The sequence below is a fragment of the Pristis pectinata genome, chromosome 19 (genome assembly GCF_009764475.1).
Source record: "Pristis pectinata isolate sPriPec2 chromosome 19, sPriPec2.1.pri, whole genome shotgun sequence".
Classification (NCBI taxonomy): Eukaryota; Metazoa; Chordata; class Chondrichthyes; order Rhinopristiformes; family Pristidae; genus Pristis; species Pristis pectinata.
In genome coordinates, this window is record NC_067423.1 from 41,601,522 (window position 1) to 41,889,879 (window position 288,358).

At 42.3% G+C, this 288,358-nt stretch overlaps 3 protein-coding genes across 3 annotated transcripts; 1 reads left to right on the forward strand and 2 right to left on the reverse strand.

Moving 5' to 3' along the window:
• Positions 1-7,697: 7,697 nt before the first annotated feature.
• fgd6 (FYVE, RhoGEF and PH domain containing 6) lies at positions 7,698-100,022 on the reverse strand. The gene is made up of 21 exons (XM_052034190.1): positions 99,676-100,022; positions 86,848-89,233; positions 68,960-69,098; positions 57,601-57,665; positions 57,472-57,502; positions 55,315-55,466; positions 53,382-53,538; positions 53,098-53,185; positions 47,118-47,168; positions 46,969-47,027; positions 46,802-46,873; positions 45,426-45,494; positions 44,477-44,560; positions 43,154-43,233; positions 36,764-36,863; positions 28,905-29,051; positions 26,893-26,995; positions 24,317-24,447; positions 17,093-17,221; positions 15,479-15,630; positions 7,698-9,801 (listed from the first exon to the last, which is right to left on the reverse strand). Exons 1-21 carry the CDS (start codon positions 99,683-99,685, stop codon positions 9,765-9,767), a joined length of 4,242 nt encoding a protein of 1,413 aa, XP_051890150.1. The 5' UTR covers positions 99,686-100,022; the 3' UTR covers positions 7,698-9,764.
• Positions 100,023-100,218: 196 nt separating this feature from the next.
• vezt (vezatin, adherens junctions transmembrane protein) lies at positions 100,219-189,706 on the forward strand. Its single transcript, XM_052034117.1, has 12 exons — positions 100,219-100,254; positions 116,813-116,944; positions 145,049-145,135; positions 148,981-149,156; positions 152,635-152,913; positions 154,188-154,334; positions 159,100-159,247; positions 161,055-161,380; positions 161,687-161,880; positions 180,166-180,266; positions 181,259-181,466; positions 185,275-189,706. Exons 1-12 carry the CDS (start codon positions 100,219-100,221, stop codon positions 185,814-185,816), a joined length of 2,376 nt encoding a protein of 791 aa, XP_051890077.1. The 3' UTR covers positions 185,817-189,706.
• Positions 189,707-193,931: 4,225 nt separating this feature from the next.
• On the reverse strand, positions 193,932-235,671 carry LOC127580523 (uncharacterized protein C3orf20-like). The gene is made up of 7 exons (XM_052034112.1): positions 235,599-235,671; positions 234,586-234,678; positions 226,192-226,495; positions 222,971-223,087; positions 208,030-208,172; positions 199,634-199,765; positions 193,932-194,393 (listed from the first exon to the last, which is right to left on the reverse strand). The coding sequence occupies exons 1-7, from the start codon at positions 235,601-235,603 to the stop codon at positions 194,318-194,320; spliced, it is 870 nt and encodes a 289-aa protein (XP_051890072.1). The 5' UTR covers positions 235,604-235,671; the 3' UTR covers positions 193,932-194,317.
• Positions 235,672-288,358: the final 52,687 nt, after the last annotated feature.

Below are 288,358 nucleotides of genomic sequence, written 5' to 3' on the forward strand. Positions count from 1 at the left end.
AAGGAATCTTTCCTACTTTATGATAGTTATGTTAAATTGAAATGGAATGAAAAACTGTTGGTATTGGTTTATTATTGTCACTTGTACCGAGGTACAGTGAAAAGCTTGTCTTAAAAAAACGATCGTACAGGTCAATTCATTGCACAGTTCATTATTGTAAGATATTTGTAAGCATGTTTTGAGTGTTGAAGATGGAACTCACTGGTTTCTCGACATCCAGGTTATCCTTTTGTTTCTTGCTCCATGCACGTAGTCAAATAAATAGGAAAGATCTTAGAATTGCACTGGCTGATTATTGTCAGTATTAGGGAATTGTATCTTTTTTTCTCTGGAGTGGAGCATAGTAATGAGTATTTCCAGTTTCTTTCGTGTAACATCTGAGCAAGAGTCACTCTAATGTCCCGACACATTTGCATGTGAGGAGGTCACTCCCTATGGGAATGTTGCAGAGAAACTTGAAGGATGTTGTGCCAGGGGCAACCATTGCTGGGCAGTCCCAGAACAATCCAGTGTTCCAGTAGCGTGATGGAGCCAGTTACTGATCTTGCATCCTTCTGGCCACTCCCCACAGTACCACAAGCCCACCCTCCACCCCTAATCTTCACCCTGATCCCCGGCCCCCACACCATCCACTGAGGTCCAAGCGCCTGCAGCCTCATCTTCCACCCACAATGATCAGCACGATCTGTTCTAACCCTGAACTAAGACATTTCACATACCCCCAATGCCTCTTCTCCAACTCTAAACCTTGCCGATATCAGATCAAAAGACCTGAAGCCTGCCCAACCAACCACCCCTCCACCAACCACAGTAACAATAGACCACTGGCTCCTAATGACTCACCGCCCCCCCAACCTGCTCAGCCCTGGCCCTGATGAACAAGGCTCCAAACCCTGTCCAATGCCACCTTCCCCTCCAACCTTCCATTCACCTTACCCCAGCCAATACAATGATAACATACCACAGGGCTCTAGCACCTTCCTGTCACCAGCCATACCCCTGACCTCCCTGGTTACACCACAGGTTCAGGTCTAGATTCTCCCAGGTGTCCTGGTCACTATTTATCCTTCATTAATCTCATTGCTGAACACGAGATAAAATCAGAGAACACTGGAACCACTCAGTAGGTCAGGCAGCCTCTGTGGAAGGAGAAACAGTTAGCGTTTCAGGTGTAGGACTCTTCATCAGGACTGCTCAATATGAAGTCTTGCTTAAGTTGCACTCCAACAGTAACTCCACAAGTAACGTTGGCTGTAAAGTTCCTGGAAAGACTAAAGGCACTGCATAGTGCAACTTTATCTGTCATTATAGAGCCAGTCTGTTGATTAACTCTGGCCCGGACTTTGACCTCCCGATCTACCTTGTTGTGACCTTGCACCTTATTGCACTGCACTTTCTCTGTAGGTCTGACACTTTGTACTGTTATTGCTTTTACCTGTACTACATCAATGGACTCTGTACTAACTCAATGTAACTGCACTGTGTAATGAATTGACCTGTACAATCGGAATGCAAGACAAGTTTTTCACTGTACCTCAGTACAAGTGACAATAATAAACCAATACCAATACCAATACCAAGCTAGCCTACCCCAATACTACATGGAAAAGGATTTTGAGTAATTTTGGTAAATTAAAATAACTAAATTAATGAATTAGGTAGTATTTTTAATGTGTATAAAATAATTGTGAGTTGCACTCTATATAAAATGTAAATTTTCTGCCATGTGTTCTCCTTTACTGTTGGTTTATTCCACTCAATTTCATTGACTGTATGTAAAACCACTTCCTCTGACATGTTAACTATAACCAGGACAGGAAGACTTCAGTATTCAGCCGTTGTTCATTGGGTTAGGAAGATTGTACGTTCTCAAACTGTTATTGTTCCACTTTAGGTTTAGCCTCAGGTTTATTCTACAGAAATATTACAAAATCCGGGTGCTCTGGTTTCCTCCCACGTTCCAAAGACATACGGGTTAGGAAGTTGTGGGCATGCTATGTTGGCGCCAGCAATGTGGTGACACTTGCGGGCTGCCCCCAGAACTCTCTATGCAAAGATGCGTTTTACTGTGTTTCAATGTACATGTGACTAATAAAGATATATCATCGCTTAATTGTGCTGATTCTTATTGGGCTGAGAAGAGAGAGAAGGGGGGATTTACAAATCTGTGAGAGTTTTAGAATAAATCAATAACTGTGAAGAGTACACAGGCTCCCTGGGATTATAAATTGAGTGCAATAGCAAGGAACTTATGGTAAACCTTTAAAAAGCATTTGGCTCACGTTGGAGTTCTCTGCTCAGTTCTGGGCACCACGCTGGAGGAAGGGCAAAAGAAACAGAAGCGGGAGGAGGCAATTTGGCCCGTTCGGGTCAGCTTCAACCTTCAATTAGATCACGGTTGCTCTTTTATCTCAGCACCATTTTCCAGCACTAGCCCTGTATCCCTCAATTCCCTTAATACTCAATCTCTGTCTTGAATATACTCAGTGACTGAGGCTCTCTAAAACTCTTCGATAGAGAATTCCAAAGATTCAAAGCCGTTCTGGTGAAGACATTTCTTTTCATCTCCTGAAAATTTCTGAAATGCCCAACCCCTTACTTTGAGTCTGTGACCCAAATTCAAGACATCCAAGCTGGGGAAACAACCCTGGATCTACCCTGTCAAGCCCCACAAGATTTTATTTTAATGTTTCAATGAAATCACCTCTGATTCTTCTAAACACCAGAGCACATGCCCAGCTTATTTGATTTCTTCTCACAGGGCAAACCCCTCATCCCAGGAATCAATCTGGTGAATCAAAAACAGAAAAAGCTGGAAATACTCAGCAAGTCAGGCAGCATCAATGGGCAGAGAAATAGAGTAAAAGGATCAGGTCAATGAATGGAATATAATGTAGAAAAATGTTGGTAGGAAAACATCTTTTTAAAGATGATGCAAGATAAATGGTAGGGTGATTGACTTGAAACGTTAACTCTGTTTCTCTTCCCACAGATGCAGCCTGACCCACTGAGTGTTTCCAGCATCTTTTGTTTTTATTTCAGATTCCCAGCATCTGCAGTTTTTTGTTCTCATTATTCTGGTGAACTTTGTTGCTCTACCTCAATCACTAATATATCCTTTCATAGGTGGAGAGGCCAGACCTGTACACAATCTTCAAGGTGCACTCTCACCAGGGCCCTATGTAATTGCAGTAAGAAGTCCTTGCTCCTGTATTCAAATCTTCTTGCAGTAAAGACGAGCAAACTATCTGCCTTCCTAATTGTTCGTTGAACCTTCTGTGATTCATGTAGAGGGATGCCCAGGTCCCTCTGAACAACAGCTGGTATTGGTATTGGTTTATTATTGTCACTTGAACCGAGGTGCAGTGAAAAGCTTGTCTTATAAACTGATCGTACAGGTCACTTCATTACACGGTGCAGTTACATTGAGTTAGTACAGAATGCATTGATGTAGCACAGGTAAAAACAATAACAGTACAGAGTAAAGTGTCACAGCTACAGAGAAAGTGCAGTGCAATAAGGTGCAAGGTCACAACAAGGTAGATCGTGAGGTCAGAGTCCATCTCATTGTATAAGGGAACTGTTCAATAGTCTTACCACAGTGTGGTAGAAGCTGTCCTTAAGTCTGGTGGTCTGTGCCCTCAGGCTCCTGTATCTTCTACCTGATGGAAGAGGAGAGAAGAGAGAATGTTATCTTACATCATTTAAACAATACCCCACCTTTCTATTTTGCAACCAACACTTTTACCATTATATTCATTCATTAGGCCCACTCCCATTCCCTTGACCTGCATTTATCTGCTTGAAACCTCTCTGCATCCTCCTACCAACTCCCACCCAGCTTTCTATCATTAGTAAACTTAGATATCTCAAAAAAATCTTAACACATCTGTTGATCGTGATTTCCCTTTCATAAACCCACAATGACTCTGTCCAATCCTGTGATTTGTCTCTGTGCCCTGTTACCTCTTCCTCCACAGATTCTTTTACTATTATTGTTTTTATTCTTTAGAATTTCACAGCAATTTTAATTATGGTTTGGTTGTAAATGTTTTTGAAAGTTCAGTGTTTTTTTAAAAAGATGATGTATACTTGAACTGATTTCAACATTGATTGTGAGATATTTTAAAAATAGCTGAAAGGTTTTTGACAGCAACAAGCTGTCAATGCCTACTAGGGCATTGCACGGCAGGGTCTCAGGATAAAACACTGAGGTCCACCTGCTGGTTGGAGCTGGTTCTGCCTCTTGTGCGTGGAGGGTCAGGTCAGGTCATTTGACCTTCTGCATCTGGAACATGTGAATGTGGGCAGGCAGACACTGTGGGCAGCAAGCCTGGGCAGTGGTGTGATCAGTGAAAAGGAAACACGTACAATTAAATAGGAAAACAATTCAGAGCTTTATGAATAAGAGCAAGAGAATGGAAAGTTCTCTCAAAAACCCAGCACAGGCACAGGATAAACAACACATTTGGAAGAATTACTACAAGGAGTATTAAGTTTCTTGAACACTTGTGCTAATTTGGTACAAAAAAAACCTCATAACTCTTTATAAAGAAGTGACTCTATGCAGCAAGAATAAAATGACCCCCAAATGTTGGCTGGTCTGCCAAACATATTTGTTTTCCATTCAATTATATTCTCACAGTAAATTATAATAAAGTTATTATGGGAGCCGGACAGCAAGTGTACTCTGTTTGTTCACAGCAAATGCAGAAACCCATCAGTATGATGAAGGGTCTGCATTAAATCAAAGAATCCACAAAAGTCATTTTCATTCCAGGAAACAGTGGTGCAGGCAGAAAGCAAGACCCAGAGAACAAAACTTTTTGTTTTTAAACAATGCCTATTGGAGATCTAAAAAATATACTTAAAAAGCTGATCTTGCCTAATGGACACCTTATTGGCTTGTAGTAGTCATATCACATATTTACACAACTTTTTTTACACAAACCCATTTTCCTTCCAGCTTCTGCTGCCATTAGATAACATCTGGAATCTACACTTCAGCCAAGGTTTATTCAGCATTTAATGCAAAGAGGCCAAGTACAATGAAGCAAATATTTTATTTATATTTTATACTTTTTATCTCTGTAATCATCATTTAGGTTTTCAATTGGGTTTATTCAATGGTTTAATAGGCAGGTAGGGCCATAGACTCCTGTTCCTCTTTCTTATATAAACTCAGTGTACAAATTTGGAGAATTTAACCTACAAGTTAACAAGACCAAGGCTTTGGTGGGGGTGGAACACAAGGAGAGAGGGATGATGTGTGGTAATCAAAATTATGGAATTTCAGTCTTTTCAGTAGCATGATTTGCTAACTTTTGTTTTGTCAGAGTCAAGTGACCAACAAAAGAAACAAATTAGCATCAAACTCAGATTGGGTGGATAATGTGTATTGTTTTAATGATTAAAGTTTAATTGCATTTATAAATCAGCAAGATGAGTGCGATGCTGATTCGTAGATTGCTGTTGAGCCTCCCATCCTGATAAAGGCTAAAAATTAGTTCAAGCAAATTATTGTATCAAATATGCAAAGCCAAATTGCATTTTAAGGAAGTTTGAATCTGAAATGACGTTTGCTGATGAATTATGGCATGTGTCTTTAAAAATGTTAACAAAACTGTTAGTTAATTTGAAACATTCTCTCGGAAGCGATCTGGCCCTCATGAAAAAGTTGTACTCCACTATCTGTAAACCTATTTATTGCTAACGATGGAAGTCATTAATTTGAACTGTTCACTCTGCAATTTAGGCAGTACCAAGGGAATGAGGAACAGATCAGATGAACTGTTCTTTACAAAACTTTGATAGATTATAGTTTTTTTGGGGGAGATTTTCATCTTCATCTGTATTATGGCAACATTATTTTTGCTGCTACTAGTCTGTAAGTTGTCTATTTGGAATTATGACTGATGTAGCTTGTATTCATGTCAAAATTACCAAGGATGAAAATTGAAAGAGGTTTAGGTGCATTTTAGTGGACTTGGCAATTTGTAAGGAAAACTAAGGAGCTAACAATTGAAACAGTGCTTAAAATAGGGTATTGAACAGAGAGAGCTGGTGTTGTACGAACACGTCTTTGATGACAGATGGGCAAATTAGAAAGGAGGGAAGAGACTGCAGATGCTGGAATCTGGAGCAAGAAAACAAGCTGCTGGAGGAACTCAGTGGCCCAGTCAGCATCTGTGGAGGGAAATGGACACTCAACCAGCAATTCCTCTCTCCAGTTGCTGCCTGACACTGAGTTCCTCCAGCAGTTTGATTTTTTGGGGTAAATTAGAAAATCTATTAAAAAACAATGAATCTCATATGATTTTATTAAACAAAAGTTATGGTGGACCAACAAAGATAGAGAGATAATCCAATTGCAGATCAGAAAGAAAATTGCAGACAGTAAATAAGTCCTGAGTATTATTCCAAATGAGTGTAGGAAGCCAGGACACGAGCAAGACAAAGTTGAAGCATTTTCAATCACCTTGAAGACATAGTGAACCTTCTCTTAAAGTTTCTACATCCCAGGCTTAGACCGCAGCAAACTCGATCACTTCATGTTACCACGAAATAGTTAAGTGTACCAAATGGATGAAGGGATATCAAAGGTGACCTTGCTTCCAATCCAGTTCTGTGGGCTCCAAAGTGGGAGAATCCTGGGTGCGGAAAAAGCCAGGTGGTAAACAAAATGCTTAAGGCTGTTCAGGAAATGGAGCCTTCCTCAGTTAAAGGTCATTATGAATGGCTAGGGATGATAGTGGCTGAGTGGGGTGCTTTCACTCCCGCGGGATGAATCTGTGCCCCTTGGCCAAGAAATTGTGCAGGAGCCTTTCAACCCATACTCAAAACTGTGGATGGCTGTGATTTTTGCTACCAGGCAGCAGTGGGTAGGAGGCTGAAAATTTTACGGCACAGGTCCTGGGGCAGGCCTCAGGCTTCGGACAAGGCACCTGTTCAGGTTTTGTGGGGAGGGAAGAGTGTTGATCAGCAACTGAGGAATGGCCCTAATGAAGGCAGCTGGAGAGTGGAGGGGAAGTGGGTAGAGAGCAGGGGGGGTGGGTGGTTGGAATTGAGTGGCTGAGAGGGAAAGGTCGCTTGTACTTGGCTTCCACAAGCCAGTACCTTCCTGGCCATTCTTCCTCAATTGGGCAGTTAGAGATTTCCATGTCAGTAAGGGTGTCACATTTTTCTTAAGGAGATTTTGAAAATGTCCTTGAAGCATTTCCTCTGTTTTCCTGGACCTCTCTTGCTATAATGCAATTTGTTTAGGGAGATTTGTATCAGACCTGTGGTAGCCCTGGCCTGTCTTCTGATCATGATAGGAGTTCAGTGGCTGGAGACACTGGCTCACTGGTACTGATCCACAGCCACGGATTTTGAGGTTTTTGTAGAGACAGCGTTGATGGTACTTCTGCACTGGTCCTAGATGCCTGCTGTAGGTTTCCCGAAACTTTCAGGATGGTGTGATCACTGCTGCTTCACAGACTGTCAGCTTAGTGTCAGGTTTGAGGTCTTGGTCTTTAAACATATTTTCCTGTTCATCCACAACACTGGCATTTTCAAGTGGAAAATTGCCAGATAGGCTTTGTCCACAAACAGCAGCACAAATCCAGTCCAACAAATATTGCCCCATTTGATGTTACAGAGCTGTGTAAGAGAGGAAACAACACTTGCATTTACATAGCACCTTTATTGTAGAAAAATGTCCAAGGCACATCACAGAGGTATAATCAGAAGCCAAGTGTATAAAAGATAGATTACATCTAAATTCTGATTTTATTGGACATAGGCTCAAACTATTACAAGACAAATTTATAATTGATTTTTCTTCACACAGTGATCAAAACATGGAATGGATGTTTAGGCAATGTAATTAAGGCAAATACCCTAGAAATATTTTTTTAAACCTGTATTTGTATTGTGCTAAATTATATCCTTAACTACTGATACCAAAGTTGTAGGCAAATGTGACATTTCATTCACAAAAGATCCCAGCAAATGAGATGAACAGTTGGTTACTCTTTTTAAAGTGTGTTTTAGGGAGCAGCATTGGTCAACCCTTCTTGAAAAGATTATTTCCTCATGAAGGAGCTTCAGTTTAATGCCTCAACCAAAAGATGGGATCTCCCTCAAAGAAGGACTCTTTTAGCCATGCAGCTGTTTGTCAGCTGTTTTCGGAGTGGGACTGGAGTAGGTACACGTGTGCCTCAAGGGCAAAAGTGCTACCAAACTAGCAAACCCTCTGAAATGGTAGAAACTTGTAAATCCAGAATGAAGCAATATCAATCTTATGACTTGGAAGTACTGCTGGTCTGTCACCAGGAAGTACAGCTTTAGCACTTGGGTAAGATAAGGAGCTAAAAAAGTGGAAAATATTTGAACCGTCAATTCCTTCATCCAAAATGTTCTTGGTTTTACCACCCCTTACTTAAGCCAAAATGTTGATTTGTATTCATCTTTCCCGACATTTATAAAAAGTTAGTACTTAAAAAATTAACAGGAGTATTTTACAAAAATTGGCACTTTGAATTCTATGATGTGTTGTTGCTCCACAAAGAATCATAAATTCTCATTACAATAGTTAAATAAATACATAAATCTAACTCATGCCTGCATGTATAAATCCTTGCCAGACTATTTTACCTTAAATATTTTACATACACCACATATTAAATAAGGCAAAATAGAATAAAGTTAAAATATACAGGAAAATTGGGGTGGCATTTAACAAGCTTTTCAATGGACTTAAAATGCACATTTTGATAAACCTGGTAAATCACAAGAATTACCATGTATTGATTTCAGTGCTATACAATCATGTACTTGTCCAAAGTTACCCCACTTCTCACTTTTTATAACATATTACACAAATTCATACATCAGAAGTGTTCACTTTCCCAGCAGTCACAGGCCTCCAAACTAGTTCTAGATGCCGAGAAGCAGGTAACGTTTTTGTTTCTCCTCTGCCCTTCGAATCACCCCAGTTGTGGTGCCATTGACACTGGCGGTTTGTCAATAAACTACCAAATTCTCTTGTTTGTTTTCTGTTGCTGTACGGATTCAGTCTGTTTTCAACTGCAGGGCACCATAATTAAGTCCAATGTCTTTATTTAGCATCCATGCATCTGTGCTTTCTATTTGAGTTGCATGGGCAGTGTTCAGGAACAGGGATCTGAGCAGATCTTAGAAAGAAGCACTTGGGGGTCAACCCAAATGAAATCAACTAAATTTCACAAACTTGATCCTTTGATCTACAGTCTCCAGTACCACACCATGTACTGATTTATCTCATGAAATCATCAGGGATAGCAAATGATAGTTCCATTAGCTACATCTATAAATCACAATAATAAATCCTTATATTTCAAGGTTACTGACACACTTTGGAATTGTAGCATAGAAACAGATCATGACTTAAGTCACAAAATTGTTGGTGATCTACCTACAAAATATGTAACCAGACCAATGAAACATTGACTAATCTGTGTTTTGGAGACTCCGAGTAGAAAATTGCAACAGCCAAATTTTCTTCATGTGTGCTAGTTTTCAGAGAGCACCAAAAAGCACAGAGTGAGGGTTTTGGGGTTGAAGCAGAACCTTTGCAATTCATTCTGCAATCTGAGATGAATCTTTACTAAAAGGTGTGAGTTTGAGTATTCTATTCAGTTTTCTTTGAAACATCAACACCACACTTCAACACCCAAGTTTAGTGTAGTTTTCACTAAGTTATTTCTTGAAGTCTTTCCACCAAGTGGGTGCCCATTTTGTTGTTATAGCACAGTAGCTTCCTGGAAAACCTCTACCCATCTGTTGAGAAATTGAAACATTTATAAATTACTATAATTCTTGTGTCTCACAGAACCCTATGTACAAAGCAATGAACCACAATTGTGAAATACACAATAAGTATGTAAAAAAAAACGTGATTGTCCACTCCGGGGAGTCTCTGCTGGCCGCTGATGGAGTAACAGCTATTTGCTGTTGCTCTCACTATATCTAACCTCTTAACCTCTTCAACCCGATTTGAAATCCTTCCTTTTCATCCTCGGTAGCAAATTTAAATGCGATTTTATCTTATTATGAATGCAAGAGGTGCTAAGGCTATGAAAACCACCAAGGAAGATGTTCCTCCTGCAACTCTGGAAGCTATTTTCGAGCAGCTTCAACAGCTTAATGCCAAGTTCGACTCTATTCAAGGAATCCTGGAAGATCATGAAGGACGAATTAAAGTGAATGAAGCCTCTCTTTCGGTTTTGGATGGGAAAATTGATGACTTACAGAACCTTTGTAAAAAGCAAGCCAAAGATAATGAAAGATTAAAGCTGAAGGTTACTGACTTAGAAAACAGGAGCAGAAGATCCAATCTCTGAATTCTAGGATTACCAGAAAAGACTGAAGGTAATCAACCTAAGGAATTCTTTCCAAAGTTTTTGACTCAGTTATTCCCTGGTATTCTAGAATCTTTGCCTAAGATTGATCGAGCACACAGAATACCTCTTTTTAAAACTTCCTATGCAAGTCAAACCCAGATCAATCATCATCTCTCTCCATGACTTTCAAACCAAGGAGCTTCTAATTCGGGAAGCACGTCGTAGAGGAATGATTAACTATCAAGATTGTCAGATTGTCCACTCCCCTGTGCCTGGGGAATAGTAAAACTTAAGGAAATGCAAGTTAAACAAAGCATCTCTGACTGCTTAGTGGGTGACCCAACTTTGGTACTTCAAGAAGTAGAATAGGGTGTTCTTTCCCTCTGCCTTCTTTTCTATTGTTTACTGGGCATCTCAACAAAGGCCTATTGAAATTTAGTTTAACAGTCTACCCCCAAATGTGGAAGCTGTATGGATGGAGGGGAAGAAGGGAAGGGAGCATCTTTGGGGGTACAGGGACGACCCTGAATTTATGCTCTGACACCATCAAAAGGAAGTTGGCATATATATTGCCGAGCTCAATCTAAAAGTGTGATTTGTAATCTGGAATATGTATCCCTTCCTCTACAGGGATACACTCTAGGCATGTTTACATGTAGATACTTCAGGATACAGCTAGGTAGATGAAGCAAAGGTATTTACAGAAGTTGGGAGACAAACCATTACAATTTCTGGTTGTGATTTCACTGTTGAAGATAATTATGGAGGTAAATTTTGAGTGAGATAAGGCAGTATTGCAGAGAGATCCAAGGATGCATCAACATTGAGCAAGGAGGGGGTAAAAATATGAGCTAGACCATCAGTATTTTGAAATTCCTGCATCAAAATGCTTACACAACTATTGTGAAGCAATGAAAACCAGTTTATATTATATAGAGGATTCAGAATTAGCCTGTGAACAAACATTTAAGGGAAAAAAAACACTTGAGCATCCTACATTGAATGGCCCAGCAAAGTGGGAGCTTCATCATCTTTGGCATTGTACACAAGTAGAAAGCAGTGGCAGAAAAAACAATTCTTCTGCAGACCTACAGAATAAAAAAAACCTAACTGGATGGATGCCAGACAGGTAGCAATTCAATCTTAGATTTCACTTCTTAAAAAAAATATTTATTTGTTCATGTGGAGTTGTCATTGCTAACAAGGCTGGCATTTATAGTCCATCCCTAACTACCCTTGAACTGAGGAGATAATTAAGAACTAACCACATTGGTGAACCTCAAGTTAGGTGCCAGACAGCAGATTTCCTTTTCTGAAGTATACTCAGGAACCAATGGGGTTTTGCCACAATCCAGTAATTTCATAGTTACTGTTCCTGACACTAGATTCCGATTACAGATTCATTCATGAAGCTAGATCTGATGAACCAAACATTCACAGATTAGGGGTATCATCATATTTAAAATTTGACTATCCAAACTAATCCACTGACCTGCTGTATAGCACCGATTATCCACTAAATTGCACAGAGACAACTTTTCAGTTTACAATATTCCAAAACTCTTACTGTTTGTACTTCCTGTCAACATTTCCATTATAAATTCCAAGCTCCACAATTTTTTTGTGGAATTTGCAGGAGAGAGATTTCTTCACTAGTGGGTTGTGAATCTTTGGAATTTTCTACCACAGAATGCCATATACTTCAGTCAGACTTTAATAGATTTTGAGCTCTAAGGGAATCAGGGAATATGGAGCTGGACAGGAAAGTGGAGTTGAGACCCAGAATGAGCCCTGATTTTATTGAATAGCAGAGCAGGTTCAAGAGACCTCATGGCCTGTGTCTTCCAATGACATTGCACGAGAAGAACAGAGTACAGACACAAGAGACTGCAGACGCTGGAATTTGGAGCAACAAACAATCTGCTGGAGGAACTCAGTGGGTCGAGCAGCATCTGTTGGATGGGGGGGGGGGGGGGAAGAGGGGGAAGGAATTGTTGATGTTTTGGGTCGACATAAGGTGTAGCCCTCATAATAAGTACATTCAGAGGGGATCAGGTACTTTGATACAATTTAGGCACTATTTTAGGCATATTCTATCCTATTTTTATATAGGAGTTGATAATCTTCCCATGGAATTGTAAATTAAGTAACAATGCAGTAGCGACTTTAAAGTTGTCAAAAGGCCTGAGTTGTCCACGGACAGGGCCTTTGTTTCCACTGCTAACGGCCTTATCACTGCTCTGTGGAAAGACTGCAGCAAGGAAGCTGACAGAATGTTGGAGGCTGCAGGTCATAAAAGGGAAGTGAGCACCCCAGGAGAGACGAATGCAGGGTGTGGGCTGGATCCAGCATGATCTTGTCCATTACTTCTCTTGCCCAAGGACCCATACTGTGGCTATTCTCTTCACATATTTGTAGATACTATACTATTTTATATTTCTTAATAGCTTAATCTTATTCTGTGTTTCCCCTTTTTTTTGACTACCCTTGGCTTGTTTCCAATCCCAAATCTCAGGCTTACTACTCTTCTTGGTAGTCTTTTCATTTAGTCTAATATTTTCAACCTCGGGTTAGTCACTGATAAATTATTTTTCTTGTACTTATTAGAAGTATATTTATTGAAATATTTCTTTAAGATACCACCAAACCTCTTAATCTAATTTCCCAATTTACTGTCGTCAAATCATTCCTCATACCTAACCAATTGGCTTGAAGACTTTTGTTTCAACTTTGGTAGGTCACCTTTGAACACAATGCAAGATTCTGTCATTTATGGTCACTCTTATCTGAGGATCCCTTACAATGAGATTACTAATAAGCCCCCTATCACAACAAATTATCTAAAATAGCCTGTTCTCTGGTGGATTGACCTTTCATCAGAAACTTCAATTTCCTTCAAATGAGCGATGGGGAAAGATCGCCAACCTGAAACACTAAATGTTTCTCTGCACACTCTGCATGACCCAGAGCATCTTCTGCACTTTGTTTTAATCTCAGATTTTCTGCACCTGCAGCATTTGCTCTTGAGCTAAATGTCAAGCTTGTCATATTTGGAATGAGCTGCCAGAAATAGTGGTTAAGGCGGGTACATTAGCAATGTCTACAAGCATCTAGATAAGTACATGGATAGGAAGGGTTTAGGGGGCTATGGGCCAATCGCAGGCAGATGGGACTAGCTTGCTGGGCACACAGTCAGTATAGATGGGTTGGGTTGAAGGGTCAAGTTTGAAAAGTTGTAAGTTGCTAATTAAACAATAAACCTCTGTTCCTCGAGTTTCACAGAAGCATTGTAGGAGGCCGAGGAAGAAGAGGTTAAGGTGGGAATGAGGTGGTGAATTAAAATGATTGGAAGTTCAAGGTTGTACTTGCAGCCTGAACAAGAGCTGTTTAGTGAAGCAAACACCAGTTTCTCTAATATAGAGAGACTACATAGTGATGGATGATGTAGTAAACCACTGAAGTAACTGCAAATAAAGTGCTATTTTATAAAGGAGTGATTGGGATCTGGATGATGGAAAGGGAAGAGGTGAAAGGTTCAATGTTGCTTCTTATAGAAGATGCTGTGAGAAGGGGAGGAATTTCGAAGGCTATTGAGTGGACCAGGGTGTTGCATTCAGAACCCAATCACTCTGATGATTAATGGGATGTGGGGAAAATCCTGTATTTGGTGGAGGGTGGTGGGTCGAAGTCAAGGAACATCTCCAAATGATTAGGCATGAGGTAAGAGAGGAAGGGAAGTTGCCTTCCTGATGAAAGAGGACATAACAAGAGAGGATATTCTTGGGGGATTTAAAGGAGATATGAGGGAGGATATCCTTAGAGAGGATATTCTTGGGGGATCATCCAGTGAGGCCATATGGGTCGAACTTAGAAACAAGAAGGGGATGGTCATTCTGATGGGATTGTATTATAGGCCCTGCAATAGTCAGCAGGAACTGGAGGAGCAGGTATGTAGAGAGATTGCAGCTAGATGGGGAGGGGAGGGCCTGGAAATCATATAACTCCTTAGTTGGAGGAGGCAGCGGCACTGGTCCAGAAGGGGGTATCGTCAGAATAGATATTGAGAATGGAATTGAATCCTTACAAGAAGCAGCACCGTGTAATCAAAATAGTTGGTGGAGTCTATGAGAGAACAGCATGAGGCAAGTTTGTTAGTGAGCAAAGGAAAGAAAAATTTAGAAGATGAATATTGTGATGAAAAGAAAACTTCTGAAATGTTCCAGTTTGGGTTAAGCAGGAAGTGCTACTGGCACAATCGTGAATTCCTTAGGAAGAGAGGGGGCCCATGTTGAACTGGTACAAGGACAGTATGTGCATCCCATGATAAAGCAGGAATAGCTGGGATCAATTTAGGCTTCCCTGGCAACAAACCTTGTTTACAAGACTTTCAAAGAGTCAAGGAAAATAACTGTTTCATGTAAAATTTTCACTTCAGATGGAAGATTTAAAACTGTATCCATTTCCACGACCACAGACTCACTGAAAATTGTTTGCATTTTTTGCTTAGAATCATACAATTGTGCAGTACATAAATGGGATCTTTTGGTCCACCTCATCTGTGTTGACTGTGATGCATCCCTACACTAATCCCATTTGCTGCATTAGGCTCGTATCCCTCTAGGCCTTTTCTATCCAAGTACCCGTCCAAATGTCTTTTAAACGTCATAATTGTACCTGCGTCCACTACATTCTCTGACAGCTTGCTCCAGACATCACCATCCTGTGCATGGGAAAACCTGCCCCTCATATCTCCTTTAAATTTTGCCCTTCTCATTTTAAACCTGTGCCTTCTAGTTCTAGACGTCCCTGCCCTGGGAAAAAAATTCTATCTATGCCCCTCATAATTCTATAAACCTCTATAAGCTGACCCCTCAGCCTCCTGTGTTTCAGGTAAAATAGCCCCAGCCTTTTCAGTCTTTCCTTATAACTACAGCCCTCCATACCAGGCAACATCCTGATGAATCTCTTCAGCACTCTCTCCATTCCTACCATATCCTTCCTCCACCGTGGCAACCAGAACTGTACACAATACTCTAAAGTGGGGTCCAACCAACGTTTATAGTTTGGATTTCCAGCATCCACTGTGTTTTGCATTTGCAGTTTGCTTTACTCACCTTCGGGCAGTGTGAGGATCATCTGCTTTAAACACATAGAACAGTGTTCTTTTATGAAACAACTGAAAGATCACTTTGAGTTCTGAAAGGTCATCTTGCACTTCTGAAACTGTGAATCCAAGTAACGGTTGGCTCTCCAAAGCGGCCACATCCTTTTTGTTTGAAGAAATACACCAGAAGTAAAGCTTTATAGAACAGTCAATGCGTCAGATGTATTAAATAACATTAATATCATAAACTTTGCTGTAACTGATAGAAGTTTTTGTCTTTGTGGACTGCAAAAGAGCATGCATGGTATTCTAAATCCATTAAAGAAGGTGACAGTGATAATAAACCCCATTCTGATTCTAAATCTACATTTCATTTTCATTTTTAGAGCAACTGACACCAACATATTTGATCTAATAATGCACACCAAAGGTGCAGCCGTTACCTGTGCTAGTAAGGTTGCAAGGCTTAGCACCTCACAGTCAGACAGCCAACCTGCACCGGATGTTTTCCTATTTTTTTATATATAAATGCATTTCAAACTCTGGAGAGAAGTTAATATGTGGTCCCTTCAGGGCTTTGCCCTCTATGTTTCTGTCCATCCCTCTTTGACTTGTTGGAATAAAATGCAACAAATAATAGGGAACCACCAATATGTTCTCATCTCTAAATGCTGGAACCTCACAAACCACTGAGCAATACAAATGAACTAGATCTCTACCTTCTCCTGTCAAGACATATTACTGGATCTACACAAACCAATTAAGAAGTTCATAACAATGCCACTAAGGGAATGGCACTAGCATGAAAGCTTCTCATTGAAATACAATCTGAATATCTGAAATGGAAGCAGGCTTTTCCCATCTGTCCAGTACAAGAATGAAGAGAAAGAAATTGCACACTGCGCATGCAGGTTCCTGAAATATATTGTTAATTGTCTGAGACCACACTGCGGATGTTGCACGAATGGTCAAGATAACCTATCAGTTTTTGTAAGGTTAAAAAATATTGAGTTGTTACCTTTTATATAACTTTATTACAGGAACAAAGTTAACACATTTTCTTACCACTGACACAACTTCTATTTATATAGCACTTTAAACACATCAAAATGTTTGAAGGTGGCTCTTAGGAGGGGGGAATGTTAGAAGGAGAGGGATTGAGGAAATGAATTACAAACTTCAGAACCTTGGTGACGAAGGCATGGTGACAAATGGTGGTGTAAGTTAATTCAGGGATGGAAATAGATGAGCATGGATAACCTGGAAGGTTACACTAGGGATTTGGAAACAAGCCTATGAATTTCAAAACACAGGCATTGCAAAAAACCATTTGCATGTGAATTATGATGTAGCTCAGAGAAAATGTGTGGAAGATAAATAAGAAGAGGCAATTGATAGGAGGCACTTGAGTTAACATATGTGTGGGGAGTCTATTCTCCAGTTACATCTGGATAGATAAAGGTTACTGTTATGTCAAAAAGATGATGACGCTACAAGACAATGCTAATACATGCACCGGGAACTTCAATATAAATAATTACCACTCTTATTGATTCCATATCTTAGAGTTACAGGCACTCTATTGGCAAATGGTTATCCATTCTATTGGCCTATGGACCCTTACCTCACTGGCAGCATAAGTATATAACACCTTCTCCTGAATGACAAACCAGAGCCGTTTCCATGGTTTCTTAATGCCTTTTGACCGATACAGATAGCCACTCATAGATGAGGCTCCAGTATTTGCTGATACCTGAAATAAACAGCAGAGTGCACTTTAATGTCTCTCTTTATATTTGGTACTTTGAAGAAACTTTGAGTTTGCAGTTCTAACAACAATGCTGAGGAACCAGAAATTTCTATTATTTGTTTTTTTAGTTTTCTGGCATTTTTTCTATTTCCTTTAACCTAATATTGGAAACAGTCAGGCCATTCCAAGTAAAACCGAAAATGTTAGAAATATTTAGCAGGTTAGGCAACATCCATGGAAGAAGGAACATTGTTAACATTCAGGTTGATAACTTTTCGACAGAACTGGAAATACTCATTGACAGAAATTGTTAAAGTTGGTGTTGAGTCTGGAAGACTCTAGTGTGCCTTGTCAGAAGATGAGGTGATAATGCTTGAGCCTGCACTGAGCTTCTTTGCAACAATCTTGGAGCCGAAAGCATGAATGGTTGTGGGATGGGGAAATCAAGTCAACTTTCAGGAGGCAATGTTCCTGACAATGCAATCGACACTCCCTTATCTTCAAAAGACAGCACTTGTGACAATGTTTTGTCAATTTGATCCTCCATCTTCTGACCAGATTCATTAAGTCTATCTAGACTTGATATTACGTCTGGTTGGAAGATGGACAAACAATTGCCTGAAGTGCTATCTTTTGAAGTGAGAGCGGTATCCATTGCCACAGATTTCTGAAAATCATCAAAATGGCAGAAGCTTGAAATCTAAAATAAAAAGGGAAAATACTGGAAATACTCAGCCGGTCAAGGTGCATCTGTGGGAAGAGGAACGGAGTTAACATTTCAACCTGAAATGTTTACTCTGTTTCCTTTCCCACAGATACCGCCTGACCTGCTGAGACCTCCCAGCATTTTCTGTTGCCATCGATTGCTGAGTTGGTAACTGAGGCATGCTCCACTGACTTTCAAAAGGCAACATCTCTGGCAATTTAATATCCCACCTCCACTCTGCCTCAAACAATGTTCCAAAGAACCATAAAACAAGCTCATGTATCAGATCTTCCAGGTAAGCAGATTGTGGCTTTCTGGACTTGACACTAAGCTTAAAGATTTCTGATAATGAGCATTGCTCACATTTTGTGTTGTTATTTTCTATTTCCATACCACTTCTTTTCTATATTAATTTATCCTACCTTCCATCCTATGACCCCTCCCCCTTTGTTCTCTCTTCCTCTCCACCTGGTCTCTATATCTTAAAATCTGTTTATTTCTAACTATTTCCTGTCCTGCTTGAAAGATTAGCAACATTAACAGATTCTCTCTCCACAGATGGTGCCTGGCCTTCTGAACATTTCCAGCATTTTCCGTTTTTATTTCATCATCTATGATGTTTTAGTTCTGTATCAATATCATTTTCAAACTACTCTCAATAAAGGCAGTAAAATAGATGTTTTGCCAACCAGATTAGTTAGCAATGCAGCAACATGAAGATACATCGTGACTAAATACTTTGAACTTCAAATCAAGAATAATGAACTACACCCTAATATATGGCCAATAATAATTCCTAACCAACCATAAAAAGGCAAATTTTCTGAGTTATGGCACATATCAGCTGAGCATTTCCATTAGATTTTCATGAACTGAAGGGACATATCACTTTGGATATTCGTATTTTATTTTGGTTCTTTGGGCAGGGCAGGGAACATGGAACATAGAACGTTACAGCACAGTACAAAGGGAGATGAATTAGCATTAATGCAATGTATTGAAAATACCACTTATCTCAGTTCCACTCCATTACTATCCCTTTTGCCTTCAGAATTAGAAGCTTAGACACTTTAGCCAAACACCCAGGACTTGGAGCTTGCAATCTGGACTGATGTTCTAGTATAGTACAGACAGCACTCTCAGAAAAGATAAAGGCATTAACTCTTGATCTCCTGTTTATCTGTTCCAGTGGTTAACGTGCAGGATAAAAATCCTGTGGTGCTAATGGAAAAATTTAGCATGACATTTCTTGCTCAATCTATATTTACAACACAGATCATTATTTCACTTAATTGCCATCTTTAAATTTTAATATGTGCAAAATAGCTCTAATTTTTTTTCTACATAATAGGCCCTGCAATTCAGTGTGATCAATTTTATGACTTTTACCAGAGATAAAAAAAAATGCCTCATTCATACAACTTTTTTTGATAACACCAGAGCTTCCAAATTCCTGGGCTTTCCTAGCTATCAAGCCAATGTCACTTCACTGGTCTACATTAGGAGATGTGCTTTGAATAAAACTAAATTTGATCTTAACACCTTTTACCCATTGTGACTATTACCCATCAGATCAAAGAATAGCTGCACTCGTTTTTCAGCTCCTGTTATGGTCTGTTTTGTAGCTGGAGTATCACTCTCTTGGCTGGAAGTACACTTCACTGCTGCTTCTGGATTTTAGGGTGACTTCCCACCTCACTGCAGATTGTTTTGCACGGCAAATGATTCTGCACATCTCATACACAGGCCCTTTGACCCACCATGCCAACTCTCGTGCCTATTTACTGTAATCATACATAATCCTATTTTATTATCCCCACATTCACATCAGCTCTCCCTCCATTCCCCCGATTCCACTCTCCGACACACTAGGGGCAATTTACAGTGGTCAATAACCTATTAACCCATGTGTCTTTGGCACATGGGAGGACTTTGGAGCACCCGATGGAAACCCACATGGTCAGAGAGAATGTGCAGACTCCATAGAGGCAGCAGCTCTACTAGCTGCACCACTCTGCAGTCCTTAGTCATCTCCTTGGTCTTTATTTACTCAGCAATACTTGTAATGGCACATCTTCCAATAACCTGTCTTTCAAATGGTTTCAAGATTTCACCTGCTTGGTGCACCCATCTCCAAAATGAACCATTTGTTAATGCCCTTTACTAACTTCACTCTTGCTGCTGCAACTTTAGTCTTCTACAGGTTCTCATATTTTTAATTCTAGACTCCCTCCTATCAACTCCTCTCTATTCCTATTTAATATATGCATATCCAAATAACTGTTATATACTCAGCCCTAATGATGAGTTTCTCTGTGTCTGTTCATCTGACAGCTTTGTCTTCAAGTCTAGGCCTGAACCCATCACTTGTTTTTCCACACTTTTACCTTCTTATCTTTAGCTCTCCGAGACTCTTCCCTCATATCTCCTCTCTCGGGGAGTCTGCCTTCTGAAACTGATTCCACTTTCCAAATTGTTGTGGTAAAGTTCTATCCCTAACTCCTTCAAATCTGTGGGCATCAACTCCCTCCTCAAAAACAACCCGTGATCTCTCTATTCTCCAAGGATTTATCCAGGACCCTTCCTATTTCTCATCTCCATGTTGCCCCTTAGCAACACCTTCTGAATGTACAGCTTCAGTTTCATATATTGGTTGATGACATCCAGCTTTAACTCGCCATCATTCCTCTCTTGACCATTTCAGCAGGTCTAATCATCACATCGCACAACGTCCGGTGGATAAGCAGAAATTTACAGCCTGCAACCAAATATTAAAAAAAAACAAATTTGTCTCACCACAAGCTCTGCTCCCCAGTCACCAACTCCATCCTTCACTCTGGCAACCACCTGAGACTGAACCAGGTGGTCTGCAACCTTGGTCTCAAACAGGAACCAGAGATGAGCTTTCCATCTCTGTAAGTCTTACTACCCTGCCTCAGCTTTAGAGTTTCTGAAACCTCGTCTGCATATTTGTTACCTCTAAGATGTGGCTATTTCCAAAGCACTGCTAACCAGCCTATTACTGCTACCCTCAATAAGCATGAGGTCATCCAAAACTTTGGATCTTAATGATATGACTGGATCTTAATCACATCATAATCACCCATCACTCCCATACTCTCTGACCCACCTTCACTCCTACTTAACTAAAACATGAATTATAAATCCAACCATAGTCTTTGAATAAACCCCCCTGCACCCCCCCACCCCCACTTCCCAGCTCTCAACCCCTCTTCAATCTCCTCCTGTCCTAAAATCTCTAAAGATGCCTATGTTACTTAAACTAGGACTGGGGTAGTTAAATTTAAACCAATCCACAATTAGCAGTGTCTTCAGCTAAGCAGAAGAATTGCCTTCTTAAGCACCATTTTTCTTTTAAGAAGACTCCCTCCCTCCCTCTTGTCATCTGCATGAACATCTCTCCATGTGGTTCGGTGTCAAATTTTACAGCTATTGCTCCTGTGACCCTAAGGATGCTTAACTGTATGAGAAATAAATACGTTGTTATTGGGTGGTCATTGCACAGAACAAGAAAGTCGTTTGCAACTTGAATACAATTATATTTTTTTTACATCCTCCTCCCTTCCACTCCAACATAAACTAGTGCGGGCTAATGTAATGATGCTGTTAACATTCTTTGCTACAATGTGAAAGTCTTAGATTACCAAATGTGAATTTCAAATTTCCCCATAGGGAAAGGAAAAACAAATAACTCGTATTCATACTTCCGTAAGGCAGGTGTGAGAGGAAAACAAAATAACAGATACTGATCACTCAGGTTTGATGACGACCTCAGATGGTTTGTGTGTCGAATTTGTGACTTCATGGGTTTCCCCCTGGGGCTCCAGTTTTCTCCCACATCCCAAAGATATGCTGGTAGGTTACATGGCCACTGTAAATTACTCCTTAGTGTAGGTAAGTGGCGAAAGAATCAAAGGGGGAATTAATAGATGTAAGACAGTAAGTTGTGGGGGTGATAGGAAATTAAGGAGAGGAGCAATTGCTCTGTTGGGAACCAGCATGGATCGAGTGGGCTGAATGACCACTTTCTGTGTTGCAATAAGTAACAAAACTAAACAGGAGCTTTTGAGAATTGCCACAGAAATCCTATGCAAACTGCAAAGTTCACATTCCATTGAAAAACTGGATTCCATCTTTGATCTGAAATACCAGATTAAGTTATAATGCATCTCAAAAGCCTAAATAATGTCTGGAGGCAGAAGTACACAATAGCAGTAATGTCACATTCCCAAAATACTGTAATATAATGTATTTAGTTCCAGCATTTATTTCTGCAAGATCCAGTTTTGCATCTTTATAAATGGTATTAGTACAAGGCATAAGGATTTGGTCAGTAAAAGCAGATAGTAAGAGTTTCTACATTAAAAAATGAATAAAAGAGTTAACATAATGAATGCTGGTCCTGGAGAAACAGTCGATGTTTCGGGTTGAGACCCTTCATCAGTCTCCAGCATCTGCAGAATTTCGTGTCTCCAAATTAAATAGGTATTTTGCATCAATCTTATCTGTAGGGGATAAAAACATCTCAGAAATAGCTTTAGTTGGGAGGGAGGTAGTAACTCAACAAAATTACAGTTACCAGAGATGTGGTACTGAACAAATTGTTGGAACTGACAAGTCTTTGGGTTCTGATGGACTTCAACCTAGTGCCTTAAAAGAAATGGGTAATAAGGTGATTGGTGCATTGGTTTTAATATTCCAAGATTCGGGGAAGGTTCCATTAGATTGGGGAAGAGCAAGTGTTACTCCTTTATACAAAAAGGGAGACAGAAAGCAAGAAGCTGCTTAACATCTGTCATAGGGAATATGTGAGAAGCTATTATTAAAGATGTCACAGGTGGACACTGAGAAAAAAATTCAAGATAATCAGGCAATATCAACATGGTTTTGTGAAAGGGAAGTCATGATTGACCAAGTAATTGTAGTTCTTTGAAGTAGTAACATGTGCTGTGGACAGAAGGAAATAGGGGATATATTATAAATTGACTCCCAGAAGGCATTTGATGAGGTGCTGCATCAAAGGTTATCGTGGAAAATCAAAGCTCATGGTACAGAGTAACTTAATGGCTTGGACCGAAGACTGGCTGATGAACAGAAAACAGAGATTAGCCAAAATGATCCTTGTTATGGTTGGTGGGCTGTAAGAAGTGGTGTGCCACAGATTGGTGCTGGGGGTTCAACTTTTTATAATTTATATAAATGATTTGGATGAAGGCAGCAAAGGTATGGCTGCTAAATGTGTTCATGACACAATGAAAGAAAAGTAAGTTGTGAAAATATGTAAGGAGGCTACAAAGGGAAATAGATAAGTTGTGAGTGGGCAAAGATCTGGTAAATGGAGTAGAATATTGGAAAATTGTCAGTTTTGGAAGGAAAATAAGTATGTTATCCAACTAGTGAGTAACTGCAGAGATCTAAATTGCAGAGGGCTCTGGATATCCGAGAACATAATTTGCAAAAGACTAGTATGCAGGTACGAAAGCTAACAGAATGTTATTATTCATTGCCAGGGGAATTGGATATAAAAGTCAGGAAGTTAGGCTTCAGTTATATAGGGCACTGGTGAGTCCCCCCCCCCCCCCCCCCCCCCGGAATATTGTGTAAAGCATTGTTCTTCTCATTTGAGGAAGAACATAATGCTTTGGAAGTAACTGAGAGTACATTCACTTGATTGATCGCTGGACTGGGTAGAATGTCTTAAGAGGAAGGGCTGGACAAACTAGACTTGTATCTGCTGAGGTTTAGATGAGTGAGAGGAGACGGTTGAAATTTGGGATCCTGATAGCGTGGATGTGGAGAGAGTTGTTTCCTCTAATGGGAAAATCTAGAACTTAGGGGTCACTGTTTGAAAATAAGGGGATGACTGTTCAAAACAGAGGAGGTGAACTTTTTTCTCCCAGGTCGTGAGTCTTTGGAACACTCTGTTCTCAAAGGGATGTGGAAGCAGAGCCCTTGTATATTTTTTGGGCAGAGGTAGATAGATTTTTGATAAGCAAGGGGGTGAAAAGTTACTGGAGATAGGCAGGGATGCAGAGTAGATGTTACTATCAGATCACCCATGATGTCATTGAATGGCAGACCAAGCTGAGGAGTGAGTAGTATGCTGTTGTTCTCAGTTTATTTATTGTGTTTCTCTACAGTCATTCCCTCTATTTTTTGACAACTGAAATTAGCCAACAGCCTATCAACTTCTACATTTTAAGGTGTGCTTGTGCTCTGCCACAGTAGCATGACTAGGAAGCCACTCTCTTCACTTGCAGGACCTCATTAGCAAAAGTACAGAAGCATTTATGCCTGGTCTCTTGTCTTGTTTTTGTTAAAACTGCGATACAGTCTGAAGAATATCAGGTTTTGACGAATGTCCCACTTACTTCTTTTAGTGCTGCTGGAATTTTCTTGTGTTTCCGCCCTGAAGAATGCTGAATGCTGTGAAAAACTGAGGTGAGGGTACTCGAGGATTTGTGAGTTGGAGATGCCATCTTTGTAACAGATGATTGCACTTCTAATTGAAAACAAAAAAGGTTTATTCTAAAAAAGTGGTAAAGTTCAATACAAGATCTAGAAAAAAAGCTTAAACTCTTGCAGTGCCAAACTGGAACAACAAAAATCCCTGAAGAGAAATCTATATCATGTAAAACTGAGATCAGCTAATTCTCCGCTTTTAAACAGTTCACTGCTTCTACTGTACATGCATGATAGGTGAAGACAGGACTAAGTAGTCATCCTACAGTCTGTCTCAAGAGCAACATCTCAAGTAAAGTATCAAATAATACTAATAGAGCTGTCGGTCTTAGACAACAGGTTTGCGGAAAAAAGGTGCTGCTGAATCAATGACTAAGTCACCAACTTTAGGACAGTCTATTTTGAGATATTTTGCAGAACTTCACTGCTACCACTTTTACTCAGCAATACAGATTTCAAAGAAGATGGTTCAATGCTTGCTCATTTCAAGAAATGGTTTGGATGAATTAAAATACAATTTCAAAACAAAGGTGATAAATTTTGTGTATGAAAATATGAAAAGTATTTCTGAAGTGACAATATGAAATCTTGCTTAAAAGAAATATTTATTAATTTCTTCAGTGAGGACACTAGTTTTGTTTAAAATGTTGTATGGTACTGATCTATATTTTTTTTTTACCTTCTTTGTCCACAAAGTACGGATAATAAAATTAAACGTATCTTTAATTTTCTCACAAATGTAAACCACCAACAGTACTTCTGATCTGATGCTATGCTATATGGTTCATGAAAAGTATAAAAAGATGTCTGTAGTGAAACCCAAAAAAAATTCCAAAATAAATTTATGTAGTGTGAAACAGTGCAGAGGAGGATGCCAGGTTGCATTGTATGTTTGTTAACTACTGTAAGCTTTACAATTATGAAACCACAAACAGTCCAACTACTTAAATATAGATTATCTTTAAAGTGAACAAAATGCTCCTTAGTGGCAGAAGAGGCATGTTGCAATAGGCAATTCAAACGGTGGTTTGAAAAGTAAGGTTTGAGGAGGTTGTCAAAGGCCTGAAGGGAAGTAGCACTAGGCAGGGTCAGTGCAGGAACTTGAGGATTATGCCAGGCATGTTTGAAGAATATCATTAATGGTGCAGGCCTGGAGGGTCCAGGAGAGTGGAGTGGGAGTGGTGTTGAGTAAGGATACCCATTGTCAACCAACCAAGGGCACAAAGCATTGTTGTTAAGGCTCGCAGAGATTGGAGAAGGAAGACAGAGTGAGGCCAGGGGCAAATTTATGAAGTGATATGGCAATTTTGAATTACTAAAGTGTTTGTACAGGGCAGACTGCATTGCCGGCAAGAAAGATATTCAGACAACTTGAGTACAGAGGTAATGATGTTTTGGGCCAGCTTTTGCAAGTCAAGTAAAGTCAGAAGCAATCAATATATAGAAATCAAGTAAGGAATCTCAAGCAATGTATAGGATAGAAGGTTAGAAGTCCACCAAAGTTGTCTGATTCCAATTGAATAAGCAGCAGTTAAGGGGAGTGAATTGAGGGTACAGGGTTTGTAGCTCCAAAACTATTGGCAAAAGCCAGATAAGAGCTTCAGTCATTCCTCTGAACAGGAACGTTCAGAATCAGCTATAATGTGACGTTAGACATGTAATCTAAAGGCACAAAGTTGGTCAAGAGGTTAAGACAGTGGTAGATAAGTATACTCTAGTATTTTCACATACAAAAATTGAATGCATGCCTACAGATAATTGTTAATGGGCAACAATAAACTGTGAGCAGAATTATCACTACAGATACACTGGGCTAGATTGGAAGTGATGAGACTGATTCCAGAGGGTGAGGGATGTTAATGCAGTCATTGCTGCAGAGTATAAGGTGAGGGGTGGGGGGTGTGGAGGGAGACAGGGACTAAGGGAATGAATGAATAGTGTAATCATAAATACTCCAGGTTGCCATTGGGCTTTTTGCCAAGAAAGGTGAGCGAGGCACTGAAACAATTCGAATTAGGAACTGTGGGCAAAGTAACCAGGTAGTAGTAATACAAACTGGGATTTTGGAAGCAAAAGGCGCAGTAGAGGGAAAACTACAATTGGAGAGCAGCAGCATCTTGCAGTAATTAATCTTCAAATTTGGACAACAATGATAATCCACTAAAGATGGCTTACAATAGCAGAATGTGAACATTTAGATAAATCAGAACTAATCACTGAGTTTACTGCCACACACCCACTTGTGTACATGCATACAAATGTTTGTGCTCTTGGGGATTGGCAGGGAGACAATGGCATTATTCTGTGTTCTCTGCTATTCTCCACTGTACTATAAGTATAGCTAACACACATTCATTAAAAAAAAATGTTTTAGTGATCTTGGGAAGTTTACATAGTATGCAGAAACTTATATCAGGACCTGAAATACTTTTTATGGGACCCTCTACAAGATAATATACTGCAACACCATCAATATTTTCCTTACCTCTCTTTTGCAGTTCTGAGAAACAGTAATCACAAACTCTGGCTGGTCGGTTTTTAAGGTAGTCCAGATTAAATTTATTTGATGAACAAGCTTGACAAACAATCTAGAAGATAAAATCGGGTTACACAGGATTCTCAAGAACAATTTCAGTTGGCTGAATTAAACTGAATGATAAAATTACTACCTGGCTAACATGGAAGACTATATTCTGCATCCTGTTATTACTTTTCCTTTAGAGGTGAGAGTGATTGCCCTTGACATCATAGTATTATTTGACCACGTGTGATCTTAAGGAGACCTAGTAAAATTGAAACCACTGGCAATCTGAAGGAAATCTCTCTACTGGTTGGTGTCAAACCAAGCAAAAAGTTAGTGGTTGGAGGGCAATTATCTCAGCTCCACGATACCACTGCAGGACAATCATCAAATGCTTCTTTTTTGGGCTTTCCTCATCATAACGTCTGAAGTAGGAATGCTGGCCAATGATTGCACAGTATTTAATACTATTCACAATTCTTCAGACAGTGTGGCAATCTGGATAACATTTGGGCTTGTTTTGATAAATCCATTGTTCTTGTGCCAAAGTGCCCTTCAGTTTCATCTCCAACAAGAAGAGAGCCTAACCACCCCTTTTAGATTTGCAGAAAACTGCTTTTATGTGGATTTGTTGAGCCGCATGAATCACTTTTTTTGAGCTTAGACTCCAGCTTAATGTGAAGTGCAAGCTTTACCATAAACTGAGACCTGGGACTCAATACCTCCCTTTGCAAATGGATCCTTGACTTCCTGACCAACAGACCACAATCAGTAAGGATAGGCAGCAACACCTCCACCACAATTATTCTCAACACTGGTGTCCCACAAGGCTGCGTTCTCAGCCCCCTACTCTACTCCCTATACAATCATGACTGCATGGCCAGATTCTGCTCTAACTCTATCTACAAGTTTGCACATAATGATAAGTCAGAGTATAGGAAGGAGGTAGAGAACCTAGTGACATGGTGTCATGAAAACAACCTTTCCCTCAATGTCAGCAAAACAAAAGAGCTGGTTATTGACTTCAGGAAGTGGGGTGGGGGGTGGTGCACATGCTCCTGTCTACATCAACAGTGCTGAGGTCGAGAGGGGTGAGAGCTTCAAGTTCCTAGGAGTGAACATCACCAAAAGCCTGTCCTGGTCCAACCACGATGACACCACGGACAAGAAAGCTCACCAGTGCCTCTACTTCCTCAGGAGGCTAAAGAAATTTGGCATGTCCCTTTTGACCCTCACCAATTTTTATCGATACACCATAGAAAGCATCCTATCTGGATGCATTACAGCTTGGTATGGCAACTACTCTGCCTGAGACCACAGGAAACTGCAGAGAGTTTTTGACACAGCTCAGCACATCATGGAAACCAGCCTCCCCTCCATGGACTCTGTCTACACTTCTCACTGCCTTGGGAAAGCAGCCAGCATAATCAAAGACCCTACTCACCCCGGACATTCTCTCTCCTCCCCTCCCCCATTGGGCAGAAGATACAAAAGCCTGAAAGCACGTACCACCAGGTTCAAGGACAGCTTCTATCCCACTGTTATAAGACTACTGAATGGTCCCCTCAATAAGATGGACTCTTGACCTCACAATTTACCTCATTATGACCTTGCACCTTATTGTCTACTGCACTTCCTCTGTAACTGTAACATTTTATTCTGCATTCTGTTATTGTTTTACCTTGTACTACCTCAATTGCTCTGTGTAATGAATTGATTGTATGAATGGTATGCAAGACAAGTTTTTCACTGTACCTCAGTACATGTGACAATAAGAAACCAATTTACCAATTCAGAAGCTCATAAGTAAAAGCTCGCTTTAACAAACAGACTCCGTCCAAAAATTCATCAGTCAGGACAGAATTTAAAGCTATCAGAATGGCCTCTAAGGCAGTATTATCCCAATAAGCGTCAGCATCTTTAGAAAACAAGTAAACAAAGACATGTTAGAGCAAAAACTACACCAATTCACAAACCTTTCCACATGCTCTACAATGATGCCGCCTCCAAGTAAGTGTAAAGTCACATGTGCAGACCATACACATGGTAGCACGAGGATCAGGAATCCATATAGGTGCCTTAGTGCCCAAAGGTGTATTAACCTCTGGTTTATCTGGCTCTTCCTAGAAGAAAAAGTCGTTCACAATGGCATAAAAGTTATAATACAATAACTAGATAAGATTTCTTTATTAGTCACATGTACATCAAAACACACAGTGAAATGCATCTTTTGCATAGAATGTTCTGGGGGCAGCCCACAAGTGTCGCCACGCGTCCGGCACAAACGTAGCATGCCCACAACTTCCTAACCCGTACGTCTTTTTTGGAATGTGGGAGGAAACCAGAGCACCCGGAGGAAACCCACGCAGACATGGGCAGAATGTACAAACTCCTTACGGACAGTGGCTGGAATTGAACCCAGGCCATTGGCGCCTTAATAGCGTTACGCTAACTGCTACGCTAACTACAGAGCACAAATCGGATGAAATAATACATATTTACTTTTGGTCCAATTAAAACAACTTGTGTATTAAGAATATGGTCCCAAATGGAAACAAGGGAAATGAGAGGACAATGGAATTGAAGGTGTACTTGCAAGATTCGAGTTATTGGTTCAACAATCAGAAGTCTGAGAGCAGCTTTCTAGATTTCATTTTATACTACTCAGCTCCATTAGCTTGACCAGAAATTTGATCCAGGATGGATTGGATGTCAGGATTGTTGCAATTAAAGTAGGGACAAGGAAGGAAGGAAACAAAGGATCAAGTCTAAGTTCTCAGAGAGCCAATTCTTTGGCAGTTCAAACTCATTGTTCTTCCAGGTTAAAATTAAATTACTAGTCATAACTTCCATATGAATAGTATCAAACCAAAGATACCAAAGTAATTTCCTATATTTGATCTACTGACAGCGAAAACATTAAAGTACAAATTGGCGGAGTATTTGGGCACAAATTCTAACAATAAAGAATAAAAACAGAAAATGCTACTTTTATTTCATTTTTTAATCTGCAGGGTTTTTGTTTGATATTCTGATTCCAATTTTCCTCTGTCCAATTCCCATGTGACTTTTTGGAGGATTTAGAAGTTAGGATGCTTACATCATTATGAAGGAACTCTAATTCTCTTTCTTCTCCAAATTGCTCAATAAAGAGCAGGACTATATTTTTAATTGAAGACTGAGGTATACTACCATCTAGATCTCACCGTCTGTTGTACAAATCAGTTTACCATACCATTTCCTTAACCTGTCCCACAATTACATCAAATTTAACAGCACAGAAACAATTCAAATGTTGGCTTTTACGGTGCACATGAGTCTCCCACACTATTAACTTTATCTTGGCTTGTTAATCCATCCTTCATTCCTTTCTCTCCCATGTAATTATCTAGCTTTCTCCATGGTGACTGCCTGAAACATTCCATGTGATGGTCCCAATTCTCACCTCTCTGAGTAAAATTTCTCTTGAAATCTTGTTGCATTGATTGGTGACTGTTATATTTATATCTTTTCATTTCAGACAAGACCACAATTAGATGAACTTTCTTAATGGCTTACCAAATGAACCAGTTTTTGTTAAGAAGAGAAAAAGGCACAAGTTACATCTTCTGAACTTATACTGAAGCATTGCTGGGATGGAGCAACCCACTAAGTATGTAAGATTCTTAAGGGGCTAAACTGGTAAATGTTCAGAGGATGTTTCCTCTCAACGGAGAGTCCAGAACCAACGTGCATGGTCTCAGAATAATGAGACGCCACATAAAAATGAGATGAGAAAGAATTTCTTCTCTCTGAGGCTTACAAGTCCTTGGCACAGGGAGCTGTGGGAGCAGAGTCCTTGGGTATATTCAAGGCTGAGATAGATTTCTAATCAGTAAGGGAATTCAAATGATATGAAGAAAGGGCAGGAATGGCTGATCCTCTCATGAATGGGGGAACAGGCTCAAGGGGATGAATGGCCGACTCCTTATGAGGCTTTGTGGGTGATTTGTACTGCTTTCAAGAAACTAAATTTGCAACACCACCTTTGGAAGATATGCCAAGAATACAGGCCTGCTGTATTAAAAGTAAATGATTGAGAGGAGATACATGAGAGACAGCTGGCTTACCAATAACAATTGGTGTGTGTGTGTGTGTGTGTGTGTGTGTGTGTGTGTGTGTGTGTGTGTGTGTGTGTGTGTGTGTGTGTGTGTGCACGCGCGCGCGTAGAGAGCAGTGGACTCAGCCCAATACATCACCGGTGTGTGTGTGTGTGTGTGTGTGTGTGTGTGTGTGTGTGTGTGTGTGCGCGCGCGCGTAGAGAGCAGTGGACTCAGCCCAATACATCACCGGTGCATCCCTCCCCACCATCCGTAGTATCTACATGAGGCAGGAGGTACAGAAGCCTGAAGTCCCACACCACCAGGTTCAAGAATAGCTACTTTTCTTCAACCATTCAGTTCTTGAGCCAAGCTGCACAACCCTATTCACTACCTCAGTATAGCAACACTATGACCGGTTTGCATTACAATGGACTTTTTTTTGTTCTAATTATGTTCTTTCTTGTATAGGTTTTGCTTAATTTATGTATAATTTAAGTTTTTCTTATGAGCATTGTGTATCTGATGCCATGTGCCCGTGATGCTGCTGCAAGCAAGTTTTTCATTGCACCTGTGCGTACATGTACTTGCGCATATGACAATAAACTCCACTTTGACTTTATTTGCTCAGAGACAATTATGATAGTACAAATATAAGCATTTTGGTTTTATTTAATCTCAATATCTTTTAATCCCAATATCTTTTATCTGACAGGACACATACTATTTATTATTTTCATGTACAGTGCCAGAAACAATTAAATGCCTTCTCTTATTGTTCTCCCATCAGGAAAAAATGATAGTGAATGTTTTACCCAGGTGTCCTTGAAACAAGCTGGGAACCATACTTTTGTAGCAGTGCACATACAGAACAGTACAGCACAAGACCAAGCCCTTTTGCCCACAATGTCTGTGTCAACCATGATGCCAATCTAAACTAACCCCATCTGCCGACACATGGTCCATATCCCTCTGTTCTCTGCTTGTCCACGTGTCTGTCACATGCTTCTGAGCCAGAACATTGTGAGGATCTATGAAATCAATTCAAATTTCTCGCAATACTTTGCAGATTTAGGAATAGAAGAAACAAGAACTGGAGTTGGCCTTCTGGCTCCTTGAGCCTGCTCTGCCTTTCATTAAGATCATGGCTGATTTTCTACCTCAGTGCCATTTTTCAACACTATCGTCATACTCCTCGATTCCCATAATATCCAAAATTCTATCTTCATTTTGAATGAACTTAATGACTGTGCCCTCTCAGCCCTCCGGGGTAAAGAATTACTAAGGTTCATAACCTTCTGGGTCAACAAGTTTCTCTTCATACCAGTCCTAATCAGCCTATCCATTATTCTCACACAGTGTCCCCTGGTGCCAGACTCCTTAGCCAGGGGAACATCCTCAGCATCCACCTGTTCAGCCTTGTAAGAATTTTGTACATTTCGATGAGATCACCTCTCATTCTTCTGAACTCTAAACAACATAGTCCCAGTCTATTCAAGCTCTCTTTTTATGGTAAAACTGCCATCCCTTGAACCAGTCTAATGGATCTTTGCCTCATGGCCTCCGTAGCATGTATCTCCTTTCTTAGGTATGCAGACCAAAACTGCACGCAGTACTCCAGGTATGGTCTCACCAAGGCCCTATACAATTGCAGCAAGACATCCTCATTCCTGCATTCAAATCCTCTCATAATAACAGGCTAATCACTGCTTACTGCATTTGCATGGTGGCTTCCAGTGGCTTGTGTACAAGAACACCGAGGTACCTTTGCACATCAGCATTTCCCAATCTCTCACCATTTACGAAACACCAAAGTGGCTGTCCTCACATTTTTCCACATTACAATAAAATTCTGATAATCTGGGAGATTACACAGTGGTATAATAAAATTTTCCAATGAACCCAACAAGTTTAAAGTGTGTGTGGAAACCAGGGCTCTGGTGCATTTCAGGGGAATGCGGGAAACGTCACCTGTGAGTTTGATGCTGAACCATTAGGATTTCCGAACAGTTGAATAGCAGATTATAAGAGTTTTATTGTATATTCCATCTGTCAAATTCTTGCCCTCTCACACAGTTCATCTATATCCCCATGAAGCCTCCTTACATCCTTCCCCGTGATCACAGTCACAGCTAGTTTTGTATTAGCAAACCTGGAAAAATAATTAACCCATTTGTATGACTGCATTGGCCACTTTCTTACTGGTGTACTGTACCAGCCTGTACTGCACCAGCCTGTACTGCTTGCTTTTGCCTCTGGTCGTGGGATTACTCTTGGATCTGTGTAAATGGGTGGTTGATGGTTGGTGCGGACACCAAGGGGGCTGAAAAGCCAGTTTCTGTGCTGCATCTCTCTATGACTGTCCGTCTCACTAATAATCAGAAATGTAAATAGTTCAAAGCTTTTAGCAGAATTAAGCTGTTAAAACAGCATCAGAGTATTCAGGAGCTGGAGCCTTGGGATAAACTGCCCGAGGCCTTGTTGCTGCTCAAGTATGGAGGGTGAGCTGGAATGGGCTTCTGCATCCAGATCATGTTTGTGCGGGCAGGTGGATACTGGGGTTGGTGAGTTCATGCAACACGCCACATCCACTATGATCCAGCTCATTACAAATCAGTGTTATCTGAACATACACGTTTTATTCATTTATCTGCCTTATTTACATAAATAATAAATAATTGATGCCCCAGCAAAGATCAAGAGGGAAACACCAACAGTTACATCTTGATCATCAGGGAACATTCCCTTTATCTCTGTTTCACAAATAATTTCCTATCCATATAACATGCTACAATTCAATGTAGTTGTATTTTTACTAATGATCTCTGATATTGAACCTTCTCAAGTGCATATATACTTATAAAGTGAACATATTCTTGGCTTCAGCAGGGTGCTATGAGCCATCACCTTTCAAATAAAGTGTTAAATTGAAGATACAGGAGACTGCTGATGCTGGAATCTGGAGTAAAAAACAAACTGCTGGAGAAACTCAGTGGGTCAGGCAGCATTTTCGGAGAGAAGTGGACAGTCGACGCTTTGGGTTGAGACCCTTCATCTGGACTTTGGTTGGGACCAAGGCCTGGAAACGGATCTGGAAGCCATGCGGGACAGGATGGCGGTGAAAACAAGTACCGAGGAAGGACACTTGGCTGTGGTAGCAAGTCTGAGTGGTCAAACAGTCAGAGAGCAGTAGAAATCACAGGGGGGGGAACAGTGAGAGACAGTCTCAGAACTCCTGTTGAAGAGGAGGAAAACCCCTTCAAAGTAGGCATACCTTGAAGAGACTTCACAGTGGAGTAGTAAAATCCAGTCCAGAAGAAGGGTCTCGACCCGAAACGTCAACTGTCCATTTCCTTCCATAGATGCTGTCTGACACACTGAGTTCCTCCAGCAGTTTGTTTTTGCTTGTGTTGAGTTAAAGCCCTGATTGGTCTCTTAGGTGGATACTAAAGATATCGAAGGGCAGGAGAGTTCTCCTGGAGTAACAGCCAATTCTAAGCTAACGTCACCTTAACATTTTACCTAGTATTTATCCCAATGCCAATGTCTGGGAGTGCACAAATTGACTAACACATTTCCCGACAATACAACAATCTGGCACCTTTATGTGCCAGAACTGATAAGAAGAAACAAAATCAGCATTATCCAGCCTTTTTTTTATGAATCACTTTTGGTTAAAATTAAACTTGATTCACCTTATGTACTTGTATAGATTTCAGATGAGGAAAGTGCTTGCATGTAATTTCTCCAGCTGGACAACTTTCCAATCACATGATTCTAATGTAAATGAAGGGGCCCAAATGATTGAGGGACCAGCAAACAATAAGTTAAATTTAGTTTTTAAAATCCCTAATTCAATCGTTAAGGAAAAGCCCTCTAAAGCATTTCAATTATTCATTTGTTAAAGTACCTTGGAGTTATTGGAAAAAACGCACTTGCACTTTAATATAGTTTTAGATTTTTCTGTTGAAATGGCCTACTTCTCTCAACATTTGATGTTACGTATGTCCAGAATCAGTGGGCAATGTTTGGTGCTCCAGAGCTTCAGGGGAACCATCTTAACTCCTGTATCATCTTACGCTATGATCTTATTATTTTCAGAGTTAAAAAGTGAAAAGAAATTCACTTTTAAAAATTTGAAAAATGCTTCTGCCTTAATTTCCAGACTCAGCAAATTTGGACATTTGTCCAAATGAAGATCACAGTAAACGCTACTCTCTGGCCAAGTCATCTCACTATATTAGATATTAGACTAGGATGGTTTGGAGCATGGTTCAATTTAGCTCTTCACTTCTGACCAGTTAGTCATCACTTTGTATTGTTCATGACAGTACTATTTCATTAGTCAGAGAAGTTTATGCTCCCAATGCACCTGCCATAAAGCTTTCCACAGGTATGAGGTTTGGAAATCATCTGAGGGCCCTGCTTAAGAAATTGGCTATCTGAATACTTTACCTTGTGGCCAAGCAATTACGTTACCTCAACAGATAGTTTCTATTAACTGAATGGAAACCATATGCATGTAACAAGCCTCAGGGAATGAGGAATCAATTTGGGATTTTCACTATTCACCTTGGTCATTTGTGATGACAATCAATATCAACTGTAACTGACATTTTTATAGAAAATTATACTAACAGACAGTTTAAATCACAGAAAGAGTATGTTGCAGTGAAACCAAATCCAGTCCAAATCACAGCTTTGAACCAGTTCAGATTGAACAGGCAAGACGTCCTTTGAATCTACTCAATTCCCATCAGTTATGCTGTTTTAGAATTTTGTCTCATCAATAGTGTTGTATTTTACCATCATTTTGCTGTAGATATTACATAATCATAACTAATATATTAAATATGTCAAACTTTTGCAACCACAAAATCCTTTGAAACACTAAAATTATTATTAAATTCTCAGAACATTTCAACATATACAAACATAGGATAAATACAAGATAGGGTGTTAAGTTGAAAATGCCAGACTAATGGCACAATTCAATGAGGGTATCTGAGTGCTCATTACTGACTTAATTCAATAAAGTTCAGTTGAAAACAAGTGACATTTCTGAATAAATCTCACTTGTTCACAAACAATTAATCTTTTCATTTTTATCGACAACTACTGTGCCAAAATTTAAAAAAGATATTCTCTATAGTTTGACAAAAATAAACCAGAGACGAAGTATCCCATTTTTGTTATTTTAGCTGTTTACAGACTTTAAGTGAGTCACGGCTTGGTACGGCAACTGCTCTGCCCAAGACCCCCAAAAATCGCAGAGTTCCGAACACAGTCCAGTCCATCACAAAAACCAGCCTCCCCTCCATGGACTCTATCTACACTTCCTGCTGCGTCAGGAAATCAGCCAAAATAATCAAAGACCCCTCTCACCTCAGTCATTCTCTCGTATCCCCCCTTCCATTAGGCAGTAGATACAAAAGCTTGAAAACATGTACCATCAGGTTCAAGCACAGCTTCTACCCCACCGTTATAAGACTCTTGAACAGACCTCTTGTACAATAAAGATGAACTCTTCATCTCTCAAATAGCCCTTGTATTTTATCCATCTACCAGCACTGCACTTTCTCTGTAACTGTAATACTATATTCTGCATTGTTATTGTTTTTCCTTCTGTACTACCTTAATGTACATATGTTTAGAATGATCTATCTGGATGGCATGCAAAACAAAGCTTTTCACTGTGGTTTGGTACATGTGACAATAATAAACCAATTACCTTTTTTTTAAAAACACCTTCTTACCTCAAGGCTTTTACTTGCAGTGAATGTTATCCTTTTTTTTGTATATTCCTCAATGGCCTTCGAAATGGCTTTTAACCATTCATCCCTTTCTGCTGCTGAACTGAATTTTGAAAGAGCCAAAGTCAGGAACTAGAACAGTCAAATTACATCACATCAAATGAAATTCTAAGTAATATCGACTTAAGTCAATGAGAATTAACCCAAGATAATGAAAATTGGCCAGTTAGCACTTTATTTTTTCCTGTTCACCCAGAAGGGCTCAACGTAAAGGCAGCTCAGTGTCACACAATTGCAACATATGATACTGTTTCAGGGACACAGAGGTTCTCTCTAAAAGTTATATCACTGCAATGAGTTAATAGTAAAGGAAACCTGTTCTGACTACTTACTACTCCTTAAGCAGTCCTTTGGGATTGTGGATGACTTGGTTCTGTGGGTTCTGAGATGATTGAGGAGGCCAGTGTCGGAACCACAAATTCTTCCACAGATGGGACAGGAGAGGCCTGAGAGGGCTGGGTGGGGTTGGGTTTGTGAGGTGGTGCACTCCTTCTGCTGTTTATGTTGGGCTTCTATGTGCTCTCAATGCCTGCCCTTGAGGCTCTCAATGCCAATCTGAATGCTCCTCCTCCATTTTGAGAGGTTAAGGGCCAAGGATTCCCAAGAGTCAATGGCAAAGTATTTCTTCAAGGAGGCTTTGTGCTTATCCTTGAATCTTTTCCTCAGATCACCTGGTAATCTCTTCCCACATCTGTTTTGGAAGTCTGGTGAACAATGTGGTTTGCATTAGAGCTGACAGAGTGTAACTGGGTCCTTGATGCTGGGGACGTTGGCCTGGGAGAGGGCACTGACTTGGTTCACTAACCCTTCTGAGTTTGGAGGATTTTGCACAGATAGTGTTCGTGGTTATGGAGGTGCCTGCTGTAGATGGCCTGGGTCGCAGAAGTGTTGAGGAGGGCAGAGATCACTGCTGCCTGCAAGACCATGTTTTGTGCCAAATTTGAGGTCTTCCAACCCCTTTTATAGCATTTCGAACTGACCACATATTGGTAGAACATTTTCATCAAACAACCGCCTCCAGACTTTACTTCTCCTTCAATTGCTGTTGCACTTTTTTCACTTCTGACATGCTACTATCACCAATAATGAAGGGAATTGTATCCTAGCTTCCTGTTGTAAGATATCAGAGCACTCCAGACATCCTGATGCAAACAACTACAAAGTCAATTGTAAATGACTGTATATATTAAAAAATCAACTCCAGGAAGGATACAGGAAAGAAATCAGCTTTACCGACATTAGTCCTGTTGAGGCCAATCTTTGCCAGTATTTCAACACTGATCCAAAGACTTAACATTTGAATGAACTTACTGTGCAGTTAGTTGTTATTATGATGTACATGGATTAGGTCGTACATAATGTTAGCTATGGAAATCTGAACACAAAATACCAACAGGCAAATTCATCCAACTTTCCTTCAACTATTCTCTAACGAGTCATCCTCTAAATTGAGTTTCCCGAGCTGACAACGGAGGTTGTTGTATACCACAGCAACTTCAAAAGGGACAGATCATATGCACATACTCAGCCTGGTTTTAAAAAATAGAGCAGATGACAGATATCCTTATGTGCAGAACCAGAATGGCCTCGAGCTTCATTTCTTCTCCTTAGGCAGTCCCTCAGTTACAGTTTTCTTTTGAAAAGGTAACCAAGCGATTGATGAGGGTGGGGCGGTGGATCTTGTCTATATGAACTTTTGCATGGAAGGCTAGTCTGGAAGGTTAGACTGCATAGGATCTAGGGAGATCTAGCTAAGTGGATACATAATTGGCTTGATGATACAAAGCAGAGAGTGAAGGTCGAAGGTTGTTTTTTTGGACTGGAGGCCTGTGACTAGTGGTGTGCCACAGGGATTGGTGCTGGGCCCACTGTTGTTCATCATTTATATAAATGATTTGGGTGAGAATGTACAAGGCATGGTTAGTAAGTTTTCAAATGACATTAAAATAGGTGGTATCGTAGACAGTGAAGAAGGTTATCAAAAATTACAAAGTGATCTTGATCCGCTGGGTAAGTGGGCCAAGGAATGGCAAATGATGTTCAATTCAGACAAGTGTGAGGTGTTGCATTTTGGGAAGTCAAATCACGGTAGGACTTTCACAGTGAACGGTAGGACCCTGGAGAGTGTTGTAGAACAGAGGGACCTAGGAGTACAAGTACATGGTTCCCTGAAAGTGGCGTCACAGGCGGACAGGGTGGTGAAGAAGGCATTTGGCCTTCATCAGTCAGGGCACTGAGTAAAGGAATTGGGACGTTATGTTGCAGTTGTACAAGACATTGGTGAGGCCACACCTGGAATACTGTGTACAGTTTTGGTCACCCTATTATAGGAAAAATGTCATTAAGCTAGAAAGAGTGCAAAGAAGATTTATGAGAATGTTGCCAGGATTTAAGGGCCTGTTATAGGGAGTGCTTGGACAGGCTAGGACTTCATTCCTTGGAGTATAGGAGACTGAGTGGTTAGTTCGTGGAGGTGTATAAAATCATAAGGGGCATAGATGGGGTGAATGCACACAGTCTTTTTCCAGGGAAAGGGAATCAAAAACTAGGGGGCATAGGTTTAAGGTGAGAGGGGAAAGATTTAAAAGGGACCTAATGGGTAACTTCTTCATACAGAAGGTGGTGTGTATATGGAACAAGCTCCCAGAGGAAGTAGTTGAGCAGATACACAATCAACATTTAAAAGATACTTGGACAGGTACACAGATAGGAAAGGTTTATGGGGTAAACATGGGTAAATGGGACTAGCTTAGATGGGTATTTTGGTCTGCATGGATGAGTTGGGTTGAAGGGCCTGTTTCTGTGTTGCATTACTCTATAACTCATGATCGAGGATGACATTACCATTCCAGTTTTATGGGTTCAAAAGTGGTTGATGAGGCCAGTGTGTGAAATGTAGACTCTTCCACAGAAGGGGCAGGTAGCAGTTGACAGGATGGAGATGTTAGTCTGAGGTGGTGTATTCATTCCACTACTATGCAGGGCCCTTTGAAGTGTGTCTGCAAAGTTCTCAATATCATCCCTAATGCGTCTTCTCCACTTTGAGAAGTCAAGAGCCAAAGATTCCCAAAAGTCAGTGGAGATGTTGCATTTGTTTAAGGTGGCTTTCAGCATATCCTTGAATCTTTTCCTCAGTCCATCTAGTAATCTTTTCCCACTAAAATGCCTGGAATAAACTGTGTGCTTCAGGATTCTGGTGTGGGGCATGCAAATGGTGTTTTAGTGGTTAGTTTGGAGCATTATTCATGAAGCCACACACCTGCCCTCTCTACAGAGTGAAAAGGACAAAATCATAAGTAGCATTATGTAGGTTTCACTTTTCAATATGGAATAATAATTGATTTTTCATCAGTATCCTCATTATCCAGGTTATGCCTGAATTTTTCTTTAAATCCAAAATTCTAAAACAGGAGTTCAGCAACAGTCAGCTCCTGCCAATAAGAGAAAGTTGGTTCACTTAACAAAATCATCAAACTGGCAAAGTATTTGTGTCCCCAGTAGACCATCACCCTACCCACCAATCAAAGCAAGACATAAAAGTGTGCAAAGCAGTATTGGCTTGTGTGCATTAATCAGATCACTATACTGAAACTTGTGCTATGAAGAGTGCAACAAGTTTGCTGGAGCTGACCCCTCCATAACGGAACGTGTACCATGGTTGCTGCTGAGGAGTGCTTTTGTTTGGTTGACTTAGTTAATTGTAATGCCAACAAGTGCGAGGAAAAACAATGTACTGATGGATCAGTTGTTGCACTGTTGGATAATCTTGGTGGCAGGATCAATGAAGATATCATTGTCAGTTGTGGTTCAGTTAATAGTACTTTTGCCTGGAGCACAAATTTTTGTGTTTAAAAGCCTCTCTGGAAACTTCAGCACAAAATCTGGACTGATGTTTCAGTATACTGTTGAGGGAGTGCCGTATTTTTGGAAGTGCCAACTGAACAAATGTTAAACCTTGGCTCTTTCTTAGGTAAATGAGAAAGATCCCATAATACTAATTAAGGAACAGAGGAAAACTTCCATATTGTGGATATTGTTCATTTCTCAACCACAACTAAGATCATCTGGTCATTATTTCCCTTTTGTTTGTTGATCTGTGCCATGTGCTAACTACATAACAGGTTTCCCATATTAAAACTGCAGTGGGTGTAAAATATCTTGGGATAGTCCTGAGGGTGTATAAGGGAGCTACATAAGTGCAACGATATTAACAATTGATATATTTACTTGTAACTTAGCAATATGTCCTAAGGATTGTTTTCAAACTGAGCCACACAAGGGGATGACCCTGAGTCTGGCCAAAAAGACACATTTTCTATTTTTGTTAAAGGAACAGAGGCAGAAAAGTTTGGGGAGAAAATGCAAAACTTAGGGCATTGATGGAGCAAATAAATTTGGGAATGATCAACAGGTCTGAGTGGGAGGAGCTTAGATACCTGATGGTTATAGAACTGCAGGAGATTCCAAAGATAGGGAATGGCAAGGCCATGAAGTGTTTTGAAAGCAAGAATGAGAATTTAAAACATGAGCCTTTGCTTAGTTGCTGTAAATCAGTGAAAGAAAATAGACAGGTAAATGCAGCCTAGTCCATATTAGGACAAGGGCACTATGATTTTAGATGACCTCCTTTACAAAAGATACAACAAATGAACCCAGTCAGGCGTACATTGGAATGGTCATGCCTAGAGGTTAAAAACTGTAAGGAAGAGAGTTTCAGCAATAGAGGACCTGAAACAGGGGAAGAGTCTGGTGAGATTACAGAAGCGGAAATGGGCATTCTTGGGGAGAGCACAGGCAAGTTCTCCAAAGCTCATTTCAGGGTCAAATATGAAGGCAAGTTTGCAGATAGTCTGTTGAGTTTCAAGTGGTTACTGAGTTAGAGGAGGAAGAGATTTGGGAATGGAGTCTGTAATATGGACCAAAGAAAAGGGACATTTTATTTTACACTTGCCAACATTTAGTTGGAGGAAATTCCCACTCATTCAGTATGGATGTCAGATAAACATCAGAGAGAAAACAAGAGGGGCCAACAGACATTGGTTGAGACGAAGGTGAGTGTCTTCTGTGTAGAGGGGAAAAATCCTACGTTTATGGATCACTTTGGAACAATATGTAACTGAGAGATGGGAGGGAATAAGAGGACAAATCCTGGGGAATTGTCAGAGGTAACAGTAAAGAGTGGCAAGAGAAACCAATGCATCTGGCATGGCTAGCTGGGTAAAAATGGAAGTACAGTTTGTTCCCATCCAGCTGTTTGACGACAGAGAGGTGCTGTAGGAGGATGGTGTGTTAGATTTTCCTTTCATTTAAGTGATACTGGTTAAAGACTGAAGGAGGCATATGGAGATAGGTGCAGAATTTTAAAGGCAGCACAGAAATCAGTGATGTAATTTGGAGACTTGATTATCTGCTGATTTTCAATAAATCTCCAGGGTTTCATTCATTATGTTGCATGACCAAGATTCCCACGTTCTTTGGGCCTGTGCTCACAATTACACAAATTAAGTTTCTGGAAAAAAATAGAAAGTCAACATGTGGAGAGCAGGAGATTTGAAGGTTGGAAGAATCACGCCATGTACCTTCTACACCGCTCTGACCAGTCAGATAAAGATCAGGTAATAAGGTGACGAACAAGATATTCCTTGTTAATGAGAAAATAAGAGCTACATAGAACTGAAGACACCTTATAACAAAACCTTGAAACACTTGCAATTATCAATCCACCCTGCAAGTTAGAGCCCATGAAAGTTAACCATAAACTGGTTAAGGCTTTGTTTTTCCATTATCACTTTTGCTTCTAGCTTACTAGCACTGAATTGAAAAAAAAATAGCTGGTCAGAGGAGAAAGAAGATAACAAATAGTTAATAAAAAAACTACACACAGACACAATTGCAGGAAATCAAGATGATTAGATAAGAAATTGATGGATAAGTAGCAGCAGGTATTTGTTAAGAAAATGTTGCTTCAGTGAGGAAAAAAGATCTAAGTGTATTGCCCTAGAGATAAATATTGAACTCCCTACTGTTTTAATTTTCATTGATGTTCTTGATTAGAAGTTTCCAGAGGCCCACAAGTTGGATAAAATAGGCAAATGACTGCAGCAGAGCTAGTAAATCACTGCTCTACCTCTAATAGACCCTCCACATCTGTTTTACTTTATCATCACTGAGTACTGCAGCAATAGTTCCATTTTATTTATCAAGACGCCAAGATCTTTCATCTTCTTTCCACATGCATAATAGTTTCTTCCTAATAGAGAAACATTAAAACTCTCAGTGCAATGTAAGAGATGCTATATCTGTCTGATTCAGATCTGGCCCATGAGAAATTACCTTGCTGACAGAATGAATGATCGTTCCACACTTTCTATGTTCAGTTCATTCTGGTAGGCCTCTTGAGATGGTTTGCTAACCTACATGGTAAATAACATACTTCATAGGTTCAAACTGTTTATTTTAAATGTGAAGAAAAATCAAACATCAGCACTTTTTTCTGTGAAATTACATTTTATGGTTTCCCATGAAATTATTCCCAACTGCCTGTAAAAACAGGACTGGAGAAAGTAAAATCCAGATAATAAACAACCATGTAGGCAGCATTTGTAAAAGCTTTTCAAGGGTTGCATTAAGAGTCAGCTTCAAGTACTATCTGGTGATAACCTCACCTTCATCTGTTCTTAGAAATAACATCTATTAATGTGGAAATAGGGGCAGCACAGCGGCACAGCTAGAATAGCTGCTGCAGCATATGGGGTTCAATCGTGACTTGGGTGCTGTCTGTATGGAGTTTGCATGTTCTCCTAGTGAAACCGCACAAGTTTCCTCCAGGCGCTCCGACTTCCTCCCACGTCCTAAAGATTTGTAGGTTGGTAGTTAATTGGCCACTCTAAGTTTTCCCTGGTGTGTAGTTAAACGGTAGAATCTGTAGGGAGCTGACAGGAATGCAGGGAAAATAAAATGGGACTACTGTAGAATTAATGTAAATGAATGCTTGAGAATCAGTGCGGACTTGGTGGCCAAAGAGCCTGCTTCTGAGCTAAATTACTCCGTGATTCTGAAACTGTGCCACTCGCTGAACTATAGTTAGTTTAGCACAGAATAAATCAAATAATGATTCAGTAACTGGACAATTTACCTTTCAAAGGTAACTTTGAGGGTGAAAGGCTACATCCAGGAGGTGACTCAATACACTCTTAACTTCATATTTTTACCGAATACTTATTTCAACAGTAGAGTAGTACGAGTTATACAGTGTCCACTCTATAATATCTATGCCTTGATACACTCAAACTATCCTTCTTTGCCTTATTGAATGCATTTCTGAAAGGATGACAATAGCCTTCCAAACTAGAGAGAGGTACAAGGACTTGCCAAATGGTATAGTAGTTCAAGAGATATTCTTTGCCTTTCAACTGCCTATTAGATTAGTTTATTTCTCAATGGACTCACAAAGTAGAGCTCAGTAAATACCCGCTTAAGACCACAGATATTGAATTAATAAAACAATCAGTTTGTTCCATCAGGTCTAATTGGCAACAATGAGAAAGCAAATAAGCACACGTAAAAAATAAAACTTCTTGTCAGAGTTTCCTGCATTTACTTGTCTACGCCAACAGCTTAATCTACAAAAGAGGACTGAGGGAGAAAACTACTTACCTTCATACCTGCAAGTGACAGCATGTTGTTGAGCTTATACATCCCCGATTGTACTGGTGTAGTGTATAATAATACGTCATTCAGCTACAAATAAAAACATATGTTACGAGAATTCAAATCCAAGACTCTGGTTAGAAACTGAAATGATTTCTAAAAGCGAACTACTACATATGTTGGAAATTAGGTCAGGCAACATTTGTGGAGACAGAAACCGGGTTAATAATTCTGGTTGATGACCTTTCATCAGGACCTCAGCCGTCAACTGGAAACTCTGTTTCTCACTCCACTGAACCTGCCAGATCTGCTGAGCATTTCCTATTTTTTGTTCAAATGATTTACTCCCCAATGACTTAAAAAGAATTTCCAAATTAAAAAAAAATCAATATATTAGAATAACTGGGTCCTGTGAAACAGTCAACAGTTCTGGCAGCATCTGTGGAGAGAGGAATAAAGTGAACACTTCAGGTTAACAATCTATCATGAGAACTGGAAAATGTTAGATATAAGCAAGCTTTTGAGGAAGATACGAGGTGAGCAGAGAACAAAGGGAATGTTTGTGATAAGGTGGAATTTTACTTTTTTCCAACTTTAATGACGTCACTCATCTCCAATGTTCTCTCACAGATGCTGCACAATCCCACACTGAAAATTTCCAGCATTTATCATTTTGACATGTCAATTTTTTTATTACCCTTAATCATTTAATAGCATTTTACTAGTAATAATGGTATGGTAAGATTAAATACCATTTAAAATATTTTGAACAGATTGAATTATGTTAGATAGTGTGAGTAGTTTACAGAAGTCTTTCAAGCAAATTAATGTCTACTGTACTTCATCTGTACCTATAGCTTAACAAAATTACACATTCTGTATTTCGTGATATATATAAAAAAGCAAATATTGCTTCCTACTGCTTTAGATAAATAGAATTTAAATTTCAAATTACCAAAAAAAACATTCGGGGTTGCATAACCTTTCTGGATAGCTTCATCAGAGTTCCTTCCTTCAAAAAAACCTGGACAAAGGGACAATAATAGGATGATATTATCAGTGACATTATGTAAAGGCAGAATAACAGATTTATTTGGAAACAACTTTCTTAATACATAATTGCAAATCATGCCATATAATATCATTAGGGATTTAGGGGAAAAATTGTCATCCCAAGGTAAAATGCAGGAAGTGGGGCATAAGAAATAGAGCTTTGAAATTACTAATACCTCCACAAAAAAAAGGCAAAGCAGATCTACCTTTCTGAGAAAATTTAAATATTTAAAGAGATTTTTTATTTGTAAATAAGCTGATCATTTTTTTGTATATTACTTTATTTGTCATTGCTCAAATCATTTTATGGTTCATACAAAGCAGATTTAAAATCAATTTGAAAATAAACAGAAATTTTGTTTTGAATAATTTATAAATACTTTTCACTGATTTTTCAAAAAACTATAAATACCCAGCATCTATCATCAGAAAGGTAATAGTTCAAGTGTTGTATTCAACTACATCTGTTGTATTCAACTACATTGTACCATCTGTTTGGCAGATATCTAATATCCAATTAAAGCGATCCAAAATGTATATCTGTCACTAAATTCACTACACTATAAATTTAACGTTTAGGAGTGGTTAAATTAATAAAACTCTGCAAGCTTAGATTCAGAAGCAGACCACAAGGTAAGGAATGTTTTAGGAAGGTAAAAATTCCCAATCCCATTTAAAGGTAGGTGGCACCTTTTCCCAGTCAATCACTATATGAAGAAGTGATAGTGATGAGTGGATACAAGTACCATCTCACAATGCAAAAAGACCAACTAGCATTAGCATATATTTGGGAACCATAAAAGTATGATGTAAATTAAGGTCTCCAACAAAAAGTCATACGGAATATGATCATGCGAGTATTTCTACCACATAAACTACTCCATTCTAAATATGTAGCTACAAAATCATCAGAGCTCAGACAAATATTGCCCTGCATTTCAAACAAAGGCATTGTTCCTGGTGGATTAGTAGTCCCCTCGAATTTGGAAACAAAACTATTACTTTAACATTATAAAGATATAGCTACTGAATTTCTCAATTTCCCAATGTATGATCCCAGTAGCCAAATCATTATGCAAAATCGAAGTCCAGAATTCTAAAAATAGTAATTTGCTATTGTGGCTCTGTATTAAAAATGACAAAATATGCTAAATGGCAGCTCAGTTATTAGTATTTCAGTGAAATAAACATCTCCTTGTAGTACTTGTATCCTACTAAACACATCAATTCTCCTTAATGTGTAAAGAGAAGTGTCATCTGAGAATCAGCAATAGTCACCCTTCCAGGCTGAACGATCTCCTGTTGCCCATTGAGGCTATACTGAATCTGCATCAACTTCTGGAAATTATCCTAGAATTAAGAAAAGTAAACAACTTTTAAGGTTGTAGCAACCAAGCAAAAAAGCAATTCACCGGTACAGGAGGTAGTTAAAGTGGATTACATACCCCTTGTTTCATTATGTCATTGGCATGGTTTGCTACTTCCACAACAATGGCAAGAGCAGCTGATAGGAAGGTAAATAATTTACAGTATTACTATACAAATGATAAGCAATTCAGAAAAATTTTACACATGGTGAAGAAAAATTGAGTACCTTGAGTATCTTTGTAATCAGCACAATCCTTGGACAGGTTCTTTACATAATCTGCAATATATGACAAATATTTTTATTAAGAGCTGAAGTTGGAGTAAATTTTTTAACTGTAGTTAAGGCAGCAAATTTGTTTGCCTGACTGTTGAGTGAGCTTATCCAGTAAATGGTTGAACCACAACAGTAAAGATTCTTGGTTCAATCTCTGATTTGTGCAAAGTTAGATGACTATAATCCAATGGTCCTTATGGAAATGCTTCAAATGGATTTTTGATCAAAGCAGGTTCAATCTCAACCATGACCTACAAGCCTATATACATTTAGTAAAGGCCCATTTCTGAGGGCAGCCAGTAATAAATAATAAAAATAAAAAATAAATAATAAAATAAATAAAACGATTAAAAAAAATATACAATATAAATAAATAAAAGGCAAAATTAATAAATGGTGGCTTTGATGGCAACATCTATCTATATCCACAAAATGTAAAAGAAAAATCAGCAATGTCAGTGCCTGGAATTCTTCGATGTGTACCCCAAAAAGAAACAAGTGCCTTCGACAGAAAAGGGAAAGAAGAAGAACAGTGAAGAGGGAACTTATACGTTAAAGTTATTTTTTTGTATTTCCTTGCATCATAGGAGTAGACCATTCAGCTGATAAAATCTGTGCTGGCTTTCAGGGAAATCCCCATTCCCCACTTATTTCCCTGCAATCCACTCTCTTTCACATGCCCGTCAATTCCCCACTCACTTTCTCTAGAATTTACAGTAGCTAATTAACTTCCCAACCAGTACGTGTTTTAGATGTTGTAGGAAATTGGAGCATCTGGGAGATATCCACATGGTCACATGGAGAACATGTAAGCTCCACACAGACAGTAGTCAATTAATCTATCCATATGCTATTTTGTCTGGCCTTTTCATGATTATGCCAAATCTCATCGAGTTGTGATCATTACTACAAAAGTACCCTCCTCACAGTTTCACCTTTCATCTGGCCAGCTTCACTCCCCATAAAATGAATCCAGAGTTGCACCTACTCTTGTCGTTTAAAGAAGTTTCCATTTTAAAGTTCAATTCTCAATCTAATGTAAAATCCAACAAGGGACCTAAATTGGACCATATTAAACTTCAGACTTTCCTGTAAAAAAGGATTGAATACATTTCTCACCTTGCTGTGCAATGTTGCTGTATTAGGCAATCCTGTGTTAGACAGTTCCTTAGCCACAGATAAACCACCAGTTACATATCCACTTTGTCACCAAGACAACTTCTGTTGTTTGACTACATCTGCCTCGGTTGATCTGCAGTATAATCATCCGTTGGTTTCTTATCTTCTAACTTGAATAGTTCAATAATTATCTTTTTTCTTTTAGGCACTTCTTCAAGTCTACCTCTTTAACCAAGTTCTCAGTTATCAGGCCTAATCTATTCTTATGTAGCTAGGTGCCAAATTTAATTGATGGTTGATCACTCTTGCACCATACTTTGGGTGTTTTAATAGCACTATTTGCTGATGGTTTCTACTTGGCAATGAGTTGGAAATCAAATAGGCGTTTAAAATGAATCGGAAATAAACCCTGGTCACAAACTGAAATTTTGGAGCACTGCAATATTTTAATTCTCCTGTTATATCCAGACAATCCTCTACTCAGGTTGCATAGGTCCCAGCAATGTTTCTTTATTTCACAGTGTTCAGAAATATGGTTGAATATATTTATGGGAGTTAAACATTTTAAAATAGTCACAAGGTGGCAGCATCACTACAGGAAGAGATGGCTTTGAATAATTTAGTATTTAATCCAACTGCAGAATTTCATCATACCACATTTCACTTATACAGCAAAGCTGTAATTCTGATCAGTCAAGTACCTAATTACATCAGAAATTTTCATTCAGCTGTAGCAGAAGGAAGAGGATTGGCCCACAAATATTGCAATAGGAAAATTTAACTTTGTGTTTTGCAGGGTGAAGTTCAGGTGGGATAAACCTTACTAGTTTACATCTATTAAGTGCAACTACATTATAAAGTCTCTTGGAATTAACCTGAAGTCTTATGTACATCAATATGAACTTGGCTGTATTTACATTACACCTTCAGTCTTGATAAAAGTTATGTACAAATGCCAAGACCATTGTGCAAATTAGTTCCTTGGGTTCTAATCGACTCTAATGGACTCAATGAGCAATAGAACTGGTTGTGGGAAAGGGATGGAATACTATTTCAATTTTACAGAATGGAAATTGACTTTGGTAGAATGCAATAGATTTAAAATGTGCCCTAGTTCCTTGCACCTCATACACATAATGTGCTGAACAGGAACTGTATGTGTATTGTATCCACACTCTTCCAGAGCTGGAAAATTAGAGATCCTCCCAGGTAGCATAAACCAGCTGCTGCTTTTGATTTGACACCCAGAGTTGTAATACAAAATACAACAGCATTCCAGATTGCTTCAGTGAACCAATAAGAAAGCAATAAGATGTGGCAGGCAAGAGTGAAATTCTCCCTTCCTTCCAAGGTGAGAGAAAATTATGCAAGTCTGATTGCATCAATCACATTACTGCTAGCTGAAAGCAAAACATAGCAATTCTCTGCGGAATGAAAAGTGCTCAATTCACAATCAAGTGAACAACAATAAAATGCTTACTCCTTACTTTATTCTTTCCTGACCCATTGGTGGAGTTCCAATACAACTTCTCCCACACAAACATACAATGGTCAAATTAGTATGGGAGGGCAGATGATTTTTGGAATTGCTTTTTGAAATGCTCTTTTAAGCACTACAATATTAAACTAATGTATTTATTTTAACATTAAAACCATCAGCAGAAGGCATGAAGAACAAAATCCTGAGAACTTCCAAATTTCTTTTGCAGTAAGGTGAAATCAAAGGTTTGATACACCGTAACGTACACATTCTACAAACTAAACTGAAGTTACGAAGCAATTAAGGAACGATAAGTGAAAAATAAGCTTTGCACTTAACTTTGCTACTTACTGTGTAAATATTGAATACATCTTGTATGGTTCATTTTTTATGATAAAGTAATGTCATAAATTTTGTTGCAAGGCATCAGGTTCTTACAATTCATGCCAATCAGTATTTAAGACGCTGAACTTACCAGTTACTCAAATTTTTAAAGTGCAAATAAGCGCTTTCATATTTATTTTCATATACTGATTTTGTTGCAAGTCTGCAGGGAGGTTATGATATAACTCTATAAGACAAAGGTTAGGCACAACTGGTGTTCTGTGTACCGTTCTGGTCCCCACACTCTAGTGCTGACTGCACTGGAAATGGTGCAGTGGAGATTTACCAGGATATGGCCTGGGATTTCAGTTATGAGAAAACACCGCATAGCCTGGGTTTATTTTCCTTGGAATGTGGAGGCTGAGGAGGGGGGCACTTAATAGAGGTATACACAATTATGAAGGGCGCAGATGGGCTGAATGGAAAGAAATATTTCCCCACAGCAGAGGTATCTAAAACCAGGAGTCATAAATTTCGGCTGGGGTAAAAGGTTTGGAGGGCATCTGAGATAGAACTTCTTCAGCCAGAGGATGGTTGGAGTCTGGAACACACTGCCAGAGGGGGTGATGGAAGCAGAGACTCACAACATTTAAGTAGTATCAAGATGAGCATTTGAACCCCCAACACACACAAGACTATAGACAATGGCTGGTAAATGAGATTAGTATAGATTGGTACCTGGTGGTTGGCCTTGACGTGGGGCTAAAGGGGCTGTTTCTGTGCTATATGACTATGACTATACAAACTTAGAAACATTACTGTCAAGCGACATATTGACATAATGGACCATCAATAAAACTTAACACCCAAGATGCTATTGGAATCTTGAGACGTTTGTACTTGAATAAAATCATGTGCGTTTACTTTAAACTCATAAGATGCAGCAAACTTTAGCACACTGCCGGACACAAGATAAACCTTACTTTTATGATTTAACAAGAACCTGCATTTCAATAGCACCTTTAACATAGCAATTTTAAAAAATCCAAACATGATTGGTAGGAATATTATCAATCAAACAATTAATGCCAAGCCACATATGTAGGTGGAAGGGAAGAAAATCAAAACTTTGGTCAAGGAACCCCTCAAAGGAATAGAGAGGTTGAAAGGTTTAGGATCAGGTGTCTGGAACTTAGCAGCTCAGATCTCACAGGCGATGGTGGAACAATTGAATCAGGATGAGGAAGAGGTTGTATTGGAGTGGGAATATCTTGGTAGGTTATAGGACTGTAAGATATTGCCGAGATAGAAAAGGATATTGGGGGGGGGGCGGGGGGAGAGGGGGGAGAGGGGGGAGAGGGGGGAGAGGGGGGAGAGGGGGGAGAGGGGGGAGAGGGGGGAGAGGGGGGAGAGGGGGGAGAGGGGGGAGAGGGGGGAGAGGGGGGAGAGAGGGGAGAGAGGGGAGAGAGGGGAGAGAGGGGAGAGAGGAAGGGAGGGGGGGAAGAGAGACGGGGTAGAGAGAGAGTGTGTGAGAGAGGGGGGGGAGAGAGGTTGGTTTGAAAACACATGAGAATTTCAAAATCAAGGCTTCATAACTGGGAACTGGAGAAAGACAGCAAACACTGGGTGAATGACACTTGATTTGAGTTTGCTGAGTTTTGGATGATTTCATTCACAGTCACGAGAGCGAGGTAAGCTGGTCAGGAATGCATTGGAATAGTCAAATCCAGAGGTAACAATGACAGGAATGAAAGGGAGAGGGACTGATGCTGAGAAAGAGTTGGAAATAAAAGAGAGAGGGATGAAGTTGGTGGCTAAGGAACTGCCAAATTAGCAAATGTTACCAAGCTCACCATGCTATTCTTGCTTAGCTCATTCCTGTAGGCAAGTGTTGGTAGAACGTCAAGACCTTGCTTGATCCTAAAGTGTAACCTCACTGATCATAGCTGTAAGTATTCACCATCTTATTTTCAACCCAATCAGTTAGATTGCCTGATAAGAAAATCTGAATAGGGATAAAGATCTGATTGAAGTCTACTGAATATTAAAAATCAAATGTTGTCTGTTCTTGTTGAATGCATGAGGATCTACATTGGATCATAAAATATTTTGATACAGACCAATTCAGAATATTTTTTTTACCATATCAAATTTTTAGACAGTTAAGAAGTGGTATCAGGCACTCTTAAATATTCAGGAATCTTCTAAACTATGGAGATTGCAGCATGATAACACTTCAAATAATATGTTCGTGGCAACTGGGACGGTGCCAATGAAACTTGGCTCTTTCCATGATGACGGAAAAAGAAAATGTCAGAAAGACTTAATTTCCTTTCAAATGCTTCCTTGTGCTAATTAGATGCTCCATGAATAGCTAGAGAAATGAAAGAGGATAATACTAAACAAAATATGACATTGAACAATATTATTGTAACAGGATAAACATAAACAACACTTCATACCAAATGGAAAATTGCTTCTCTGTGGTAAGTGGATTCATTGCAATGTGCTTGACATATAGCAGATAAAGTGACACTTGGAAGTTCTGACTATTTCATTAATTCAGAGATCAATTCTATTTTCAAATTTCTATCGTTCGTCATTCTTTCTATACGTTGCAATATGGAAAGCTCTGACTTTAGAAATTAATTTCCAATAATCACCAAGTCTGCACAATAAACAATAAATTTGCTCACTTTCATATGTAACAAATAAAACAGCTGAATATATACTCCAGTCTATCTTGGTGCACAAAATTACTATGGATTAGCAAAATACACAAGAAATGTTCCGTGCAGTCTCATGCCAAGATCAAATTACATTACATCCAGGAAACTGTGTTAAAATAATAGCACAAAAAGCAGTAACTGTCATCAAATGATTTCATGCTGCATATTAATGAAATACTAATGCCTAATGTGTGCTTTTACAAAGTAGTCTTCTGTCAAAAAGCAAATCAAATGTCTAGTCACTAATGCAGATATTTCATGAATAATGAGTTAAAACTACCTGTCAGAAGCAGCTTATACTGTGGAATTCTTTGGACAGGTTTTAACAGGTAGTGTTTGAGAGCCAGGTTTGCACAGCGAGAGCTCATCTGAAAGAAAACAAAGATGAAATTTTATAGACGAGGAGATTCATAAGCCAGTTAATGATAGCTGTGAAGCCATCAGAGTATCTTGAATTATGCACTTTGGAGAAATATCAAGTCTTCACATGCAATGCGTCTACCCCACATAGACACATGGCAGCAAATTTGTTAAAGTTGACATGGTTTAGAGAATATTTATTACCTCAAATTCTCTGACTACAGCAGCAAAGGTGGGGTTCTTCTTGCACTGTTCATCCAACAAACAGATGTTCTTGTCAAACTCCTTGATATAAGTTGAATACATTTTTAGATACGGTCCTTTCTCCATGAAGATATCAGCTATCCTCTGATACTTATCCCTATAGACACAAAGAATTAGTTTGTTTAAGTGGAAACAACAAAACTCATTTACTTATAAAAGTAAGCCAGAATTAGTAATATAGCGAGAATGACTTGCATGTGGAATATATAAAGTGAAGCTGCAGCTTATATGATACAATCTAAACAAGGTGACAATTGCAACCTCTTATTATACACCGAGCCAGCCAATCTCAACTGTCATGGCAATGGAGACACTCAACATTGCTTAAAATTGGAAAAGAAATCTAATCTTGATGTTCCACAACTGCTGTTTGTCATAGAGACCTGATAATTAGATTGGACTCATATTAAACACTCCAGAGTAGTAAAGCTTGGCCTTCTACTTGGATTCCACAATCTACTTGGCCCATGGTTTTGATGTCACCACTGTACAAAGTAAAATCTGGGTGAAAAAGGGAGGTAACATTAACAGAGGCGCAGTTAATAGAGCTGCTGCCGCACAGTTCCAGTGATCTATTCAGTCCTAACATCCAGTACTGCCTGCGTGGAGTTTGTACTTTCTTCCAGACTGTGTGGGTTTTCTCCCACATCCCAAAGATGTGTGGGTTGGTAGGTTAACTGGCCACTGTAAAATTTTCCCTAGAGTGTAGATGAATTGATGTGAATGTGGGAGAGCAAACTGGATTAATGTTAATAGGTGTTTGACGGCTGGCACACACAAGGTGGGCGGAAGGGCCCATTTCCGTGCTGTACAACTCTATGCTTATTTTTAGAATTGTGAGAATCTATTTTTGAAATTGCATGCAAGTCCCAGGCTTCATCGTCATTTGACCTCATTTTTTCCTCAGAAAAGTTTCACTTGTTTTCAGCTGAGTGACTAGCAGTCAAACATCTTGCCTCCTGTAAATCAATGTGGAGCTCTCCACTGATTTGGCGCCTTCCTCAAAACTAAAGGTGCGGTGTTTTTAAAGAGGGAAAAATGTAGTTGTGCTGGGTTCTTGTATTTGAAAATCAATAATATTCAACCACAGAACAAGAATGAATAACCAAAAATATCTGCACAATTCCCCAGTATATTTCAAATGTTTGCATTGATCCAACAGAACACTGTGTTTAAAAAAAAAGGTTCTCCTTGTCAACAAAATCAAATAATACACACTAGCAAATAAGAATTACAGAAGAGCTGCCACAGCAACAAAGGCTGAAAGTCTTTAAAGTGCTGGATGTTGCCCAGAGATCAGAGTATGCACGAATCATTCTGGAGTTTTCCACGAAATTATCTTACCTTCTAATGATTATTCTGTGTTAATACATGTGGATACACCAGTTTTGGCTTACTGGAGGTAAAATACTTGGAGTGTTATATCTAGCCAGACAGTTGGTGAAGTTTCTAAAGTCTGTGAACAAGTTCAAATGAAGATATTGCCTAGAATGACCCAGTGCAGGCTTTCCCATTCATTATTAATAAATACATTTTTCTCTCTAAACCAAACTTGTGAATTGTGACCGTTACTTTGGACTGTAGCGAGCTCTGAACCTTGGGCAAGCACAGTGCCATCTTGTCAGTTCAATTTGTACACCGTTAACATCCAGCACTGGTTAACATGAAATGTTCTAGATTTTGCTTTTCCATGTATTTTTTCAATCTTAGTAACTATCACCTCTCAGTGATCTCCCTCCAAGGTTGAAAAGCCCAAGCCACTCCAACTCACCTCATAATTCGTTCCCATCATAGTACAGATCAGATTCAAAAACCTATACAGCTCAAGGAGTAGATTTTATTAGCACAAATGCAATACTGAATAATTCAATACCAGTGAGCCATTCTCTCTTCTAGTTCTCGCAGCAGGCCCCGGTTCAGCTCATACAGCTGTGGCAGGTAGTACAGGATCTGGTTCAGGGTCTTGTCATCAATCACTTGTTTTCCATACTGTCGTGAAGCTTGGATCACTGAATCCCGGAAATCCTATCAGATTTCAAATGGATAGAATTATATGCAAGTTTACAACATTTAAATCTCTTGATTTATTAATCTATTTAATGATAAATAAGTAATCCAACTGAAGCAAATTGTAAATTTTAACATTTAATTGTTAGTTTTTTAATCTTAACCTGATTAGCATGAGGAAATAAGAGTTTGAAGAAAGACACAGAATTAGGACTGATGAAAGGATATTGACTTGAAATATTAACTCTGGATCTTCCTCCACAGATGCCGCCTGATTTGTTGAGTAGTTCCAGCATTTCAGTTTTTATTCATTTCCACCTTCTATTCATTAGAACTATACAGATTTTAGAGCAATGTGATAAACCTGGTATAAAATTATGAAAGAATGGCATTGGGTATGTTGCTATGGAGACTATTTCCATTATTATGACGAATCAAGAACAATTTGCCAAGGATACAGGAGATAATGATTTCATAAAAACATTATTAGGATAGAGAATTTTGGACTTCTGGAATTCACTCCTTGCAGCTGAATCACAAAAGATTTGATAGGTGGATGAAAGAGATATGAGATTATAGTTAGTAACTATGATTAGAACAGTTTGCTTGCTGTTGATTAGCTCCTTGTTATTATTGTCCAACCAGTAATAGAGTCATACACAGAAAAAGACCCTTCGGCCAACCACGTCCATGCCACCCACCATGTAACTAATTGTACTAATCCTATTAACCAGCAATATACTGCTTATAGACTGTAGTATACTATGCCCTGGTCAGTTACATGCTTGTCTAGATGCTTCTTAAATGTTGTTAAAGTACCTGCCTCCACTATATCCTCTCCACATTCTCATCAACTAACCCCAGATTCTACTGGTCATTTACAGTCTAGGGGTAATTTACTGTGGCCAATTAACCCACCAACCCTTTGGGATGTAGGAGGAAACCGAAATACCCAGAAGAAGCCCGTGAGATCGCAGGGATAAAGTGCAAACTCCATGCAGACAGCACCCGAGGTCAGATTGAACTTCTAGCTGCATCACCATGCTACCCTCCAGCACTGGGTGAAATATGAGTGGACATTTGCATCATTAAGTTTGGAATTTTAGCAAGTTCCAGAGAAACAAATGCTTGCAAGTCTTAATTTTTCTTATACTCAACCATTCATAGAAAATAGATGTCCTTTTCTGTGGCTATTCGTGGGGCACTGCTAATTTTAGCTGTAAATTAAACTTTCAAATCTCAAGTCGTATCAACTTTTCAATACGTTGAGCTGTTTACAAAACTTGTTTCCATGTTTTAAATAACTATTACAACAAATTTAAAACTAACAGATATATGCTAAGCATAGCTCCAAAACAACTGAAATGCTTCCTGCAACCAAAGTACAGGATTTTAAATTGTTTTGCACTGGCTGACACTGCATCACACACACTATCATTCTTCCACAATTATAACCAGATTTTTTTTTTAAGAGAAAACACTGCCAGAATGACTAACTATTCAAAATATTTTGACCAAAGAGAGCACCCAAACAACTCCAAACTGCTGACTCAAGTAGGATACAACATACCATAATAAAAGGCAAAGTTAATTTTGATCCAATAGTTTTGCACAGTATAACACTGGTTTCCACATGCTAAAATGATTAATGTTTACATGACTAGTAATTGGGCATACCAAAGGGTTTGAGACTACTAAATGACATAGTATCATAGAAATGGAAGACATTGACAGGTGGCCAGCTAATACCCTCACACATGTCTGAAATGGGTATTAAGATCTTTTCACTGTTGGTCATGGGCAATCACATTTTGTGACAGCTGTCCAGCACAAACTTCTAAATGTGTTTCAAAGAGGAAGAAAATTAGCTGAAATCCATTTATCCATCTCATATCCATACAAAAGCACTGTTTTTCGGAAAGGGATCTCATGCAGTGACGATGTTGTACAACATACTCTAGATGGCCCTCATTTTAACAAAATATTTTACTACAACATTAAAAACAGAAATTGGATTACTTACAATATGCAAAAGCTTCAAAACATCCACAAACCTGTTGAAATAAATCCAAAGTATTATCTTTTTATATGATTTGTGGTAACTCAAAGTCGGCTGTAAACTCTCATATCAAAATCACAACACTGTACATACACTTTTTCTGAGCTCATGATTTCCCTGGCAATGTGATAGACCTTGGTTTTCTTCCCTTTGTCATTCTGCAAAGCAAATACATAGCAAGCTTAAGAAAGGAACACTACGGTTTATAGCAAAACATAAAATATGACAGGTGTACACCAAAATAAACTGTAAAACAATGGATTATTCACTTAACACTATAGCTGTTCAATACATTCAAGAAATCTCCCAATCACCCAGCTGCTTAAACATTTGAGAAATCCACCTGTTTAAACACTTTGGAGTGATATTGAACTGTTGGCTATTTGCATCATCAGAATATAAAGGTTAAAAGCATGACTGTGTCATTTAGCCCTTTGAGTTTGCCCACCATTCATTGAGATCATGGATGACCTTCTATCTCAGCACCATTTTCCTGCATGATCCCCAATCCCTCAATTTCCTTAACATCCAGAAATCTATTGATCTTCATTTTGAATAAACTCAGTGACGGAGCCTCCACAGCCATCAGGGTGGCTTTCCCTATAGGTTCACCACACTGAAGATATTTCTCCTTATTTCAGTACTGAATGGTCTACGCCTTATTCTGATACTGGAATCCCTGATTCTAGACTCCTCAGCCAGGGGAAGGACTTCTCTGCATCCACCCTCCTGAGGCCAGTAGGAATTTTCTAAGTTTCAATGAGAATACATCTGATTCGTAGAACATAGAACAGTACAGCACAGAACAGGCCCTTCGGCCCACAATGTTGTGTTGACATATTCCATATTTTCTTATGACACAGAAGGAAACCATTTGGTCAATTGAGTTTAGCCAGCTCAGTGAACTCTCATTAATCCACTTATTTTCCCAGCCCCCTATTCTCTCGCACTAACCTGAAGCCTGGGATCATTGGTTCAGTTTTTCTCCTTATCTCTTTACTCTTTCTTTCCATATACCCTAATCCACTGGGTCTTTCACTCACTTCTGATTCACTCTTCCCTTCTAAAGCACATCTTTATACAGGGTCAGTAATCTTCATGATTGCAATCTGCTGGACCAATCTCTGACCAATGATTATACTGAGATAACTACATTTTGGCCATATATTTTAAATAGAAGACTATACAAAGAGCTATGCTACAAGCAAAGACGATAAACATACTCAATTTTAAATGCTCTTGCTCAAAACCTCCCTATTCTTAAACTCCAACCCCTTTGCAATAGAGACCAAAATACCATTTACCTTCTTGTTGAACCAGCCTGCTAACTTTATGTGACTAATGTACTAGAATACCTAGATCCTTCTGAATTTCAATCACATGCAGTCTCTCTCCATTTTAACATTAATCCGCATTTTAATTCCTCTTACCGAAGTGCATGACTCCATGCTTCTCCACATTAAACTCCATTTATCAGTTTTCACTCACTCAAACTATCTACATCCTGTTGCAGAATCACAAGGTCCTTATCACAACAGGCATCTCCATCTGTTTTCCTATCACTGGCACACTTGGAAACCTTGCACTGCATTGCAATCTCCAGATCATTAATGTATATAGTAAACAACTGAGGGCTTAGAACTGATCCCTGGGGTACTCCACTGGTTACATACTTTCCCTGAAAAGGATCCACTTATTCCAATTCTCTGTTTTCTATGTGACAGCCAGTTTTCAATCCATGCTAACACACTTACCCAGTGCCTTGGGCTCTTAATTTATGCACCAGCCTCTTACTAGACCAATACCAAGGATCGGAGGAGAGATGAAGGAGACTACCTGCTTTTCACTGAATAATTTTGTGAAATGTTAAATAATTGAAACAAATAATATAAAATAGCAGTAGGTCATACAGCCCCACAAGCCTGCTCTATCATTCAATTAAACCTTTGCCTCAACTAAACCTTCCTCACTTGTTTATACAATCCTTATTTCCTAGTTTAAAAATCAGTCTTTCTCAGCCTTGAATATACTTAGTGACTCAATCATCATAGTTCTCTAGGATAGAGGATTCTATGGAAGCAATTCCTCTTCATTTCTGTTTAATGGGCTACCCCTTATCCTGACACTACGTCTTCTGACCTAGATTCCTGATGAGAGGAAATATGCTTTCCATATCTACCCTGTCAAGCCTCGTCAGAATATCACGTTTCAAGGAGATCACCTCTCATTCTCTAAACTCCCATGAATACTGCTTATTTCATATTTTGATTTATGACGTAGAAGGAGTCATTTGGGCCATCAAGTCAATGCTGGCTCACAGAACACTCCCATCCATTCCATTCCTTCACTTACTGCCACATAACTTATTCTCTCTCAAATGCCTGTCAACTCCATACAATTTTCCTGCTATTCTCCTACATGAGGGGTAATTCACTTGCCAACCAGTACATCCTTGAGATGTGGGAGGAAACCAGAGCACCCGGGCAAAACCCAACCAGTCACAGAGAAAAAATGGAAACTTCACAGACAGCACAAAAGGTCAGGGTCAAAACCAGGTTGCTGGAGCAGCATTAACTGCTGTGCCACCCTGCTTGACTCTTCTTCATACGTTAACCCCTTCATCCTACTAATCAACTAAGTGAACCCTCTCTGAACTGTCTCTTTCCTTATATCAGGAAAAAAACTGCACAGTTTTTCTGTTGTGATATCACCAATATTCTACACAGCTGTACAAAGCATTCTTTATTTTTGTACTCCATCCAGTTGTTATGGAGCCAACTTTGGCTAGGGAATTTAGAACTGGGAGGTGGGGGCTGTGGTCTCAGAATTGACCATTACTTCATCAAAGGGTTGCATATCTTTATTATTCCCTCCCTTAGAAGACAGTGCATGCTTAACCGAGTAGATTCATGGCACAGATCAAAAGACACTGTTGTAATTCAGGGTAACAGGAAGAGTGTGATGAAGTAGAAGTTAGGTAAGAAAACACTAGTCGGGCCATTCTTGATCCTACTTCTTACGGTTTTGAAAATTATCAATTGAATGAGCATGACCATGACAAATTCACATGCAACTTGACACTTGCAACATTTTCAACGTGCACTTCATAGTTCTGGTTATGCTTCTGCATTTTGCTGTGGACTGCTTTGCAAATAAATTGGAGGTTAGTTGCTACCTTGATCTTCAACAAATTCACTACATAATAAAAAACAATCTTTTGAGATACCTTATTAAGTGCTATTGTCAAATTATATCAACTACATTACTTTCTCCTGGCAATATTTATTTTCTTAAGTTTCTATTGCACATTGTTACACAACCTGCCTTACACAAAAACCATGTTTCTGACCATCATAGTACGACTAGAAAATAATTAAACCGTCTCTTCTCAATGAATTCCCTAAATATGTGGCAAAGATTTCCTAGTTTTACTTTTGTTTTCTTAACTATTGGTGTGGCCTGAGTCTTGTTGACGTGTGGGTGTATTGAGAGTTATCTTTCCTGAACCTTGCATAAAATTCATGTTTCATTCTATCCTGAGTGCCTGTAATTCTTTCCATTTGACATTAGCCTCCATTTTATTCTGGAAGCAGCAGACAGTTGGAATCTTTCCTGCAGTATTTACTCCTTTTATCTAGTTTCTGTTTAAAAAAAATTAAAATTCAATGCCAAAGCATTTCAATGTATTATTTTCCAGCCTATAATACCCAAACTTGCAAATAGATGGAAGCTTTGGTAGAATCCTCCAAGATAAATTTGGTGCAGCTGAATGCCCAGATATCCTGTGTGTTCGTTAACAGACGGCAGTCCTAGAAGTTTCTCTGCCTAATTACCTTGGCAATTATGCAAAGGTTCCAAGTTCCAAGTTCCAAGTTCAAAAAGTAATTAAAATCTGAATTACCTCGAGTGTTCATTGTACATAATTGCCTTTAAAGAGTTATGTATGATATAGGAAGAAAATCAGTTAAGAGACTGTAGTCAGAGTTTCAGGAATTAGGGAAGAAGCTAAAAAGGGGACCTCAGAAGGTAGAAGAAACTGGATTAGTTTTTGGATTCATACACATGTTGCTTGTATGTTGCTAGTAAGGCCATCATTTGATAGCCTTCTCTTACTGCCCTTGAATAGGTGATAAGTGCTAGGAGCACTTAAGTCCTTATGGCAAAGCAATATACTTTCAAGTCAGGGTGATAAGCAGTCTGGAGAGGAACTTGAGGTGGTGGTGTTTACACACTCACATACACAGTTCTTCTGGGTGGCAAAGATCACATTTGGGAAAAGTTATCAACAAAGCATCAGGAAGTTGCTTTGGTGCATCAAGACAATAAACAATGCAGCTTCAATAGGAAGAGTAGGAACAGATGTAGGCCATGCAGACCCTCCAACCTGCTGCCCCATTCAGTAAGATCATGGCTGATCTGATCTTAGCCTTTCCCAGTTCCCCATCACCCTCAATTCTTCTATAGACCAGCAATATGCTTTGAATGTCTCAGGTAGTTGCAATCAAGCAGGTTGCTCTTTTGTGGATGGTGCTGAACTTCTTCAGTATTATGGAGTCATATTCACCCAGGAAAATGGACAGCATTGCATCCCATTCTTGATTTGTCTTGCAGACGATGTTGGAGTATCGCCAACTCCTGTTCCTATTTCTTAGATTCTAACATTATTGGCTGCATTGTGTATCATTTTGAAGATGTACTCCAGCAACTTGCTAAATTTTCTCTGACAACTCCTCTCCACCATGATTTCTACTATCCTAGGATAAGGTCAGCAGATGCATGTGAAGAACCATCACATTCAAGACAGGAGTATTGGAGGAGGATGGGCACAGTACTGGTCAGGAGATGACTTGCAAATCGCAGCAAAACCCACTCTTTGACCTTCTCTTATATGTGGCTGGTCCAGTTGTGTTTCTGGTCAATGATGACCTTCGAGATAGTGATGGTATGGGATCTGAAGATGGCAAAACCACTGAATAGTGTTTTTTTTTGTTGAAGCTGGTCACTGCCTGGTATTTGAGTGGTGCAACTGTCACTTGTCATTTATTAGCTCATGCCTGAAAGTTGTCCAGGTTTTGATATATGCAGGCACAGAACACTTTATAATAATTTGGAGAACATCCCTACTCTGATCTTAAGAAGAAAACATGTTTATTGACAAAAGAGCTGGAGATGTTGAAATTCAGGACCCTAACTTGAAACCCTGTACTAATGGCCTGCAGTGGAAATGATTGGTTCCCAACCACAACAACCAGCTCCCTTTGCTCAAGGTACAATTCTATCCAGTGAAAGGGTTTTCCACCAACACCCCATCCCTGATTCCTATTGACTTCAATTTTACTAAGGCTCCTTGATATCAAATGCTGCCTTAAAGTTAAGGGCAACAACTCTTCACTTACGTTTGAATTCAGCTCTTTGTCTCATATCTGAGTAAAGGTTGTGATGAAGTCCATAGCCAAGTAGACCAGTCTGAATCCAAACCAAGTATCAATGAATAGGTTATCGATGACTGTTATTTCAAGGCATCGCTGACAAACCGTTCAAAATCTTGTTAATGATTGAGAAATAGACAGGTGGGCCAGATTGCATCATCATGTGCTTTGTGGACTGAACATAGCTATGGAAATTTTCACATTGTCAGACAGCTGCCAATGCCACTATTGCACTGAAGCAGCACTACAACTGGTGTGATACCAGGGCCCAGATTTTTGGTGAACACCGTGTACATAGCTGATATTCCATGGAGTGAATCAAATTATAAAATTGAGAGGCATAGATAGGGTAGATAGCCAGTGTTTGTTTCCCATAGTAGGGGTGCCTAAAACTAGAGGATTTAGGTTTAAGGTAAGAGGGAGAAGGTTTAGAGGGGATTGGAGGGGTAAATCTCTCACCCAAAGTGTCTGGAATGAGCTGCCAGAGGAGGTGGTGGAGGCAGGAACGGTCACAACGTTTAAGGAGCACTTGGAGGCCGAGGGTTCCAGCTAGTCTGCCTGCCTGCCTGCCCGTCTTCCGGGCTTACGTCCGTGCACAGGTGTCCTTGGAGAGGGAGCACGTGGTCTCTGCGGGCACCCTGGTTGAGTTCCATGCTCGATGGGGCTCCTCGGGGGATCGCATGTGTCGTGGACAGTGAAAATGTGATTCTTCTCTCAAGTGTTGCCCAGAGATTTACCAGGATGCTGCCTGGTTTAGAGAGTATGCATTATGAGGAGAGACTAAGGGAGCTAGGGCTTTACTCTTTGAAGAGGAGGAGGATGAGAGGAGACATGATAAAAGTATACAAAATATTAAGAGGAATAGATAGAGTAGACAGCCAGCGCGTCTTTCCCAGGGTACCAATGCTCAATACAAGAGGGCATGGCTTTAAAGTAATGGGTGGGAAGTTCGAGGGAGATATCAGAGGAAGGTTTTTTTGCCCAGAGAGTGGTTGGGGCGTGGAATGCACTGCCTGGGGTGGTGGTGGAGGCAGGTACATTGGTCAAATTCAAGAGATTACTGGATAAGCATATGGAGGAATTTAAAATAGAGGGATATGTGGGTGGAAGGCGTTAGATAGTCTTAGGCGAGGTTTAAAGGTCGGCACCACATTGTGGGCCGAAGGGCCTGTATTGTGCTGCATTGTTCTATGGTTCTATGGTTCTAAATTGGCTGAAGATCATATTCTGTGATAGTGGGAACCTCAAGAGCCATGATGGATTTGGTCCTTCCTGAAGTGAGGCAACTAAAACTGTACACAGAACAGTATGTGTCCTAATCAATGTTTTCTAAGGTTGTATCATAACCTCCCTACTCTTATATTCTATGCCCTGGCTAATGAAGGAAAGTGTCCCACGTGCCTTTTTCACTAACTTATCTACCTGTACTGAAACCTTCAGGGATCCTTAGACTTGTATTCCAAACTTCTTCTGTTCCTCACCAGATCATGGCTGTACATTGAGAAGTACGTTAGTGGACTATAGAAGAATTAGAGGTTACGAGGAACTGGCAGGAAAATGAAGTTGAGGCCAGGTTATTGGTAAATTGGTTTATTATTGTCACATGTACTGAGGTACAATGAAAAGCTTGTCTTGCATACCGTTTATACAGATCAATTCATTACAACAGTGCACTGAGGTAGTACAAGGTTAAAAAAAAATAATAGAATGCAGAATAAAGTGTTACAGAGAAAGTGTAGTTCAGGTAGACAAAAAGGTGCAAGGTGAGAGGCTGAGAGTCCATCTTATTGTACTAGGGGATAATTCAATAGTCTTATAACAGCGGGATAGAAACTGTCCTTGAGCCTGGTGGTATGTGCTTTCAGGCTTTTGTATCTTCTACCTGGATGGGGGTGGGGGGAGAGACAATGTTGGGGTGGGTGGGGTCTTTGATTATGTTGGCTGCTTACCAAGGTAGCGAGAAGTGTAGACAGAGTCTATGGAGGGGAGGCTGGTTTCAGTGATGTGCTGAGCTGTATCCATAACTCTGCAGTTTCTGGTGGTCACAGGCAGAGCAGTTGCCATACCAGGCTGTGATGCATCCGGATAGGATGCTTTCTATGGTGCATCAATAAAAGTTCGTGAGTGTCAAAGGGGACATGTCAAATTTATTTAGCCTCCTGAGGAAGTAGAAGCTCTGGTGAGCTTTCCTGGCTGTGGCATCTATGTGGTTGGACCAGGACAGGCTATTGGTGATGTTCAATCCTAGGAACTTGAAGCTCTCAACTCTCTCAACCTCAGCACCATTGATGTAAACAGGAGCAAATGCACCACACCCCATCCTGAAGTCAATTACCAGCTCTTTTGTTTTGCTGACATTGAGGGAAAGATTGTTGTCATGACAACATGTCACTAAGCTCTCTACCTCCTTCCTGTACTCCGACTCATCGTTATTTGAGATACGGCCCACGAGGGTGGTAGCATCTGCAAATTTGTGGATAGAGTTAGAGCAGAATCTGGCCACACAGTCATGAGTGTCCAGGAAGTAGATAGGGGGCTGAGGACGCAGCCTTGTGGGGCAACAGTGTTGAGAGTAATTGTGGTGGAGGTGTTGCTGCTTATTCTTACTAATTGTGGTCTGTTGGTCAGGAAGTCAAGGATCCAGTTGCAAAGGGAGGTGTTGAGTCCCAGGTCTAAGAGTTTGGAGACGAGTTTGCTTGGAATTATAGTATTGAAGGCGGAGCTGTAGTCAATAAACAATAGTCTAATGTCTTAGGGTCTTTACTGTCCAGGTGCTCCAGAGATGAGTGTGGGGCCAGGGAGATGATGTCCGCCGTAGACCTGTTTGGTGGTAGGCGAATTGCAGCAGATCAAGGTTGGATCATGGCTAGAAAAGGTTTAAAGGGATATGGGCCAAACGTAGGCAAATGGGACTAGCTCCCATAGACATCTTGGTTGGCATGGATGAGTTTGGCCGAAGGGTCTGTTTCCACGCTGTACAACTCTCCCTAGACCCTACCATTCATTGTGTGCATGTTATTAATCCTTGTTAATCCTCCCAAAAATTGTTTCACCTTACACTTATCCGGATTAAATTCCATCTGCCATTGCTCTGCCCATCTGACCAACAGATTGATATCATCAGGTAACCTACGACTATCATTCTCACACTCAACATCCTCCAAGTTTCATATCATCTGCGAATTTACTAATCATACCTTCAATACTCATATTGTTAATGTACATAACAACTGTAAAGATCCCAGCACAAGCTTCCAAATGACAAAAACAACCATTCAGCATCACCTCCTACCTCCTATTACCAAGCCAACCGTGGATCCAATTTTACAACTTGTCTTAGATCCCGTGGGCTCTAACTTTTTGGGCCAGTTTTCCATGTGGGACCTCGTCAAAGGCTTTTCTGAAGTCTGTGTAGACTACATCAAGCACACTGTCTTCTTCAATGCATTTTGTTATGTCTTCAAAGAAATTCAATCAAATTGGTCACAGAAGACCATCCCCTAACAAAGCCATGCTGACTGAATTTGATTACCTTTCCAAGTGTGGTTTAATCCTCTCTCAGAACTTTTTCCAATAAATTCTCTACCAGTAACATTGGCAAGTAAGCATGTCCATAAATAATTAAAGCTCCTATGGTTAGGAAAGATGACACAAACCTGCTAGTTTTATGTGCATTTGCAAATCAGATCATGGTCTCCATCTGAACTGGAAGATACCAAGTAAGCCCACACAAGCCTTACCACACATTTATGCAAAGGGAGGGATAAATTGAGGCAAACCTGAATATGACAATACATCTGATGAATCGAATAGGCTTTGGCTGGCAGTTTTGCTCTATGCTATACCCAATAGCTATTTCTTAAACAAAAACACTCTTTGCCACAAACTGTGAGTCCTTGGTAAGTCATGCTATCAAGAGACTTCAGAGCTACTCACAAGCCTGCAACTAGGTCACTCTCCATTTTGGCAACATCCTCTAATGCCTTATGCTTATGCTGTTCTACTGTAATGAGATGGTACAACATCTCTTAAATCCATCCTTTTATATTTCATAGAGTTTTGATTTTAACATACAGTACAATGGAGACGCCACACTCCTAATGTTACAATAAACCAAAATAAACTTACATGCTTTGGTTTCCATGCAAGTTAAACTACTTAACATAAAATGTTGTGCTTTCAGCAAAAAAAAATCCAGTGCAAGTTTCCAATCTAACTGGTACAAGCACAAAGTTCACACAAAGTTTCAACTGGTAAACAGTTGTCACAGATCTGAAAGCCCCTGGTTGCTCACCATGCTCATGGCTTGATTGAGCTGCACTGTTTTTGTTCTGCAATAGGGGATATGGTGCATCTTCTCTTAGTTCGTCATTGGATTTAGTCTCCTGAACCTAGTCTCCTGCAGTCTTCCAATGACAATAGCTTCCTCATCCTTTACTTCATAGAATCCACTTGTGACAATTGTCTGATGATAGTAGCTTTATGCCACCTTTCTTGTTGGGTTTGTGGTCGAATCGATACCATATCATCTGTTTTAAGCGGTGACATCTCTTTGGCCACTGTGGTTTAGTAGGAAGTTTCCTTTTTCTTCTCTCTTTTCCTGTCTATTCCAGAAGCAATTTTAGGCTTCAGCAAACGTATAGCATAAGGCATTGGTGTTCTAGTTTGTGGTTCATCAATCTTTGCCTGGGCTGGAAGAGAACCCTACTTTCGAGACCTTGTTACATTTGTTGTCCCATGTAGCTGTCCTTTCTTTATTTAAAGTACCCCTCATCACATTTGAGTTGCTGCTGGGTCAAGTTACAAATTTACACCTGAGCTATTTGAGCCTGAACTGTGACCATCCTCCTTCTTGGCAGTGTCCTCTGACCTAGAAATTGGTGATGATTACAGTTGTGGTATTACCAGATGGCAAAGCATGGCACTACATCTCTTACAGGTGGTTCTATATTGGCATTCAACCATTCACAGATAAATATGACTGGAACTTACAAAGCCCCACCATTAAGTCCAGAATGAACTGAATGACAGATACTCTTGCATCTGTCACTCTACTCCATTGCTGCTCTAAATATACGGTGCAACAGTGAAGTCCAAATTTACGCTGGTGAATCCTCCTCTGGTCCTACACCAGTCAGCTTTGGGCTAGGTTTAGAATCCCCATTCATTTTGATGGGTATTCCAGTCTGGAGATCGGGAAGAAGATGATGTTCAGTTGTTTTTTTATTTTTACTTATTTCACTTAAATTTAACATTTTAACTGATTTAATGCGTTTGAATATTTTTATTTAAAACATTTAAAAATATATTGACCAATTTTGATAAGTTTTTAAATATCTCTGAATATCAAGGGCTATTTAACTCTTAAAGCCCCACACTGTCCTAACTGGCAGGGCTTTCAGGGCTGGGGCCTCAGAGGTATGCTGGCTGACTCCTATTCATTGCCAACTCCAGGTTCTGGAGGCCAAGGATGATTGGGTGTTGGTGAACACAGAGACCATATTTGACCCATTATCACATGGTCACAGTTACATAATCTTCTCTAACACCAATCCCTGAGGCACCATACCTCACTCAATTGAGAATGACTCAATTATCCCTACTCTTTGTTAACCAGTCTTCTGTTCAAATGAATATATTATGCATAATACTGAGCTCTTATGTGGTGTGACAACCTTTTAAGAAATGCCTTTTGGAAATCCAAATACATTGGCTCTCCTTTATCCACTCTGCTAGTTAAACCAGCTAATTATTATCTTAATTATCTCCCCTAATTGAACTTGCAGGTTTAAACTGTTGAGAGATAAAGATTAAACACATAATTAACAGAACATTTACTAGTCTGGAACTCACTTCATGCAGCACAACAAATCAATGGTCCTGATTATATCCGCTATTTTGAATAAAGGCCATTGATGCTATAAAACTATATTTTCTCGAATTCACCTTCAGTAACATAACAGCAGATTTGCTATACTTAAATTTTAAAAAATGCTCTTTTTGTAAAAGAATCAACAAGCTACCTGTTTTTCATCTTGCTGATCCAGTTCTCCTTTGCTTGCATCTGAACTGTTATCTTCTTCATCGGAACTAAATATAATTTCTTCCTCCTCTGAGTTGATGTCCATTTCTGATGAAAGGTTGTCCTGATCCTGTACTGGGCTACAAATAAATTAATGAGAGCAAGGCAGTGTCTTAATATTTAATCTGTAACTAAATATAATTATTCATATTCAAGTTTTCATTTCTGGGGAAAGGATATTACTTCTAACCCATCCAGAGTAATATCAGCATTAGGAATGAAACATTAAGCACACGCAGATGAATTTGGCATAACAATTACATAAAAATACAGCGTAACAATTATTCTGTTTTGCTACTAACAAAAAAAGGACCACCCCATGCATTTGTGTAATTCCCTTTTCACTCTCAACCTCTCACACTAGACTACCGTAAGTCCAAACATTAGAAATTTATTACAAATTTACATCATGAACATCTGCTCGCCAACTATTGGGTTGTGATAGGCCAAGTTCATTTCAGTCAAGTGTGTGTAAAAATGCAAGTAGCAGAGGTTTAAAAAAAATCCCATTATAGCAGCCCTATTTTTTTCCAATTGAGAGTTCCATGTTTAAAACATCAATTCTCATTGAGTATCATCTTCATAATAGCAGTGATATGATGGCTTACAGTTGTCTAAAATTTTTGTGGAACACCAACTTCCATAGTCAGTCATGTGCCAAGCACAGAATACCATACTGACAACCAACTGGCTGTGTGTGGGCTGGTGATTATTACTAGAAGAGTGCTGTCCAAACTAAATGCCTACTAGCCACATTGCATGCATGCCAACACTACTACAGTATATCTTACACAAATCAGATGTGCATTTTGCATGAGTATATTTAATACTTTCATGAGCAAAACTTTTGCAATAGTTACATTCCTTCTAACCAGTTTACCAACAAATGCAGAAACGCTTTACATTCACATGTAAGTCCATTTATAGTGTATTTCATTGGACCCTTGTGATTTTGTACAAAGTAGGACATAATAATGTTTTCCTTCCATTTAACTATTTTATTATTTTTCCCCCCCATAAGAAAACACACACAAATTAAAGCCTGCACTAGCTGGTCTTGCTAAATGCCTGCCAGTGGAGAAATCATAATTCGCATCATAGCATGGTTGGTGGAAATATCAATAGAATGAAAGACTTATTAAGCGACTTATTGGACATCCTCCTGGTTATCTCATGAATTGCAACATATTTCACCTTGTATTGAATTTTGAAAGGCCTGGATAGAGTGGATGTGGAGAGGATGTTTCCAGTAGTGGGACAGTCTAGGAGTAGAGGGCACAGCCTCAGAATAGAAGGATGTCCCTTTAGAACAGAGATGAGGAGGAATTTCTTTAGCCAGAGGGTGGTGAATCTGTGGAATTCATTTACACAAACGGCTATGGAGACCAAGTCATTGGGTATATTTAAAGCAGAGGTTGATAAGTAGTAAGGGCGTCAAAGGTAACAAGGAGAAGGCAGGAGAATGGCGTAGAGAGGGCAAAATAAATCAGCCATGATCGAACGGTGGAGCAGACTTGATGTGCCAAATGACCTAATTCTGCTCCTATGTCTTATGGTCTCATGGTCATGAGTTGTCTATGGCCATAAAAACAGGCCTTTTACAACTGGCAATAGAAAAAGTTGAGAGCTTTGAATTGGTACTGAGCAATACCAGTGTCATTTGTGGAACTATCAGTAGCAGCCTTTCCCTTTCATCTGCTGAAATATGCCATGAAGAATGAACAGCAAACTTCAATGAAGGTAATGTATAAAAAAATTAATCTTATCATACTGTAAAAAGTGCACACATATTAAAAACTATAACCAGAATTTGTGTACAAAGTACTTATCACTCAATTTTGCAGAAAGCAAAAATAGCCCAGCCTATGTTTAGTCTTTGCATCCTGAGTTGCAAATATCAAAGATATTATTCCATCAGCTATAGAGCCAGCAATAAACAGGAAATTCACTCAGGCTGTTCTCTGCAGTTTACTAAATTAGGAATCTTTGTGTACCATTAGCTCAACTACCATGAAAATAGATATTTGGAGGCTCTCTCTTACTCTTGCAGAGCAAAGCAGTTCAAGAATGAATAAAACTAAAAAGATGTGCTCAAACTGTTTCTTTGTTATTCTAATTAGCCCACTGAAAGAGAAGGCCTATATATAAATATTTGGTAATTGTGTAACAGTTATGCCAGTTCAGACTTTTTGTAAAGCTGAAACTTGGCATCAGATTTACACCCCACTTAATGTTTCAAGAGATCCTGTGAGCTCACTCTTAAAACAAACACAGCTGGAACAATGTGTTGTCAGATTTTAATGCAAATAAGCATCTAGACCTTTATTTGAAACTGCAAAAATAGCAGTTTTAGCTATCCAAGTAGATCTAATGCATCACTGAAGGCAACTTCTCTTCCCACATCCACACCATCACTTCTGGAATTCCCAGAAAAATACATTCATGCATCAATCGTCCTTGGCGACATTATAGGATCAAGTCCAAGGCACAGAAATCAATATCATACTGAAGGAACAAGATTCCAAACTAAGGTCCCAACTGCCCATTTCCATCTCCTCCAATGCTAATCAAACAGGAAGATAAAAGCTGTGCTGATGTCCCTGGCAATCACTCTCACTCAATTAATAACACAAACAAATTAATTGGTTGTTAATTTAGAGTCACACAGCACAGAAACAGGCCCCTTGGTTTATCATGTGTATGCTGACCATCAAGTATGTATCTATACTAATCCCATTTACCAGCACTTGATCTACAGGCTTCTACTTGAAGTGCTTATCTTGAGCACTTTCAGTTTTGGATGTGGAACCCCTGTGCACACCCAGCATATGTGCTAGCTACCTTTCAGAAATGAATTAATTCACTCTTGCTGATCTACACAAACATAAATATGATGACCTTTTTGATGACATGTTGATGACAATGGCCTTAAAAACAAGAGGGAAAGTACCCAAGATGCGGGAACAATTTACAAAATCAGCCAACGTCAGCTGATGTTGTATATGGTTCCCACAGCTTGATTAGCATATTAGTGCATCAAGATAACAATTGACATCTGCAAGAGTGTCCTATCAAATGAAAGAATAAATGCTAGGAAAATGAGGTTTACAGGAAGGATATATAATGTTAGAAATACCCAGGAGGTCAGGCACCAAAGTGGAGAGAAAAATAATTTATGCTTAATAAATAATTAATGTTTGTATTTTACATTTTGTAGTTTTTGCTTTTACAGGAAGAATATTAAAGCCTTGGAAAGTGTGTAGGTTCACCAGAATGGTCACAGCAAGGGAATGGTCTCATGGAATAGATCAAAATAGATGGTTGTCACTGTTGAAGGCCTATCACCCCAGCTCCAGAATATCACTGCATGAGTCCTTCAGGGCAGCATTCCATGGCAAACCATCTTTAACTACTTCATCAATGACCTATCTTTCACCATAAAGTCAAAAGTTGGGATGTTCAATTCTGTTCTCCTCAGCAAATGAAACTGTTGATGACTGCATGCAGTAAAACCTGGCTAACATTTAGGCTCTGGCCAATGTGGCAAGTAACAATCATGCAACTAAAGTGCAGGTAATGGCAATCTCTAACAAGACAAGGTCTAACCGACTGCCTTTGACATTCAATGGCATTACCACTGTCTAGCGCTTACCATTAGCATCCTGGGATCATCATTGATAAGAAATTCAACTAACCAGTCACATAGACACTATGGTTACAATAACAGGTCAGAGCCTGGTATCTTGAGTGAAACACCTCTTGACGCCCCAAAGCCTCTTCCCCACTTTTCAGGTACAAGTCATGAGTGTGATCTGGTGAACTGACACTTGCTGGATAAGTGCAATTCCAACAACTCTCAAGAAGCTCCACTTCATCCTGGACAATGCAACCTGCCCTTCTGGCACCCCATCACCCTAAACATTGATTCTTTCCAGCAGCGTCTATCATCTATAAAATGCACTGCAGTTACTTGCCCAGGCAACTCTGATAGTCACTCCCAAACCTTTGCCTTCTACAAGCAAGTAGGCCAAGTGCAGCAGGTACGTGGGAACACCACAACCTGCAGGTTCCTCTCCAAATTGTATATTTTCTTGATTTGGAAATATATTGCTACTCCTCCTTCATCACTGGGTCTAAGACCTTGAAATCTTATTCAACAACACTGTGGGAGTACCTTCAGTAGGTCTGCAATAATTCAAGGTGGTGCACCAACACCAGCTTCGCCAGGGCAATTTGGGACGTCTAAATCCTGAAAAATAAATAAAATGCTCAAAGGGGAATTAGGAAATGAAAAATGTGGATCGGTACTGGTAGGGGTGGTGGGGTTGAGTGTGAGAAAGAAAATCTCACTTTTATTGATGTAGTAAAGATTCACACACATTGATGGAGGTGAAGATAAGGATGACAGGAGAGATAGGTTTAATGAGATAGTTAAGTGCAGAGGGAAGCCAGGAGTCATTTTAGCTACCCTAGATAATTTGAGAGTGGTGTACAGTTTAAGCAAAGAATAATACAACCTAGATCCAATTAGATCTGGTGTTCGATGATCAAACCATTTGCAAAGCATTTAATCTCATCAGCATTCCCTTATTTGATGGAGAAAGATGGTGTCATTCCAATGGATCAATCAGATGAGAGGCAGTAAGAAGTTATTGTATATGTGGCGATTAAGGAGGAGGCTGTTAAGCAGATTGACATCTCTGTTGCAGTGTTCTGCAAATGGAGGACTAAAAACCAGACAGATGAGGTTTAGAGGAAGAATAGGGTAGATGAAAATATTCATGAGATTGAGCAGCATCAATGGAGAGAAAAATAATTAATATTCCATTTCCTGTTTTTATTTCAGACATCCAAAATGGTATGCAGTTTTTGCTTTTACAGGCAGAATTACTGTCAAGGAAAGTGTACATGTAAATTCATCTCAATATTAGAAGCAACGAGAGATATGGCTTCAGGAAAGTTTGAGAAATCAGCCATTTGTAATTAGAATAAGGGGAACCCAAGAAGTTTTCAAAATTATAAACAATTCTGTCAAGATACAGATTGGTTGGTGATTCTCTAACAAGGCAGACTCAGGATTTCCCTACAGGATGAAGGAGATAATGAAACAGATTTCCATACAGACTTGGATACGATATAGAGCAACTGAGACAATCACAGAATGACTTTTTAAGAGAGAATTGAGAAATTTGAAAATACTGATACAAAATACCTATGAAAATATTACTTTGTTCAAGATTAGATCTTAAATTAAGATAACAAAAACCATGTAAAATGTACCTGTCATGGTAGTTACTATGTGAATCAGGCAAGATTCCCAGAGGCCTTGAAAGGTTGGATGTGGAGAGGATGTTTTCCTTTAAAGGATCACCATCTCAAAATAAAGGCCTGTTCATTTAAGACAGAGATAAGGCGATTTTCTTTTCTTTCAGAGGGTCATGAACCTTTGGAACTCTCAAATGCTGATGGAAACAGTATCTTTTTTGAGTCAGATTCTTGACAAGGAATGGGGTGAAAGTTTATTGTGGTAAATGGGAATACAGGGTTGAGGTTGCAATCAGATTAGCCATGATCTTACTGAGTGGCAGTGTAGGGTTAAGGATCCGAGTCATCAATGCCTGCTTCCAAGTAGTTTTATTATATGCAAGTGTTAGTGGAGCCTGTGCAGGTTGAGGTGGTAGTAGGGGAAGGTGAAATGCAGCATTGATTACAGAAGTTCAGATGATAGTGGTGCTGATATATTTGAGCTGAATGGAGTTTTCAAAGTCAATGGCAAGAGTTCTTTGTGCAACTGTTCCTGGGTGGCCAATAAACAGGGCTTAAAGAAGGTGAAACTGAAAATATAGAGAGCACTCTACTTTTTCATCTGATAAAGCTCCTTTTAGGAAAGGATGGAACTTTCTATCTTGTGACCACATCTAATGCTGCAAGCCATATTAGTACCACCTTTGAAGATGGCTACTGCTTTCTCATTTTGGAAGAACCCCTCTGAAAGCCTGTTTTGGTGCTGGCGGTGATGCTATGTTTGTGACTTCTTATTCCTCTGATTTTCAAGTTATAATAGAGTCCATGAATTTTCAATAACTCTTCCATAACATCCTGGTCTATTTAGAGCCACAGAGAGGTACAAAACAGTCCTTTCAGCCCACAGATTTGCACCGACCCTAACTCAATTGATTCTCCCCACATTCCCATCAACTGCCCCCAGATTTTACCACTCACTCAAATACTAGGGGAAATTTACAGTCTCCATTACCTACCAATCCCCATGTTTTTGGGATATGGGAAGAAACTGGAGCATCTCATGCAGTAAGAGGAAGAACATGTGAACTCCACACAGACGTCACCAGATGTCAGGATTGAACGCAGGTTGCCACAGCTGCGTCACTGTTCTGCATAACATAAAAACCAACCTCATTTGCCAACTTGACTATGTCCTTTTGTAGATTTTTCAGGTTGTGAACCAAAGGGAATCATGCACACACACACATGCTGGCCATAACTTCCTTGACACACCATAACAAGAAGCATGGATATAACCTTTGGTTATCTTGATATTGTACCTTTCCAATTTTCCAGAATAGTGGGTTTGCATTGCTTTTCAATTCTAAAATGACAAGTCTCAGTGTATGCTGCAGGTAGTAAGCCTTGAATGTAGTGATAGCATTCGAGTCCATGGAAGTGAATTCAGAAGACAAAACTCGTGTTGTTAGTCATGTCCTCAGTGTTAATCAGACGTCCTGGGGCATTGGTAATGATCAGCTATGCTCTATTATCCAGATTATCCATCAAACAATATCACTGATGAATGGTGAAAGAAACAAAGTGATATAATCTTGGAAGAGTATCATTCAGTTTTATTTGTTAGATCACAATACCACTGGAAGATTGGCCTTTAAATATACCTTTAGAGAATCCAGGATCTCTAAGTGGTAGATAAAGAAAAGTTTAAGTTTACAGTCACCCTTGGCATTGCCTCCAAGGGCAAGGTGCTCTTTCGCCTGCTTGAGGTCTGGAATAATTTTCTCAGCCCTCAAGATTAATATGTGCAAGAGCATCCTCTTCCAAAGCAGCTCTGAACCCTTCACTTTGAACACTTGTTTTGGCTCCTTTGGAAAATTTTCAGCTGCTACCGTATCCGTGCTTCCCTATGCAAGATGAACATTGTGCAAGTTTCAATGTCTCTTGAAATGTTCAACCCAGCCATGGCTAGTATGAAAATTTCAGCACCTTCAGAAGATTCATGACATGCCTCATGTTCTTTCAAGTCTTACCATAACGATCTTGCCTTTTTGTGAATGAACAACAAACTCAGAGGCACCTGCTTGTGATTCTGATCCTCAAATCACACATTTAACTCTTTTCCCATTATAACATTATCTTCCCTTCAGAACACATAATGCAATTCTGGGGTAACATTTCAGGCAGAAAATTTTATTTTGTCCACCTATTTAAGGATTGTTCAGACAACCAACGCTGCAAGATTTAGTGAATGGCTGATGTCCACCAAACACCTTTTTCATTTCTATTAATTACAACCAGTTTAAGATTAAAGCTTAAAGCATATGACAATTTCTTAGAGGAGGTGCAATTCTCTGAACTGCTGGGGCATTTTGATGTCATCTTAAAGGGATGAATCCCTATAACAAGTGGAGCACTGGAATCTTAAAGAAGAGATAATATTTTCAGGGAAAATAAAAGGTAAATTATGGGTGGTAATTGGCAAGCTTCACGTTATAGTGAAAGAAACTACGTAAATCAAGGGCCTATACTGTAGAGTGCATGGTATTATGGCAAAAAAAAAATCAGAAATAGGACATTCATAAACCAAGCAGTACTTATAGTAAAGGCGTCCAAGTATCCAAAATGAAAAGTGCTATTTGTTAGTCCATTGCTTGATCACGATTGCCATAGCATATTTGTGCACCAAGACCGCAGTGACCACACAGCATTTGGGATCTAAGTTAGTGTTTTCCAGATTTTCTATGACAGGTCAAAAGAATGAATCTTAAATATATGTAAATGCTTTAAGAGGGTATAGTTCAACAACACATTTTGCCATAAAGTGGGTGACTGCACAAAATGCACAGATTTTCTTTCTGATATCAATTTTCAAGATAGTTGATTTCAGATGCAGGAAGTCTAAGTAAACTGGAAAAAAAGTGTCAAGAGACAAAAAGCATTCCCTGATTCACAAACGTAAGTGATTTTTTTCAAAATCAGACAAGGCTGATCAACTATTTCAGACCTACCAGTGGTAATCTGTACCATTTATAATTCCAAATAAAACATAAAACTTCATTAAACCAATTAAATTGCTTTATGGCATCACTGAACCAGTAAGCCAGATAGAGTCAGGTGACTGAGAGAAAAAGTCAGAATAAAGCAAGCCTTTTGCCTTATCACAGTTCTGAAACAAATATTAGCTAGTATCAAAGTAGACCAAGGCATATAATGCATTCCATATATTCCCTGCATCATTTCAAAAGGTACAATGGCATAGTAGCAATGGTACTATGACCTGGACCAACGACTCAAATGCCAGCATGGCAGTTGGAGAATTTAATTTCACTATTGTCATTCAGGGAAGGAAATCGGCAATCTGTACCCTGCCTTGCTCCAGAGCCGCATCAATATTGCTGACCCTTAACTTCCCTCTGAAATGGCTAAGCAAATCACTCTGTTGTCTGAAACTGCTATGACAAAAAAAACCCAACTGAACACATGGCACAGACCACAGAATCAGACATGACAAATGGCAACATGAAAATACAAAAGACTGCAGATGCTGGAATGTGGAGGAAATATCAAACTGCTGTAAAACTCAGTGGGTCAGGCAGTATCTGCAGAGGGAAATGGAGAGTGGTTTGGGTTGAGACCCTTCATTTGGGCTGACAAATGGCAAACCAACTGGACTCTCCATAATGTCTTTCTCATAACATTTGGAGTCAGATATTCCACAGACTAATCAAATATGACGATGGAGAGTCACACTTACAGAATCATAATTTTCAGCCAAAATCCCTAACCACTCTCTCACAATCACTATCTCAATCCAACTGCGTGGCACTCTCAGAAGGGAATAGCTCCAGGAGTTCTCATCGTCTCTGGACATGATGAAACCTCATGGCATGGGTCAACCATGGGCAAGGTAATCTCTCCTCAAGCTGATAAATCATACTGAACTTCTCTTAGAAAACTACAAAACATCAGTTAGACCAGCCATATAAATACTGTGGCTACAAGAGCAGATGGGAGACTGTGTATTATGCTGTGAATGACACATCTTCTGATCACTCAAAGCCTTCCATCATCTGGAAGGTATAGGTCTATAGGTTGACGAATAAGCTTAATTTACTGATGAGTGCAACTCCAACACCACTCATGAAGCTTGACATCATCTGCACCAAAGCAGTCTGCTTAATTAGCACTGGATCCATGACCCTCAACATTTACACACTTTGTTACTGGTTCATCGCAACTGAAGAAAGAAAATATCCTATATCTCTGATTTCCCTCATTGTCCAACTATCTATCAAATTCAGCTTTACTGGAATGCACTTCAAGAGGTGGTGGAATCAAATACAATTATTGTGGTTAAGAGGCATTTAGACAGACACTTAAATAGGCAAGACATAGAAGGATACGGTCCTAATGCAGACAAATGGGATCAGTGTAGATGGGCGAAAAGGTCGGCATGGATGTGGTGGGTTGAAGGGCCTGTTTCAGTAACGTACAACTCTATGACTTTATATGCTCAATGACTAATCACCCACAGTGACCCAAAATGGAGAATTCCTAAGAATTACTTAATGTTGGAAAATTCAGCATTGAGTGTGCAAGTCTACCACGTGCCCAGATGGTGCAGGAGGCCACAGAAAGGCATGAGCGAAAGTGGGATAGAGAATTACAGCAGCAGGCAACAAAAAACTCAGGACTACTCCTGGGAATTGAATGTAGGTGCTCCTCAAAGTGATCACTCAACCTGCATTTGGTTAGCTGTATTAGGTGTTCACAATGTGGTCTCTTCTGCATTGAAGAAACCCTGAGCTTCTTGTTGCCTATCACTTTAATTCGCCATCCCATTCTCACTCTGACCCATCAACTTGTGACCATGTGTCCCCATTTAACTCTTAACCTAGCTCCACCATACCACCGATGTTCTCTGTCCTATCTATCCCTTCCCTGACCTTCACTGTGACATAAAACTAACTTATTTTTCTCTCTCTCCCATTTATAAAGAAGTAAAACATTAACTCGGTTTCTCTTTCCACAGTTGCTGCCTGGCATATTGAATGCATCAAGCATTTTCTGTTTTTTTTGCTGTTTTCCAGAATACCAGTTTGATTTTCTTTGGTAGTACCAGTTGATGAAGAACAATGGCAAACACATGAGAAGAACCTGTTGCTCTTTTCTGAATATTGCTATGGATTCTTTGAACTGTACTTCATATACTGGAATGAACACCTTTAATAATTTCAATGCTTTCTACACTCACTCCTTAGTTTACACACTGTGTATGATAAATTAGTATTTTTATTTAATCTTTTAATGGCATTAGACGAACTTAATGAAAATGTTGCATGAAAATGCAAAATTATATTGCTGACAAACTCTTTCAATGTTAAATATCTAAAAGAATTCCAATTACATTTACTTACCTTGATGTGCTGCAGCTTGTTATATAGGCATTCACAGCAGCCACAGGCCTATAGATACTACAATGTAGCTATCCCTGAAAACAGCACTTCTACGAGTTGGAATAACATGCTCATGGCCTGAAAGGCAGCATGAACTCTTCTACGTCAGAGGTTTGAGTGTGACCATCAAGGCAACTTAACATACAAGCCCAAATGCATTAACAAGTTTAGAGTGAAATCTTATTTACAGTATTGTAGAATACTGCTGAACATGGCACTAAGTTATCTCCCTCCTCTGCCCCTTTCCCACAGCACTGATAACATACATGTAATTCTCTTCTGAAAGTGACAATGGAATCTTTCCATCATAGTTTCAGATGGTGCCATGCAAACCACAACTTGCTGCTTTAGAACATGTTTTTCATCTTCCTTCTGGTTCTTTGGCCAAATATTTTAAATTCATGTCCTCTGGTTACCATCCCTTCTCCTAATGGAAAAAGTTACTCAATAATTACTCATCAAATTGCCTCATAATTTTGAATATTAGATCTTCCCTTAAACCTCTATTCAGGGCCCTTTACAGACAGAAGAACAGAAGGCTGTTTAACCCCTTAAACGCGTTCCACCATTCATAGAGAGCATAGCTACTGTCAGACTTCATTTTACTTATGCACATTTGCCCTAAATTGAGTCAGAGAGAGCAAGAGTCATATAGGGCAGAAACAGGCCCTTTGACCTAGTATGTCCATGCCAACTATTATGTACTCATTTATACTTATCCTAGTAGCAGCACTTGGTCCATAACCTTCCATGCCTTGATGATTCAAGTACTCATCTAAATACTTCTGAAATGTTGTGAGAGTACCCATCTCCACCACCTCCTCAGAGAGCATGTCTTAGATTCTAATCACTCTATGCATGAAGAAAATTCCTCCTCAGATCCCCTCCAAACCTCCTATCCCTTACATTAAATCTATGCCTTTGGGCTTTAGATGCCTCTGCTATAGGTAAGGGTTTCCTATTATCTACCCTATCTATGCTCCTAAATACTGTATACACATCAGGTCCCCCCTCAGTCTCCAACACTCCAAGGAAAATAAACCCAGCCTATCCATTCTCTTCTTGTAACTGACTGCTCCATCCCGGGAAACATCCTGATGAATCTCCTCTGCAATCACATAGAACAGTACAGCACAGGAACAGGCCCTTCGGTTCTCAATATCTGTGCTTAACGCATTTTCGAATTAAATTAAATCTCCTCAGTCTGCACATGATCCATATCCCTCTATTCCCTGCATATTCATGCCTATCTAACAGCCTCTTAAATGCCACTACCATATCTGCTTTCACTACTACGCCCAGTAGCCCATCCCAGGAACCCACCACTCTGTGTGGAAAAAACCTGCCCCGCACATTTCCTTTAAACTTTCCCCCTCACCTTAAATGCATGTCCTCCAGCACTTGATATTTCTACCCTGGGAAAAAAATATTGCCAGGCTACCCTACCTATGCCTTTTCTTCAACCATGTTTGTGATAGCAACAAAATCATATTCCCGTGCGCTGATCAAAATGAAGTTCATCCGCCTTTTAGTAAAACCCCTTGCATTAAAACAGATGCAATTTAATCCTCCATTCCTCCTTTGTACCTTTTCATGCCATGTGTGCTCTGCCTCCTGTACTAACTTAGTTTTCCTTTTATATTTGACTGTACTTTCCCCTCAACTGTACACCTACTCTGTGTCCCATTCCCTGCCAAAATAAATTTCATCCCTTAAAGCGTCTGGTTAACAAAAATCTAACAAACTCAGACTTAAAATAACAACTGAAGCTTCAGCTGATATTTGCAGAAGGCAGCTTGAATTTTGACCAATCTCCACACACGGTTGTGTTCAGACTTTGTTCTCAAAAGATTTGGGACTAATTTTTTAGATCACATCGCAGTTCTACACTGCCAAACAATGGAAATAGTTTCTATCGTTTCATCTTCATCTCTCGAAAACTTAAATCAAAACACCACATAACTTTTCTAAATTGCAACTAGCTCCGTAAGTAATGTTAACAGAGAGGTATGAAAAAGCTCTGTGGCCAATTTCAGGGTAAGCTTTAAGTTCCCCTGCAAGTCCATAATCAACTGAAATATTTACCACAATGCCCCCTCCCCAATACCACACCCATCGTAGTCTCTTTTTCATATCCAGAACTGTTTTGTTACTCAGTCCTGACACGAACATCTGTTGACTGAGGAAATGTTCTGCATCTGAAACACTCTAGGAGTCACATATACTTAAGGTGTGACTATTTCAAGGCATCTCACTCGTAGCTCCATATTTTTTTCAGCTTTCTAACAGTGGTCATAAATTTAACAGTTGGACTGTTGTTCAGTTATATAACATTCAGTTATATATCTTTTAACTAAATGCTGATAAAGTCAATTGAGCAAGTAATGCTAAATAAAATCAAGGTGCTTGACCACATGGAAAATACTATATGGAATTCTACATATCTAAGTTGTTCTTCAGCGTATATTGTGTTTGGCTGATGTGGTGGAACTATTCCATTTATATTATGTTTCCCAATGTGGCAGATCTGACACACATTTGAAATTACTAGATGCACAGCTTTGTGTAGTTATTAAAGTACAGACTGCACTGATCTGCTATGTTGGACAAATACATAGCAAAGATGGCCACTGAAAGCCTTTGAACAATTCAGGTATTTTGTTTAAGGCCAGAGTAATGCAAAATTCTGAGGAATTACACTAGCAGACAGATCAGATTCTGGAACATAAGAAATAGGGGCAGAAGTAGACTATATGACCCTATAAGCCTGCTCCAGCATTCATCAAGATCAGGGCTGATCTTCTATCTCAAATCCATCCCTCAATATCCAGATATGCATCAATCTCTCTTTTGAATGAACTCAATGACAACCTTCCACAGCCCTCCAGAGTAGAGCAGCCTGACTGCTGGGCACGTCCTCCTGCTCTACATTTCATAACTCTTACATTCTTTTGTCTATGTTCTCACTCCCTAACTGCTCCCATTCACTCACTGACCAGATAACTTGGTTTACAATTTATCCCCATGATCATCTCAGTTTTACACCATCAGAGCCATTCCCCTCCCCCCACCCTCCCTTTAGCTTTACAAGCTTCTTTTGCCTCCTTCCCCACTCTGACAAAGGGTCTTGGACCTGAAACGGTAACACTGTGACTCTTCCTGCCATCAATTAAACCAGGGCATGCATTTGATGTGAGCGGGGAAAAGTTTAAAAGAGATGTTTGGAACAAGTTTTCTTTTACACAGAGAATGGTAGGTGCCTGGAAAAGGCCTCCAGGGGTGATGCTGGAAGCAAATGTGACAGTGGCATTTAAGAAGCTGTTAGATGGACACGTGAATATGCAAGGAATGGAGGGATATGGATCATGCGTAGGCAGAAGAGATTTAATTTGGTATCATATTCAGCACAGACACGGTGGGTTAAAGGACCTGTTCCTGTGTTGTACCGTTCTATGTTCTGTCAAGTGAATCTTCACTGTTTTTCTTCCATGGCGGGTACATCGTTCTCTTAAGTAGAGACCAATATTCCATATGCAGTCTCACCAAGCCCCAAAACAACTGCAATAAGACTCCCCTACTCTTGTATTCAGGCCCTCTTGCCATCAAAGCTAACATACCTTTTGCACTCCTATTCACCTGCTGATTTATGTACAAGTACACCCAGGTCCTTTTGGAAATCAACAAAGCCCAATCTTTCACCATTTAGCAAATACTCTGCTTTTCTGCAACACTCACCAAAGTGGATGACCTCATATCGTTCCACACGTTCCATCTGCCACATTCTCACTCACTCAGCTAGTCCATAGCCCCTGAAGCCTCCTCTATAATCATAATCCCACCTAATTTAGGACCGCAAGCAAACTTGGAAATATGATATTCAGTTCCTCTCAGCCAGATCATTGATACATATTAGGGCCCATGCACTAATCCACTAGACACAGCCTGCCAACTCAAGAACATAAGGAAGTAGGGGCAGGAGTAAGCACCTGACCCCTTTTTCCTGCCTCACCATTCAATACATTCATGGCTGATCTGTCCCAGGTCTCAACTCCTCTTCTGTGCTACTTCATCATAGTACTGAATTCACCAAGCTTTTAAAAATGTACCTATTTCCGGTAGATCTAGCCTTCAAAGATTACAGAGATTCACCATCTTCTGCGAGAAGAAATTCCTGCACACATCAGTTTTAAATGACTTCCCGTATATAACTATGTCCATCGTTTCCACCAGTGTGGGATGGTCTCAAACATCTCAACATCCATCTTCTCATGCTCTCTTAGATCTTTTCTCTTGATAAGATCATCCTTCATTTTTTTTACATTCCAAAGACAGACAGAGATCTTTAGCACTCATGATAGGACAACCCTCTCATCCCAAGACTTAGCCTAATGAACATCTTAGCCTCCAATGCTAGTATATATTTTCTCAAATAAGGAGACCAAAATTGCACACAGTGCTCCAGGTGCAGCCTCAGCAACACACTGTACAGTTGTAACAATAATTTGCTATTTCTAAACTCCAACACCCTTTGCAGTAAAGTCCAATAAGTCATTTGCTTTCCTAACAACATGCTGCACATGCCTGCTAACATTCATGTACAACATTTCGATCCCTCTGCACTTCACCCATTAGCAACCTCTCCCCATTTAGATAAATCTGTCTTTTGATTGCTCTTACAGAAGTGCATGACCTCACATTTTGCCACATTAAACTCCATTTGCCAAGTTTTTACCTACTTGCTCAACCTAACTATATCCTTTTGCAGAGTACAAATACCCTCTTCCCAGCATTCCCTCGCATCTATTTTTGTGTCATTGGCAAAACTTGGATTCCTTACACACTCCTCCCCACCCCAACCGTCATTAATATCAATAATTAATAACTGAGGGCCAAGAATTGATCCACGACACACTTAAATCCTTCTGGCTTGAAAAATACCCATTTATTCCAACTCTGTCTTCTATGCGATAACCAGTCTAAAATGCCTTCTGGAAATCCAAATTAAGTACAAATACAGGTTCCCCTCTATCCGCCTGTTATATCCTCAAAGAACTATAGGAATTTTTTGAACTTGACTTTCTTTTCATAAAACTTCATTGACTTGGTTTGACTGCATTCATCTTCTTTGACCTTCTTTGGTATATCTTCCTTGATTTTAGACTTCAGCATCTCGCCAATAACAAACATTAAACTAACTGGCCTATGTAGTTTCCTATTTTCCTTGAAGAAGTGAGTCACATTTGCAGTTTCCAATCCACTGGTACACACACATTTTGAAAAAAAACTTCAACCAATGGTTCAACTATTTTTGCAGCCAGTTCTCTGGTTGCAGTGATTTGTTTGCCTTTAATCCCATTAGTTTCTCCAATACCTTTCCCTCTTGATATGGGTTGTTACAAGTTCTTCCATGCTATTGGAAAAGCATCCATCTGTTATTTTTGGGATATTTCAAGTGCCCTCCACTATGAAGACTGATGGAAAGTATTAACTTAAAATTATCCATTTCCCTGTTTCCCCATTACTTTCTCAGTCTTACTCTCTGGTGGTCCCACACTTCGCTGCCCTCTTCATTTTCATATGTCCATGGAGATTTTTGTTGTTTGTTTTGATTTCAATTTTCTCCCTCCTTATTAGTTTTTTAGTCTCTAGCTGCTGGTTCCTGAAAAATTCCTGGTCTTCTGGTCAACCACAAGCTGTTGCCACTTTGCATGTTCCAGTTTTTGTTTTATTACTTCCCTTGACCTACTTTGTTAACCAGACATGGTTCATCTTTTTCACTGAGTCCCTCTTTCCAACTAAGATGTATTTTCGCTGAGTGTTATGAAATACTTGCCACTGTTCATCTACTGACCTTTCATTTAGCCTACTTTCTCAGTCGAGACAACTCCAACTTCATACTTTGTAATTTTCATTATTTGACTTGAGGACACTGGTTTTGGACCAAAGGTGTTTGCCCTCAAATTGTAACTGCAATTCCACCCTTTTGTAATCATTCTTCCTCAGATCTCTCATGAATCCCATTTCATTGCATGTGGCCAAATCCAAAATATTCTCTTCTGGGTTGGTTCTGTAACATATTGTTCTAAGAAACAATCCCTGGTGCACCCCATTAATTTCTCTTTCACGATGCCCTTGCCAGTTTGATTAGTCCAATCAATTTGCAGATTAAAATCATCCATGATGATTACAGTTCCCTCCTTACATGCCTTTGATATTCATCCACTTATGCTTTATCCTACTGATAGGCAACATTTTACGGACCGATAAACTTCTCCAGTCTATACCTCCTTTCCCCTACATGGCAGAGCCGGTGTGGAATGCGGGCAGGGGTCTGAAATCCTTGTAAGTTTCAGCTTGTCGAAATTCCTGTCATACAAGCTGAAACATACAAATTGAAATTCAAAAGGTCCTGTTTGTTGTGCTCCCTTTGAACTCACCAGGGCTCAGTTTCCCACTCCCTTTAAACTAATTGGGTTCACTGGAAAATTCACTATACTAATACGTAACATGGTTTTAAAAAGAAGTGGAATAAAAGTGTGTTGGGGTAATAGGAGTAACATAACAGTCCAGAAAATTTTCCTAAGGGTCTGGATTATTAGAGTTTTACTGTATTTATTTCACATGCCACTTCTTTAACTTCCCCCCCTTTGGCTTTATTTCTCTACTACTCGAATTCACTTTAATGTTCCCATCCATTGCCAAGCTTGTATAAACCTCCCCCATGGCACAAGCAAACCCCCCTGCAAGGATATTGGTTCTGGCCCTGCTGGGCTGCAACCAGTTTGATTAGAAGAATTCAACGCTACATCAATTTGTCTGTAGGGGAAAGAGTAAAGATTTGGCTTTGCATTGGTACTGAACAGGGCATTATTCTACGAAGAATTTCTTACTTCTCTTTAAGGTAGAAAGTACAAAAAGGATCCTTTAAGTGGTTAAGAGTGAGCACAATATGGCAGAGATAAGACAAACTTTCTTCCCTAGTTTTTATGAGCAATTGCACTTTGATTATTCCACATGGTTCAGTGTAAAGGAATTGGAGCCTAAACAGTTTGCCTCATGTCAAGCTTATGATAATCAATTCTCATGTACAATTAATAAATGTTGTGCAATGTAGTATTCTCATAATTACCTGATACATTGGTTCTCTGGACCTGCTCTGTACTTTTGGTAGCAGTTTGAAACTGCATAAGGTTCTATCTCATAAATGAGTGCATCAGAGTCTTCAACACTGGATGAACTTTTCCAATCAAAATTTGCGCTTACATTTTCATATTTAGAAGAGTGAAACAGTGGTTTACCAAATTGTGCTTTAGAATTCCCTGGGCAATCTTTTTGCAGCTCAATACAAGACTCTTGTTGAGCAGTAAAATTATTTGGCAGTTCAGAGAGATTTTTAGGTTTGTGGCCTTTCTTTGCTGTTGGGAGACAAGAATCTGCAGAATGTGCTTTTGTGGGTTTTTTCTTTCGATCATCCATCCGCGACCCTGGAATGCACTGATGGTCATCTTGATTGCTTTTTTCAGAATTATGTACAGATGACATACTGTCTAGTGAATAGCTGCCTTTGGTCAAAAATTTGTGAAAGTCATTCTTCATTTTAGCAGATAGTTTTATACCAAGGATCCTCTTAAATGAATTTTTCTTTGAAGACACTTTTGTAGACTTCTCTGGTTTTTCAGCATCTGCAGATGACAAAGATTTAGCTCTTGGCTTTGCAGTAAATGCTTCATTATTTTGTGAAGTACTTGATACTGCCACAGTGGTAGGATTCTGTGGGAAAGGCAAAATAGGATGTGCAAGTTTCCATACAGGTTTCTCATTTGGACAAATTGCTTCATGCTCATTACTGGGCAAATCAGCATCTCTGCTTAATAATCTGTCAAGTCCCTCTTCTGAATCATTCTCTACTGTTCTACTTGCATCTTTAGGACTACCTGCTGGTACATCTCTTCTAATCGCAACACCTGTAGGTAGGCTGTGACGCTGTGGTTTTTTTGGAACAGGCTTTGGAGAAATATTCATTTTAGTAATTTCTTCACTGGTAGTTACATTTTTAAAGTCTGAATCAGTCTCATTGTTTGACTCAGGCTTTGTCTGAGCATATGATAAACTGAGATACTTCGGCAAACTCATAGAAAGTGAAGTACTTCGAATAAAACTACTCTTTGTGTCTGCTGGTAATGTTCTGTTGCCATTTTCCAAGTCTTTCTTTATTTGTTCTATTTTACTTTTATTTTGCAAGTCTGAAGATATCCTGACTTTAGAGATAGAGCCCAGACCTGGCTCTACGGAGGAGAAACTACTTTGACCAGAAGATTCTTTTGCCTGACTAGACTCGGCAATATTCCCATGAAAAGACGCGTCAGCAGTCTGATTTGAATTGTTATACCTGGAGTCAATGCAAGCATCCAAAGGAACAAATGATTTCTTGAAATCTGAAGTAGCTCCATTTGGAGTTTTGGCAAAAGAATCAGTACATGTCACTTTGGGACCCACAGCATTTTCCGCACTGTCATCTATACACCTTTGCCTCATGAGACCAACCAAACGTGCTGTTTTTGGCTTTGGCATAGGAACTGGTTTGGAGCAAGGTGTTGAGCTGGATGCTGAAGCAGTAATTAAGGAGTTAGAATTCTGAAAGATCAATTTATCCGTTTCAACAACTGTAAAAGGAACTTTCGCCTGGCTCTTAGGCGCCCTCTCCTTGTGGTCAGTACCCAAGGAATGGCAATTTTTTCCATTTTTCATCACTGCACGATAATCAGCACTTTTAATCTCATTGTCATTATCTGTAAAGGCTTCTCTTGTTCTTTTGGAATTTCTTATATTTTGATCAGCACTGAAGACTTCACTTTGCCCAATGTTGCTACTGAGCAATCTGACATCTCCATCACCATGTGCATCCTTCTGTCTTGGAAGGTAATTATTTGGCGTTACAACCTGAGTTAAAACATCTTTAAATTTCTGTTCTAGGAAACCAGTTTTGTTAATTATCTGGTGCTTAATGACAGTGTCGCTGTGCTGAGTCTCTGACCTGTGCTTTGCCCTAGGAGAATATTTTGTTTGGTCATATTTTTTGTTAGGCTCCGAAGTTTTCAGTTTGTCCAACTGTTCAATGACTGTTTGGGCTTTACAGGTACTTTCACCATTTATATATTTATGCTCACATTCAGTTTTACACAAGCAGTTTGATATGATGTACTGACCAGTCAATTCACAATCTCTCTTTTGCATTACATCACCACAATCTTGAGAAACAGGATACTTCACATTTTCACACAATTCACTTTTAATTTCCTCTGAGCATTTATAATTTTGAAGTGGTGTTGGTTTCACTTCAGCCACAGGTGTAGTTTTTGGCAATACTGGTTTTGGTGCTAATGCTGGTTTTGATGCCTTGTGTGCTGATAAAGAATCCAAAATTATGATATCTGGTTTTGGTGCAACTGGAGGAGGCGGTGGCTTCTTGACCAAAACAAATCGAGGTTTAGGGGCCACTGGTGGCTTCTTTATTTCTACAAGAGAAAGATAAACATAAAGAGAAATGTATTTCTATAGTTTGGATATAGCTTTAACAAAATATAAAGTGATAAATTAGGATGTTTTGGAAGAGAAAACTTTAATCAAAGAATATCATGACACTAAGTTACTACACAATACAGTGGCATGCAAAAGTTTGGGCACCCCTGGTCAAAATCTCTGTTACTGTGAATAGCTAAGTGAGTAAAAGATGACTTGATTTCCAAAAGGCATAAAGTTAAAGATGACACATTTCTTTAATATTTTTACTAAGATTACTTTATTTCTACCTTTTGCAGTTTCAAAATAACAAAAAAGGAAAAGGGCCCGAAGCAAAAGTTTGGGCACCCTGCATGGTCAGTACTTAGTAACACCCCCTTTGGCAAGTTTCACAGCTTGTAACTGCTTTCCGTAGCCAGCTAAGAGTCTTTCAATTCTTGTTTGAGGGACTTCGCCCATTCTTCCTTGCAAAATTTTTCTAGTTCTGTGAGATTCTTGGGCAGTTTTGCATGCACTGCTCTTTTGAGGTCTATCCACAGATTTTTTGATGGTGTTTAGGTCAGGGGACTGTGAGGGCCATGACATAACCTTCAGCTTGTGCCTCTTGAGGTAGTCCATTGTGGATTTTGAGGTGCGTTTAGGATTGTTATCCTGTTGTAGAAGCCATCCTCTTTTCACCTTCGGCTTTTTTTTTACAGACGGTGTGATGTTTGCTTCCAGAATTTCCTGGTATTTAATTGAATTCATTCTTCCCTCTACCAGTGAAATGTTCCCGGTGCCACTGGCTGCAACACAAGCCCATAGCATGATCGATCCACCCCCGTGCTTAACAGTTGGAGAGGTGTTCTTTTCATGAAATTTTCACCCTTTTTTCTCCAAACTTTCCTGCATCCTCACCACAAAATTCAGCGTCAGAAGTTTGCAAAGGAACATCTAAACAAGCCTGATGCATTTTGGAAACAAGTCCTGTGGACTGATGAAGTTAAAATAGAACTTTTTGGCTGCAATGAGCAAAGGTACGTTTGGAGAAAAAAGGGTGAAGATGAAAAGAGGATGGCTTCTACAACAGGATAACGATCTTAAACACACCTCAAAATCCACAATAGACTACCTCAAGAGGCACAAGCTGAAGGTTTTGCCATGGCCCTCACAGTCCCCTGATCTAAACATCATTGAAAATCTGTGGATAGACCTCGAAAGAGCAGTGAATGCAAGACGACCCAAGAATCTCACAGAACTAGAAGCCTTTTGCAAGGAAGAATGGGCGAAAATCCCCCAAACAAGAATTGAAAGACTCTTGGCTGGCTACAGAAAGCATTTACAAGCTGTGATACTTGCCAAAGGGGGTATTACTAAGTACTGGCCATGCAGGGTGCCCAAACTTTTGCTTCGGGCCCTTTTCCTTTTTTGTTATTTTGAAACTGTATAAAGGTGGAAATAAAAAAGTAATCTTACTAAAAATATTAAAGAAATGTGTCATCTTTAACTTAATGCCTTTTGGAAATCAGGTCATCTTTTACTCACTTAGCTATTCACAGTTACAGAAATTTTGACCTGGGGTGCCCAAACTTTTGCATGCATACATACACACACACACATAAAAAACACTGAAACAATTACAGTTACGGGAACATGTTCTAGTAACTTTGGCAGTATTATTTAAAAAAAACTGCATATTCTTAACATAAGGTGATGCACGCGTGAAAAAGAGTGAGCATGAGCTGACAAAATGAAGAGAGATGATAAAAAAAAGGCAGATAAAGCACAAGAGCACATAGAAGAGAGACTGGAAGAATCAAAGGCAAAGAACACATTCAAACAGCACAAGACAACAATGGAAGAGTAACAAGGGAGAAGGCAAATATAAGGATGCAAGATGATCAAGAGACAGAAGACCAGTGACAGAACACCTCTGGCAAAGAGAAAAATCAACAAACACATTGAGGCAAGTGAAAATGAATGATTATACATGTAAATATAAACAATCACATATCAGAGCACATGGGTACTTTAAAATAGTATGGATATTAGCAGGTCTTAGAGATGGATCAGAAGAAAATAAAAGGAAGATTTTATAGACAAAAGGGTTAAACAGCCAAAAGCACAAGGATTAATGTTTGGAGTGAAACAAAATTTGAAAGCAAAACAAAATCATGCAAGAATTTTATAAACAGGTTTGACAAAATTCAATATCTTCACAGATAATATCAACATTTAGTTAAGCATTTATTTTGTTTCTTCCCTAAATCAATTGGTCTCTGAGAGAGGCAAGAGAGATTGCTGGAGCCTTGACAGAAATCTTTGTATCCTCTTTAGCCACAGGCAAGGTCCCAGAGGACTGGAGGGTAGCCAATGTTGTTGTGTTGTTTAAGAAGGACAACAGAGACAAAGCAGGAAATTATAGGCCGGTGAGCTTACATCAGTGGTAGAAAATTATTGGAGAAGATTCTTAGGGATACAATCCAGTTGCATCTGGAAAAGCATGAACTTGTTAGGGATAGTCAGCATGGCTTTGTGTGCAGGGAGGTCATGACTTACAAACTTGATTGATTTTTTTTGAGGAGGTGACAAAGATGATTGATGAGGGTAGGGCAGTTGGTGTTGTATACATGGACTTTAGTAAAGCTTTTGATAAAGTCCCTCATGGTAGGCTGACCCAGAAGATTAAGGTGCCTCAGAGGGGCATTATGACTGGAGGTCTGTGACCAGTGGTGTTCCGCAAGGATCAATGCTGGGACCTCTGTTATTTGTGATACATATGATAGGGGAAAAAATGTAGATGGGCTGATTAGTAAGTTTGCAGACGACATGAAAATTAACAGAATTGTGGATATCAAGGAAGGTGGTCAAAGGATACAGCAGAATATAGACCAGCTGAAAATGTGGGCAGATAAATGGCAGAAGTGGTTTAATCCAGACAAGTGTGAGGTGTTGCACTTTTGGAGGTTAAATGTAAGAGAAAAGAATACAGTAAATGGCAGGATGCTTAGAAGCATTGAAGTACAGAGGGATGGTAGGGTGCTTTCTATAGCTCCCTGAAAGTGACAACACAAGGAGATAGGGTGATAGAGAAGATGTCCAGTACACTTGCCTTTATTGGTCAAGCTGTTGAGTATAAAAGTCAGGAAGTCATGCTGCAGCTGTACAAAACTTTAGTTAGGCCATATTTGGAGTATTGTGTGCAGTTCTGGTCGCAGCATTAGCTGAAGGATGTGCAGGCTTTGTAGAGCTTACAGAAGAGGTTCACCAGGATGTTGCCTGGATTATACAGTATTAGCAATAAGGAAAGGTTGGACAAACTTGGATTGTTTTTTCTGGAACGTCTGAGGCTGAAGGGCGACCTCAGGGAAGTACATAAAATTCTGAGAGGCATAGATAGGGTAGACTGTCACCCAGGGTGAAAATGTCAAATACTAGAGGGCATAGCTTTAAGGTGAGAAGGGGAAATTTAAAGAAAATTTATGAGGCAAGTTTTTTTTAAAAAACAGAGTGCCTGGAACAGGCATTTAGATAGGCACACGAACAGGCAGGGAATGGGCATGTTCGGCATAGACATCGTGGGCCAAAGAACCTGTTCCTGTGCTGTAATATTCTATGTTCAGGATTACACACAATTTGGTACTGCAACAATCAGAAAACTAATAATATTGAAGGTTAGCCATCCATTGTAATAAACATAATTATATGGGATTATCTTTTTTCCCCCCATTTTAATCCAATGTTCTGTGTCACTGGTGTAAACATCACCAACAGCTTGTCCTGGTCCAACCACGTGGACGCTATGGCCAAGAAAGTACACCAGTGCCTTTACTTCCTCAGAAGGCTAAGGAAATTCAGCACGCTCCCGTTGACCCTCACCAATTTTTATAGGGGCACCACAGAAAGCATCCTATCCAGATGCAAAGTTTGGTATGGCAACTGCTTCTCCCAAGACTGCAAGAAATTGCAGAGAATTGTGGACACAGCTCAATCGATAACGAAAACCAGCCTCCCCTCCCTGGACTCTGTCTACACTTCCTGCTGCCTCAGGAAAGCAGCCAGCATACTCAAAGACCCCTTTCACCCTGGACATTCTCTCTTCGTCCCCTCCCATTGGGCAAAAGATATAAAAGCTTGAAAACACGCACCACCAGGCCCAGGGGCATTTTCTATCCCTCAATTATAAGACTCTTGAATGGACTTGTTGTACGATAAAGATGAAATCTTGACCTCACAATCTACCTCGTCATGGCCTTGCAGCTTATTGTCTACCTGCACTGTACTTTCTCTGTAACTGTAACACTATATTCTGCATTTTGTTACTGCTCTTCCCTTTGTACTGCCTTGATGTACTTACGTTTTGAAATTATCTGTATGGATGGCATGCAAAACAAAGTTTTTCATTGTATCTCTGTACATGTGACAATAATAAACCAATTACCAATTAAGACTAGACACCTGAATGATGCTCAGAATAAATTGCTCAGTTTCATCCTGGAGCAGGTAGGTCCAATCAGACAATTAAAAACTTGCTCCATTCATTGCACTTTATTGGTGATGACAATATTTTTTCCATTTGTTGAAGGAGGCAAAAATCAGTATTTCTCAATGTTCACTGACAAAAACTGAATCTTATCAAGCCTATTTATAAAATCACTGGTTCAGTCTCAACCTCACCTAAAGTTTTGTGGAAAAAAAAGACACCAACATTTCAGAAACAAATGAAAGCATTGCAAGGAGTATATGGGCATTTTACCAGAATGTTACCAAGCATGAGGATTTTAATTATGAAAAATGAATGGAAATATTAGGAGTGTTTTCCTTGGACAGTGACAAAGGGGTGACCTAATAAAATTGACAAGGCAGTGAAAAATTATTTCTTATGGCGAGTGGGTCTATAACCAGACATAACAGAATTAAAATTATTGGCAGGGCATGTGAGTAGATGAGAAAATATGTTTTCGTTCAAGGTAGAAGGAGCGGAGCGAGGAAGTTAATCAGGGGTAATATCGTAGCTTTAGAAAGGCAGGACATCATAGAAGTGTGCATCAGTGTGGGTGGAAGTCAGAAACAGGAAGGGAGCAATCCTTCTGTTGGGAGTATTCTGTAGGTCCCCAAATATCCATTGAGACACTGAGGAGCGGATAAGTAGGCAGATTTTGGGAAGGTGCAAAAATAACAGGGTTGTTGTCATGGATGACTTCAAATTCCCTAATATTGATTGGTGCCTCCTTAGTGCAAAAGGTTTAGATGGGGCAGAATTTGTTAGGTATGTACAGGAAGGATTCCTGACACAGTATGTAGATAGGCTGACCAGAGAGGCTATGCTGGATCTGGTATTAGGCAATGAACCTAGTCAGGTGAAAGACCTCTTGGTGGGCGAGCATTTCGGGGATAGTGACCATAACTCCCTGACTTGTAGCATAGCCACGGACAAAGACAGGAGCAGACATTACGGGAAAATATTTAATTGGGGGAGGGCATATTACAATGGTATTAGGCAAGAACTTGGGAGCGCAAACTGGGAACAGATGTTCTCTGGTAAATGCACCACAGAAATGTGGAGGTTGTTTGGGGACCACTTACATGGGGTTCTAGATAGGTTTGTCCCATTGAAACAAGGGAAATATGGTAGGTGAAGGAACCATGGTTAACAAGAGAGGTGGAAGGTTTAGTCAAGAGGAAGGAGGAAGCATATTTAAGGTTTGGGAAGCAAAAATCAGATAGGGCTCTTGAGAGTTATAAGGTAGCCAAGAAGGAGCTTAAGGGACTTAGGAGCTAGAAGGGGACACAAGAAGGCCTTGGCAAGTAGGGTTAAGGAAAACCCTAAGGCGTTCTACGTGTAGGTGAGGAACAAGAGGATGACTAGGGTGAGGGTAGGACCGCTCAGTGATAAGCGGGGAAAATGAATCTGGAGGCGAAGGAGGCAGGGGAGGTTCTAAATGAATATTTTGCTTCAGTGTTCACTAGGGAGAGGGACTTAGACAAATGTGAGGTTAACATAGAACAGGCAAATGTGTTGGAGCATGTCGACGTTAAGAAAGAAGCAGTGTTGGAGCTACTAAAAAGCATTAGGATAGATAAGTCTCCGGGGTCAGACAGGATATACCCCAGGTTACTACAGGAAGCGAGGGAAGAGATTGCTGGAGCGTTAATGATGATCTTTGAATCCTCCCTGGCCACAGGTGTGGTACCAGAGGATTGGAGGATGGCAAATGAACTTGAAGGGAGAGTACATGATTAATGGCAGGATTCTAAGCAGTGTGGAGGAACAGGGTCCAAGTACATAGATCCCTCAAAGTTGCTGCACAAGTGGATAGGGCAGTTAAGAAGGCGTACGGTGTGCTGGCCTTTATTAGCCGGGGCATTGAGTTCAAGAGCCGAGAGGCAATGTTGCAGCTCTATAAGACTCTGGTTAGACCACACTTGGAACATTGTGTTCAGTTCTGGTCACATTATAGGAAGGACGTGGAAACTTTGGAGAGGGCGCAGGGGAGATTTTCAAGGATGCTACGTGGGCTGGAGAGTATGTCTTATGAGGAGAGGTTGAGCGAGTTAGGGGTTTTCTCTTTGGAGCGATGTTGGATGAGAGGAGACTTGATAGACGTATATAAGATTATGAGAGGCATAGACAAAGTTGACAGCCAGCATCTTTTCCCCAGGGAGGCAATGGCCAATACTAAAGGTCACCCGTTTAAAGTGCGTGGCGGAAAGTTCAGGTAGGTTTTGTTTTTACTCAGAGAGTGGTGGGTGCCTGGAATGCACTGCTGGGGGTGGTGGTAGGGGCCAGTACGATAGGGTATTTTAAGAGACTATTCAATAGGCACATGGATGAAATAAAAATAGAGGGTTATGGGAGGTGAAGTAGAAAAGTGGAAAGACTGAATGGGGATAAGGTTCATATAGGTCGGCACAACATCGTGGGCAGAAGGACCCGTACTGTGCTGTACTGTTCGATGTTGTCAGGACTGGAAACACTCAACGGGTCAGGCAGCGTCTGTTGAAAGAGAAATATTTAATGTTTCAGTCTGGGACCTTTTGTCAGAACTTTTGCAGTTCTGATGAACAGTCTCAGACCAGAAATGTTAACCGTTGGCCTTTCCACAGATGCTGCCTGACCTGCTGAGTATTTCCAGTATTTTCTGCTTTTATTTCAGATTTCCAGCATCTACAGTTCTTTGTATTTTCATTGTCAGCATGTGGTATACTTGATCCTGAAAAGATGGTGTACAGCTAATTCTATCAACAATTTCAAAATAAGTATAATGAGAAAACTCAAAAGACCCCCCCTGAACATGACAAATGGGCTCATTCTATGCTGGAAGTCTCGGATATCAAAACATACAGAAACAGGGAAAGACAAAAGGGAAATTGATGAGCGCAGTATACCAGATAGCACTGGGACCTGGCTCATACCTTGCGTTTACCGCCCCACCCCAGAACACCCTATGATTGCACTCAACTTTCACAGATGCATTGCTTTCAATCCCATTGTCACAACCCTTCTGAAAGGTGGAATGGTCTACAAATGGCAACCAGGCTGCCGGTGGAAGAAACAAAGACTCCATTTACTCAGTTCTTCAAGCCTTATGGCAGCTCATGCTGTCAAAGCCCTTTCTCATTGTTTCTAAACCACTGATGATCAGCTGCATTTAAGAATGGAAAAACAATTAAACCTTAAAAATGGTTAACAAATTAAAAATAAATTCACTTAAAAATATTAAAATTAATTAATATTAATACATTTAATATGAAGTTAAAAAATACACCACTTGCCTTCTAAATGAAGGAATGGGGCTCTGCTAGATGTGCCAGTTATGGCTAGCATAAAGCTGAGGAGTCAGATACAAAGTATATTATGGAACACCCCTCAACCTATTGGAAACTGTGAAGTTGATAGCCAGCAATCAGCATGATCCAGCCAAATGGGATTGCCTTAAACAATCAGCTATCAATATCATTCTCAATCTCCTCTGAGCAACTAGTTAATATCTGTGACTGGTTAGACATAATACTTTAAGTTCACTTTCTCAAAGCTGTAATGTTATTTTCCTAACATTTTCATTCTGTACTTGCACCATATGCACAGAGTACAAATCAACCAAGGTTATTGCTGGAATAAAAAAAAGGCAAGAATTGTAAATAAAAGAATAAATGCACAAGTCAGTCAATATTAGGTGTTCCGATGAAGGTCCTCATTTGAAAAAAACATACCAATTCAAGTCTTCAAGAAACGATCGACTAGTTGTAGATTTCCACTACTTTCTGTAATGTCATATGGTTGGAACAAATGTGATGTTCAGATCTTATCCAGATTATTGCATGCAAGGAATTCAAGTTATAACGAAGTCTTAAAAAAAAGGACTGTCTGCTAATGGAAAAGCTGTACAAGAACCTGGTTAAAAATTATCATTAGGGGAACAGACAAAATTTTAAACCAGTTGTTCTAACGTCAAGGAACACAAGTTAAAAATTAGGAAGTAGTCAGGACTCCAGTACTCAAAAGTCACCCAGAGTTGTGAGATGCTATCTGGAATGGTTATTGCAGCAGAAAGTATAGTCGAACTCAAATGAAAGAAGAATTTAGTGCTATTCTGAAAGAGTGGGAAAGTGAGTTGATCTGGTCTTTTCATTGACATTAATACATTTAATCCTTCATATAATTTAGCAGATTGTTTGTTGTTTTCCTGCTCTGGAAAGAAATTTATTCAGCTGACACTTAGCAACTTTTTTGTTCTTCCAATGACAATTTCACCACAGGGCTTATCTGCTTTCTGCTCTTCCAATCGTTTTCCTTCCCCAATAAGTGAGGATTCTATTCTGATGTTTTGGTACTTATCCCCAACGGTTTTTATATACAGCAAACTATGAGATTGTTGGATGAATCCTGTCCACACAATCCAGGAAGAGATACTGAATAAAAATCAAAAAGGCAGAATCCCAGCCAACTCTCAAATCTCCTACCAATAAACAAAACTAAACAGTCACAATCATTTCACTGTCCTACCTAATCTCTGCACCCCACATAAAACTACTAAGTTTATAAAGTAAGGCTGAAAATTCCCAATTTCTTTGTGAAATTATTCTAAGTTACGATCCACAACTCATTCCTCTTTTTTAGTGTCTAAACCTGCATTGGAGCTTTCAGAAATTTGAGATTAAGGCCTGTCCCCTGAGAACAAAGCTCCCATGACCAGGAAAGAATGGGTTTCAGCGTCAGCTGTGACCAGTCATTAAACTAGTGGTCACAGCTATAAGGAGGAAGCATCTGACATTCTGCACTTTACAGCTAGATAATTATAAGTGCCAGAAACACAGCTGCTCCCCAAAATTCACACAATTGCTACTTTTGCGCAGTCCAATTAAAGTCAAAGAATTCCCTAATAATATGCAGATCCAAAATACAAACCAGATGCCACACCTAAACAAAAGAAATGTATTCAAAACGAAAACAAAGACTTTAAATTACATATTCCTGCAGATGGAAACCCTAGTGAGGTTGCAGTTGTCATCCCGTCAATATCATAATTACATTTTCTTTAAAAATATTTACTCCCTTGAGATCTGTATCAACAATGCCAGTTGTGCTAAAATAAAATAATCTACTGATCTCTAAGGTTAATTAGGGTCACAGCAGTAATGTTACTGTTACAGTTGACTATTTTGCACATCGTTGAAGGATTCTTATTCTGCGTTGTGTATTTTGGCAAGAACAATTTACAAACCGCAATCGTCTGAATCTAAAAACGGGACAGGGTTGTTTTCTTCACATAACTCAGTCACAATGTGTAAACTGGATACGGGAATATAGATGACACTAGCACAAAGGGGTTCTGTGCAGCTGGCTCTGGTTGGGATTTAGTACAGCGCTTGTCGAAAGACTGAAAGACAAACTTGGACAGGGTTGATTTCCTCAAAAGGAGTTCCCGAAGTTACTGAGAAAAACGACAGATGGTAAATTGTGCGGTCAGTGAAAAGCCATCTCCCCACTACTGAATGTGCAAATCAGTGCTGTTAGATACACCTCGCTATTATACACAGAGGTTAAACTTGGACATTAACTTGACCAAAAGTGATCGAAGAAACCATAAACACTACAAAACTGCAGGGAAGGACATTCCACTTCATCTTGGCAAGGAAAAAAAAATCTGGAAGGGAGTTATCGGCTGAAACAATTCACATAAAGAAAGGATCGGGTCAGTCTCCGGGCTGCAGCAGCGGCCGTGCGGTGGGGAGGCGAGCTGAGCCCAGCCGGGGGCGGCGAGCGGAACACTTTCCGGGCATAAACAGGGCGACAAAAGCAAAACCCTTCCATCCTCACTCCGCCTCGCCACCAAATCACAATCACTCCGGAGCGCTGGAGGAGGGGAGGGAGGTAAACACCTCACACGCAAACACCTGGTGCAAAGTCCGCCGGACGGGAGGCCGGTGCAGCGCGGAGTTGGCGCCCGAGTCTCACCTGCGCTCATGCTGCGGGGCTGCCGTGCCCGGGCGCTGCCTACCGCTCCACGTCCTCCGCCTGCTTCCCAGCCATCCGCACCTACTCCTCGTACAACAAGACTCCCTCACCCCCTAACCGGGCGACACGGTTACCGTGCAGCGGGAGGCGATGCGCGGCGACGGGAATTGGAGACCAAGTACATTCGGCGCACGGCGCTGAAGGTGATCCCGGTCCGAACCCCTCGCCGCCGCCGTTGCTCGCCTCGAGCCCCCTCTCCCGCCTCCCGCTCGCGCTGCGCCCTCTGCAGCCCAACCGCCAGCCTTCCCCGGCACGAGCCTTCCTTCTGACGTCAACCCCACCCACCCGTCAACGCCAGAAGCAAGCGAGCGTTTGCGTCCTTCGGTCCTTCCCCCCTCCCCTCCCCGCCCGAAGCATCGCGGGACTCGTAGTTTTCCTCTCCTCCCATTTCTCCCCCTCTGCTTCTGACGCAGGGCAACCGTCGGACTACAGTTCCCACAATGCTGAGCGCCGCATTCAATCCGATTTAAATGGCGGACGGCAATGGGCGAAGAGTTTGATGAGGAGCTGGTGCTGGAGGTGAGTGGATGTTGTGCCTACTGTTATCCGAGTTATGGGTTTCTTTATCGAGTAAATGATATTTATTCTTTTAGATTCTGGTGCATTCGTATGATAGCTTCCTGCTATGACCCGAACTTCATATTGCCAAGCTTGACTGATCTGTTATTTTGCTTTAATCTTGGCGGTTACTTCACGTGTCTTGTTATATTTGGCAGAATGAAGGGTTTAACGTTTTTTTTAAAATGACCAAGGGTCTTCAACCTGAAACATTAGCTCTGTTTCTCTTTCCACAGATGCTGCCTGACCGGTTGAGTGTTTCCAGCATATGCTGTTTTTGTTAGGGATTTAGGTACTCTACAGAAAAAATACATTGGCATTGCAAAAGTTTGGGCACCCCTGGTCAAAATTTATGTTACTGTGAATAGCTAAGTGAGTAGAAGCTGAACTGATCTCCAAAAGTCATAAAGTTAAAGATGAAACATTCTTTTCAACATTTTAAGTAAGATTAGTGTATTATTTGTGTTCTGTACAATTTTAGAGTGGAAAAAGGAAAGGAGCACCATGCAAAAGTTTGGGTACCCTAAGATTTGAGCTCTCGGATAACTTTTACCAAGGTCTCGGACCTTCATTAGCTTGTTAGGGCTATGGCTTGTTCACAGTCATTGTTAGGAAAGGCCAGGTGATGCAAATTTCAAAGCTTTATAAATATGCTGACTCAAACTTTGTCCCAACAATCAGCAGCCATGGGTTCCTCTAAGCAGCTGCCTAGCACTCTGAAAATTAAAATGATGCCCACAAAGCAGGAGACGGCTATAAGAAGATAGCAAAGTGTTTTCAGGTAGCCGTTTCCTCAGTTCGTAATGCAATTAAGAAATGGCAGTTAACAGGAATGGTGGAGGTCAAGTTGAGGTCTAGAAGACCAAGAGAACTTTCCGAGAGAACCGCTCGTAGGATTGCTAGAAAGGCAAATCAAAACCCCCGTTTGACTGCAAAAGACCTTCAGGAAGATTTAGCACACTCTGGAGTGGTGATGCACTGTTCTACTGTGCAATGACACCTGCAAAATATGACCTTCGTGGAAGAGTCTTCAGAAGAAGACCTTTCCTGTTCTCACCACAAAATTCAGCGTCAGAAGTTTGCAAAGGAACATCTAAACAAGCCTGATGCATTTTGGAAACAAGTCCTGTGGACTGATGAAGTTAAAATAGAACTTATTGGCTGCAATGAGCAAAGGTATGTTTGGAGGAAAAAGGGTGCAGAACTTCATGAAAAGTACACCTCTCCAGCTGTTAAACATGGGGGTGGCTCAATTGTGCTTTGGGCTTGTGCCAGTGGCACGGGGAACATTTCCACTGGTAGAGGGAAGAATGAATTCAATTAAGTACCAGGAAATTCTGGAAGCAAACATCACACTGTCTGGGGAAAAAAAAAGCTAAAAATGAAAAGAGGATGGCTTCTACAACAGGATAACGATCCTAAACACACCTCAAAATCCACAATGGACTACCTCAAGAGGCACAAACTGAAAGTTATGCCATGGCCCTCACAGTCTCCCGGCATAAACACCATCAAAAATCTGTGGATAGACCTCAAAAGAGCAGTGCATGCAAAACTGCCCAAGAATCTCACAGGACTAGAAGACTTTTGCAAGGAAGAATGGGCAAAAATCCCCCAAACAAGAATTGAAAGACTCTTAGCTGGCTACAGAAAGCGTTTACAAGCTGTGATACTTGCCAAAGGGGGTGTTACTAAGTACTGACCATGTAGGTGCCCAAACTTTTGCTTTGGGCCCTTTTCCTTTTTTTGTTACTTTGAAACTGTAAAAGATGGAAATGAAAAACTAATCTTGCTTAAAATATTAAAGGAATGTGTCATCTTTAACTTTATGCCTCTTGGAAATCAGGTTATCTTTTACTCGCTTAGCTATTTACAGTAACAAATTTTGACCAGGGTACCTGAACTTTTGCATGCCACTGTAACTCTCATTGAATGATAATAAGCTAAAGGAAAACATTGCTAGTTTTTATTGTCTATTTTCTTTTAAAAGTCAGTATTTTTGAGTGTCGGGCAGCTGTTTGGTATCAAAAGCAGAAATTGTAGGTCAATGATGTATATTTGCAGGAAATAACAAATAGTTTGGGAAAATAAATAGCAATTCCTAGGATTTTTGAAAAAAGAATTCAAAAATAACTTTCAATGTCTTTTTTTCTCCCTTTGGCTTGATGAGCCTTGCTCTTGTTTATGGAAGTTGGAATGTGGGATGCTGTTGAGGAGAGCAATGGAATATTTAAGTTTGAAGGTAGAAAAGCTGAACATTTCAATGGCATGTAAGCTGAGGCAGGTTGGTCAGAGGATGTAGAGAATGGTTAAGTTGAAAGATTTGAGATGGAATGAATATATATTTGGATAATCTCTACAAGCCAGTTTGCTGTCCATGTGAAGTATTAATGTTTCTTGCTGGCCTCAAATGAAGCTCCCTACATTGATCAGAGGACAGATTTGAGTGAGATCTTCCCTCTCTTCCAGTGGGATATCTGTTATCCAGCAGTTGGTTTGTTATTTGGCTAGCTAAGTATCCAATCGCAGTAAAGAATTCCCAGAACTGGAAAGTGTTTGTATCTACTGCAAGAGTGCTAAATGAGAAATGGAATACAATCAAGCTTCTACTTTGTGTTTTATCACAAGGGATTTTAAAAGAAATTCTTTATTTTGTAATTCATATGGGAATTACAAAATCTTTTTAAGGGATAAATAGTTTGCTAAACAGCAATAATTGCTTCTTACTCTTAAACTTGTCTAAATCTTGTGGAACTGAGTGTAAGATTTTTTTTTCTGTATATTTTATAATGAACTAATTTGTAGGTTGCTTCACCACATGTCCGTTCAGGTGTCTCTTTGGCTCAGCCATGCTGACCAAGATGTTTATTCAAGCTAGTCCTATTTGCCTGTGCTTGGTACCAATCCTTGTGGCACACCATTAGTCACAGGCCTCTAATCTGAATAGTGGCTCTCTATAACCACTCTCTGTCTCCTTCCACCAAGCCAATTTTGTATCCAGTTGGCTAGCTCATCATGTTATCTAACCTTCCAGATCAGCCTACCATGCGGGACCTCTTCAAAGCAATAGCACATTGTTATTTATTTGGAATTAAAATGTCTTCTATCATAATCCTATTTGTATATACTGTAGGAATAATGTGTAAAATAGATATTCATTTTTTACAAGTGTATTTAAAAAGTTTGACCGCAAAACTTTCCAAAACTGGACCATTCTTGGCCTGTAGTTTCAGACTGAATATAGTGCTTTCAGACTGAATATAGTGCTTTCAGACTGAATATAGTGCTTTCAGACTGAATATAGTGCTTTCAGACTGAATATAGTGCTTTCAGTTTTATTGCAATGTTTTAACAGTTCAGTCAGTGAGCAAATCCTTAGATTTGCATTTTTCAGGTACTTTTGGTAAGTAATCGCCAACATTTTAATTATATTGCAGATGAATAACTGAAATAAAAATGCAAGAAAACAAAACATCTGTGGCAAAGACAAGCAATGGCCTTTCAGCAGAAATGGAAGATGTTTGAGATTAACAGCTTTTTAAAGAAGTTCAGAACCAGAAAGGAATGGGTGGGCATGGCTAATGAGGGAAGCAGTAAAAAGGGGGGGAAAAAATTCCTGTGACTGTGATTTAAATGAGGGAAGGGATGGCAGAGCAAGGCAAAAGCTGGTGAGGGCAGAGTAGGAAACAAAAAATGCTGAGTTATATTGATACTTGTGCAAAAGGTTCGATCGCTTTTAAATTGTATGTCAGGAATGGTACTGCAGGTAATTCCCTAATATGCAGCATAAGGCTACCCAATCAGGAGGGTTGCCACAGCTGAACCTACTTGGTAAGGATTTTTTAATCACTGTACCATTCTCTTTATATTTTTCTTTAATCTAGCTGCAATATAGGAAATTGTCACAATTATTGTTACCTCTCATAACAAAGAACAGCAATGAAGCCACCACCTCTTGTGGTTCAACAGACATCTCACTGCGTCACATATAGCTGGTCGACAGAAGCTACCAGAATCTTAACTGAAACAGCCATGTAAATAAAAAGGCTGCAAGAGTAGCTCTGACACTTGATATTCTGTGATGAGGGAATCCCTATTCCCCAAAGTCTTAAAAGCATCAACAAGGCATAGGAAGGAATGTGATGGAAAACTGTTTATTTACCTGGATAAATTTGGTTTCGTAAGGTTCCAAAACAACTAGGACAAAATTGCCCATTTGATTAGCATCCCATTCATCCTGTTCTCCAACACTAGAGAAACCATGCTGCAGTAGGTGTTGTCAACAAAATGTACTATAGCAATTCTCAGAGTCTTTGATGCCACCAGGAAGACAATGACTACTTCCATCTTGAAGGACAAGGGCTCCAGGTGCATAGAATCACCACTACTTCCAAGGCCCTGGGCAAGCTACATACCATACTGATCTGTTGGGCCAAAATCCTGAAACCTCTACCACAACAGCACTGTGGGAGTACCTTTAACCATAAGGATGCAGTGGTTCAAGAAGGCAGATCAACACTGTGCTCAAGGGTAAACAAGGATGGGTGCTGAATGCTGGCCTTGCTCACATCACAAAAAGAAAAGAGAAGTTCCTTCATGCTTTAATTCTTTTTTTTAAACAAAAAGCACCCAATGCTGACCTGATCACTTTGGATTAATACCATGCAGAGGACTTTTTTTTGTATAGGTGATCTAAATTTGATTTTCCACAGACAAGTTCCAATTTCCTTGTTTCCCATGTCACTTTTACCTGGGGTAGCAGTTACATAAATTATCCAGCTCAAGATCAAATCCTCAACATTTGATATTTTCTAAGTATCCTGCTCAGGCTCCCCAGTAATAACATTTGATAACTTTTTTTTGCCATTTGGGTGTTTTGTTTTGATTAGAATCTTGACTATCTGCCTTCTCATCAAATCTTGGATTCTTTTTGTTGGAAATGGATTTGGTTATCTCTAGCTCATAGGAAACATTACAAAATTATATAATTATCCACTTACTATAGTTCCAATTTGTATTTCCTTGTACTTGAAACTTTTTTGTCAGGCTGATTCTGTTGTTTAAATCAACTTTGATCACTTTCATAACCTTTGCAGGTGTTAGTTTATCTTTTTTTGTATCCAAAAGGAGTTTCTGATGTCCTGCTTTTGTTCCATTGAACCCCTATGCAAGCTTGAGAAACAATACCACAACTTCTAACCAAGTACATTCTGGATTTAACGTGAAATTTGACAGTTCAGATAATCAGCAGTCCCATCTTTTGTATCTCTAATTTGTAGTCTTCCCTTTTCTGCTGGTAGTTTTGCACATTTGCCTTTTCCAGGTGCCTTTTGTTATGCACAAATACATTTACCATCACTTTTCACCAGGTTGCTTAATCAGGTCATTTAATTTTTCCTGTGACAGCTTCCCTTTTTATTTGCTCTTCCCTCTCCTTAATTTAAAACTTGTTTTATTTTTAACTTTCCCAGTTCTGAAGAAAGGTCATATTGAAGTGTAGCTCTGTTTCTCTCCAGGTGTTGTTGAATTATTTCTGGCATTTTTCTGTACTTTCAGGTTGGTTATATTGGTTATGCGAAATAGTTAATTCTTTTAGGAGGTTTGCAGTTCACTTTTAAGAATTCTAGTTTTAGTAGTTTAACTTGAAGTTGCTTGGCATTTTTAAACCTGTAGCTACAAACTTTGAAAGTTGTCCAGTTTGATGAAACTGGCAGGGAATTGCAAGAATGTGCAAGTATTGTATATAAAGCCATAATAGAGATGCAAAAAGTGCAAGTGGAATTCTGTGACTGTCAAATGATACTGTCTAATAGCCTCTGGTCCAGTTGCATCTTGTGCTTGTTTGCTGCTTTTTAGAAGTTTTCTTCTTTTTTTCTTTAAAAAAAAGCTCAACCTTGGATGTGGTGCAGAAAAACAAGCCACATGTGTATTCAATATTGAGGAATGAGTGCTTCAGCTATCAGAGGATGCATGTAGCAGATACTAAATTGATGGATGAAAAACACTCTATGCAGAATAGGCTATTTATAAAGTACCTCCTCAAATTAAAAGCTGAATTTCAAAAAGGTAATATAGGTACAAACTACTAAAATGATATATTGATGGGAAATGTATCTCATTAGATTGTTCCTTAGAGATTTTTGCCTCTATCTTTATTTATGAACCCTGGGGGTGCTCTCCCCTCCACCCCTGCATATCTGCCTATCACTATCTCTTGCCTGCATTTGCCCACCCTGCCTCCCCTCTTTTGTCCACCTATCACTGCTCTATTTCTTTTCTCCCCCACCCACGCCCTATAGTATTGGGCTTCCCCCTTTCCTATCTTCAGTTCTGAAGAAGGGTCCTGACTCGCAACATTGACCGTCTGTTTCTCCACGGATGCTGCCTGGCCTGCTGAGTTCCTCCAGCATCTTTTTGTTTTTTCATCTAGATTCCAGCATCTGTAGTCCTTTATTTCTCTAGTTTCTCTGGGGGTGCTGTGATTGGGCTATGTATTTCCTTGGGAGCATTGGCTTCCTCTGTTACTTCTCAGTGTGATTTTTATTTTTCTCTTACCATTTCAGTTAGCAGTTTCATGCATTCTTCTGAGGTACACTACTTTCATTAAATATTGTTTTCTAATATGCCATGTTGGATAATTAGTTTCCATCACACACTTGCAAATATTGGTCTTGGAAAAATTAGATCTAAAATAATTATTGCACTAAATAGTGAATAGGCCAGCAAGTCTGAGGTGCAAGTACCATTGGAACTTAAGCACAACTCTAAAAATAACATTCCAGAAGCATTTTCCCCCTCTATATGGAAGACCATTTTAGAGTTGTACAGCATGAAAACAGGCCCTTCAGCCAACTGGTCCACACTGACCAAGATGCCCCATCCAAGCTAGTCCTATTTGCCAGTGTTTGGCCTATAACCTTCTAAACCTTCCAATCTGTGTACCTGTCCAACTGCCCTTTAAGTGTTATTGTACCTGTCTCAACCACTTCCTCTGGCAGTTCATTCCACATGGATACCACCTTTTTTTTGAAAGAAAAAAGTTTCCCTTCATGTTCCTCTTAAATCTTTCCCTTCTCACCTTAAACCTTTCCCTTCTCACCTTAAACCTATGCCCTATAGTTCTTGATACCCCAACTCTGGGGTGGGGAGGGGGGAGACTGAGTGCCTTCATCTATCTATGCCCCTCAGATTTTATACACCTCTATAAAATCACCTGTCTCCAACACTCTAAGGAATAAAGTCCTAGTCTGTCCAACCTCTCCCCATAACTCAGTCCCTCGAGTCCTGGCAGCATCCTTGTAAATCTTTACTGCACTCTTTCCAGTTTAATAACCTTTCCTACAATGGGGTGACCAAAACTGAACACAGTACTCCAAGTGCAGCCTCACCAGTGTCCTGTACAACTGCACCATGACGTCCCAACTTTTATACTCAATGCCCTGACTGATGAAGGCTAGTATGCCCAAAGCTGCCTTCACCACCCTGTCCACCTGTGACTCCACTTTCAGTGAACCATGTACTCCAAGGTCCCTCTGTTCTACAACACTCCCTGAGGGGCCTTCCATTCACTGAAAGTCCTACCTGGATTTGACTTTCTAAAATGCAACACCTCTCACTTATCCAAATTAAACTCCATTTGCCATTCCTCTGCCCACTTATTTAGCTGATCAAGATCCCCCTGCAGTTTTTGATAATCTTCTTCATTGTCCACTATACCAACTATTTTGGCATCATCTGCAAACTTGCTAACCGTGCCTCTCGCATTCTTATCCAAATCGTTGACATAGATAATAAATGACACCGACTCCTGAGGCACACCACTAGTCACAGGCCTCCAGTCTGAGAAACAACCTTCCACCATCACCCTTTGCTTTCTACCATCAAGCCAACTGTGTATCCAATTAGCCAGCTCTCCCTGGATTCCATGTGATCTATCCTTCCAGAGCAGCCCACCATGTGGAACCTTATCAAAGGCCTTACAAGTCCAGATAAACCACTTCTACCACCCTGCCCTCATCAACTTTCTTGGTCACCTAAACAAAAAAAACATAATCACATTTGTAAGACATGATCTCCCATGCACAAGCCATGCTGACTACTCCTAATCAACCTCTGTTTTTTCCAGATGTACGCAAGTCTTATCCCTCGGAATCCTCTCCAGTAACTTACCCACCACCGATGTTAGACTTACTGGCCTATAGTTTCCAGGTTTTTCGTTGCTGTTCTTCTTAAATAAGTGCACAATATTTGCTACCTTCCAGTCTACCAGCACCTCACCTGTGGCTAACGATGATGCAAATTACCTCAGCCAGGGCTCCTGCATTTCTTCTCTAGCCTACCATGGTGTTCCAGGATAAACCTGGTCAGGTCCTAAAGCTTTATCTGTCTTCGTACCTTTTTAAGACATCCAGCACCTCCTCTCCTGTAAGGTGGATGATCCCCAAGACCTCCCCATTTTCCTAGTTCTGAAGTCTTCATGTCTTTCTCCATGGTAAAAACTGGAGAAATATTCATTAAGGACCTCGCCCCTCCCCTGTGGCTCCACATAAAGGTGTACCCTTTTGTCTTTGAGGGGCCCTATTCTTTCTCTACTTACTCTTCTTCCCTCAATATATTTATAAAATCTCTCTGGATTTTCCTTAATCTTCCCTGCCAAAGCTATCTCATGCCCCCTTTTTGCCTTTCCGATTTCCTTGGATACACTTCCGCATTCCTTGTACTTCTCCAGGGATTCACTTAATCCCAGCTGCCCGTACCTGACCCATGCTGTCTCCTTTTGCCTGGCCAGGGCCTTGATATTCCTCGTCATCCAAGGTTCCCTATTCTTATCAGCCTTGCCCTTCACTCTAACAGGAACATGCAGACTTTCAGCTCTCACTGTCTCACCTTTAACAGCCTCCCGCTTGCCTGTGGTCCCTTTGCCTGCAAACTACCTACTCCAATCAACCTTTGCAAGCTCCTGTCTCATACTGTCAAAACTTGACTTGCCCCAATTTAGAACTTGAACCTGTGGACCAGATCTGTCCCTTTCCATAACTATTTTAAAACTAATGGAACAATGATCACTAGTCCCAAATTGCTCCCCATTGTCACCTCAGTCATGTGCCCCCACCCTATTACCTAAGAGTAGTTCAAGCTTTTCCCTCTCCCTAGTAGGGCCCTCTATGTATTGCCCATGGAAAATCTTCCTGAACACACTTAATAAATTCCACCCCATCTAAGCCCTCAACAGTTTGGCAGTCCCAGTCTCTGTTAGGAAAATTAAAATCCCCTACTATGACAACCCTAATATTCTTGCATCTCTGCACAGTTTCCCTGCGTATTTCTCTTCTAGTTTCTGTTGATTGTTTGGGGGCCTATAGTACAATCCCAACAATTTGATTATCTCCTTGTTTCTCAGCTCCACCTATGGAGCCTCCCTGGATGATCCTTCAGCAAGTTCATCGCTGACTACTGCTGTGACATTCCCTATAATCAAAAATGCAGCTCCCCCTCTCTTTCCTCTCTCTGCCTCTATCCCACCTAAAGCACCTGTGCCCCAGAACATTAAACTGCCAGTCTTGTCCCTCCTTAGCCATGTTTCCATAATGGCTATGATATTCTAGTCCCATGTAGCTATCCAAGCCCCAAGTTTATCTGCCTTACCTGTCAGACATCTAGCATTGAAATAAATGCAATTTAATCCAATAGGATTTCCTTGCTCCTGGCCATTCTCCTGCCTATCATGCCTATTCAACCTGCTGTCACAGATTTCTGCACCACTTTCCAGCCTCTCATTTGCTTCCCTGATGCTTAGGATCCCACCCCTCTGCCAACCTAGTTTAAACTTGCACTAACAAATCTGTCTGCCAGGATATTGGTCCCCCTTGTACAGGGCATCTCTGCTCCAGAAGAGGTCCCAATGGTCCAAAAATCTTCATCCCATACAAAACCAACAATTTTCATGGCATATTCCTGCTCTACACATTCCTTGCCATTTACTTTTGGCTCAAGCAGTTAATTTTAACTTCGGAGGTGTGCATGTTGTTATTATGGAACTAGTAATTGCTATGGGTTGCTGTCCATGAAAATGAACAGTAAATGGACAATATTCATTTCTATATTGGCTCCTTTTTAATGTGTTTGTTCCTAATTAAATTTGATTTCAATTATATCTGATCAATGCATCATTTTTGAACTAGAAGATTTTTAAGATCAACTGAGGAGCACACTGAGCTTGCCTATTTAGTACATTTACTGTCCTGTCAGTACGATAAAACTTCTATCTGTTTGGTATCCATGCAAGCCTTAACAGTGCAGAGCCTGTTAATAGATCTGAAATTCAACACTGGAGTAGATGAGCATCAGATCCTGCAGCATATTTTCAAAGCTTTTGAATTTGATGGTGAACTTCTGTTAGTAGATCATTCACTTGCATCAAATGATGCAACTAAGGATGTCTTTTTGTTTTTGTAAAACAAAATCTACAGTAAATGAGTTCCAAATTGTAATTTTTTGCCAGCAACTAAAACTTACAAGAAAAATCTGTATAATTTGACAACAATGTCCACAATAATGACATTAAAACCACAAACTTCCGCTTTTTTTATTGTACAAAACAAATTAAAAACAAGTTTTGAGCATTGATCTTTCTCTGCCAGTTTCAAATTCTTTAGTAGCAGTTTTTGTGTCTGACAAGATTGTTTAAATTGACAAAGTTTTTTTTTGCTTGAAGCACTGAAATCTTGACAAAGTGCCCAAACAAAATCTGATGGGCTGGGTTCAGTAAAACAACAGTGCCTGCTGCTGTTCTCTAAAGATCTTGGGACTTCTGTTTCTTTTTAAGGTTGGGGGGTGGGGGGGGGGGGGGGGGGGAGGTAGAGGCAAGTGATCTGAATCCACTCAAGCCCCTTGACTCCCACACCCACCTTAAATATGCCACCTCCTATCCTGCTTCATGTAAGGACTCTTGTCATCCAATTCTCTTTCTCTGTGGCATCTATTCAGATGATTTTCATTTTTCAGTGGTGCTTCCAATATGTCCTTTTTCCCTTCAATTGTGTCTAAGATCATAACACATCAGAGCAGAATTAGACCATTTGGCCCATCAAGTCTGCTCCACAGTTCGATCAAGGCTGATTTATTCTTTTTTTTTCCCCACTCAACCCCATTCTCCTGCCTTCTCCGTGTAACCTTTGACACCCTTATGAATCAAGAACCTATCAACCTCTGCTTTAAATAGACTCAATGACTTGGCCTCCAGCCATCTGTGGCAATGAATTCCACAGATTCCCCACCCTCTGGATGAAGAACTTCCTCCTCATCCCTGTTCTAAACAAATGTCCTTGTATTCTGAGGCTGTGCCCTCTGGTCCTATACTGTCCCACTACTGGAAACGTCCTCTCCATGTCCACATTATCTAGGCATTTCAAATTTGGGAGGTTTCAATGAGATTTTTCCCCCCCCCCCCCCAAAAACCTTCTAAACTCCAGCAAGTACAGGCCCAGAGCCATCAAACACTCCTTGTACATTAATCCTTTCATTTCTGGGATCATTCCTGTAAACCTCCTGGACCCTCTCCAATGCCGGCACATCCTTCCTTAGATGTGAGGCCCAAAACTGCTCATGATACTCCAGATGTGGTCTGATCAATGCCTTATAAAGCCTCAGCATTACATCCTTGCTTTTATGTTCTAGTCCTCTAGAAATGAATGCTGACACTGCATTTGCCTTTCTTACTAACTCAACCTGCAAGTTAACTTTTTAAAAACTTCACTTATACAGCACAGTAAAGGGCCCTTCCAGCCTAACGAGTCCGCGCCACCCGGTTACACCCATGTTAACTTACTAACATGTATGTCTTTGGAATGTGGGAGGAAACCAGAGCACCCAGAGGAAACCCATGCAGTCACAGGGAGAATGTACAAACTCTTCACAGACACTGGCAGGAATTGAACCCTGATAACTGATGCTGTAATAACATTACGCTAACTGCTATGCTACTGTGCCATCCCTAAACCTTTAGGGAATCCTGCACTGGGACTCCCAAGTCCCTATGCACCTCCGATTTCTGAATTCACTCTACATTTAGAATATGGTCTACGCCTTTATTCTTCCTACTAAAGTGCATAATTTCACACTCTCCTACACTATATTCAATCTACCACTTCTTTGCCCAATCTCCCAACCTGTCCAAGTCCTTCTACAGATTCCCTGCTCTGACATGACCTGCCACTTCAACTGTCTCTGTATCATCTGTAAACTTGGCCACAAAGCCATCAATTCCATCATCCAGATCATTAACATATGACGTGAAAAGTAACGGACCCAACACTGACCTCTGTGGAACACCACTAGTCACTGGGATCCAACCAGAAAAGGCCCCCTTTATTCCCACTCTTTGCCTCCTTCTATCTTCTATCCATGCTAGAACCTTTCCTGTCACACCATGGGCTCCTATCTCGTTTAGCAGCCACATGTGTGGCACCTTGTCAAAGGCCTTCTGCAAATCCAAGTAAACATCCACTGACTCTCCTTTGTCTATCCTGCCTGTTACTTCCTCAAGTAATTCCAACAAATTTGTCAGGCAAGATCTCCCCTTAAGGAAACCATACTGACGTCGGCCTATTTTATCATGTGCTTCCAAGTGCTCCAAATCCTCATCCTTAATAATGGACTCTAACATCTTCCTGACCACTCAAGTCAGGATAACTGGCCTATAATTTCCTGTATTTTGCCTGCCTTCCTGCACCATCCCCCCCCCACCTTTCGTAGAGTGGAGTGACATTTGCAATTTTCCAGTCCTCTGCAGCCATTCCTGACTCGAGTGATTCTTGAAAGATCACTGCTAATACCTCCACAATTTCTTCAGCTCTCTCTTTCAGAACTCTGGGGTGTAGTCTATCCTGGTCCAGTGACTTCTCTACCTTCAGACCTTTCAGCTTCCCAACACCTCCTTAGCAACTACATTCACTTCTGCCCCTTGACTCTCTCAAATTTCTGGCATGTTGCTGGTGTCTTCCCTAGTGAAGACTGGCATAAAATATTTATTCAGTTCGTCTGCCATTTCTTTGTTCCCCATTACTACCTCTCCAGTGTCATTTTACAGCAGTCCAATGTCCACTCTTGCCACTCTTTTAATCTTTGTATATCTGGAAAAAAAACTTCTGGTATCTTTTATATTATTGGCTAGCTTACTTTCATAGTTCATCTTTTCTCCCCTTACTGCTTTTTTTAGTTGCCTTCTGTTGGCTTTTAAAAGCTTCCCAATCCTCTAGCTTCTCACTAATTTTTGCAATATTGTATACCCTCTCTTTTGCGTTTGTGCTGTCTTTGACTTCCCTCGTTAGCCACAGTTGCCTCATCCTCCCTTTAGAATGCTGCTGCTGCTTTGGGGTGAACTGATCCTGCACCTTCTGAATTACTGCTATTGCTTCTCTACCGTCATCCCTGCTAGGGTCCCCTTCTAATCAACTTTGGCCAGCTCCTCTCTCATGCCTCTGAAGTTGTCTTTACTCAACTGTAATACCAATACATCTGATTTTAGCTTCTCCCTCTCGAACTGCACTGTGAATTCTATCATATTATGATCACTGCCTCCTAAGGGTTCCTTTACCTTAAGCTTCCTAATCAAATCTGGCTCATAACACAACACCAAATCCAGAATTGCCTTTTCCCCAGTGGGCTTGACCACAAGCTGCTCTAAAAAGCCATCTTGTAGGAATTCAACAAATTCCTTCTCTTGGGATCTAGTACCAACCTGATTTTCCCAATCTACCTGCATTTTGAAATCCCCCATGACAACCGTAACATTGCCCTTTTTACATGCCTCTTCTATCTGCTGTTGTAACTTGTACCCCATATCCTGGCTACTATTTGGAGTTTCTTGCAGTTTCTTAACTCTACGCACAAGGATTCTACATCCTCGGATCCTATGTCCCTTCTTGCTAAGGATTTGATTTCATTTTTTTTAACCAACAGAGCCGTCTCGGCCCACCTGCCTGTCTTTCAAAAGGACGTGTATCTTGGATGTTTAGCTCCCAGATGTGATCTTCTTTCAACCACCACACTTTCCATTTAATCTTCTGCTTTTCACCTTAACACTGATCTTGTTTTAATTCTCTGCATCTTAAAACCTCTAACTATTCCCAACTTTGATAAAGGGTTACTGCTCCCAAAAGTTTTGTTTTTAATTTGGTTAAACTTTCCTGTTGAGTATTTCCAATATTGTTTTTATTTCAGATTTTCAGTATTGGCAGCAGTTTCCTATTTTATATTTTGGTGATCTCAATCGTGTGGACTTCCTGGAAAGATGACAGTTGTGGTGTCCAAGAATAATGTCATCAAGTTGATTCGGCAGGCATTCTGCAGCAGCTAGCTGATCTTTCCACCCTTGCATTGTCTTTCTATACTTGGCTCTGTTCTTCCATGCATGTTGCCCTGTGGGGTCATTATCTGTTGATATTGTGGTCAACTACCACATGCTTGTCAATTATTCACTTTTGTCAAGCTGCCATCTGGTTTTAAATGTATTGAAATCTCTTGTCTCTCTGAAATGCATTGAAGTTTTGTTCTGTTCACATTGGGCACTTGTGCATTCCTCCTACCAGTAGCCCTGAATTACCATCCCTCTTCCCTTGCACCAGCCAAATCACATTTACCTTATTGTTGGCTGAACCTTCAGCTGTTTAACTTTTCTGCTGTGAAATCCACTTCCACCCTCCTTTGCCCATCTTCTGCCTTTCAACCTTCTGTCAGAGGTTAGTAAATATCAGGTGTTCTCTACCCTGAAGCATTGTGGCTAGTCACTAGAGGTATTTAAAGAAGAATATAAATTATTGGAAAATCAGGGAACTGGCACAGAAGAGGAGTTGTGGCCTGGAGTGTATCTGCCATGATTATATAGAGGTTTGAGGGGGCATGTGGTCCACTCTTGTTCCCATTTTCTTGAGTGTTTGATTCTCGAGGCGAACACTGTGCCCATGTTGATACCTTTATAAATTTCTCTCCTTTGGCATCAGTTTATATCCTATTAATCTTGTATAAAGTTCATTTAGTATATTTTGAAAAGCCCTTTTACAAATTTGTATTGCTCTAGGTAGCAGGTCATGCAGCATCTATGGAGGAAAAAAAATGTTTCAGGTTACTCCTTCATCAGAATGAAACATTAACTCTTTCTAATCCCCTCAGATGCTGCCTGGACTGCTGCACGTTTCCAACTTCCATTCTTTCAGATTTACAATTTCCTTTGCTTTTTGAGTCGTGTTGCTGTAAATGAACTTGAGTCGTGAACAAGTGTAACTTCACCAGAGATAAAATGTTGCTTTTTTTTTGTTTTGGGCTGGCACATTTCTTTGAAGCAACAATCTGTTTCAAATGATCTTTAATGTTCTGTGGCATATTTAAAAGAGCATGGCTGTTCTCCCTCGTATGCTGGTTAATCTTTACCGCTTCTACATCCCAAAATCAAATTGTGGGAACTTCCTGTGTGTAGATTGGCTGCTATATTTCTACCATGTAAATCAGTGAGTACACTTTCAAAATAATTCCCTGTTAAATGAGTTGGAACATACCAAGGTCAGGAAAGTACTATTTAAATGAAAGTCTTTATTTTACGGTCACTTGGTATAGGCAATAAATGTCAGCCTTGCCACTGATGCTCTTATTCCAAGAATGAATTTTTAAAAAAAAATAATGTATTTTTGGCTTTGAGTGACAGTTTGCAGCCAATAGTAGCAGGTGGTGACTTGGGCCTGTCTAAAACCACTGTTTCAAGGGGTGAAAGTTTGATCCCAACAGTCTGAATCATATTGTACTGATCAGTGTATTCTTGAGTGAAGTGAATGGAGGGGGTTAGATTACCTTGTATCTCCCTAATATACATCTTTTCACATAAATCACCTTCACCAATCTACAAAACTCTCCTCATAATAGTCTTCTGACTTTTTTTTTCAGGCATCTTTCCATGTTCCTCATCAAGTATCCTCCTTCCCTTCTTTAGGGCTATTTGGATGCTTCATTATGTGATGTTTTAACCATGTAAGCATATTAAGTAATAATGAAGGAAATCTCTGATACTTAATTTTCTCCTCTCACATTTTCTTGCCTGTCTTTGAAAGCCATTTCTCTGAAAATGTTTATTTTTCCAAGGAATAAAGCAATTTTAAGTTTGTATGGTGAGCATCTTTACAAACCATTTTATCTTTGTCCAGACTTTGTCCTTGCTTGACATCCACATACTTGAATCACTGGGAGCAGCTGTCATGCCAATGTTTATCCTCTTAGATGTGACTACAGAATCCAAGGTTAATTCCAACACTTCCATCTCAGCTGAGTTCTGTTAACTCCTTCATTTACCAATTGAACATGGACTCCAGGCTCTGCAGCTGACTATCATACTGTTTGACAAATTAAGTACAGAGAAGGAAGCATGTTACCTTATGTTTCAGGTCTATTGTGAGCTTGAAAGGAAAATTAATGTGTGCTATTCTTTAATACCAATTGCTTAAAATGCCCTTTTTTTTTCTCTTTTGTGGAATAGAACTCTCCTTTGTACCAATACCTGCAGGATGTGGGACATACAGACTTTGAAACTTGCCCAAGTTTGTCATGGGTGGAAGAATGCTCACCAAATGAGGAACCATATGAATTGGGTATCCCTTCTGAACCAGAAGTGAGTACTTGGAGACTTGAGACCATACAAAAAATGTTCTTTGCAGGAAAAAAGTTGTTCTTTATATCTGGATAGATCTGAACCTGTACCCTTTTAACTGGTGTTTATATGTGCCAGCTATGGCATAGTTGGCAGCAACCTTGTCTGTGATTCAGAAGAACCAACTTGAGGACAAACACTTGGGTTGATGCTTCATTGCAGTACTGAAGATGCTGAACAGTTGGAGGTCGCATATTTTGGATGAACTATTGTACCCTAACCTCACTGATTCTCTGGATGGATGTAAAAGATCCCAAAACACTATTTCTAGGAAGTGAGCATTGTAATTGTCCTGGTCATTGTTCATTGCTCAATCAAAATCACACAGATAAATTTTCTAGTCATCACTACATCGATGTTTGTGAGATCTGGCTGTTGTTTCTTTCATTACAATATTAATTATTTATCAAAGATATTTTGCTATAAGAGCTTTTGACCAAACCTAAGCTATGAAAGGTCAAACATCAACAAAAAGTTTAGCTGTGTGTATTTCAAGTGTTTTACACAAAAAATCAAGCCTTCAGAGGTACAGTAAAGTCAGAATTTTGAGTTGCACATGTGACTGAAGAAACATTTTAAAAAAAAAATGTTCGTGATTCCTTCGAATCAAAATAGTATGTTAAAACTGCAGGTGTTGAGCAGCTTAAATTCTGAGTTAATTTTATTTTTAATTGCACTGTTAATCAAGAATAATAATTATCTTTGGTACAAAGGTTAACTCTTGCCTTTTAATTAGATTCATAGAATCATTCAGCACATAAATGGGGCTCTTTCAGCTTCCTTGGCTATGGTGACTGATCCCTATTGCCACTAATCCATATTCCCCTTCATCTCCCCTATTGTCTGCATTAGGCCCATATTCCCCTTCATCTTTCCTATCTAAGTACCTCTTCAAATGCCTTTTTTAAACATTGTGATTGTACCTGACTATACGACATCCTCTGACAGCTAGTTCCAGATGACTAGCACCCTCTGAATGGGGGGTAGAAACTTACCCCTAAGATCTCCTTTTAAATTTCCTCCCTTCTCACCTTGAACCTGTGTCCTCTAGTTCTTTGAGAGGCTGGTCATCGCACAAATTAACTCCAGCCTCCCAGAAAACCTCAACCCATTGCAATTCACCTACTGCCAAAACAGGTCTATGGTGGATGCCATCTTCCTGGCCCTACACTCATCTCTGTAAAGACACCTACTTTAGACTATTGTTTATTGACTACAGCTCTGCCTTCAGATCTATAATTCAAGCAAACTTGTCATGAAACTCTGAACCTGGGACTCAACACCTCTCTTTGCAACTGGATCCTTGACTTTCTGACCAACAGACTGCAATCAGTAATGATAGGCAGCAGTATCTCTGGCACGATTATTCCCAACACTGGTGCTCCACAAGGCTGTGTCCTCAGCCCCCTATTCTACTCCCTATACACTCTCGACTGCGTGGCCAGATTCTGCTCTATCTACAGGTTTGCCGATGATACCATCATAGTGGACCATATCTCAAATAATGAGTCTGAGTGCAGGAAGGAGATAGCCTAGTGACATAGTGTCATGACAATAACCTTTCCCTCAATGTCAACAGAACAAAAGAGCTGGTCATTCCCTTCAGGAAGGGGGTGGAGCACATACCCCTGTCTACATCAATGATGCTAAAGTTGAGAGCTTCAAGTTCTGAGGAGTGAGCATCACCAATAGCCTGTCCTGGTCCAGCACCTCTACTTCCTCAGGAGGCTAAAGAGGTTTGGCATGTTCCCCTTGACACTCTCAACTTTTATTGATGCACCATAGAAAGCATCCTACCTGGATACATCACAGCTTGCTATGGCAACTACTCTGCCCGTGACCTCAAGAAATTGCAGAGATTTGTGGACAAAGCTCAGCACATCATGGAAACCAGCCTCCCCTCCCATGGACTCTGTCTACACTTCTCGCTGCCTCAGTAAAGCAGCCAATGTAATTAAAGACAACGCCCTCCCAGATATTCTCTCTTCTCCCCCCTCCCAATGGACAGAAGATACAAAAGCCTGAAGGCACATACCACCAGGCTCAAAGACAGCTTCTGTCCTGCTGTTATAAGACTATTGAATGATTCCCTAGTATGATATAATGGACTCTTGACCTCACAATCTACCTCGTTATGACCTTGCACCTTATTGTCTACCTGCACTGCACTGCACTTTCTCTGCAGCTGTGCACTTTATTCTGCATTGTGTTTTGTTTACCTTGTGCTACCTCAATACAGGAAGTCCCTAGGTTACAAATGAGTTCAGTTTTTGAGACTGTTCGTAACCCGATTTTGTGTGTAACTCGGAACAGTGTCCGCACATGCGCACTTGGCCCGGGTTTGGGCCTAAGAAGGTGTACTGCCGCCGTGGTAGGATTGGGGGCCGGGCCCTCTTACCGACCGACTACAAAGGTCGGTTTGTAAGTACGGATGTTTGTAAATTGGGGACTTCCTGTACACTGTTGTAAGGAATTGATCTGTGTGAATGGTATGCAAGACAAGTTTTTCACTCTACCTCAGTACAATTAACAATAATAAACCAATTCCAGTTCTTAAACTCCCCTGCCCTGGGAAAATATCAACTTTCTGTGCCCCTCATAATTTAATAAACTTCTATACAGTCACCCCTCCATCCTTCTATGTTCTGTTGAGAATAAATCCAAATTATCCAATCTCTCCTTTTAATTATAGCCCTCCATTCCAGTTAACATCCTGGTGAATCTCATCTGCACCTTCTCTATTGTCACCACATCCTCCTTGTTGTGTGGTGACCAGAACCTTTCACAATACTCCAGGTTAAGTGTAATCAATGCTTTGTACAGCTGCAACGTGATGTCCCAACTCTTATCTTCACAGGCCGATGCAATGAGTATAAGCATACCAAATGCTTTTTTCACTACCTATCCACCTGTGTTACCACTTTCAGAGAGCTTTGTACTTATCCCAAGCTCATTCTGCTCAACACTTCTGAGGTCCCTACCACTTACTCTATATGTCCTACCAGAATTTGACTTCCCCAAAGTACATTATCTCACTTGACTAAATTCCATCTGCCACCACTCCGCCCATCTCTCCAGGTGATCTGTGTCCTGCTGTAGCCTTGGACAACCTTCTTTGCTATCCAGGATTCCATCAATTTTTGTGTTATTTGTAAACTCGCTAATCAGACCACCTACATTCTCATCCAAGTCGAATATTACAAACAACAATGGCCCCATCACCAGTCTGTGTGATACACCACTTGTTGGCGACTTCCAGTTAGAAAACATTCGCGCCCCTGCTTTCCATGACCAAGCCAATTTTGGACCCAGTGTGCCAACGTACCTTGGATCCTTTGTGCCTTAACTTTCTGGACCAGCCCACCATGTGGGACCTTGTCAAAAGCCTTATTGAAATCCAGCTAAAACATATCTGCTGTGCTGCCCTCAACAATTTTCTTGGTTACCTGCTCAAAAAAAATTGTGATATTTGTGATGCATGATCTCTCCAGCACAAAGCCATGCTGACTCCTCAAAATTAGTTCCTGCCTTTCCAAGTGAACGTAAATCCTGTCCCTCAGAATCTTTGCCAATAACTTCCGTACCACTGATATAAGGCTCACCGGCCTGTAGTTTTCAGGCTTATCCCTACTTTTCTCATTGGCCCCTTGTTCAAAATTAGCTATCCTCCAGTCTTCTGGCACCTAGCCAATGGCTAATGAAGTTGAACAAATCTCAGGTGTCCCAGCGATTTCCTCCCTTGTTTCCCTTGGCATCCCAGGACAGATCCTGTTAGCCCCTGTGCTGCTCCTTCCTGATAGAGACTTGCACGACGCTCTCACCTTGTCTCTCCAGCCTTCACATGCGTCTCGATGGTGAACAAGGTTGAAAAGTATTCATTTAGGACCTCTCTGATGTCCCCTAGTTCCACATATAAATTACCCTTTTGGTCTGTGAATTTTGAATATCCAACATGGAATGCTTTGCCTTAACCTCTATCTTCAAAACCCTTTGAGAGCTTGCTCCTAACTTTCTAACCTTCGCCAATCCAATGGCTATCAGACTGCTGGTTTCCTCCAATTCTGCCCTTTTTCGCGTCGCTTGGTTCGGCTTCCAAATATTGCAAAGGGACGTGACTGTGTGGCTAGGCACAGCTCAAACACCATCTATAAATTCGCCGATGACACCACTGTTGTTGGCAGAATCTCAGATGGCAATGGCAATGAGGAGGTGTACAGGAGCGAGTTAGATCGGCTGGTTGAGTGATGTCACAACAACAACCTCGCACTTAACATCAGCAAGACGAAGGAATTGATTGTGGACTTCAGGAAGGGGAAGTCGGGAGAACACATACCAGTCCTCATTGAGGGGTCAGTGGTGGAAAGGGTGAGCAGCTTCAAGTTCCTGGGCATCAACATCTCAGAGGATCTATCCTGGGCCCAACACACTGATGCAATCACAAAGGAGGCATGCCAGCGGCTCTACTTCATTTGGAGTTGGAGGAAATTTGGTATGTCACCAAAGACTCTTGCAGATTTCTACAGACGTACGGTGGGAAGCATTGTAACTGGTTGCATCACTGCCTGGTATGGATGCTCCAATGTGCAGGATCGAAAGAGGCTGCGGAGGGTTGTAGACTCGACCAGCTCCATCACAGGCACAACTCTCCCCACTATCGAGGACATCTTCAAGAGGTGTTGTCTCAAGAAAGCGGCATCCATCACTAAGGACCCTCACCATTCGGGACATGCCCTCTTCTCATTACTACCATCAGGGAGGGGGTACAGGAGCCTGAAGACCCACACTCAACGTTTCAAGAACAGCTTCTTCCCCTCTGCTATCAGATTTCTGAACGGTCCATGAACCTATGAACACCATCTCGTTGTTCCTCTTTTGCGCTCTTATTTATTTTTTGGTTAGTTGTAAGTTTTATGTCTTGCACTACTGCTGCTGCAAAACAACAAATTTCATGGCATATGTCAGCGATAATAAATCTGATTCTGATTATGACGCTGGGAGAGGGACAAAGAGTGCTTTCCGCTGTGGGGGAGAGAACACTACCCTTCCCTCAAAAGCAGACCACTCATAATCACAAGCTATCTGGCTCCTCATTGCCCTTCCAGAGTTCCTTGCTCTCTGCTTGCAATGAGTGTAACCTAGCAATTTGAAAACGTATCATTGATATGCAATTGGACAAAACATCACACCAAACTGCAGGAATGGGTATTAAGGCTGTTGAAAATAATACATTTGAATGAGAGAGAGTCAGAAGTTTAGAGAGGGGGTTCAAAGGTAGGGATGAAGTTATGGCTATCAAAAGTGGAGCAAGAGAAGCTGGGAATGTAGCAAAAGCCAGAAATGGAGTGAAATCCTCATCACTTCTAAAATTCCAACTTTCTGCACAGTAAGAATTACAATGTACCAGAATGTTATAACATCTGAAAATCATCAGCTGATACTACTATAAACATTGGTATAATTATAGCTCTACCAAGTTCATGATTTATTCTGTGGTTTCTGCACATTGGTGAAGTTGTATATAGATCACAATTTCTTGCAAGTTCTGCATTAAAGTGAAGATCTGGTATTGATTTAAAAACTACATTGCTTCCTGTTTGAGAATAATGTTAAAAATCTTTATCTCTCAAATGTCTACTTCGTTGTAATGTAGCTGTTTCTTTGTAAAAGAAGTTTCTTCATAATGGCCATATATCTTATGGATTTATACCGTATCCAAAGACGTTATGCAAAAACTGTGTAAGAGTTTGTAGTGTAGTAGAATTGAGGCAATGCATATTTCAGCATGTGGAATACTGGAAAAGGTTATACAGTCTGTAGATTCGTGTTTAGTTATGAGCACTACACCCAAGGAAGATCTCTGAGAGAATGCAGTACAGATTCACAGCCTGACACGGTTAAATTATGGGCATTAGCTTGGCTTGTTTTTCCTGAAATGTACATGATCAAGAAGAATTTTAAATGAAATGCCGAGAATACTTAGAGTATATCTGGAGAAATGAGCAAGAGGATGTTATTTTTATATCATTCAAGGGATGTGGGTTTTGCAGGCTGAGCCAGCATTTGTTTGCCTGTCCCTGAGAAGGTGGTGGTGAGCTGCCTTCTTGAACTACTGCAGTCTTGAGGTGTGGGTATACCCACAATGCTGTTGAAGAGAGAGTTCCAGGATTTTGATCCAGTGATGGTGAAGGAACAGCGATATTTTTCCAAGACAGCATGGTGTGTGGCTTGGAGGGCAGCTTCCGGGTGGTGGTGTTCCCATGTGTTTGCAGAGATGTCCTGTGGCTGAGATGATTGACCTCCAATTACCACAACCATTTTCCTTGGTGCTGGGTATAATTCCAACCATCAGGTGGTCTTCCCCCTGAATCCCTGTGACTCCAGTTTAGCCAGGACTCCTTGATGCCCTACTTGATCAAATGCTGCCTTGATGTCAAGGGCAGTTATTCTCACTTAACCTCTGGAAGTTCAGCTCTTTTGTCCATGTTTGGACTAAGGCTGCAATGAGATCTTAAAACTAGAGTGAGGTCATTGAGGAGAAAAATTAGGAATAAATTTTTCAAACCATTTGGGTTCTTGGGCTTTGGAGCTCCAAGACTGACAAGAACTTGGGTAAGTATATCAGGCAGGCACGGTAGTGTAGCGGTTAGTGTAACGCTATTACGGTGACCCGGTTTCAATTCCAGCTGCTGTCTGTAAGGAGTTTGTACACTCTCCCCGGGTCTGCGTGTTTTTCCTCCGGGTGCTCTGGTTTCCTCCCACGTTCCAAAGATGTACGGGTTAGGAAGTTGTGGGCATGCTATGTTGGTGCCAGAAGCATGGCGACACTTGCAGGCTGCCCTCGGAGCACTCTACGCAAAAAATGCATTTCACTGTGTGTTTTGATGTACATGTGACTAATAAAGAAATCTCATCTCATCTCATTAAAGAGGTAGATCAGCCACAATGTAGGAGTATGTTTCCGGGGTTGAATGACATCCTTTGTACATTCCTCTCTACTGATATTGGGGCACTTCAGTGCAGCTCCAGACTGACTGCAGTCTGCTCAAACACCTTCCAACATCCGCAATGTATGTTTATAAATGCGGGGATTAGGCTGCATACATGTTCTTAAACGTAGGAATTGCCTGTGACACCAATTTTGGTATCATATGCAAAGTTGCTAATCAGCCCACCTCCGTTCTCATCCAAATTGTTAATAAATACGATGAACAAAGAGGACCCAGCACAAATCCCTGGTCACCACTGGTCACTGGCCTCCAATCAGAAAAACAACCCTATACTGCCACCCTCTAATTCTTTCCATCAGACCAATTTTGTATCCAATTGGTTAGCTCTCCCTGGATCCCATGTGATCTAACCTTCCAGACCAGCCTACCACGTGGGACTGTCTGAGGCCTTGAAGATGTAGATGATGTCTACCATCCCTCCCTGTCAATCCTCTTGGTCACCTCTTCAAACAACTCAATCAAATTCATGAGATGTGATTTCCCACGCAAAGTCATGTCAACTTTCCCTAATCAGTCCCTGCCTTTCTAAATGCAAAGATCCTGTCTCTCAGAATCTCTTCCAATACCTTCCCCACCACTGATGAAAGTCTCACCAGCCTGTAGTTCACTTGCTTATTCCTATTGCCCTTAAATAAAAGTACAACATCAGCTATCCTGCAGTCTTCTGGTACCTCATCCATGGCTGATGAAGTTGCAAAATCTCTGCCAGGGCTCCAGCAGTCTCCTCCCTTGCTTCCCATAACATCCTAGGATACACCTGGTCAGGCCCTGTGGATTTATCCACCTTTATGCGTTTCAGGATCTCCAACACCTCCTTTGTACAAGAATAGTGAGATCCAGGGGTATATACGCAGAGATCATTGAAAGTGGCAAGGCAGGTTGAGAAATTGGTTAGAAATCATGTGGGATTCTGGGCTTTATTTATAAAGGCAGAGAGGATGAGAGCTAGGATGAAAGGGTGAGCCTTTTGTAAAACACTGGCATAGCCAGTGGCTTTCCCTCTGCCAGAGTTATCAGAGCCCTTGTCTGCTTTCAGCTATTTCCTGCATTTTGTTCTCATTCCTCCTCCTTCCAGCTAGAGCAAGGATAGAGTTCCCCTAACTTTCCATCCCTCCAGCCTTCGCATTCATCCGATTTATCCCTTGGTACCTTCAATTACAATTCCACCACAAGACATACCTTTCTCTTCCCTCTGTTCCCCTTTCAGTGGTGAAGGGACCATTACTTTTGACTCCCTGGTCTGTTATCTATCTCCTCCAAACAGTCCCCTTCTTGTAGTACTTTCCAGTGTAGCTGCAGGAGGTGCATCACTTGCCATTTTACTTCATCCCTTTTCACCATCCAGGGAGGCAAACAGTCCTCCCAGGTGAAGCAGCGATTCCCTTGCACTTCCAATCTAGTTTATTGCATTCAGTGGTCTCCCTCACAGAAGACCAAATGTGGATCGGATAACTGCTTTGCAGGGCACTTGTGTGCAAAGTATAGAGGTGACCATGAGCTCCCTGTTGCCTGACATTTTAATTCTCCATCCCACACCTCCTCTGACCAATCTGTCTGTGGCCCCCTGCTGTGTTCCAACAAGGCACAATTGATCTTCCATCAGTCTGCAGCTTATGCAGAGCCTCCATTTGCTCCTGATGTATGGCCTTGAGGTTATCAAAACCATCCTGAATGTGGCTTCTCCATTTTGAGTGGATGTGGGCCAGAGATTCCCAGGAGTCAGTAGTAATGTATTTTTTAAGGCAGCTTTGAACGAGCATTTTAATTTTTTCCCTGGTAATCTTTCTTTGACGGACTGTGGAATAAAGTGTGTCTGTTAGGAACCTGGTCTCGGGTATGCAAATAGCATGGCCAGCAGACTAAGTGTAATAATACTCGGGATACTAACCTGGCAGAGGATACTGATATTGTCCTCCCAGTAAGTTTGGAGAACGGCTTTGGTGGTATTTTTCCAGTGCCTTGTGATGCCTGCTCTACATAGTCCAGGTGTCAGATACACAGTCTTATAGAAAATCCATGTTCTCTGTTGGGTAGACCAGAGGATATAGAATGAAGATGATTGACAAAAGAGCTGGATAGATACTTGAAAGGAAAGAGCTTATAGGACTTTGTGAAGAAGGACAGGGACCAGCTAGATTGTTTTGGAAAGAGCCATAATGGACGTCAGATTTTCTCTGTAACTTGATCCTGTGACCTCTGCAACCTCTATCTTCTTTCTGGTAGTCATTGTGCTTGTTGTTGTTGCTGCTACTTAGATACCATGGGGAATCGCCTTCATCTTCTTGAGCAGTTTCTTGGGATTGAGAGGACTTTGCTCCCCATCTGGTTCTGTGGTGATTAATGAGCCCGATGTTGGACCCCCTGAGTTTTCCCACAGGTGGGGCAGGAGGTGCACGACTGGGTGGGCGGGTGGTTTGGGAGGTGGTGTACCCCCTTTCTTCATTTACTCTGGGGTTCTGGCGCATAGACTCAAGTTTCTGGATGGAGGAGGTTGGGGGTAGGAGGAAGTCAAAGCGCAGTGGGAAGTCAAAGCGCAGTGGGAAGGGTCCCTACAAAGAGGAGGAATTTGGGGGCGGGGAGGATTGAGGTTGAAGAATCAAGGGGAGAGTGGATGAGGGGGAAAATTGGGGGACAGTGGGGAAGGAGTTCTGTGTCTGAGCCCGCCTAGGTGTGTTTGCAATTGCTCACATGCTGAAAGGTGTCTTAAGGGCTGACTCCCTTTGACTGCTGCACAGTGAAGTGTAGGCAGCTGTGCTGAACTTTGGCCTGGCCTGGCCTGGCCTGAATGGGAACCACCCAGTTAACGTAGCACACCAAAAAAATATAATCCAATTGCACCAATGTTGTATGAGAGAAAAAAAACAGGAATGTTTCAACGAAGACTATTTAAAGAGCTGAGCATTGGCCATTAATTAACTTCTGATGGTATTTGTGCCACCTTTCACCATTCAGCTTATTTATTTTAAATCCAAATGTAAATTGTTTTGACAAAGAATTTAAAGCAAGCATCGTCAATTTAAATGAAGTGCTTTCTGTTGTTTCCCATTGGGTCCATCACAAGATTTACTCATCTTTATTGTGTCTTTATCAGTTCGAGTGAAATTTAAAGGTAGCCTATGATTCTGTATGAAAATAAACAAGAACAAAATCAAATAAAGTGAAAATTTAAAAAAACAGTTCTGATGAAGGGTCTTTGACCTGAAACATTTGTTACGTACCAGCAACAATAGGAACACACCGAGTCATGTATAAGTGTTAGAAACTATTTTATTAATAACTACTTGTGATGATAAGAAAAGTAAAAACGTTAGATATTAAACATTAACCCCAAAACTAAACTCAAAGCATGAGTGTGGCAAATTCCCAAACCCCAAGTTTAGGAATAATTCTCAAAGTTCGGTTCAGCAAGTCATAAGGTGAAACATGAACAAAGGCTTTTGCAAAACCACCGTTGACTGAGGAGAAAATGCAGAGAGAAATTACGAAGTCCACATGTTCCATGATGGAACCCATATGACACCTCAATCTCCGATGATCTCCACTGCTTTGTTCTGAAGTACCTGCCACCCCAAAGGCATTCGATACATGGCCGCCCACAGAAATACCTATTTTCCAGCACAGGTTAATGACAAGGTGGACTCCATTTGATTGTTCCAAAAATCCATGCATGGATTGTAGTGACAGACACAGCTATTGTTCTTCATCCATTGATAGAGACCAGCAGTCGGTGTCTCTCTCTCCCTCTCCCTCTCTCTCCGACTCTCTGTGCAAAACAGCCAACCGTTATAGTCTTGCTGTCTTGGAGATGACACCACACGCACACGCACACACTACTACTCTACTGTCCAGGTGCCTTAAAGGGACATTCACCAAATAGCAACCTGGCTCGTAACACATTAATTCTGTTTCTCTTCCCATGGATGCAACCTAACCTGCTGAATATGTCCAGTATTTTCTGTATTTATTTGTGATTCTGAATTTTTCATATTAACTTGCAATCAATGTAGGCAAAATACCATTCAAAGTTTAATAATTTGAAAGTGAATTATTCATGAGATTTGGGCACCATTAACAATGGTTAGTAGCCATTTTATCTGACTGTGTGTAACTTATTTGTTTTATATAATCACACTAACTGCAGTTTACTGTCATCAGTTATTGTTTAACTTCTAAATATTTTTTCAGGTTGATTCTTTTAGGGTTAAAAAGAATAACAAATTAAAAGAGAAGCCAAGTGCTTCAGGCAACCTCCACAATCCGCATTACAGGAAAGATTTTATAGTTCTGAAGATCCAAATTTCCCTGATGTCAGGATGAAATATTTGAGTAATGAGGAAAATCTAAAAGAGCAGGCATATGTTCTTTTCAATTGGAGGAATGTGTTGAAGATGGTTAAATGATTAAGAACAAGGGAAATATAAAGAGGCTTTCTTTTGGGTGGATGAATGTGAAACACGGACTTGATCTCATGATGATTGCAGCAATGGAATGGGTGAAATTAGAGAAAATGTTTTCACGCAAAGAATTATTGGAATGTGAAATGCTTTTGTGTGTTGTGATTGATAATAAGTTACTGAGATCAACATGTGGGGCCAAAATCGAGCATCTTGCAGTTTCTGAGCAGCCATTGTATCTGTTTCGTTGCCAAATCAGGGTTGGAGAAAGGCCATAGCCACTTCTATACCCTTCTCAAGTGCCATAATAGTTTGTTAGATATCCCTTTCCGTCCTTCAGCATTTCACATTTGCTTGCTTATTTTTGTCCTTCCTTTTGAGCTGCTCATTGTCAAGTATTCTGCATGGGAGGAGTAGGTGAAATTTCTGCTGGAAAATACTTCTACTGTGGTTTAAGTTTGCTCTTTACTTAGGATGGGTTGAGATAGAACTTCACTGATGGGCACTATGAAGATCCACCTTCATTACTGTTCCCAACATTTCAGCTTGCAAAAGGCAGTTCTTTTGGTGTTGTTTCAGTCAGCTCCCTTATTTGTTGGATGCACTCCCCAGATTCGGCAGCATCTGTGGAAAATGAAATAAAGTTAATATTTCAGATCGAAACTCTTTGACTAAAGGTCTTTGACCCTGAAATATTAATTCTGTTTCTCCTCATGCATATGCTGCCTAACCTGCAGAGTATTTCAGTTTTTTTTTGTTTTTACTACAGGTTTCTTGCGTCTGTAGTCTTTTTTTAAATTTTCATCCCCTGTACGTTAATTTTCCAATCTTGAGCCTTATCCAAGTCAGACAATTCTGTGGATCTCTAGATGCATATTGGCCAATGTCTCTTGGGGATGTTCTTTTATGTGGTTTTCTGCACCAGATTGTGAAAATTGTTCAAATAATATTACAGATTCAAATAAATCACAGGTAAGACACGTAGTTCTTTAATTTCAAGTTGAACTTTCTGAGGTTTAGTAGCTGCCTTGTTTTCTTGGATCAAATTGCAGTCTTGAATGTCAATTGCATCAGTCCCAAGTCACTGTTCCAACCCCACCTCCTGAAGTACTTTGTATTATAAGGTCTGACAAACGTTGAGTCAAGATTTGTGCTTCTTCCAATGTGCATTTGGCCCTGAAGTCGGAGAGCAAAAGATGTTATTTGAAAATAAAAAAAAACAGAGATACTGGAGATGTGAAATTGAAACACAGTGCTGGAAACACTCAGCAGGCTAGGCAGCATTTGTGAAAAGAAAAACCGAGTTCAAGTTTCAGTTTGAGGAGCCTTCATCTGAAATAGGAAAGAGAGAAGTCAAGTTAATTTTAAGTTATAGAGAGGTGGGACAGGAATGGTTAGGACATTTGGAGTATTGTGTGCAATTCTGGTTGCCTCGTTATCGGAAGGAGTTGGAGAGGACACAGAAGAGGTTCACCAGGATGTTGCCTGGATTAGAGACTATTAGCTCTCAGGAGAGGTTGGACAAACTTAGATTGTTTTCTTTGGAGCGTCAGAGGCTGAGGAGCAACCTGATAGAAGGATGTAAAATTTGAGGCATAGAAAGGGTAAATGGTCTTTGTCCTAAGATGGAAATATCAAATAATAGAGGGACTATCTTTAAGGTGAGAGGGGGAAAGTTTAAAGGAGATTTCCAAGACAGGGTTTTTACCCAGAGAGTGGTAGGTGCCTGAGACCTGCTGCTGGGGCAAGTGGTGGAAGCAGATACAATACCAATGTCAAAGATGCATTTTGATAGGCACATGAATGACTGAATGGAAAGACGGGGAATGGAGGGGCAGGCAGGTTGGCACAGAGAACATGGGCCGAAGGGCCTATTCTTGAGGGCAGTTACAGTGAGAAGACAAATGAATGTAAACGTTGTGAAGTGCAGGGCTGTGGAACTTGCCCAGCAGGTTGGGCTGTATTCATGGAGAGAGAGAACAACTAAAGCAATATCACAAATGGAAGACTTGCAGCAAAAATGGCCAGTTTCAACAGAGGCGGAGAAAGCGAGTTACCTGAAGTTGTACAGTGTAGTATTGAGTCTAGAAGGCTCTCCCCTCTCTCCCCTCAGTTTGTTTTTTATTTAACTTTCACCATTTTGTTTAAATTTTGTTTTAAATATTGTAGAGTCGGAGAGAGAGAGACAGCAGGGAAATGGGCCCTTCGGCCCACTGAGTCCATGCTGATCATCAATCACCCATTTACATGTAATCCTACATTAATCCATTTCTTTATGGTAATTGATTCATTATTGTCACAAGCACCGAGATAGTGAAAAGCTTTTGTTTGCCTGCCATCCAGACTGGTCCTTTCATGCAGAAGTACATTGAGGTAGTACAAAAAGGAAAAAAGAACAGAATGCAGAGTATAGTGTTGCAGTTACAGAGAAAGTGCAGGTGGACAAATAAAATGCCATGACAAGGTAGATTGAGAGCTCAAGAGTTTATCTTTATCATAGAAGGGATCCGTTCAAGAATCTTGTAACAGTGGGATAGAAGCTGTCCTTGAGCCTGGTGGTATGTGTTCTCAAGCTTTTATCTCTTCCGCCCGATGGAAGGAGGGAGAAGAGAGAACGACTGGGGTGGGAGGGGTCCTTAATGATGTTGGCTGCTTTCCTGAGGCAGCAGGAAGCGTAGATAGTCAATGGAGGGGAGGCTAGTTTTCGTTATGGACTGGGCTGTGTTCACGACTCGGCTCTGCCTGAGACAGCAAGAAATTGCAGTTGCCATACCAAGCTGTGATGCATCCAGATAGGATGATTTCTATGGTGCATCTGTAAAAATTGAGGGTCATCAGGGTCAACCGAATTTCCCTAGCCATCTGAGGAAGTAGAGGCGCTGGTGTGCTTTCTTGCCAGAGCGTCTATGTGGCTGGGCCAGGACAAATTGTTGGTGATGTTTTCGTCTATGAACTTGAAGCTCTCCACCATCTTTGCCTCAGCACCATTGATACACAGAAGGGTGTGTACTCTATCCTGATTCCTGAAGTCAACGACCAGCACTTCTCTTTTCTCTCATTGACTCCCCTCAGATTCTACCACTCACCTACACACTCGGTGACTTACAGCAGCCAATTAACCTTCCAACCCATTATGCTGCCCTGTACGTTACTTTTAATGTTTGCAGCAATGTGCATGCCTGCAATGTTTGTTGTTTCTAACCACATGTAAAATGAGATGTCTGATTTCTCGGGTAAATTTACTTGTAGAACTGTCTTTATCTGATACGCTGGAGGACTGTGAATGCAACATCTTCTACTGACACCAAGGTGCATATTGTTGAGCTTGACCGGTGCAGTAGTTAATTAATATGATAGATTAATAGGGGTGACAACATGAATATATCTGGCTGGCTTCGGAGAGCATTGTGGGATTTTTTTGGCTATCTAATAAAGCAGATGAGGCCCTGGGTGATATTATCATCTGAAATATGACACTTCTTTTAGTACTAAACTGGAGAGCCATCGTACATTATTCAAGTCGCTGCAGTGAGCCTTTCAACCCAAGATATACTGACTGATAGGTGAGAGCTACCACTGAGCCATGGCTGACACAAATGTCTAAAGTTGTTTATTCAATATCATCCAATCCCTCGATGCATACCACATTACCTGACAAATGGGTGGCTGGCAGCTTACTACCAGCTATCTGAGAGTAGCCCAGGGCTGATATCTGGTTTGCTAAGACTTGTTTTTATGAAGCAGCAGTTGGCTTTTGCTCACTATGATGTACAGCCAAGACATGAGGTGAAATGTCTTGGCTACATCCAGCCAAGACCTATCACCTGGGCTGTATCACATCAATCCAAAATGAAACATTTCTCTCAACTTTAGAATTTTGTGAAGCAAAGTTATTGGTGATTTTAGGTTTTTATGTGTAATTTGTATTTAGATGTGTGACTTCACAAATAGGCAACAATTATTAATTGAAATAATTAGTAATTACAAGTGATTTAAAAACCTTTTGTCGAGAAGGAATCATATATTGTTAGTCTCATAGAATTAAATTAAAAATGGAGTTTAAAAAAACAGCTATTTAAAATGAAAAGTTTTTTTTGCATAGCTTTTATCAGGAGTCTTGAGCTTTTTGAATTGTTTTGCTGTATTAACTCAGAACAGATGTGCATTTCATGGGTTTGCCTTAAGGAATCATGAAGGGCCTCTAATTCTGAGAGACCACGTTCAGGTTAAAAGAAGATTCAGCTCATCAAAGCTTGTACCATGTACAATTGTAACAAATCCTACCTATACATTGCTCAGGAAATATTAAAAGAAAAAAATGGTTTTATAATTGCATGGTTATTTTACTGCATGGCGTAGGACAAGTCAGCTTATTTCTTTTTCCACCTTGTGCGCGTGCACGTATGCCTTGGCCAAGAAAGATGATAAGCTAGGGGCTGAGGTCTCTGTTCTGAAATGTGTGGAGTTCCTCGTGACTTTAACAACCTCTGCTCCATTTGTGAAATAACTTCAACTTAATACTTTCCCAGAAATGTATGTCTTAAATTAGTAGTGCGCTATATTTAGAACACTATTGTTAAGTTATATTCTGTTTTCACAAAGGGGACTATTATGTGAGCTGTGTGGTCTCCTGTGTCAATGGACTCCATGTTAAAATGTATGACAAAATAATGTGAATGAGTACAGAAACATATCTAAATATATTGCCCACCCTGATATGCACTGAGATTTGTTTTCACTTATGTGAAGTATTAACAGTTAATAATCTTCTTAAATAAAATATAACATAATATTCATCTCAATATGTAAACATAATTCCTAAAATTATACCTTAAATATTGAAAGTTTCCATTGATTTTTGTCAGTTTTAGGTCAAACCTTCAGGACTTCTATCAATCTTGTTAGATTTGAATAGGGACAAAATATTGGGCTGTATATTTTGTTTAGAAGAATTTATTCAAACAGAAAGGACCTTGCATTATGATGACACTCAAAAGAAAAATTTGATTGAAGATATAAGAATGCACAATGCAGGAACATCATTCAAATTCCATGTAGGTGTCTTAACCAGTCTGGGGGGAACTATGTAGTATCTCTCAGTATGCCGTAGTACAAAAAATATTCTGCGTACAAATTGTATAAATTAGGGTGCGAGACCTAAAGTTATCTTCTGAAGATTCTCTTCATAAGTTATGTTCTGCTTTGACAAAGAAGCAAGTTATAAGTTGTGTGATCTTTTCTGATTGTGGACTCTAAATACTGTGGGGCATAAATACAATTCAATGTGAATGCTTAGAAAACTTCAGTCAACAGAAATCTTTGGGACTCTTTATTTAAGCAAATAATTACTCTGAATCAACAAGGAGACAAAACTGGAAACACTCAGCATATCAGGCAGCATCTGTGAAAAGAGAGTTAACATTTTCAGGTTGAATACTCTTCAGAACTGGAAAAGTGAGAAGACAAGTTAGTTTCGTGTTGCAAAGGGAATATCTCTGATAGGATGAGGAAGAGGGTTGCCATGGTGATTATGCTGTTTACAAAGCTATGTGGTTGATAAATTAATGAGGGCAAAGAAAGGGACATGTAAAAAGTTGTGAAACTCAAGTTGGAGTCATTACAGAGAACCAAAACTGAAAGGTGCTGCCTGACCTGTTGAGCGTTTCCAGCTCTTTCTGTTTTATTTCTGGTTTCCAACCTGCAGTTCTTTTTCTTTGTATTGTTTGCTGAAACTTTGTGATTGATTTGGAAAACTAAAACTGTGAAACTCTGAGATATCATCAGTCAGGAATTCTTTTAAAGGGTTGAAAAGGGGATTCAACTTTTTACACAGATGTATTTATCAATAAGCCTTTCCCAGACTATGTCACCACATCAGCTGGGGCAACATTTGGCCTGCCTTGTTGTCTTGAATGTTGGGGCCCCTTGCCCATACAATGTCAGACTAACCTGTTCACCTGATATTGGGAAAAGTCCTTGCCCACTCCCTTCCTCTCAACATGTCTGGTTTGGCAACAGGCACTGAGCCTGCCCCTCCCTCTGCCCTACCACCCCCAAAGATGGGCCACTTACCTTGCTGCTACCTCAATGGCAGCCATGATTTTCTCCTCAGTTGCCGCTTGTCTGGCCCTGCTGAACTCTACAGCTTGAAGAAGGAGATCTGATTCCTGTTGCCACATGGTCTTTGAGGCAACAGGAGCAGCTATGAAAGGGCAAGAGGTGTGGGGGAGAGAAACAGACAAGTGGTAGAGTGAGGGAGATGGAGGGGAGAGTGAATGAGTTATGGCACCTCTGCCCTCCTTTCCTCCACCCTGCCTTCTATCTTGCTTCCTCTCCCTTTCTTTGCATCTTTTCCATGCATAATTCTGTGGGCTCCTCCACCCTGCCTTCTATCTTGCTTCCTCTCCCTTTCTTTGCATCTTTTCCATGCATAATTCTGTGGGAGTATCATCTCCCTCAATAGTCAGACTATGCTAGGGATTTTAAAGAAATATTTTTCTAAAACTGTAGATCCCAAAAATGGGGAGTGACTTGCATACAAAAAAATGGATGTGGTATTTGTTAACTTGGACCTGAGACATGCCAATATTCAATTAGTCATGCAAGCACAGCAGAGTGGTGACATTCCAGTGATAATGAATGACTGGAAAGTAATTTTGCTAATCAACATATGCATTGCCTGAAAAATGTAATCAAACAAGCTGGGACTCATTCACCATGACTTCAGTAATGCAAGAAATGTGTCATTAGACCCTTTGTGGCTTCTCCACTGTTAAATAATATTTTGGCCAAGCTCTTGCCTCTGCCTATTTCCTGCAGTAACCTCTTAATTATCTTAATATCCAAAAATCTTTCAATCTCTGAGTTGAATATGCTTTGTAGGGAATTCCAAGGATTTGCTGTCATCTGGGTAAAGACATTTTCATTTTCATTCTCATTGAATCCAGCCTCTTATTTTGAGACTATGACTCTCAATTCTAAACAAAAAATCACACTGCATCTGCCCTGTCTAGGTAAGAATTTTGTATATTTCAATGAGATCAACTTTCATATATTTAAATTCTGCTTCATTGCTCTTTTGTAGGACCAACCACCATGATCTACCCCCAGCCCTCATCTCTAATCCTTCCAGTCTTTGTTTCACTCACTATATAGTAAGTATCATCCTCCTTGGGTAGGAGGACCAGACCTGTACACAGTATACCAGTTGCTGTCTTATTAGGGCCCTCTACAGTTCTAGTAAGATGCATTTACCTGGTAGTCAAGAATACACATGAGGGAAATCAGGAGGGCAAAGAGAGGGTATGAAGTGGATCTGGCAGGTAAGGTTAAGGAAAATCCCAAGAGGTTCTATAGCTATTTTAAGAGTAAAAGGGTGGCTAGGGAGAGAGTAGGTCCCCTTAGAGATCAGCAGGGCCACCTATGTCTCAAGCCACAGGAGATGGATGGGATTTTTAATATTTCACCTCTGTGTTTACTGAGGAGAAAATCGTGGTTGTTCAAGAGATAAGGGAAATAAGTGGAGATGTTTTAGAGGACATTCATATTACCAGGGAGGAGGTGTTTGCAGCCTTGCAGCGCATTTAGGTGGATAAATCCTCAAGGCCTGACTGAGTGCATCCTCAGACTTTGTGAGAAGCTAGAGAAGAAATTGCGGAGATATTTGCTTCATCATTAGCCACTGGTGAAGTTCCCGAAGACTGAAAGGTAGCTAATGTCGTTCCGTTGTTTAAGAAGAGTAGCAAGGACAAGCCAGAGAACCACTGGCCAGTCAGCCTGACATCAGTGGTGGGGAAGTTACTGGAGGGAATTTTGAGGGACAGGATCTAACAACATTTGGATAGACAAAGTCTGATTAGGAGGAGTCAGCATTGGCTTTGTGCATGGAAAGTTGTGCTTGATGAAACTTTGAGTTTTTTGAAGAGGCAACCAAAGGATAGATAAGGGTAGGGCAGTGGGTGTTGTCTATTTGGACTTTAACAAGGCTGTCGAAAAGGTCCCACATGGTAGGCTGGTCTGGAAGATTAGGTCCCACTGAATCCAGGGAGAGTTAGTTAGGTGGATTCAAGGTTGGCTCTGAGGTAGGAAGCAGAGGATGGTGGTCGAAGGTTTTTTCTCAGAGTGGAGGCCAGTGACTAGCGGTGTGCCGCAGGGGTTGGTGTTGGGACCCTTGTATTCCATCATTTATATAAGTGATTTGGATGTGAATGCATAAGGCTTGATCAGTAAGTTTGTGGATGACACAAAATTAGGAAGTGTTGTTGATAGTGAAGAAGGTTATCGTAGATTAAAGGAGGATCTTGATCGGTTAGGGAAGTGGGCTAAGGAGTGGCAAATGGATTTCAATACAGAAAACTGTGAGGTGATGCATTTTGGAAAGTCAATCCAGGGTAGGACTTACTCAATGAATAGTAGGGCCCCAGGGAGTGTAATGGAACAGTGAGGCCTAGGAGTACAAGTGCATAGTTCGTTGAAAGTGGTGTCACAGGTAGATAGTGGTGAAAAAGGTGTTTAGCCTACTGGCCTTCATCAGTCAGGGCTTTGAGTATAGGAGCTGGGACATTACGTTGCAGTTGTGTAAGTCGTTGGTGAGGCCACACTTGGAGTACTGTGTACAGTTTTGGTCACCCTGTTCTAGGAAAGATGTGGTTAAACTGGGAAGAGAGCAGAAAAGATTTACGAGGATGTTGCCAGGACCAGAGGGCCTGGGTTATAGGGAGAGGTTGGCCAGGCTAGGTCTTTATTACTTGGAACGTAGGAGAATGAGGGGCGACCTTATAGAAATGTTTAAAATTATGAGAGGCATAGGTAAGGTGGATTGTTGCAGTCTTTTCCCCAGGGTTGGAGACCCCAAAAGTAGGAAGCATAGATTTAGGGTGAGAGGGGAAAGATTTAAAAGGGACCTGAGGGGCAACTTTTGCACACAGAGGGTGGTGAGTATATGGAACGAGCTGCCAGAGGACATGGTTGAGGCAGGTACAATAGAATCATTTAAGAAGCACTTGGATAGGTACATGGAGGGGTGGGGATTGGAGGGATATGGGCCGAATGCAGGAAATTGGGATTAACTGGGTGTGCACTGTGTTCGGCATGGCCTCCTGAAGGTCCTGTATCCATGCTGCATTGCTCTATGACTCAATGACTCTAATCCTTCTAAATAAAGGCAATATACCATTTGCCTTTCTGATCATTTGCTGTTGCATCTTGTTAACTTTCAGTTATTCCCCTACGTGGGTGCCCAAATCCCACTGAATATCAACTTCTTTCGGTCACTCTCCATTTAAAACTACTCTGAATTTCTTTTCTTTTTCTTGAGCACAGTGGACAACCTTGTATATTGTACAATGTCCACACTCATTCACTTAAACTGACCACGTCCCCCAGAGCACCTTTGTCGTTCTCACCACCCACACTGCCGTCATGTTTTGTATCATCAGAAAGCTTGTATATATTACACTTGGTCTTGTCAGATAACTCATTGATTTTTAGATTCTGAAAGCTGGGACTACTGCACTGATCCCTGCAGCATCCTAGTAACCCCAACTCAAAATGATCTGTATCTTCCTACTGCTTTCTATCTGTTAACCAATCCTCAATTCAGTTGTCCTTCTATAAGACAGAAATATCCAAATAAAGTGCATACTTTACAGAAGAAAGAATAGTGCTTTGGTAATCAGTAATACTTTACCCTGAACTCACCCCAATTGTCAACAGAATGAAATAATATAAAGAGACAATCAAGAGCTTCTGCACTTTTAGCTAAGTTAATAATTGAAATAGTTTTTGTCAGTTCTTCTGTCAGGCTGGATTTGGGAAACATTTATGTTTATCACTGCTTAAAACCAGGAAGTTTTATGTGTCATGAATATTAGAATCTCATGATTGCATTATAAACTTAAGGTTGAATGCGGATATGATTTTACTTTTTGATAATTGGGACCACTTGGTTTCCATGGGAATGGACCAGGTTCTGATAGCACTGGTATGTGAACTTGGGTTTTAGCAGTATTTTGAATAAAGTTTTCTCTATCTGGAAGGCTTGGGATGGGATGGAAACTCTTTTCTAGGTAGGAAGTTCTGGGAAGGATGGAAATGTAGCTTGGGGCCTTTTGAGCACAGAGTGACTCTGAAGATCTGGTGATAGAAGTGGAGGGGTCTGAGGGACAGGTGGATCCTGAAATGAAATAATAGTGAAGAGGAGAGTTAAGGAGAGTAAATTGGATGTTCCCTTTTTATAATGAAGAAACCTCATGCAATTTATTTCTCTCCCCCCCCCCCCCCCCACCACCTTCTATTTTTGCTGCGTCCAGCCTAAAGAATATTCAATGAAGTAATTGGTACAATGCAAAATCACAACATAGCCATAAGCCAAGAGCTTGTGTTGTTAAGCAAATATCGTAAGCAAATTGGTATTGGTTTATTATTGTACTTGTACCAAGGTATAGAGAAAAACTTGGTCTTGCATACCAATCGTACAGGTCAATTCATTACACAGTGCAGTTACATTGAGTTAGTACAGGGTGCATTGATGTAGTACAGGTAAAAACAATAACAGTACAGAGTAAAGTGTCACAGCTACAGAGAAAGTGCAGTGCAATAAGGTGCAAGGTCACAACAAGGTAGATTGTGTGAAGTCATAGTCCATCTCATTGTATAAGGGAACGATTCAATGGTTTTATCACAGTGGGGTAGAAGCTGTCCTTCAGTCTGGTGGTACGTGCCCTCAGGCTCCTGTATCTTCTACCCGATGGAAGAGGAGAGAAGAGAGAATGTCCTGGGTGGGTGGGGTCTTTGATTATGCTGGCTGCTTCTCCAAGACAACAAGAGATAAAGACAGAGTCCAAAGAGGGGAGGCTGGTGTCCGTGATGCGCTGGGCTGTGTCCACAACACTGTGCAGTTTCTTGTGGTCCTGGGCAGAGCAGTTGCGTAAGCCGTGATACATCCAGATAGGATGCTTTCTATGGTGCATCGGTAAAAGTTGGTGAGAGTCAAAGGGGACAAACCAAATTTCTTTAGCCTCCTGAGGAAGTAGAGGTGCTGGTGAGCTTTCTTGGCCATAGCATCTATGTGATTTGACTAGGACAGGCTGTTGGTAATGTTCACTCCCAGGAACTTGAAGCTCTCAACCCCCTCGACCTCAGCACCATTGATAGACAAATCATCCTAAATGAAAGACCAAAAAGATACTAACGTCAGCAAAGGATTGCCAAGAAAGTCAAGAGATGCAAAATTCATACATTTACAAAGAATATCAATTTTTATAGAGATATTGGAGAGAAGTAGTTGGGAAGAGGAATAAAAGGACGTTATAAATTTGCATGCTAGACATAATGTACACTGAGACATCTACTACTTAAGTACTTTTCATGGAGATAGAAGGCAAAATATCATAGCTAAAAGGGAATCTTAAGAATAAATCAAGTGAGTTTTGAGTACTTTGTGCACATGTAATGCAATTCAGCTAGTTTGGTCTGGATCTTTCGTGCAGATAATTTATGGCCAGATAATTCTACTCATGCCCAGTGACAGCAGGAGGCAAACCATGCACTTCATGGTGTTGCTTGTGCAAATATGAAGCCTTGGGACTGTCATGGGCCATTCACACCTCAGTAGGCCTTGACAGGAGAGTTGAGCCCTGCTTCAGAGTTAGCTAAAGGGAACTGGGCCTTGTGTCGGTCACTGCATTGTCTTGCGGGCACCACCTCCTTTGGGTTGCTTGGTGTTCTCACCATCACCCATGCCCTCACCTGGGTTTCTACTTGCTGTGCACAAACCACGTACAGGCAATAAGTGCGCACACCGGCCTGACTGGCCGAGCCTTTGCAATTTCTAAACCTACCAATTGATTCCAACCCCATTTCTTTTTACATTAACCACTACTCCCATCAGATGGAACTGACTTTGCTTGCCAGACAAAGACAGAGCTTGAGGAGGAAAGGTTTCTTTTCTACTAAGTGTGTAAGGCCTGTTCCATCATGTGCATGTCTTGACCCTTGTGAGTGATTGCATTTCTCCAAGTGGGGTGGGGGCCTCCTGCTAAACTGGTTGGGGATCCCAGCAAAGCAAGTTAATACAAATTAACATAAATTATACATGCACAACAAAATAAACATAACACTAGTGCAAGTTAAGAGAGAGAAAAAGAAGTATAATCCAAGCTAGTGTAGGGATTTTCAGGTTGGTTCACTGATGGCACCGGGAAGAAGCTGTTGTTGAAGCTTGAGGTGTGGGTCTTCAGGCTCCTGTCCATCCTGCCTGATGGCAGCATCAAGAAGAGGTCATGGTCTGGGTGGTGGGGCTCCTCAATGATGGATGTCACCTTCCTGAGACATCGCTTTTTGTAGATGTCCTCGATGGTGGTGAGAGATGTACTCGTGATAGAACTGGCTGAGTCCACCACTCTCCTTAGCCCCTTATGTTCCTGTGCATTGGAGTTTCCACACCAGGCCATGATGAAACCAGTCAGAATACTTTCCACTGTACATCTATGGAGGTTTGTCAGAGCCTTTGATGACATGCTGAATCTTCTTTCAACTTCCAAGGAAGTAAAGACTCTGGTGCACCTTCTTCACGGTTGCATCTATGTCTTGGCTTGGGATAGATCTTTTGAGATGTTGACACCCAGGAATTTGAAGCTGCTCACCCTTTCCACTGCAGACCCTTCAATGAGGACCGGTGCATGTTTGCCTGACTTCCCCTTCCTAAAGTTAACAATGAGTTCCTTGGTTTTGCTGACATTGAGCACAAGGTTGTTGTTATGACACTCAACCAGCTGACCTATCTCACTCCTGTACACTGCCTTGTAACCATTCGTGATTCTGCCAAAAACAATGGTGTCATCAGCAAATTTGTAGATGGTGTTGGAGCTATGCTTAGCCACACAGTTGTAGGTATTGAGAGAGTAGAGCAGGGGGCTAAGCATGCAGCCTTGAGGTGCGCCTGTGTTGATGGTCAGTGAGAAGGCGATGAGGTTTCCGATCCACACTGATTGTGGTCTCCCAGTGAAGAAGTCGAGGATCTAGTTGCAGCGGCCCAGGTTTTGTTGAGGTAAGGTCTCTGTGAGGAGTAATACTACAGATGCAATCTCTGAACGCCTGCATTACAGACAACTACGTGGGATTTAAGGGTTGAAGGAAAAACAGATGAAGTTTTCTCTTCTTGAGTGTGGAGTTATGGTGACCTCCCTAATGCAGCACTGAGTAACACCTGTGTGATGTGGTAGCAATCTGGAAATGTGTGCTGAGGCCAGGAAATCGAAAGTGCTCTTGACTTTCTACAGGCAAAGCAGTCCAGGCACTAGCCTGAGGTCACAGATCTCAGGGAGGACAAGAATGCAGTTTGACTATTGGCCCTTAAAACTAAATAGTTTGCGGAGAAACAGTTAATAAAAGCTGGTTGTTCTGTGAGTACATAAGAACTGTACACTTTTTTCAGAAAAAGATAGAAAATCATACTGGAGAATAATTTTGAGTATTGCCTGATTGATGTCACCCTGGGGAATCTTGCACGTCTATAGCAAACAAAAATACTGCTTAAAAGTGGGAGGTCGAATTTCCCAATGGGTGTAACAATTGTTCTTCTCGTGGCTAAGTGGATTTTTCAGCTGCACAGCACCTTTATTTTTTGGAGCTGTGTGAAGGATTTTCCAGGCGTGTCTTTGTGTTTGGATTGGAAAATGGAAAACCTATTATTTGACAAGAGAGGAATTGAGAAACCAATTAACCACAGTCCTCAGTTTAACAGCTGTTGTTGGGTAGATATCAGAATCCATCATCAGTGGTAGAGTGACTGAAATCTTGGACGAGAATGAGCTGAATTATTACAGTCAGATCATTATTATGGTCTCAGTTCACAAATTCCAATGACGTAAGAATAGCTGTGAAGGCACCTGCCATTGCCTTAGTCAGCACTGCCTTGAACAAAGGCCTTGAGAAACTGAAGCAATAGTTTTGTTGCTGGAGGTTGCATCCTAATTTATCCAGAACCTTAGCAACGTGTAACCATGTAGATGGGCAGAAAGGTTGGCATGGACATGGTGGGCCAAAGGGCCTGGTTGTGTGCTATCCAACTCTGATTCTCGAACTCTATATTTTTACCCCTCGACAATAAAGCTATGACTGAGAAGCTGGACTTGGGTACTTCAAGCATTTCAGGATCCCCCTCACCACTCAGAAGCCCAAGAGTATAGCTGGATAGGTTCCTTCACCTACAAGCAACATTATTTTGGAGACGAGAGGAAAGATGAAGATACAGAACAAAGACCTATTGCATGTCCACTTTAGACTTGATGTACCTTGCCAAGAAGTATTGGGTTCTTGAATTGCCACACCATGACCCTGCATGTGCAATTGCATACAACCATGCATACTGAACACCAAAGAATGGCACTGACTGGCTCTTGAACATCTGCTCCCCCAAATAATAGAAGGGGTACCTCTGTTGCCTGCTTCTCCAATCACGTCCCCATTGCACTCGATCCACATCAGGATAGAAGTCCTGTCAGGATCATGCTCAGATCCAAGTAAACCATTATGGGAGGGACTCCAATGAAAAATATTGCTTAAAAGAGGAGGTCTCAATGGAATTGCAACAAGTCAAACAATCATCTCTCCACAACCCTATGGAACATGTTTACCTTCCACAGACCTTTCGTACAATAAATGGACAGCCCTGTACCAGATGCATAGAATCACAGAAATTTATGGACCAGATAAGGGGTATGTGGATATCCTGTATATTGATAGGAAAACAAACTCAGTTAGTTGTGACCGCAACAAAACTTAAACCATGGAATACATTGTCAAAGATTGCCCTTGTGGCTGGCAGTCATTCAACCACAGTTGATGCCATAACCTGGCCTCAAAACATGGACATTAGTATTCAGGTTATTAGTCCTGCCATTTACGATGTCTTGAATGTTTGAGGATAAAGGAGTGTCCATGGAAATGTACAGACTTGTGTACAGTCTAAGGACACAAGTACAACAGGAGCAGGAGTAGGCCACCTGGCCCCCTCAGCTTGACCCACCATTCAGTATGATCAGGGTTAATCTGCACCAGGTCTCAATTCCTCTTCTCAGTTCCACAAAACCCACAATTCTTGGTTTGTTCAAAAATTTATCTACCTCCCCTTTAATATGTTCATTGATCTAGCCTCAATCATCCTTTGAAGTCGAGAATTCCAGAGATTGACTATCCATTGCAAGAAGAAATTCCTTGTCACCTCAGTTTTCTTTCTCTCAGAAGGCTGTGGATCTTTGGAACTGTCTTCCTCAGAGGTTGTGGGACCTTTGAATATTTTTAAGGCAGAGTTGGATAGATTAAGCAAGGGGGTGAAAGGCTACTGTGAGCAGATGGGAATGTGGCATTGAGGTTGGAATCAAACAGCCTCAATCTTTCTAAATGGTGGAACAGACTTGAGGGGCTGAGTGGTCCATTTGGCTCCTAACTAATTTTGTATGTTCTGCCTCTGCAAAATACTCAACTCACAGGCAGGATAACCATACAAATGTTAGTATCCTTTCCCAAACCAATATCTCTGCTGTTGAGCTCTAAGTTACACTCGGCCAACTCTGCTAGTTGGCTATGTCGCTCACGAGCCCAACAGTAGCCTCCAGAGAGAAATTAACTTCCTCACTGACTTGTGGGAATTCCTGTTCTGTGATCAATCAAAATGGAGACTGAGCTTCTGGGAAAGCAATGAGAGACTTGAGTGCAACTGCAAATCCAACTCCAATACAACCACAACTACATTTTCAAACTCCCTCCCCTCCTCCTGGCTCTGACCAGACCTCCAAGTGCAGGCCCTACCTCCCCTGCACCATCCCAGACTCTGCTTTACTCTTGGTATTACCTGAGATTTCTTTCACACACTCTGTAATGGCGAGTACGAAGTAGCACGTGTCAGTGCCTTTCAGTAGCACCGATGTCTTTGGCCTCGGGAATGATGGACTATTGATGCAGCAGGACCAGCGCCAATGTGGTGTTTGAACTCCATGGATCATGCTCCCCAACTCCAAATTCCACCCTCACCTTGTTCCCAAGTAGATGAACTTCTAGACTACCATGGTTTTTACAGTGGGAATAGTTTATAGGCCCTTATATTTTTCATCAATTTGCTGATTTCTGAAGGTTATGGTCAGGTAAGTTGCAATAATGTTCCTGTGAGGAGCAGTGAAAAACTGACGACAACTTTTGGTTTCCATGGTAACTACACAGCCATCATCTGGAGGTTGGTGTCAGTTTCACATATACTGATGGCAGATGAGAAAGCTTTCTCTCTCCTTGCAATCACAAAATGCAAACCAAAGTGGAATAGATTGGAGACCATTTGAGGAAGAGAGATAATTGAGAGGGGGTGGAGAGACATTGCAGTAGATACATGAGGAAGCAGGTTCTGGATACCATGCAGAAAGAGGGACCAGTTGATATGGTAAAAATGTTATATCCCAGAATCAAACCAAGTTCCTGGAGTGTGAGGAATGTTGGAATGGCAAAGGCTGACAAGCTCCTTAAGAAGGAGCCAAATGAACAAAGGTCATTTTATTGCTTTGGTGCATTTCATTCAGGTATTTTGGTGACCAATTTTTCTTTTGCCTGATTAATGGGATAATTGATTGGGATAATGACAGAGCTAAATGTATTCATTTGTTTTATTTTTGCAGAGGAGCTTCTTATCAAAGGGTTTTGAAGTTGTTCAAAAATGGAATCCATTCTCTGAAGCAAAAAGAAGAAAAGATTTGGAATCACTGGTAAGCCTTTGCACAATTCTCATGCAACCCAGAGATTTTCTACCCTGCAGTTCATTCCATGCTTAATTGTCAAGAAATTTTCTTTGCTGATATGCTATCTAGCTTTTAAATAAAAATAAAACATTAAGAGTCTAGAATTTACTACTGCTGTTGCATATTTTCTAGACCATGCTTGTTATAATGGGACAAGAAAGGCACAGTGAATTTTGTCTTCCTAGAAATGAAAGAGTTGTTTAAATTGATCTCACTGTTTACAAGACGTATTGCAGTGGTAGCTGAACAGAATATATAGATCTTGTCTCCCCCTTCACTGTATACATCTAAGGACAAGTCCTGTGCAAAGATCTAACGTGAGAGACCTTTTCTGGGTTACACAGTGCTGAACTGATACTTGAGTTGTAGGCAACTGCCATCAACACACCAGCTACATAATGGAAAGTGAATGCAATCTTCATGTTGGTTTCTTGATTTCTTCTCACCATACCATGTTTTTGTTTAAACAGTTTGTTCTCTGAAAGTCTGTTCTTGCTGTTTCACTTCATATCGTTAATGAAAATTTAACCCCTTTGCATGTTAAAAGTAGCTAGAACTTTCACTGAGTTCATTCCTCAGCAACTCAAAAGTGATGCATTCAGAAATCATCCAAAGGTCATAGCGTTTAATTAAATATGACCTGTGTTAGCAAGGCATCTATTTTATAGGGATAGACAGCTGGGAACTGATATATGGAGTTAATTTGCTTTTTATTTGTTCATTGGGTGTGGACATCACTGGCAATCCAAGCCTAATTGCTCCTGAACTGAGGTAGCATTTAAAAGTCAGCCACGTTGGTAGGTCTGGAGTCATTTATAGGCCAGACTGGGGAATGATTATTGAATTCAATCATTGAAGGACATTGGTGAATCATTTGAGTTCACTATGGCAAGCTGGTGCTTTCATGGTTACAGCTAGTGGGATTTGTTTAATGACTGACATGGTGGGATTTGAAATTGTGTCTCTGGGATCCAGACCTTCTGGCTGCTAATCCAGTAACGACCCCTACACTACAGCACCCAGATTGTAAGGATGGCTGAATCCTATCCATCAGTTTAGGACTGCAACTTGGTTTACTAGCACCAGTCAACTGCAAGAACTGAATTCTTTGTGTTGCATTAAAATAAGTCTCACAGGTGTCTGAAATGCTATGGTTTTGGTATTTCTGCTTTTACAGGAGATTTGAGAGAGTGAGTAATATTTGAGCATTTTTGTTTTGAAGTGAATCTGCACAGTTTTTTAAGAAAGCACCCAGGCTTTAGCACATGAATACACCATCTCTTAGTGATGTTTACAGTCTGTCTAGCACTAAGCTCTCAAGAGGGCAATTTCAACCAAACCCACTCATTGTGAAGCGGGCACAATCAGATCAATTGCGTTTTATTTTCCAATGAATTCAAAGAAATTGTAAACTAAAGACGGGTGTAAAATGAACAATTAATCTGATTCCAAACATATCCCACCAAATGAAGCAAGTTATACCCCTTGTTTTCAGTGCCCTATCAAAACAATCAGATTTCTTATAGCAGGAATTATTTTATTCCTGTCATACTTGCATAAAGTAGGCACTGAGAACATACATTTTGAAGGGAGAGAGGGGAGTGGTCTGTTTAACTTTTACAGGCTCAGTAATAAACCTTGGAATAGGGAAGGATTTATATCCCTGCCCTTCCTCTTCTGTAAGCACCTTGAATATAAGTAAAGAGAGCCATGGGGACAGTTAGACAATCAGCAATGTGGAAAAGAACCCTTGCCAAGGCCGAATAGATTGGAATCAAGTCTGAACTGGAAGTGTTTGAATGAGCCTGCTCTGACAATAATGTGGCATGGTTTTTCTTGTTATTATTGTAGAGGGGCATTCTGTGATAAGGGAAATTGAGACATGCTTTGAGTATAAATTTTGCTTGGAACATTTGCTTGTTTTGTGTAAGATAAAACAACTAAATGGTCTTAACTTGACTGTTTTCGGCTTCTTGGTTGAAGAAACTGGAGAAAACTTTGTATTATATTGTGCAGTTCTAATCTTGGGTGCAGCTATTATTGCACTCCTAGGTTTGTAGTTCTGTCACTGGGTGTTAAATACTTTACACCAAAAGATACGTACAGAAATGAGCAGCATCATTGTATCTAAGACCACTTCAAAACATAAAATTTTTAATGTGTTAACTTGAATGCCAGCAAATTTAAAGCCCCAGTTAAAATCATTGGCAGACTTCTTGTAAGGTGGTGCATCCGGGACTCCTGATACAGGGTCTTGACCTGAAACTTTGACCATCCCTCTGCCTCCACAGATGCTGCTTGATCCACTGAGTTCCTCCAGCATTTTGCTTTTTGCTCCAGATCCCTGTATCTGCAGTCTCTTGTGTCTTTTGGAAGATGATATAGGCTATTAATTAGTTGAACTGAGTCTCTATACAAATTAATAATTTCTTACCATGTTACAATATAATTTCCATAAGCACTGAGCCAGCAATTATTTGCTGACACTTTGCTTCACCTCTCCTCACCACCCATGGCTCAGTAACTACCAATTTATCTCAATAATTCTTTTTTAACATCAAGTAATGGATGACTGAGAACTTCTTCCAATTTAACACTGGCCAGACCAAAGACTTGTACTAGGAATTAGACTTTAGGGATTTTCTATGTGCTAAGTTGATGCTGCATATAGCAATGATGCCAGTTTGGAAGCCACAAGTACAGCTGTGAAATTGGGACAACCTTGCTTTAAGAAGTTATTGTTATGGTTTGTAAGAGCATTAAAACCAAACCTGCTCATTTTGCAGATGGCAGCTGCTGCATCTCTTGCATTGTGACCCAGAGGATGTGGGTCATTGCTTTTAAATGAATCCTCACCGTGGAAAGCTGTGGCTGACATGGAGATGGGGAAATCAGGCTGGATTGACAAAGCAGGGGTGGGATTGAAGGGAGACCCTTTCCCTCACCAGCAACACTCCCCCTCTCAAACTGTGCAACCCAGTGATGGTGGGTGGCCCCAAGTTCCCGTAATCTACGGCAGCATTGGGCTCACAGATCAAAGGGTCTGAGCACTGCATCTCTGTTCACAGGAACCTCCATCTTTACAGAGACATGCTGCTGCTGATATTTTTACTAAACAAGTTTGTGGCAGGGTTTTTTGAAAAGAAAAGGGATTGTTGCGGGGAGTACTTGATCAATACTTTCAGTGTGAGGTGCTTATTGTGAGCTAGTTACAAAGGTCCTCGATCATGACGTTTTGATTCAGTTTCTCCATGAAATAATCAAAACCTGATGATTCCAAGCTGAAAGAGTTTCCCATTGTACCAGGACTGATAAATTGTAACTTGACAGTGGGATGGAAGGCTGAAGGAAATAACTGCCCCATGATCAAGTCAGGCCCCAAGTAAAACTGCAGATGCCTCTTCAAAACCTTTCCTGGTAGTGTGTATCCTTGCTTCTGAGGAGCAATGTGAGACCCACTGTGTTAAAGGCAGCATGTAAATATATGGTATTGGTAGGGGCAGTAGCTACAAAGTCCTCTAGTTTCTCATTATTTATGTTGCATTTTAACCCTTGAAGTAGTATTTTAACTGGAGGAATGTACCTCAGTTTTTGTGCATGTCATTTCTAGACCTTCTTATTGCGATTGTTATTCTGTTATATTGCATTAAAATGTTTTCACATGCTGGGAAAATGTCTAAAATATCAAATCAACATGAACAATGATATTCTTAAGCTACCTGCAGCGTACTGTATAGGCTGACTATGTACTTCACATCCTTTATATACTTTACAAAAATAGTAACCCATTCTTCTCTTGCCTGCTTAACAAGGATATTGATTTTCAACTGCGCGCTCTGTGTACCATCCTGGAGCAGGAAGTGCTTCTGCAGGAGGATGTGGAGCTGATTGAACTGCTGGACCCCAGCATCCTGAGCTCAGTACAGGCCCAGCAACAGAGAAATGGCTACCAGCCAACACAGTGGTTGTCCGGAACTCCAAGCATTTGGTATGTTTCCTAGAATTTGTTTCTTGCTCTTTGCAACAGTATGTGTTTTTTCATATATATATATATATTACAAAACTTTACACATCAAGTATCTACTAAAGTGTTTGTAAATGCAGATTATTTGTATGCACGTGAGATTTTTAAAGCCACTTGAGATGGTTTCCTGTTGCCTTTCTTTCTCTGATGTGGGTGGTAACAAAAGAAAAAGGAGGCCACCCACCCCCATGAGGCACAAGTTCCCAATAAGAATATCTGATCAGTATTGAGAGTATTGCTCCAGAGTTTGCTCACCCTTAAGCTGTCTGGAATGGAGTTGCAGAAGTGAAGACCACCATGGAGCTGCTGGAAAGATCATCTGGAAGTAAGTCCCACTAGATGTAAAGACCATGTTCAAATCTCCACACACCAGGGCTTTCCCATTCACCTTCTGACATGGAGACAGAATGCTACCACCGACCAAAACACTCACTCCAAGTAAGATAATGTGGTTCCGTGTTCATGCCTATTAAAGGAGAGAGGGGGAAGCCAGAGGTAGTTCCATATTCTGTTTAGAAAAATAGTTCAAATATCCCACTGAACACTACCTCACCTCTCCTGCTGAATACAGTTGCCCCTTCACTGTTTGCCCTTCCTGCTCACTGCTGTCTTCCAGCACTGGTCTCTCTCCATCCTTCTCAACACCGAACCCAGCCTAATCATCGAATACTAATCTTCACCACAGAGCCCACTCCCAAACCCTATTCTGAATACTGACCCCTATACTCTGAATGTTTTATTCAAGTGTTTATTTATTTTTTTTTATTTCTGGCCCCTTTTCTATTCTTGCTCTTCTCCACTAGGGAAGTCAATCCACTGTTTCACATAGATTCTATTTTACAAAAATGGACCTTTTGCCCAACTTCTCTATGCTGTTGTTTACTACTTTGCATGAACTTTCCTTAGCTCCAATATCTCTTTCCCTCCTGGCCCAACATCCCTCATGACCATACCAATGATCCTTTGAATTGCATCTGTGCTATCTGTATCAGTAGTGTCAAGTGACAGCAAATTCATCTTGTCTTAATTCCTCCTAAATAGTTATTTGGTCTTTTGATAATTTTAAATAGAGTTCAGACTTTTTGGGTCAAGACCCTTCATCAGTCGACTGTCCATTTCCCTCTGTAGATGCTGCCTGACCTGCTGAGCTCCCCCAGCATTTTGTGTGTTGCTCCAGATTTCTAGCATTTGCAGTCTCTCTTGTGTCTCAAAATTATCTTCTGCGTTGCCTTCAAATTTTTAAAAATTTCTTCTAGGTCCCTTTTAATCTATTCTGGCACATACAGTGCTCGTCTTTTCCATGTCCCATTAGAATTTATTTTCTTCGGCCTGTTATCAGCGTGATGAATCTGAGAAACTACGGCTATTGGACAGTTTCAACAACTTCTTGCTATTTTTGTGTGGGGTACTGAATAGATGAAGTTGATATTGGTTTATTATTGTCACTTGTACTGAGGTACAGTGAAAAATTTGTCTTGCATACCGTTCGTACAGATCAATTCATTACGTAGTGCATTGAGATAGTACAGAGTAAAAACAATATCAGAATACAGAGTAAAGTGCCACAGCTACAGGGAAGTGCATTGCAGGTAGACTATAAGATGCAAGGTCATAACAAGGTAGATTGTGAGGTCAAGAGTCCATCTAATCCTATAAGGGAACCGTTCAATAGTCTTATCACAGTGGGATAGAAGCTGCCCTTGCGCCTGGTGGTATGTTCCCTCAGGCTCTTGTATCTTCTGCCTGTTTGTAGAGGAGAGAAGAGAGAATGACCCAGGTGGGTGGGGTCTTTGATTATGCTGGCTGCTTCACCAAGGCAGCGAGAGGTATAGACAGAGTCCATGGAGGGGAGGCTGGTTTCCGTGACGCGCTGGGCTGTGTCCACAACTATCTGCAGTTTCTTGCGGTCCTGGGCAGAGCAGTTGCCATGCCAAGCCGTGATGCATCCAGATAGGATGCTTTCTATGGTGCATCGATAAAAGTTGGTGAGTGTCAAAGGGGACATGCCAAATTTCTTTAGCCTCCTGAGGAAGTAGAAGCACTGGTGAGCTTTCTTGGCCATGGCACCCACGAGGTTGGACCAGGACAGGCAATTGGTGATGTTCACTCCTAGGAACTTGAAGCTCTCAACCCTCTCAACCTCTCACTTGCCCTTTTGTAGCTCTCTTCAGTTGTAATCCTTCATATAACGGTCTCTCTTGCTGCATTCCTGCATGTCTCTGTTTCTCAACTTCACGACATTTTAAACAGCTCATCTGATTAAGTCTGTTTACCACTAAGACTAAGAGTATGTGTCAGGTTCACGACTGATCTGTGTTGAGTTACCTGATTTGAGTCAGACATGCTGGAATTGATTATGAGTGCTCTGAGTAATGTCTCCTTGGAAACTCATTTTACTCCCTTAATTGATATCATACAATGAATGTTGATGAGGTCCAGATTGTGATACTTCTAGACCTGTGGATGACTCTCCTTTTTGAGCAAGAACTTGGGTGACCTTTAAAATTACTCTTTTGACTCTGGGTAATTTTATTTGTTCTGATTGGTATTGGTTTATTATTGTCACTTGTACCGAGGTACAGTGAAAAGCTTGTCTTACAAACTGATCATACAGGTCAATTCATTACACAGTGCAGTTACATTGAGTCAGTACAGAGTGCATTGATGTAGTTCAGGTAAAAACAATAACAGCACAGAGTAAAGTGTCACAGCTACAGAGAAAGTGCAGTGCAATAAGGTGCAAGGTCACAACAAGGTAGATCGTAAGGTCAAAGTCCATCTCATTGTATAAGGGAACTGTTCAATAGTCTTATCACAGTGGGATAGAAGCTGTCCTTGTCTGGTGGTATGTGCCCTCAGGCTCCTGTATCCTCTACCCGATGGAAGAGGAGAGAAGAGAGAATGTCCTGGGTGGGTGGCATCTTTGATTATGCTGGCTACTTCACCAAGACAGCGAGAGGTAAAGACAGAGTCCAAGGAGGGGAGGCTGGTGTCCGTGATGCGCTGGGCTGTGTCTCTGCAGTTTCTTGTGGTCCTGGGCAGAGCAGTTGCTGTACCAAGCCGTGATACATCCAGATAGGATGCTTTCTGTGGTGCATCTGTAAAAGTTGGTGAGAATCAAAGGGGACAAACTGAGTCTGAAGCGTCTTTGATCATTTTACTAAATGAAAGATGCTATGTGAATGCAACTGGTCATTGATACTGTCTAGATTTGCATGAAAAGAATGATTACTTGGACAAGTTGATGTGAAGAGAGTAACACCCCAGAGTGGGATCGTTATCTTCAAGAGAAGCTGAAAATGTGCAGCATTGTAGTAAAAGTACAGATGATTTATTATAAGCAAAAAAGATGGTGGGTGTTTGAGGGCATTTATTTTGTGTCCCACAGAGTCAAAAAAAAAACTTCTAGAGTACTAAGTTTGTGTTTCTTCTTTCATATTAGGGATCTTTCCATATTGGCTGCATTTGCTGGTGTCTTCATCATGACCTCAAACCTGAGTGACGCTTTCCCTTGGGTCATGGTAGGAATGTTTGGGCTTAGTCTTTATATGGTTTTTAGAAGCTTTGGTTTATGGAAAAGAGCCAGGCTTCAGGAATCCATGAGAAAATGCAGCAACTGTCTTGAAAATCTGGTGGCAAATAGCCATGCCTTCTCCAGTCTTGTACGAAAAACCCTGCGACAGATTCAGGAGCTAGAGGTCATTTCAAGAGGATTCATGCTGTGAGTCCCTTTTTATACAGATTTTTATGTTTGTATCTACTCCAATTGATCACTTTTCAGCATATTTTGTTCTGCTTAAAGTTCCTCAATCTTTTGAAATTAAACAGTATCATACTTTTAAGATAAAAATATCGTAATTTTAAGCATATGAGTAGTAGTATAAATGTAGGAAGCATATAAGTGGAATTATCACCATTTAAAGAGTTTTCAGCTAACTAATAAACTGCCTCTTTCAACTTGTGAGTTGTAACTTTGTGCGGTCTGGGGAAATGTCTTTTATCATCTTGCCAAAGAAAGCAAGGATACAATGGTGACTAATCAGTAACATAAAGTAGCACACCTCGAGTATTGCCTGTATCATGGTTGGCTGCTTGCCAAATGTTGGTGTTGTATCCTGTAGTAAACTACATAATTTTTGGACAGTCCAATATGGCTGTATGAGATAAATGCAGACAAAGTCCCCAAACTTGTTGATATGAATTGATCTAATAAAATCAGGAGAACAAATTACTAAATGGAAAAGACAATTAAGAAGATCTTCTTACTATTTTCTTTTATATTTCCATTCATATTTTGAATTGCATGTACTTTATTCATATTCTAAAATTTTCTAATCTTAACCCTATATTCTGAATTGGGAATTCCAGTGTTAATAACACCAGGCACAATTCGTATGCTGTAAATTACAAGGGCAGCATGGTGGTACATCGGTTAGTGTTCCCACCTCACAGCTCCGGGGACCTGGGTTCAATCCTGACCTTGGCTGCTGTCTTTGTGGAGTTTGCATGTTCTTCCTGTCGGAGATTAGCGTTGCCCTCTGGGTGCTTCAGTTTCTTCCTGCGTCCTCATGTCACTGGTAGTTCATTAGCTACTGTAAAATACCCCTTAGTGTAGGTTAATGACAAAAAGAATCAAAAGGGAGTTGATGGGCATTTGTGAGAGAGAGAGAAGTTCATGGGTACGGTGAAATGTGTCTAAAGGGATTGCTGAAGTAGGAGCTAGGGTGGGCACAATGGGCTGAGTGGCCTCTATTATTGTAAGTATAATATATGCCATTTAGAAGCTATAATAACTCTATTCTCTATATTTTAATTTTCCATTTAAATACCTTTAAAATGAGTTTCTGATTCTGACAAGTATGTATATGAGTTTAATTAATTATTCGTTCAATGGGAGCGTTTAAAAAAGGCAAGGCATCACAAATAGACCTTTAATGCTAGTGAGGCTTGTAAAGAGATCTGCACAGTAGTTAAAGTCAATGGTTTGTTTTCCAGGGTAACAGCTGCATGCCCTGCTAGTAAACTGGGAAGCTCCTGGCAACAGCAGGGACAACAGCTAATTGGCTTGAGGAAGGCAGTGTACAATGCAGTGAAATCCACCTATCGGGCTTCTCGAATGGCCACCTGCTATCTGCTCAAGTGATATCCTTTTGTTATGAATGATCTTGCAAGCTCGCTTTATTTAATGCATCAGCAAGTTTAGAGCATTGCACAACAATAGGCCTTTTCTGCTATTCAGTGCTGTTATTGCTTTATATCTAAACTCTATCCACCCGGCATGGCTTCATATCTTTATATACTGATGTTCAGCAGAAATGTACCACTCTCAGATTCAAAGCGCATCTACAATATTTTGTGAAAAAGTGCTTTGCATTTCTACCAGCTTTTGTATTAAGTATTATTTCCAGAATGGCTGAGCACTGATTTTTCAATTAATGTTCCCTTGTCCAGGACTCTGCCACCACCAGGAAAAGGAATTCTGTTATCTCCCTTCAATATCCAAAAAAGTCAGATAATCCTTAACCATTAATCCAACCATGGAATTTTGACATCTGACTCGTGGGGCATGTATAATTAAATTTATTTCCTATTCATCTCATGATCAACACTGGCAAAGCCACACCTTTTGGCTTTCTTGCCTTGAAGGTGGTGTGAGGAGGGCTCTCCTTGCCTGTTTTTGTAGCCTTTAACCATTAGCTACTGACTGTGACAATTTATTTAAATGAGTTAGTTCTTTTACATCTTTCCTGAGCCCAGTCCTAACACACACAAGGACACTTGCAGATGCAAGTCCCCATGCCAACTCTTCATCTGTCTTTAGATTCAATTCTTACAGTGATGTTAAAAAGGCAGTATCATGATGTTGACCCAGTGATGGTGCTTAGAACTACAGTTACAGTTGTTAGCACCAAGAATTGTAGGGACTAGAACTTAGAACATAGAACAGTACAGCACAGCACAGGAACAGGCCCTTTGGCCCACGATGTTGTGCCAAGTGAATTAAACCAATAATTAAATATCTAACTAAACTCTAATCCCTTCTGCCTACACAATGTCCATATCCCCCCATTCTCTGCACATTCATGTGCCTATCTAAGAGCCTTTTAGATGCCTCTATCATATTTACCTCCAGTACCAACCCTGGCAGTGCATTCCAGGCACCCACCACTCTCTGTATATAAAGGTGCCCTCTAGTATTAGACATTTCGACCCTGGGAAAAAGATACCAGTGGTCTAGCTATGCCTCTCATGACCTTATAAACCTCTGTCAGATCTCCCCTCAGCCTCTGCTGCTCCAGAGAAAACAACCCAAGTTTGTCCAACCTCTCCTTGTAACATATGCCCTTTAATCCAAGCAGCATCCTGGTTGGATTCCTCTGCACCCTCTCCAAAGCCTCCACATCCTTCCTGTAATGGGGCGACCAGAACTGAATGCAATACTCCAGATGTGGCCTAACCAGAGTTTTATAAAGCTGCAGCATAACTTCCCGACTTTTGAACTCAATGCCTCAATAAAGGCAAGCATGCCATATGTGGTCTCTACCATCCTATCAACCAGTGCAGCCTCTTTCAGGGAGCTATGGACTTGGACTCCAAGGTCCCTCTGTATATCAGTACTGTTAAGGGTCTTGCCATTAACAGTGTACTGTCCCTTTACATTTGATCTCTCGAAGTGCAACACCTCACATTTGGTCGGATTAAACTCCACCTGCCATTTCACCGCCCATACCTGTGACTGATTTGTATCCTCTAGCAATCTTCTGTACTATCCACAACACCAACAACCTTTGTATTGTCTGCGAATTTACTAACCCACCCATCTATATTTTCGTCTGGGTCATTTATATATATCACAAACAGCAGAGGTCCCAGTACAGGTCCCTGTGGAACACCACTAGTCACAGACCTCCAGCCAGAATAAGTCCCATCGATCACTACCTTGTCTTCTATGGGCATGCCAATTTTGAATCCAAAGGGCTAATTCACCGTGGATCCCATGCATTTTACTCTTCTGGATGAGTCTCCCATGAGGGACCTTGTCAAACACCTTACTAAAATCCATGTAGATGACATCCACAGCTCTACCTTCATCAATCACCTTCGTCATCTCCTCAGAAAAACTCAGTTGTTACTAAGACGTAACTTGCCCCGTACAAAACCATGCTGACTGTCCCTGATTAGGCCATGGTTTTCTAAATGCTCATAAATCCTATCCGGAGCATGCACGGTAGTGTAGCGGTTAGCGTAATGCTATTACAGTGCCAGCAACCCGGCTGCTGTCTGTAAGGAGCTTTGTACGTTCTCCCCGTGACTGCGTGGGTTTCCTCCGGGTGCTCCGGTTTCCTCCCACATTCCAAAAAATAGACGTACGGGTTAGGAGTTGTGGGCCTGCTATGTTGGCGCCGGAAGTGTGGCGACACTTGCGGGCTGCCCCCAGCACATTCTACGCAAAGATGCATTTCACTGTGTTTCGATGTACATGTGACTAATAAAGAAGTCTTATCTAAAACAAATTCCTCTCCAGTAGCTTCCCTACCACTGACATGAGACTTGCTGGTTCACCGGAATCACAAATGTCATTGGAAGAATGGGATTGTAAATGACTCTGTGTCTTAGGTTTTATATTTGATATCATTGAGATCAGTTATGTTGTCACTGCTGTTGGTTAATGTTACAATACTACAAAAGTTTACTATTAATTGTTAATTGACTAGGAAGACCTCAAGGGTAAGACAAAAAATTCAGAGTACTAGACCTGTACAACACTGTGGTTTTCCTATTAGACATTTCTTAACTTATAAGAGTTCAGTGTTCAAGATAGCAGCATGGCCTTGTCAGAGCTCAAACTGCAAGTAGCATTTAAAATGTTTCAAAGCTTGATGCCTTAAGTAGACTTGTAATAAAAGAATACACTCTCGTGTGGAACAGCAGATCAGTTGGAGTGTCCCAACAGTTGTATTTGCTTTGATATGCAGTTCTGTTATTTTATTATTCCTGCTTGGAATTCTTCTTAAAAAAAAGTCTATTTAATCTGAAGATCTTATTTAGCTCTAAGATTTTCTAAAGATTTGCATTAACAATGTTAAGACTTGTGTATAATTGGCTATCAAATTTTATCAAGCATATGAACCATTTGCTTAAAAAAATTCTGCCTCCAAAATTGTGTTTTCTCAATTATAATTTTATAAGAATAGCTTTTCTTAATGTTTTTACCACCTTGTGTTATCAGCACCAGTATCAAGTAGTAATCCCATTTATTTACACTTCACTGGGCTAAGCAAAGAAGTGCTGGAAGCTGATTTATATTGTGGAGCAATACAGCATGGAAGTGGGCCCTTCGGCCCAACTCATCCATGCCGACCATGGTGTCCACCAACCTAATCCCATTTGCCCGCGTTTGGCCCATATCGTTTTAAACCCCTCCTATGGCATCAATTTAAGCTTTAATATTGTGGCTGTAAAGCTTGAAAGAACTTTTTCTTTTTTGAGCTTGATAGCTCCTTAAAGCTCAGCCATAGTGTTTCATGTTACATATAATTGCACTGATTTTCAAAAGGTTCAGGAAGCAAGTTCCAGACCCCTACCGCCCTCTGGGTACTTTTTTTCCCTCATTTCCTCTTTAATCCTTCTATGAGTTGCTTTAAGTCTCTGCCGTTGGTTTTTAACCCTCTGCATAGGGCAAGTGGTTCTTCCTATTTACCCTATTACGTCCCTTATAATTTTTTTTACACTTCGATTAAATCTCGCCTCCCCTGTTCAAGGAAAGCAACCCCAGCTTGTCCAATCTTTCCTCCTTGCTACAATTCCTCGGCACTCTCTTGGGTGCAACCACGTCTTTCCTACAATGCGGTAACCAGAAATGTACACACTTCTCAACCTGTGGTGTAAATAGTGTTGAATACAGTTCTGGCATAACTTCCCTGCTCTTATATTCTGTGCCTTGGCTAATAAAGGATAGCATCCCGTGGGTCTATTTATTCACCTTTTTGACCAGTCCTACTACCTTTTAAGGCTTGGAAGACAGACATTCCTTTGTTCATGCCACACCATCAATATCCTCCCTTTTATTGCATATTCCGTTCCCTTGTTACACCTCTCCAAATGCATTATCTCACAATACTTTGGTATAAAATTCATCAGCTGCTTTTCTGGCCAACTGACCAAGCAAGACTATCTGTGACCTTGTGGTCTGTAACTTTCTTCACTGTCAACTGCACTGCCTATTTTTATGTCATCTGTGTGTTTTTTTTTATCATTTAAGTTTCAATCATTAACGTATATTACACAAAACAAAGGACTGGGAACTGAATACCGACCCCTGCGGAATTAAATTGGTAGCAACATTCCAGTCACAAAGTCACTTGATAACCGTTAGCCATTACTTCCTGCTGTCTGAGCCAATTTTGAAACCAACTTGCTACTCTCCATTGGATTCCATAAGCTTTTACCTTTTTGACCAGCCTGCCACCTAGGACCTTGTCAAAAGCCTGTGAAGAGTATGGAGCAAGGATAGGTTTATAGTTCAGGTTGCAGATTAACCACTATCTTATTGTCTGGTGGAGCAGGAGCTGATGGCTTATTCTTGTTTCGGTATCACTGTATCATTTCTGCTCCGTTGCTCTGCCTGGTGCTCAATTTGAATGAAAATTGCTACTGACGTTAGTTTTCAACTAATCTTGTACATTTGGTTGAATAGTATGTCAAGTGGTGTCTAACTTTTCCTAACCTGTTTGTATCTTTCTTTCAATGAAAACGTGATATATAAAATGATTTTAATTGGAACAAAGTCCTAATCTGTAGCCTGCATTTCTTTATCTCGGTAAGATATTATATGACTCAAATATTATTTTGATTCATGTGTACATGCTGACATTCTTCTGTTATTATGCCTTAATTATGATTAAACCTATCCTCTGAACTCTGAGACTGATAATGTGACCAACTATCTGTGTGCAATCCCATTAAGTGAGCTTGGCCTGGGATTGAATGAGGAGGTTCTATCTGACAAGGAGGCTCAGGAGCTTACTGATGGCTACAGTCTGAGGCCATTAAAGGTATGGTGTGATGCACCATGAGATAAGCAAGAGATTCTGCATGTAACACAAGTGAAATGTTTAAACTTCAATATATATTAAACTTATTAGTTAAATTCTTTTTAAATACATATTGTAATCACAAGAATTAATAAGTAATGGAAGGATATGCTATTGGAGTGAGATGAGGTAAGATGGAGGTGAGGTTTGCATGGAGCATATTCACCAAAAGATGGGCTGAATGGCCTACTTCTCTGCCGTAAATTTTGTATCATAAAGTTTTATCAGTGTTTCACATAACGTATCAGTGTTTCACATAACGCTGTGTGGATTCGGCTTGCCCATAGAAGGCAGAGGGTGGTTGTAGATGGAGCATATTCTGCCTGGAGGTCGGTAACCGGTGGTGTTCCGCAGGGATCTGTTCAGGGACCCCTGATCTTTGTGATTTTTATAAATGACTTGGAAGGGTGGGTTAGTAAGTTTGCAGATGACTTGAAGGTTGATGGTGTTGTAGAGAGTGTAGAAGGTTGTTGAGGGTCACAATGGGATATAGATAGGATGTAAAGCTGAGCTGAGAAGTGGCAGATGGAGTTCAACCTGGAAAAGTGTGAAGTGATTCACTTTGGAAGGTCGAATTTGAAGGCAGAATACAGGGTTAATGACAGGATTCTTAGCAGTGTGGAGGAACAGAGGGATCTTGGGGTCTAAGTCCATAGCTCCCTCAAAGTTGCCATGCGAGTTGATAAGGTTGTTAAGAAGGCGTATGGCGTGTTGGTCTTCATTTGTCAGGGGATTGAGTTCAAGAGCCACGAGGTAATGTTGCAGCTTTATAAAACCCTGGTGAGACCACACTTAGTATATTGTGTTCAGTTCTGGTTGCCTCACTATAGGAAGGATGTGGAAGCACAGGGATGATAGAAAAATGGAGGGGTATGTGGGAGGGAATGGTCAGATTGATCTTAGAGTAGGTTAAAAGGTAGGCACAACGTTGTGGGCTGAAGGGCCTATGTTCTATGTATTAAGTGGGATGATATAATTGTCATTATTTCAAATAGATTAAACTTAGTGGAGAAATGTACTTTATTCCCATAATACTTGCATCTTGAAAACTGTAGGTATTTTTTGAATTAGTCATTTTCAGTTGCACTGGGCTGTACAACCAACTGGGAGTGACTTCAAGTAACGTTGTTTTCCATAACCTCCTGTATGAATGCCGTGACAGGGGTGGTGCACGTCTCTCTGTGTAGCTGCAGGACATGGATTTGTCACTGAGTTTTCCTGATGTCATCACTGGAAGTAGCCAAACCAAGGTCAAGCAATTAGCCACAGGAAGAGAGGTTCAGCAGGCGAGACACATGTCCTCCCTTTCTTTCTGCCTTTTTGGCCAAATTACAGAAGAGAAAAGTATAAAATAACATCTCAGAAATCTTAATACAAGATGGGAAGCAGTTGTTTATTCCCTGATTAACCCATTCCATGCAATTACATAATACGTGCAGTTGTTAAGCAGGTTGCTTAAGTGACAGGGATCTCTCACAGGGGATTAACAGTACTATTGTTTATATTGCTATTGCTAATGTTTATTCCTTGATTACACAATGGTTCACAGCTTGTTTTTGGTCAGAAACAGTACAAAAATAAAAACTTCATTAGAGACTGATTAATCTCAATAGTGATAATTATGGGACCACATCCATTTAAATTATTATCCTAAGACCTGGGTACAATAACTTAGATATACAGACCAATAAATATCCACATCGATTTTGATGCATTTTTTACTATTTGGTAACAGCTTGTACTATGTCTTAATGTTTCCTGCATCCAGCTACTCTTTCAGCTGTGGGTAGGCCAAAACTCGGAGTTCTTCAGACGCTTGGTTTTGCTGTTGTCCCCTGTTCAAACTGCGCACAAGTCTCATGTTTCTCCAGGGAATTTGGCGCATCAGATCACTGCAGAAGTAATCCACGATCTTTCGCATGCTGTCACTACTTGCCTTGAAGAATTGAAACGCAGCTATGAATTACATAGATACTTGCAGCACCAACCTAATTTGAAAACCCTGAAGAGGACTAAACATGAATCAAGCGAGCTGAAGAATATATTTACTGTGGTTCGTAGTCTGCAGCTCCACCTTAAGGTGCTAATAACTGAGTAAGTCCATGCATTGAACTGAAATGCTTTGTTGTTTTAATATTAATGTCAGATTAAAGACGCATTATTTTACAATCTATGACAATTCAACCTTAAAAATTGTGATTTGGATCATTTATAGTCTATCGAAAAATGTTTTAGCTTTTTAATATAGGTCTAATTTATACTAGCCTAGAACGCAAAATCAGGAAAAAAAAGTCATCTATTAAAGTGTATGTGTTATAACAGTTGCATGAAGAGCTCTCATTGCAAATGTTAATGTCCTGACCTGTTCCAGTGTGCCTCATCAATGCGCATTTGATACAGGGTTATTACTTTAGAAGATCATCTGGAAAAACTCCATGAATCAAGAGAGCAGCATGAAGTAATGCCTGAAGTGTACCATGATCTGGATCAGAAACTTAAATTGATCAAGCCACATATGGAAGCAACTATGGACTGTTGGGATGAGGCAAGAAACCAGGTGGATAAACTAGTACGTACTTCTAAGGACCAGAAAGGTAAGAAAAGATTTTTTTAAAAATTGCATAGTAATACTCACCAAGCACTTAAAAGAAAGCCTTGCTTTAAAAGCAGCTTCTTTGACAGTCTCAGAAGTTTACACCACATGGGACACTTCTGAGGAGTGGTTAGTATTGGTGTAAGAGACACCGATGCTAATTTGGACACAGGAAGCTTCCAAGCAGCAACATGATAATGCTTAGATAACCTCTTTTTAATTTTGTTGATTGAAGGATAAATGTTGATGAGGGCAGTGGAGATAATTCCCAAGCTATTGAAATTATTATGTTGTCCACCTAAAAAGACAGTGTTCTTTGGTTTAACTTCTCAGTAATGTGGTAGCCCCTCAGTCGTGCACTGGAGTATTCAGTTAGGTTTTTGTGCTCAAACTCCTTAATGTGTGCAGAGTAACTCGGGCAGAACTATGTCAGTCCTGCTCTGGACCCCTCCTGTTAAATCCCTCTCCACTTTGATACATTTCCTCAGGCATCTTTCTTCCCCATCTTTCAGTTGCTGACTAGGTTCTCTTTTTTTTTTTGGCTCACTGTACATTGCTTTCTGTCTCTTTGTGTAAGTTTGTAGTTTTTTTTGATGGATTCTTTATCAAAGGCATCCTGTAAATCATGGAAATTTGTGGCGCAAGAGGCTTTTTGATCCATATCTATGCCACTTGAAAAAGGACAACTGAAACTACTGCCTAGGACATTGTGTTATGGCACATCAAATGCTCATCCAGATATGTTTTAATATGACGAGGGTTTCTGCTTCAATAACACTTCCAGACAGTGCATCTAAGCCCTGCTATTCTTTGTTTTAAAGCTATTTCCTCAACCCCTCCTCTAATCCTTCCACTTATTACTTGAATGTGTCCCATAGTTATTGAAATCTTTAGTAGAGGGATTTCCCTTAGCAGAGACATCAATAAGTTATACACATAAATCGACACTTCCCTCCAGCCTCCTCTTCTAGGGAAAACAACCCTGGCCTAACCAATCTTTCCTCATGCCTAACAAAATCTGTGTAAATCTCTCCTGGCCTCCGTATCCTTTCTGTAATGTGACCAGAATGGTATGCAGTACTAAAGCTGTGGTTGACCAGCTTTATCTTGCCTGTTATGACCTGTACCTTGGCTACCCACATGCCTTAACCACCTTATCTACCACATTGTTACTTGATCTGTGGATGCACATTCCAAGATCGTCGTGTTCTTGTATAAACATGAATCTTGCAAACTTCACACCAATTTTCTTTCATACAAGTATCTCTGCACATACTGAAAGAGAGGAGGAAGCTAGTGTTCAGGGATAGGAACTTGCAATTTCTTTTGGGATAGATACAAAATTTTACGGAGGAATTCATGTAATGAGTTTGCCAGTTTAAAAGCCATGAATAAGCGAACAATGTGTGAAATCCTACATTATAGATCTGAAGGTCAATCTAAAATTACGGTGTAAGCTGTGTGCGACTGCAGCATGTTTCATGCTGCCTGCTTCTCTTAACAACAGAACTAACGTCAGGCCTCTTCAGCTACAGGAACCTGTTTCCATGCCAGTCAAGTGTGGCTCCAATTTATTTTTTGCAATTGAAAAGCATTTTGGTTGTAAAGTTGGTAACTATAACAAATATAGGTCACTGAAAATTGATTGCTTCCACCTTAAATGTGCATTTTCCTTTCAGTGTTCACCAAGATCCTGCGTCAATACCACATTAGTGTCACCACCCTGTCAGTCAGTCTCTTCCTTCCCGTTGCAAAAATGACTTTTGTTTGAGTCTAGCTTACAAGATTGGAAACGAAGATTTTCTTTTAAAGACAAAGCATCTGTTCAAAACTACCTTTCTGATAAAATTATTTTGTCCTTACTGTAATGAAATTTCCTCCTTAATCAGTCATGTGCAATTTGAACTGGTGTTGGACCAGTGTTGTTCCATGTTCACAGCAGCGGTCAGGGATCTCAAACACAGTGAGAGGGTCACAATAAAGTTACAGATTTAGTGTAACACACACAAAATGCTGAAGGAACTCAGCAGGCCAGGCAGCATCTATGGAGGGAAATGAACAGTCAGCATTTCGGGCCAAGATGTTGACCTGCTCAGTTCCTCCAGCATGTTGTGTGTATTGCTCCAGATTTGCAGCATCTGCAGTTCCTTATGTCTCCACAGATATAATGTACACAGCTTTCTATTCATCATTGTCTGTGAACAGCACTTTTGGAGCCACTCTAACTGTTGTCATTTACAAGTGTGGCCTAATTCGAGAACCCTAGTATGATAAACCTTTCCTTACCTTCATTGCCATGAGGAGTGGGAACAATGAACATAGAACAGTACAGCACTAGACAGGCCATTTGGCCCACAATGTTGTGCTGATCTTGATGCTAATTTATACTAAATGTCCCCTTCCTGAAAATCATCCATATCCCTCCATTCCCTTCATATTCAAGTGTCTATCTGAAAGCTTCTTAAACTCCACCAAACTGCCTGCTTCCACTACTACCCCGGTAATGCATTCCAGGCACCTACCACTCTGCGTATTTTAAAAAAAACTTGCCTCTCACATCAGCTTTTAACTTTCCTCCCTCCAACCTTAAAAGCATGTTCCTCTGGTGTTTGACATTTCTGCCATGGGGAAAAGATTCTGACTGTCTACCCTATCTATGCCTCTTAATTTTAAAAACCTCGATCAGGTCCCCCCTCAGCCTCCGATGCTCTAGGGAGGATAACCCAAGTTTGTCCAACCTTTCCTTACAGCTTCAATAAATACCATATTATCTTTGACTCTACAATCCACCAATGTTCCGCTGGTCAATTTCTAGTAGGGCATTTTTCATCTGCTCTTAAACTTGGCAGTGGTATTTCACCTCAAAACTTCACCTATGGGACTCTGTCAGATAATAAGTAACTTTTATGGGCCTTGAAGTTGTCCACATCACTGTCTCATGCTCTCTAACTAAACTTGTCAGCTTATGCTGGTGATGGCTGCACTTTAAGGTGGCTAGAATTGTGTGCCGAGTCTGCTTGAACTAAATAATCTTCAGATCAGTATTAAAGCACACACAATTCTGCAATGCACCACTTCATCTAGGGTCTTTCTGCTGGTGTAAGTTAGGATGAATTTTTTGAAAGGAAAATAGACACAATGAAAGCATAACTAATTAAAAGATTTTATAGAATCAGGGGATCTCAGAATTACTACAGCACAGCAGGAGGGGATTTGGTCCATTGAGCCTACGCTGCTTCTCTGCCAGTGCCTTTTTCCAATTATTTCCTGTTGTCCTGCAATTTATTTCTCACCTGGGTCTCTATTCAATTCCCTTCCACCATCCTCTCAGAATCATTACTACTCACTGTGTGAAAGAGCTTTGCCTCTATGCAAGGAGCTTTGTTAATCACCTTAAATCATTTTGTTCTTGACCTTTCTGTCAATGGAAAGAGTTCCTCATTATTCACCTTATTTAGATGCTTGCTGACTTGGAACACTTCTATCAAATTACCCTCAGCCTTTTGATGAAAGATCATCAACCAGAAACAATATCTGTTTTGAGATCACTGGCTGCCAAGGCCTGTAGTGCATGGAGAGTTAGCGACAGGCAAGTGGAAGTTTGGGGTCACCCTTCTGCCATATTGGAATCGATGAGGAGTCCACCGGTGGCGCGCAGATGTCTGGTTACCAGCGCTGTGCTGAGTGGAAAGCTAGAGGAAACCCCAGTTAGGGGGGCCTGATCTCTCTATGGGAGCTGCTTGACTTTCTGAGTATTTCCAATATTTTCTGTTATTCCCTCACTCCTGGTACCATTCTGCTAGGGCCTTTGCACTTTTCCTGAGGGGGAGGGTTAACCAGAGTTGCGAGCAAGTTAGTGTTTCATTGAGGTTCAACGTACTTTCCTTGCACCTGTATTCTACGACTCTGTTCTTGAACCTAAGATGCCATATAAATTTTGTCTTTCCCTAGCTTTCTCAACTTGTCCTTGTCTTCAGAGATCTGTGATTACATACACTCGTGTTCCTTCATCCTCTATCGAATTGTACTCTAGGCTACATTACCTTTCCTCATACTTCTTACCAATTTACCATTTACCATTTACCAGTCCCATTTACCACATTTACAAGTTTTGTGCCATCTACTTTTTGAAATGGTGCCTTGTATGTGCAAGCCTAAGTCAGTAGTCGAACCAAGGAAACTAATGGTCTTAGTATAAGCCCTAGGGGAGCACCACAGCATCCTTTCCTCCAGCCTGAAAAGCAACCATTCACCAGAGTTCCTGCTTCCTGTCCCTAAACCAGCTTCGTGTGCCTGCTGTCTTTCACTCCATGGATTTCAGCTGGCTCTCCTCTGTTGATCTTAATCCATAATTATCTAAATGTATATGAATTTTCTCTCTACTTATCATGTCTAGCAGTTTCTCTGCCACTGAGATTAACCTGCAATGGATGTATTTATCTTCACATGCAATTTTGAACAAAGTTGTAACTTTTTCAAGGCTCTAGTCCTCTGGTATCATCCCATGTTTAAGGAAGATTGGAAGGTTTTGGCCAGTAGCTCTCTCAGCAGCTTAGGTTGCATCCTTTCTGAACCGGTAATGTAACCGTTTGCCTTTCTGGTTCCCACCCTTTATCGACATTTTACCTATAGAGTATCTGAGCCACCTCCTCTTTTAAAATGACTTTGACCGGATAATCTTGCTTATTATTAACTCAGATGCAAAGTATTCATTTAGTACTTTTGTCATGGCCTTTGCTTCCATGCATAGATCTCCTTTTTGGTCCCTAAATAAGTGCTACTTCTCTTACTATCCGACAGCTTCTATATCTCAGAAGCCACTTGTCAAATAAGGCAGAGATCAGTGAAGTTCGCCATTGCCTCGGTGAGTCAACACCATGTTTGGCTACCTGATGCAAAGTGTTCAATGACCAAGTCCTCAAAGCTCATTGTCTACTGGATGACAGTGATCTCTGCTCCTTGCACACTTCTAGAATCAGAATCAGGTTTATTATCACTGACGTATGTCGTGAAATTTATTGTTTCTGACATATGTTATTATCATTGACATATGGTCACCTACATGTGTCATGGTCCACCTACAGCAGGTACCTCAAACCACCAACATTGTCTCTGCAAAATCCTCTAAATGACTGTCAGAATCCTTATTGTTCACATGCCTAACAACCATCTCCCAGAACAAACACTCAGAGCTCCATCACAGCAAGAGTTGGCCAGGTGAACAGAGGAAATGCTTCAAGGATGTTCTCAAATCCTCCTTGAAAACGTGCAACATCCCACTACTTATAGGAATCCTTGGCCCAAGAACACTCAGCAGAGAAGGAACATTTGGGATGGTACCTAGGGTGCATTCATTGGAAGCACACACAAGCCCAGCAAAAACAGCAGAAAGAGAATAGTACCTGTCCCACCTGAGACAGAGTCTCCTGATCATGCTGGCCTTGTCAGCCACTTCAGAACTCCTAGAGCTGGAGTTGAAGCATCATCTACAGCCTCGAGGGACTGAATTAGAGATGAAACCTACTTGCTTATTATTTAGTTTCCCCATAGAAGACTTTTGATTCCCTTCTCTGTTTACCGTCAGTCTCCTTTCATGCCCTCTCTGTCCTATGTTTACTTTGCTATGGTGAACTGATTCTCACTGGTGTTATCAATCCAACATTGGTCTTACATTCCCTTTTCCCACTTTATCTCCTCACGATCTCTTCCATCAACCAGGGAGTTCTGCTTTGATTGCCATATCTTTTCCCTTGATGGGAATGTAACTAGACTGCTGTGTGCCTGCGGTGCTGCTGCAAGTAAGTTTTTTCATTGCACCTGTGGATATATGTACCTGTGCATATGACAATAAACTTGACTTTGACTTTGAAATAGTTTCTTTAGAGGCTGCTATTCTACAATTACAGTGTCACCTGGTAATCTTTGTTTCTAATCTACTCTGGCCAAATCCACTTTCAATGCACTGAAATTGTGGCTCTAATAATTAAGTATTGTTGCCCTATGTTTCTCCTTGACGTTTTCCACAATCAATCCAGACCTTATGGTCACTGATCTATAAATGTTCTCCTACTGACACTTGCTACATCTTGTTCCTCAATGAGATCCCCAGCAGTGCAGCAATGTCTCCATCCTCATCGGGCTGCAAATGCACTATCACTAACATTCTCATGAACACACTTCAGAGATGCTTCCGACCCCCAATGATAAACTCCCACAGCACACAAACATGCCCTCGGGGCTATCATGTCTAAGCTGACCATCAAGTACTCATCTATTCCTCTTTTGGTCTGTGGTCTTTCACACAGTCACTACCCTGCTCTATTCTGTTTCCCCTAATATTACCACTCCACAGTCTTGCCCCTCTCTGTAATTTCCCTGCAAAACTTGCCCTTCCATATCTCTTCCACTAATCCAGGAGCATAATACATTAACGCTTGATCTAACTCTAGCCATATGGATTTGTTCTTTGCACACTCAATGACGTCTCGCTCTGCAGCTCAAATATTGTACTTAACAATAATCCATTCTTATTTATACTAATTTTTCTCAACCTCTTGTGTCCAGGATTCTGTAGTACCCAATCTTGTCCTGTTTTGAGTTGGGTCTTTGTTATCACCACATCACAGGATGAAAGTAACTTAAATTTCTCCCTGGAATGGGCGTATTGCAAACATAGCATCAGCCACTTTCTTACTGTTGTGCTGTAGCAGCACCTACCAGCTTGCTTTCCCCTCATCATAGCTCCAAAAAGTTGCTATTTGTCCCTGAAGCTCACCAATCTTATTTAATATATTTCACGTATTTGCATACTCATCTACAAACTCTTAGTTTATCTCCTATTCCCTCTTGCTCTGATCCCATCTGATACAGTGGTGCCTGTCTTATTCAGTCTTTTGTGCACATTGTCTCTCCTTTCTGCTGCTATATCCTTGCACCAAATTAATGTAAACCCTCTCCCACAGCACTGGTGAAATCCACCCCTATGCAGACGTTGGTTTGAGCTTTAACCTATCAGTCTTGTGCAGGTCCTACTTTTCTCAAATATCTAAGCCGATCGTCCTGCACTGCCCTTTCCATCACAGATTCACTTGTTCTGTCCTGTTCCCCTACACACTTGTGCACGATTCGCTATTTAACCAGATATTGCAACTTTTGACAACCTGCTTTTTAATCATTTTCCTAGGTATTCTGAGGATTTCCCAGGTAAATCCTGATACTTTTCTTTCTTTGAATGTTACTACTTAAAGATTAATTTTCTGAAAATGAAACCTGGTGCTCTGTCATAGGCTTCTCATTTCTATGATTTTTTGCTTTCCCCTGGATGATTCAGTGCACAAAAGTTGTGTCCTCTGGTTCTGTACTCCCCTCCACCAATGAAAATAGTATCCATCCTATCAAATTCTTTAAACACTTAAACATTTCAATGTCGTCTGTAATGGGAATGCAAGTCTGGTCAATACATGTCCTTGTAACATAACCCTTTTTGGCTTCATTCTGCTATATTCCTGCCCAGGGTAATACCTCCCTCTTAAGGCACAATACCCACAACTTGATGGTCTCACCGTAATATACAATAGGAAGGGATTTTTGTTTGGAGGCTATCTCACTAGCTCTTTCCTTTATTTTTTTTCTTTCAACCCTTCCACATGCTGCCTTCTTTTTCTGACCCAATGTGTATTTAGAAATTTGGAAATCTGTCTTTTCACGCCACCCTGTTACACTGCAACCAATAAAAACGATTGAGGCTGAGATTAGATTTAAAACGTGTAATGGAACTTAACAATGGAGAAGAAAGCTTGCAAGGTTGGATGCCCTCTTAAGGTTCCTCTTGTACCCTAGCTCCCTAGACTTTTGCTGTGTTTTTTTTTTCAGGATCTAGCTGGGGCCTCGAATCCTTTTATCTAGTTTCTAGTAGAATCGGCTAGAGTAATCATCTCCTGTCTGTACTGAGAAAAGAGCCAGCCATAATTGACTTGAGTGACCTCAATTTGTGCAATGTGTCAGTCCCCAGGTGGGGCCAAGTTGGAGAGTTGGGGTTCTGCTGGGTGCACATTGAATGATCGATTAAATTGTCTTAACTTCTGGATTCTAGAGTTCCAAAATAAACATGGTATTTCTGTGGAACACTTGGAAGCAAAAAGAATTCTTTTTGAGCAGGAGTTTTATAATGAGTCTTGGGATGTACAATGAAGGTTTCAGACTTTCTGTAGAATAGAAACAATCTGTTTTACCACTTCACAGCAAATGCTGGCCAGAGAGTTGTTTAATAAAAAAAAACATTTGGCAATCAGCTACCCCACTTGGGTAATAGTGTGAATAGTTTTTCTTTGATTCTTTCCTCCACAGACCTTCATGACAGAAAAAAGAATAGTTTTTAATTAACTGATGGTTTAGGGAAATATGCCATATTGCATAGATAGAGGTGGATTTTATAAATGTATTTTTGGCAAGACCAGCATTTAATGTTTATCCTTTGATATCCAGAGCAGATGGTGGTGAGTTTTTCTTCTTGAATTGCTTCATTCAGCTGTGTGGCTTGCTAAGACACCGCAGAGTCCAATTAAGGATCAGCCACTCAAAATAAGTTAATTGTCCTGTAATACTGTAACTCTTCCATTGTGCCAATATCTCAGTGGGTCCTAAATGATTCTAAGAGTTCCACTCTATTCGTCTGTTTGGAACTCCATCCATGTGTTGACCACTCTGAAATACTTCCCGATAACAGTCCTAAATGTTCCTTTATATTATTCATATTTTCTTATGAGATAGAAGGTTCAATTCTATGCCAGCTCTGAGCATTTCCTTCAGTCCTATTCCCCACTTATCTCCTTTAACCTATTGACTCATTTACCCATCATCTGCCCTAGTTCTCCTCCCACCCACCTATCCTGCGGATAATTTTTAGAGTCGTCAGTTAGCCTACTTGGGACGTGAGAGGAAGCCCAGTAGAGAGTCGTGCAGTCACAGGGAGAACATGCAAACTCCACACAAACAGTACCTGAGGTCAGGGTTGAACCCAGGTCACGAGCTGTGAGACCGACATACCAACTGCCACCCTTCTATGAGTGTAAACCTATGATTTAATGTTCTGCTGCCATAGATTAAGTTAAGATACTTGCGGGATTTACTGACCGGCCAATTTGCAAAAGTCTTTTGGAAAAAATATTTTGGATGCAGCTCTTCGAAATCCTGAAATAACAGTAATTATTTTGGGAGATTTGCACACTCCTATTGACGAGAGGTGTCAGTGTTGGAGAAATGAAAGACTTGCTTTAAAGTCCAATTTAGTCATGCAGCACTGAGAGGAAGGTTAGGTTGTCCTTCAGAAGTTTTTAAATGATGCCCCAGCATTAGTCCCAGAAGGTAGGTCTATCAGCAATTACAGGTTCTCGTAGTGCATAGAAACATAGAAAATAGGGGTAGGAGCCATTCGTCCCCAAGTATGCCCCATCATACAATATAATCATGGCTCATTGTCCAAATTCAGCTCCCTGGTCTAGCTGTCTCCATATCTCTTGATCCTTCTAGTCCAAGAATAATATCTAACTCCTTATTGAATATATCTAATGATTTGGCTCCAACTGCTTACTCTGGTAAAGAATGCCACAGGTTCACCACTCTCTGCATGAAGAAATTTCTCCTCATCTCAAGTCTTAAATGGATTATCCCTTATCCTGAGACTATGACCCCTGGACCTTGAATTGCCCGTTATCAAGACATCATTCCTGCATTTAGTTTGTCCAGTCCTGTTGGGATTTTGTGGGTTTCTATGATCCCCTCTCACTCTTCTAAACTCTGGTGAATATCAGCTTAATTGATCCAATCTCTCTTCATTCATCAGTCCTGCCATCCCAGGAATCAGTCTGGTGAACCTTTGCTGAACTCCCTCCATAGTGAGAAAATCCTTCCTCGGATACAGAGACCAAAACTGCACAATACTCAAGGTCTTGTCTCACCAAGATTCTGTGGGGTTGGAGGATGCCTGTTTCTATACCCAAATCCTCTTGCTATGAAGGTCAACGTACCATTTGCCACTTTATTCCCATGCTGCATCTGAATGCTTGCCTTCAGCAACTGCTGCTCAAGGACATGCAAGTCTCATTGCACCTCCCCCTTCCCCAATATATCATCATTCAGATAATGATCTGCCACCTTGTTATTGCTTTCAGAGTGGACAACCTCCCATTTATCCACATTATGGTGCACCTGCCATGTATCTGATCACTCCCTCTACCTGTCCAAATCAACCTGGAGCTTCTCTGCAGCCTTCTCAAAGTTCACCCTCCCACCCAGCTTGGAGATGTTGTATTTAATTCCCTCATCCAAATTATTACTATATATCATAAACATTGGGGTCCCAGTACTGATCCCTGCGGTACCCCACGTCAGTGCCTGCCCTTGGAAAATGACTTACTTATTCTTACTCTTTGTTTCCTATTGCCCAGTCAGTTCTCTTTCCATATCCCTGAATCCCACATGCGTTAATTTTGCACACTAAATTTCTGAAAGTCCAAATACACCACATCACCAGTTCTTCCTCATCTATTCTGCTAGTTACATCCTCAATAAATTCCAGCAGATCTTCAAGCATGATTTCCCTTTCAGGAATCCCCCTGAATTTGTCCAATCCTATCCCTCTTCTCCAAGTTATCTGCTATTGCATCTTTTATAATGAGCTCTGGCAATTTCCCCACCTCTGCTGTCAGGCTAACTGGTCTACACTTCCCTGTCGTCTCTCTACCTACTTTTTAAAATATTGGGGCTACTCTCCAACCCATTGGAGCTGTTCTGGAGCTGAAATACAACCACTGCTTCCAGGGCCGTTTCCTTAAGTACTTTGGGATACAGACTATCAGATCCTGGGGATTTATCAGTCTTTAATCCCTTCAGTTTCTCTAAAACCATTTGCCTGCTAATACTGATATCCTCATTCTCACTAGATACTAGGTTGCCTGACATTCCTGACAGATTATCTGTGTCCTCCTTTGTGAAGACAGAACCAAAGTCCACATTAAATTGGTCTGTCACTTTTTGTTTCCCGTAAGACCATAAGACGCAGGAGCAGAATTAGGCCATTCGGCCCTTCGAGTCTGCTCCGCCATTCAATCATGGCTGATTTATTTTTCCCTCTCAATCCCATTCTCCTGCCTTCTCCCCGTAACCTTTGACGCCCTTACTGATCAAGAACCTATCAACCTCTGCTTTAAATATACCCCCCACAGCTGTCTGTGGCAATGAATTCCACAGATTCACCATCCTCTGGCTAAAGAAATTCCTCCTCATCTCTGTTTTAAAGGGGTGGCCTTCTATTCTGGGGCTGTGCCCTCCGGTCTCAGACTTATCCAGGCCTTTCAATATTTGGTAGGTTTCAATGAGATTCCCCCTCATCCTTCTAAACTCCAGCGAGTACAGGCCCAGAGCCATCAAACGCTCCTCATACATTAACCCTTTCATTCCCTGGATCATTCTTGTAAACCTCCTCTGGACTTTCTCCAATGCCAGCACATCCTTCCTTAGATATGGGGCCCAAAGCTGCTCACAATAATCCAAATGTGGTCTGAGCAATGCCTCATAAAGCCTCAACATTACATCTTTGTTTTTATATTCTAGTCCTCTTTAAATGAATGTTGACATTGCATTTGCCTTTTTTATTACAGACTCAACCTGCAAGTTAACCTTTAGGGAATCCTGCACTAGGACTCCCAAGTCCCTTTGCACCTCCGATTTCTGAATTTGCTCCCCGTTTAGAAAATAGTCTATGCCTTTTTTCCTTCTACCAAAGTGCATGACCATTCACTTCCCTATGCTGTATTCCATCGGCCACTTCTTTGCCCATTCTCACAACCTGTCCAAGTCCTTCTGCAGACTCCCTGCTTCAACACTACCTGCCCCTCAACACTATCTTTGTATCATCCGCAAACCTGGCCACAAAGCCGTCAATTCCGTCATCCAGGTCATTAACATACAACATGAAAAGTAATGGACCCAACACTGACCCCTGCAGAACACCATTATTCACTGGCAGCCAGCCAGAAAAGGCCCCCTTTATTCCCACTCCCTGCCTCCTACCAGTCAGCTAATCTTCTATCCATACTAGTACCTATCCTGTAATACCATGGGTTCCTGTCTTGTTTAGCAGCCTCATGTGTGGCACCTTGTCAAAAGCCTTCTGAAAATCCAAGTAAACAACATCCACTGACTCTCCTTTGTCTATCCTGCCTGTTACTTCCTCAAATAATTCCAACAGATTTGTCAGGCAAGATCTCCCCTTAAGGAAACCATGCTGACTTCAGCCTATTTCATCATGAGCTTCCAAGTACCCCGAATCCTCATCCCTAGTAATGGACTCTTAACATCTTAGCAACCACTGAAGTCAGGCTAACCAGCCTATAATTTCCTGTCTTTTGCCTCCCTTCCTTCTTAAAGAGTGGAGTGACATTTGCGATTTTCCAGTTCTCCTGAACCATTCTTGGCTGTAGTGATTCTTGGAAGATCACCACTAATGCCTCCACAATCTCTTCGGCTCCCTCATTCAGAACCTTGGGGTTAGTCCATCCGGTCCAGGTGACTTGTCTACCTTCAGACCTTTCAGTTTCCCAAGCACCTTCTCTCTAGTAATAGCGACTACACTCACTTCTGCCCCTTGACTCTCTCGAATTTCTGGCGCGTTGCTGGTGTCTTCCACAGTGATGACTGATGCAAAACACTTACTCAGTTCATCCGCCATTTCTTTGTTCTCCATTACTACCTTTCCAGTGTCATTTTCCAGCAGTCCAATGTCCACTCTTGCCTCTCTTTTAATCTTTATATATCTGAAAAAACTTTTGGTATCCTCTTTTATATTATTGGCTAGCTTACCTTCATAGTTCATCTTTTCTCCCCTTATTGCTTTTTTAGTTGCCTTCTGTTGGTTTTTAAAAGCTTCCCAATCCTCTAGCTTCCCACTAACTTTTGCAATGTTGTTTACCCTCTCTTTTGCTTTTGTGCTGTCTTTGACTTCCCTCGTCAGCCACGGTTGCCTCATCCTCCCTTTAGAATGCTGCTGCTTCTTTGGGATGAACTGATCCTGCATCTTCCGAACTACTCCCAGAAACTCCTGCTATTGCTGCTCTGCCGTCATCCCTGCTAGGGTCCCCTTCCAGTCAACTTTGGCCAGCTCCTCTCTCATGCCTCTGAAGTTGCCTTTACTCAACTGTAATACTGATACATCTGATTTTAGCGTGTCCTTCTCGAACTGCAGTGTGAATTCTATCATATTATGATCACTGCCTCCTAAGGGTTCCTTTATCTTAAGCTCCCCAATCAAATCTGGTTCATTGCACAATACCAAATCCAGAATTGCCTTTTCCCCAGTGGGCTCGACCACAAGCTGCTCTAAAAAGCCACCTCATAGGCGTTCTCCAAATTCCTTCTCTTGGGATCCAGTACCAACCTGATCTTTCCAATCTACCTGCATATTGAAATCCCCCATGACAACCGTAACATTGCCCTTTTTACACATCTTTTCTATCTGCTGTTGTAGTTTGTACCCCACGTCCTGGCTACTATTTGGAGTTTCTTGCAGTTTCTTAACTCAACACACAAGGATTCTACATCATCAGATCCTATGTCCCTTTCTTGCTAAGGATTTGATTTCATTTTTCACCAACAGAGCTACCCCACCCCCTCTGCCCACCTGCCTGTCATTTCGATAGGATGAGTATCCTTGGATGTTTAGCTCCCAGCTGTGATCTTCTTTCAACCACGACTCTGATGCCCACGACGTCATACCTGCCAATTTCTAACTGCGTTATAGGCTCATCCACCTTATTTCATATACTGTGTGCTTTCAAATAAAACACCTTCAGTCCTGTATTCACCACCTTTCTTCACAAATTTGTCTCCATGTTGCCTGAAGTTAAATTCTTATCCCTTTCTAAACTTTTTGTCTTATTCTTTATTCTGGAGACTTCAGTGACCTCCTGCACTCTCCTCTTTTACTTTATCCATACGTTTCTAATCTGTTGAACCCATCTCCCTACTATTTAGTTTAAAGCCCTGCCTACAGCTTAATCATGTGATTTGCCAGGACCCTGGTCCCAGCATGGTTCAGGTGGAGCCCGCCCCATCGGAACAGCTCTGTCCTTCCCCAGTACTGGTTCCAATTTCTCAGGTAGCAATCCAGAGATTATCGCCTTTTTGGTTCTGCTTTTTAATTTAGTCCCTAGCTGTTCAAATTCCCTCAGCAGAACTTGTTCTACCTGCGTCACTGGTACTCACATGGACCACAACAACTGGATCTTTCCCCTCCCATTCCAAATTCCTCTGCAGGTCAGATGAGATGTCCCGAACTCGGGCACCAGGCAGGCAACACAGCCTTCAGGACTCTCGATCCTTACGACAGAGAATTGTGCCTATTCCCCTGACTATACTATCCCCAAATACAAATACATTTCTCTTCTCTGCCCCCTCTTGAATTGCTCCCTGAACCACGGTGTCATGGTTTGGTTGCCCATCCTTCCGACAGCCCCCACTCTCATCCGCACAGGGAGCAAGAATCTCAGACCTGCTGGACAAGCTCAAGGACAGAGGCTCCTCTAGCACTACCTCTTGGATCCCCCTACCTGCCTCACTCACAGTCACACCCTCTTGTCCTTGACCACAGACCGAATTTGAAGTAGTTAATCTAATGGGTGTGACTGCCTTCTGAAACACAGCGCCCAGGTAACTCTCCCCCTCCCTAACGCGTCGCAGTGTTTGAAGCTCAGATTCCAGATCATCAACTTTGAGCCCGAGTTCCTTGAACAACCAACCTTTGCTGCAGATGTGGTCACCAGGAACCACAGTGGGGTCCACCAGCTCCCACATCATGCAGCTACAACACATCACCTGATCCTGCATCCCTACTTTATTTAATTAGTTCCCCATTATATGTTCCTCTTTTATCTGATTGTAAGGGACCTATTTTGGTCCTCACTAATCTTTTTCACTTCACACACCTGTAGAAGCTTTTGCAGTCATTTTTCATGTCCTCTGCAAGCTAACTCTATTTTCCCCTTCCTAGTCAATCCCTTTGAATTCTAAACTTCTCCCAAATCTCATGTTTGCTCCCTTTTCCAGTCTTTTATATTTCTCTTCTTTGGTCTAACACTCTCCATAATTTCTTTTGAAATCCATTGTTGAGCCATATCTCCTGTTTTGTTTTTATTCCAGACAGGAATGAACAATTGTTGTCATTTATCCATGCATCCTTTAAATATTTGCCGTTGCTCTCCACTGTCAGTCCTTTAAGTAATGTTCCCCTGCCTATCATGGCCAACTCACACCTCATTGGTTCCTTTATTTAGATTCAGGAGCCTAGTCCCAGAATCTACCCTTTCACTCTCCATCTTAATGAAGAATTCTGTCATGTTCTAATGGCTGTTACGCAGGAGATACCACCCAACTGGATTATTCACTAATCCTTTCTCTTTAGTCCAGGATAGTTCCCTCTCTGGTCGGTTTCTCCCCCTATTGCTCCAAAAAGCCACCATGAAATGTATTCCACAAATTCCTCACCTACACTATTATTGCTGATCGTTAGTTTGGTTTTCCCAATCTATACCTAATAGCCTGGTGGCAAATTCTGCGCCAAGGCCAAGCTGTCCTGAGTTCTTTTAAAATCTTTACTGTTTAAGGGAGGAAAGACCTTAATCCCCAAGAGTCTGGGCTGAATTTGAACCCAAGACCTAGAGGGGAAAGGTCACCCATTTTCATCAGACATTCCCTATTTGTAAGTCCTTTAAGGAAATGAACAATAAAAATACAGTACAAAGGAAACTGTAAGAAAGATATGTACTCAGTCTGTGCTGGAAGATAATGGACAACTAGAAGTGCTGTTGAGATTTGCTACATGAAGCAGCAATCATATCCACATTCTAATTAACAATCCTGCTTTGCTTGGGTCTGACTTCTGCTCATGAAGTGGCAAATTTGCAAATTCTGCTTGCGATCCTTCCTGGATTGGTGCCAGCTATAGTTCAGACACTTTAGAGATATTGAAAGTACAAAAATTGATCAGTCTTGTCTATTGTGTGGGTGTGGGAACTACAGAAAGCCTGTCAGGTGGAAATTACCCAGGTGAACAAATACAAGGGTCCCCAGGTTACAGAAGACCTGACTTACAGAAAGCAACTTCGTGTAAACTCTCCCAGACTCTGCTCTAGGGTACAGGACTCAAACCTCTTCACCAGGAAATTATGCAGAAATCACCACAGAAAAAGCCAATGCCTTCTCGAAACTCTCTTTCGGGTAAGATCAAACGTTACAAACCCCGAGCCACCTCTCGTTAGCGCACACTTTCTTTTATTAAACCACTGGTAGTTTTCTCGCTGATTAGCAGATCAGCTCCCTTTTACTCAACCTGGGCTGCATTCAGACAAACATTAATCATGGTTCACTTGCTGGTAACAACTCCTGTAAATCCTAGATTTCCCCAGTCTGCTCTTTGCAAATCGGTCCCTAAGGGCTGTTTAGGTTAAAGATTACTATTCCCGGGGAAATTGTTTGTTTCCAACTTAGGGAAAACTCAGTTTACAGATAGTTCTCAGGAACGGAACCCTTAAATATCTTGTTAGTTGTACAGGGGGTCCCTGGGTTACAGGGACCCCCTGTACAACTAACAGAAGATACTTAAGTTGGATCACCACTCTCAGGGCAATTAACTGCAGACAACAGATGTTGGTCTTATAACGCTCACACTTTGAGATATCTTTAAACTATAAAACTATATTGCTTTTAGAATGCTAAATGGAATATTTATCGGTAAATGTGTGTCTTTTTGCCCAAGTCTATTAACAACAAGGGTAGTGTAATATAAACTAAGTATTTCCCCTGCAAGAATTCTAGGCTTTGTTTCATCCTTACTCAACTTTTAGTGTCCACTAAAAGTAAACTGGACTATAAGATCAGTTCAGTATCGCCTTCTGTGTAGTCCACTTTATGTATTAAACTGTCCATTTGATGCATATATGACAAATAATTAAAAATCTAGGAGAGTCACATTTGATCTTGGAACTTTATTGCCTTGTGTGAATAGCATGAAAGAAAGTGTAGACATATAATTGTAAATACATAAGTTTTTGTTTTACACTGAATACCAGATCTAGATTTCTGCATTGTACGTTGCCATCATGGTGTCTGTAGAATAGCAGCAAACAGTTTAGGGATTATTGGGTCTATTTAGGGTTGGCAAGATGTAACAAGTGGTATGCTGGGGTCCTGATTTTTTTTTTACAATTGTGCAGAAAGACTTGCTTGAAAGCAACGTTGCTAAATTTGCTGATAACACCAAGATAAGCAGGCAAATTGTGAAGAGGACACAAGGGGACATAGATAAGTTACATGAGTGGTGGGCAAAGATCTGGCACGTGGAATAGAATCTGGAAAAATGTGAAGCTGTCCATTTTGGGAGGAAAATTTCAAAAACATTATCTAAATGGTGGGAGATTACAGAAGGGCCTTAGAAATATACAGGCACCACAAGTAATTAGGAAAGCTAACTGCGTTGCTGTTTATTGGGAGGGGATTTGAATGCAGAAGTAGGGAGGTTATATTTCAGTTATATAGGCACTGGTAAGGCCGCATCTGCACCAGTGTGTACAATATTGGTTTCCTTGTATAAGGAAGGATGTAACTTTATTGGAGATCAGAGAAAATTTGTCACACTAGTACCTGGAATGAGGAAAGGTTGGACAGGCTAGATTTGTATATGCTGGAGTTTAGAAGAGTGAGAGGTGATTTGATTGAAACCTAAAAGATTCTGAAGGGTCTTGACGGGGTGGATGTGGGGAGAATGTTTCCTCCTGTGGGTGAATCTAACACTGGGGGAATCACTGTTTAAAATGAAAGGTTGCTCATTCAAGATGGCGATGAGGTGACATCATTTTCTTTCAGAGGGTTGTGAGTCTTTGGAACTCCACAAAGAAGCAGGGTCTTGGAATGTTTTCAAGGTAGGGCTTGGTAGAGTCTTGATAAGTAAGGGGGCAAAAGGTTACTGGGGATAGTCAGGAATGTAGAGTTGTGGTTGTAATGTTATTGAATGCCCATGCAGGCTTCAGGAACCAAGTGACTCCTCCTCTTCAGATGTACAACTAGCTGTTTGCTGTTGAGCTAATGCTGCCGGAGGCATCACCAAATTATCAGAAGTATGGGAATGTGGAAGTGTACAGACTGAAACTTTGTCTGGTTTCATCTTCTACACATCCAGCTGCTGGTGAAATGTAGAGTTTCATTTTTTTTTCCCACAACTGTTCTTTTGGCATTGCAGATGGACCAGAGGCACTGGGCAATGACTTGCTTCCAGCCTTGAAACCCTCAGAGAAAACTGTTATAAAGATCAAAGATCAGGATCCAGTCCCAGAAGAGCAGGTAAGAACATGTTTACACTGCCTCATTTCCTGAGGGTAGGCGGCCCATTGCACTGCAGTTGCTACATCAGGAGTTCACCGGAAATCCTATTTGTGTTGCACTTCCGGTGTGGTTCCAATATGGAGCTGTAGCATCTCCGAGAAAATCCCTGGCTATTGTTCATAATCATGTGAAATTTTAGGAAATGGCTTTTTTTATTCAGATCCAACAATAGATGAAAGTGATAATGTGATATTGTAAATTCTATGTTGATCTCTTGCTTTTGTTGGAGTCTTTTTTTAAAAAAAAAGGATTAAAACCTCATTCCCCAGGAACTTGGCCAGATACACAACTAAATTGTATTCCTTGTACTCCACTATTTAAGTACAAAATATTTGGAAATGTACTATTTCTTTGTCCACCAGTTGTCAGGTTGGTAGGGCAATCAGTCTTTAAGGCACCCTTGTCAAGTTGTATGAATCTAAAGCTTTTCCCTACTGATTGAAAGTTGTGTCAATTTGCAGTGCAAGTTGTGTGCCAGTCCAAACTCTTAAACTTCTACCCTGTTTTTTTTATATAGCTTTTTAAAACTGGTGAAAGTTAAAGTGGTTTGAAACCAACCAGAGGAAGGGATGAAAAAAATTGGCATCAGAAATGTTAGTTCACAGTAACATATCTGAGCATGGAATCTGACAACAACTTTTGTTATCATAGAGCATTACCGTGCAGAAACGGGCTCTTTTTGCCCAGCTACGTTAATCTCATCGTCTCGTATTCGGAGAAAATTTTAAAACAGATTAAACTTGCTATTTTGCGTGATCAAAATTCTCTAAATGTACTGTTGTACAATTGTAAGCATAAGCCAACTTTTTTTTTTACCTAATAGGTTTGTTTATGTTTATCACACAGTAAATTAGCTTTGAAATCAGAATATATACTTCTGCTGGTCTATTTGAAATTACCTTGTTTAGATGCAGCAGATTGGTGGTTCCCTTGATTTCTTTTGTGCGCAGGAACTTGAGGCTTATGTAGAAGAATCTGACTCGGATGGAGACTTCAGAAGTGGTGTCTATAACTGCTTGTCGCCAGCAGAGCGAGAAAAGGAGAAGCGAGAGAGGGAGGAGTCCAGGAGAGTGCTTCAGGAACTGAAGAGTGTGCTGGGACTCAAGGCGTCTGAATTGGAGAGGCAGAAGTGGAAGCAACTTCTTTTCAATGACCAAGGTGAGCCACAGGATTAAGTATGGTAGGTGAGTTTAGTTTCTGTAGACATTTTTCTGGATCTCAATGCTGGCTTTGGGCAGCAAAGTTTGATTTTCTCATGGATCCCTGCACTGGTTTTGGGCTGACATCAGTCCCAGGAGGAGGAGGAATTGTCAGCATGGCAGGAAACCCAAGCATAGTCGGGAGGTGCTAAAGTTGTAGGTGTGACATGGAGGAAGGAGGTCGCCTGGGCCAAGCCTTTGTCATTAAATGGATTTTGTTTGAGTCGCTGGGGTTTAAAGCGGCAGATATCTTATGCCTGCAGTACTTCCTAAGAGTGGATGTTTTGATATGAAGCACATTGGTGGCATAGCTGGTAGAACCACTGTCTCTCAGTGCCAGCGACCCAGATTCAATCCTGACATCCGCTGCTGTCTGTGTGGAGTTCAACAGGTTCTCCCTGTGAACGCATGGGTTTCCCCTGGGTGCTCTGGTTTCCCACATTGCAAAGACGTGCAAATTGGTAGGTCAATTGGTGGTTGTAAGTTGCCCCTAATATGTAGGTGAGTGGTAGAGTGTGGGGAGAATAATAAAACTGGAATCACTGCGGGATTAATGTAAATGGGTGATTGATGGTCGACACTGACTCGGAGGTCCGAAGGGCCTGTTTCTATGCTATGTGACTCGATGCAGCAGTTAGTACCGCTGCTGTACAGTTCCTGAGACCAGCTTCAATCCTGATCTCTGGTGCTGTCTGTGTGGAGTTTGCACGTCTCCCTGTGACTGTGTGGGTTTCCCCTGGGTGCTCTGGTTTCCTCCCACATCCCAAATGTGCTGCTAAGTTGATTGGCTGCTGTACAGTAGCCCCAGTGTAAGTGGGGGGGCAGGAGAATCATTGGGGGAGTTGATGGGCATGTGCCAGAGGGTGGAGCACAGGGAAATAAGTAGGGAATGGGACAGATGGGACTGATCTGAGAACTGACGTGGGCGCGATGGTCCAAATAGCCTCCTATGTCAGAAGGAAATGACTGGACAACCAAAGATTCTGGTGACAACCTGTGCATCATTATTGCTGCTGACTGCAGAGCCAATCTTTGGCCTCCAAGTCAAAGTAATTTGTAAATAGTTTTTAAATCTTAATACCAGAGATATCTAAAGCTCTTAAAACCTCTCAGACTTTGAGAGGGAGAAGTTGCGCTTGGATCCTCTTCCATAACCTGGGCATTTCTTCTGCCATTCATGATTTGCCACTGCTGTTCTGTGCTTCTGCTCATCTTTAAGGACAGAATTGTATTGTCCCCTATCTAACCCGTCAGCTCTGGCTATGGACAGTTCTGCCCTGCAGAATTTGACATAGTTTGCCAAGTCTAAGTCTGTTTCTCTCACTTCTGCATCTTCAATTCGGCATACAATCCTGTCACAGATTAATGAATGCCTCGGTCCCTGAAGTTACAATTTGCAGCTGGCACCTTCAGCTTGGTCACAGATATGCTGCCCTTCTCCCCTTTTGCTTGACGTGTCCTGAAATCTTGCATCTGCCCAGTGTTTCATTGCATGGAGTGTTGCAGTGATTCTCAAAAGTTTTGAGAACCCCTTCCATTAGAAGGTCTGATTGTCCGATAGAGCTCTCTGCTTCAGTGACCAACCAGATACAACAGCATCTTCACTTTTGTTTGCTCTTGATTATCTGTTATAAGCTCAATATAGAGAAGAAATTCCTCGTTCCATTCCAGCCACTCATTTGGCAAGTAACTTGCCTCAAAGCCCAGCCATTGACGCGGCTTTATGTAGCCCAGGGCCACACCAAGCAGTGCATCCCGGCAATAGCGTGGGCTCAATAAGCCAAACGCCCTCCTGTAACAGCGGACATCATGTGAAACGATAATAAATAAATGTATGAAGAAATAGAAAATATAACACAGTACCTGCCACTTACCTGTTCCTGAAACCTGACCGTTAATTCTAAAGGCCACTACAAAACAAGCATAAAAGCTCAGCATTCTTTTTTAAACTAGCCCTTTGAAGAAAAGCTTTCCCACTCCCCCATCTCAGGGAAAACTGGACACATCACCTCCCCTGCCTCTGCGGCATCAGCTTTATTTGGGAATCCCTTCAGTTCACACACAAGAGTAAAATCTAGAGAAGAGACGAGCAGAGGGTTGGTAGTTTGACAGCCCACCATGTCTGTAACAGCTCTTTAACAGAACTCTTTCAAGTTGCATTTAGTTCCAGTGACAGATGTATCCAGGCTGTTCCCTGATGCTGAGCACTTGCATCTCTTGGGAGCTATGAAGCAGGCAGACAGTAGAGGGAGTCTGGTCCTTACCTGCAGAATTCAGCTGCAGCTTCTGTCCCACTCCCCCAGCTCTTCAGAGTAAACGTGAATGACGTATTGGTCACTCTTTTATCAGTAGTTGTGGCTGTGTTGGGGATTGCAGCAAAATTGGCACCATGTCCCAATGTCAAATAGAACAGACAACTTTCATTTCAGGTACAGCAAGTCGTGTACAGTGTGGGTCTGTAGGTAACCTGCACCATGGAAAGTTGAAGATATTGTTGCAGTAGGCTGCTAAACCATCAACATCCTGTCTGAGTCAGTGGAAGGGGAGGCACCAGGAGAATGACTGCTAGACTGGCAAGTAGATAAAGGGTTAAAATGAGGAAAAAGTCACCAAGAAAGGAAATGTTGTCAATGGTATCAAGACCTATTTGAGAAGTGGTTTCCACACAGTGAGTGAGGGACTGGGAGGGCTTGTCATCGCCGCCGGCCAAAGGGAAACAGACAGAGCAGACTCAATGGTTCCAGAACACCCGGATCAGTAACGGGTCCGTGTTTCCTACCTCGGGAACACCGGGATCGGTAATGGGTCTGGTGTTCCCTGCCTCGGGAACACTGGGATTGGTAATGGGCCCGGTGTTTCCTGCCTCGGGAACACCAAAATCGGTAACGGGTCTGGTGTTCCCTGCCTCGGGAACACCGGGATCAGTAACGGGTCTGGTGTTCCCTGCCTCGGGAACACTGGGATGGTAATGGGTCTGGTGTTCCCTGCCTGGGAACACCGGTATCGGTAACAGGTCTGGTATTCCCTACCTCGGGAACACTGAGATCGCTAATGGGTCTGGTGTTCCCTGCCTCAGGAACACTGGGATCGGTAATGGGTCTGGTGTTGCCTGCCTCGGGAACACCAAAATCGGTAACGGGTCTGGTGTTTCCTGCCTCGAGAACACCGGGATCGGTAACGGGTCTGGTGTTTCCTGCCTCGAGAACACCGGGATCGGTAACGGGTCTGGTGTTCCCTGCCTCAGGAACACCGGGATCGGTAACAGGTCTGGTGTTCCCTGCCTCAGGAACACCAAAATCGGTAACGGGTCTGGTGTTTCCTGCCTCGAGAACACCGGGATCGGTAATGGGTCTGGTGTTCCCTGCCTCAGGAACACCGGGATCGGTAACGGGTCTGGTGTTCCCGGCCTCGGGAACACTGGGATCGGTAACGACCCTGTTGTTCCCCCACTTCTGAAGACTGGAATCAGTGATGTGCCTGGTGAAGCCCAGCTCTGAAACACGGGGATCATCGATGGGCCCTGCGTACACCTACTCTGGGAAGCCAGGATCTAATTCCTCTTCCTACCGCTGTCTTTTCTGTGGGTGTCCCTGCAGGGATGTCGGTAATTAACACCAGTAAAGAGTTGTCACAGGTGAATAAAACAGCTGCATTCTCTGGGGTTAACGTTATAAAATAACCAAGTATGAGATAATTATAAAGTGCCATCTTTTAATTAATCTATTTACTGTAGTTTAATCATGTCACATCTCAAATTTATTTTATAGCTGCCCTGAAAACACTTCCATCTCTGGACCTGGCACAGTTAATGAGAGAGCCAGTGGCACCTGAGGACATGGATGAAAATGACCAAGGCTGTGGTGGGCACTTGCAGGAGGTGGACCTCGGTCAACTAGGTACCTTCACAGATGGCCAGGAATGCTGCAGAGTGATGGGATCAGAATCCACTGATGTACATTTGAACAGTACCAGCGGAAGCACCATCCTTAGTGGTGTTACCAGAGTCAGTAATGCAGACGGCAGCTTAGATTGCTGCTCGGACACCACGGACAGCCCTAAAGAAAAACAAGAAAATCTGCAGTCGGTGTATCCCCAACAGCAGCAGGCAGCTGTAAGACAGAGACTGGCAGAGAGGCACGGGCCAGCCTCCCTGCACCTAACCTCGGCTCTGGCAGCACAAGCTGTTGCTCGGTCGCACACCTTTGCCAGCTTTCAAGAGCAGACTTTTGGAGATGACGATGATGACGAGGGCGAGGATGAGGGAGGAGAGAGGCACAGTGATGTTAGAAATGAAGACACTGAAATTTGAGCTCTGTACTTGGTAAACAATGATTATAACCTGATATTTATTTATAACTTTAAAGACAGAATGATGTGATGCAGAAAGTACAAAACAGCAGCAACGTGCTTGTTCCTTATGGTGTGAATTTTCATTGTGAACCCTGTGTGAACACAATTCCATTGCCATTGGAACAACGATTGATGTCACCCACAGCCATTTCCATTATTTCTTGTGCCTGAATGCACTGGGGTCTGGTGCAAAGGCTTTGGGCCATGGATTCTGGTGAGGTCAGGGAGAAATCCTTCAGACTAATGTAAAAGTCTTGAATACCCTACGTAATGCCTACTGACACTCAGTGCCTCTTATCTTACCAAGCTGCACCATTGTTGCTGATTATGTGGCCATTGAAAGAAATGCAGCGTATTCAATCAGTTGGTGTCTAAACTTCTCTAAAATTAGTGCGATAGTTACTGGACTAGGTGTCCAGACTCCCACACTAATAACCCAAAAGCGCAAGTTTAAATCCCACTTCCAAATTTGAAAGTTTTAATTCGATATTTAAAAGCCTTGAAAATAAAAATCTGGCGTCAGTGAAAGTCGCAAAATCCCATTTCCCATGAAGGAAGGAAATGGCTACCCTTCCCTGTAGCTCCAGTTCCACACCAACCCTGTCCTGGCCGGTGAGCTTTACAGCCCAAGAATGAAGTTGAAGATGAGGTCACTACACTCGCTTGTTCTTCCCACCAACACAGAGGCAGCGAATCTGACCCTTTGCAAAATAAATAGTCCATTAACCTCCAGAGTCAGCAATCTGCATTTATTGATTTTAAACACAAAGGCCTAGATATTCATTGGCTCAGGGGTGTCTGGTACAATCCACTATTTATAAAATGAGTTACAAAAAACCTAATTTGATAAACAAAAAAACTGCAGATGCTGGAAATCTGAAACAATACGGAAAATGCTGGAAATACCCAACAGGTCAGGCAGTATCCATAGAGAGTGAAATAGAACTAACGTATTGGGCCAATTCCTGGCTCTGAAAGGTCATAGTCAGAAAATAAACAAGTTTTAAGTATCAGTGAAGAGCTGTGGGGTGGGGGTGGACTGGGATTGGGGAGGAGAACAGAGGAGATGTCTGCGATAGCGTGGAAACCAAGCGAGACTGACGCAAATAATGTTCCAAGTAAGAGAGGGTGCAAAGGCTTGTTAATTGCTTAAAAGACAGCGATAAAACAAAACCCAGCGGTGCAAGCCTCTCTCTTCATTTCTGCAAACAATAACTTATTTTAAGAGACATTTGAATGTATACTAGTGCCCGCCAGGTCACTAATTGACTCGTCTCAGCTGGAGGAGGTGTTAACAGGAGGTGAATGAAGTCAGAGGAGAGGAAACAAACCAGCTGGAACTGTGGGATATAAAACTGCATGCTGGAAATTTGAAACGAAAGAGACTTCAGGATTTACCCAGCAAATCAGGCTGTATTTGTGGAGAAGAATCAAGTTAACGTTACAGGTTGTTGATCTTTAAAATAACCAGCCTTTCCAGTTTGGTTTTCGTTTCTCTCTCCACAGATGCTGCCTGACCTACTGAGCGTTCGCAGCATTTACTGTTTTTGTTTCAATGAACTCGGGTTGTTTACCCACTTCACGTTTCCACCGGGTGCTCCAGTTTCCTTCCATGCCCCAAAGAAGTTGGTAGTTAATTGGTCACTGTAGACCACTCCTGGTGTGTAGCTGAGTGGTAGAATCTGGGGGAGTTGATGAGAATGTGGGTGGAATGAAGAATGGTATTAATGTAGAATTAGTGTAAAGGTGTGGTTGATGGTCAGAGAGGACTCAGTGGGTTGAGGAGCCTGTTTGTGTGCTGTATTTCTCCACGACTCTCCGTAGAATGTGCTCCCTTGTGTTGTGAAATCAAATTTTTATTTTGATCCATATTCAGTGGCTGCAGTCAAGTACTCTTTTAAACTAGTCTTAAGAATTTTCCTCACAATACAAAAGCACAAACACTAATGTTCTTCAGAATTATGTGGATGAATGTTTCTTAAATGCTGCGTGGGGAGTCTGCTTGGAACTGCTTTCCCAGTGAGTGGATTAATAAATTAACCTTTAATTGCAGATTTCTGTTTGTTCAAAAGGGGTTATAATCCCACTGAATGCAGTGTTGTTTAAAGTTCTAACTTGTGATATCTACTTATTCACCCTCCCCAACTAAATTGGTTAATGAAAGTTGAAACGGCTTTTAATCATTAAAGATGCTCCTCGGCCAACTTTAGATATTAGGGTTTTAAAGGGTTTGATAACTCATCTGACCCATCGTGATTTGTTAAAATGAATATAATGCTGTGCAGATTGCAGATTGTTTTCATAACGTGTCAGTCTGGTGTCAAAGTGAATTACACAGTGAGATGTATGGAGCCATAACTAAGCAGAGTGTCCCCTCCCCACACCCTCTTCCAATCCATATAATGTGGTGGCTACTGAACCAAGAATTATGACCAGTGTTTGGAAAGGTATCACTACTGAACTTAATATTCACTTGACATCAGGCATAAAATAAATCAATCCTGAATATACTCCAATGAAGTCTATTGGAAAGTATGTCTCTAAGTACATTCATATATATGTGTGTGTGTGTAGTGAGGAAGCAGGAGTGGGTTGGTGGTGAGGGCCATAGAAGCATTCAAATTTTGTTCTATATTGAGCTGATATGGGTAAATTAGTGACTTGGTGGGCACTGGTATACATTCAAATGTCTCAGAATCAGATTTATTATCACTGACTTAAATGACATGAAATTGTTGTTTTGCGGCAGCAGTACAGTGCAAAGACATTATTTCTATAAATTACAAAATAAATAGTGCAAAAAGAAAGGAATAATGAGTCAGTCATGGACTGTTCAGAAATCTGATGGCAGAGGGGAAGAAGCTGCTCCTGAATCGTTGACTTTAGATCTTCAGGTTCCGGTACCTCCTCACCGTTGGTGGTAACAAGAAGAGGGCATGTCCCGGATGGTGAGGGTCCTTAGTGATGGATGCCACCTTCCTGAAGCGCCACCTGCTGAAGATGTTCTCAGTGGTGGGGAGGGTTGTGCCTATGGTGAAGTTATTGTTTGCAGAAATGGTGAGAGATTTTTTCTGCTGGTTTTGTTAACTGCTGTCATTTATTCACGTCCTCCCAATTTCCATAACTCTCTGAAGTATTGCGCTTGTCTGACAGCCCCATCCATACCGACTTCTGGCTCCCTGTCCTCAATGGACACATTTCTAAAACTGTCCTTGTCTGCCAATTCCTCTCTCCTGTGAACTTCACTCCTACACCCTCTCCCTACCCACTGCTTCTGAGAATTCTCCCGCCTGTTTTTCACTCTCCCCCAGGTTCACTTACTGAAACTCCTGATCATGATGTAAATTTCTGCTCAATTATCTGAGCAGCATCTTGAACCAAGGTAATCGGTGATCTCATTGTCTGCTCCAGTGCCACCTCTGCCTTCAAGTCAGAAAGGTGGCAAGTTCACAGGCAAGAGTACAAAATCCAGCCCAGCATACACAGCAGGCTTGCTGCAAAGCAGGATAGCCATCTTTCAGATGACATTCAACCAAGGTGCCTTCAGGATGCATCTAGAAGATCCCACAGCACTACTTAGACTAGTATCCTGGCCAACATTTACTTAACCACTCAAAATTAGGCTGGGGTCAGTTTATTAATGCTATCCTCATTACAATGCTTATTGTACGTCAGAAGTTGCCCATGAACTGTAAAGCACTTTGAGACGTTCTAATGTCCTGCAGGATGCTCTGCAAATGTTCATTATTGTTGTGGTAAATGATTTTGTGTAAATCCCTTTGCACTGCAAGAATTTTGTGGAGGTCAGAGTCAAAGTAGCCTCAAATTAATCCTAGAGGAAAGTTGAAGGGAAATAAAGATTGCTATTTAATACACAGTTGGGTGTAATCACTACTTATTTCTTTCAGTACACTGTGCAGTGCCCACTGATTGCAGGGTCTGTGAGTGTGGACTTTGGTAAGGTAAGGTCAATGGTGTAATTTTTTTAAAATAGTAATTAAGATGGGCAGGTGATGTGTTCCAGCTGTAGTATGTGGAAGTCGACAGCATCCATTGTGATTCACTGCAACCACCTCTAAAGCAAGTGTCTGCAGACTGAGGAACTTCAGCTCAGCTGATGAGCTGAATCTGAGATGTGGAAACTGCAATCCCTCAGGGTAGGTGAAACTTACCTGAACAGTTGTTCCAGGAGGCAGTCACATAAGTACACCATAAATGGTCAGCCAAGAGGGACTGGAAACTGTGGCTATAATTATGAACACTCATCAAGAAGAGTGGTCCAATTGTGGCTGACAAGTTAAAGGGATATTAAGGGAGAAGGTGTGTAATATTGCCAAAAAGAGCAGGAAACCTAAGGTTTGGTACATTTTGAGAAGTCATGTAAGAACAACACAATGGAGCAGCACAGGAGCTGTGAGACAGTGGCTCTAGTGACACAGATTTGATCCAGACCTTTGGTGCTGTCTTTGTGGAGTCTGCACCTTCTTCCTGTGACTACCTGGGTTCCCCGTGGGTGCTCGAGTTACCTCCCCATGTCACCAAGATGTGCTGGTGGATTAATTACCTGGGGCGAATTGCTTCTTGGTGTAGGTGCTTGGCAGGACAATCTGGGTGCAGTTGATGGGCATGTGAGAGAAAATAAGTTACTGGGAAATAAGTGGGGAACAGGATTGATGGGAGTGCTCCAAGTGCCAGCATTGACACATCAGGCTGAATGACCTTTTGTGTCATAAGGCAGCATGAACGGAGGATCAAGGAATTGAAAAGGGAAAGTAGAATAGGATAGGAATCTACAATAAACATAACAGGATATGTTGGAGTTCATTGTGTCCCAGAGATCAAAGGGTCTAGAGAGAATGGGGAACTAAATGCAGCATTAGTTAGAAAACAGTATTGGAAAAATTAATGAAAGCTGAAAAATCCTGAGGACCTGCAAATGTTTTGAAAGAGGTGGAAGTGGGGAAATGGTCATCATTTTCCAAAATTCCAAAGATTCTAGAATGGGTGTTTCTGCAGTTTGAAAGGTGGCGAATGTAAATACGCTCTGTAAAAGGAAGGGAGAAAATGGGGAACTACAGACCGATTAGCCTGACATCAGTTGGGAAAATGCTGGATGCTATTACTGAGGAAGTGGTAACAGGACACTTAAAAGAAAATAATAGGATTGGGATTGGCAGCTGGACTTACGAAAGGGAAGGCGACTTTGGTAAATCTGTCATTCTTCTGTTGAGGTTGTACTATCTGAGCAGAAACCAGTCGATGTGATATATTTGGATCTTTTTAAGGCCTTCAATAAGGGGGCACGTAAGAGGTTATTAAAACAATACCAAGGTTAATGAACTGGTGTGGATGAGGATCGTTTCTAAGACAGAAAAAGAGTAGAAATCAGTGGGTTGTTAGCTGGAGTTCCAGAATCTATACCAGTGAGGTGACCAAGAGTAATATATCCAGATTTTCTTATTACACAAAGTTGGTTGGCACTCTTAGCTTGTCCTGAAGGAAGGATATAGATAAGTGAATAAGGGTAGATATGGCAGGTAGAATATGAAAATAGAAAATGGTAGTAAAATAGAAGGGCTGCATTGTTTTAAATGGTGAAAGATTGAAAGATGTTGATGTTCAGAGGGACCTGGGAGTCTTTGTACATGAGCTGCTGGAAGTTAACATACAGGTACAACATGCAGTTGGGAAGCAAATCATCCATTGGCTTTTACTGCAAGAGGATTTGAGTACAAAAGTAAAGGTGTCTCACAGTAATTACAATGGGTCCTAGTGAGACTGCGCCTGAACTGTTGTGTACCGGTCTGGTTTCCCTACCTAAGGAAAATGATATGTGTACTTGAGAGAATACAGTGAAGGTTCCTTGGCTGGGAGGTTTGTCTTGTGAGAAGAGATTAAGCTGACTGGGACTACATACTGGAATTTACAAGAATGATGGATGATCCCACTGAAACACAAAATTCTTAAGGCACTTGACAGAGTAGGGGCAGGGTTGAGGTTTGCACTGTGTAGGGTAGCCAGAGGTAGGAGATCGCAGTATCCAAATTGGTGTTAGGAGAAGGCAGTGGAGGCTTAGTCACTAAGTATCTACAAGGCAGAGGTCAATGGACTTTGAGGGATATGGGGTTAGCACAGTAAAATAGCATTGAGGTAAAATGTCAGCCATGATCTCCCTGAATGGTGGAGCAGGAGTGAGGGGTAAGTGGGGCTCTTGATTCTATCTGGGACACAATAATTGTGGTAACTGCAGGAATTATTGAGGTCCAGACATCCAAACACAACAGCCCCGGTCTTCTGTGTTTATTCACTTAACTGGTATGCAAATTTCTACAGATGTACAGTGGAGAGCATTCTGACTGGTTGCATCACCGCCTGGTATGGAAGCTCCAATGTGCAGGATCAAAAGAGGCTGCAGAGGGTTGTAGACTCAGCCAGCTCCATCACGGACACAACCTTCCCTGCCATTGAGGACATCTTTAAGAGGTGGCAGCTCAAAAAAGCAGCATCCATCATTAAGGACCCTCACCACCCAGGACATGCCCCCTTCTCATCACTACCATCAGGGAGAAGGTACAGGAGCCCAAAGATCCACACTCAACGTTTTAGGAACAGCTTCTTCCCATCCGCCAGCAGATTTCTGAATGGCCCAGGAACACTAACTCATTATTCCTCTTTTGTACTATTTATTTATTTTTGTAACTTGTAATTTTTATGTCTTGCAGTGTACTGCTGCCGCAAAAGATTTCACGACATACGTCAGTGATAATAAACCTGATACTGATGGTGGGTGTCTCCCAAGGAGTTTCAGCCAAGTAACAACCCAAGGGCACTGGTGAACTTCTCGTGGAGTCCAGTGGGAGATCACGGGCTTCACCGGATTTCCCAGCACCTGAACAGGGAAATGTTCCTGGTGCCTACCTGGTACAACACCACAGGCTTGGTGAAATCATTGAGGTTGCAAGTGGCTGTGCAAAGAACAGTAATTGGTTCATTTGTGTTTGATTTAATCGGTTGGTTTAAATATGATTAACTTTTTAATTGCTTGTGAGTGTTTTTGGTGTTTTAATATTTTTCAAAATGTTGAAAATAGGGTTAGATTTTAACAGTATTGGTATTTGACAATTGTGTGAGAGTGTTTGGATGTCTTTGACATCAGGGTCTCATTGGCTGGCGAGGTATTGCCCCCATGGTGGACCTGTCCAATCAGCAGGGCTGAAGGTTGTTCCCCGGGACCACTGACAGAACGAGCATTCCTTGAGGGGTGGTGGCTGGTGAGCTGGAAGAGGACATTGAGGTTGTTCACTTGTCCTTCCAGTGCATTTGAAGGGATGTGCAGAGGCAGCATTGGTTGTAGTTTATGGTGTCTGTTGTAGGAATCCAAGTCTCAGAAGCACAGAGGAAGGCAGGGATCACTGCTGCCCAGTAGATGATGAGTTTTATGCCAGGTCTGAGATCTTGAAGCCTGTGTATACATTGAGGCTCGTGAACCATGATTTTTGTGTGTATGGTTTTAGTGAGGAGGATGCCTGCCTTCAGCTGGGGGTGTAGCTCTGAGGCAATAATGTGTTCTTGGATGTTGTGGAGTTCACTAAATGAGACAGATCTCTACTATCTAAAGAGGGAGTAGTAAAATCTTCCATGATTCTGGTGCATCCCCATACATTTCGCATTTTGCACACTGTTCTGATCTGGGAAACACGACAGCCTATCTGTACACAGCACCAAAAGGATAAACACCAGATGAGCTTCCTTGGAAATTTTGATTGAAGGATAAGTATTGGTCAGGAAACCAGAAATAGTCCCCTTACTCCTCCTGGAACTAGTGCCAGGGATTCTTTTGTGACCAGCTGAGAGTGTGGTTTGGGCCTCAGTTTAATAATCAGTTGAATGTGGAGCAGATTTGACTCTTATTATGCAAAATGAAATGGAACGCACAGCCTTGGAGGAGACTGCACTGCGACTGTGCTGGATTAGGGATGAATGGCTTGTCCCAAGCTGCAGTTAATAGCTTTGACCTGAAGGAAAAAAATACACACTAAATTAAAAGTCAGGGGGATGTAGTGTTATCTTTTATGACTAGCTTTGTGTAAAAATATCTCTAGTAACCGATCCCTGGTGAATGAATCTTTAGAGTCAACCCTTAGGCATACTGTATGTATCTTTGGTATATTCCTTGGAGAAATCCAGCTTCAGCTGAACTCGTCACCTCTTGAGCTTTGAGTGTGGGAGAAGCAAGCTGGAAGCTATTTGATAACCACATTAAGCATGCTTGCAATTCTGAGCAGTGAGACCCTTCCTTGCCACTATATTTGGTCAGAACTAACAAAGTAGCACAGTGATTTTTATCAAGAGGGTACTTTAAAAAATCTGTGACGAATGTTAGGTGCAAGCAGTGACCCAAATTACTGCTGGGGTTAGAGGAGCAGCCTTCCATTGCACAGCCCAATGTCCAGGTGCCATTCAGTGCATGCTGCTCCTGCAACAGCCACTTCGTTGAGACAAGCTAAATGCGATAAAGTCCTGGATTGTTGCAGCCCTGGAAAAGAAAAGAAAGGTTGTTTCTTATTCCAGTACACTCTGGGTTATTTTTACCTTCCTCCCCTTGTCCTAGTGACTGGTAGAGGGTACAGTCATAGCTGGTAGTTACCCTGCAGGCAGCTGGCCACTGATGAGTGTACTTTGGCGATGGATCAGGATGTGGGATAGGTTGGGAAACTTCCTACCTCTGTGCTCCCACACGGAAGCATCGTCTCCTTTCTCAGACGGCACTCTGACCTGTTGGAACCACTGCTCTATTTTCACAGCTGTTAACTCGGAACTAGTTGTGGATTAATCTCCATGCCAGCGTGATTTGTGAGGAGTGTTTGGTGGGTAAACCACTGAATTTTCATGAGGATCCCTTCGGGGTCTTGTAATTGGAAGGGTGGTGGGTGAAATGAGGGGTAGGTGGGTAGATTCACAGCCAGGACTGTTTAGATTTTCCCTGAGGCCTGAGGGAGCATTTCTCTGTGGGCACAGTTACAAATGGCAGGAAGATAAAACCATAAAAAGGCTGAAGTTTTTTGGGCACTCAGTTATTCAAAGAAGTGTAAATCCATGGAGCTAATACAGCACAGATCGACTGGGGATGGGAAACTATAGTTATGAGAAGGGTTTGAGATTCTGGGATTACTTGTAGTTGACCAGGAAACCTCAAAGTTTGATAACTTTTAAATGTGTTTTTTATAACAAAGTTTTAACTGGGTACATTGGAAAAGAATATAGCGCTAATGTGGGGTTGCAGTCATCCTGTGAATTTTGTCAAAGGAAGCCATTAAATCACTTGTGTGCGATCTGCACATGAGAAATGGGCAATAATGCATCCAAACTTCGGCAGTTTCGTTTCGGGTCACTTCGGCGAACTTCGGAGCAGCTAAGTGGTTTTTTTCTCTCTCTAATTGTGAATAGTGGGGCAAGACTGCGCAGGTGTGTGACGTAAGCGGGTAGCATGCGAGCAGTTTAAAAAGAAAACTGCCATATCCAGCGGGCAGCGTTCGGAGCGGGCAGCGGAGTGAGAGGGAGCAGAGTGATTGGGCTTTGGCTCAACGGGCTTCGGCTAGAACAGGTAAGAGGCGAGATTTATAGAGCGGGGGTAAGTTACTAGTAGCATTAGACAGTGCCATAGCAATATGCATCTGGGATTGGTTTTATGTTTGGAGTGCCAGATGTGGGGACCCTGGGAGACTACCAGCCTCCCCGATGACTACATCTGTGCAAAGTGCATTGAGATGCAGCTCCTCAGGGATCACGTTAGGGACCTGGACCTGCAGCTCGATGACCTTTGGCTGATTAGGGAGAGTGAGGAGGAGATAGACAGAAGCTATAAAGAATTTGTAGAGAGTACCTCTGTGGCGGTTCCCCTCAAAAATTGGTATCTCATTTTAGATTATGTTGGAGAGGATGACCTGACACAGGAAGACCACGGCAAACGGGACTTTGGCACTGCGCCTGGTGCTGTGGTCCAGCAGGCAAAGAGAAATGCAGTGGTTATTGGGGATTCTATAGTGAGGGGAACAGATAAGAGATTGTGCGAACCCAACAACAATACCCAGATGGTGTGTTGCCTCCCTGGTGCCAGGGTACGGGATGTCTCAGACCAGGTCCAGAATATTCTGAGGGGAGAGGGTGGTCAGCCAGAAGTCTTGGTACATGTAGGTACCAATGACATAGGTAGAAAAAGAGAGGAGGTCCTGAAGGAAGATTACAAGGAGCTAGGAAGAAGGTTGAGAAGCAGGACCTCCAGGGTAGTAATCTCAGGATTACTACCTGTGCCACGTGCTAATGAAAGAAAGAATAGCAGGATCAGACAAATGAATGCGTGGCTGAGTAACTGGTGCAGGGGGCAGGGCTTCAAATTCTTGGATCATTGGGACCTTTTTTGGGAGAGGTATGACCTATTCACAAAGGCTGGGTTAAACCTGAACTCCAAGGGGTCCAATATCCTGGTGGGAATGTTTAATATAGCTGTTGGGGAGGGTTTAAACTAATTTAGCAGGGGGAAGGAAACCAGAATGTTAGGATAGAGGAAGAGGTATATAGGAACAAATCCAAGATAGTGCAGTGAAGATGGTAAGAAAGACAGGCAGGTGAAAAGACAGGATAATTTCCTGAACAATAGAAATACAGGGAAATTGGCAGCAGATACTGGTCTAAATGTACTATATTTAAATGCACGTAGCATTAGGAATAAAGTGGATGACCTAGTGGCACAGTGACGGATGTGATTGGGAACTGAATGTCCAGGGGTACACAGTATATAGGAAAGATAGGCGGGTAGGCAGAGGGGGTGGTGTGGCCCTGATGGTTAGTAATGATATAAAATCAATAGAAAGAAGGGACATAAGGTCAGAAGGAGTGGAATCCTTATGGGTGGAGCTAAGAAATGGCAAGGGTAAAAGGACAATAATAGCAGTTATATATAGGCCCCCTAACAGCAGCCGGGATGTGGACTATAAGTTACAGTTAGAAATAGAAAAAGCGTGTCAGAGAGACAATGTCAAGATAATTATGGGGGATTTTAACATGAAGGTGGATTGGGAAAGCCAGGAAGGCAGTGGATCTCAGGAGAGTTGAGTTTGTGGAATGTCTACGGGATGGCTTTTTGGAGCAACTTGTTGATGAGCCCACCAGGGGATCGGCTGTTTTGGATTGGGTGCTGTGTAACGAACCGGAGGTGATTAGGGAGCTAAAGGTAAAGGAACCATTAGGAAATAGTGATCACAATATGATTGAGTTCAGTTTCAAATTTGAAAAGGAGAAGCTGATATCAGGTGTATTGATATTCCAGTGGAACAAAGGAAATTACAGTGGCATGAGAGAGGAACCGGCCCAAATTGATTGGAAAAGTAGGCTAGTTAGAGGGACAACAGAGAGAAATGGATGGAATTTCTACAAGAAATAGGGAAAATGCAGGATAGATATATTCCAAGAAAACTTCTGAATGGGAAAAATGGCACAAATGTGGATAATGACAGAGGTTAAGGCTAAAATAAAAGCAAAAGGGAGGGCATTACAAGGAAGCAAAAATTAGTGGGAAAACAGAAGACTGGGAAACTTTTAAAAACTTACAGAAAGAAACTAAGCAGGTCATTAGGAAAGAAAAGATGAATTATGAAAGGAAGTTGACAGATAACATTCAAAAGGATACTGAGTTTTTTTTTAAGTATATGAAGAGTAGAAGAGAGACACGGGTTGATAATAGGACCAATTGAGAACGGTGCAGGAGAGATTATAATGGATAACAAAGAGATGGCAGAGGAACTAAATGAGTATTTTGCATCGGTCTTCACTGTGGAGGACATCAGCAATATACCTGATAGTCAGGGGGCTTAGGGGATAGAACTGAGTTTAGTCAAGATTACTGGAGAGAAGGTGCTCGGGAAGCTAAATGGACTAAAGACAGATAAGTCTCCCGGACTGGATGAAGTGCACCCTCGGGTTCTGAAGGAGGTGGCTTTAGAGATTGCGGAGGCATTGGTGATAATTTTGCAGGAATCAATAGACTCCGGCATGGTTCTGGAGGACTGGAAGGTCGCAAATGTAGTTCTGCTGTATAAGAAAGGTGGGAGGCAGCATAAAGGAAATTACAGACCTATTAGTCTGACATCGGTGGTGGGAAAGTTATTGGAATCAATCTTCAAGGATGAGGTTATGGAATACCTAGAGGTGCAAGGCAAGATAGGTCCAAGCCAGCATGGTTTCATGAAGGGAAGATCCTGCCCGACTAACCTTATTGGAGTTTTTTGAGGAAATCTCAGGTAGGGTGGATAAGGGAGATGTTGTGGATGTTGTGTATTTAGACTTTCAAAAGGCCTTCGACAAGGTGCTGCACAAGAGGCTGATTAATAAGATGAGAGCTCATGGAATTACAGGTAGGATATTAGAATGGGTGGAGCATTGGCTGGTAGGCAGAAAGCAAAGGGTGGGAATAAAGGGATCCTGTTCTGGTTGGCTGCCGGTTACCAGTGGTGTTCCGCAGGGGTCGGTGTTGGGGCCGCTTCTTTTTACATTGTACGTCAATGATTTGGATTATGGAGTAAATGGTTTTGTGGCTAAGTTTACAGACGACACCAAGGTAGGTGGAGGAGTAGGGAGTATTGAAGAAACAGGAAGGTTGCAGAGAGACTTAGATAGTTTAGGAGAAGGGGCAAAGAAATGGCAGATGAGATTCAATGTTGAGAAATGTGCGGTTGTACACTTTGGAAAAAGAAATAAACGGGCAGATTATTATCTAGATGGGGAGAAAATTCAAAGTACAGAAGTGCAAAGGGACTTGGGGGTACTCGTGCAGGATACCCTTAAGGTTAACCACCAGGTCAGATCGGCGGTTAAAAAAAAGCAAATGCTATGTTGGCATTCATTGAGAGGTATAACGTATAAAAGTAAGGAAGTGTTGATGAGGCTTTATGGGGCATTGGTGAGGCCTCATTTGGAATACTGTGTGCCCCTTATCTTAGGAAGGATGTGCTGATGTTGGAGAGGGTTCAGAAAAGATATACGAGGATGATTCCTGGAATGAAAGGGCTTACTTATGATGAGCGTTTGGCAGCTCTTGGACTGTACTCACTGGTGTACAGAAGAATGAGAGGGGACCTCACAGAAACATTTTGAATGTTGAAAGGACTGGACAGAGTAGATGAGGCTAAGCTGTTTCCCTTGGTGGTGAGTCCAGGACTAGAGGGCACAGAATTAGAGGGTACCCATTTACAACAGAAATGATGAGAAATTTCTTTAGCCAGAGGGTAGTGAAATTATGGAATTCTTTGCCACATACAGCTGTGGAGGCCTGATCATTGGGGGCATTTAAGGAGGAGATTGATAGGTATCTAATTAGTCAAGGTATCAAGGGATATGGGGATAAGGCTGGAAATTGCGGCTAGATAGGAATAGTTTTAGTTTAGCTCATGGAGCAGACTCGATGGGCCGAATGGCCTACTTCTGCTCCTTTGTCTTGTGATCAAGGATTGTTGGAGCAACACGACACATGTTATGGGAAACATGGACAAACCTTTGTGGGAAGAGTGCTGGGAAGTGGTGTTAGTATTGGACTGCGTTTACAAAGCCAGCATGCTCACCGTGGTCAGGATGTCCACTTACTTGGCCATTGCACAAGGCCAAAAGCCCCAACTATCCACATCACCACCAGCTCCACAGAGCTGAGAATGACAGAGAGTAGGAAATCGACACCAAGACCTTTCCTATCTGGCTCAGCACTTGGGGACATTGGATCTTGCTCACCTGTCAGAAGTCTGAAAGGTACATGTGCCCGGCAGAATGGAGGCTTCAGATTTGGGTCTCACACGATGGTCGGGCCGGCTTATCCACAATCTGTTGTCCATCTCCACACTCGGCAGATCGGAATCACACAGACTGGGGAAAGCAGAAAAGCTTTTCAATAGTTTGATTCAATTCAGCAAGAGCTAAAAAGAGCTGGCATATGTTACTAACAATAAACTCATACTCCCTTCAGACCTTTAAGGTCAATTGCATATGAAGGTGAATGTCATTCTACATTAGGTGACAGTACCAGAGGATTCTATCACATCAAGTAGCAGCAGCAAGACATGTACATTTTCCCACCTGTGATTCAGATGAAAACCCATTCATTTTGATGAGTTTTTGGTGATGCAATCAGAAAAATGAGCCTGCAGTGTTTATAATTTTAAGAGTTCAGAATCAATTCCAAGTTGTCACTAATTCTATGGCTTGTTTATTTTGTATATTCAATGATATTTCTATAGCAGAAGAAACAGACAGTTCTTGTATTGCCTGAGTAGGTAATGTGTCACTACTGTCTGAAGGTTGGGCCCTAACATTTAGAATTCATTTATTAGAACCCAACAGTATATGTAATTATAACGTGTTGTATATTTATTTGCTGCAAGGCCTTCAACAGCAAGAGTCTACAAATGGTCCTCTCCTATTAAGTATGTAACCCTACAAGTAGAATATGAGGAAAAGGCTTTGAGTTGTCTCACTACAGATATATGAACTCTCCAAATGTCTGAGCCACAAAACATCTCCAAATCCTGGTCCCTTTGCTGAGATGGTAGTTTTATAGTCCTCATCATTCTTCCACTTTTCTCCTGCCTTCTTCTATTCGCATTTACCTGTGAACTCTTCCCCTGCCATCAGTTGGCCAGTTAACACCGTGGCACTGAGTTATTTCCTCACTGTTCCTCAGATGGAGTGATCCAGAGCTCCTTCCCAATCTCCAGATTATTATTTTGCTATTATTTCCACTTTGGCTTTCTGCAAAATCCCCTCAGAAGCCTCCAGGCTTTTGAAGCTGTTATTTTTGGCATGAAGTTTAGTGTACCATGAAGACTTGTGTCCAGGGTACTGCTACCTCTAAGAACATTTGTTAGTCATACAGGTGCAACATTAAGGACCCTGCCAAAGAACTGCCAGTTTAATTCCTCCCTTGATACTCAGAACCAAAACGTTCTCATTTGGTTTACATCGTATGGTACTGAGCAGTGGGGAAACCCTCTGATCTCGGAGACGTAAGGACTCAAACCAGGAAAGTTCCACAAAACATGAAAGAAGAACGTTAACAGAAACAGTTCCAGACCCTTGATTTGTTGATGTGGCATCTCGTATCATCCAGGTTGAGTTCAGCGGTACTGACCAACTTTGATTCACAAAGACCATTCAACATAAAATTCCTATTCCAGTTTAAAGAGAGAATAACACAAAATCAATCACACAACAGAAACAATTAAAACGGTTGTGCCTGCATTGACCTGAGCATGGACAGGAGGGAGAAAGCACAGAGTAAAGGACAGTTTCAAACTGGAGGTAATTAGCAGCCATCCTCGGGTCTGCAATTTTGCATGTTGACCGTAATTCCAAAACGGGTACATGACGCGACCTTTGAAATGTATTGAACTATGACAGAAGAAGCTTTGTTCCCCAGTCACTAACTCCATTCCTCTCAGTAGGACCTCTGAACCAGTCTGTTGTCAGACTTTGTGTCATAGTTAAGGCCGACGTGAGTTCTAACCGTATGTATCTTTAAAACTACGTATTTCCACCTCTGTAACATCATCCAACTGCCACAAGCATCTGTCCTAAAATCTTCTTAAATGGTTCAGTGTCATATTTGTTTGATAACATTCATCTGCTGCATGTGGAAAAACTTTCCATACCAAGGACACGTTAAAATACTAATTAAGATAAGATTTATTTATTAGTCACATGTACATCAAAACACACAGTGAAATGCACCTTTTTGCGTAGTGTTCTGGGGGGGCAGCCCGCAAGTGTCACCATGCTTCTGGCGCCAACATAGCATACCCACAACTTCCTAACCCGTACGTCTTTTGGGAATGTGGGAGGAAACCCACGCAGACACAGGGAGAACGTACAAACTCCTTACAGACAGCAGCCGGAACTGAACCCGGGTCGCTGGCGCTGTAAAGCGTTACGCTAACCGCTACACTACCGTGCCTGCCCTGTTGCCGAAGTAGATGGCAGTAGCAGACTTCAGGTGCATGTGGAGCACCAGGTGAGATGTTGAGACAAGTAACAGGTGAAATTTGATGCAGAGAGTTGGAAGGAAGCTGGAGGAGAGGCAATGGGCCACAGCGTGTGCTCAGCAGTGAGTGACCCACATCTGCCATTGATCACCAAAGAGAGTCTGTACTTACCCAGTGAGGTTCACCAGGTGGGACTTGTGTTTTGGAGCTGGCTGAATCATTTGTGGCAATGTCCTGCGCGGTGACAGGGTCTTTGTGATGCCATGGGATCAGGTGGCAGGGTGAGGCAGGATTGGGGTGGGGTGTGGCTGTGGGTAGCACAACAATCCCACCCTCAAAAACAGATGAACAAAACCCCTGGCACCAGACTGAGCTAGGTCCCCTCTAGTGCTTTCAGAAACATGCAAGAATGATTAAAGCTATTATAAACTTCCAAACCTACACTGAAAACATTTAAAAAGATCCTTAAAAAATTTTGAATATTTATATTTTCATCTGTCCCTCATTGCCATTCCTCTGCACTGAGGTTACTGAGGAACTACTGCCCTCTCTCTGAGGAGTTCAAGCTCAGATAGTATTTGTAAGGAAAATGACAAGCTGACGTCATTACTTCAAGACAGCACATTTCACTGTTCCCATAATTAAATGTTTTCCTGTAAAACGCCGGCCAATATACACTAAGTGGTACAGTTTCAAGGGCTGTGGGAACAGAGGGATGTGCATGTTCAGGCACCTAACCTTTGGGAAAATGGTTTACAAACAAAGGCGCTGTCAAAATGAAAGTAGTTCTGCTAAACATTTATAAATCACCAGTTAAGCCTCAATGTTTTAATTCATTTCAATGATGTAGGCATCACTGGCAGGGCCAGCATTTATTGCCCATATCTACAGCCCCTTCTTGACCCAGTCGCTGTGGTGAAGGTTCACCAACAGCGCTGTTGGGCAGACAGTTCCAGGTCTCGAACCCACTGAAGAGGAAAGAACAGTGCTCTCTTTCCAATCAGGTTGACATGTCCTGGAGAGGAACTTGCAAGTAGGGGCATTCCTGGGCAGCTCCTTGTCCTTCGAGATGATCAAGGTTGTGGGTTTGGAAGTGCTGACAAACAACTTGTGATTTGCTGCTATGTCTGTTGTAGATGGTGCTCAATGCCAACAAAGTGTATCAAACGGAGGGAGTGAACGTGCAGAGTGCCGGTCCAGTGGCCTGAGCATTGTCGCGTCGGCACTCACCGGGCAAGTGTTTCATCCATCTCCCGACTGGTGCTGAGTAGATGCAGCAACTTGATGCAGGGTACCTGACTTGTTCTTACATCCACTGTATCCAGTTTCCGGTTAATGCAGCTGGTGGAGGACTGGGTGATGGTAATGCCATTTAGTGTCAATGGAAGTGGTTCAACTTTCTCTTATTGGAGATAGTCACTGCCTGATACCAGTGTAAGGTGGATTTTACTTGTCAATAATCAGTCCATTCTGGAATGTTGCCCAGGTCTTGCTGAATGCAGGCAAAGGCTGCTGCATTTTCTGAGCAGTTGCAAATAGAATTGAATATTGTGTGATCATCAATGTATACCCCTACTACTTAATGGAGCACTTGGGAGACCAAACAACTACAGCGCTCAGTGTGGAGATGGGACCTCGTCTCCACAAGCACTGTGTGGCAGTCACTCCCAGTAATATTTTATGGAAAATCGGTGAGGACAAGCAGGCTCATCCCTGGTTTCCTCACCAGCTGTGTGGATCTAGTCTGGCAGCTTGGCCCTTCAAGACTTGCCGGCGATGGAGCTACCACTGGCCACTTGTGGTGAAGGATGTTGACGTCCCTCACCATCCTGTTCCCTTTCTCCTCTCAATGCGTTCTTCAAGTGGTGCTCAGTATTGATTTTGTCAAACATGGGAGGATAGGTGATGGTAATCAGCAGCAAGCTCCCTTGACCATATTTGATTTGATTACATGAGACAATCCATAGCTGAGGGCTCCCAGTGCCATTTCCTCCCTGCTGTGTACCACTGAGTCTTCAGTTCCAGTGGGTTTACACTGCTGGTGGGACAGGGCTTGAAGGTGGAGAATGGGGATGTTGGTACAAAGTATGATTCAGATCGGTTACATCAGTGATGCTTGTCCAGTTCAGTAATTGGTTTATTATTGTCACCTGTACTGAGATATAATGGAAAAACTTGGATTTACATGCCACCCATATAGATCATTTCAAGACTCAAGTACATCGAGGTAGTACAAGGGCAAAGCAAAACAATACAGAATAAAGTGTTAGTTACAGAGCGAGTGCAGTGCAGGCAGACAATAAGGTGCAAGGTCATGATGAGGTAGATTGTGAGGTCTTATCATACCAGGGAACCGTTCAATAGTCTTACGACAGCGGGACAGAAGCTGTCCTTGAGCCTGGTGGTACGTGCTTTCAGGCTTTTGTATCTTCTGCCCAATGGGAGGGGGGAGAAGAGAGAATGTCTGGGGTGGGTGGGCTCTTTGATTATGTTGGCTGCTTTCCTGAGGCAGCGAGAAGTGAGGGTCACCTCTCTCAAATTACATACCAGTTACCTGGTGTTTGAGAAGAAGATTCTGCAAAGCCGACTGGGCTGGGAATGCCTTTGCTATGCCCACATCTGGCCAATGTCAGGTCATATCAGTGTTAGCCAATTGAAACTCATTTTCCACACCATTTCAGAGGCCAGTTAAGGGTCACATATAGGCCAGACCATCAGGTTTCCTTCCAGATGAAGGATCTCGACCCAAAAGGTCGACTGTTCATTTGCCTCCACAGATGCTGCCCGACCCGCTGAGTTCCTCCAGCTTTTTGTCTGTTGCTCCAGGTTCTGACATCTGCCGTCTCCTGCTTCTCCACCAGGTTTTTCTTCCCCAAGGACACCAGTGAATCTGATGTGTTTTCACACAAGCGGGTAATTTTATGGTCACAAACACTGATACCAGCTTTTTCTTTTCAATTCCAGATGATCTAACAAACTGTATTTAATTTGCCAGCTCCCACAGCAGTGCTTGAACTGATATTTCAAGATGGTTAGTCCAGTTGTGGTACTGCCCTTCCATTGGAGTATGGAAAGTGCAGTTGTGGCCACTGCACATCAGTAGGGGGGCGAAGAGGTGCAGTGAAGATGTTCAGACAGAGAACATTTTAATTATGTGGAGAAACTGGAGAAGATGGCACTGTTCTCTGTAAACTACAGAAGATGAAGAGGAGACGTTATAGAGATCTTAGAATAAGTAAAGAGAAAGTACTGTTAGTGGTGGACGGGTCACAAACCAAAGGATAATAGTTCAATAAACCAGAAAGAACTTGAGAAGCATTTTATTTCCATAGTAAGTTGTTATGATCTGAAAGGGTAGTGAGGATAGATTTTACAATAACTTTCAAAACAAAACTAGATATTTCTTGAAAAGGAAAATTTTGCAAAGTTATGGAGAGAAATCATGGTAGTGTAGCGACTCACCGCACCGGCATCGAACCAGCTCCCGACATCGCGAACGTCGTCGGGAGGCCCCAACCCAAGATGGCGCGAGTCCCTCCTTCTTCCCCATCGTCGGGCTAGGAAAGCCCGCGCGTGGGAAGGTCAGGTGACCCGCACGTGACATCAGCACGGGAACGGTAGCGCAGGAAGTTTTGGGACATTAAAGGCGCACCGCACCCCTGTCGTTCATTCGACTTCTGATTTTGAACCAGCGACTCTGTGTCTTCATTTCGTAGTGTAGCTAGCCGCTACAGTAGCATTAATTGCATTGACACAGGCACGATGGGGTGAATAGAACATAGAACAGTACTGCACAGGAACAGGCCCTTAGGCTCATGATGTTGTGCTGAACTAATTAAACTAGTAATTAAGCACCTAACTAAACTAGTCCCTTCTGCCTACACAATGTTCATATCCCTCCATTCTCTGCACATGAATGTGCCTGTCCAAGTGCCTCTTAAACACTCCTATCATATTTACCTCCATTACGATCCCTGCCAGTGCATTCCAGATGTGTGTGTGTGTGTGAGAGAGAGAGAGAGCGAGAGAGAGAGAGAAGGAAGGGGGAGGGGGGGGGGAGAGAGAGAATAAAACTTGCCCCGCACGTCTCCTTTTGAACGTTTTCCCTCTCACCCTAAATGCATTTCCTCTGGTATTAGACATTACAATCCTGGGAGAAAGATACCAGCTGTCTATGCCTCACATAACCTTACAGACCTCTATCAGGTCTCCCCTCAGCCTCCCCCACTCCGAAGAAAACAACCCAGGTTTGTCCAACCTCTCCTTATAGCTCATGCCCTCTAATCCAGGCAGCATCCTGGTGAACCTCTTCTGCACCCTCTCTGAAGCCTCCACATCCTTCCTGTAATGGGGCAACCAGAATATTTGAATGGAAAACAGCAGTGAGAGAAATTGAATACAAGGTGCTACACATGGGATAAAACCAGGCAGAAGAAGGGCTCATAAATGGCATTTGAAATGCGGTTCACCACCACATTACAGCAGTTTGGGCAATGTAAATTTACCCTTACGGACTTCATGAATCAATACCAAAATATTTGAGATACCGATTAAAAATTCACTCTTATGGAATTTATGTGAGAAAAAAAATAACTAAGTTAACACAAAATGCAAAAGAAACAAATGTCAATTTTTGTCAAGTTTCCCGGCTGGCCTTCTCGTGTCTCTCCTGTTAACCACAAGTGGAAACAGGTTGTCAAGAGGGGTCCCTGCTGAAGCTCAGTGTGGCGTGCAGCGGGGGTGCAGAATGCACACAGACATTCTGTGCCAGGTCGGAACTCGGGAAGGGAGCACTCTCCCATCCACTTCAACGGAGAGTGACAGAAGGGATGGACGAGAGCAGGTATTAGATAATCATCTAATTGTTTCACTTGTTTTTCCAGTTTTTTAAATTTCTAAATGGTTGAAAGATTTTGAAACACTTGAGTTTTGGACAGCACTGATGGTTCCGGCTGAGCCAAGCATTGAGTCATAGAGTCACAGAGCACAGAAATAGGCCCTTGAGCCCACCATATCCACACCAACCTTGCTGCCCCTCTGCATTAATGCCTTTTGCTCATATCCTCTATGCCCTGCCTATTTAAGTGCCTGTCTAAATCCCTCTTAAACATAGTAATTGTATCTGATCCCACCAACTCCTCTGGCAGCGCATTCCAGTTAGTAGCCACTGTGTGTGTGTGTGTGTGTGTGTGTGTGTGTTTGGGGGGGGGGTGGGGGGCGGGAAAGAAACTTGCCCCTCTAGAGCCTCCCACCTCTTACCTTAAAGCTGTGCCCTCTTGTGTTTGATAGCCCTACTATGGGGAAAAGAGACTTTGGCCATCTACCCTATCCTATGCCTCTCATAATCCTGTGCAGTTCTATGAGATTACCTCCAGCCTCCGTCACTCCAGGGAAAACAAGCCCAGCCTGTCCAGTCTCTCCCCATCACTGAAGTCCTCCAATCCAGGCAACATGCTGGTGAACCTCCTTTGCACTCCAGTGTGACAAAGCTGTCTTTTTCACCTTTTTGTGTAGCTTAGGACCACTCTCCCGTCCATGTGAGCCCATAACACTGATGAAGACCTTGCTGAGACACTGTGCCTTGCCTCAGGGGGCACACCTCGCTCCCAGCTGTGAGTTGCAGCTGTCTGGACTGTAAAGCATCAGTTTGTGCAGTGAGAGCCAGAGTGGCAAGTCACTGAGCTCAAATTCTGGATTAATGTAAATAGAGGAAGCGGCAGGAAAATATAGTATGAACATAACTTCAAAATGAATTGTGACTGTAACAAAAAGATCAGCCAATCACCACTGCCAGCTCACTGGATCTGCTGGACCACCGTCATTTCACTGGATCTCCTGGATCACTATGCTAGTGACCGCTGCCACACCACTGGCCCCCTGGATCACTGTGCTAGTGACCACTGCCGCACCACAGGACCCTGGACCACTGCCACATCACTGGTCTCCAGGAAGAGGTAACTTAACTTCAGGAAATGCTCATTTCCTACTTTAACTCTCAAGACCTTTGCAGGGTTCCTTTGTCACAGACACCATTGGCAAATGAATACCCATTAATTCAGATGCTTCAGTTTTTATCACGACAGCTACAACAGGAACTTATAATTAAATAACGAACACGAAGCAAAGGAAGAGAAAAGGCAGCTGATCAAATACCTGAACCTGAAGTCATGAAGCAGGTGTCGGCCCACTAAATAGTCTTCATAGGTTTTCGCCAATTGTTTCTTCAGATCCTTAAGGGTGTTACTGTACCCATTAAAAATGTGGTCAGCAAATAGCAACTTCCCTCTGATATACATCTGTTGGCAACAAGGAAAGTATTCACGAGTCAGTCAATATTCACCCATTCGGCCCCAGTGATTGTCAGCTTGGAACACACCTTTACCGTGAGCTGAATGAAATGACTACACAGTATTCCTTAATTTCCCAAATTTCTCCACAGTTGCAAGGCACAAACCAAAGGAGACGGGGAGAAAAGGTGGGAACACAGCTTGGTTGCTGTATATTGCGTGGTACATCAAGTCTCTGAGATGTGTTGGCTCCGATCTGTTGGCTTTCAATTTGGGTACTACACAGGATTTCCTTCTGTTTTAAAGGCAAGGAGTGCAAGCTGTTACTTAATGCAACAGCCATTTAACTGGAGTAAATATATGTACATAAATAGGTATTTTGTTTTAGTCTGGGCAGCTCAAGAAACTGACACAGCAATTCCTGATCCATCACACCCATGAATTTGCATTTTAAGCATTAATGCTCCATAAGAAATTATTTTTTATATTTGTAAATTATTTTTTTTAAATCCCAGCCTTGAATATAGTTAATGACTCAGAATCCACAGCTCTCTGGGGGAAAAAGAATTCCAAAGATTGACAACCGTCCAAGAGAAGAAATTCCTCCTTGTTTAAGTCCGAGGTAGTTGCCCCTTATTTTGAGAGAAAGCCCCCTGGTTCTGGACTCCCTCACTGGGGGAACATACTCCAATTTCCATTTTCTGAATTCCAGACAGTACGAGTCCATTCTGCTCACTCAATAACCTCCTCATCTCAGGAAATATTCTACTGGACCTCTGCACAATACTCCAGCATATAGAGACAGGATCAGTAAAACACATTTCCTCCTGTTTGTTATGCATGAATCACACACAAAAAAAGTGTTCTGCATGTCCTGAGATGTTTGCATCCACTTCTGGCGGATGTCCCACCCTTTGGGAAATTGCACCCAGCACTTCCTGCCTCGATTCGCCCAGTGCGGGTATCCGTTTCCCTGTTGACACCATCAATGCGCACTGCTCACGCTTCTGACTTGCCAGCAAAGCCTGGATGGAAAGGTTGTGATCTGCGGCATTCATTCCTCACTCACAGCAGGTCAGCAAACACCCGGGATTTAAAGGTGCCTAGCAGGAGTGCCGATTTTATCCCCCGTAATGGTTCCCATGTGCTGCCTCACTGTAGAGAAACAGCAGTGAGAAGGATGGCAACCCCTGTGCCCCTCAGTGCAAGATCTGTGACCCCGAAGCCTGTTGTTGTAGACCCACACCTCAAGGATTGCAGCAGTTCAAGAAGGCAGCTCACCACCACCTTCTAGAGGGCAGCTAGGGATGGGCAATTAAATACTTGCTCAGCCGGTGAAGCCCACATCCCTTGAATGAATATGTTTTTTAAAACAAAACTGTTTACTCCACAGGGATTGAGCATGCCACTCTATAATGTGGGAATCCCATCACACATAACCCCTACCTCCATTTCCCCTTCTCCCCACCTCTCTGTTCTCCGTCATCTCGATGACAAGCTCTGCAAGCAACTGCAGTCTGTGAAGGAGTAACTTGGGCTCTATCTCAAGTAAACAGGAGCTGAGTACGATCACGATTTCTTCAGATATAGGTGTCCCCACGTTGTGACTTCGTCGGTGATTCCGGATTTGGTGTGAGGACAAGATGCAGCCTTCAATTCCCTGGCCGAGTGTCGTCTCAGCAAAGCCCCGCACAGTTGCAACCTGACAAAATCCTCCTTGCAATAAAGGCCAACGTTCCATTTACCTTTAAAGTTATTCTTTATGCCAACCTTCTGTGTTTCTTGTGCATTCTCACACTTTATAACCCTGATGCAGGGTCCTGACCCAAAACTGACCATCCCGCTGCCTCCACAGATGCTGCCTGACACACTGAGTTCCTCCACCAGTTTCTTTTTGTTCTAGATCCCAGTATCTGCAGTCTCCCTTGTGTCTCACTCTTTGTAAATACTGCTCTGCCTTTCTAGTCTTCCTGCAAAGCAGCTGACCTTCCATTTCCCTTCACTATACTCCATCTCTTTGCCCATTCATTTAACTCCCCTGCATCTCTGCAGATTCTTTTGCCGAGAAATTGGATTGCTCCCATTTTTGGCGTGCCACATCACAGCTCCATGTAACCCTAACATCTTCTTGGGTCTCCCACAAAAGAATGGTGAAATTGGTTAGAAAGATGTTTGAAGCAGCATTAGAGTGAGAAACGAGCACCAAAGCAGGACCTGCACAATTCATGTCACAGAGTGAAAGAAGAGTCATAGATACAGCACAGAGACAGGCCCTTTGGCCCATCAAGTCCTCACTGACCATCAACCACACATTAACACTAATCCTACTCTGATCCCATTTTATTCTCCCCACGTTCCCATCAACTCCTCCCAGATTCTACCACCAACACCTACACACTAGGTGCAATTTACAGCGGCCAATTAACCCACCAAACCGCACATCTTTGGGATGTGAGAGGAAACATGAGTACTCAGGGGAAGCAGATGTGGTCACAGGGAGAACATGTAAACTCCACACAGGCAGCACCCAAAGTCAGGATCGAACCTGTGTCTCTGGTGCCACTGTGCTGCCCCTGGAGGGAACCCCCCCCCCCCCCCCCCAGTTTCACCCATCTCCTGACATCCCGTGCTTCGGCTGAAATAGAGTAAAGGCACAGTCCACACAGTAACTGGACAAACAGCAACAGACTCTTTGACTGCCATGGAGGCGACAGAGGCTTGGGGAGAGGGAGAGACCTTGCACCTTCTCTCAAAGGGTCACATAAGTCCTGGCTGACAAGATACCTGCCGGGAGGAAGGTCCTAAGGGTTCAGAATCGATATTAGGCCCGCCATAAGTAGACTATGATGCTGGAAGTTTGACATAAAAGATGATACTGGAAATACTCAGCAGGTCAGGCAGCATCTGTGGGGAGAGAAAAACAGGTAATGGTTCAGGTCAATAATCTTCCATCAGGACAAAGATTCACTCATTATGTTGTATTCAGTGCAGGTGGACCCTCAAAGCAGGACGGATCCCTCAAATCGTCTGGGCTTTCCCAACTGATTGTGGGTGCAGTGCGTTGGTGTTAAGGATTGTAGTTTGCGGAAGATTATTTGGTTTGCTTTGGAGACTGCGATTAGCAGGGACCTTATTTGGGAGGGCAGTGCTGTAAAATCCCTGCCTCCTATGCTCAGGGTGGTGAGTTTACACGTTCTCCCTGTGACCACATTCGCTTCCCGCGAGTACTCCCATTTCCTCTCACATCCCAAAGACGTGCGGGTTGGTAGGGACATCCCCTGGGTAGCCGCTGCCTTCCTCCTGCTGGTTCCATGGCCCTCAGGCACCAGGTCTCCTTGCTCCTCTTCCTCTGGCCCCGGCTGCGGTCTCCGGTCTCTAGTGTCCAACGTTGAGCAGACAGGGATGAGGTCTCCACATCTGCACGCTGAGCCCTGCAGGACCGATGCAGGCTACGGAATCTCAACCACGGCACAATGTGGCATTTTCTGCGGCTCTTGTATCTGCATTCGGCTGCTGTGGTTGGAGAGCCTGCCGGAGTGGGGAACTGGGGGAAGAGAGGGTAGCCCTCGTCTCCCACTGGGCAATGCCAGTCGCTGAAGATGCCCAGCAGCACAGCCTCCCTCAGGATACAAGGAGTCACGCCTGCCTCCCTAGAAGCTGGCACTCAACACGAGGATGTTGTTCATGTGATGTTCCAGCCACCTGTGCATTGAGAGTGTGGACACCTATCCTGTTCACTAAGAAGTCCGGCTGCTGCTTTCCGTGAGAATCCAGCAATGTCGGCAGAGATGCCACCTGTTCCTTGGTGAAATTAAGCTGGATGAATTCATTAATAGTAAAGAGAAAGAGGATTCAGTGTTGATGCTTGAAGTCCAGTGAGGTGCCTGAGGGACCTCTCTGAGGAAGAAGGAAGTTGGAAGACACCACGGAGAACTGCTGTTGCTGCTTGGAAAGATCCTGTGTGAGGGAGCTGAAAGTCAACCTGACCTGTATGGAGAAAGCAGCCCAGGGACATGAGCGTGCTTGAAGTTCGTCCCACAAGAAGTCGCAGATCTCAGTGGTGACAGCCCGTTTGAGCCTTTAAGTACATTGTTGATCAGAGAGGATGAGGTGATCTGAAGACTCTGCAGGAGAAGGTCCGAGTACATCTTCATCTCCTGCCCTCTGGCCTGGAGTGGCTGGTCATGGCCATAATGACACCTCCAGTAACAGGTCCTGCCAATGGTGTCACCACTGAGGCACCCAGGGGAATGAGTATCTCAGCAGCCTAGCTCGTCAACTAGTGACCTGGGTTCAATCCTGACCTCGGGTGCTGTCTGCATGGAGTTTGCACGTTCCTTCCCCTGGGTGCTCCAGTTCCCTCCCGCATCCCAAAGATGTGCGGGTTGGTAGGTTAACTGGCCACTGTAAATTGCCCCTAGAGAGGGGCAGATCTGGGAGGAGTTGATGAGAATGTGGGGGGAATAAGAGATGGGGTTAATGTAAGATCAGTGTAACTGGGTGGTTGACGGTCAGTACGGACTCACTGGGCCGAATGGCCTGTTTCTGTGCTGTACATCTATGGTGGGCACCTCAATACCACCTCTCCCATTCTGGAGAGACTGATGAAGCACAGAAAGAGGCCAGCCAAAGCCTTGGTGTAGCCTTAATCTACTCATCCAATCTCTGCATACACACACCCAGAGAAGGCTGCTGTCTTCGGGAGTTTTACTTCTGCACTGGGGTCAGCGATGACTTCTCTCAGAATGTCGGCACCCGCACTCCCACTCTGGACTCTCCAACAGTGCCCTTGCACGTGCCTCAAAAGCCAGCTGTTCAAGGCCATTCGGGCCAAGGTGGTGCTGTCCTTATCAAATCGAGCTGTCCATCAGGACAGCTGCTGTTGCAACCACTCCACAGTTGTCAGGCCCAGAAAACCAACTTTGAAAGCTGTCACGAGAAGAGAAGCTCACGGGTGATATAATTCTGTGGCAATGCGCACAAAAAGTGCTGGAGGAACTCAGCAGGTCAGGCAGCATCCACGGAGAGAAATAAACAGTCGACCTTTCGGGCCGAGACCCTTCATCAGGACTGGAAAGGAACAGGGCAGAAGCCAGAATAAAATCAGTTTCCGTGGTCACATGTTTATGTTGATTAAAATTTCTATGGTGGTGGATTCCAAGCCTATAACTTCATTGAAATGTGCAGCACAAGTGAAGAGGAACGCCAGGGAAGGATGGAACGCGACACTGGTGCAAACGTCATTCTGTGGATCACCTTCAGTGTACGGACGGAACACTGGTCATATAGTGGAAGTGATCTTGCCCGCATTGTGTGTTAAATGGCAGCATGTCCAAGGTAATTCCCCTTCTACACCCATGTGATGCTTGTGCAAAGGAATCTTCATTACCAATGTACTTTAGGTACACCGCCTGAAAGTGTGAGGGAGGGACATGGCTACAAAATAAGAGGGTCAGTCGTTGAAAACTGAGGTGCGTAGGAATGTCTTCACTCAGAGGGTGGTGAATCTCAGGAATTCTCGGCCCCGAGGGCGGATCATTCAATTATACTTAAGGTGGAGGTAGAAAAATATTTGAAAGATCGAGGAATCGTGGGCCATGGGGAACTGGCACGGTGGGGGTAGTTGAGGCCAGTGCAGATCAGCCGCGCTCATGTCGACTGGCCAGTCAGGCCTGTGGTGCCGGTGACCTACTCCTGCTCCTATTTTCCTGTGTTCTTGTGGATGTGGTTTAGTTATCAGTTTCAGAAGGAAACAATAGATATTCAGGCAGAAAAGAGTTTCAGAGCCGCAGGGAAAAAGCTGGCACTAAGTTTGTTTTGCTGAGAACCAGGTAGGGATGAAGGAATGATTGACCCGTGCTGTAATTTCCAAACGTCGGATGGAAGAAGAGGAGTCAGCCACACCGTCCCTCAACAATGTTCTGCCGTTTAATCAAAGCGTGGCTGATCTGATTGTAACTTTGACTCCACCTTCCTGCCCGCCCACAGTGACCTTTCACCCCTTGGCTTATCAAGAACTTATCCACCTCTGCCTTAAAATATTCAAAGACTCTGCTTCTCTCACCCTTTGAAAAAGTGAATTTTAAAAACTCACGACCATTGGAGAAAAAAAATTTGCTTCGTCCGTCTTAAACGGACCGACTCTTATTTTTCAAAAGTGACCCCTCGTTCAGCATTCTCCCACGAGAAGAAACATCCTCCCCACACCTGCCCTGTCAGTACCTGTCAGGATCTTGTAACTTTCTGCCAAATCCACTCCCACTCTTCGAATCTCCTGCGGATACGGGCCAAGCTTGTCCAACCTTTCCCCGGCAGAGCTGCTGTTCCACAGCTCCGGAGATCCAGCTTTGGTTCTGACCTCCGGTACTGCCCGTGTGGGTTTCCTCTAGGTGCCGACTTTCTCCCACAGCCCAAAGACGTGCGAGTTGGGAGGTTGATAGGTCCTGTAAGTTGACCCTCAGTGTGTGGGTGAGTGGTATAATCTAGGGGAGTTGATGGGAGTGTGGGAAGAATAAAATGGGGTTGGTGTGGGATTAGTGTTAATGGACGTACAAGGACTCAGAGGGCTGAGGGATTGTTTCCGTGCAGGTTGACTCCATGACTCTATGACAACCCAGCCATTCCAGGTATTAGTCTATTAAACATATTCTGAACAGCTTCCAACACATTAACAGCTTCTTTAAGGAGACCAGGTCTGTATACAGTACTCAAGATGTAGTTTCACAATGCACTGCTATAACTCAAACATAACTGCCCTACTTTTGTATTCAATTCCCTTAGCAGTAATCTATAGGACTCTCTAACAATTCCATGATTCTAGATAAGCACAGAGATGCAAGATCCAAAGTGCAAAGAAGCTTCTTCATTGCATCAACTAGTTTATTGTTGGTGGTGCTTCTGTTTATTTTCACACAGGGACACTATTGGTTATTCTCTTGTGAAATTATTTATATTACAGGTCCTTCTGGAGCACCTGTCGACTTACTGAAGCATTAGGGAAAAGTCCATTCATTATAAATTGAGCACGGAAATAATATTATTGAACGTGTCCTGAGGTGGTGTAATCAGCAATGTTCAGTACTTCAAGGACACCAGATAACAATGTCTGTCACCACAGGTCAAATTACACGTGTATTGTTAGATCCCTTGCGCAAGTGTTTCTGCTGCCTTGAAGACAGCACGGTGATTTACCGCACGTCACAGAGGCTCTGAAGTTGGTCTTTGCCACACACACAGCAGCAATGGGTTTGAATGATTGCATAGTTGGATATGAAGTGTTGACAGTTTGCTGCCTGTGTTGAACAATCACCATGCCAGTGGTAAAGTAAGGAAAAGACATTTTTACGACATTATGGCTCAGCAATAAAGGACTTGAGGGGAGCCCTGCTGCTGTGGGAACTGATGTGTCCCAAAGCTGTGTGTGTGTTGATTCTTTGGGTCTTTTGTTCAGAGTAAGCCCCTGTTGCAACATCTGGCTGAGTAAGGACTGGGTTGGGACTTCCAGCCTGCCATTTAGGGAAGAGAAAGTCTATGTTCAATTTAAGCTAAAAATCATTATCAGGCACAATACAGGTCCTCCCTGGGTTATGGCAAGGTTCCATACCTTGGTACCTAAAAAAGGTAATGTGTCTTAACGACTACCGCCCAGTGGCTCTGATATCCACCATCATGAAGTGCTTCGAGAGGCTGGTCATGGCACACATCAACTCCAGCCTCCCAGACAACCTCGACCCACTGCAATGCGCCTACCACCGAAACGGGTCTACAGGAGACGTCATCTCCCTTGCTCTACACTCATCTCTGGAGCATCTGGACAGTAAAGGCACATACGTTAGACTATTGAATATTGACTACAGCTCCACCTTCAATACTATAATTCCAAGCAAACTCATCACCAAACTCCTAGACCTGGGACTCAACACCTCCCTTTGCAACTGGATCCTTGACTTCCTGACCAACAGACCACAATCCGTGAGGATAGGCAGCAACACCTCCGCCACGGTTATTCTCAACACTGGTGCCCCACAAGGCTGCGTCCTCAGCCCCCGACTCTACTCCCTATACACTCATGACTATGTGGCCAGATTCTGCTCTAACTCCATCTACAAGTCTGCAGATGATACACCGTATTGGGCCGTATCTCAAATATCGATGAGTTGGAGTACAGGAAGGAGAAGAGAGCCTAGTGACATGGTGACATGACAACATGTCCCCTTTGACCCTCACCAATTTTTATCGACGCTCCTATCCAGATGCATCAAGGCTTGATAAGGCAACTGCTCTGCCCGTGACTGCAAGAAACTGCAGGGAGTTGTGGACACAGCCCAGCACATCACGGAAACCAGCCTCCCCTCCATGGACTCTGTCTACACTTCTTGCTGCCTCAGTAAAGCAGCCAACATAATCAAAGACCCCACCCACCCTGGACACTCTCTCTTCTCCCCCCTCCCACGGGGCAGAAGATACAAAAGCCTGAGAGCACGTACCACCAGGCTCAAGGACAGCTTCTATCCCGCCGTTATAGGACTATTGAACAGTTCCCTGGTACGATAAGATGGACTCTTAACCTCACAGTCTACCTCGTTATGACCTTGCACCTTATTGTCTGCCTGCACTGCTCTTTCTCTGTAACTGTAACACTTTATTCTGCATTCTGTTACTGTTTTCCCTTGCACTACCTCAATGCACTGTTGTAAGGAATTGATCTGTACGACTGGTATGCAAGACAAGTTTTTCACTGTACCTCAGTACATGTGACAATAATAAACCAATTTACAATTTACCTGTGAATTGTTTGTAACCCAGACAGTTCACAAGTCCAAAATGCGGCCACGAACCCAGTTCCACCTGGCAGAAGATGCCTGCAGCCTTGCAGCAGCCACCAAATCCATCCAGCCCATCTCCCGAATGCTTGGGCCGTACATAAGTCGGGCGATCGTAGGCTGGCGAGGAGCAGTATGTTGCAGTGTGGCTGCGTCGTGAAGTAACGCACCAACTGAAGATTATTCCTAAGACAGTGTAGTGGCTTAAGTGACCCTGCTGGTGTGTAAGTGATTTAGGAAAGGGAGGATGGGGCGGGGTCTATGAGAACTTTCCCAGAATCAAACATCAGCTCATTGGCACATGCTGAGAGGCTTCTCACTGTGGATGCCTGGCTTGGAGTTCCTGTTGCTGAGGGCATGGACTGAAAGTCTTTGTCTCCTTCCCCTTCTTCCAGCCTCTCCTGCTCTCTCCAGTGTGTGTCTCCACCCTGCTGGTTCTCCCCTTGCTGCACCTTGCCAAGCAATGACTGTTCTCGTCTGAAGCACACAGCACACCCGTGCAAAGGGGGAAACTTTGACTGCCGATGACTGCAGAGCCACAGGGGTGTTGACAGCAAAACTTTATCTCAACAGATAAGATGTCTTTATTAGTCACATGTACGTGAAGCACACGGTGAAATGCATCTTTTGCGTAGGGTGTTCTGGGGGCAGCCCGCAAGTGTCGCCACGCTTCCGGCGCCAACATAGCATGCCCGCAACTTCCTAACCTGCACATCTTTGGAATGTGGGAGGAAACCGGAGCACCCGGAGGAAACCCACGCAGACACGGGGAGAACGTACAAACTCCTTACAGACAGCGGCCGGATTTGAACCCGGGTCGCTGGCTACACTACCGTCTGTGTGCCTCCAGCAGTCCCGTTGTGGTTTGGCACTAGGTTCCTGGTAGTGGGGTGGCGGTGACGTGGCTCAGCTGGTGAATCCGAAGCTCTGGGCAGAGGGTGTGACCACAGGATAACCCAGTTCCCCCTGGGGCAGTGTGGACCCTGAAACACGAGAGGCAGCTGGGACTGGCTAAAAATGAAGACGACATGGGAGCCACCAGGTCGTCTTTTGGTCCATCGCCAAGTGCCATTGAGAGGACATTAAGAGATATTTGTGTGTTGGGAATGAGCTGGTCGTGGAAACAGACGCGCCTGCACTTTGGGAAGCCCGCGCAGTCGTGGGCGGAAGGAGTAGCAGGTGGAGTGTGGCCATGTGCAGCAGAGAACGATCGGCAGGCTGTGACATGTGGCCCTACTACAACAGCTGCAGGCTGGAAAGCTGGGAGGGAGGGTGACCTTGACTTTCAACCAAGAGCAGTGCAGGCACACGTGTGAGAGCTTGTACGTGGGATCCTGTCTTGGGCACAACTCACGCTTCCGCAGGCACATCACTTTCTTCTTACCCATCCAGTTCCTTTCCAACTGTGGAGCATATGGGCTGCTCTGGGCTGGGAATACATGGGCTTTGCATTTGGTCTGATAAGATTTGAAACACGAAACCTGACTCGTGCGTGTTGGCATGGCAACAACAGAAACTGATTAAACTGATCTCTCCAGGACTTCCAGACTCAGTTTCGTGGTCTTAGACTTTGCCACAGCTCACCCGTCGGTGGATGCAGGTATAATGGTCACTTGTAGTAGACGAAACAGATGTGGAGCCAGGAGCAATGAAGTATCCATAACGAATGCAAGGAAAGCTTACCAAGTGAAGCTCTGCTGTGTTCATTAGCTGAAGTCGGCAAGTGATGCAGCAAGTTATGGCATAGGTGGAGGAATAAGCCTCGTGATGATGGTGGGCAAGAGAACCTGTCTCCTTCTCAATGCCCATGAGCAGTCGGTGTGATTATGTACAAGTCAGGATGGAAGCGCATGGAAAAGTGATTGGGATCAAGAAGTCCTGTCAGCTTGTACCAGGAGAGATCCTTTAGCCTAGTAATAGAACATGAGCCACAATTGGTGATACCAGACCCCAGTCAGCGATACCTACAATGGCAGCATCAAGGATGCCAGGATCAGGAACCCTTCTGTTGCAGTGCACCTTTACAATTAATTTCAGGAGGTCCAAGCAGAATGCCATTACAGTTGTTAATGCATACAGACACACACTCACTTAAATACACACGCTCACATTCGTGCAACCAAACAGCCTTTGTGCACAAGGATCGTCACACAATTATTTCCAGACATAACAACACTCATACTCATAAACATACATATATTCATAAACTTACTCACACAACCTCATGTAGATAGACTCAGAAGGAGACAAAGACAGCTTTACTGAACTGCTGTTCAGTTCTACCAACTATAATCTGATACATAACAGCAGGAGAAGGCCACTCGGCCCCTCAAGCCTAGTCCAGCGTTCAATAAAATCATGTCTGATCTAATTCTAACCTCAGCTTTACATTCCTGTCAACCTGGGTAAACCTTCATCCCAGTTTATCAACACTACAAACCACAACCTTAAAAAAGTATACAAAGAGTCTGCTTCCACCTCCCTTTGAGGAAGTGAGTTCCAAAGGCTCATGACCCTCTGTCAGAGAAAAGAAATTGCCTGGCTAATCTATTGAACATAATGTTTTTATATCAACTTTGTACTAAGGGAGTAAAAGGGCTACGTTAGGATGCTAATCATATTGTGCAGTACGAGGAGTGGTTCCGCCCAGTTCAACTCTCCGGGATTGTGCTGTTTTCTGACCTTTGCAAACCGCTGGAATTTTATTGCAGTTCTCTGTGTTAACTGCGCCTTACAAACCCAGTTCTGATTATTCCTGCACAGTACGGAAACACATGTGCAGGGTTGTCATTTGAAACTTGTTTTTCTCAGTAGGGAGCTGAGGCTGTGCTCGCGTACCAGCTGAACAACTGCCAAGCCCAGAAGAAAGAAGGTGGACTTCACATATGGCAGGAAGTTGTTACATTGACCACAGTAGCAGCTGGCTCTTAGGAACCAGCTGCATCACTGTGACCCTGTCTCCCCCACAAACCATTCTGCTTAAAATGAGATCCTGCTCCTATCAATAAATATAGTACTTACATAGAGCAGAGAGTGTGAGTGAGAGAGAGTTGAGGGGGAGGAAAGAGGTGGGTGAGATAGTCTTTACATTCAGATTTTACTCTGAATATATGATGTTAAGTGGCTGAATCCCAGTTTAATTTCCACTACCAACAGACTGGACTGTGTTAAAAGTAAGATGGATATGGACTAATCATATCATTTGTTTCCGAAATAATCGTAGTGATGTGGGTTGGAGAAGAATTTGCACTCGAGGTGCCAAAGTTTTCTTTTTCCAGTCCTGATGAACAGATCTCCAGTTTGAAACTTTAACCCTGCCTCTCTCGCTTCATGGGCGCTGACTGACCCACCCGACCGTACCAGCATTTTCTGGTTCTCAGATTTCCAGCATTCTCAATATTTTGCAAAATACTGTCAGCCCTTTTGCCGTATAATCTCTCCTGCTGCAGTCCTCTGACAGGTCTCCTGTTCTTCTCTCCTGCCCCTGCCTTTCTTCCTATTTTAAAACTTATTGGATCTCCAGCTTTTCCTAGTTCTGGTGAAAAATCAATTTAATGCATTACCCTGTATCCCTCCTCCCCCATTTACGGCATCGAGCTTCCCTTCAATTATGTTATTTCCCTTTATTTAGGTTCTATCTTATGCTCAGGCCACCTTTTTCTAATCTCAGACCTGTGCAAACCTCCTCTGGAGAATAAACAGTAATCTAAACTAACTGAGTCCTTTATCAAGTAAAAGAAAATACAGATAGGCAGCATGTCTACTATGTGCCTATTCCCACACAGGCTGACCGCTCCTGCCCAGTTCTAGAGGGGAATATTTGTAGAACCCTACAGTGAGCAGTTTATCATACGTTACAACTCTTAGAGGGGCACACAACCAACATTACATAAAGCCAAATATATTACAGTCACGGCATTTTCCTACACTGAGGAAGCCCCTCCAGAATTTTTCAAGGTGCCTCTCGTGTCCCCTCTTACTCTTCTCTTCCCTGGGAAGACACCTTGCCTGCTCAAACCTTCCAGAAAGTTGCATCCTCTCACAGACGCCAGCCCAGAATTGAACACAAGCTTGCAGCGGTACACAGAAGAGGCAAATATGATGAATAATGCAGGAAATTGGAATACTCATCGTGTTCAGAAGTAGATGTTTTCTTTACGATGTGCTTAACCCGTGTGTAGGGCTCAGCAGAGATGAGCCTTGAGAGTGGTGCCAAGGTAGAAATGTGTTTCATTCCCATAACAAACTTCATTTCCTTGCTTTGAGCACAAAAGTTTCCCATTAAGACAACATTTCTGAAGTTATATAAAACAAAACCTTTTGCAGCCTTCGGTTGGCTACAGTTCCCAGAGGGGCTGTGAGTGAGATGATCCAGGAGAGGTCAGACTCCTACACACAGTTTGGATATACTTTATCTTGGAATCTTTTCAATGGCCAGGGTCCAGGATGTGGGATTCAATGGGAACAATAGGTAGCCTGGGCCTGCCAGTGTGAGCTACACTGTGATATGGGAGGAGTTTCTCCTTTTCATAATAAAAGTTGTAGCTGGATTCCTGTCAGGTACCCTGTGGGAAACTGGAGCCGGTGATGTGTAAAGCTCGTTTTTTATCCCCCATATCTAATCCACCTACATTGGTGACTGTTGAGAATGCTTTATTGAAACTGAGAGCCAGTAACCCTGTTTTATACAGATGTAAATACATGGACACCTTTTCAGAAACACATGCAAGTGCAGGCAACACGGAGGCAAAAGTCTGTAGATGTACTGGACAACATTCCTTTCTCCACCATCCCTCCCCTACCACCCCCTCATCAGCACGACCAAAAATGGATTCTTATCAGGTCTCTGAGGATTTGGCTGTTGACTCCAGGCCTACACACATGTAACTGAGAAACAAAGGACTGCAGATGCTGGAATCTAGATGGAAAACACAATGATGCTGGAGGAACTCAGCAGGCCAGGCAGCATGTGTGGAGAAAAGCAGGCGGTCAACGTTTCGGGTCAGGACCCTTCTTCAGGACTGAAGATAGGAAAAGGGGAAGCCCAATATATAGGAGGGAAAAACAGAGCAGTGACAGGTGGACAAAAGAGGGGAGGCGGGGTGGGCACAGGGTGGTGATAGGTGGATGCAGGTAAGAGACAGTGATAGGCAGGTGCGGGGGAGGAGGGGAGAGCAGATCCACTGGGGGATGGGTCAAAGGTAAGGAGAGAAAGAAAAATAAAGGTAGATAAAAGAGATAGTCTCAGACCTCAGTCTTACCACTGCACCACTCCTTGAACTTGGATGTGAAGCTATGGATGTGAAATTCACATTACTTAATGTGTGCAGCGTGAAAAGCACTGTGTGCTGTGTTGCTGCCTTGGAACACCTTGCCGTGATCAAGGTGAGTGTAATGTTTTTGTACCAGTGTGGACTACTGCACCTCTGCAGCCATCAGAGGTGGTCGCAATGGTGGTCGGGGGAAAATGACCACTGCCTGGGGAGCAACTTTTCATACACCGGAGTCAAAGAGAAGGTTGTTGAGCGTCTCCTCACTATAACACTCTACTCTGGCTGATTTTATTTTGAAATTAAAAAAAAACATCTTAGTTCAGGCCACAGCCGCCACAGCGGGACAGTGACACAACTGGCATAGAGAGCACGCGTGCCCTCCGTTGGCCCCTGTGGCCTGCAGTGTGAGTGGTCTCAGGGTGACGCCACATCCATAGTTACTGGGTGCGACTGGGGGAACCTCCGACAGAAAAGATTCACCCAAACGGGCAACAAAGAATCTATACATTTTCCATTAGATGTAGGGAGGCAGAACTGCCACAGGGACCCCCAGGCAGTTGTTACACTTCCTAACACACTGAAACCATTGAGGGATATTTGCAGCAGAACTTGCAACTCAAATTAACCTCAATTACAATAATGGATCAGGGCATTTTGAAGTTCATGACACATTCATTCTTGTAATTCCCTCATCCCCAACTTCCTTTCTTACCAGGAACATGCCAGGAGTCACGTTGTGTCGCTCCACCAGCAATGCAGAACTTTGACCTGTGTAGTCATTTGCTGTGCTGATATCATACTTCAACATTCGGAATGAATCGAGCCGGCTCTAATTGTAAACAGGAAATACCATTAGACTCATTGTATGTAGTAGGAACATGTCAACACAAAACAATTCATCTGTCAAACAGGTGGATGTTCTGGGGTGATCATGTTATTACCCAGCAATTTGCATTCAAATAACAACTTCAACATAAAAAAAAAGTCTAGGAGCCTCAGATATAGGAAACAAGCACAAAGCCAAGGGGGGAGAAGTTGGTTGACGAGATAAGTCTGAAAAAAGTTCAGACGGAGAGTGAGAGCGAGAGAGATGGAGGGAGGGGAGGGGAGGGGAGGGGAGGGGAGGGGAGGGGAGGGGAGGGGAGGGGAGGGGAGGGGAGGGGAGGGGAGGGGAGGGGAGGGGAGGGGAGGGGAGGGGAGGGGAGGGGAGGGGAGGGGAGGGGAGGGGAGGGGAGGGGAGGGGAGGGGAGGGGAGGGGAGGGGAGGGGAGGGGAGGGGAGGGGAGGGGAGGGGAGGGGAGGGGAGGGGAGATAGATAAATAGATGGGGGGGGTGCATGCCAGAGATTAGGACCATAACCATAAAGGGATCAGGTTATGCACGGGACACTGAAACCAAACCACCTGGCCATGATAGGCTGATGGTTGTACTCGTGGTTCTGAAACAGCAACCCAGAAAGTTAACGAGCAGGAACAGGAGTTGAATGTCGCCACCAATACCCACACCCTGACAGCAAATATAAAAGAAAGAAAGGTGTGTTGGAGAGAGAGAAAGGAAAAGATGGAGCAAATGTGGAGACCATAGCTGTAGTCGCTGTTCAAAGACCGGAATCTGACGTGGTTCAAAAAGGTTGAAATATTGAATTAATATCTCTCACTTAATGAGACTTACTGATGAGTTATCTTGTTACTGAGAACTTACAACACAGCAACAGGCCTCTCAGCCCTCTAGGTCCTTGCTGGCGTTTATGCTCCACTTCAGTTTACTCCCATTGCCTTTACCTCCTTATCCATCGGTGACCTGTTGATTTTTTGTTATATAAATCCGCACCATCAACGGCACTTTTACTGAGACCAGCTTCTTGTTTTTATTTTGTATCTTTTTTTGCTTTGATCGGGATTTACCATGGTGATTTTGAAACCAGGTTATTTGTCCAGATGAAAAACACGACGATGCTGGAGGAACTCAGCGGGCCAGGCAACATCCGTGGAGAAAAGCAGGCGGTCAACGTTTCGGGTCAGGACCCTTCTTCAGGACTGAAGATAGGAAAAGGGGAAGCTCAATATATAGGGGGGGGGGGAAGCAGAGCAGTGATAGGTGGACAAAAGAGGGGAGGTGGGGTGGGCACAGGGTGGTGATGGGTAGATGCAGGTAAGAGATAGTGATAGGCAGGTGCGGGGGAGGAGGGGAGAGCAGATCCACCGGGGGTGGGTCACAGGTAAGGAAAACAAAAAGAGGGGGAAGAAAAGAAGAGGCGTGGTTGGGGGGAGCGGGGAGGGGTGTGGGGATTACTTAAAGTGGGAGAATTCAATGTTGTCCAGGACCGTTGCACAAACACACCTTTACTGGAGTACTGTGTCCAGTTCTGGTCGCCTCATTACAGGAAGGATGTGGGGGCGTTGGAAAGGGTGCAGAGAAGATTTACCAGGATGCTGCCTGGTTTAGAGAGTATTCATTATGAGGAGAGACTGAGGGAGCTGGGGCTTTACTTTTTGGAGAGGAGGAGGATGAGAGGAGACATGATAGAGGTGTACAAAATATTAAGAGGAATAGATAGAGTGGACAGCCGGCGCCTCTTTCCCAGGGCACCAATGCTCAATACAAGAGGGCATGGCTTTAAGGTAATGGGTGGGAAGTTCAAGGGAGATATCAGAGGGAGGTTTTTTACCCAGAGAGTGGTTGGGGCGTGGAATGCGCTGCCTGGGGTGGTGGTGGAGGCGGGTACATTGGTTAAATTCAAGAGTTTACTAGATAAGCATATGGAGGAATTTAAAATAGAGGGATATGTGGGAGGAAGGGGTTAGATAGTATAAGGCGAGGTTTAAAGGTTGGCACAACATTGTGGGCCGAAGGGTCTGTATCGTGCTGTACTGTTCTATGATCCTATTATTGGGTGGGTTGGATTCACTACACCCCTCCAGCTAAAGGGGAGCGTTACCACTGGGTGAATGGATGCTGCAGGGAGCAGGAGAATGCTCCCAGGAGAACAGAGGGATCTGGATAGTGCCTGATGGTGGCCTGTTCTTTGGGCAAAGAGGGGGACATCCAGGCCACATCCAGCTGTGCCTTGCTGGAGACTGCAAAGGAAGCCGCGGTAGGAATATGAATGCAGACCCTGAATGCGTGCGCTGTAAATGGCTGCAGTGCTAGGAAGTGCCTGACGCAGGCTGATGGAAAAGAAGATGAGGTTTGCCTCTGCCTGAGTGTGGAGGTTGGGTGACGCCCCGACGACCCGACCCCCACCGCCCCTCCACCCCCCTGCCCACGTAGCAGTGAGGAACAAACTAGGAGATGTGACAGAGATCAGCAGCAGCCACCTGGAGAGATCCTGAGGCTGGGAATCTGACAGCGTGGTCCCCACTGCCAAAGTAGTCCAGGCACACGTGAGGTTTCAGTTGAGGCCACAGGAGTTGACGGATCTCAGTGAGGACAAAGAATGCAGTTCTCTAAATAGTTCCTTTTCAGGGCTGAAAAGGGCTTGTGAGAACAGGCTGTTCTGTGAATAAATAAGAGCTGTTGTTTTTGAGACCAGGGAGCTCAATAATCCCACTGCAAATGAAGTTTGCGTATTGCGGTAGAGGCAGATACGTTGGTCAAGTTCAAGAGATTGTTAGATAAGCATATGGAGGAATTTAAAATAGGGGGATAAGTGGGAGGAAGGGGTTAGATAGTATTAGGTGTGGTTTAAAGGTCGGCACAACATGGTGGGCCGAAGGACCTGTATTGTGCTGTATTGTTCTATGGTTACCCAATTTGGAGCATAAAGATGGAGTTTGAAAACCCCGCTGAAAAATGGAATGAATTATCCCCAAGGGCAAAACAGCTAAAAATGTGCGCAAAAAATGCTGCACTCCAGGTTAAGCCAGTTTTCAACAGCAGAGTGCCATTACTTTTGGAGTCGTGTGAATGAATTTGCAGCCCAGGGTGATGGTACCTGCACACACGGCTGGCTCCGGTTCCGGTTCCTCTCCTCGTACAACTCTTGGATCATATTCTCGTAGGGCATGGGCTTCAGGTGCGACGACACCACACAGACGAGGATGATCTGCTGGATTCCTGGAGTTGCTCTATTGATAAAGGTGTCAAATTCCAGGTCGGTGATGCAGGGAACCTTGACTACACTGCACTTGCAGGGCTTCATTCCTTCACCCATCATTGCAGACCGTAAGGCGACGGGGCAGGGGCCAGGAGAATGCAGCCAAGGTCTCTCCTCCTTGTGAACCTTAGGAAGCTGAAGCCTGAAGGAAGAAAGCAGTCAATGGAAGCAAAGTGAGACCAAGGGGAAAGAACGTCATTTACATATCCACACACCAACCACCCTGCTCAAACCATCCATGCACCACACACACCACCCTGCTCAAACCATCCGTGCATCACACACACACACCATCCTGTTCAAACCATCCGTGCATCACACACCATAGAAAGCATCCTATCCAGATGTATCACGGCTCGGTACGGCAACTGCTCTGCCCAGGACCGCAAGAAACTGCAGAGAGGTGTGGACACAGCCCAGCGCATCACGGACACCAGCCTCCCCTCCTTGGACTCTGTCTTTATCTCTTGCTGCCTTGGCGAAGCAGCCACCATAATCAAAGACCCCACCCACCCAGGTCATTCTCTCTTCTCCCCTTTCCCATGAGATAGAAGATACAGGAGCCTGAGGGCACGTACCACCAGACTTAAGGACAGCTTCTCCCCCACTGTGATAAGACTATTGAACGGTTCCCTTATACGATGAAATGGACTCTGACCTCACGATCTACCTTGTTGTGACCTTGCACCTTATTGCACTGCACTTTCTCTGTAGCTGTGACACTTTACTCTGTACTGTTATTGTTTTTACCTGTACTACCTCAATGCATTCTGTACTAACTCAATGTAATTGCACTGTGTAACGAATTGACCTGTACGATCAGTATGCAAGGCAAGTTTTTCCAATGTACCTTGGTACAAGTGACAATAATAAACCAATACCAATACACACACCACCCTGCTCAAACCATCCGTGCACCATGCACACACCCATACTCACACACACTCATACTCACACAGACTCACACGTACTCATTTATATACACACACTCATACACACAAACACAGAGTGGCGAATATTTCATTTTTCTCTGCATGGCAAACGGACATACACTTATACATCATACCTCGATATACTCTTCCCAATATAACCTCTATGAATCTCTCTCTATGTCCTTCTATCCTTGATTGGGTGACTCTACCTCCTCCTTGTACTGGCACCTCATGCAAATGGACCTTCTTGCTTTGTGAGCTGACGTACAGGTGCCCGAAGGAGCTGCAGTGGATGAAGCAGCCTCGGAGACTGCAGCAAGTGATCGAGCTGGGTCAGAGGAAGCAGAGTTATGTAAGAACACTGCCTTTAGCAGCTCTGGTGCTATGTGATCAACGTTTGCTGGTTTTCCAGATACAGTCTCCCTGATGGCCGTTACATCTTCCAGAGTTGGCGTCTGGTCCAGTTCCAGTTGTAACACCAGGGAGTGGCAGCTGCCGCAGTGTCACAGGTAACAGCACCCTCTCACTGGGGTGTTTTGCACTTTCCAGTCCATCAGCTGAGTTGCTCTTGCAGTCCGTTGGGCTTAAAGTCTTTATAAAAATTGGACCAAGTGCCTCTTTGATTCCAACATTAATCCAGTGAAGATCCCCAGATCTGCAAGGTCTCATCTAAATCTTTGGGCCTATTCACTGTGACTTTCTGGGCTACAGATTTTGCCTCTGTGAGCTTGAGAGTTCTGGACTTGGGTGAAATAGTTTGGTCAGCCCGCTTTTTCTTTTCTATGGTTGGGAAGCAGGGGATGTTCAAAGGCTGCAAACCATCAGGTTGTTACAACATAAAAACTGGAAACAAGAGTTTCCAAGTGAACTAGAAACAGAACTGGGTCCTTTGCACCTCTGCAATTCAATAAGGTCATGACTCACCTTTTACCTCTGTGTCACTTTCCTGCACTAACTGCATATCCCTCAATATCCAAACACAGGCATCGTCGATCTATTGTTTTCCTTATTGTTTTTGAAAGTTTCTTTTTTAATTTCAAAAATAAACTTTATTCATAATAAAAAATATATACAAAAGAAGAAACAGCAAAAAACATTTTACATACATGGTCAATACATTCAGTAAGTGTTAACTTATTTTTTTTAAACCACAGCACCATTGCCACTCACCCCTGGGGTGATACACACTTTCGTTGTTTGAGGGGCTTCCCCACCCGACTCTGCCCCTCCGTGTGAGGTAGCAGAAGGAGCCCAGACTGCGGTCCTTCCCCACAGAGCCTTTGCATTGGCTACACCCAGCTTCAGTGCGTCCCTCAGCACGGACTCCTGCAGCCGGGACTGTGCCAGTCGGTAGCATTCCCTCATGGACATCTTGCTGCGCTGGAAGACAAACAGTTTCAGGTAGACCAAAGGGCATCTTCCACCGAGCTGATGACCTTCCAGCAGCAGTTGTCTGTCTCGGTGTGTGTGTCCCCGGGAACAGCCTATAGATCAGAGTCCTCTGTCATGCAGCTGCTGGGGATGAACCGAGACATGGACCCTTGCGTCCTTCTCCACACCCTCTTAGCAAATCCACAGTGTGCAAAGAGGTGGGTGACTGTCTCCCCCTCACTATAGCCGTCCCGAGGGCAGCGTGCGTTGGGGATTATATTTCGTCTGTCCAGGAAGGATCTGACTGGGAGGGTCCCTCTCACCACCAGCCAAGCAAGGTCTTGGTGCTTGTTGGTGAGCTCTGGCGATGAGGTGTTCTGCCAGATGATTTGGACAGTTTGCTCAGGGAACCACCCCACGGTACCTATAGACTCCCTGTCCTGCAGTGTCTGCAGGACGTTCCGTGCTGACCACTGCCTGATTGATTTGTGGTCAAATGTGTTTACTTGGAAGAACTTTTCCATAAAGGTTAGAAACTTTTGCCCAACGTGTCAGGATCATGGGAAACAGGTTGTTCATTTCAAGCGGATCTTGTAGTTTTGCAGAACTGTCAGAGTTGCTCATGTTGGTGATGCTGAGCCAGAGCTTTCCTTTGGATTTACATGATAGACCTTTACAGAGTTTAAATGGAGCTTGGTCTGGTCAGTGTCACAATCAGTGTACTGCATTGCCTGAGCATGTACCAGGCCACGAGTGTTTCTGATTTCATTACTAAATCGTTTCCAACAGTTTCCTGGGAATTTGCTTGTTATTTCCATATGCTACAGGATAGGCATGGAAATTGGCAGGCAAAATGTACAGTCTGTCTCTTATTCTTGGTGTTATTTCTCTTACTTCCGGATCACACAGGCCATGTGCGATGGCAATAAATGCTAACAAAGTTCACATCTCGAGGATTAAAGAAATAGCAATGAGCCCATGGCCAGTGCAGTCTCACAAGACGTGAAGCACAGGTCAGAGAATTGGAACTACAGTGTTGTACGTCACGTCCACCCCTCCAGGTTCCATGTTCACGTCCCAGAGACTGGGCCTGCAGGCTTCCTTTATACTAAGGGTTGAAGCAAGTCACCATAGTCATCTGGTGATCAGTGGAACTCTCCAGACGAGGGAGAGCTGAGACATTACATGTCACGTCAATAGTCTGTTTAGATTTTTATATGTAGCAACAGTGATATTATCTTCTTGGATGTAATTTTTCTGTTCTTCTGACACTGGAGGACAATTTCATATCCAGCACATCTCTTTCTTTGAAATACTCAGCACCTCACTCTGGAGAATTCAAATAATAGATCATACGTTCCGGGAAAATATAATGTGGGATAAAATTCTCAGAAGGAAGGAAGGTTCTTATTCTTCATAGAATTGTCCTTCCAGTCATTCCCACACAGCAAGCTTTAGCACACGGAGACTTGTTACTTTCTCAATTCCCCCGTGGTATTTTGCACAGGCTGCCTTGCTCCCATTCTGGCATCTCACCTTTCCTCTCTGCATTGCAAATTGCCATGACCAGATATGGTTATATTTCTATTCTGCAATTGGTCCCTCCAAATGTTCCCTCCACTCTGTGAGGAAGCATTCGCTGCTTGCTCCTAACTCAGAGTACAAACCAATCCTACAGGAAACTCTTGCATGAACTCCTGAATTATTAATCTGCAGCACACTCCTCTGGTGTGTGCACAAACTGCAGTATCTCCTCTCCATCGCTATAGTGACTCGGGGCTGTATGTGTGCACATGCCTCGAACTCTCTGCCCTGACCAGGAGCGTTGGTCCAGCTCCACAGATCACCACACTGTTCCATTCTGGAGCAGCAAGTCTGCAGCTTTACAGCTCGATCCCCTTGTAAAGAGAGCAAGTGTGTTCTCACCGGCCAAAGCATCGGGACAAAGCAGTCCATGCGGGTGGTGACAAGCCTCGTCAAGGAGCTGGCGATCAGGAGGGAGGTTGTTGTGTTGGGAGCCAGGAGGCCTTGCAGGATCGCAGGGTGGTGGAGTTGGCCGGAGGCAGCCAAAGGTCTGCCCCTGACAGGGATACACTCGGCACCGTGGAACAGGGCTGAAAGGAACCAGGGGTCAGGGTGATGCTCGGAAACGCAGATCACGTGAGCTGCCTTCAGCTGCAACACTCCAACCCTTCAGACAGCTACTCACACACACATACACTCACACACAAACACACACCCATACACACACACACTCACGCACGCAGACACACTCACACGTGCTCATGCACACACAGACGCACTCACACGTGCTCACACACACACGCACACACATACATGCACACGTGCTCACACATACATGCACACGAGCTCACACACAGACATGTACACACAGATGCGCTCACACGTGCTCACACGCACACATACACAGACGCACACTCGTGCTCACACGTACACACAGACGCACACTCGTGCTCACACGTACACACAGACGCACACTCACGTGCTCACACACGTACACACAGACGCACACTCACGTGCTCACACACGTACACACAGACGCACACTCACGTGCTCACACACGTACACACAGACGCACTCATACGTGCTCACACACGGACATGTACACACAGACACACTCACGTGCTCACACACGGACATGTACACACATGCACTCACACGTGCTCACACAAGGACACGTACACACAGACGCACTCACTCCCAGAGACAAAGAGACAGACACAGAGAAATGAATAAAACAACCTGCATTTTGAAGTAACATTCCAGGACCTCGTTGCTCAGTTCAGTGCCCACCAGGTGCCTGCATTAAGCAAAGCCCCTCGTGGTATTGTCGAAGTTCATGATTGAGCAGCTGACCAGCGTGGTGAGAACTGGCTGTAACCCAAGTAATGCGGGAAGGAGTCCCTGTTATTGGTACTAGCCATGGAAATTGCAAGTGTTGACACGTCCACGATTGCAATCGGTCAGGATCCTTAATGGGACCAAATGCTCGCAAAGAATCTTATTGTTTGCTGAGGGTTCACCATAATGACAGCCATAAGCGATGAAGTCCAATGTGATCTTGTGCACATTGAAACTGATGAGCTGTCAGACCTGCCTGCTGCAGCGATGAAAACTTTGGAAGATAACGAGGCTCTGTGCATGTTCCTGGTGTTTTGTTTCATTGCATCAGGGCCCAAATCATGCAAAGTTCCTCAGCTACTGCTCATCATCTCCAAGCCTTGGGGGATCCTGCTGAACACTCTTCCGATGGAAGGCTTTCGGCACCGTCTGAGTGTCAGATCCACTGGAGCTGAGGGAAGAGGGTTCAGGCCGCATTGACCTCTTGCCGGGTCTCCAGGACGATCTGCGGGCAATTGCATTGCCTCTGACAGGATGGACAGATGGAGGGGTCTCCCTCCGATGCTGCCAGCCCTAATCATTATCCTCTGGGAACCGCTGTGTATGATGTTGCCCCTCGTGCCACTCCTGCTGGAGGGCCACAGGAGGGACTCCTGTTAGCGAGCTGATGCAGGACGAAGCCTGAAGCCCAATCTGCCAGGTACCATGGGAGCCCCTGACAACACAGGCATCAGAAACCCACTGGGAGCAGCTGGGTGGCACCCTCCGATAGGCCCCAGGTGGATCAGTGACTTCAGCCGAGGTGCCACTCACTGGAACACAGATGGGAGCCAGTGGAGGGAAGGGGAAAGAGAGGAAGGATCCCCAAAATCCAGCTCTTGGGTGCTAGATGGCTGAAATATGGGAGGCAACACAGACTGCCCAGGAATACAAGAACCTCGCATCTCCCAGATACATGGCACTGACCACGAACAGCTCTTCCCACAGTCGATCATGACTTACATCATCAGGCCTTGCAAGAAGGCTATGAAGTGGAGTTGGAAGTCACTGAGACTCTTTAACGATGTGTCTAAACAAAGCTCACTGGAAATGCTGCATTTTTCCATGGGTGAACCTGTGATTTCATATCTCTACACAAAACCTACACCTCTGCGTTCTCTCACAGCAATCCTACCGTATGCTGAGATACGAAAAGAAATTTGTCTTTGATTTCCAGCACTAAGCATGCACAAGAATGTCAGTTTTGGATTGTAGTCAGCTTCACACATTCAATTCCATTGAAATCAAAGTATTTTCCATTAATGGAGCTTAAGACATAATTATATTTTTTAAATATTTCAGTATAAGTATAATAATATCATAAAGGAAATGCCTAAAATGTTAAAAACACAAACAACGTGGCTGAGAAGTTCATGTTTTTGTTTCCCACGACAGAAGTTAATCAGAAGTTACTCAGTTACCGCGGTCCTCACAGGATGCCAAAGTGCAATGACACTGAGTGGTGCTTAAAGCATGTTGAGACACTGTCACTTCAGATTCACCCAGGTTTGTGTGGCCTCTGATTGGCACAGCCGCTCATGCTCGTAACTCTTCGCAGTACATCTGAAGCCTGCTTTAGCCTCAGATGAATCCAGATGAACCTTTGCCTCCGCTGAGGTTGGAGACACAGGAGACTGCAGACGCTGGGATCTGGAGAAACAAAGCGGGTCGAACAGCACCTGTGGGAGGAAAGGAATTGTCGACATTTCGGTTCGAGACCCTGCATCAGGACATCCTTTCCTCCCACAGGTGCTGCTCGACCTGCTGAGTTCCTCCAGCAGATTGTTTGTTGCTCCACTGAGGTTGATGCCTGGATCCTCTTACATCCCCTGAGATTTCAACTCATTTCTTGCACCTAACCCTACCCCTGCAGACCTTAGCCCAATCAGCTCCCTGACAATCCCCCTGCCCCTCCTCCACCCCCAGCAACTGATTATAAGTTTTCCTCCCCCCACCCCAGCCCACGGTGTCCTGACCTGACCTTCAGGTTCCTGACTCCCCACTGACTGAAGCTCTGATGCTCTCTCCCTACCAGGAGCCTCTATCCTCTCTGGCCATATACCATTCCCTGCCCCCATAACCCACGGACCTGTGTAATGGGCAAGCAACGGAGGAGTTAGCAGGCAGGGGCTTTTGTGATGATTTACTTGCGGCAAAGCCTGTCGCTTTACACAAGTGGCTTCAGGTCTGGTGTCCAACAGAATACTGCAGCGAGGGGCCCAGTCTTAAAAATGCATTGGACTCGTGCACATCTCCAGTTGACCGTGGCTTTTGGAATAATACTTGGGACGAATACTTGGGAGATATCCTCCCCTCCTACTTTCCCCAGTGAGTGGTGAGTGGTCTCTTGCCTTTGTCCCTCATTACCTTGAGGGGCATCTTCCACCTGCGAGACAATACAAGGAATCCCAGAGCAATTTGGAAACCCCTGGACCCCCAGTAGTATTCATGAATTACCAGAAACATTGGGTCAAATCTGGAAACATTTCAGCCGTGGTTTCTTAAAGCTTGATTTATACGCATTCTGAATCTTAGTGTTTATTGAGATGGAAATATGATTTATATTTAAAATAATTTCAGAATAAGTTTAATAGTTCATTGCATTAAATAATATTACTGGTTGGAACTCTCCAGTCCGGCATCTTGTGATCCAGCAACTCCCATGGTCCGGCATGTTTTCAGTCTGTTCTACAGATCTATACAATTAACTCATTCTAACTAAGATCTAAAATTAACTAAGATCTGTACTAACCTGTAGCTACCAGTACAATTTATGTGATCTCAGTTGATAGCACTTCCGACTTCGGGAAACTTCAGGTTCTCTGAACCCTTGTTACCTGGGGAGTGTCTATAATTTAAAAAAAACGGTTCGCCTGCTCAGAGGAAGATGATCAAGACCAATTTCTGTGGTCTGGCACCAGTCAGGTCCCAAGGATGCTGGACTAGAGAGTTTCAACCTGTAGCACCAAGCTGTACCATCAACTCTGTGGATTCATTCAGGTTAATGCTGTGCTGAGTTCACACTTACTTGTGTTTGATATTAGTTCGGATAAAGGAGCCACGCCTGCTAGCCAACATTACAGCAAGACTGTTTTCTGTGGAGATGGGGACCGGCCAATTGCTGGGGAAAAAAAAATCAGACGTTAATAAGAAAAAGGTTGCAATGTATGAAGAACCAGGAAGATGGAACGTAACATTTTACAACAGAAATAGTTGATCATTTTCTTCTCTTGACTGAAGGAATTTTTGAAGTCATGGTTAAATTTTGTACTTAATTTCCATGTTTCAGAGTGAAGAGAGTACCAGGTTAAAGATGTTCATTAGACTGATAGACCTGTTTGTGGAACCATCAAAGCTCAAATTATTTTTTGAAACTGATGCAGAAAGAATCAAATGTCTAAACCTTTACACATTATTCAGGATGACCAGATATTTTAACATTCTTCTTCCCTTCTTAGGTGGGTAACATACAGTCACACACACCGTAAGAATGATTTAGTTCTTTTATTGTTCTGGTTCCCAGAATTGTGTCGAAACAGCAGAGGGGACATTTCGAACAAGGGGCTGTGAGACAGTACTGGATGGGAAGCTGGAGGCTGAAACTCATGTAGTAATGTGTAGAAAGAACAGCTATACCAAAAATAAGTGAGTCTGTCCAAAAAAAGGAGGGAGATTTACCATCTAATTGTGGTTTTCAAGGAGATTGAGTGAAGTGCTTTTTACATAGAACAGTACAGCACAGGAGCAGGCCCTTCAGCCCACAATGTCTGTACCAATCATGATGCCAATTTATACTAATACTATCTGCCTGCACATGGTCTACATCCCTCCATTCCCTGCGTGTTCATGTGTCTGTCTAAATGCCTCCTAAATGTTGCTGTCATATCTGCTTCCATCACTTCACCGGCAGCATGTTCCAGGAACCCACCACTGTGTGTAAAAAAATACTTCACAAATTTCCTTTAAACTTTCCCCCCTCACCTTAAACTAATCTCCTCTAGTATTTGACTTCTCCATCCTCGGAAAAAAAGCTCTATTTACCCCATCGATGCCTCTCATAATTTTATAAACTTCTATCAGGTCGGCCCTCAGCCTCTGGTGCTCCGGAGAAAACAAGCCATGTCTCCTTATAGCTCATGCACTCCAATCCAGACAACATCCTGGTGAACCTTTCTGCATCCTCTCCAAAGCCTCCACATCCTTCCTGTAGTGTGGTGACCAGAACTGCACACAATACTCCAAATGTAGCCTAAATAAAGTTTTATACAGTCACAACACGACTTCCTTACTCTTATACTCATTGCCCTGACCAATGAAGACAAGCATGCTGTACACCTTCTTTGCCACCCTGTGTTGCTACTTTCAGGGAGTTATGGACTTGCACCCCAAGATCTCTCTGTATATCAATGTTCCTAAGGGTCCTGCCATTTACTGTATACTTTCCCCTTACATTTGACCTTCCAAAATGCAACACCTCACACTTGTCCAGATTAAACTCCATCTGCCACTTCTCTGCCCAATTTCCCAACTGATCTATATCCTGCTGAATCCTTTGACAATCTTCCTCACTCTCCACAGCTCCGCCAATTTTCGTGTTGTCTGCAAACTTAATCAGACCACCTACATTTTTATCCAGATCATTTAAATACAGTTTCTCACAAACAACAGAGTTGTCAGCACTGATCCCTGTGGAACACCACTATTCACATACCTCCAGTCAGAGGAACACCACTCCATCACCACCCTCTGTCTTCTATGACCAAGCCAATTTTCTATCCAACTTACCAACTCATTACCAACTCTGACTTAATCTTCTGGACCAGCCTACCATGAGGGACCTTGTCAAATGCTTTACTAAAGTCCATGGAGACAACATCCACTGCCCTACCCTCATCAATCACCTTCGTCACCAGCTCAAAAAACTCAAATTTGTGAGATTGGACCTCCCCTGCACAATATCGGGCTGACGTTCCTAAAAAGTCTACACTTTTCCCAAATGTGAGCGAACCCTATCTCTAAGAATCTTCCCCAGTAATTTCCCTACCACTGATGCAAGGGAAATTATTACAGTGACAATTCCAAATGTAGACCTTGCTGTCTTCAAACTAAAGCAGATAGAACACCAAGTCTCTTCGGTCCAAAAGATTGGGGAAGTGAACACAGAAGTAAGTATCCTAGACGGCAGTTACTATAGTAATGTTAAATTGCAGCATTGTGTGATTAGATAATGAGACTCAAGGACTTGCTCCTAATCTAAAAACCTCAGACCTCTTCCAGGAGTGACCAGCTTATCTGGAAGAATATCTAAGAGAAACTGAGAACTTCTTTTTCTTAACTACTACCTTTAGCATTAATTTGTAATATTTAAGCTATCCAAGATGAAGTTAGTCCCAAATCAGCGACATGTTAACCTGCCCAATCCATTAAAAGAGGTAGGCATTTGGGAAGGGTTTGATGGAATTACATTACATAATAGCACATCCCCCTCACTCCTGTTTGCCTGCCATCACACAGAGCAGTTGTCTGTTACATTTCACATCATTTGGCTCAGAACATAAAGATCTTTCAGAACTGCAAAGTGCCTTATCCCTTTCTATAAAAATCGTCATTAATTTCTCTATCCTGGTCACTATCTTGACCACCAACCCAACTCCTTTGTACTTCCTTTGATAACTGAAAGAAAGATGACTTCTGATTGTAAAACTTCGAGTGAGAGTGAATCAGTAAAATCTCACGCGAGTTCATGAAACTGCCTGGAAAGCTATAACATTTCACAACAAATGGTTAACATCACATCAGGAGGTGAATGGGTCTGCGAGAATATAATCTAAGCTTTCCTATGTATTGACACACCTTATTCAGTATAACGTTTCAATCAGGTGGGGTACATAAATCAAACAAACACACACCCCTCCTGCATATTACATTTGGTAGATGAAGCACACATTCCAACAAGATGTGGCACTGTAATAGTTATCTTCCCCATTAAAATTGTCACACTTTGGGACATGCTGTCTTTGCAACTTTATCATCGAGAATGCTTTACACTGTGGCAAATTTTGAAGTCTCAAAGTTCTCAAATATCACTCAAAATATTTTTTGAAATTTTCAGCTGTCATAGTTCCCTCAGCATCTACATTATTTAATGTTTGAAATAGAGGTTATAACAAATCTAAAATAGAAAGTTACATACAACACCATTTATTTTATCTGTTGAATTTTCTTTGTTATCTTTCAGTAATGTCAGAAAAGTTTACACTTGAGATTGTCCAACAACCAATTCTCCAACAAGAGTACAGTAACACATCAGTTCAGCTCCCTGTACTATAAAAGTGCGACTTGAATGTTATACCCAGTAAGTAACTCTTAAAATAATTTGAGAACCTAGAGGACTGTTTGAAAATATTTGCTGAAGCATTTACACACAAAATGTTATTAAAATTAAAACAATACAATTTTGAAGGCCTTTGTTGGAGCATTCATCATCTTCTCTGATCTACTCAAAGCAGTCCCAATTTTTCAAACCTTTGTATTTTTAGTTTTATACAGTACCCAAATAAATCTGGACCCATCACTTCCTATTTCCTCATAACCTTTACTGTTGTGTGGAGCCTAAATCTGCATAATTTTATAAAGATTCACCATTACATTGAAATTTTATATCTCCTGCTATAAAATCAAAGATTCTACTAACATTTTTTGAAATTACTCATCTCTGGAGCATCTGGATAACAAAGACACCTTTGTCAGACTACTATTTATTAACTACAGCTCTGCCTTCAATGCCATAATTCCAAGCAAACTCACCTCCAAACTCCAAGACCTGGGACTCAACACCTCCCTTTGCAACTGGATCTTTGACACCCTGACCAACAGACCACTATCAGTGAGGATAGGCAGCAACACCTCGGCCACATTTATCTTCAACACTGGTGCCCCACAAGACTGCATCCTCAGCCCCCTACTTTGATCCCTATATACTCACGAATGTCTGGCCAGATTCTGCTCTAACTCCATCTACAAGTTTATACATGACACCACCAATGAGTCAGAGTACAGGAAGGAGATAGAGAGCTTGGCGACATAGTGTCATGACAACAACCTTTCCCTCAATGTTAGCAAACAAAAGAGCTGGTCATTGACTTCAGGAAGGGGGGGGGGGGCGCGGTGCACAGGTGCTGAGGGGGAGATAGTTGAGAGCTTCAAGTTCCTAGGAGTGAACATCACCAATAGCCTGTCCTGGTCCAACCACGTAGACACCATGGCCAAGAAAGCTCACCAGCACCTCTACTTCCTCAGGAGGCTAAAAAAATTTGGCATGTCCCCGTTGACCCTCACCAATTTTTATACGTGCACCAGAGAAAGCATCCTATCCAGATGCAATATGGCTTGGTATGACAACTGTTCTGCCCAAGACTGCAAGAAACTGCAGAGAATTGTGGACACAGCTCAGCACATCACAAAAACCAGCCTCCCCTCCATGGATTCTGTCCACACTTCTCACTGCCTCTGTAAAGCAGCCAGCATAATCAAAGACCCCACCCACCCCGGACATTCTCTCTTCTCCCCCCTCCCATCAGGCAGAAGATCCAAAAGCCTGAAAGCACGTACCACCAGGCTCAAGGACAGTTTCTATCCCACTGTTATAAGACTATTGAACATTCCCCTAGTACGATAAGATGAACTCTTGACCTCACAGTCTACCTCTTCGTGGCCTTGCACCTTATTGTCTGCCTCTACTGCAATTTGTCTGTAGCTGTAACATTATATTCTGCATTCTGTTATTGCTTTTCCCTTGCACTACCTTGATGTACTGATGTGGTGAAATCGTCTGTATGGGTGCCATGCAAAAGAAAGTTTTTCACTGTACCTGTGAAAAATGTGGCAATAATAAACCAATTAAGAGTTGTTTGTCCCTGCAAGATGTAATGCTTTGTTCAGTTTTCCTATTTTGAACAGCAAGGTTTGCTTCTTTCTAATTGCTCAGGACAGCAGTACTCAGTCAAAGCAATTTGTTGCATTTTTATGAAAAGGGCATTTGAGGCAATGAGATCTGAGTTTGAATGTGCATCAGTTGTACTTATAGGGAAACAATAAGAAACAAACCAAAAAAATGAAGATGCAGTAAACTTGAAATAGAAATAAAATTGCTGAAAATGCAAAGATCAGGCAGCATCTATGAAGAGAAACACAGTTAATATTTCAGGTCAATGACCCTTCATCAGAACAAGGATAGTAAGAAAACAAATGTGTTTTAAATTGCATAGGGGGAACGGAGCAAACAGTGAGTGTCAGTTGTGTTGTGCCGGAGTCATTTGCCTGAATTATTAACTACTCTCTCTACAGACTTGGCTTGATCTGCTGAGTGTTGCCAGCAATTTGATTGCTTTCAGGTTTCCAGCATCAGCAGTTGCGATTTGCAAAGGGAATGTCAGTGATAGGGGTGGAGACAAAGCTTGTTATAACCTGCTGCATGTTAGATGCAAATGATATTGTGTGTAGACAGTGACAGCGTTCAGCTTCACCAACAGCCATTTCATTTTAGCAACAGCTGGACAGCCAGTGGCACTGGGTCATTTTGCAGTTGTTTCACACAACCTACCAGCTTGATAGATTGCACCCATGTCACTCTTTTCATCTTGCATACATCTGGAATCCTTTCATGCGGGCTTACCTTGTAAAAGTGCAACTGCGGGGCAAACATTTGATCTTGTCAACACCAGGAGTTGATAGGAAGCGAATATAGTCGGCAGAGCCTGGAAAGTTATCCTTCGAGACAGCAGGAACGTTCGATAGATCCACAGCTACGAGGCCATTTTGGAGCTGTATATCTGGCTCAGAAAGCTCCATTTGGCTAAATTTGCTCAAACCTATGTGAATAGATAACAAAAAGATTTAGAGTAAGAATATACAAGGAAAAGGAAAGAAAGACAGAGTTGCAGCGTGGTTTAGGGAAGGGATCCCAGAACATAAGGGCCCAGGCACCTGAAGAAATGGTGGAAGGAGACCAAAATCAGAGGAATGGACCACTTTGGAGTTAATGATTGTAAAGTCAGAGATCAACTACATGCCTTTAAAATTAGGAAATAATAAAAAAGTACTGGGAACACTCAGTAGGTCAGGTAGTATTTGCAGAAAGAGATACTAATCATTTCAGGTCCCAGCCCTTTCTTCAGAACTGCAAAAGTGAGGAAAAAAAAACTAATTGTAAGTGGCAGAGACGTATGGATAGGACAAAGGGAATGTCTCTGATAGGGTGAGGCCAGGGTTACTGTGGTGTGCTGATTGATGTATTACTGAGGGAAGTTAGAGAGAGGAAAGAACAAACAACGAGACACGTACAGGCCGTGAAATGTGGGTTAGAACTGTTGCTGAGAACTGAGATCAGAAGAGGAATACTGGAATGCTGGACTACTGGAATATTGGAATACTGGCATATCCAGCACCAAGCAATAACTAATTTTCTCCCTTTTCCAGTTTTGATGAAGGGTCTTCAACCCGAGACATTAACTCTGTTTCTCTCTCCACAGTTGCTGACCTTCAGAGTGTTTCCAGCATTTTCTGTTTTTTTTTAAAGATTCCTATCATCTGCAGTTTTTTTGATTTTCCTTTAAAATGATGAGAGGTTTGATGGACGTTCCTTGTGTTGGAATCCAAATCTTCAGCCAGAAGATAAGACAGTCACAACTAAGACCAACAAGAACTCCAGCAGAAACCTAATTTTCCAAAAACTGGCTTGAATGTGGAATCTGTCACCATGTGGCATATTGGAGGATGCACTTAAGGATAAAGATTTATATGAGATGACATCAGTCCCCATGCAATACTTCCTGGTGTCTCTATAGCTAGCACATGGAATGCACATTTGGAAATACCCACAAAGCAGAGCAAAAAAGGAAGAGATTTAAACAAAAAATCCACAATAATTGGCAATGTTTCTCAGCGACAACTTTGTGCAAGTTCCAACAAGGCGTTGTTGACATGTCCTTGAAACCGCAAGAGCAGAAATCCTCTCTTGCAGTTTTATATTGTGGTTGGGAGCATGTTTAAGAGCGGGAAATGTAAAACTCCTAAAGATTGCTGTGTAGTTTTAAATGTACATTTAAGTACTGCCTGCGCAATAAGACTCAGAAATTCTATGTAGGACGATGTTATCGTGTCCTCACCTGATGTTGACTGCTGAATGTGATCAGATATTTAGAGTGCTGGCAGTAACTTAGAGAAAATTGATCTGCGTACCGTGTACTTTTAATATGCATGAACAGTGAATGGCAGTCATGCAGAGTAGATCAAATGGTGTGCAATACACACGTTGATGTCACACACACGAGTTTTTCTGCCAACAGGAGGCTCACCAGCGGTGGGCATCTCACACACCAAAGCTGATCTTTATTGGAGAGAAGACCCGTTCCCCCATTAGTTAAAGGGGGCTTTAACTTACCCAGTCCTTGCTGGGGAGTCTGAAGTATACATCGCCTTCCAGGTAGGTCTTCCTGTCAGTAATTTCGTTCATGCTTGCTGCCAATACTTACCCCTTTCACCCCAATAATGTTCTCAAGGCCCTGACTCCAACTCACTCACACCACCAATCCTTTCAGATCGAACCGCAACCTCCTCTCTGCCCAAGTGAACCCTTACCCCTGGCATTACCCTCCTTATTTCTCTATCACCCCCCCCCCTTGCCAACTGCTCCTCTCCCTCTTCCTGTCTGTGACTCCTGATCTCTCTCTACGTCTCCAGTACTGTGCTGACCGCAGCTGCTCCTGGACAAATCAGAGCCCGAGTGACTTCTACCAGTTCTGTGATGAGCGGAACTAGCGATTGAAAGGCCTTTGTTGGCAAAAGCTGCATTGAGTCCTGGTTTAATACTGCCCTAATGAACCTTTATCGAGGTGGCACAACCTCTAGCCCATAAATTCTTTGCAGCACATCTGTGTGTGTTAGCGTAGTACTCAATTCCTATTTTTGTTTCTACTGGCGCCAATGAGAGATATAACACAGGCAATAACTCACCATATCACTCAAAGTGTAGATCTAACACAAAAAAACTAGGTAAAGCAGTTCATAAACACAGGAGTAGAAATACAGACCTGTTGGGAAGTTGTTAGCTAGTGACCTACCTGTTTGACTTCTATAATACTCCATCCAGTCATCAACAGTATTCTTAATCCTCCTGTACAGTTGCCGCAGCGAAAAAATTGTGATATTGGAAACGCTGTCTCCAAAATATTTGACTGATCTCTGAACGTTGGATTGCTTCCTGTTAAACTATTAAGACGAAAAACAGGAGCAGATTTTACTTATATACCCTAGCCTTGTGGCTGATTAGTATTGTACAGAGAGCAGTCTAGCATCCCCTTATTTCTCCTCTGTCTGAGTCTCTGCTCCATTTCCCAAGCCCCAAAGCAGAGCGGGGTTGATGCCAAGGAATGCTGGATGTCATGGTTTTGAGGGAGTGGCATCAGGGCGGATTGCAGGAAGAGACTAATGTCACAAGGGTGGAGCTGATGCCGCAGAGGTTGGGGGGTGGGGGCGGGGGGGGGGGGGGTGGGAGGTGTGGTATGTTGTGACGTCACTTGTTGGAGGGGTAAAGTCACCGTTGTCACTGGATGAGGGTTCATTTCTTCGGGTATGGGTTGAACTCAAGAGGGTTATGGTCCGTTCCCAGAACCACAGTGTGACACGGATGGTTAGGCTGCTGATCTTTGGATAAGCTGGAATTGTGCATCGATGGGCAGACAGAGGTGGAATCAGCAAGCTCAGAGGTTGCAGAAGAATAGAGAAGGCTTTCAGCAGCAGATGGGGAAGGGAGGACTGGCCATTGAGGAAGGAGTATTCAGGTTTCCTGGCGAGGTTAGTGTACCCACTGAGGCACTGAAGGACTTGAATATATCTGATTTGAGCTTTTTGCTGTTGTAAAGGATTAAAGACTTCAAATATTTGAAATCTAATGCTCTGAACAACTAAGGGTAGATCTGTGAATCCCACTGTAGTGCTGAAGCTTTATAAGGTGTTGGTCAGATCACATTTGGAGTATTGAGAGCAGTTTTGGGCCCCATATCTCAGGAAGGATGTGCTGGTGTTGGAGAGGGTCCAGAGGAGGTTTACAAGAATAATCCCGGGGATGAAAGAGTTAATGTATGAGGAGCATTTGATGGCTCTGGGCCTGTACTTGCTGGACGGGGGGGAGGGGGGGTGGGGGGCGGATCTCATTGAAATCTACCAAATATTGAAAGGCCTGGATAGAGTGGATGTGGAGAGGATGTTTCCAGTAGTGGGAGAGTCTAAGACTAGAGGGCACAGCCTCAGAATAGAAGGGCGTCCCTTTTGAACAGAGATGAGGAGGAATTTCTTCAGCCAGAGGGTGGTGAATCTGTGGAATTCATTGCCACAGACGGCTGTGGAGGCCAAGTCATTGGGTATATTTACAGCGGAGGTTGATAGATTCCTGATTAGTAAGGATGTCAAAGGTTATGGGGAGAAGGCAGGAGAGTGGGGTTGAGAGGGGGGAAAAAAAGTCAGCCATGATCGAATGGCAGAGTAGACTCAATGGGCTGGCCTAATTCTGCTCCTATGTTTCATGGTTTTATGGTCCAATAAACTGTTCTGAGATGGAGTCCGCACTGAGAGTTCTTAACCATATGAATTATTGAGGTGGGAAAAATGATTGAGGCGTGTTGATGGGATTATCTCACTGTGTGAATTCTGGTGCCCTCACATGCTCTTACTGGAATAAACTTGCCAGCATGGCCGGAGTCTGTAAAACTACTGACACTCTCTGTAATTGCTTCTTCCCAGACTAATTCAGAGTATGAATTTGTACCTCAACAGTACCTCATCATCACAATTGTGTTCATTTAGCACCTTTAATGGAGAAAATTGTGGAAAGCATTTTGCAGGAGCATTATGAGAAAAAAAATGAGACTATCAAGATGGCGTCATTAGGACAGGCGACCAGAAGAATAGTCAAAGAGGTGGGTTTTAAGGAGTGAATTGGAGGGACTGAGGGAAGGATTCCAGAGTTTGGGGCGTAGAGAACTGAAGGCACGGCCATCAATGGTGGGGGTGAAGATTCAAGGATGCACAAGGAGCCAGAAGCAGAAAAGCGCAGATATCTCAAGGAGTTGCTAGACTGGTGTAGACAGAGAGAATGAGGCTGTGGAGGGATTTGAAAATAAGAGCAGGAGTAAGAATTGAGCTGCTGCTTCACCAGGAGCCGCTGCAGGACAATGTTGGGGTTGGGGTGATGGAAGTTCACAGTACAGCTAGTACTGGCACAACACGATTGATGGATTAGAGAACACTATTTGCACTACGTGGGCTGCATTGGTTATAGCTCAATCGCAATTATGAAAACCTGTTGCAATCTGTGAATTGAAGATAACTACATCCTGTTGCGCTATAATGCTACTTTCTATAACACGAGATTTTTTAGGAACGTAACTATCGCGTTGTAGCGGAACTACTTGGGATAGGGGATGCAGAGTTTTAGATGGCCTCAAGCTTACAAAGGTTAGACTGAGGGAGGGTAGTCAGGAGCTAACGAAGGTAAGTGCTTCAGCTGGAGAGGGCTGATGTTGGCTGACCTTAGAGATGCAAATAGATGGTCTCGTTGGAGAGGATCGGTGGTTGGAAACGAAGCTTGAGATGTCAATGCTGTAAACACTCTGGCTCAGCTTCAGATAGACGCCAGATGTAACGTCACAGTTTTTTATTGTGGGGACCATGGACGATAGTTTATTGAGCAATGGAACTGGCTCGAGGGATTAAAGAGGCTCCTCCTGCTGCCACGTGAAAGCTGCCATAGTGTTGGGACCACATTACCTCAACGGGATCAAAACCTGGCTTCCCTTTACATATTTCAAACTAATGGGTGATATTATAGCCTTGTGAGAGTGAAAATGGTCCTTCAATATTGGACAAAACAAGCGATCTGGAAACTATAATCTGTAAAAAAACAAACTGAGATGAGCAATGGATGCTGTGTGAAACAGATGGTATAAAATGGGTGAGAAATCACCACTGCCTGAAGCAACGGCATGTACACCAACAATACTGGTTTCACCTCACCATGTTCCCTTCATCCCTCTCGTATCTCTAAACTGTCAGACTGCTTATCTAAAATCCAGCATTGCACAAGCAGAAACTTCTACCAAGTAAATATTGTGAAGAGTCATAAAGGCGTACAGTGTGGAAACATGCCCTGCAGCCCTGAGTCTGCACCAATCATCAGGCTCCCACTTACATTAATCCTACAGATTTACACCAATCCTACAATAATCCCATATTATTCTCCCCACACTCCCATCAACTCCCCCCAGATTTTACCACTCACCTACCCACTAGGGGCTGTTTACAGTGGACATTAACCTACCAACCCACTCATCTTTAGGTTGTGGGAGGAAACCAGCACACCCTGGGAAAGCCACGTGGTCACACGGAGAAACTACAAACTACACAGACAGCAGCCGCGGTCAGGACTGAACCTGGGTCACTGGAGCTGTGAGGCAGCGGCTCTACAAGCTGCGCCCCTGTGCCACCCAGTGGGACTGAAAACACCATCACTGGATCTCTTCACAGAATCTATTCCCTTGTGTGGGATCTATCCCTTTCCCGGGCAACTGTCTGAAAATAAACCAAACTGGTATCCTAGTCCCTAGTCACATCTCTCCATCTCTATGACTCTATTTCTTTCATAATCCCATCCCTGCTTCAACTCAGCTGTTGAAGACCTCCTCCACTTCTGTTAACGTCAATATTCCAACATACCCAAGCCAATCTCCCTCATTCCCTTCTCCATAAACTTCAGGACATTCAAAACTCTGCTGCCTTCATCCCAACTTTCACAAGTCCTGTTCCTGCATCACCTCAGTGCACGCCAACCTTCACTGGCTCCTAGTTAACCAATGCCTTGGTTTTGAAACTCTCATGCTCATTTTCAAATTACCTCTGTTGCTTCTAACCGTCGCTGCCCCCACCTCGCATTCCCCATCTCTTCCAGTCCTGCAATCCTTCACAGAATCTACTCTCTTCCAATTCTTGTCTTCTGAACATTGCCACTTACATTAGCCCTACCACCAGTGGCCATACCTTCCTGGGCCCTAAGCTCTGAAATTCCCTCCCAAAACCTCTCCCTCCTTCGACCTCTCATTGTTCCATTGATGCACCTTGCATCCACTTCATTCAACCATACACTTGACGATCTCTCCCCATGCCTCCTTATGTGGCTTTACTACAAAAATACCTTATGATGCTTTGACTGTTCCAAGACTTTCACACAAGTGAAAGAAGTTTGTTGTGTGGTGTGGGCCGGTGGTGTGAGATGGCCAGGCAGTGAGAGAGAGTTGCTGTGAAATGACTACGATGTGAAACGTGAGGTCCAAAATGAGCAGGGCATGATAAGAAGCTGGATCACTGCCGAACAGGTGCAGTGTGGAGAAGGGCTGGTTGTTTTTTTTAAAACAGGGCTGGGTTGTGCAGTCTGAGAGGGGTGGGCTGGAGTGAAACAGTCACTGTGTGAAACTGTCTCACACAGAGAAAAGAGAGGAAAATGAGCCCCGTCTCAAACAGTCACATGGCCACATAATCACTGCTCCACATGCCTCAACGCTCAGGAGAGAGTAGGTGGGTTGTGAAAGCAGCCGGGTGTGAAGCAAGCAGCAGTAACCTCCACCCGTGTGTGCTGTACGAATAATGTCCAGTATGTATTTAATCTGTTGGGTCGAAACCCTGATGCAGGGTCTCGATCCAAGTGGTCAACAACTCCTTTCCCTCCACAGATGCTGCTCGACTCGCTGAGTTCCTCCAGCAGATTGTTTGTTGCTCCAGATTCCAGCATCTGCAGTCTCTTATTTAATCTTATGTTTACTCTCAACCTGCCATTACTTGCAAACCCTGCGTACCATCCTCCCTCTTCCAACAGTGTTCCATCACTACTTACTGACATTTTGCTGTCTCTGAGCTTTTGTCTTAATGTAATCGTTTTCGTGAGAGGTCTGGCTGATGCTGATGTAAATGGTATATCAGTCAGTAGCTCACCCTAAAACATTGCACAAATATGGAATTTATTGCACCTGAAGTATTGATGGACGCTCCTCAAATACATCGCAGTTTGGATATAGATTAAACTTTTATATTAGTTTCATGCTGCTAGTGAGTAAAAACACTAAAATAAACCCAAGCAGTAATGGTGCTCTATTATTTCAATCTGTTGTGGGAAGTATTGAAGCAGTCAGGCACAGTGTAACAAGTCAATTGATAACAAGGTGTATGAGGACAGGGTCCATCTCTAGATAGTTGTGAGCACAGACTAGAGACTACAGCCAAGTCTCTCCCGGTGTGTAAGAAGCAGTGCTACACCAGGTTGGCATCCACTAAGGTGTTAGAAATTATCTGATGTTCACGAGACATTCTGAACAATCGCTTCTGCTTCCTTGATTTACCAGCATTATCCAATGGATCAGTCCCCATCCCCATGAGGCTAACTAGTTATTCAGATTACATTTCTTATTGGCTAATAAATTGAAAAACATGCTCCTGACACTGATTCATATGGTGTAAGCATGTGAACCTTTGTCTTGTTAAATGTTGAGAAGAACAGTTTGTGAGCCTTCTTTACTTTCTTGGTTATTGAATGTCAGGAGAAATTTAGTAAATGTGAACTGCATTTAGCTGCAGTTTGTGTGTGCGTGCATGGGTGTATATGTGTGTGTGCACGTGGCTGGGTGTGCATGCGTGTGTATATGTGTGCATGTATGTGTGTGCATTTGTGAGTATGTGGGTGCATGCTGATGTGTGTGGATGCAAGTGTATGTGTATGCATGTGTGTACACGTGTATATGTGTGCATACGTATGCATGTCTGTATGTGTGCACGCATACAGGTGTGCGCACACGCGTGTGTGCGCGCATGCATGGGTGTGTGCATTTGTGTGTGCGTGCATGTGTGCACATGTATAAATGTTTGCACCCATGAGCAGGCATGTGTGCGCACGTGCGTGTGTATGTGTAAGGAATTTCTACTAATTGACGCATCTTTAAAATGGTGGCACTGTAGTTTCAATTGAAACTAATTGGTTACCTTTATAGGACGATACTGATCTAATGTAATCTGATCACTGGAGTTATCAGCGAGATATAAATAGTAACTTCTAAGAGATAACTATCTGCACGCATAGTTTTAATGTTTAGCAGCTGCTAATACATTGAAATGAGTTGTGGGGACACACAGGATTCACTTCAGCTGTGCTGGCAACGCTGGTCAATGTGAAGCCGTTCTGTGTTCTGCTGTTGAAAAACAAATTGCAAATGCTGAAAATCTGAAATAAAATCAGGAAATACTGGAAATGTTCAGCAGGTCGGGCTGCATCTATGGAAAAGGAAACGGGAGTAATGTTTCAGATTGATGACTATTTCTCTCTCCACAGATGTAGCCTGACCTGCCGAGTATCTCCGGCATTACCTGATTGTCTCTGTTCTATTGTCACCATCCTTCCCTTCAGCGACTGTCTACTCCTGACCATTCACTCCTGGACATTTTTATCATTGCGATGGTACAGATGGAGGCTAGTTGACTCATCAAATCCAGGCTAGGTCATTGTAGAGCAGTAACGTTCTGCTGCTCTTTCCTATAGCCCTGCAAATGATTTTGCCTCAAGTGTCCACCCAATTCCCTTTGGAAGGTTCTATTGGTTCCATCACCCTTACAAGTAGCAAGTTCTAAATCACAACCACTTTCTGTGTAAGGAAGTTTTTCCTCACCTCACCTCTCAATCTTATGCCTCTCCGTTTAAGTCTGTGTTTCCTGGTCCTTGAACTAGCTGCCAATAGGAACAGTTTCTATTTAGTTTCTAAAGCAGCCACGATCTTGTATACCTCTATCAAACTTCCTTTTGACCTTCTTGGCTCCAAGGAGATCAACCCCAGTCTTCCCTGGTCAAACATTGGAGCTGAAATCCCCCATCCCTCGGACCATTCTAGTAAATCTCTTCTGCATCTCCACTGAATGCAAGACACTGGTTTTGTAACCTGATCAGTGTTTTGTAAAGGCTCAACATAATCTTCCTGCCTTTGTATTCCATGGCTTTGTTTATGAAGCCCAGGACCCCATAATGCTTGACTGACCTCTCACATGTCCTGCCACGTTCAGAGATACATGCATGTCTACACCAGGAACCTGTCGCTGCACATTTAGCCCACCTTATCTCCCTTTCTCCTTTCTGCCTCAATGCTTCACTTCACACTACTCTGTAATAAGTTTCACCTGCTTATTGTTTAATCTGTCAACATATTTGTGTCCACTTGCAGTACATTTCTACTCTGTCAACCACAGCTCCATTGCATATCTGCAAATTTTTAAATTGCTCACCCCTATCCAAGTCCTAACTGTATATCAAAAAAAAGCAGTGGCCTCAGCATTGTCCACCATTCTCCAATTTGAAAAGCAACCATCCACCCCAGCGCTGTGTTTTTCATCCTTGTCAATCTCCCATTGTCGCTGCCATTCGTCCTTTTATTCCACAGGCTTCAGTTTTGCTAAATGTGAGACGTTGCCGAATATCTTCCGAAAATCGACACTGCATTCTCTTCATCAATGTACTCGGTTTCTAAAGAACAGCGGTCACAGAGGCATTGCTGTAAGGAGTGGGGTACTCAGGTGGGTATCAGCCTGCTGCTATGCTTACTCATGTTAGGGTCTGCAACTATCCAAGTTTGTCCTGAAGTCTCCAGAAATTAAAGGCACGGGTGAAGGAGGGAAGCAATATAAAATAATGTTTTTTTCTTTTATTTTTGAACCCTTTTGCTTTCCAGCTATAGAAAAAAAAGTGGAACTGTGAGGAAGATAAGGCTCTTTAGCCAGCAGAACAGGAAGGACAAATGATATAACCACCGAGAACATGCCCAACCAGAGTTGGAAATCCTTCATCTATCAACAGAATGGTCTTCTCATTAAAACACACTAGTCCTGTTTGTTTTAAAATTGCAATCACACTCGTTGAAAAGCAACAAGAATCACAGCCAGCTACAATTTGGGATTACAGTCTTCAATCTACACTTACCATTTCATCTGGCTGGGGAGGAAGTACGTCTGGCAGGGGAGAAAGGGGAAAGCGGATTAACTCGTACTGCCATTTGTAGGTGAAATTGATTGAAAACTGCCCATTGATCCGCACGGTGATATAGTCATTAACCTGCAGGCATGGAGCAGATGTCACACATTCATATGCAATCGAATATCACGGTAATAACGGCTCAGGTACTATAAACATGGCTAGCATTTCTCTGAGTTCAGAAGATTGAAAGGAGATCCGATCAAGTTACTTAAGATAATTTATTCAACAGAGCAGGGACAGGGGTTGTGAGATTTAATGAGCAGAAGGGAAGAATTCTGGAAGGGATGTTTTGTATAGATAATAAACATGGGACTTTCTTTTCTAAGGAGGCTCCCCACCAAACAACAAACCCCTGATTGACATCAGTTGGAAGGTCAGAAGGCTCGCAGGTGAAAAAGAAAACGAGAATAGGTACTGTCTAACTGGGACATATCTGGTTGCCGAGATGTAGTGAGTGGTGTGGGATCGGTGCTGGCACTTCAACTTTTATGACTTACTTAAATGACTTGGATGAAGGCAGCGAAGGTGTGTTTGCTAAATTTGCTGATGATACAAAGATAGGCAGGGAAGGGAATTGTGAAGAGAACATAAGGAGGCTACAAACAGATATCGATAGGTTAGATGAGTGGCAAAGATCTGACAAATGAAGTATAATGTGGGAAAGGAGAAATTATCCATTTTGGCAGGGAAAATAAATAGAAGAATATTATCTAAATGGTGAGAGATTGCAGGGAGGCAGATGTGCTGCAGGGCTGACTGCAAGAATTGCAATTAGTACAATTAACAGAATGTTAGTGTTTATTGCAAGGAGAATTGTAAGCAGAGATGTTACGCGGGCCATTAGTGAGACCACATCTGAAGCACTGTGCACGTCACTGGTCTCCTAAGGAAGAATCTAAATGAGTTGGAAGCAGTTTAGAGGCTTACTGGATAAATACTTAGAAAGAGGCAGGTTGCCTTATAAGGTAAGGTTGGACAGGCTAGAATTGAATCTGCTGGAGTTTAGCAGAATGAGAGAGGACTTGATTGAAATGTATAAAATCGTGAGATTATGGGAAAATCTACGACTAGAGGACACAGTTTAAGAGTAAGTGGCGTCCACCTAAGACAGAGAAGAGCATCATTTATGTACTCCACACTGGCAGAAAGTTTGAAATAAAACACCTTACTTTATATAAGGCTGATTCAGGTGACTAATTTGATCCTGAATTTTCCCACAGCAGGCCCACAAACAAAACATTTGTTAGCCCACCACCCAGCTACAGTTTAGTGTACCTTTGCAGGTCCCGAACAAACTCCAGGCACACATTATAACCAAATAAAAAACATCTATCAGTCAAATGCTGACTTACTATTATTTAATAAGATTATTAATGAGACCAACAGGACATTAGTTATCAGTGCAAATACAGTGATTTACCATTAGTTACAGGTTACTGGATGATCAAGGTTCCTCCCACCCTTAGTTCCTCTCCCATCCCACCCCCATCTGCCCTCTTCCTATCCTCGGCCTCCTCTGACCTGTGTCTGCCCTCAGTCCCTCTTTCCCCTTACCCTCAGCACCTTCTAAACCCTGGATCTACCTTCTTTATCAGCCTCCAAATCCTTGGGCTCCTGCCTTGCTCTTCTGCCTCCCTGTCCCCGGTCTATCCCCATCACAACCCTTGTCCTGAGCCTCCACACACTTGTCTCTCCATTACCCGTCCCTCAGTCCTCCTCCCTCGACCTCTTCCCTTCCCCTTTAACGTCCCCTCCCTCTTTTGCCTTGGCCGTCATCCTTACCCCCTTTAGTCCTTCCACCCTCCCCTTTATCGTTTCCCCCACCTTTTCATCCTCCCACAATCTTTAACCCCAGTCTCTATGCCCCTAACCCCTTGATCACCCCTCTCTTTGCTCACCTTGTGTTTCACAGAACCTATTGTAAAACAGGTGAAATTACTCATCCTCAACTGAGGTAGAAGATAAATGTAATAACCTGTGTAAAAGTCACGTGAGATGGCATGTGCTCAGCATCACATGATGTGGTCAGATGTCACACGGTTAAAAATGTTAAACCTCAAGGTATGCTTGGAAGCAGAACTAGAAGTCCGACCCCCTGGTCGGAGAAGCGGAGTGCTCAATATCACCAAGATTTCCAATGAATATTTACAATTATAAACCTTATTGTCCCATACCCCCGACAGAGACTGTGCTGCAAACGTACCTGCATCCAAATTGGCTCAGGAAGCTTTCCTCTTTTTGGCCATTTCCAATGCTTCACCGTAATTTCATTTTCATTTATCAACAACCCGCCCTCTTCGTTGTACAGCAGGACCTTTGACTTTCTGGTAACATATTGAGCACAGAATCACAGCACTGAAGGAGCTTGTTTGGCCTTGTCATACCATCTCTTTCAAAGAGCTATTCAATTAGTCCCAACCCCACAGCCCTGTAAGTGCTTCCCATTCAAGTATTCATCCGATTTCCTTTTCAAAATTTATAAATGAATTGGCTGTTCCATCAGCCCTTTCAGGCAGTTCATCCTGGGACAACAGGTGAGAAATCTGTTTCGACCTCAGCAAAAAATTACTGTTGCAGTGTTGAAAATCACATAACTGTGGAGCAGTGCCATTTTGTGCATGTCTCTGGGTGTCTCAGCACCAAGCACTAACCTTGGGTTCTTACTTTTGGGTGGGATTTTTGTTTACTGCTGTTTTGCTTGCATCAAACTTATCTGAATGACATCAATGGTAACGCAACACTGAACAGTTCCCATCAGACAGCTTCTATCCCACTGTTATAAGACTATTGAATGGTCCCCTCGTACGATAAGATGGGCTCTTGACCTCAAAATCTACCTCATTACGGCCTTGCACCTTATTGTCTGCCTGCACTTTCTCTGCAACTGACACTTTATTCTGCATTCTTTTATTGCTTTTCCCTTGTACTACCTTGATGCACTGATGTGATGAAATGATCTGTCTGGATAGTATGTAAAACAAAGTTCTTCACTGTACCTTGTTACATGTGACAATAGTAAACCAAATTACTAATTTACCCATTTACAGCTTGCACAGTATTTTGCTTTGGCATTTCCATTATGTTATTTATTTAACACTTACTCCCCAGATAAGAAAATACTTCCATGACCGAATGGTGTGAAACTAGCCAGTAAGGTGGGCTGTACTGCTGAATCATTGAAGATATTGGTGTAAAATGCTCCTGCACAGGAGAGGCCAGAGTGACTGCGACAAACAGCAATATTACCTGAAGGGTAGCTGCACCTGGAGTCAAGGAGTAATTCAACAACAGTAACTACCAGGTTTCATTGAGAGTTGGAGTACCCCCACATGGTGCTAACTTTCAAATAACGCAGAATACCTGGTTAACCATCAACCTCCCACCTACAATCACTTCACCATCACCAGCATCGTGCATTTACTATCGGCAAAATGTCAGAAGCACCAATATCCCTCAACATGATTAACACCCACACCCATCTCTCCCACTCTCACCTACCGCTCTCAAACCCCTCCACCACGTGTCACCCTCCCCATCATCTTCAAGCTTGCTCGTCACCCTCACGATCCCTCTTCTCCACCCACTCATCCTTCGTTACCGCATTGAATGGTCCCCGTCGCTCTCAGCAACCCCCACCCCGGTCGCTCTCAGCCCCCCGATTCTCCCCTGCCCCCATCATTATCACCCTTCTCCTTCATCCTCACCTCCTGCATCATCCCAGACACCCATCACTGCACATCCTCCTCCCCCCCCCCAAATTATTCCTGCTCTCCTCATCACTCACACCGTCCAGAGCTCTTCCACCCCTTCTCTGTTCCTCATTTTCACCCTCCCCATCACCCTTTACCTGCACACACCCACACTCATGCCCACACACATGCCCACACACCCACCCACGCCCACACACACACCCACACTCATGCCCACACACCCACCCACGCCCACTCTCACACCCACACCCCCGCACCCACCCATGCCCACGCACCCACCCATGCCCACCCACGCCCCCACCCACGCCCACCCGCACTCATGCCCACAACCACACTCACGCCCATGCACACTCCCACGTGCACTCTAAGCCTTCTCACTCTCCCCATTATATCACTCTCAGCCCCCACAGTCAATCTCACCCACACCCCACCTCTCTCAGTGCCCCCCCCCCCCCCCACACTCACCCATCACCCTCATTATCTTTACTCTCACACCTCCCAACATACTCCGGGCCCAACCAGACTCACCTCTCCTAACCCCTTTCCCCTCCGCTCTCAGCCTCTCCATCGCTCTCAACCCCACTCTCACCATCCCAATTACTTCCCCTCCCCCCTCACTGCCCCTTCACCCTTCCTCATCACTATCACCTTTCCCCACCCACTCGTGCCCTATTACTTTCACCCTTCCCCACTATTCTCACCCATCCTTTACACCATCACCTCACTCTCAGCAAACCCCCCCCCACTATTCACACATCCTATCCCTCCCCCTCCCCACATCACTCTCACCACAGCCCCATCATTCTCAGCCATCCTCTCATTCTGTTTTCTCCAACACCATCAACCCATCACTCTCACCTACCCTGTCATTCTCACTCCCCTGCCTCATCCTCGGGGCCTATCACTCCCACACCCATCTCCCTCACCATCCCCATCACCCTCCCACCTCCGTTACTCTGGCCTTCCCACTCTCACCCATCCCAAATCTCTCTCCTGCACCCCATCACTCTCTCTCTCCCCCAACACTGTAACCCTTCCTGACCCCCAAGTCACTCACTCTCCCCATCACTCCTACCCATCCCTCCCCAGCCTCTCAAAAACACACAAGAACATCAGAGCAGGAGTGGGCCACTGGGCCTCTCAAACCTGCCCTGCCATTCAATACCATCATGGCTGATTTACAGTGGCCTCAACTCCTCTTCTGTGCCAGATCCCCATGATCCTCAATCTTCCAAATATTTATCTCTCCTCACCTTAAATACATTTAAAAATTAATAAATCCCCACCTCAGTTTTAAACAGATGGCCCCTTATCTTGTGGTTTTGTTTCCTTGTTCATGAATCTCCCACTGGTGAAAACATCTCAACATTTACCCCGTCAAGCCCCCATTTGAATAAAGTTACCCCCCATTCTTCTAAACATCCAAGGAATACACACCCATCTCAGCCTCTGCATCTCTCTCACCGCCTCCTGACACTCCCATCCACTCCTCCCATTCTCCCTCATCACCCTTGCCCACACAGTTGTTCACCTTTGCTATAATCACATGAATCTCCATTTCCTTAGTTGACCTGATCCTTATTTTTAACCTTCACATCTTGTTCTACGATCCCTTATCTTGGAAAAATAACTTGAGGGACCTATTTCATTCCAGCTAGAGATTAAGTAGAGCTCCACTTCAGTAGCATAGACTGGATTTGAACTCAGGCTCCTTACACCAACTTATTCTGCCATTTGTCCCACTTTCAGACAGAAGATACAGTCCAATGTTATTGAATACGATGATATCGAAATTTCAAGGATACTAAATGATGCACGATCCATCATTTAATGCATAATGTAGTTTATTTAATGCAGGGTTTTCCACTTTCATGGCAGGGATTTGAGGCTTTCCATCATTTAGAGCAAACACCGGGACCGGAGGTTGCTTCCTGTACTTGCCCAAGGGTACAGTTCTGGCCTCTTCGTAATGTAGGAGAATAACTGGCTTGTCAAATCCATACTTTGTCATATTCATTCTTTGCAATTTTCTGAATAGAAAATAAAATTGTTCACATTCTGTGAATAAAGCTTTTCCAATTAGGCGCATAGCTGCTGATTCACTTTATAAATTATTACCACTGACTTTGTTTGCTAGAACAGCTAGTGTAAACTTTGAAAGGTACAGAAGGAATCATTGGCCCTTCCCTTCTTCCCTCCTCACCTGCAATCACACACCATGCACAACTCTACTCACCAAATTACAACATGTGTAGCGAGGTATTAGAGAGGGCGGAAGTTAGATTTATTTGCAAAAAAGAGAGCAAAATTGGAGGAAATAAGTATATCACGGTCATGAGTAAATCCACTGAGCAACTCACAAAAAACTATTCCTCCCAGACTATGGTGATCATAGAACAGTACAGCACAATACAGGCCCTTTGGCCCACAATGTTGTGCCGACCTTTAAACCTCACCTAAGACTATCTAACCCCTTCCTCCCACATATCCACTTATTTTAAATTCCTCCATATGCTTATCTAACAATCTCTTGAATGTAACCAACGTACCCCCTCCACCACCGCCCCAGGCAGCGCATTCCATGCCCCAACCACTCTCTGGGTAAAAAACCTCCCTCTGATTTCTCCCTTGAACTTCCCACCCATTACTTTAAAGCCATGCCCTCTTGTATTGAGCATTGGTGCCCTGAGAAAGAGGAGCTAGCTGTCTACTCTATCTATTCCTCTTAATAATGTGGACCAGGGAGTAACTCGGGTAAATACAACAGATAGATTTAAGGGGAAGAGTTGGGTATTCCAATGGAGGGAGGAAGAGGAGGCTCATGTACAACATAAACATATTTGGCCTGAATAACCTGTTTCTGTCTTTTCTATTCTATGTAATTCTGCATACCTATAGTTTCCCTCATTCCACTTTGTTCTTTGCCAGGGAGCTGCCCCCTACCACCTGAACATCTGGTCCCAATCCTGCCCATTGGTGGTTCTTGTTGGATTGAGGTGAGATTCCAGTCTACGTTTTGGCAACAGAACCTGTGAGCTATGATCTAGCCTACTGCTGTTCCCAAACTTCCCCCAACACACTAATCACATTCATCAGTAAAATCACTCCATTTTCTCAAGGAAGCAGGGAGAAAATTGTTTGGGGATGTGTGAGGGTTTTGCATTCAGAATCAAACATGGTAGGTATTACAACAAATTCTCCTTGACCTTTGATTACAAACCCTGCCAGTGGAAAAGGTTGCTCCTAATTTATGCTTTACAAAATTCCTCTTCAATTTGAACACCTCTATTAAATATCCCTTACACATCTCTGCTAATAGAAAAATAATCACAAATTTCATTAGTCATTCTGTTACCAAAGTTCTGTATTCCTGTCAGATCTTCCCTGCACCCTCTCAAATGCTTTGCCATCTTACTATATTTAGCTTAGTAAAAGGTTAGGGGATAATTCGATTTGCAATATTTACATCTTTGAATTTGCAGCTTGAATCTTCTCCAACATCAGGGCGTAAATTATCCTCCAGTCCATTTTTGCGACGGTTTCATCATATGGCTCAATTATCCACCCTGCCAAACAATCAATGGAATAGGTGATAGCAACAGGTTTAAAAATTCATTCCCAGCAAGCCGGCTGAAAACTTCTGGATTTAGAAGTTCTGTGCCAGAAGCTCTGGATTTTTGAGGAGGTGATGTTGGGTGTTTATTGGAGCACTGTGCAATGCAACTGCCAGAATTACCTCTGCCAGTTCAGAGTAAACCACATGGGATAAATCATTTGTCAACTTCAGACAGGTGTTGGGATGAGCTTTGGGGAGGAGTGACTGGTGGTGAGTTTTCACTGTGGGGAGTCTACACTTTTCCTCTGGGTCCTGAGGGAGATAACTCCTGCTCTTCTACTTCAAATGTATTGAAGATTGGTTTACAACCGCACCCTATCACTGCAATTTTTGGATTACCAAGGATAAAGTCTGGCCATTTATCTGCTTCCGCTAACCGTATGATTGCTTTTGTTACATTAATGGCCAAACGATCCATTTTGCTTAAATGGAAGGATCCAATATCCCCTACTACTCTTCAACGGCTCTCTCAAACTATATCATGTTTAAACCTGGAAAAAATTAGGAGTGGTACTGTTGATCCTTCGCTTAAATTTGAAGATATTTGGAGTCCATTTATTCAATATTTTCACATGATGTAGATCCCCTTTCAATAACTTTCCAACTTAGAGGAACGGAGTTGACAACATAATATTGCTCTGTTTCTACTGAGAAATTTTAGTCCAGTTTTCTTTTTCTTTTTTTTGTTTGTTTTTCTTTGAATTTTTTCTGTTTCGTTTATATTGTTTATAATTTTTCTTATTGATCTGGGGTTTTTTTTCTTTTTTTTAAAATTTATATAATAAATCTTTTTCTTTCCTTTCTTTTATATTATATTTATTTACTAAGAGATCGTTGGATCTACAGATTTTTATATATCTTAGTGTTCTTTATGATTATCTATGCCATGATTGTTATCCTGATCTCTTTGTATTACATGTACAAATATTGATGCTATATATTAATCTGTATTCATTTGAAAACTAATAAAAAGATTGAAAAAGAAAGAACTCCTGCTCTTCCTGGAAAGCCTCGCAAGTTATCGCTTTTGACCCATTACAGTTTGATCTTGTTCTCACTGTTTGTACCAGTCAGGAAAAGCCTCAGAAAAATACCAACGACATAATTTCAACAGGCATACAGACATATGAATTAGGAGCAGGAGGAGCCTGCACCTCCGTATACCAAGATCATAGCTGATCTGATTGTAATTTCAAATCCAGGGCATTCCCTTTTACCCATGGTAACTTTTCACCCCCTGCTCATCAACAATCTACCTACATCTGCCTTAAAATTATTCAAAGGTTCTGCTTCCATCACCCTTTTCAAAGACTCAAGATCCTCAGAGAGAAAAAAAACTTCACCTCATCTGTGTTAAATGGGCGACCCATTCTTTTTAAAGAGAGACCTCCTAAGTTCTAGACACAGATTTTGCAGATAGAAACATAGAAACATAGAAAAACTACAGCAAATTCAGGCCCTTCAGCCCACAAAGCTGTGCCGGACATGTCCCTACCCTAGAAATTACTAGGCTTACCCATAGCCCTCTACTTTACTCAGCTCCATGTACCTATCCAACAGTCTCTTAAAAGACCCTATCGTATCCACCTCCATCACCACTGCCGGCAGCCCATTCCACACACTCACCACTCTCTGAGTAAAAAAAAAACTTATCCCTGACATCTCCTCTATACCTACTGCCCAGCACCTTAAACCTATGTGCTCTTGTGGCCACTATTTCAGCCCTGGGGAAAAGCCTCTGACTATCCACACGATCAATGCCTCTCATCATCTTATACACCTCTATCAGGTCCCCCCTCATCCTCCGTCGCTCCAAGGAGAAAAGGACGAGTTCCCTCAACCTGCTTTCATAAGGCATGCTCCGCATTCCAGGCAGCATCCTTGTAAATCTCCTCTGCACCCTCTATGGCTTCCACATCCTTCCTGTAGTGAGGTAACCAGAACTGAGCACAGTACTCCAAGTGGGGTCTGACCAGGAACCTATGCAACAATACCTCTTGGCTCCTAAATTCAATTCCCCGATTGAAGGACAATACACCATATGCCTTCTTAACCACAGAGGCAACCTGCGCAGCCACTTTGAGCGTCCTATGGACTCGGACCCCAAGATCCCTCTGATCCTCCACACTGCCAAGAGTCCTACCATTAATACTATATTCTGCCATCATATTTGACCTACCAAAATGAACCACTTCACACTTATCTGGGTTGAACTGCATCTGCCACTTCTCAGCCCAACTTTGCATCCTATCTATGTCCCTCTGTAACCTCCGACAGCCCTCCAAACTATCCCCAACACCCCCAACCTTCGTGTCATCTGCAAACTTACTAACCCACCCCTCCACTTCCTCGTCCAAGTCGTTTATAAAAATCACAAAGAGTAAGGGTTCCAGTACAGATCCCTGAGGTACACCACTGGTCACCAACCTCCACGCAGAATACGACCCTTCAACAACCACACTTTTGCCTTCTGTGGGCCAGCCAGTTCTGTATCCACACTGCAATGTCCCCTTGGATCCCATGCCTCCTTACTTTCCTCAATAGGCCTTGCATGGGGTACCTTATCAAACTCCTTGCTGAAATCCATATACACTACATCTACTGCTCTCCCTTCATCGACGTGTTTAGTCACATCCTCAAAAAATTCAATCAGGCTCGTAAGACAGGACCTGCCCTTGACAAAGACATGCTGACTATTCCTAATCATATTATACCTCTCCAAATGTTCATAAATCCTGCCTCTCAGGATCTTCTCCATCAGCTTACCAACCACTGAGGTAAGACTCACTGGTCTATAATTCCCCAGGCTATCCCTACCCCCTTCCTTGAATAAAGGAACAACATCCGCAACCCTCCAATCTCCCAGAACCTCTCCTGTCTCCATCGACGATCATTGTCAGAGGCTCCGCAATCTCTTCTCTCGCTTTCCACAGCAGCCTGGGGTACATCTCATCTGGTCCCGGTGACTTATCCAATTTGACGCTTTCCAAAAGTTTCAGCACCTCTTCTTTCCTAATATCTACATGCTCAAGCTTTTCAGCCCGCTGCAAGTCCCCATTACAATTCCCCAGATCTTTTTCCGTAGTGAATACTGACGTAAAGTATTCATTAAGTACCTCCGCTATTTCTTCCGGATCCATACACATTTTCCCACAGCTGCACTTGATAGGCCCTATTCTTTCGCATCTTATCCTCTTGCTCTTCACGTACCTGTAGAATGCTGGAATCCGGTGCAACACACACACAAAAAATGCTGGAGGAACTCAGCAGGTCAGGCAGCATCTATGGAGGGAAATGAACAGTCGACATTTCGGGTCAGTGAAGGGTCTTGACCTGAAACGTTGACTGTTTATTTCCCTCCATGGATGCTGCCCGACCTGCTGAATTCCTCCAGCATTTCTTGTTCGTGTTCCCCCAGTTCTAGATTCTCCCACAAGATGAAACATCCTCACTATAGCTACCTTGTCAAGTCGCCTCATGATTTTATATGTTTCGATCATCCTCTCTCACTCTTCCAATCTCCAGTAGATACAAGTCCAGCCTGGCCAACCTCTTCTCATAAAGCAACCCAGCTTTTCTAGGTATCAGTCTAGTAAACCTTCTCTGAACTGCCTCAATGCATTAATATCTTTCCTTAAATAAGGAGACCAATACTTTATACAGTATCCCAGATGAAGGCTCATCAATACTCTGTATAACTAAAGCATAATTTTGAATTGAATTCAATTCCCAAGTTATACTTTCTTGTATTTTCTTACGATTGCAGAAGGAAGCCATTCAGCCGATTGAGTCTGAACCAATCCTCAATCCTTCCCACCCGCACACCCCCAGTTATTTCCCTGTAACCCCTTCTCTCTCACAAACCTATCAACACCCCGGTTCTCCTACCAGCCACCCATATACGAATTTACAGTAAATAACCTCCCAACCAGCACGTCCTTGAGGTGAGAGAGGAAATCTGGGGGAAACCCTCATGGTTGCAGGGAGAACTCCACAAAGACAGCACCTGAGGTCAGGGCCAAACAAAGGATGCTGGGGCTGTGAGACTGCAGCACTACCAACTGGAGCACCTAGCGATAAATAACAATGTTCTGTTAGCTTCCCCGATTCCTTGCTGTACCTGGATACCAGGCTTTGTAAACCATGCACTGGAGAACCCAGATCCCTTTAGATCACAGAGCCCTGCAGTCTCTCACCATTTCAATCGTATGCTTCTCATTTTTCCTGCTCCATTTACCAGATTGTTGGCCACTCACCTAACCTAACTATATCCCTTTACATCCTCCTTTAGGTCCTCTTCATAACTTACTTTCCTGTCTATCTTTGCGTCATCATTAGATTTAGTGGCCTTGCCTCCAGTGCCTCCATCCAAGTCACTTATATAAACTGTAAGAAGTTGAGGCCCCAGCACCAATCCCTATGGCACACCATCACATTGGCCAACAAGAAAAAGACCTGTTTATGCCTACCCTCTGTTAGCCAGCTAATATTCCATCCACACCAATGTTACCTCCTACACATGATCTGTAACCTTCCGCAATAAACTTTGATGCATTGCTTTATCAAATGTCTTCTGGAAATGTAAGTACAGTCCATCCACCAACTCCACAGCACCCATTCACGTCCAAACACAGAGAAGGCTATAGCCATTAACTTCAGTCCCAGAAATGCTGTCCATCCCTCTAATTGATGAGTTAGAACAGGGCTGTTCACAAACTCTGGTCTCATATTTGAGGTGTGTTTCTGACCATACATATTCGCTGTAAGTAGCTCTACCTATTGCTCCACCAAGACACCCTCTCTTCCCTCAACTTACCAGCTCCTGAAATTCCCATCCACGCCTTTATTATCCATAGACCCGATGATCCCAATCCACCGCAGCCCAACCTCGCATCTTCCAGCCTTTGTAAACAAAGTCACACGGCAATTCAACAACTATCATTGCATTCATTGACCTAAAACATCTCGTAGATAAACAGCTCAATTTTAAAACTTTCATCCTTGTTCTCAACTCCTCTCCTGTTCTTACTCTGCCCTATGTTTGTAATCTCATCTAGCCCAACAACCATCCAAGACTTCAAGAGATATCATGATTACAGAGAGCACCACTTTACTGGCATCCCCTCCATCACTTTAATAATTCATTCCCTCCATCACCAGCACACTGCAGCTGCAACAACTCACTGAAGCTTCCTCATCAGCACCTCTCGAATCCACAACCCCTACAGTCTAGAAGGATAGTGGCAGCAGGCACATATCAACAATCACAATCAGCTGCTTTGCCAGCTATGTAAATAATAATCCGTGCTCCTGCAATCTTAGCCTCTGGTGAATCTGCGGCTTTAATTGTTCCAGCATTGGCACCAGTGTCTTCAGCTCTAGAATTCCTACAGTCACAGAGCCATACGGCATGGAAGCAGGCCCTTCGGCCCACCGAGTCTGTGCCACCCATTTACACCATTCCTGCACCGATCCCATTTTATTGCCTCCATATTCCCATCAACTCCCTCTAGATTCTACCACTAACCTACATACTAGGGGCAATTTACTGTGGCTAATTAACATACCAACCCGCACATCTTTGGGATGTGGGAGGACATCAGATCATCCGGAGGAAGCCTGCCCGGTCATGGGGAGAACGTGCAAACTCCACACAGACAGCGCCCGAGGTCAGGATTGAACCTGGGTCGCTGGTGCTGTGGGGCAGTGGCTCTAGCTGTGCCACTGTGTCATTCCCCCCTGCTACCACTCTTTCTTCTTTTAACAGATTTCTTAAAATCTACTTCTTTGGTCAAGCTGTTCGGCTACTCGTCTTAATATTCCATTCTGATAACACTCTTTACCATATTAAAACGTGCTTAATAAATGTAAGCTGCTCTCGTCAAGGACCCCACTGGCTTTGGATGCACATCTTTGCCACTTGCTGGAGAGCAGGTTAAACTCAAAGCAATCAGCTCTCAATGACCTGGACTATTTTAACCATGGGGAAGAAAAGAATCAAATTGAACTTGAAGGATATAAAGCTTGCTGTATTTTTAAAATCATATTTTACCTTGTTCCATTGAATCTTTCGATGATATTGAGAAATTTATTGTGAACCCTAGAAATCAAAGAATATTCAAATTCAGTGCATTCTCATCTGGAAGTACAAGCTTAAAATTAGAGTAGAAATCAGGAGTACACTGCATAAGTGAAAAGCTGGACTCCTCTGTGTTCAATCTGGGCTTATTACGGAGAGAAGGAGCCAAGATACTGGGGAAATATATATTCAATGTGACAATTACAAATGTTAGATGATCTCAGTTGGCATTTGCCAGTTTACATTAAGCACATTCCCACCATGTGTCAGATGGGTTGAGCAAGTGGTGACCATAGGGCTGAGCAACCCTTTGCTGATACGTCAACCATCCACTTCCTATTATCGTTAAGAATGAGTAATTATTATTTTTTTGGTACCAACAGAGGGTTTTATTTGATACATTCCAGGGCACAAACTAGGATATACATTTGCAGGTAATTTTTTTTATTGTTAATAAGTGCAATGAATTTAGCAGGATATGACCCTGGTGCACAATTTCTTTGCTAGCAAGGTCGATCTTCCCTGAGGATCCAAGTCCCGATCTTCCTGAGAGGTCCACAGCAAAGTCATTCTACCTGCGCCCCAAGATCAGACTCCTTCAATGGTGGAGCAACAACTTGCTGCAGTTTCCCAGCAATTAAACTGGGAAATTATTTTGAACTGATTGAATTTAATTGTTAATGTAAATGTATTCAATAGTTTTTAAGTGTTTTCCAGCTTTTTAACATTTTAGTATTTACTAATTTATTTTCAATGTTGTGAACTGGCTGTCAATGTAGTTCTGGGGCTACAGGTGCAGTGTGCTGCGCTCTGCTGATCAAGAGCGGACTCACTGTTAGATATCCTTCAGGTGAGCGTGGATCTAGAGTGTGGGGAGCAGAGAGTGCAGGCAGCTCACTAGTCCCAGGATATTCCGGGCAACAGACTTTTATTTCTTTCGGTGAACTTTCCTATCCTTTGAATTGTAATTAGGAGCTTTGAGGTGGACCAGACAGACACATCGCTCGGGCAGAATAAAGCCCTTGAACAGTATGTTGTGCACTTCTGAAAACAGCATTGAAAAACATTCATTCACACAGCTTTAGTCTGAAGCAGCAGCCTGTACCTGTTGGATGGGTGGCTTTGGATGATCCGACTTTCCGTTGTTTTCTTTTAGTTTTCTTCTTACCTTAAATAGCAACGAAAAGTCAAGATCATTATATCATTTATAAAGGAAGTCTGGCAGTAACAGTCTGAGTGACAAACAACAGACCTCATCCATCCTTTCATATTGAGCCTATTATTTTTGACTTTCTCTCCTTGTCCATCTCATTAGGTGTGAGCCATGTCCCAGGGGTACCTCACTTACCCCTGAGAGAGCAGGATGTGGGACTCAGACTTCAGCACAAAATCCAGGATAACACAACAGTACAGTAATGTAACGGAGGGAATGCAGCAATGTTGGATCTGCTGGCTTTTGGATAAGATTTTAAGCTGACGTCACATCTGCCATCTCCAATGATGAAAGATTCCATGGCACTACTTTGAAGAGCTGCAAGGACTGCCTCTGCAGAAACCTAGTTGATATTATCCTTCAACGAACATCATCAAAATAAATTATCTACTTGTGTTGCTGGAAATCTGAAGTCAAGCAGTACCAGTAGAGAGAGAAATAGTTAATGTTTTAGGTGAATGATCGGGTCTGTTTCGCTCTCCACAGAAGCTGCCCGACCTACCGAGTGTTACCAGCCCCTTCTGTTTCATTTTGGGTAGATTCTCTGCAACTTTACAACAATAAGGACTTTGAAGTACTTGGGAAGTTCTGAATCTAATACATAACTGCAAAATAAATACGTGTTTCCAAAACGTAAAAATTATATAGCATTAATCTTGTGCTAAGGGTGACAGGATTTTATTTATAATTTGCTAAACTCATTTAGAACACATTTAGAACTCATACAGCTAAGCACAAGACTCTCAGGACATTTCAGAGTGGGACTTCCTCATGAGGATCTGAAACACTGGACCACTAAAAGCCCCTCTGGGATTCCCAATTTACACCACACATCTGTGAACTTCTGCATGTTGACATTCAGAAAAATGTTGACAGTTTTAAGGAATAATGACATTGGATTCTGGACGTTCTGCCGTCATTGCCACTGCAGACTCCAGGCCGCTTACATCATCTCCAAAACAGGACTTTAATACAATTTTCATTATTTCTGTAATGTGTTATTACCCATTCTGCTTGAAAATATGTATTGTAGTTATCCCTAAAATTTGCTACAGAAAAAAAGTAATTGTAATGTTATTAATTGCATGTTAATCTTGACATAGACAAAAAGGAATCAGGACTGTTTAATCTTAAAAGTTATTTTTCCATGGATTTATCTGATAAACACAAAAATTGCTGAGAAAAGTCACCCTTTTTTTTAAAACCAAAGATTACTGATTGTGTGAAGGAAGACCACACCCCCCAAGGGAGTGGTGTAAATGCGTGAATAAGCTTGTGAATATATTTGCAAAATATATCACGGTATTAATAAGGTGTACAATATAATTGGTCAAATCTTTCAACCCCAGGCCCATGCTACTATCAGATTTATCCGTGTTCCTCTGTACAACTGGTTTCCAGTGCTAGTGTGATCCCAAGCTGGCAGCTGGATCTCTGCCCTGTCGCCTGGGCTTCCAGCTGTTCTCCTACACCAGAGGACACCGCATGGAGTCCAATGAATTCCAGTCTCTGCGTAGAAGTACAGCACAAACTCCAGTTGCCTTCACAGCGCTGAGAAGTCTGCTTGCTGAACTCGAGCTCATTAGAGCAGTCCGATTCAAAGTAATTGCAGCTGCCGGGAGGAAGATCAGCAGAGATTTTGTTTATTTGTTAAAGCTAGCTTAATATTTAAATGTGTATGTGTTTTTTAAGCAATTTCTTTGACAAAATAAAATTATTAATTTTTAAATTTTTTTCTGGTGTGACTCCAGTGAAATTGACAATTTTGACAACTGCTGAGGCTGTGTTGGTGGGGGGAGTGAGGGGTCTGACAAATCCATACTATGACTGCAGCAAGCTGACAGCCCTTGCACTGCCGTGCCCAGAGACTGCAAGTAGCCCCACACTGGAATAAAGAGTCTTGTCCAAGGGCAGGCTGGCAGCAACCTTAGGGTGATGGATAACAAGGCCTATTGTTCTTTTTCACTTAATAAAAGGATGTGGAAATTGCTGGAAATGCCAGTATTTACTGTCTACTGCTAAAGGCCCCTGAAATAAGCTATATTAATGCATATGGATCACAGACAGGCCAGATTGGATAGGGTTTGCAGACTTCTTTCCCCGAACCATTTGGGTTTTTACAATATGGGAACTTACTAAGATTGTTGTTTAGCTCCAGATTTATTTGAATTTAAATCCATTCTATGCCACAGTTACATTCAAACTCATATTCCCCGATCAATAGTTCAAAACTCTGGTTATTTGTCTAATAACTTAACCACTGTGCTATTATACACCTCTCTCTAGACGTATCATAGTAATAAATGTAAATATCACAATGTGCAAATAAAATCTGTGAATGTATCATAGTATTAAATGTTTTGTTATAAATAAGGTATGTAAATATAATAATGTGGGAAAATATTCATATGTAAATATATTATAGTATCAATAAAGCAAGCTAATCTACCACCATGTAAACGAGGTAGATTACTAAATTGTGGTGTCTAACTATATTACCTAACAAGCAAAGCACATGAATGTATCCCATTGTGCTTGGGGTCAAGCTAATTACTCCCATTTTTAAAAAAATGTATTAAATATTCCAACACAGAAACAGGCCACTCAGCTTAAGTGTGATGCCCACCTACAACACCCCCTCCACTCCAACCCCCGCCCTTCAACATTCACCCTCCTTGTTCCTATATTTCATTCAATGATCCCAACTAATCGAATCCTGGAAGGGAAATCCATGGCTGTATAATTTTGAACATGATTTCCAATAGCTGAACTATACTTTTTCCTCTGAATGATTCCTTAACTTTCCACTTATTGAAGTTTCTACCTGGTAGCACCACCTATCTCTAGTGACCCGTCAATTACCCTAACCAATTTAGCAGTCCACGTGCTGACTATCAAAATTATTGTGTGCAACCTTGTCTGTTTTTATTAAAAGTCAGACAACTGCTACTGAGGGGTCATAAGTATTTTAAAATGTCTTTGGGGATATCAGACCAAGGAGATATTACGGATTCAAACAGCTCCCACAAGGTCATTACATTACTGGATTACTGATCCATAAATTTTTCAATTCCACTTAACTCAAGTTAAATTCAGTTAAGTCATTCATCAACAACTCATACCTGTTTATTTTCAACTGCGCGCCTGTTGTGTAACAGGTTTGAGGTCTCAGAGGCAAGGACTCTGAACACAGTCTTAGAGATAAATGATTTATTTACAAAGACAAATGTGGGGAAAAGGTAACGGGGGCAACACACACACGGGCACTGGTGACAGCGAGCGTGGGAAAAACACACATACACACATACATAACAAACTGGGTACAGACAATCAAGGAAAAGCAATACGATACCCGCCACCCCTTGACTCAGTGCAGGCATGGCTCTACGCTACCAGGAATACCAACTAGAACGCTCCTAACCCTGTTGAAGTGCACACCTTACCAACGACCTCTCCAGCGCCGTTCCCCAGTTCCTCGGCCTGGGATGAAGCAGGATGAATCCCTCGGAGCAATCAAAAAGAGCGAACCAGGCACATGTGGCACTCTTTATAGTGCTGGAGGGTCCAGCCCAGGTAGTTCAGAAAGGCCAATGGCACAAAGGTGCTTAAAGGGACCAATGGTCAGGTGTGCACTGATGGGTGGGGTGGAGCCAAACCTTGATTGACAGTGGTGTGTCTTTCGACTAGGTAACGGGCAGTGCTGTCACGTGACAGCCATGGCCCTCCACAATACAGCGCCTCATCCAGAAGAGGTGACGTGTTTGTTTTGAGCACAGCCAGCCTTTCTATCACTTTTCACTTCATCCATTATGTCCATTACCATTCCTTCTACGGGATTGTCAGTATCCCCTTCCCTAGTAAAACTGATAATGTACTTATTGAGTATTCCAACTGTGCCTGCTGACTCAATGCAAGGATCGTCTTCCTCTTCTCTAATCTGCCCCACCCCTCCACTAACTACCTGCTTTTTATCTAGATGTTGGTGATTTAGGCGCAGACTGCTTCAATTCATGAGGATTTGCAGATGGAACTGAACGTTGTTCAATCATTGGTGACTACCACACTTCTGACTTTACGATGGAACAAGTACCGTAGGACATTTTCCTGAGGAACTCCTACAGCGATGTCCTAAGAGTGGGATGACTGACCTTCAAAATCCAGAACTACGTTTCTTTGTGCGAGGGATGACTTCAATTACTGAAGTGCCTTCCCCTACCCTTGACATCCAATGGCATCACCATTGCCAGGACTCCACCTTTAACAACCTGTGCAGTACCGTTCACCAGATACTCGACACTAGCCACAAGAACAGGTATCCCACGGTGACTGATTAACACCCCAAAGCCTTTCTGCCGTTCACAAGGCAGGTCAGGAATGTGATGAAATACCCTCCAGTTCCAACAATTCTCAGGAAGCTCAAGGCCATCCAGGACAAAGCAGCCCACTTGTTTAGTACTCCATTTACAATCCTAAACATTCACTCCCTCCACCACCAGTGTACTGTGGCTGTAGTATGTATCATATACAAAATGCACTGCAGTCTCTCCCCTAGACAACTCCAACAGCACCTCCCGAATCCACGTATCTGTACAACCAGCATTCCTGGGATGCCAGGTTTGTCACATGAAGAGATTAAGCAGACTAGGACAACATTGTCTTAAATCTAGAAGAACGAGAGGTGATCTAATTGGAACAAGAAGTCACGCGGCAGATAAAATGATAAAGGCAAGAATTCACTTACTGGAGTGGTGTGTAGGCTATTCGTAGTAGACTTAGAAGAGGGGAATAATAGAAGCTTGTCTAAAAGGGGCAGTAATCACGGAGGATTTTAATCTACCTATGGACTGGAGAAATCATTTGGGCAAAGGAAGCCTAAATGAGGAGCTCAGCATGCTTTTGGAATAGTTTGTTAGAACAGCACTTTCTGGAGCCAACCGGAAAGCAGGTTATACCAGACCTGCAACAAGATAGGATTAATTAACGGCCTCAGAGTGAAGGCACCCCTAGGCAGCAGTGATCATAATGATTAAATTTTACATTCAGTTTGAGGGAAAGAAGAATGGGACCAGGACTAATATTTTCAACAAATAATGGCTATTATGAGGGCATGAAAAGAGAGCTAGCCCTAAAGTGAACTGGCAAATTAGTTTAAGGGATCAGTCAACTGAGATGCAACAACAGATCTTCCTATGAGGAAGAAAAACTCCAAGGGGTGGACTCATTATCTGTGGTTAAAATAATATCAAACACAATGAATAAACATATAAAACTAACAGGCTATGACTAAAAGATTAATAAGGAAGGAAAAATTAAACTACAAGATAAAGCTTGTCAGAACTGTGAAAACAGATAATAGGAGTTTCTATAGGATGTTTTAAATAAAAATGTTGGTCCTCAAAGTGAATCTGGGAAATCAATGGGGGGGGGGGGGTGGAAATGGCAGCTGAATTAGTCTTCATTGTAGAGAATATGTATCATTCCAGAAAAAGCTATAAATTAGGAAGTGGAAGGCTAAATTACATTGTTGGAACTGTGGGCTGACAAGTGCACAGGTGCAGGTGGACTTCATCCTAGGGTCTAAAAAGAAGTGGCTGGTGGGATTGATGAAGAGTTGTTTTTAATTCTCCAGAATTCTCCAGATTTAGGTTAGGTTCCATTAGATTAGATAATAAAAGTAATTCCTTTGTTCAAAAGCACTTACTTTTGACTGGAGTGGTTCCAATTGGTCCCTTCTCGCTCCTTGCGAATTTTGCTGCTACCTCCCCTGTAGGCGTTTGGGTTCCAGATCTGCTTTTGTCAGTGTCGCTCATGATACTGTCAATCGATAGCCTACTGTGAGTCGATCTTTGACTGAGCCTTCTATGCAAACAGACATACTTGCAAGTAGCAGTTGGCCATAGCCTCTTGGTGTATGTCACGTCTTTGATGAAGTCTTTCCAGCCATAATTCAATATGTTCTCAAGTCCCTGGGGGAATTGGATTCCAACAATCTTGCAGTGAAGAATCATTCCATTAATCTCATCCAGCAGCTGAGAGACAGCAGTTGTCTGTCTGTCATAATGATGGATTTGGGCATTAGTATTAGAGTATGAAGCCGCAAAGGTTTTAATAGTATTAGTGCTCAATAAAGCAGAGGAAGGCTTTACTGTATCTTCAGCTAACTTCACTTCAGGAACAAGAACTGGGACTGTGGTTTGCTTTTTGATCTTTTGAGATCTGAAAGAAATGAAGACAAATTTAGGCAATGTTACAGTGGACATGGGGACTTCAATATGCAGGTACACTGGGAAAATCAAGTTGGCAATGGATCCCAAGAGAAGGAATTTGTAGAATGCCTACGAGATGGCTTTTTAGAGCAGCTTGTGGTCAAACCCATTCGGGAAAAGGCAATTCTGGATTTCGTGTTGTGCAGTGGACCAGATTTGTTTAGGGAGCTTAAGGTAAAGGAACCGTTCGGAGGCAGTGATCCTAATACGATAGACTTCACCCTGCAGTTCGAGATGGAGAAGCTAAGATTGGATCTATCAGTATTACAGTTGAGTAAAGGTAACTTTAGAAGAATGAGAGAGGAGCTGGCCAAAGTTGATTGGAAGGGGACCCCAGCAGGGATGACGGTAGAGCAGCAACGGCAGGAGTTTCTGGGAGTAGTTCGGAAGATGCAGGATCAGTTCATCCCAAAGAAGCAGCAGCATTCTAAAGGGAGGATGAGGTAATCGTGGCTGACGAGGGAAGTCAAAGACAGCAGAAAAGCAAAAGAGGGCATACAATATTGCGAAAATTAGTGGGAAGCTAGAGGATTGGGAAGCTTTTAAAAACCAACAGAAGCCAACTAAAAAAGCAATAAGGGGAGAAAATATGAAATATGAAGGTAAGCTAGCTGATAATATAAAAGAGGATACCAGAAGTATTTTAAGATATTATTAAGGAGAAGTTGCTTGGGAAGCTGAAAGGTCTGGAGGTGGTTAAGTCACCTGGACCAGACGGACTACACCCCAGGGATCTGAAAGAGGTAGCTGAAGAGATTGTGGAGACACTAGTGTTGGTAAGATCTGAGAGTCCATTATTAAGGATGAGGTTTTGGGGTACTTGGAAGCACATGATAAAATAGGCCAAAGTCAGCATGGTTTCCTTAAGGGGAAATCTTGCCTGACAAATTTGTTGGAATTCTTTGAGGAAGTAACAGGCAGGATAGACAAAGGAGAGTCAGTGGATGTTGGTTACTTGGATTTTCAGAAAGCCTTTGACAAGGTGCCACACATGTGGCTGCTAAACAAGATAGGAGCCCATGGTATTACAGGATAGGTCCTAGCATGGATAGAAGATTGGCTGACTGGCAGGAGGCAAAGTGTGGGAATAAAGGTGGCCTTTTCTGGTTGGCTGCCGGTGACTAGTGGTGTTCCGCAGGGGTCGGTGTTCAGTCCGCTACTTTTCACGTTATATGTTAAATGATCTGGATGATGGAATTGAGGGCTTTGTGGCCACGTTTGCAGATGATACAAAACTAAGTGGACGGGCAGGTAGTGTTGAGGAAACAAGGAGTCTGTATAAGGATTTACACAAGAGATTCTGAAGATATTGGAATCTCAAGCAACACGCACAAAATGCTGGAGGAACTCAGCAGGTCAGGCAGCATCTGTGGAGGGGAATAAACAGTTGATGTTTCGTGTCGAGACCCTTCATCGGGACTGGAAAGGAAGAGGGCAGAAGCCAGAATAAGAAGGTTGGGGGAGGGGGAGGAGCACAGGCTGGAAGAGAGTCTGGAAGAGCACATGGTTGAAGAGCTGGAGAGCAGCAGAGACCCCTCTATGATCTCCGCTGCTCTCCAGCTCTTCGACACTGTGTTCACCCAGACTCACTTCCAGCCTGTACTCCTCCCACTCTCCTGATCATCTTATTCAGGCTTCTGCCCTCTTCCTTTCCAGTCCTGATGAAGGGTCTCGACACGAAACATCGACTGTTTATTTCCCTCCATACATGCTGCCTGACCTGCTGAGTTCCTCCAGCATTTTTTGTGTGTGTTGCTGTAGAAGGACTTGGACAGGTTGGGAGAATGGGCAAAGAAGTGGCAGATGGAATACAGCGTAGAGAAGTGTAAGGTCATGCACTTTGGTAGAAGGAATAAAGGCATAGACTATTTTCTAAACGGGGAGAGAATTCAGAAATCGGAGGTGCAAAGGGACTTGGGAGTCCTAGTGCAGGATTCCCTAAAGGTCAACTTGCAGGTTGAAATCGTAGTGAGGAAGGCAAATGCAATGTTAGCATTTATTTCAAGAGGACTAGAGCATAAAAGCAAGGATACTGAGGCTTAATAAAGCATTGGTCAGACCAAATTTGGAGTATTGTGGGCAGTTTTGGGGCCCATATCTAAGGGAGGATGTGCTTGTGTTGAAGAGGGTCCAGAGGTGGTTTACAAGAATGATCCTGGGGATGAAAGGGTTAACGTATGAGGAGTGTTTGCTGGCTCTGGGCCTGTACTTGGTGGAGTTTAGAAGGATGAGGGGGGATCTCATTGAAACCTGCTGAATATTGAAAGGCCTGGATAGAGTGGACGTGGAGAGGATGTTTCCAGTAGTGGGAGAGTCTAAGACCAGAGAGCACGGCCTCAGAATAGAAGGACGTCCCTTTAGAACAGAGATGAGGAGGAATTCCTTTAGCCAGAGGGTGGTGAATCTGTGGAATTCATTGCCACAGACGGCTGTGGAGGCCAAGCCATTGGGTATATTTAAAGCAGAGGTTGATAGGTTCCTGATTAGTAAGGGGGTCAAAGATTATGGAGAGAAGGCAGGAGAATGGGGTTGAGAGGGATGAATAAATCAGCCATGATCGAATGGTGGGGCAGACTCGACGGGCCAAATGGCCCAATTCTCCTCCTATGACTTATGGTCCAATTGAGATAATAATAGATTAGATCTCAAAATTAGGACCACCAAATCAAATCTCAAATTATTCAGTCCTAAGGATCTATCATGGTGTTTGTACTCAATGTGAACCACTTCCACTCCTACTCCATTTAAACATATCAGCACCCTATCCAATTATTCCTTTCTGTGTTTAACTTACTTCCCCTCTCACTCACCTCATGTGAGGAATGCAAAGCACTGCATTTTGGGAAGTCAAACCAGAGTAGGACTTACAGTGAATGGTGAGGCCCTGGGAAGTGTTATTGAACAGAAGGACCTAGGAGTACGGGTACATAGTTCGCCAAAAGCAGCATCACAGGTAGACAAGGTGGTGAAGAAGGTGTTTGGCATGCTGGCCTTCATCAGTAAGGGCACTCAGTACAGGAGTTGGGATGTTTTTACGTCACAGTTGTACAGGGCAGAGGTTAGCCCACACTTGGCAATATTGTGTACAGTTTTGACCGCCCTGTTATAGGAAAGGCATCATGGGACTGGAGAGGGTGCAGAAAAGATTTACGAGAATGCTGCCAGGACTCGAGGACCTGAGTTATAGGGAGAGGTCGGGCAGGCTAGGACTTTATTCCTTGGAGCGTAGGAGATGGAGGGGTGACCTTATAGAGGTGTAGAAAATCATGAGGGGCGTACATAGGGTGAACGCACATGGTCTTTTTTCCAGGGAAGGGGAACTAAAAACTAGAGGGTAGAGGTGTAAGATTTAGAAGGGACTTGAGGGGCAACTTCTTCACACAGGGGGTGGCGTGTAAACAGTATGTATTGAGCTGCCAGAGAAAGGGGTTGAGGCAGGCACAATAGCAACATTCAGAAGACATTTGGATCAGTGCATGGATAGGAGAGGTTTAGTGGGATACGGGACAAATGCAGGCAAACACGACCAGTTTGGTGGGCACCACAGTCAACATGGATGAGTAGGGCCGAAGGGCCTGCTTCTGTGCTGTATTACTCTATGATGGAACTTGTACTTGCTGGACTAAGAAATTGCTTCTGAATTCTTTATTGGACTTATTTATTTTTATATTTCCTTCTGGATTCAGGCAATGCTTCATGAAGAAATTCTCCACTGCAGCATGTAAAAACAAACCAGTTCAGGGTGAAGTAGAGTGGAAGTCATTACATCTGTGTTTGGTGGTACATGCAAGGTCTAAAGTTCACATACAGGAAATCCTAAGAGTAAAGCTGCATCCTTACCATTACATTAGTTCTCCATGTACAGAACTCCAGGATCTGCAAGGATCACCGGTTATCTTACCTTGCTACAGGAGGCTTTATGGTTGAAGTGGTTATTTCAGGTTGTAGGTCATCTTGGATCCTCTTTTGTTCTTTTAGAAACTTTCTAAAGCTTGTCTGTAGGAACAGAATTGTATTCTGTTTATTTTCTGTTTACTTAATTGAGTTTAAAAAGCTATCATTTTCTTACCTGTTCAAAGAAAAGTACATTCTCAATGTCCAAAGGTATTTTTTCTATGCTTGACATGGCTCAAATACACCGGTGTCACCTGGTTAGATAAGAAAAAGGTTAAATTAATATTTTTACCATGTTTGTCAAAAAAAATAGTTGAATTGATAAGTAGGTCCCTACAGTTTGGGAGGCGGTTTGGCTGGAGTGGGTAGTAGGTGGGTGAGGGTCTGGGGTTACAGAGGTAGGTCAGTCACCTTAATGCTACTCTGTATCTAAAACCTGAGGGGTCATTTGATAGCAATGAGTGAGCAACCAACCTGTGCCTGATGATTGCAATCAGGCAGAAAGCAGCTCTGCAGATGCAAGCGACTGCAGATGTGCAGACTGCAGATGAGACACAGCAGACGGGAGACACAAGGAAATGCAACGCAGCTTTGTGCTGGCCATTGATTGCAACCACTCTGCATGCAGCCAGCATCAACTGCACTACAAGCATCAACAAGAGCCCGATGTTGTAACTTGCTAGCATCAGTAAAAGCCAGCCTGCACTGCCAAAAGCCAACCTGCAGAATGGAATAGCAAAGGAGAGAGCAGATGCCAAGGTTCTGGGCACATAAGGCCGTGGTAGAGAAGACAGAAATTAGGAAAGAATCCGGTATCCACAGAGAGCCAAGCCCTCTGAATACAAGTTCAAAAAGGTAAAAAGGCAGAAGATTGTACTGAAACTTCAAAATTCTTACAGGGCTTGATTTGCTGTATTGCGGGGAAGATGTTTCCCCTGGCTGACCAGGCATCACAGGCTCAGGTAAAGGTGCTGCCTGACCTAGTTTCCGGCCTTCTGTTGTTATATCTGTAAAGGCGGTGGGCTGTTTAGGACCGAGACGAGGACAAATTTCTTCACTCAGTGGATCATGAATCTCGGGAACTCTCTGTGGAGGTTCAATCACTGAGTTTATTGGGAATAGCGAGGCATGGATTGCTAGATATTAAGGGAAGCAAGCCACATGGTGATTGTGCAGGAAAATGATGTTGAGGTGCGGGATCAGCCACGATGGTGATGACTGCTGGAGCAGAATGAGTGGGCTGTATGGTCCACCCCCTACTCCCCTTTCTCTGGTCCCGATTATGTTTCACTGGCTCACCATAAAGCAATGAGAACTTTAAAGCCAGCGTGTGATGTTCCCAGTTATATTTCCTGCAAGAACTTGCATCATATGGCACAGAAGAAAAGGCCATTTGTCCAAACCATTCCATCAGACTCCTCTCGTCTTTCCTTGTCTAAATCTATTAGCATTATCCTCGTTTCCCTTCTCCCTCATATTTGTCCAGCCTCACCTGAAATCTACCTATTCTGCTCACTTCAATCCTTCCTTGTAAGAGTGAGGTCCACATTAGCATCACTGTGCTCATTTGATTTCCCAGTGATTGGTTTATATTGATAACCTCTAGTTATGGTCATCAGAAGTGGGAATATTCTGTCTCTATCAAAACATTGCTTGTTTTAAATATCTCTATTGGTTCATCCCTCAGCCTTCTTTTCTCAAGAAAAAGTCAACCCAGCCCATTCATTAGCCCTGTTAAAAATGCTGGATATCAAGCTCACTAATATCCTTTGGGGATTAAATCTGTCATCCTTACCTAGTCTGGCGGACACTTCATTCCAGACCCACCCCATGTGGCTGACTCTTAAATGCCCCGAGTGGCCAGGCAAGCTACCCAGTTGTACCAATACTACTACATTCAAATATAGAAGGAACAAAATTAGATAGGCCATGTAACATATAACCTAGATACCAAATTTGTACACGGCAAAATTGTTCCCAGTCCAGTCAAACTTGCAATAAGACTATTGAACGGTTCCCTTATATGATGAGGACTCTGACCTCACGATCTACCTTGTTGTGACCTTCCACCTTATTGCATTGCACTTTCTCTGTGGCTGTGACACTTTACTCTGTATTGTTATTGTTTTTACCTGTACTACCTCAATGCACTCTGTACTAACTCAATGTATCTGCACTGTGTAATGAATTGACCTGTACAAATGTTATGCAAGGTAAGTTTTTCACTGTACCTCGGTACAAGTGACAATAATAAACCAATACCAATAACGTCTAGGACCACTGTCCAAACTGGGAGAGCTGACCACAGACTGATCAAACAACAGGCTGACATGGTTGTACTCACAGAACTATGTCTAGCAGCCATACCTTGCAATCCAGGCAGTAAACAGCTTTGTGCTGCCCATCCATTAAAACGTTTTCCCACACAAGACGGACTGACCAGTGATCCATAGGTGGGAGGAAATAGCCCCTGGAATCCTCAGCATGGACTCCAGAAAGCATGAAGTCTCATGGCCTCAGGTCAAACCTCCTCCTGATTACCACTTTTCATGCTCCTGTGATGACCACATCCCGTCCTTCTACAGCAGGTGAATCAGTGCTCTTCCATGCTGAACCATACATGGAAGCAGCACTGAAAGTGGCAAGGGCACCGTATCGATCCTAGGTGGGGGACTTCAATATCTTTCATCCGCAGTGGCTTGGCACCAAAACCATTGACTGAGCTGGCTGAGTCCTGAAGGACAAAGCTGCCAGTCTGGAACTGTGGCAGTTAGTAAGTGAACCAACAGCGAGGGATAAACCTACTTGACTGCATCCTATCCTGTCTCCCCTCATGACTGAAACTTTGCATCTCAGGCAATGCCCTGGTAAACCTCCTCTGCACCCTCTCCTTGAGGAGACAGAAGTACAGCCTTCACACTATGTGCACCTTCTATGGTGCTGTGTGGTACTACAAACGTATTACGTGGATGGATCTGTGAGGCACTATGGACCATCAGTGGCAGCAGAAATGCATACTACTACACCATGTAACCTCATGGCCTGGCCTACCCCTCATTCTACCATTACCATCAAGCCAGGGACCAACCCTGGTTTAATTGGGAATGCAGAAGGGGTATGAAAGGAGCACCATTAGGCATTCCTGAAAATGATGAGGCGTCAGCCTAGTGAATACATGTGCCCTAAACAGCAAATGCAGCATGCAATAGGCTGATCCGACAGCCAATGAATCAGATTGAAACTTTGCAATCCTACTACATCTAGTCATAAATGGTGGTGGACAATTAAATGCTAATGGGAGGAGGAGATGCCAAGAACACCCTGACCTTCGACGATGGTGCAGCCCGGCAGGTGAGCACTAACGGCAAGGTTGACACATCTGCAACCACGTTCAGCCAGCAGTGCAGAGTGGATGATCTGTCTCAGCTTCCTCCTGTCACCACCACCATTGTGGAAACCAGTATCCAGCCAATTCACTTGACTCCATGTGATATCAAGAAATGGCAGGGAGAACTGCAGAAGGGGTACGTGACCAGGCAGTACTGCAGCTAAGGTACTGAAGACTAGTTGCGTCTCTAGCAAAGCTTTGGATTCAGCATAAAGACGGGGAGATTAAGGGAATCAAGGGGTATGGGGTTAGTACAGGAAAAATAGGGCTGAAGTAGAAAATCAACCACTATCTATTACATGATAGAGTGAAGGGCCGAATGGTCTCCTCCTGCTTCTATTTATGCTGCAGGAGCATGTTGGAGCCTGTGTACCATTGCAAGGAAAGGATTCAACTTCTGATTTGGCAAAGCCTTCCTACAATCTGTAAGGCACAAGTTAGTTCATATCAGATCAGATTAGATTAGATTTGTCTATTGTCATTATACACCAGGATGCAATGAAATTCCTTTCTCGCATGAAGCTCACAGAATAAACAGTAAAACATGGTATTGAAGACCTGCAGACTAGTTGTGCCACGAGCAAAACTTTGGATTCCTGGATAATCCAGAGAGGATTGTTATTGGCGGAGAAGGGAGAAACATGGTAGATCAAGGTAGGAGATAGTGAAGTCTTCCTAGTTGTTTTGAGCCAAAGATCTAATTTCCACACAATAATGAAGAAACCTTTAGACTCAAACTTTAAGATCTTCACAAACATGCCATATAAGGAGTCAGTAAGCAAAATGAGAGCATGTTGTATCGGGAGTAATATATTGGTGTGGATTACAAATTGTTTCTTAAATTCAATTTTGAGATCTGGGCTTCACTAACATGGCCAATGTTTATGCATCCCAAACTAACTGAAAACAGGGAGTAGGAGTACATGGAAAACACGATGATGCTGGAGGAACTCAGCAGGCCAGGCAGCATCCATGGAGGCACCTTCGTGCCCTCTGCTCTACCCTCTCTGCTACGTGCCAACACTTTCTGGCCCCATCTCTTTCTCTTCCACAGCTCCGGACCTTGCTCTCCAAGATGTGCCCGGGACCGTTATTTTTCATCGTTCTCCGCCGTATTTTCTCCACGGATGCTGCCTGACCTGCTGAGTACCTCCAGCATCGTGGTGTTTTTCATCTGGATTCCAGCACCTGCAATCCTTTGTTTCTCCATCATTTTCAGGTTGAGAGGTTGGGCAGTCACAGGGATCACGCTGAGGCCCAGCTGTTCACGTTCTATATAAATAATCTGGATCAGAGAATGAAGAACAACATGTCCAACTTCGCTGATGATATAAAGATGGATGGCAAGAGGTTGTGAGGAGGATGCAGAGAGATTTCAGTGGGGTATAGCCAGGCTAAATGAGTGGGGAGAATATGGCACGTGGAATATAATGTGGAAAATATGAGATCAGATGGTTTGGTAGAGAAAATAGAAAGCCAGAGTAATTTTTAAATGGTAAGAGATTGAAGAGTGTTGATGTTCAGAGGGATTGGGTGTCCATGGACATGAATCACTTCAAGTTAACATGCAAGCAATCTAGAAGACAAGCAATGTACTGGCCTTTGTTGCAAGAGGATTTGTGTACTAAAGACAACTTACTGCAATCATGCTGTGCCCCGGGGAGACTATCCCAGGAATTCTTTGTTAGGTTTGCTCTGTCTATATGAAGAAGATTCACCAGATTCCTGGGAATGTGGGTATTGGTTTATAAGGAGAGATTAAGCAGACAGAGCCTATGTTTAGAGTTTAGAAGAATGGGAGGTGATTTCATTGAAATATACAAAATTCATACAGGACTCCACAGGGTGGATGTAGTGATGATGTTTTTCTTGGCTGAGGTGTCTGGAATCGGGGGGGGGGGGGGGGCGGGGTGTCCCCAGTATCTTAGGAATGTTATACCCAAGGGGACTGTGGTGCCCAGTCATAGAGTATATTCAACGTAGAGATGGAGAGATTAAGGGAATCAAGGGATATGGGGTTAGTGCAGGAAAAATAGGGCAGAGGTAGGAGATCAACCACGATTTTATTAAATGATAGAGTGGGCAGGAAGGGCCAAATGGTCTTCTGCTTCCATTTATGCTGCAGGAGCAAGATGGAGCCTGTGTACCATGCAAGAAAGGATTTGGCAATGCCTTTCTACCATCTGTAAGCACAAATTAGTTCAGATCAGATCAGGTCATTATACACCAGGACGCAATGAAATTCCTTGCTCGCATGAAGCTCACAGAATAAACAGTAAAAACATGGTGATAATAAATACAGCAAATTAATAAATACAATATGGTTCCAAATATACAGAAGAATTTTTCTACTTGTTTGGATAAGTTTAGCTTCAATCACACTGAAGAAGTTTGATTTCAACCAGGAAAAAGCAGTCTGCTTAGTTGGTACCCTCACCATCCACCTGAATATTAACTGCAGTGCACCACTACTACCAGCAGGGGCCCATCAACAAGATGCATGGCAGTAACCTGCCATGGTTCCTTCAAACAGCACTCGGAAAAATCCATGATCTCCACATCTAGAAGGACACTTGGGTCCAACTCCACATGCAAGGTCACCTCCAAGATAACTGCAATCTGATTTTGGAAACATTGCCATTTCACTATTGTAGTTGGATTGCTATCCAGTAACTCCCCACCTAAAATACTGTAAGTACCTTCACCACAAGCACTACACCAGGCCAAGATGATGATTCCTTGTCATCTTCTAAAGGGCAATAAAGGATATAAAATGCTGACCTGCCAGTGACATCCACGTCCCACAAGTGAAAAAAGCAAACATGAAACAAACCCCCCACTGCATCACAATTCAGATCTATTGGCTGCACATGTCCAAAATTCATTCCAAACTATATTTGCTTGTACATACAAGCATCAACTGATTATCATTTTGGTTGATTATCATTTTGTTTGGCTTTTGACTGAGCCACCTTGCTTGAGAGAAATGTGTCTGAGTTGCAGACTGATGGGCAACAACAAAGGCACAGATGAAACGGTAAAACAGTGAATGAGTCAAAAATGCAAAAGAGGCAGAATCACACTCACTCACAAACATAGGTTCACTGCGTGGGTCTCTCCTGGGTACTCTAGTTTCTTTCCACATCCTACACAGGTAGACAGGGTGGTTAAGGTGGCTTATGGAACACTTGCATTTATTAATCGGGGTATTGAGTACAGGAGTCAAGAAGTTATGATGCATCTCTATAGAACTCTGGTTAGGCCGCATTTAGAGTATTGCATGCAATACTGGTCACCTCACTATAGGAAGGATGTCGAGACTTTAGAGAGGGTGCAGAGAAGGTTTACCAGGATGCTGCCTGGGTTAGAGGGCATATGCTGTCAGGAGAGGCTGGACAAACTTGGGCTCTTTTCTCTGGAGCAGCGGAGGCTGAGGGGTGATACGTTGCAGGTGTTTAAAATTATGAGGGGCATAGATGGGGTGGACAAGCAATATCTTTTTCCCATTACTGAGCAATCCAATACCAGAGGGCATGCATTTAAGGTGAGAGGGGGTAGGTTCAGAACAGACGTGAGGGGTATTTTTTTTTAACTGAGAGAGTGGTGGATGCCTGGAATGCGTTGCCTGACAGGGTGGTGGAGGCACATTCATTGGGGGCTTTAAGAGGGGCTTGGATGGGCACATGAATGTGAGGAAAACAGAGGGATATGGGCATTCTGTAGGTAGGAGGGATTAGCTATGTCGGCACAACAATGTGGGCGTAAGGGCCTGTTCCGTGCTGTACTGTTCTATGTTCTATCCCAATGATGTGCTTGCTGGGTTAACTGGCGAGTGTAAGTTACCCCTAATGTGGGTAGGTGAATCAGAGTGGAGTTGATGGGCATGTGCGAGAGAATTAAACTACAGGGAGGCAAGTAGGGGAAAGAGTCTGACGGGAATGTAGTGAGAGCCAGCACTAATGGATGGGCTGAATGCCCTCCTTCTACGTCTCAAGGAAACATGAAATACAGTTAAAGCATAAGTACTATGAGAAAAAGTAGTTCATACACTCAGACGTTCACTCACACACAATGCAGATGTTAGAAATCAGGAATATAAACAGAAAACATTAGAAATAGTTAGTAGGTTAGGCAACATCTTGAAAAGAGGAACAGAGTCAACGTTTCAGGTTGATGACCTTTCATCAGCTCTGACGTCTGACTTGCAGTACATGCAGACGCGTATACTCAAAGGCCTAGGGTCACAATCAATCGTCAACAAGGACTCTCATACATTCAGAAATACAATGTCATAAATACACACCCACACACAGATACAATCAGAATCTGAGACACACACACACACACTTGCACACATACAAATGCTGATAAACCCAAGTTCACAAAAACAGGCTCACACATACAATCAGAAAGCCACTCAAAAAAAAAAACAGATCCACATTCAAAGGTGGAAACATAATTAAATGCACACACATGAATATATACACATGGAAATAGACATACACTCACATAGGTTCATTGGCAAAATTTGAGGCCCATGAAACAAAAATTTAGTGGCAGCATTGACAGGAAATTGGCTGACTGAAGGATAATTGATAGTTGTGTTCACAATGGGCCAGAGCTCAGGACATGGTTTTTTTTTAATATATGGTGTACAGGATAAGATTTTAAAATGTGCAGATGACACAATTGGATGTGTGGTAAACAGCGAGAGGAAGAGCAGCAGACTGACTGACAGAATGGGGAGACAAGTGACAGATCAAATGTTGTACGGAGAAATTTACGGTGGATTCTGACAAAGAACGAGGACTAAGCAGCACAGATTAAAGGGTGTGCAGGAACAGAGGGACCTTTGTGTGCATAATTCAATGAAAGCAGCAAGGCATGTTGAGAGAATGGTTAGTAAATCCTGTGGTTTCCTGGGATTCATCAATAAAGGCTAGAATTGGATGATATTATGTTGAACAATGGTTGGCCCATAACATGCACACACAAACTGACTCCCACAGTTACCTCAAACTGGTAATTTGGATTTCCAAACAGTTTTCGGTGAGGTCTCACACGGGAGGCTGGTGAACAAGGGTTCATAAAGCAGCGTGGACTGAGAGTTGGTCAACAGATAGAAAGCAAAGTGGAGGAGTAAATGGGTCCTTCACAGGTTGGCAGGCTGCAGCTAGTGGGGTGTTACAGGAAAAGTGCTTGAGCTCCAACTATTCAGAATCTATATCAATAATTTAGCAACAAATATATTTCCAAGTTTGCTGATGAGCTAGCGCTAAGTGCGAATGCAAGCAGTATTCAGAATTCAGAGGCCACAAGGGGATATGGACAAGCTGAGTGAATGGGCAATGAGTTGGCAGATGGTGTACGATGTAGAAATTTGAGAGGTGAGCCACTTAGGAAAGAGAGTAATGATGAGTACTTTTTAAAATGAAGGAGCGTTGGGAACTTTAGTGTCCTTGTACACAAGACACTGAAAACAGGAACACAGACAATCAGAAGGGCAAACGGTATGTTGCCTTTATTGCAAGGTGATAAGAATACAGGAGTCAAGATGTTTTACTGCAATTATATGGGGTCTTAGTGAGACCACAGCTGGAGAATTCTGTACAATTTTGGCCTTTGTATCTAAAAAGGATATACTTGCTGCAGAGAGAATGCAGTGAAAATAGACCAGTCTGGTTCCTGTGATGGCAGATCTGTTATGAGATTAAATAGGCTTGGCCTGTGCTCTGTACAGTTTAGAAAAATCGCAATACTAAATTCATAGTGGGTCTGAGAGGCTAGTTACAGGGAGAATGTTTCCCCTGGCTCAGGACTGTGGAACTTGAGGCTACAGTCTCAGAATGATCTCTCAGCCATTTCGGACTGAGGGGAGGGGGAATTTCTTCACCCAGTGGGTGGTCAAACTTTGGAGTTCTCTGCCCTGGAGGGCTGTGGAAGGTCGGTCAATGATTGTATTCAATAGAGATTGATAGGTTTCTGGATACTACAGGAAACCAAGAGTTGAGAAGACCAGCCATGATCATGTTGAATGGCACAGCAGGCATGAGGGGCCAAATGGCCCACCGCTGCTACCATCTCCTATGTTCTTAAGATGCACTCTCATAAAGACAGACTCGGATACTCCCAAACACAGTCACAACACACAGGTTCGTAACAGTGACGTCCTCACCGACACACACACTCCTACACACACGGAAACTTACACGTTTATAGTCAATTAATTTCAATCTTCGAGCGATGGTAATAAGCATGTGGTAGGCTGTAATGGTGTGCCGCACACCATCCCCAATATTTAGTCCCACTGACTACAACAACGGCCAAATTCAAAAGCAGAGGACAAACAAGTGCTACTTTAACGCCTGACTTGCGTCCCCGCACTGCGGGTGAATTTCAGGGCACACTCTCATTCGTACACAGCGCACAGATTCAAAACAAAAATCTCACGCAATTATAAATTCATACACATTCGAATTTCTGGATTTGGGGGCTTTCAGCCTCGCAACGGTGACACATCACTCACACAGGCGTTCACACTGAAATAAACAGTGGTTGACAGTCACTCGTCAAGCCACACATCACCCCCACGAACCGGCACAAGCAGACCCCCCCCCCCCCCCCCACCACCACACACACACACACTGGGATGCAACAGAAGGAACAAGATGATACTCGCGCGGTTGATGACCCGCTTCCACTCGGGACTGAGCTCTCTCCGCTGTCCGGGGATAAATGAAGTTTGGTCACGCTTGGCCCCGTTTTAAAACTTCAAAGGGCAGCACCGAGCTGGACCCCGGGTTCCAGCTCAGCTCCGCCCGGGCCGCTTGTGTCCAGCGGTGCCGGGCTCTGGCAGCTCGGGGTCCTGTGATTGCAATCTGTCTGTTCCCTGCTGTACTGCCGCGTCTCTCTGTTGCCCGGGTGACAGCGCCTTCCGTTCAAGTGCACAAACTGGGCTGGGCTCAGGGCTCTCAGCCGAGAGGTGACCTTTCCAGCCACGATGGAGAGCTGAGCGAAGGCGGCGAGACACACTGAGGGGGACCCAGGCGCCGCCGCCCGGGACCAGGACACAACTGTTACGCCGCCTTTCACTGCAGGGCAACAGCGGCTGACGCCGCCCCTCTTCACAAAGCCCCCGGGAACGTCACCTAAGGCAGGGTAAAATCCTTGCTGTATGAAAAATGAAGAAAAATGTCAAGGTTTGACCAGCAACAGCTGATAACACAATAAGACATTTATCTTGTATTACTGATAGTTTTTAAATAAAATCTAGCAATGTTGCAGCGACCGAGTTACATTCGTCCATAGATTGCAGGCTACCCACAGATAAATCATCTAACAAATGGTGTCTTGTATAATTGATTCCAATCCCCATTGTATCTGAGGGCTTCCGTGTACTAAATGTAATATTGTTTGCTAGTTACTTTGAGGCTGCCACCCCATTAAGGATTGAAGCACGGAGTCTGCAGGATTCGAACCTGCATGAACAACCCCCAAAGGATCTCCACTCCATCACCTTGGCCAACAACTACCCCTGCGAGGACTGTTTCAATGTGACTTACTGCTCTCTGTGCCGGAACATGCGTCCTCACTTCCAGAGCCCTTGAATAAACGACCCATGGTTTGTTGCCCCGCATGTATCAGTCTACATTTTGTGATTGACTTTGCTGGAACTCACGGAACACACACACTTTACAAAGGTCTACGCATGAAGTACAAGAAAGGCCCGAAGTTGATGTCAATCCACTTGCTGCTCGTTTGATTCTCCCCTATGAAGTTGAATCATAGATATACATGTAACATCTATTGTGGGCCACACATGGAAAGCATGTCTGAACTGCAGGATAACCTGCGCCACTTAAATAGGTCATAAATTATTTATGTTTGTTTGAGACGGAGTTGGAGGACAGCTTGTATTCAAGAGGGTTGAAGTCTGCATTTGGAAGTCTTGGAGTGAGTTTGAGCCAGTGATAAGATCGTGATCGCCTTTAATTGCTCCATAGTTGGGAGCCTTTTTTGTGCTTCCTCTAGCTCCCCCCCCCCAACTAAAGGAAAGAAAATAGGCCAAAGGAGGTGCAGCAGGACAACTTTGGCAAGGAGGGCCCTTCCTCCAACAATCTTCCAGAAGGCACACTGCCCCCTGAGGGTCTGAGGAGTGATGCATCAGGAGACCTTGGCCATAGAGTTGTGGGAGCATCTTTACATAAGTGGCAGCAGTAAAGAAGACAGTTCCCCTTCGAGGACAATTTGGGAGGTGAGCTAAATGCTGACCATGCCAGAGACGCCCACATGCTCTAAATTAATAGATTGATAAAGGAATAAATTAATAAGGTTTCTGGGGAGAGATTTTAGTGAGTGAGATAAGTGTCAGGAGGGAGGTCTTTGGTGTCATGGGTTCAGGAGAATCTCAAGGCTGCCACAAGAAGAGGGCTCATCTTTACCACAGATGTACAATCCCTTCACATCTCCATCTCACATCAGGATAAACTGAGGGCCCTCCCCTTCTTCCTGGAGCAGAGGCCCAACCAGCTCCCTTCCACCAACACACTCGTTCGCCTGGCTGAACCAGTTCTCACACTCTGAACGGCTTCTGCGACTCCAGATCAAAGGTGTAGCCATGGTTACTCGCACGGGACCAAACTCTTTGTAGGGCATCAGTGACCCTGTATCTCCTCCATCTTAGCCACCTCGAGGATGAAGCAAAAGCAGGAAGCAGAGGAGGTTAGTAATGATGAAGAGCACAATATGTTATTGCGCCTACACAGCACTGCCTCAGATACTGACATTGCACTGGATGAACAAAATAGATGAGAGAGATGCAGGGCATGGTAGTCTACAGTCTAGCAGGAGGCACAGGCAATCTATTATAAGACATAGGAGCAGAATTAGGCCATTCAGCCCTTCGAGGCTGCTCCGCCATTCGATCATGGCTGATTTATTTTTCCCTCTCAACCCCATTCTCCTGCCCTCTCCCCGTAACCTTTTATGCCCTTATTAATCAGGAACCTATCAACTTCCACTTTAAACATACCCAATGACTTGGCCTTACCTGGGGTCCTTGCCAACACATCAGTTCTGAGATCCTCCTGTAGAATCTGTCCTAGTTCAGTGATGATTGCCTTTGAATATCTGAGATTTTTTGGGGATACTGCTCATTAGTGAGGTTCTCTTGTCTTAGTAAACTACAGGAGGACAGTGTTTTCACATGTGTACACCTCTGTGCCTCCACACCCTCCCCGAGGTCCCCCATGTTATCTTACTCACCTGCAACTCCTAGCCTGAAGACCCAATGAAAAATGCTGTCAACTATACATCTACAAAGGCATCCATTAAAGATATAAACTTGGAGCTACATCTACAAAAATTGATGACAATTACATTATGTGATAACTCTGCACACTACAGCAGGCTTTTTTCTTTTGTCACTGGCAGACATCAATTGTTTTTTGAACTTGAGATCTCAAATTTAGGTTGTCAATGCTGGTAAATGTCTAAACATAATGATTTGGATCAAAGATGCAAGC

Coding starts and splice junctions, on each gene's coding strand:
- fgd6 (XM_052034190.1), bottom strand. Junction 36,864..43,153: donor TCATTCATTCTGTCAGCAAG/GTAATTTCTCAT, acceptor TTCAAAATTCAG/TTCAGCAGCAGAAAGGGATG. Junction 24,448..26,892: donor CTCAGAACTGCAAAAGAGAG/GTAAGGAAAATA, acceptor GTTTTCAATTAG/AAGTGCAATCATCTGTTACA.
- LOC127580523 (XM_052034112.1), bottom strand. Junction 223,088..226,191: donor GGAGCCAGCCGTGTGTGCAG/GTACCATCACCC, acceptor GTTTACAATTAG/AGCCGGCTCGATTCATTCCG. Junction 199,766..208,029: donor CTTCATGACTTCAGGTTCAG/GTATTTGATCAG, acceptor TGCTTTCCCCAG/TCTGTGTGATTCCGATCTGC.
- vezt (XM_052034117.1), top strand. CDS start 100,219: ATGGGCGAAGAGTTTGATGAGGAGCTGGTGCTGGAG. Junction 154,335..159,099: donor ACCTGCTATCTGCTCAAGTG/ATATCCTTTTGT, acceptor TTATGATTAAAC/CTATCCTCTGAACTCTGAGA. Junction 161,881..180,165: donor TACTTCTAAGGACCAGAAAG/GTAAGAAAAGAT, acceptor TTGGCATTGCAG/ATGGACCAGAGGCACTGGGC.